We start from the raw sequence: 215,283 nt of genomic DNA, 5'->3' as shown, positions 1-215,283 counted from the left end.
CAATTTTCTGAGCAGTTCCACGCACACACTGCTTTCCCCTGCTGGTGCTGAGGATGCACTCTATCAGATCTATCTGTTGACAAAGACAGGGCTCCCCAATCTGGCAGGTTGCAACTCACGCAGGAAGTAGAGTCATTGTTCTGCCTTCTTGAGCAACAAGGAGTGTTTTGGTTCCAGATGAAGTCCAGGTTTGTCCCCAGTGAAGTCCATTGCTATCTCCTTGGTCTTATTCACATGGATGCCAAGATTGTTCTCTTTGCATCAGTCCACCAGATGATCTACCTCCTCTATGTACTTGGTCACTTCGTTGTTGGTGACGTGTCCCAGTACTGATGTGTCATGCGCAAACTCGACTGTGTAACAGCTCTGGAATTTCAATGAGCAATCATGGGTCAGTAGTGTGAACGGGAGGGGGCTTTGCACACAGCCCTGGGGGGAGCCAGTGCTGAGGGTTATAGAGGAGGAGATGGGTTTATGGATCCTGACACTCTGAAATGAAAATCAGACATTTACCTATTTTTGTAAACAATTCTATTCATGTAAAAATATGACAGTACCCTTAACTTAAAACCACAATCCACAACAATGTTTTGTTAAAAAAAATGTTTTCTCCCAAGTCAATAATAGAGATGACAAATGCTGATTAAGCCTGTGAGGCCATCCACCACCTTGCATCTTGCAACATTTTCCCATATCTATTTGTTTTCTTTTTAGTGAATGCCCGATTCATTTCCTGCTCTGACACTGAACATGATGTAGAAGGAAACAAGAGAGGCGGCCTTAGGTGTGATTGTGAGTGTGGCTGTTTGTCTCTATGTACCCTGCGATTGGCTGGCAACCAGTTCAGGGTGTACCTTGCCTTCTGGCCATTTACAGCTGGGATAGGCTCCAGCACTCCCCGTGACCCTTGTGAGGATAAGCAGCAAAGAAAATGGATTGATGGATGGAAACAATAGCACAGCAAATGAGGGATTTTGTCGAGCAATGGGGGAAGCACAATTTTAAAACACTCACTAAAAATACTATATTGCATTTCTCTAGCATAAAATACTCATACAATATTTACTGTGTAATAAATAATACAAAATGTTGCAAATTAAAAGCTTCTACCTCTTATCAGGGAGCCATTGGCTGCCAGTAGCTGTGTGAGTGGTCCCGACCCAGCACTCCTCTCATCCTTACCGATCCATTTGTATTGTTTTTGTTGATCCTCATTTCATTCTTTTTAATCTGTGCATGCAAGTTAACTTGCTAGTGACACAGCGACCTTTTATCCACTTAATTATAACTTTGAGTGCTGTAACGTTACTGCCACTTCACCGCCTGTTGTGATGTGGAGAGGTTCTCTCTGACGTGCCCTTAATCTCCCTACGGACATCGATCAGTGGTGATATACAGCTGAGGTCCAGACCACGTGACACGAAAAGCACGCTCAAGATGGAAAAAAAGGAAGAAGAGCAAGAGGAAAAAATCTTCTATGTCCACGAAATGACCTGTTTCTGACATATCGAGCCATTTGATATGTGGATATGCATTTGATGCTGTACAAACAATATGTTGTACTTTATCACGTGTCAAACCATAAATAGATTTATAGTTGGAAGAAGCAGGTTGCTACAGAAATGGAACACATCTACGATACAGTATTTTAAAAGATTGTTCGCTTATTTAACTATTATGAATATTGAGAAGGCACAAATGTACCGACGTATACTGCCCATTAACAATTTGGCCACAGCCTTGATTTTTTTTTTTTATCCAGAGTTTCATTACCGTAATTTCCGGCCTATAAGCCAGAACTTTTTTTCCACACGCTTTCAACCCTGCAGTTTATGCGGTGATGTAGCTAATTTGTGCATTTTTTCCAATGGCTGCGAGGGGGCACTCGAGCGGAAAAGGTAAGAGTGAGACTGGTGGAATATATGTGCAGAGGAAGTGACTTTTATCGGTCCGGTCCTGTTAGTGCTGCGTTAGGGTGCTACTGCTGTGTCTCAGTGATTTTTACCGGTATGTTTTTGTTTTAACCGGCCCTGTTAGCACAGTGCCGCTAGCATTAGCGTTACACTCTCTGTGTACCGTCTTTCTTTGTAAATATCTAGGGTTTCAATGTGGGTTTCAATGTGGGCACATGCGGCTTTCACACAGCTGCAGCATATGTATGTACCAAATGGTATTTCCTTTACAAATGTAATGGGTGAGGCTTATAACCAGGTCCACTCTGTAGGCCAGGAAATATGGTTATATATATATATATATATATATATATATATATATATATATATATATATATATATATATATATTGATGAGTATTCTTGTAAAACCCAATACTATGCTTACTATGTAATGTACATTATTTGAATGGTTTAGGGGGAACCCGCAAATGTACAAGGTGCGCATGTCCACATTAACATATACTATAACACGCCAGTAGTTAGAGAACATATATGTATGCTGGATATTGAACTACTGACAGTTTCTCTCACCATTTTTATTCACCTTGCAGGTTTCGACACCTCTATTATACATTATGATGGTCTATACTACATCCACCTGTGAGGGGTTTGACTATATCACTGGAATCAAACAACTGATATAACTCTCAATAAGACTTCCACCCACCAACACGTATTTTCATGTATCTTCCCTCATTCCTTGTGAGCCTTCTTGCCATCTTTGATTTCAAAGTGCCTTCCTCAGACTACCTGTCCAGGTCCGTCACCAGCCGTTCAATAGGATTTTAGATAAGGGCTTCCTAGACTGTTCTTCAATATTTTCCATTTGCAGTCACAGTCACACCGACTGACTATTTAGTTTTCAATTAACTTAAGATGCACAGCACAGGGAGATCATGCAAACTCCACACAGGCGAGGCCGGATTTGAACCCGGGTCCTCAAAACTGTGAAGCAGATATTCAAATCTGTGTCACCAAACTGAAAAAAATCAATAAATCGTCCTTCTGTGAACATTTTAATTTTGCCTTTTTGTGACAGCACTTTTCCTTGTTGCTGCTTTGTGGAGCCATGTACATGACCTTGGATCATTGTTCTTTCTTTCTGGGTCATTGTCATTACAACCACAACCACAACATATTATTAGTAGCAAAAGCACCTTGATCTCCTTTAGTGCCACCTGCGAAATAGGCCAACAAGTACTATCTACGTAAATTTCATGCAGCAAGCAGTGGCGAGCAGTCAAGGTTTGTTTGAGCCATGTTTGACTAGCGAAACACGTCTTGCCATCTGCATACATTAATACAGTTCATTTAATAATCAACGTCTCTGGTGAGTAGTATGCACTTGATTTATATTTCTTGTTTCTGACATGATATTACCCATATAAAGATTCTGAACTGCATCAAAAACAGTATTGATGGTTTCAATGATTACGCTGTGATAGTTGTGGAAATAGGTTTTATTAAGGCGGGAAAGTCCCCACAGAAGGCCCAGGTACTGAATGCACTGCCTGCTATTGATATCCACAAAAAGAGCGATGATATTTGCACGTGTATTTTGCTTTTAATTCTGTGGCATTTTTCAAGTCTGTGTAGTGGAACATTTTAATGATTCAAGAAATACAATACACAAGGATTACTTAACATGCAATAGTTTTTTTTCAACAAAGTCTCATACTGGCTACACAGTCGTGGTGCGTGGATTTAATTTCAATATTTTGAATTGTTCACCTTACTTGAACGTACAGTTGTGTCAAGATATATCTATTTTATGAGAATAAAGTAATATACAAAAAATTAGTTGTATTTTCCTGCAGGAAAAGTACGTAATGTTATGACTGGAGTAAAGACATCATTTTAATGAGTGAATAAGAATAACTCTGGTTTGACAACTGAACAAACATTACAGAAGAGGTCATTCCAGTATGTGTACAAATGTGGGGTAATGTCCTTCTGCTTCTGATCTAATCTCTAATTTGTCACAACTATTGAGCTATATTGATCCATCATTCACCCCCCGAGTGTTTTTACCTTACAAATGTAGTTGAAACCTAAAATCCAACAACAATCGTGTTGTGTGCTTGAATACCAAATACTGTGGGGGAGAGGCTGGTACTGACAGAGTTAACACATCAATGATTTATCGGAACATAACATGAGAAACACATCAGAAAGACAGGCGTTCGTTTGAGGCGGACTCCCTGAAGCACTCATTTCAAAGACCTCATCAGCTCTGTTTATATCGAAGCGCTGACAAGAGGAAAGCCTGCTTTGCCCTCGCACTCTTTATCAGAAGTCCTGCGCTGCATGTCACAGTCGTCCAACCATAATGGACATCACAGGGTTGCATTTAAATCAGGCTAACATGAAAAATGCAGTGTATGAGGACACAAACTGTATGCATGAAAAGTCGTTTGAAGTGTTTAACTGAAAAGCTTAGTGTTTTGCTTCCATTATGTGTGTTGTATATAGAGGTCTTTTCAATTTAAGCTGTGTTTAATCCAATACAAAATTAAAGAAGAGCTGTGTCAAAAGGTGGAATAAAAACAATTGTATCATTAAAATAAAATGAAAGAACCCTATAATAATAATAATAAGAAGGGGGCTCGGTGGGTCAGTTGGTAAAGCGCTGGCCTCGCAGTTCTGAGGTCCCGGGTTCAATCCCCGACCCACCTGTGTGGAGTTTGCATCTTCTCCCCATGCCTGCGTGGGTTTCCTCCGGACACTCTGGTTTTCTCCCACATTCCAAAACCATGGAACATTAATTGGACAGTCTAAATTGCCCCTAGGTGTGATTGTGAGTGCGTCTGTTTATCTCAATGTGCCCTGCGACTGGCTGGCAACCACTTCAGGGTGTACCCTGCCTCCTGCCTGTTGACAGCTGGAATAGGCTCCAGCACTCCCCGCAACCCTCGTGAGGATAAGCGGCTCAGAAAATGGATGGATCATAATTCCTAACATTTCATCTTTTTCATTTCTAACAGCATATATTTTAACTTGAACCAAGAGCTTCAAAATCATTTTTATAGTGGCTTAAGGAGAACAGTATTCCCACCATTGCCATGACAACCAACATTGGATATTTTTCTCCGTGTACAGTACTGTGCATGATATTGATGGAGCACAACAGACATGTTTTGATAGTGTAGCACCAGTATATTTTAATACTAGTGTCAGAGCTGTGTGCAACCACAATATGTGGTTTAATATGTATTTCAGTTATGATAACACAGACAAGTGGTTGTTAGGAAAATCTCAGCTTTGTTTATTATATATTTATTTATTTTCTTCAGCGCAAAATTTTATATTGGGTAGAAGACATTATTGGGGCGCCACAGTGCCTTAGCTGGAAAGCGTTGGCTTCACAGTTCTGACGTTCCAGGTTCAGTCCCAGACCCACCTGTATGGAGTTTGCATGTTCTCCCCGTGCCTATGTGGGGGTTTCTCTGGGCACTCCGGTTCCCTCCCACATCCCAAAAACATGCAACATTAATTTGAGACTCTAAATTGCCCCTAGGTGTGATTGTGAATGTGAGTGTTGTCTGTCTCTATGTGCTCTGTGATTGTCTGGCAACCAGTTCAGGTTGTACTGCGCATCCTGCCCGTTGACAGCTGGGATAGGTTCCAGCACTCCTGCGACCCTTGTGAGGATAAGCGGCTAAGAAAATGGATGGATGTATGGATGGATGATGAAAAAGATTGCAATACATACATTTTCTTAGTAATTGAGATTTTGTGTACACCAAAACCGTCTCCTTCTTTTTTTACAATTATCATTACAGACATTTACATTTTTTTAATTGATCCCTGTGGGACTCCGCAAGTGACATTATAATACTCAGCGGCTGCATTACCATAGATTAAACGATGTGTCTGAGAGATAAGATCTAAACTAAGAAAGTGCCACTATTTTTTTTTCAAGAATGTTCAACAAAACAAAGATTTGTACTGCGGTTTTGTAGCCAGACAGCTCACTGTGTGAACAAAAAGAGTGTGTCGGTGTGTGCACCCCTTTGTGGATTCACGTGTATGTTTGTGTACTTGAAAAGCCCACGTTGACTTCTGCCTGCTCTGCAGCTTGCACTTTTGTTGTGCTTCAGTCTCACTGAGTGAGACGGCCTCTTCCAAACTCAGAGGAAACTTATGTAATGGCTCCAAAGCGGGTTGATTCAATCTAACTGATGTGAGAGTGGGCGGAAATAGAAGCAGAGGAAGGCTTCTCACCCTCATTTAACAGGGAGTCTTATCACTGCTGGGCTATCCAATAAGTAGTGAGTTGAAAGCAAATTGTCTGGTGCAGTCACATCAAGGCAACCATCCATCCATCCATTTTCTTAGACGCTTATCCTCACAAGTGTTGCAGCAAGTGCTGAAGCCTCCTAGGGCAGGAGACAGGGTGCACCCTGAACTGGTTGCCAGCCAATTGCGGGGCACATAGAGGCAAACAGTCACACTCACAATCACACCTAGGGGCAATTTAGAGTGTCCAATTAGTGTTGCATGTTTTTAGGATGTGGGAGGAAACCGTAGTGCCCGGAGAAAACCCACACAGGCACAGGAAGAACATGCAAACTCCACACAGGGAGGGCCGGGATTGTACCCGGGTCCTCAGAACTGTCAGGCCAACGTTTTACAGCTGCAACACTGTGTCACATTAAGGCATGGATGCTAATTACTGACCCGCTGCTGTATGGTAGTTTTCCCCCAGGACCCTGCAGAGTTTCATTTTTTTTTTTTTAATTTTGAAATAAATTGGGACACTGCAATTGGCTGACAACCAGTTCGGGGTGTACCCTGCCTCCTGCTCAATGATAGCTGGGAAAGGCTGCAGCACTCCCGTGACCCTGGTGAGGGTAAGCAGCTCAGAAAATGGATGAATGGATGGATGGATAAATTTACCAATCTGGAAGAGTGAAGAGTACAATAAGGCAAACTGAATAGATTTTCTTCAAAAGGAAAAATGCGTCGCCTCCCCCCAGTATATGTTGATCTGCAAATGTAAGATTAAGATTAAATTTGCCACATTTCTTTGCTTTTGTGTTTAGACTGGAGCCATGCATATCTCTACCTGCATCTGATATCATGCTAAAAGCTGCAGGACATGAATAGAAAAAAAAAGTCATTGTCTGTTTCACTTCATTTTTCACAATTACAAATTTTAAAGGCTAATCCCAAATGCATCCTCCAGGATTATATTGAGGTCAGTATTTTTCTGCTTTTATTGACCATTTCTGAATTTGAAGTTAGTTCATTCTGGGTTCTGACATAATCCTTCAGATCGCTCTGTTGCTTAATACATATTACACAAACATCTGTAAACTGGTAAAATAATTGTTATTTGATCTTGACATTGGATAAATCAAATGTGAAACAAAAAGTGGCCTAAAACATAATAACAACTAATTAATTTTGATGTTGCTGCATCATACAAAATTGTTTCTTCTGGAAAGGTTTTCTAGTTAGCATTACTTTTTACAATTATTGTATATATTTTTAAACCTGGCAGCATGGTGCAGCATCTGGAAAGTGTTGGCCTCACAGTTCTAAGGTTCCAGCTTCAATTCCAGACCTGCCTCTGTGGAGTTTGCATGTTCTCCCCGTGCCTGCATGGGTTTTCTCCGGACACTACTGTTTCCTCCCACCTCCCAAAAAGATGCAACACTAATTGGACACTCTAAATTGCCCCGAGGTGTGATTCTGAGTGTGGCTGTTTGTCTCGATGTGCCCTGCGATTGGCTGGCAACCAGTTCAGGGTGTACCCCGCATCCTGCCCGTTGACAGGTGGGATAGGCTCCAGCACTCCCGCGACACTCGTGAGGAAAAGCGACTAAAAAATTGATGGATGGATGGATTTTTTTAAACCTAGTAGCATGGTTGTGCAACTGATTAGAGTGTTGGCCACACAGTTCTGAAGAGCAGGGTTCAAATCTCATTCCCACCTGTATGGAATTTGCATGTTCTTCTTGTGCATTTCTTTGGGCACTCCAGTTTCCTCCTACATCCCAAAACATGATTTATTTGGGGACTCTAAATTGCCCTGAGGTGTGATTGTGACTGCGACTGTTGGTGTGCTGGTCTCCAGCACTCCCGTTACTCCTGTTATGTTAGTTGTGTTCAAATATCTGTCTCACTATTGTTCTGCTGTGTTTTTTTTCACCCCTAGTCCCCTTTCCCTCTTTATCCCTCTGTCATTCCCCTTAAACCCATTTCTCTCTGGCTGGATTTTCAATAAACATCATCATAATAATAATAATAGAAAGAAAAGCTTACAAATAAGCAGAGGGAGCATTTCAAACATCCCTGTTGTACACCAAAACTTTTCCAGCAAAAGACATACAGATCCACCATTCTGAAAAAGACAGGTTTAAAAAAAATCCATCCATCCATTTTCTGAGCCGCTTGTCCTTACAAGGGTTGTGGGAGTGCTGGAGCCAATCCCAGTTGTCATTGGGTACGCGCTGAACTGGTAGCCAGCCAATCGCAGGGCACACAGAGACAGACAACAGTAACACTCACAATCACACCTAAGGGCAATTGAGAGTCCCCAAATAATGCATATTTTTGGGATGTGAGAGGAAACCGGAGTGTCCAGAGTAAACCCGCCCAGACATGGGGAGAACACAGGCAGGGCCAGGATTGAACCCTGGGCCTCAGAACTGTGAGGCCAACGTTTTATATCCACATCACCGTGCTGCCTATTGATAATGAATTGAAAAATACAATTTGAAATTTTGTTTTGTTGTCCAACCAAATCAAAGATAAATTGATATATGTAATGTATAGTATTCAACTTGTGTCAAACTGCCTGTCTGTTCCATGATATTTTCCATTTTGGTATTATGGTCCTCATCAAACCTGTCCTCTTTGGTATGACCATTATTTCAAAATGCATGAAAATAAAAAAAACAAAAAACAAAAAGCCAAGAAGTCTGTATTTTTTTCTTTTTTTGTCTTACATGCATCTAGTAGAGCCCTTGACTTTTGGACTTTTACTCTGTCGTTACCATCATTATTATTATTGTTGCTTGTTGTGGAATATGCATTTACAAATAATAGGGACAGTGACATGTATAAATAAAATTAACTGAATTGAGCTAAATTCTCACAAGAGATAAATTAAATCGAATGCTGTTAACTCCGAGCTTGCTAATGGTGAATGGTGAATTGTTCTTCCTCGTGATTAATTCATCACCTCCCTGCAACACCAAGAGACACCAGTGTGTTGACTGATTTATAATTCAGCACACTGTTTGATGATTCTTATACTATCCTCCTTTTCAAGCATCTTTTTAAGTTGTAGCATTTGTTGGTAATATTAACGTGCCTGGAATAAACCCACCATGGCCCAGAGCTGAGCACCCCCGGGTGACAATATTCATTTGACTGTTAATAATTTAAGCAAAAGAACAAATGTGTGTTTGACTTGTTCACACATTGAGTTTGTGACTACTTCCATTTTGTTAGTGCGTGTGAGAGATTGAGAGGGAGAGAGATTCTTGTTTCCTAGGTAACCATGAAGTTGATTCAGCTCCTGTATCCAGCAGTGAGGAGGCTCAGAACATTCACTTGAACCGGAGATTACACACTTCCAAAGCCGGCCTTCTGTCACTAACGATAAGGAGCACAATTTGCGTGGGGCAGTAAGTGTATGACAGATGGGAAGATTGATGGCAATGACTTGTTATCTCATTAATGGCCTTTCTATTCAGCAAGCAAGACAATAAAAACAGATTTTAGCAGTTGGCAGGGTACCTTAGCATAGACATTTTTGGGGGCAGGTGTATCAAGTCAAAAAAGGGCACCCATGGCTAAAAGTATTCATGGTATTATGGGAAAAAATAGTCGTGTATACTGTTTTTAAAAATATCTAAATATAATGCAAAATATCTTTTAAGATAAGATTAAGATTGGGTTGTGCGCCAGCCTGATGATTTTTTTTTTTTTTTTGCTTGCTCAATTTTGCTTTGGCTCAATTTTGCTTGGGGAACAGCTGTATACTCTATGCCGAGCTCAGAATCACTGGCGGCACATCACGCCAACACGCAACATTCAAAAAGAAGGCCAAAAAGTGGGTAGCGCCTGGCGGGAGCGCGCAGGAGCACCAAAGTGCGCGTGCACAGCTGTCAGAACCAAGGACAGCAGCCGCTTAGCCGGGAGCGACTTGCAAGGAAGCTTCGTCGAAATCGGCCCCCACTGAGAACACCCAGCGATACACACTTGACGAGACGCTGTAGCTCGCAATGAAAACGTTTTCCACGGGAGAAAAGGTGCAAGATGTTTCTTCACAGCCCGCGTCTAAGATGATCGCGCTCAGTCCTCCGCATTGCCGCTAAATTCTCAGCTTTTTCAGTATTCTCACACTTTTGGCCACCCTCCCTCCATCGCTCCCCGATCACACCGCCCACTCGCGTCGTGCCTGCACCCGACTGTCCGAGTCGCGCTGCCGTCCAGAAGCTGCTCGAGCCGAGCCGCCTGCACCGGGGAGAGAAGTGCGCGGGCTGGAGGTTTCCGTTTGACAGGGCTCCTGGCGCAAACGATGCGGCTCTTTCTGTTGGCGGTGCTCGTCTGGTGCTCGTGTGCGCGGGCCGGATGCGAGCCGAAAATTGTCAACATCGGAGCCGTCCTGAGCCAAAAGAGGTACGAGCAGGTCTTCAAAGACGCAGTGACCCAAGCCAACCAAGTCTACGGACGGGACAAATTTAAGCTCACGGCCATCTCCGTCACGCATAAACCCAACGCCATCCAGATGGCTCTGTCTGTGTGTGAGGACCTCATATCCAGTCAGGTATGTCAAGCTGCCTAATTTAGCTCGATATCTGGACTGAATTTTCAACTCGACTCAAAAATTGTGTTGAGAGGCGTTTTGAAGCAAATCTTGAAATGAAATAAGTTAGGTGGGGATCACAAAACATTACCTGTGCTGTATACGTTATTCTCTCTTTTCTTTTTTCCACGGTTACCATGGTTACACCATCTTCTCTGATTTCTGCATAGTTACAGACTTCAGGCTCATCCATCCATTCATTCATCCATCCATTTTTTATACCGCTTATACCCATTCAGGTAACGGATTATCTAGAGCATATGCTGCTGAGAGATGGGGTACACTCTGCATATCGAAGGCACATAAAAAAAAAAATCAAACTTTCATGCTCACATTTTCACCATAAGGACAATTTACAGACTTCAATGAACCTCACATACGTGTTGTTGGTATTTTGGAGGTAGCCGTGGTACTTGGGCTACCCAACGGCCCAAATTTGAACTCCAACCTCAAAGCTGTGAGGAGGTGGTGCTAACCACTTATACGCTGCCCTGCCCAATACAGCTTGATTCAATTTATGCAAAATTATGATAGCTGATAATGATGTGATGCAACATTTATCAACTCTATAATCCTATTGTAAAGCCACTTTTAAATCATAATAGGGAGGACAATAACCATTAAAATAATTTTTCAGGTTTAACTGAATGTTGAAGGCACTATACTGGAATATGACTATAATTTTTATCAAATTAATTAATTAGATCAAATGTTCAATCACATTGCATTTATGGGTAATCATATTTTATTGCGTGCAAATATTTGACATAATTTAATTTGACATAGTGCTGAAGCCCCCCTAAAAAAATCGTGACTCAGAAAAAGGATATATATATGTATATATATATTTAAGGCTCCAGCGATCCTTGTGAGGATAAGCAACTCGAAAAATGGATACATGTACATTTATTAGTGTGAGCAACCACATTTTCAGTATATTTTTTAATTGCTACGTGTCAAACAAGTTACCATTATATGCAGTAGATTGTCAAAAAAAAAAAAATAATAATCCAAGACTCACCATTCATGATACACACACTCTTAAGGGTGTGCAATTAGGCAATTTGTTGAAAGGGGTGTGTTGAAAAAAATAGCAATCTGCCGTTGACTTTACAAACTCGAAATTATTTTGTACAAACTTTTTTTATTTATAGAATTTACCAATCCTGTAAATTACTAAATTAATATTTAGCAGTATGACCACCATTTTTTTAGATTTTTTAACCGCTTCACACCTGTGTTGCATGGAGTCAATCAACTTGTGGTACATTTCAGCTATTCTTCCACTCCAAGATTCCTTGACAACATTCCACAATTCATTTACATTTCTTAGTTTTGCTTCAGAAATAGCTTTTTTTTTAATCACCCCACATGTTCTCGATTGGATTAAGGTCCAGGAATTGGGCTGGCCACTCCATGACATTAATTTTGTTGGTTTGGAACCAATACATGTTTACTGTTGTGTTTGGGGTTATTGTCTTGTTGAAAAAAAAAAATTCAAAGGCATGTCTTCTTTACCATAAGGCAACATGACCTCTTCAAGTATTTTGACATGCGCCAACAGATCCATGAGCCCTGGTCTGGGATAAATAGGCCGAACACCACAGTAGGAGAAACATGCCCATATCATGACGCTTGCGCCACAATGCTTCACTGTCTTCACTGTGTACTGTGTCTTAAATTCGATGTTTGGGGGTCGTCTCACAAACTATCTGCAAACCCTGGACCCAAAAAGAACAATTTTACTCTCATCACACCACAAAATGTTCCTCCATTTCTCTTTAGGCCAGTTTATGTGTTCTTTGGCTCCTGTAGCCTCTTCAACACATGCGATTTTTTTAACAGAGGAACTTTGTGGGGGATTCTTGTAAATAGATTGGCTTCACACAAACATCTTCTCACTGTCACAGTACTTATGGGTAACTCCAGACTGTCTTTGATCATCCTGGAACAGATCATTGCCTGAGTCTTTGCCATGCTGGTTATTCAACCATCCATTTTGATGGTTGTCTTTGGTTTTCTGCCACTTGTCTCTGGTGTTGCTCTCCATTTAAGGTGTTTGAGATCACTTTAGCTGAACTGACTGTAATTTTTTGCACCTCCGCAATCAAACTTTTCATCAAAGTACACTGCTCTTCTGGACAATGTGTTGAACGACTCATTTTTCTCAGGCTTTCAAGGAGAAATGCATTATCATTTGGTGCTGACTTCATCCTTAAATAGGGGTCACCTGATTCACACCTGTTTTTTTTTTTACAAAACTGATGACCTCAATGATTAAATGCCACACTGCTATTTTTACACACACCCCTTTCAAAAAATTGTCTTAAGAGTGAGTAAATGATGAATGTTGGGTCTTTTTGGTTTTCTGAGAATCTACTGCGCCTCCTAGTCATGTGTTTAAATACTCAAAAGTGGTTAGTCACATTGGGCTGCTATTATTTTGAACACTACTGTAGAGTAAGATATGACCTCAGATGCCAATTTGGCATCCTTTCCAAATGTAACACCAACCACAAATCTGTTCATTTCTGACCGACACAACTCCCCCCTACAGATAATATGCTTTGATTCAGTGGAATATCTTGCACGTAGGGCCAACTCTACGTACATTTCAGATCAACACAGCTGCAGATCCAGTGAAGTGCAATGACATGCAGTGAGGAGTGAAAATGGTAAAAAAAAAATGCCTTGGACTATTATATGCAGCCTGACAGGCGGTGCATGTGCTGTGCGATAACCAACAGTGATAGTTGGAGAAATGACATTTGGGGTGGCTTACTCTCAGTGACAATCTGTTTGATTGCCAGTGTTGTAACATGTAATCCTGCTTTTAAATGAGGCTTAATTACAACATGTCTTTCTGCATTATAATTATATTTAACCGAGTGGCGTACCGATTGAGCCAACTAAACACATTCCATAAGTAATGCATGGTTAGTACCTTGGAGAGTTGTACAACACTCCAACCATACGCTCATGTAATACTTAACACGATTTTTAAAAACCTTACATTACTGCCTGTTAAAATGGGAAGTCGTTCTCGTGCTTATTGCAACAACAGTCATGAAGCTGGATGCAGTCATCCTGGGCCTGATTTAGGCGGCGTGAATTAAAGTTTTAATCCTCTGAGTTTGGCTTGCGGGCGATAACAGTCACTGAGAGAGAAAGTCTGTGGCAGATGGAGGAGTAGATGCCCACAAGCAATCCTTGGATGGTAATTCTGTTTTTTTGACCCAAACATATGGGCTGCTCGCATCTAATAATCCATGGCTGCGCACACGCCAACTTCATTCCTCTTTCTCCACGATTAAAAAGAATTTCTGGAATTTATCCAGTCAGATTATTTCTTTTCGGAGTGTGTAGCTGGTGGTGTTTGTGGGGGTATTAGTCTAAAACCGATCCAAATTAATTTACATCTGTTGGACTGCAAAATGAAAGCGTTTTGAAAAATGGGAACAGTTTTTTCTTTTCTTTTTATCTGATGATTTCACTGAATCGTAGATCAATGTACATTGACTTTATATAAGATTTTCCAGTAGTACATGCAAAACTGGATGTATTATGATGTTAATCACAACATAATCAACATTACAAGTGAAAGGTAGATTACCGATCAGATGCAAATGATCATTGTCTTTTGATGGCAACATTGTATTGAAGCATTTTAAATGTGAAGTGGGTCTATTATTTTTTTGAGGTGCTGTCACTGACAGGAATTAAGTGGACTGGACACGGGGAAAAAATGTGGATGAAACTAAAGCAACATGATAAACATGGTCTTGCCCAGAGAAGAATTAAGCAATATTTCCATTAAATGTCATGCACTGCTTTTTAGTTTTGCTAATAGTTATTATATAGATAATGCCAGAGCATGTTGAATGTACTGCAGTCAAAATACGACTTTGATTTTTTTGTGCTTTATATTATTTTAATAACAGCATTGCTTATGTATATTTCATTGTCTGATACTGTGAGTGTGAAATTGTGTATTTGGACCTCCTCACGTCATTGATGAGTGGCATTAAGTCCAACTTGTGTATTGATGGTTTACCTTACCAGCTCAGAGTGTAATGGTGGGCGATTTTGCCTCAGTTTGTTCGGCAGGTTGTTCAGTTACTGAAGGGTTGCCGGATTAAATTTCAAGTCCTAATCTTTGCTGTCAATGTGCGCTTGGGTAAGACACTGAACCCTATTTTCCCTCCATTAGGCCTGGCACCGCCTTTGCATGGCAGCAGCTGCCCACTGGTGGATGAATGTGAGGTTTTGCAAAGGGCATTAGGCCCCTTCTGGAGTAAAGCTCTAAATAAGTGCACTCTATTTACTACCATCGAAGAATATGTAATTTTCAATATAATTATTTTCTGACAAATTTTTGAAGGCCAGGCTAGGTTTGGCACTTAACGGTAACACATGGTGACATTTATTTTGTGGATAGTTAACTGGTGAAAGCAAGGTGAAACTGTTTAGTGTAAAAGGCTTAAGCTTTGTGGAGATGGAGGCACACGTCGGATTGCATTTTTGACAAAAATGTGCGTGCTGACAAGATAAATGCATCTCTAAATTTTCTACAAAATGACAGTTCACTCCTAATTTGTCCTGAATAAAAAAATAATCTCTTGAGTGCACTTAATGGTTTATCATAGTCAAGATTTCAAGTCAAGTTCTTTATTTTGTATCCTGAGTCCATGGATCTGTGGCACACGTCCTAGATCTCTTCCATCAGTCTTGTACTGGCTATCTTAAAGGGGACATATTTTTATCCAAACAAAATTTTTCTAGTGTTTGGCATGTAATATAGCCTATTTGTTGCCTCAGTAAATGTGAAATATGAATTTAAAAATTTCCACACATTTCCGAGTTCCAGACATTTTTCTACCACAAAACCTGATTAGGTCATATACATTTCGGGAGCTTATCTACAACACTTTCTAAGATCTCCATCTTTCCTGTTTGTATACATAACAAACACGTGTGTTCTCACAAGTGGGTCTTCTACAGATAAGCAATCAATCAGAGGGAAGGGGGCGATCTTAGCCAAATATGGACAAAGCAGATACAAAACTCAGTCAAAACAGAAATAGCTGTAAGAGTCGCCTTTTCTGGAAACTCGTATGACAAAACCAAGTTGTTTTTTTAAATGAAATTGACAATTTCATACTCAGTCCATGTTAGACAGTGACTCTAGTGAAGTCTTAAAAGCCAAAATAGGAAACCTTAAAGACCACCGTTTTGTTTCTCTGTCATTTCAGGATTTCAATACATTTATTACAGGGACTAAAGTGGACACGTATTATGTATTAAATGTTACAGAGAAGAACAAAAGCAAACTATGACTGACTGGGAGTAAAAATTAAAAATAAAAAAATAGTGAGGGATAATGGGAGCGGGATTCAATAATATTTTGGCACGGGGTTGGGAGAAATATCTTTGGAAGTGAGATTTTTTTTTTAAGGGTTAATGAAAATTCCCGTCAGTGTAGTGTCAAAGACAGTTCGTCTCCGTTGTTCTGCTTGACCCAATAAGTTGTGAAGTTCTGTCTGAACGTCCACTAGGTCTTTCTCTTTAATGTCTGCTATACTAACAATCTCATTAACTATCAGAAGACAGTATTTTCTTAGTTAAGGATGTTTAATGCCAGAAGAGTTGGCACACAGCGCTGGGATACAGACTCTTCATTGCCATCTGGAGTGAGTCTGGTTCCCCCTCGCTGATTCCTTCTCTTTAGGTCTTGGTGTCCCTCCTCGCAGAGGTGTGACACAACCTGATACCGTCTCAGCATTTTTCGATGTGTGACTCAACAGTCTGAACTGGTTTTTTTTGTAGTTTGAGCAAGTTTAAGGTGCATAGCTAAAGAAATTCGAGGTCATAGCATTGGAAAGTTTTGGTCAGTAAACAACTAAAACTCGGGCCTGATTTTAAAATCTTGTGAAATATGTGCCTGAAACCTTCATTTATTACTACTTTGGACATCAATGTGATTTTAAACTTTTATTTTGAGGTTGGACACGGAGTGCACTGCGGCCCTTAATGAACCCTTAACCATACATTCGCCCCCCAGGTAGTTGACTAAGTTGCGGGCAGTGCTGCACCTGAACCACTGCACTTTTCATCTGCAGTGGTTCCCACATTTTATGTTTAAAAAAAATAAAAATCTACAAGTAGGTTCATTTTATCATGGAAGCCAAAATCCTAATTATAATTAAAATTCAATTAATTGTACAGCGCTAAGGGGAAGGTAAAAAAAAAAAAAAAAAAAAAAGCGATCTCCCATGATCCCAAGCTTTGGGGTAATATGATGATGATATACAGAAACGTGTCTGCAGGAACCTTTCAAACCGCTCCTTCCTCAGTCTGAAATACACCTCAAAGTGATTTTTGTAAAAGTATACCTCACGAAAGAGCTTATAAACTCTGAGATCCTACTGTGAAATTAGTATGCGATGCACACAGTTACTTTTTTGAAGCTGCTGCGTCACCTCCTCCGCCTTCAAATAAGCAGAGCCAGGGTTTTTTCTTTCACAACAATCCATAATACATTTTGCTGAGTTGCAAGTCTTCTCACCGGGGAAAAGCTCCCAATTTCCTTGTCGGCTGCCACGACAGCAGTTCCAAATATCACCCCGGCCAGTCACCACAGCCTTCGTGTATTGCCCCAGGGACCTTTCACACTGCTTAAGTGTTGTGCGAAAAGGGCTTTACTGCCATTAAAAACAAAAAAAAAAAGAATATGTGCATCATCATGTGGACATTTTTTTCTCAGAAAGGCTGGCCTGTATGATCAGTACTATGGTAGTTTTTGTTGCAATCATGTGACGATAAAAATAAAAAGAGATTTGCAGCTTCTAAATCTGAATGAATTGCCCAGTACATGTGTATTCTTTCAGAAGTCTGAGAATGGTTGATTACAGTATGTGATTTTAAAAATGGTTGATGATGTTGATGTTATTACATCATTGGTAAGCACCAAAATAAATTGACAGTAAATTTTTGTCCAGAGTGTAAAAAGATGAATTCAGCTTTAAATTCTGATTCCTATTCGAGTGGCCGACTGCTTAGCATATCCTTTCACATTCCCGTGGCTCGGGATTCAGATTCCGGCCCCACCTGTGTGAAGTTTGCATGTTCTCCCAATGTCTACATGGGTTTTCTTTCACCACGTGCTCCAGTTTCCTCCTAATCCCAAAAACATGCATGGTAGGTTGATTGAAAACTCTCAATTGCCAATAGGTGTGAACTGTATTAAACTACTCACCAGTGTTGGAATTGGAATTGAAAAGTTGGACTTAAACCTTTTTTTTTAGTCTAAATGTAAATAAAGTGATGTGTTCCCGCAGGTTTATGCCATCCTAGTGAGTCACCCGCCCCAGTCCAATGACCACCTGACTCCGACACCTGTCTCCTACACTGCAGGCTTCTACCGCATCCCTGTGGTGGGCCTCACCACTCGCATGTCCATATACTCAGACAAGGTACATATGTGCAATATGAAATGTGAAATAAAAGAAAGACAGGCTAGGAGGGGGAAGCAAGAGAGTGGACGGAAAGACGTGTAGTCAGGAAGTCCCTTGGGCGGATTTCAAAAGCTCCCGAGATTAAATAACCTATCACTGTCCATTACAGGGTGGATGATTGAGTATGTTCGTAGCTGGAAAATTGAAAGAACGACATCGATAATATCTTTGACCTGAATTATGATTTTATGAAGCAACCGCCAACAATTAAGTTTTAAAGAGATCCCATAAATAAAACTCCAAGGGCCATTTTCAAAATGATTGACTGTAAAAAATGATGGAGATGATGTCACAGTTATCAAACTAATTTCTGACTCCTGGATCTACCCTCAAGGTTATTTTTGCTTCACATCATTTCATTTCTTTCTTTGTTTTTTGTTTTTATTAAACTGAATATATTGAGCTTTAGAATTCCATAATGGCATTTTAACACATAATGCAAGTTCAACATCATGCTGAAACTCAAAAAGTCTTGAAATGAAATTCAAACCACATAAAAATGAAATCAATGATTAAACTAAGACATGGGACTCCATAATACCTTTTACGGACTCCATTTTGTCCTATTGTGTTCGTCATATTTTCAAAAACAAATCCAATGGTTTGTCAAAAAAAGGTATGAACAGCCATTGTTAAAAAACATTGGTAATACCTTGCAAGCTATGCCAATACTTTGAGTGGCTTTGTTGGTATTATTTATTACTTTTTAAAACTGACAACCTCTTCTTGTGTACTGAAGTACCAGTTAGAAACACCCTCCTGAATATCTGCTTAAATTATAATTATCATCATAAGGTACAAAACAGGTAACATTACAAGGGAGACATTTTAACATATGTCTGTGGGCTGCTATGTGCTCACCTGGGTCAACCTGGTGCCCACAAGCCCCAAGTTGGTCACAGATTTTTTAATAGATGTCATGTAGTGGGGAGTCAGCCTTTTTACCTAAACATTTTTCTTTTTCTAGAGAAAAAAACAACATTTGACTTGAGACAATGGCATCTGAGTTATGACAAACACCCCAGAGGACAGAGATGTCTTTATGTATTAGGCCAGATTTGACATTGTATGTAAGAATGTTATTTAGACCGGTCTAAAGGGCAGAATCTGCTCTTGTGCGTTGTTAAATTCCACTTGCAACACATAATCATCATGACATTAATGCTGTTCATCGGTTAACCCTGGTTGAGAACTTTCTGACAAATGACATAGAAATGACCTCTGACACTGTTAACTGTGAATTCAATCCAATATAACAAAATCTAATGTTTTTTTTTTTTTTTAACTTGTGCTGATGTTAGTAAGACGTGTATTTTTTCATGTTTATTATTGACCAATACTAGAAAAAAAAGTAATCTCCATCCCTATCTTGGTCATTGCAGAGTATCCATCTGTCCTTTCTGCGGACCGTCCCCCCCTACTCGCACCAGGCGCACGTGTGGTTTGACCTGATGCGCGAGTTCAACTGGAACCATATCATCCTGATTGTGAGCGATGACCACGAGGGTCGAGCTGCTCAGAAGAGGCTGGAGACGCTCCTGGAGGAGAGAGAAACCAAGGTGAGATGTTCTGTCTCCTGGGTCCATTTACAACCCCCCCCCCCCCCGACACCCTACCGCTCACTTCCCAGAGTTTGTATGTAGTTGTTTCCCTCTCTGTTTCGTGGCCACATCTCTTTCTCACCACTGTGTAAGCATTTGCTAACATTCAAGAGACATCAACAGCGTCTAATGTGGTCGACTTTTGACAAAAGTTTGTGCGTTTATTTGCTCATCTTCACGTTGCTTTTCGCCACAGTCCGAAATTATCCCATGTCTGTCAACATTGGGAGCCAAATTAGTGGACTTTGATGTGAGGCTTTGCGAACCATCACAGACAGAAGTTATGGAGTCTTTTGGAGGAAGTCATGGGAGGAATCATTTTTCTCTTAGATGTTCTTATTTCCGTTTGCTATAGTGTGGATGCATCCGTGCCTCTGAGCTGTGGATGTGGGTCACTAAAACGCTGATCTTCCATCAGGCAAATCTCATTTGACCTGCAATGATGCAAAAGGGTGAAAGAAGAAGGGAAGAAAAGCATCTTCCTCATTGATTTAATAAGATGAAATTACCCAAGGGTATCTCTTTTTTTTTCTTTTCTTTGCACACTCACTGTGCCTCTCTGGGTCTCTTCGCTGTAATTGTGTATCAGAGTGAAATGAGTCCCGATTCAGAGGTTTAATTAAATCAGAAGGCAAAGACATGGCCGACATGACGCTCTCACTTGAGGCAATTCACAGGAAGGCTGTGAAATAAGTGACCTGGATCAGTGCTGATTAACAAATGGCTTTTTAAACATGTCCGCTTTCATCACGATGGACGGGACTACTCTGCATTCTAAACAGTGCAACTGACATTTTGAATTAGCTGGCCCAAACTCAAATCCTGCGTGCAAGAGAATGGATGTGTGTGTGAACGGCATTATGATGAGAACCCAAGAAGTTTTTTTATGTGCACATTATGTAAATGAAGATGCAGGCCCACATTGAAAATGAGATAATGTTGAGTATACTTTTCGAACTCCCTCCACTGTGTACCCTACATAATTATATTAGCATTCAGGGACTGTAATAGTGTAATAAAACTACTTATTTTTAAATGACAGTAACTAATAATATACTCTTATACTACATTGTGGAATTATCATGCCCAGCATTGTCAACCACAAACACCAAAATCAAATTAATCCTCCAGATTAACAGTGCATATAAACCTGGTTTAAATCCCATTTCCCCATGTGTGTTTCAAATACTACTAAAAATACATTAGTTGGAGCTCAATATTGGACTTGTTTCACCCTAAATCTGTTTGATTTTAAATCAATCTGTAATAAATTACAATGCCTCACAACAGAGACAAAAAAAGGAAGATGATTTTGGACTCCTCTGTAATGTTGAGCCCAAGTATTTAAAATCCTTTGACTTAACTCTATTATCTGCTAATTACAGCTGTATATTGATAGTAGTAAAACAGTTATAGAATTTTTCATATAAACTTGTGTTTTACGTGACATAACATCATATTGATTTGGACTGCCGCATCATCTCTTTATGCTCTAATTAAAAGCGGAATATTCCGGTTAATCACTTGGTGGAGCTGCACTGATGCAGTAAATTGACACTATTTTTAGCGACGTGGTGAGCCATGAGCGAGGTCATTTAGTCACTCGGGGATCACTGACACCACCAGCAAAGAGGTTCTGGACACGTTCGACTTAGTCAGAGAGCAAAAAGTGACTAACGTAACATGAAATATGAATGTCTGAATCTGGATATAAAAATAGAGCTCTCAGAAAATCTCTCACTGAAATAAAAAAGACCTACACAATTTCTTCTCATTTGGAATACAGAACTGGTGCTAAGTGAAAAGATGCGCTTTGAGATAAATGCATCAACACTTCATGATTCACATGTCATTTATCAATTATTTAAGAGGCTTTAATATTACAGCATCCCCTGAGAAAGAAAACATACAATAGTTTAGCTTTCAAGTTTCATGTAATTGGCATTTTATTGGCTTCTAATGTGTTGTATCGCTAAAGCGAGAGAAATTATATGGCTCTCAAAGTACAATGACATCTACAGTTAAAAGACTAAAATAATACAGCCTATAGTTCTGATATTAAATGTGACTAAAAGAATTGGAAGTACAATAATGCATTGCAAAAATAAAAGTATATAAACTATGTGTCCTTTTTTCTCTCTCCAACATTACAATGAATGTTGGACATTCCCCAAAAAAATATGGTACTGTGATATTTTCTGTCTTTGTGAATCAACATTTGCATTTGCAAAAATACGTTTTCAGTGTGTGTAAATTTTTTTAAGTGTGCAGACATCCAGAGCACCAACTGCAAACTAAAATAAGAATTGACATGTTCGGAACTCTAAATAATTATCAGGACAAATCTCTCTCTTTTCCATTAGAGCTGAATAAAAACGCAAACATCATGCTAACATACGCCAATTACACAAGATGTGAAGCATTCAATGCTTGGGAATACATGTAATTATTCAAATTGAAAGTCTTCAATTAATCAAACATGCATGTTTTGGAATACGGGAGGAAACCAGGATTCAAGAACAAAACACATTTAAGCATGTGGAAATTGTCAAACTTTAGGGTGGACAGCGGCTTTGAACCTCAAGGAGTTTGATATGTACATGCTTTGCGGTCATTTTGTGTATACTGTGATGGATATTTATTGGAAAATGCACTTGGACAGAATGAGGTTTGAGTGAGGACAGACAGAGAAAGGAAAACAGAAAAAAAAAAGGAAGAACAATCCCAGGAGGAAGCCACAGGAACCCCATCATCGTGCCTCGACACCCCAGTCGCCGACCTTGCAGCATATCAAAACTACAGCTGTCAAAACCCTTCAAACATTATGTATCTGTACCTTGAATGAACCCCCAACAACATTCTTATACTACTGTGAGTAGAGCCTAAATGTCAACTCCCACCATGATAGCCTCCGTTGTTTCAGGCCAAAGATATTCTGCTGTGCTTGCACTTAATGCTGTGGGTAAACCGCACATAGGCAGGAATCCATATCAGTATGTGACACTAATTGGGTGGCGCCACACTAGGAAATAATTTTGCTGGCATTGCTACATGCTGGAAGGCAGCCAAGAGTAAGATTGCACTCTCTATGGAAAATATTGTGTTGTTTCACTTTTTTCGTCAAGCTTTTGTAATCAACTTGTTTGCTCCATTGAGGTTAGAATTCTGAGTGGTTGAAGGAGATCCATAAACTGTCACTTAATGTCCCTTTTAGTCTTTATTTGCTGATGGAGTGTATTTGCGTTGGGTTATTTTTTTATTTAATTGCAATTGACACTGTTTTGTCATGTCCTGTTTGGCCACCACAGTGTTAAATTGGATGATATTATTGGATTCTTAAAGACACGCGCAAGTCTGGTGTGGTGGAGAAATATCTTAGAATAGTACGGGACATGTGGGCAGCAGAACAGCGGTGACATGTGCCGTTGGTGTGTCAGAAGAATTTAAGGTGGAGGTGGGACTGTATAAGGGTTCCGCACTGAGCCCCTTCCTGTTTGCGGTAGTAATGGATAGGCTGACAGACGAGGTTAGACTGGATTCCTCTTGGACGATGATGTTCGCAGATGATATTGTGATATGCAGTGAAAGCAGGGAGCATGCAGAGGAACAATTAGAAAGATGGAGACATGCACTGGAAAAGAGAGGAATGAAGATTAGCCAAAGTAAAACAGAATATATGTGCGTGAATGAGAGAGGTGGAGGGGGAAGAGTGAGGGTACAGGGAGAAGAGATAGCGAGGGTGGAGGACTTCAAATATTTAGGGTCAACAATCCAGAGCAATGGTGAGTGTGGTAAGGAAGTGAAGAAACGGGTCCAAGCAGGTTGGAACAGCTGGCAGAAGGTGTCTGGTGTGTTATGTGACAGAAGAGTCTCTGCTTGGACGAAGGGCAAAGTTTACAAAACAGTGGTGAGGTCAGCCATGATGTACGGATTAGAGACGGTGGCTCTGAAGAAACAGCAGGAAGCAGAACTGGAGGTGGCAGAAATGGAGATGTTGAGGTTCTCGCTCGGAGTGAGCAGGTTGGATAGGATTAGAAATGAGGCCATTAGATGGACAGCCAAAGTTGGAAGCTTGGAGGACAAGTTTCGAGAGTGTATACTTTGATGGTTTGGACATGTCCAGAGGCAAGAGAGTGAGTATATTGATAGAAGGGTGCTGAGGATTGGAGATGCCAGGCAAACGAGCGAGAAGAAGACCAAAGAAAAGGTTTATGGATGTTGTGGGGGAAGACATGAGGAGAGTGGATGTTAAAGAGGAAGATGCACGAGATAGGCTGAGATGGCAAAAGATGACATGCTGTGGCGACCTCTCACAGAACAAGCCGAAAGAAAAAGAAGAACATTTGATTCTTAAAGCATTTATGGCCTTTAAGACTTAGTGGAAATAAGTGGTAGGATTTTGATGTTGTTGTAGTGTATTTGTTCCATTTCTATACAAGAATTTCACTCCTCACTGTGATGCAACTGTTTGATGAGATATTGTAATCACTTAGCTAAATAATAGTGTTTAAAGTTGGAAGCATTTCAGCCAGCCTCCTGCTTGCTATTCTGAAGAGTGGTTAGACTGATTCGCAGCATATTTTTTTTTTGTATCACACATAGATTTTGAGATGTGTTATGGCTAAAAACCTCCACCTTAGGTTGCAATAATGGTGGAAAAAGTTAGGAAATTATTTATTAGTCTCATTTGATGTCTCATAAAGGACATTCAACTGACATTCGACCAAGGGTGTTTAGAACTTTTATATCCACTGTATTTGGTGGAAAAACTGCATAAAGCGAATTCAGAGATTTGTTTCTAAATGCATTATACTACTTAAGCATATATTTGAAGATAATTGCTGAAAACATGCAAAGACTGAGAACAGTGTAGTCCTGATTTTTTCGAGATATAATATTAAACTCCTTTTCACCATTTCAGTTGTCCGGATTTTTGGGGTGTGGCTCAAACTACTACTGATGACGATGATTTGTGACAAGTCTACTCGGACTCCGACTAAATTGTTCAACCTGTAGTTTGTAATTTATTATTTCAATTCATTTTTGATCGAAGATTTCCATGATGTGAGTTACCAGTAATGAACAGTATGTGGTTGTGTGATAACCATTTCAACATATAAAGGAAGATCTTAAATGTAATCCATATTTGTGTGTAATAACAGATGAAAGCACCTCAGAATGAAAGTTAACTAAGACTATATAAACGTGAATAATCCTGGCTGCGTTTTTATATGTTGTATTGAAAGTCGGGTTTGTACAACCGCAATTTCTCAACAGTCTTGATGTCTTTGCAAGCCTCACAATTAAAGATCCCAATTTGAACCACAAGAGGAGATTTGTTGGAATGCTTTGCTGCCCTCCATTTTCAACTGTTTATAATATTTTTCTGTGTCTGCATATTTTCTCTGTGCACATTACTCATCAGAATAAAAAAAGGAACTATGAAAACCTCGACCAACTGTCCTATGACAACAAGCGAGGACCTAAGGTATATTTGCATGGTCAATGCACGCCGCCCACCAACTTTCCAAATGTAGCAACTAGAAAACCAGCCCAAATCGGTCACCGGCCGACCCAGAAATACCCTCCACTCCCTTGGTAGCACGTGTTTTTTTTTTTTGTGAGAAATTCCCATGTCGTTGAAATAAAGAATGGTTTTGCTATGAAAAATGTTTCATTTTCAGCAAGAAAAAAAAAACAAACATCAGTGAGCAGCGCCCTGGCTTTGATCATTTTCATTTTCAAGTTGTAAAACAAGGAATGCATGTCCTCTGAACTCTCACGCTGTCACGTAAAGAGTTTGCAAGCCTTTTTTCTTTGTGGAGAACTGGTAGTGTGGGATCAACCCGTATCTGGGATGCTACTTTCTTCCTTACTTTTCAGCAGCTATTTTTGTTGAGGCAAAATATCCCTCTCACCCCTTTCACCTCTTTTTAGTTCCTGGTTGCATTGACCTTTTTCTTATCCCTACCTAACACATGCACGTCCTTTTTTCGGAGCCTTGATAATCCTCAGTTTGCATGTAAAACCAAATGCAAAGGTTTTTTCCCCCTTCAAGCTTTTAATTCTTTTTTTTTTTTTTAAACTCAGCCGGTACCCGACTGGATCGCTTTTAAATTCTTTATTTTTATTTTTTTTTTATAAATCTTTGTCTCCCGCTTATAAAATATAACCAGTCAAGCTCAAACCAAGCAGGTTAAGAGGCATCATGGTGTCTAAGGCGTGGGAAGTAGCTGGCTTGACATTTCTTCTGCCCCGATCACAGGCAGAGAAAGTCCTCCAGTTCAGCCAAGACACTAACTTAACAGCCCTACTGCTGGAGGCCAAAGAACTGGAGGCCCGAGTCATCATCCTTTCCGCTAGGTGAGAGTTTCATGCAAAATACAACATTTGCAAAAGCCATTTCTGTACCACCTCTCCTCACTTTGATAAAATGTTTCACAAAATTCCATCACCTTGATACTTTTTTTTTTTTTTTATATAAACGAAATATTTGCAGTGGCACAGTGCAGCAGTTGGAAAGCGTTGCCCTCACAGTTCTGAGGTTAGGGTTAGATCCCGGACCCACCTGTGTGAAGTTTCCATGTTCTCCCCGTGCATGTGTAGGTTTTCTCCACGCCTTCTGGTGTCCTCCCACTGCCCAAAAACATCCATTAATCAGGGATTCTAAATTGCCCCTAGGTGTGATTGTGAATCCGGCTGTCTCTATGTGCCCTGCGATTGGCTGGCAACCACTTCAGGGTGTACCCCGCATCCTATCCAGTGACAGCTGGGATAGGCTCCAGCAATCCCCTTGACCCTCGTGAGGATAAGTGGCAAAAAAATGGATGGATGGATGAAATATTTGATGTTCAACATCTTCTAGAAAGTACAATTACACTATTATTTGTAGGACTTTTGTAAATTTAGTGGGAAGTGCTAAAAAAATATTGCATTGTCATGCTATCACATTTTATAAGAATAAGACGTGTTTGATGGAATATCTATATTTTTCCTGTGTAAAGACAGTAAGACAACAACAAACAACCGAAGAATTATACAAATCTTAAATTACTTAGATAAAATAAATCAATGATGAACTCACATAGTTTAATGAGTTTAGGTCTGGCATATCTAAATGCAAGTTTAAATATTGTTTTGATGATCACACTAGTTTATAATAAAGACAGTCATGTAACTGTTATTGCCATGGCAATCCTGAACCAGCATGAACGCCTACGTATGTTCCTGCTCGTAATCGTAGTAGTACTACATTTCGCACATATTTAATCAATAAAATGTTTATTTTAAAGGTGCCACATGTTACCACATCAATGTTTTTCTAGAATTTGGGATATTATATTGGCCCTATAGTGCCTCACCAAACATGTGAAATATGAATTAAAAACTTGCGTTCTTATAGGTTGGGTTGTGTCTTCAACCAACCAATCAGAGGATAGGGTGCAGTCTTATTCAAATATGGTCAAATTTGATACCAACCTGGGCCTGGCCTTTTTTTTGGAAGCAAGTATGACAAAAGTAACTTTCTTATTTTCAAATTATATTGACATTTTTATGTTAAGTCTGTATTTCAATCACTCTATGGAGATCTAAATTGCCAAAATATGAGACACCTTAAGAGACGCAGTTGAAACATGTATGCATTAAAGCTGTTTCCTTCAGCTTCAGACCAGTGCTTACAGTTACCAAAAAAAAAATAAAAAAGACAAAATGTTACTGTGTCTTTAAAAGACAAAATGTTACTGTATCTTTAAAATCATTCACAAGTAAATTATGTACATACTGTACATTCATTAATGTAAAACGGGTGAACACAGACTTAAACATCAATATGTATTTACAAGAATGAGCAAAATGTAGAGGACTATGTCAGCGAGGACAATTGTAGTTCTCATATGAAGAAGTGCATAATTATAATTTCCTATCATAAAAACTTTACCTGGTCTCATACACAGCTTTTATTGTCCTTACTTGCAGCGTCTCTCTTTTTCTCCAAACGACTCTCATTCAATCATTCTTCAGCGTTCATTTTATGTTTTGCTGCTAATGCCCTCGCCATCTTCTGCCAGCGAGGAAGACGCCGCCGCTGTGTACAAGGCTGCCCGCTTCCTCAACATGACAGGCTCGGGCTACGTGTGGTTGGTGGGCGAGCGGGAGATGTCGGGTAAAGCGCTGAGCGAGGCGCCGGACGGTAAGTGCATCATCCAGCTGAGGCCTGTGGCCAATACCCGAGTTAACCCGGGCGTTACTCAAAGGACAATTACAACTAACACAGGATTACAAACATTAAGAATTGATTCATTACTGTACGTGATTTCACCGTGGAACTAATGTGTGTCATGTGATGGATAAACGTTTAAACGTTTAAGCATGGAGTGTTTAAAGGTTTAAACGTGTTGTGTTCAGTACTCCGTTTTCTTCAGTTGAATTGTGTGTTTCCTGGCTATTCATTGTGCTATTCTGCCATGTTAATGTCCTGATTTCTAATGAACTATTAAGGAAGAGTTTTGCAGCTGGTAGAATGGTAAGCTACAACAGCCTTTCTTGTTCTCATCTATCATTTTCTCTCACGACATTGTATCACTTTGTGGTCAGCAACTTTTTGTCCCTCCCCCTTCCAGTCACCCCTACACAACAAATCCCCTGCTCAGAAAACATTTTTCATCTTTCTTTTTTTTTTTTTTTGTACTGTCATTGTCTCCACTTCCACTGGGGCTTCTTGCAGAAGTCAGTTGGACCTGGTTGCAATCAGAAAACTTAGCTGAAGTTGGATTATTGACTGGTCTGATAGCATTTTTTGTTTGTTTGTTTTAACACGAGGAACAGCTTGCTTGATTCCCCAACTTCTGAATAACAGGAAAAGGATACATTAAATCCAACTTCAAGGGACTCTTTATACATGCTGTAAAAAGGTCATCAGTAGCAAAAACTAGATATATTTATTTATGTTGCCCTGCCTGATGAGATTTTTTTTTTTTCAGGCATGGCAATTAAATGTTATTACTGATGTACCACCTTTATTCAGGATGTCTAAACTAGAGACCCTATAAGTTTTTGCCCACTTTGAGCATTGCAAAAGGATCCTGAGAGGCGGGTCTTTGCTCAGATCAGTGATTGTGTGTTTGTCATTGGATCGGTCTGCAGGTTTGATCGGCCTGCAGCTCATCAATGGCAAGAACGAGTCGGCTCACATCAACGATGCAGTGGCGGTGGTGGCCCAGTCCGTCCAGGAGCTCTTTGAGAAGGAAAATATAACTGAGCCGCCAAGAGGATGTGTGGGCAACACTAACATCTGGAAAACAGGCCCTCTCTTCAAAAGGTGTGCCCAATTGTATGGCTTATTCTTCTTTTTTGGTTTTCTAATTTTATTGAGAGAAAAACATGACTATAGTCTCAAATTGGTGGTCACACCTCTTAAAAGCAACAGTACATGAGTACAGTGGCTGAGAAGTACACAAGGACTTGTAAAACAGAAAACAAATGCACTTATTGTTGTTATCCTCTCTGTCAGTCAAGTGTCTTTATGACAGTAAATACATCCATGAGCATTTCAAGGGTAAAATAATAATTTGTGCTATCTGTGGAAAGCAGCTTCATCAGTCAATCAGAATTTGTGTGACAGGATGTGATGAATATTTTCAAACCATCGCTGTTAGATGAAAACTCTCACATTTTAATTTTAGTATTTAAAAAAACACCTAAGAAAGTAATTGTTATTAGACATATTTAACATCTGATTGTAGTCCTCAATGTACTTAAATGTAAGTGCCACAGTTACACTTAAGTAATGACTCAAATGATTGAATCCTTTAAGTTCCTCTCTGCTCGTCAGAGTGGTGAGCAAAATAATAACTTTTATCACAAAATTATCAATGTCATCAAAGGTTGGATCATACATTGAAATTAGCAGAATTCATAATGAAATGGCTAATTTGGCCACTTGATTGTAACACCTGATTGAGAAAGAAAAAACGGCCCAACACGATTAGCGTTACACAGGCCTGCGAACACATATACCCACCTCATGACTTCATACGTGACCGCAAATTTCGCACGTGGGCTGTAATTATTTGTGTATTTGTCTTGCCACAGGGTGCTCATGTCCTCAAAATACCCAGAGGGTCTCACAGGACGTGTGGAGTTCAATGACGACGGAGACAGGAAGTACGCCCACTACAGCATTCTCAACTACCAGAAGAGCCGACTCATTCAAGTGGGGATTTATAATGGGACACAGGTAAAGTAAGAGTCGCCACAATTATACACAAGGATTCATGTTAAGCATTTCAACCTCAATTTTCTACAACTTTATGGGTTGTTTTGTCTCAGAATTTTATTAATCAGTCTTGCATGCCCACAAAAATATTGAAGGACTAACAACAAACATTGAAAGATGCAATAAAGGGATGTAAGAAATTATTTCACATACTGGGCATCTTGGATGCTGTTGGAAAAGTCTTATAATGCATAGTAGATTTCTTCACCTCTAATATAAAGAATGGCATTTTTTCTGAAAATTGAGGTATCATTTTTTCAGCTGTGCTCAGCAGAAAGGAAACTGAACAGAAGACAAGTGACCTTGGGGTTTAAACTGGTTTGGTCCCAACAATGGATACTTTGATGCTGGACACGATGTGCGATTGGCTGAGAAAGCAAATAACACAACTTTCCCCTCGGAGTTGTTATATATATATATATATATATATATTATATATATATATATATATATATATTACAGTACATTTCTTTGTCTATCTACATTGAAATGTCAGCAGTCTGTTGGTGTTTTGATACATGCATATGAATTGAACCAAACTATATTTTTTAAACATAAATGGTAGTTCATAAAAAAAAGAATATTATAATTTCTAAAAATATATCTTTATACCAGGGCCTCCCACATCCCAAAAACATGCAATAATTGGAAACTCTAAATTATCCTTAGGTGTGATTGTAAGTGTGAATGGTTGTCTGTCTCTATGTGTTTTGCGATTGGCTGGCAGCCAGTTCAGGGTGTAACCTGCCTCCTGCCCAAGGACAGCTGGGATAGACTCCAGCACTTCCGCGACCCTTGTGAGGATAAGCGGCCAAGAAAATGTGTGTGGTCTCCCTGTAGGTGGTGATGAACAATCAGCGGAAGATTATCTGGCCTGGTGGGGAGACGGAAAAACCACAGGGCTTCCAGATGTCTACTCGATTAAAGGTCAGGTGGCTTCACATTTACACAATGATGTTATGTTCATTTCCATGCATATCAGCTATAAAACAGTAACTTACAGTATGCTCCCGTTGACACAGTATGTAGAAGGAAATGAAGCCACCCCATAGCCGCAAGAGTTGCGTCGAGATATTAAACATCTTTTCAAATGAGAGCTGTGAAAAGCTTGACTTTACTCTTTTTGTCTGCCCATATGTTCGTGCATCTGCTTCTTGGACATCCATTTTCCATTGCTGTTTGATGGTCCCATAGGTTGGAAACCGCTGAAAGGATGTGATCAGCAGTTTTCTGTCCTATTTGTTGTAGATAGTGACAATACACCAGGAGCCTTTTGTATATGTGAAACCAACTATGCTGGATGGAACATGCAAGGAGGAAATGACATTAAATGGAGTCTTAATTAAAAAGGTTATCTGCACTGGGCCCAATGAGACCATCCCAGGTAACACATCAGGGACGTTTATATCAATGTGCTTTTAAAGCACAAAAACCTACTTGAGATGCATACATATATATGCAGTAGGTATCTATATATGTATGCATGTAGCAGAGTGTGTGATCCAGACTGTGTGATGACTGATGTATTGTAGATGTGTGTGTGTGTGTGTGTGTGGTGTGTGTGTGTGTGTCATGTGTCTGTCATGTGTGCTCAGCGATTGTGTGCAAGCATGAGCTCTGCATCAGGAGAGTCTGATGTATTTGTCCAGTCCACGTATGCCAGATAAAGGCTCTAAATTATATAAACTGTACATTTCCTCAGAGTGGATTGTAATTAGCAACCTTTGCTGGTTTGGTTACAGGACGCCCAACCGTGCCGCAGTGTTGCTATGGATTCTGCATTGATCTCCTGATCAAGCTGGCCATGACCATGAACTTTACTTATGAGGTCCATCTGGTGGCTGATGGGAAATTTGGTACCCAGGAGCGGGTTGGTGTCACTTTACATCACTCAAGGGCATCTTTGTGATTCAGTATTTCAATGAATTCACAGGGCACAAATGATGCACCCTATATTACTCCTGTTATTTGTATATTTATTATTTATTTGTTTGGGAGGAGTGGGGAGTGGGGTGGGATCGGTCCCTACCATTCGGATATGGAATTGGTGCCATTTAGCTAATAGACACCAATACCCTTTGGGCTCCACTAGTTGAAGCTACCTGTAATCAGTGTTTGAAAAGAAGTGTTGAAAAATTGTATGACGCTGACAATTTATGTCATTCAATTTTAATAATATCATGTATTTTAAGACCATGAAGAAGTAAACTCTATTTACTCCAACCTGTAATGATTGATGTGTAGACCAACCAATGGTGAGCATGTGAAAGGAAGCAGTCAGTCAATAGTGGTGTGAATATATTTTTAAACTGTAGGTTATCATACTCCACATTGTGTAATAATCGCTTCCATACAATTGATGGGGAGAGCTTTTAACCAAAATAATCATGACAATCTATGACGCATTACTGCATCTGCACGTTTGCGGGACAATATTCTCTTGGGGAAAAAAAAGCTTCAAAAACACATTTTGGGCAATTATATTGCATACGTTCAGAAAAACTTCTGGAATGAAGTAATTTCAATTGATAGTGTCCTGATCGTCATGTTAATGGGCCTCCAGGTGAACAACAGTAACAAGAAAGAGTGGAATGGCATGATGGGAGAGCTCCTGGGGGGCTTGGCTGACATGATTGTTGCCCCGCTGACGATAAACAACGAACGAGCGCAGTACATTGAGTTCTCCAAACCCTTCAAATATCAAGGTCTGACCATCCTTGTTAAAAAGGTAAATTCATCAGTTTTTAATCCCTCTAATTAGGTAAGCACCAACTGAGTGGCATGTATGGTATCATCCAGATTTATAGTCCTCTTTCAAGAGAAATACAATACCATATTAGCCCCTGTGCAGCCATAATGATAATATTGTACTTCTTTATTCATTTCACTTAATTGCCAAAAAGCATTGGCAATTTATGGGTACATTAAATTTTACATTAGATCTGCATTTGAGTTTTATATTAGGTGGTGGGTGTTGTAAGGGATTACGCAACCGCAGCAAATTCCATTAGTATTAGTAGTGAATGTGGTAACATGAATTTCAAGCAAGACAGAAATGTTCTATTATTAATATGCTGACCATTTGTACTTTGGGGGCTTGAAACTTGGAAAGAACATTGCTTTCTGCATTATAATGGTTCTATTTTCATCATAAACTTGCTGAATATATGTCATGAACCAGTTGTGATGTGTCTTTTTAGGAAATCCCTCGCAGCACACTGGACTCGTTCATGCAGCCATTTCAAAGTACTCTGTGGCTGCTGGTGGGTCTTTCGGTACATGTGGTGGCGGTGATGCTTTACCTACTAGACCGGTTCAGGTACATGGGGAAACTGTGTGTGTGTGTGTGTGTGGTGTGTGTGTGTGTGTGTGTGTGTGTGCGTGTGATTGCGTTTGTGGACTCCTAATCCCTACAGATCTTCCCCTCAGTTTAGATGACAAGATAGAGGAGGAGATTGAGCCCAACCATCGCATCGCTCTATCTCTGTGCTGCCTTCTTTGTCTGTTTTCCTTCTGTTTATCTTTTTGGCTTTGCGCGCTCATGCTCAGTTACCTTCTCTTGCCCTCAGGCTGCCAGGATTTTCCTATGCAGATTTTCTGAATTTTATGCAACCCTCCCAATTGTTTCTGCTGCAGCCCATTTGGAAGATTTAAAGTAAATAGTGAAGAAGAAGAGGAAGATGCCCTCACCTTGTCATCTGCCATGTGGTTCTCCTGGGGAGTGTTACTAAACTCTGGAATTGGAGAAGGTGACATGCGCAAACTGAAGCAGTATAAACGTATCGTTTGTTGCACATTGCACCTATTATGAGTTTGGGACAAAACATTAGTTGTGCCCTGCAGGGAATTTTCTGTCTTAACTCCTAGATGTCAAATGATGTAATGCTAGTAGAAACATTTTCGATGTTTTTTTGGTCTTTGTGCACCTTGACATACTCCACATGCGAAACCTTTCTTTGAAGATCAGATTGTAACTGTTTTTAAAAGGCTTTGATACAATTTTTCGTGTCACCATTTTATTCCTGTTGTCTTTCGACTATTCGACTATTTCCCTGTCCATTTTTTTTCCAGTTCTCCTTTTGTTGTATACTGCATCATTCGCCAGTATTTGAAAAAGTGACAAAGGCTATATTTGACTTTCAGGTGCACCTCGCAGCTTCTCAGCGAGAATCCTTGGTATGGTGTGGGCTGGTTTTGCCATGATCATTGTGGCTTCCTATACTGCCAACTTGGCTGCTTTCCTGGTGCTGGATCGGCCTGAGGAGCGCATCACCGGCATCAATGACCCAAGGGTACATGATAATACGATCCCTTGTCAACACTACAATTACTTAGAACATTGTTAACCAGACCATATATCTTTGCCAAGAGCTTAAAAGTTTGTCCCCTATGAAATCAATGATTGAATGACTAGGAACTTAATACATAAAAGATTGTAGTATTTTTTTATGCGGTATTACCACAGGAATTGGAAGTAACAAAGGCAAAAGATATGATAACTTGATATGACTTTCAAGCTATGAATGCTAAATGGATATAAAAGGCTATGGTAGAGGCTTTTGGGTTAGAGCAGTGATTTTGTAAGTACTTGGCTTTAAGAGGATCAAAGTGTTTATAATACAACAATTGGGACTGAACTGGACTGAAGAGATGCTTCTCGGATTCCTAATCTCAGACATCAGGCAGGTTACATTTAAATAAGAGTATGCAGACTTCATCAGAGTCTGAGGCCCCATAGCTCAGTGGTTAGAGCATTGGTTTAGTAAACCAGGAGTTGTGAGTTCATATCACTCTTGGGCCTTTACTCCCCAAGAGGGTTTGCATCTGGTGAAGAAACTATGCCAAACAAATATGAGTATTCATCTGAGATGTCATGCTGTGGTGACCCCTGATGGGACAACCCATAAGAAACTTTCTGATTTTAGTCTGGATCAGATTCAGATGTAACAATATACACACCTTTATCAGGAAAGATCACATGTATGGAATTTCTGCAATAGAGATTTTTTTTTCAATTAAAAAAAAAACTTCGGAAAAGGGTTTGCACACAATAAACCGCATGCACATGTACAGGTAATTGACCCCTCCATACAGGGCACTTAACCACGCCTCCTGAAGTGACGTCACGCCACGTGCGCTGACGTCAGACAAACAATTGGGAAAAATATCGGTGCAGCAAGAAAAGAATAGAGCGAAACTGTCCGATTTACCGGCTGATTTCTCACTCGCATTCTTAGCCAACAGTGAAATATCGTTGAAAAGCAGACAGCAGGGCTTCAAGTATTTCAGCGAGCGGTATTTCAATGGTATTTACATGCATATCGACGGAGAAACCATTGATATTAGCGCGAGATCTTTGCAGAGTCAGAGGAAGACCGAGAAGCCACATAATATAATATATTATAACCCAAAGACGAATTCGTCATTGACAGTTTCCTATTTTCGTGTTACATATCACACTTGTGTGCAGAATCTGTATATGTATCTGTACCGCCATTTGTGAACCACCGTATGAAGGAAAAGAAGGCGAGGCTTGATTTACAAGTTGTTTCTCTCGTTTTCTTTGTGTAACGTCACGCGCTCCCCTCAATAATTATTCTTGAATTAGTGCCGAACCTACGTAAGTCCCGACCGAGTACGACAATCACTACTTTAGTGTCCTCAAACATCCTTCCTTCAGTCTTGGTGTCTCGGTGCACGTCGAAGGCTTTTAGAACTGCTAGTCCGGTTTAGCTTAGCTAATTAACCGACAACAGAGACACGTTTGTGCAGTCAGATCATCGCAAAATATCGCTCAACACAGATCAAGTGTGACAATCATTCACACGTAGCTATATTATGCAAGCGAAGAACTGCTAATTCATTTATATGAGACATGTATTGAAAATCAAATATAAGACTTACCTTCATGCAAACATATCTGTTCCGGTTGATGGATTCAGTAGATCATGCGGTCTTACTCAAAGTTTTATCCATCAAAGACATTTTTCGTACTCGGTCTTCTGTTCCGGTTGATTTTAGATGGATTCAGTTAATGATGCGGTCTTACACAAAGTTTGATCCATCAAAGACATTTTTCGTACTGGGTCTTCGGTTTTGGAAGTCACTATTATAAAGTCCGTGACGACACCCCTTAACCATATCTATTGTTAAAGAACCCAAATACGTGATAAAACGCCAACAGAAGCTATACTGGATCATCCAGCCAGCATTGTCTGAGATTTGAGTCCGAGATTATGCAGATCTCTGGCCTCTGATTGGTCAGTGATGCGGATTGCGCAACATCCACGGAGGGGTCTATTAACATAAGTATACGGTCAAAATATTTTCTTGTAGTGTTATGACTTTTATGAGAAATGTTCTCTTCAGCTCAGAAACCCATCTGACAAGTTCATCTATGCCACGGTGAAGCAGAGCTCCGTGGACATCTACTTCCGGCGGCAGGTGGAGCTTAGCACCATGTACCGCCACATGGAGAAGCACAACTATGAAAGTGCCGCCGAGGCCATCCAGGCAGTGCGTGACAAGTGAGTCTCAGCCAGGCCACGCTGACCAGAGCGTGTTGGCTAGCTGCTCAACCTGTCAACCACAAAGTCAATGCTGCTCCGTTCAGGTCAGGGGGATGGGGCGACGGGGAGGAAGTGGAATGGACACATGGACCTGTGGATCAGATGGAGGCTGTCGGACTTACTACAGCCATCTGTCTGATCCAGGCCCATGGGTCAGTAGAGACCCAGGTGGGAAGATGTGGAACGTAAAAACCACACAGGTAACAGTGGTGTGGACCTAACATTGAGTGGAGGAGCACCCTTTTTCAGGTTGTACCCAGGCAAACTTCTATGATATGGGGGACTGTGATGAGGGAGGAGCCCTCACCCATCTGTCTTTGGATTACATTTGGTAAACGCTGAATGACTCACAAGATCTGGTGTGTGAGAGAACGGGTCGCCAACCGTGAATGTGTATGTAGCTCATTGTACTGTTGCACCGTAACCCCTCCTTCCCCTCCTCCCACTCCTCCTCCTCCCTCCGCCTTCCACCCTCCTACTCCTCCTCCTGGCCCCTCCTCCCCCACAGCAAGCTGCATGCTTTCATCTGGGACTCTGCGGTGCTGGAGTTTGAAGCCTCGCAGAAGTGCGACCTGGTGACCACGGGAGAGCTGTTTTTCCGTTCGGGCTTTGGCATAGGCATGCGCAAGGACAGCCCCTGGAAACAGAATGTGTCCCTGGCCATTCTCAGGTCTGTCCCAGCCGAAGGTGCATTATCCGTCCAGTTTTTTTTGTTTTTGTTTGTTTCTTATCTATATGATTTCATGATCATGCATTGACCATTTTTAGCCATTGCCTTGTCACATCTCTCAATTTAGATCCCCTTCTGGCCCTCACTGTCCGTCTAGCTGTTTGTCTCATATATGTTGCGATCAGGGTACAAGCGACTCTAGTCTCAGTATTTGTACAGTGCCTTGACTTTGTCACCTCTCTCCCTGACCCCTTGCAGTTCTCATGAGAATGGCTTCATGGAAGACCTAGATAAAACCTGGGTGAGATACCAGGAGTGTGACTCAAGGAGCAATGCCCCAGCCACACTCACCTTTGAAAACATGGCAGGTATGGTGCATAAGGCGTAGAAAAAGCGGTAAAAGTGATTGGACAAAAACTGCAGTGGTAAGTTACTGTAGCCCTTTTTTGTCCAATACCTTTATCCCCCCCAACATTTTTGGTGTCGGTGTGGGTTATGTGTACAGTCTCTCGTGCTGTGACTTCATAGTGGTAAAATTGGCAATGTGTCCTTTTCAGTAATCCTTGGGAGCAGGTTTAAAAGAGCCGTGGCAACCCCTGAGCATGACTCACTGCTCTGCACAAAATGTCCATGCTCAGTGGGAGAAATGTGTGTTTTGTAAGATCAACAGCTCACATCTTTTCTCTCCTGCTCCCTCTGTGCAGGGGTCTTCATGCTTGTGGCTGGTGGCATAGCAGCAGGGATCTTCCTCATCTTCATTGAAATAGCCTATAAGCGCCATAAAGACGCCCGCAGGAAGCAGATGCAGCTCGCCTTTGCGGCCGTTAATGTTTGGAGGAAGAACCTGCAGGTAGGAAAGATTTCCTTTGTCCTAACCAGGGGGGGAAGGGCCTGGACTGACGCAGAACTACATGAGCTCGTAACACTTCTCATAGGGGTCAATGTGTGAACTTTCCTATTCACATGTGGGAGGTCTTCATACACAAAAATATTCAACTACAAATCCTACACAGTTGTCAATCCAGGAGCCTCCAGAAGATTATCCAGAAAATAAGTATTATGTAACCAAGTACCTGCATTTGAGCTACCTCATTCACTTTCCAAATAATTAAGTTTATGGCCTTTCAACAAATGTTATTTAATACACCTATCTCTTTGTCTATACCATCATGGTTTCAATCATGGCTTGTGTAATCTGTTTAAGGTCAGATCATGCAAACATACAGTAAATAAAAGAAATAAAATTCCAGTGGGTAAAAGTAATTTGATATTTTGTCATGCACTTTCATGATGTCATCATCGCTCCTTTACTTGATTCCTTCTGGTCGCAGTCAGTAGGTAACAGGACAAACTGCATAAAGATTGACATCAATTCCCTGGTGCAATCACTTAACTGGAAGACGTGAAACGAGATATTTTTATAGTCATTGTGGCTAAACAACAAGATGTTTTTGGAGACCCAAAGTGGCTGCAGAAAAAATGAAAAAAGAAAAAAATACTGCAACATAAACAAAAAAAGACCATTGGCAGACATACATGTATTATACAATAATATTAGTACTACAAGTGTGTAATCCTGTCCAAGCATCATAAATTCTGTGTTCCAAACTATTATGCATTTTTTTCTTCTTCACGTTTTTAAATGTTTTCTTAGTCTATTTAAACCACTGATATAAATCTGACAGGTTTGATTCTTAGTTTCGCAGGTAAACATAATTGAGGGGTAATTACTAAAAGAGATTTCTCCATATTTTTCAGATAGTCACAGTATAAATGTATAACGATCTTGCTGCTGATGAAGAGCTCAGAACACTTCAGTCCAATACCTTGGAATAGGAATACTGCACATTTGAAGAAAATCATCTTACTGTTAAATAACAGGGTTATCCCGATAAACGCATATTAACACAGGAGCACATAACAGGTGTGCTGGTGTGCACAAATGATCAAATCCTTCAATGTGCAAGTACTAAATTGAATCACTCTATCAACTGATTTGTCCCTTTTTCAGTCAGTGAGCCGCATAAAGTCTGTCACATAAAACAACTATGATCCATATTCTAAAATTACTTTTCCTTCATAGACATATGTGACTCAGTCGAGAGACTGACTGTTCGCATTCATCTATATTTTTACAGACCATATGAATAGCCAAAAATAAAAAGATGTGCTACCCTAAACCAATCATGTAGCGTGACTAGAAATGTGCCAATTTAACTTGAGCACACAGCACATGAACAACAAAAAGCAACATGGACATTCCTGGCCATAAACTGGAATTGGAAAACATGAAACATTTTGCAAGGTTAGGTTATTCATCTCTATGAACATATTTCATTTTGTTGTATAATGTTGCATGTCCCCTTTTGACAGAAGTAAATATTTAAAACAAAATGTTCAAGGTAACAGAACATTTAAGAATGAAGACAATAGCAGTGCTAGCTGCTCTAGAGAACTGCACCATAGCAACTGATCGCACTGTCTTCTACTATAAGTCTTTAAATTCATTCACTGAGGTTGGTAGGTCAAAAAAAAAAAGAGCACTGAGCAATTTCCTCTAGTGCTCTTTTGAGAACCAGAACCAGATATTTGTATCTCTGATGAATGAAATGTTTCTGTGGGGCAAATACAATGTGCTAAGAAAGCAGTAGTTAACAATTCAGTTATCAGTAATAAGTAGCGATTTGAACTTCCTTTGTCTCTGGAATCTGAAGACCCTCTCAATGGGGGATCATCAAAGACTGATGTCATGCATAAAACTGTATTTCACCACCCCTAACCAATCTGTATCTTCAATACATTTTTATTTTATTCATTGATGATTGCTCTACTACATTGAATGGCCCTGTAATAGATTTCCAGATAGTTGTTGGAGGGTCACCGTCTCAAAACAAGGTTGGGATACGTAAGGAGATTTAGGTTAAGGAGTTGGAACAATTGACCCCTCCGTACAGGACACTTAACCACGCCTCCTGAAGTGACATCACGCCACGTGCGCTGACATCAGACAAACAATTGGCAAAAATATTGGCGCAGCAAGAAAGGCATAGAACGAAATTGTCCGATTTACCGGCTGATTTCTCACTCGCATTCTTAGCCAACAGTGAAATATCGTTGAAAAGCAGACAGCAGGGCTTCAAGTATTTCAGCGAGCGGTATTTCAATGGTATTTACATGCATATCGACGGAGAAACCATTGATATTAGCGCGAGATCTTTCCGGAGTCAGAGGAAGACCGAGAAGCCACATAATATAATATATTATAACCCAAAGACGAATTCGTCATTGACAGTTTCCTATTTTCGTGTTACATATCACACTTGTGTGCAGAATCTGTATATGTATCTGTATAGCCGTTTGTGAACCGCCGTATGAAGGAAAAGAAGAAGGCGAGGCTTGATTTACAAGTTGTTTCTCTCGTTTTCTTTGTGTAACGTCACGCGCTCTCCTCAATAATTATTCTTGAATTAGTGCCGAACCTACGTAAGTCCCGACCGAATACGACAATCACTACTTTAGTGTCCTCAAACATCCTTCCTTCAGTCTTGGTGTCTCGGTGCACGTCGAAGGCTTTTAGGACTGCTAGTCCGGTTTAGCTTAGCTAATTAGCCGCGAACAATGGGACACGTTTGTGCAGTCAGATCATCGCAAAATATCGCTCAACACAGATCAAGTGTGACAATCATTCACACGTAGCTATGTTATGCAAGCGAAGAACTGCTAATTCATTTATATGAGACGTATTGAAAATCAAATTTAGGGTTTACCTTCGTGCACACATATCTGTTCCGGTTGATGAATTCAGTTGATGATGCGGTCTTACACAACGTTTGATCCATCAAAGATATTTTTCGTACTGGGTCTTCGGTTTTGGAAAGAGTACGAATTGAACTCCACCAACTAGCCTTTCAGGATACCTGTCGTCACTATTATAAAGTCCGTGACTACACCTCTTAACCATATCTATTGTTAAAGAACCCAAATACGCGATAAAACGCCAACAGAAGCTATACTGGGCCATCCAGCCAGCGTTGTCTGAGATTTGAGTCCGAGATTATGCAGATCTCTGGCCTTGGTCAGTGACGTGGATTGCGCAACATCCACGGAGGGGTCAATTGTGACTGAAATGTCATGTCCATTTTAGGTGCCGAAAGGTGTCAAAATTACCTCTTGAGAATTATGTGGCATGCCGATCTAACAATTGCCTGCTACAGTATAAAAACAATAGTAGTAAGCAGTAAGATAATAACCTTGCAGGAACTCACCATCACACACAACAAAACATACAATTGAAGTTTTGCCATAGGTTTAGCTGGAGAAAAACGTATGGCGTAACCACAAATGCCCCTTGACCTCAGCTCTATTGAGGACTTGTGGAGATTTGGAGAAAAGGAAGGACTGTGACAATGGACAGCAGTTTACCTCCAAACGGCAAATCTTGCAAGCTCAAATGAGATACAGGAACACACTATCAACTGAATTACAAGTTTAATATAAAAAAGTGATTTTAAAGCGTTGTGCAAGAACAGCTCCAATGTAAATTTATGAGCAGATATGTTTTTGGGGTGAAATATCATTTGTACTTTTTTTTAAATACTTTCTAAAATATGACATTTGTCAAAAATCATTTGTTTTTTGTTTTATGTTTCTTTTAAACTGAGTTGCATATGTTGGAACCCTAAAACAAAAACAAAAAAACAATACTGTTGCCATTTGTTCTATAAAAGTCTGATTAATATTAATGATTTAAACAAAAATCTTTGATCATTGTAGATGGTAAAAGCTTCAGTGTGGAAAATAATGTGGAACACTGAGTATCAAATTAAAACGTCTTCCATTTTAATGTAATTATATAATTCGGCTATTTGGTTGACTCACCATTAAGCACTGTATAGGTTAAATCTGGTGATAATAATAATTGAAAGGAAAGCAGGGGAAAGAAAATATATTGATACAGTATAGCCCATTTCATACACAAGGTAACTCAATATGCTTTACGTGGTAAAAAATAATTTCAAAAAAAGACAAAACAGCTTCATTTATTTTTAATTTGCATGATCTGACCTTTTAAGCAACAATACAAACCAGTAATGGAGGAGGTGCCCATTTTACCTTCAGTCTTATGCTCTCATTCCCTGCACGGGCTACATGTAATGGCTAGTTGCTAGCTGCTGTGCCTCTGTGATGTGCGCATTGCACCATATGATATTATATATGACCTAGAACTCAGTGAAAAAGGTACAGTATATAATTCACAAGTTCCAAAACCAATGTTTTCCTAAAACTGTCTGCCATCTTGCCGACTACTGTTCAATATGTACGTGTTGTGAGCGTCCTGATATAGATGTACATTCTGTGGATTTGTTCAGCAAGCGATTGCATGCTGGGTAGGAAATGGGTGGGGGCTGGGTGATGCCTCACAGAGAAAGGAGAGGGGGACAGTTAACTGCGAGCAGACTGGCACGATTTAGATCCACATCAGCGACGATCACATCGATTTTTCTGCAAGGCTAAACAAAGATGGCTCAAGCACGCTCATCTTTGCTCATTAACCATCACCAGAGCCTTCGAGCTAAAGATACGCACAATCTTCATTGCGATATCAAGCGCTATAATGAAACCTCATGCAAGGAGTGCTGAGGAAGCCCATGAGTTGAGCTAATCCAATATGTCCTGTGCCAGACATTATTTATACTGTTTGGGTGTGCTGTTATGATTGCTCACAGTTACCTCATTTTGACAAATTCAAAATGACAACTTGGATATACAAGACACGAAACCATCACGATGGAAAATCTAGCTAGCATTGCAGTGTATGTGGCCTCCTCCTCCTCACTCAGTGCAGCGACCACAGAGAACTGGAATCCTATTGCTGGCAATTTTACAAACTGCTTGTACATATGTGCAATTGTATGTAAATATTTATTTATCATGCCTTACGTCGGTATACAACCTGAAGTGGCATACATAGGCACGTCAGAAAATGTGCACTTATGACTATTCAAAATATATTTGTGAAGCTTAACTTTTTTCTTCCTCGAAGCTGTCATGCTTGGTCTCTAGATGCTGATGATGCAAAAATACACTTAACTGACTTTTCATTGCACAACATACAGATGTCTCTCAATAATAATGAATAGCATGGAAAACATAGTTAATTTGATATTTTAATATATGATTTTTAGATAGATATACCGTACATAGCCAATTCCAGTGAAATTGAGATGCTGTGTTAAACAGAATACGATTTGCAAATAATGTTCAACCTATATTTAAGTGAATCTAAAATACATTTAATTTCCAAACTGATTAAATGTATTGTTTTTAGAGAATAATCATTAACCTAGAATTTTACAGCTGCAGCACATTCCAAAAAAGCTGGGACAGGTGACAGAAAAAAAGTTGAGGAATGCTGCATTGCAATGCATTGAACACCCGTATGGAACATCCCACAGGAGAACAGGGTAATTGGGAACAGGTGAGAGCCATGATTGGGTGTAAGAGGAGCTTCCCTGAATTGCAGTCATTCACAAGCAAAGATGTGGCGATGCTCACCTATTTCTAAACAAGTGTGTGAGAAAATAAGTGAACAGTTTAAGGACAATTTTCCTCAACATACAATTGCAAGGAATTCAGGGATATCATCATCTATGGTCCATAATTTTATCAAAAGGGTCAGAAATCTGGAGAAATCACTGCATGTAAGCAGCAAGTCCAAAAACCAACATTGAATTCCCGTGACCTTCAATGTTTCTGGTGGCACTGCATCCAAAATGTTCATCAGTGCGTGAAGGATATCGTCACATGGGCTCAGGAACACTTTAGAAAACCAATGTCAGTAAAAAGAGTTCGCCACTACATCCGTAAGTGCAACTTAAAACTGTACTGTGCAAAGCAAAAGCCATTTGTCAACTACATCAAAAAAACGCCGCTGGCTTCTCTAGACCGAAGCTCATCTACGATGAATTGTTGTAAAGTGTAAAAGTGTTCTGTGGTCCGAAGACTCCATATTTCAAATTGTTTTTGAAAATTGTGGACGTCGTATCCTCTGGGCCAAAGAGAAAAAGAACCATGGATGCAAAGTTCAAAAGGCAGCATCTGTGATGGTACGGAGTTGTGTTAGTTAGGGTTAGAAATTATAAATTTCGACTATATTAAACCTGTTACCAATTTCCAACCCTTGACCGGAAAGGGTTAATGAATCTACAGAATATAGTGTATATAACTTTCACATTTTAAATTGAACTGCTGAAATCTATTTTTCCATGATAAAGTCATTTATTGAGACACACCTGTACATGCATACACTATGAAGTCACACTGAACTATAGTTGGTAAATTTTTGAAGGGTTAAACCTTGTTTTGGGAGCTTGATCCTAAGGTATTGATAATACCTTTTAACCTAATAGTTATGTGTAAAAGGTCAAGATCGCTTTCTTCCATCTCTTGCCATCACTGGTGCCCTTCTGCAGTTGTATTTGCAATTTCATGATATTTTTTTGTTTTTTCCCGTACATAAAAAATATGGTTTCAGAATAACTTTAATTTAGAGTTCCTCTGTAATGTTTTTTTTTCATTCTGTATTTTCATGTTGACATCCAGCTTAGCAACACCAAGTAGCTTCAAAAGGGGGTTTCAAGCGTTTCCAAGGAAAATGTTAGTCAGAAGTGCACTTTCTGAACAAACGTGTCCTATTAGAAGTGATCCAAGAAAACTGTTATGATCTGAGCTGATGATGATGATGATGACGACGATGATGATGATGATGATGATGAGTTGGAAGCCCCCTACCAACATGATGGTCCCACATTGCCTGCATGGCCATGACTGCAACATGCAGTGCTTCATCAAGCCTAGAACATGAAAGATTTTTTTTTTTAAAAAAGGTCTATTTGGGAATGTATTTCTGTTCCCGATGGAATACATTTTATGGCAGTTTGTGTTTCCCAGACTTCCATTTTGAACTAACATGACTTGTCATCTTCCAACAGGAGAGTAACATTATTCTTAATTAAAGTCAAGTGATGAGTGCACCAATCGCTCCTTCTGCCAGCTTCATGCCAGTCATGTCTGCCACTTCCCCCTCAGCACCTGATCGCGTCATCAGGGGGTTGAGAGGAACGTGCTGGATGGCACCCACATGCCCTAAAAAAAACCCTGAATGAACCAAAAAGAATGTACAGTGGGGCCAGTGCTGGAGATTATGAATTTGTCATGCTGTTTGTTTTGTGTTTATTTATGCTATGTTTTGCCATTTTCTTATCTTTCCATCCAACTATGAAATGTCCGAGCATGATGAAATTCACACCAGACTTCCCTGGCCCTTCCAAAAAACCCTCCCCTGCACTTCTCCACCTCTCACTTATTCTTTACTTTATTCATGCAACGCTTTCTTTTCACTATAAAATATGAAGTATGTGTTTTTTTTTCTTTCTTGCATTAGCTGACATTTGGTGCATATTTGGGATCTAGAGTCTGCATTTTCATTTTTCTGATGCCTTTCATCCCATTTCATTCCCTGATGTGTGGGGTGAATTTCCATTATACCTTTTGTGGTATAATGATTTTAAATGGGCTTCAATGACAATTGCTGCTGTATCCCTCATTCATATGCATTTTAGATGCTCTCCACTAACACGATTGTAGCTTGACTTTTTATATCTGCCTGGCTTTGAATGTGGATGTTTGCTTTGCTACTGGCTTTTTATTCAAGCTATTTTTCCTTTTCCTGATCTTTTGGCTTAAGCAGAAGGATATTCGTACGTAAAAACAGTCAAGTGGATGGACATTTATTTTATTTTTCTTTTCTTCCCCTATGCAGCCATCTTCCTCTCTAGAGACTCAGGATGTAAGAATACCTTAATATGAGTTCTTATATGCACACAAACACCAAATTGTTGAGTTGAGAGTTGTGGTGGGGCACTCTGATGGTGATGGATATGGTTAAAAGTGCATCTTTTTCTTTGTAAGATTGAAATAGGATGCATGTCAAAATGTCCAAAAATCTAGTTGAGGTTGTTTGGCCTAACTTCTAGCTGGTTATATTGAATGTGGGTGTTGTTAACCATCAGAACTGGGAAGTGTGCGGTCAGGGAATGGTTGGCGATGTTTGGAATAGTTTCATTAGTGAAACATGTTATCACACCCACTGACATCTTTACTACCCATCATTCATTCAAATGCATTTCGAAGAGCCCTACGATTGAACTACCTTGCCAGCTTTGCTGAACCTGTGTGACAGCTTGCATCAAATTTATATGAGTGCCTTCATATCATACGGTTAAACCTTCCCACTCTCACATCCTGAACCTTCTCTATCGTCCTCTTTGCTCATTTTGCTCCCATCTAATTAGAGCACAATACTTTAGAGTCGATTATTGGGGTGGCTGGGAATGGAAGAACAAAGTGAAAGCAAGGTTATCTCCCCACCCATAGAACATGAATAATGCTTCTACATATATTTATTTTAGGATAGAAAAAGTGGTAGAGCAGAGCCCGACCCCAAAAAGAAAGCCTCTTTTAGGTCCATCAGTACCACCCTGGCCTCCAGCATCAAGAGACGTAGGTCCTCCAAAGACACGGTAAGGAGACCGAGAAGCAACATATTCCCGTGTTTATTCCTCCCTCTCTATTTTCTTCTCCTCTGTCCTCTCTGCACACATTTCCATATCCGATCATGAGAGCCTCCCATGCTCCACTCATCCACATCCATGCGGCTCAGCTGCCTCTGCCACGTGTCTGTCCGTTCAACATCCGATCCACAATCGACCATCCTTAGCGCCTCCACAGGGTGGAGTGCTTAAGTGCAGGGCAGGTCAGGCCACACGCTAGAACGATTAGAGGCTATGCGACAACGTTCATTACGCAGTGTGTGTGTGTGTGTGTGGGGGGGGGGTGATTAAAAAAAAAAAAGCTGCCAGTGATGTGTTGTCTTGGGCTGCTGGTTTGGTTGTTGAATCTGCCAAATGTTTGGTTCTTGGACATGGTGTAGTGCGTGTTCTGTAATGGTTTTGTGTGTTTCTTTGTATGTTTTAAGTGTTTGTGAGCAGTCGTTTTGGCAGTTTTATCTTTAACATATTCACCTTTTCTTTGCACCAGTCCTGCGCTTGATCTGTTTGGTTTGTTTTGGTTGGAAGCATGCCCCGGTGTCCTACCGTTTTATCCAAAATTCCATTTGGAAGGTGTTTTTTTTTTGGACGGCCAAGCCTGCTGAGAAGAAAACTAACAACGTTTTAAACTGATCCTGCTGTCTGTTTCAGGATTACTCACGGATTTATCTCAAAATTCAAATCAATTTTTATCATTATTATTATTTTTTTTGCTTTGTCATATATTGCCATCATAATTATTGTTTATTTTTCAGTGTTTTCGTCGTGGACTGTCTGTGACCTTTTCAGGTGGTGAAGACTTCTACTTTCTCTTTCTACTCTGTGATCTTATGAGGCCGTAGATTCTCACTCTGCTGTTGATGCAAACGTGAACTGATTTATTTTGTTTTCATTCCTCTTTGGATCTTGTTGTCGCACATTGAGAGTGTCTTTGTGACAGTTCAGTGTAAAAGCACCACTTTTTCCTGTGTACAAATACAAATGTGATGTTATAAGTGTATACACATCAATATATACATATATATCAGTGTGTGTGTGTGTGTGTGTGTTTGGGTGTGTGTGTGTGTGTGTGTGCGTATGTGAGTGTGTATTTCTGTAGTCTCTGTGGGTTTTTTTTTTAATATTGTCACTCACTTTCTCTCGTGTTCATTGTCATTTTTATTATTGTCCTTATATTGAACAAAATCACAATTACTTTCCCTTCTTGAGGTTTGGCAGTAGAATCGAAGAGAAGAAGAGAGGAATCATCATTTTTATTGCGTCTACTTTACCTTCCTGTTCGGTGCGGGAACCTAAGTGGAGAAGCTCTAAGAAAGAAAAAGCATTTAGTCTAAAGACAAGATGGAACCAAATTATTTACCATCCTCAGTCTTTGACCTTTCTTTTGATTTTATATAAATGTTATTCTTTTACTTAAATGGATATCAATGGACTTTAGTGTCAGTGTCCCTCACCCACATGCCACACTGCTCCTTTCTCCTTCTACAAGCATGCAAAGTGTCATAGATGTAGTGGCAGTAGAAAACAGTGTAATAGCCGCTTTAGTTTTGCTATGTAGTGATAAGCTCCATCATAGTTGTATTTTTTGAGCAAGTAGATTTTTTAGTTTGCTTGTGACGTCTCCATTGTGCTGCTCCCTTTGACCCCAGTAGAGGCCACTGAAAGAGCTATCAGGCAGATGAGCAGAAAAGTGAAGGTCAAGCCAGTGGGGGACATCCATTCTTGAAGATTTCCTAGTGTGGATGTCTCTGTAGAGAGGAGTACAGTATTGGGGCTTCACTGAAAAATAAGATGATACTATGTGAAGAAAGCCATAGAATTAGAGCATCCAAACTTATCTAATTGTTAAGATTGATTAAATCTGCTTGCATTTACATCTGTATGAATAGTTTAATATGTGAATGTTTCTGGGAGAACAGAACCCAGAAGTTCGGTCATTTGGCGTTTGTTCAAGAGATTTCCATAAATGTATAATGATATTACTTGGTAATTATATATCTTGTCTCGAGGGGAGCCACTACTCAGTGGTTCCTGGAGAAATTTTGGGATTGGTGTTTTAAAATATATGACTTTACACATCATAACTTTTTTCTCATAGTTCTTTTTAGTGTTGCCCTAATACCCCTTCATATTTCTGCAAATCGCTCCAAGTTTTAAATTACGATAAAAAGCACTACAATTTAAGCACATTATGTATACACTCCATATGTTTTTATTAAAAAAAATTTAATACTATCAAGTCAGTAATTGTTTTCCAAAATGATTTATGATATCTTATGATTAATTTTTCAATCAGGTATGCAAATTAAAAAAAAAATAACGCTAATAAATATAACTTGCGGTTGTCAGACTCCATTCTTAAGGCAGAAATAATTTGACCATAGCAACTAGCAACTTGCATGGAAACTAAGTCTGAGTGCTCCCCTCCATAATTTACTTCACTCTGCTTTAGATAAAGTGCACCGTAATAAAATTATGGCTCGGACACAACAGCACTTTGAAATCAACCTTTTTTTCTGGTCTTTTAAAATCAGAGATGACATCTCTGTCCATGGATGAATGACTTCTCCAATGAAAGAAAACCATCCCTTGAAGGAAAGACATGATTCAAACGTGCTGTTGTCTTGGCTCGTGTGCACATAGCGTCCGCTCCCAACTGACCCACCTCAGGCACAAGAACTCTAGAACAAAACTAAGCCGCCTGAGATTGGTTAGAAATCTTTGCTCCAGTAATTAAGCGCATTAGAATGTCAAAATCTAGTGAATATTATACCACTACTCCACTAAAGGAAAACTTTCTGACAGGATATAATACTCTTTTGTGTTCTTCCTCCCCTTGTTTTCTCTCCAACTCCACAGCAATACCCACCCACTGACATCACAGGACAGCTCAACTTGTCCGATCCTTCCGTCAGCACTGTGGTGTAGGGAGCGTGACCATGTGACCAACCCCCCCACCCGGTCCCCCTTACCCCAGCCAAAGGAGAGAGGAAACAAAGAAGAGGAAGGTGATATGAGAGGCGAGACATCATCCTCCTTTTTTCACCGCTGGCAACTGAAATTGTCAGGAAGTTGAAAACGTGGCTTAAAATATTCAATTACCAACTTTTTAATATCTGTATTACTTGACCATACAGGTCGATGCCTCTAGGGTCCCTGAGCATGCACGGATCCATCCCAATCACATACAGAATTTTCCATATGTATATGACTACCTACGTATTTGGGTATTTGTTTTTAATCTTGAAAGTTTTTAGACAGATTGATTTACTTGATGTTTATTCCCATTTCCTTACCTGCCTCCTCGCTTTCTGGTAACCTTTAGTTACATTCATGAATAAGATGCCAGTTTCAATGCAAGTACTGTAACATATCACTTCCAAGTAGAGCCTATAAACCATTGTAATATTTAGTTTTTACAAGCAGAGTCTTGCAATATTATGTCCCGTAAGCTTCCTTTCATATGTGCATCTTTAAAAAGAATCGTTTGCGTGACCTCACACATTTGAAATAGTTTAGGTTGTATTTATTTCATTGGAAAGCACTGCTAAACAACTACTAACAACAATGATTAATCATGAAAGCATGTGTGTGTTTGTATACAGTATGATCTACTCATATTGGAATGTCACCGGTCATGTTATTACTTTTGTGATGATGGTTATAAATCAAAATATCTTTCCCCCTTTGGTTGTCCACCAAAATTCCAAATGCATGTTTTTTTTGGTTATACTATAAATTTCAAAAACAAATATTATCCACATGAGCTTTAGCACATTTTCTAGAAGACTAAAGCTTTTTTGTTTTTTGCACTCTGATGAAACTGCAAAATGATATTTTTATGCTCTAAGCCATGTTTGGGGCTGCCCTCTGTCTTCCTCTCTCCTGCTGCAGTCTCTCACTTTTCCGGTCTCGAAAGGGTTGCATCAAAAGGCCAAGTTTTTCAGCCAACCAGCCCTCAATCTTTGTTGAAAAAGCTTCCTTGTGGCACACGTTGTCGCTGGGGAACTTTTTCAAGAAGGAGTCTGAGTGGATTTGAAGCATTGCTACGTTTGCAAGCTTTGGTTGGCTGCAAAAACGGGCCTTTTCCTAGTTTCTGGAGCTGAGAAACAACTGCCTTCCTGGTGTGCAGCACCACATAGCACTTTACGCTGAGAGGACACTCCCAAACCTCAACAAAATGGCCATAAACTCATCTTAACTGTTCATTTTTTTTTTTTTTTTAGAATTGCCGTTGTTAGACAGCAATTAAGTCTACAGATTGATTTTGAACAAAGTTGTAACATTTTGCACAATCACACAGTGCCAAACACGCATTAGTCCATGACCTTTTAACAATTTGCTGTGACCTGCATGCCGACGTGTTATTACCACTCTGAAAGTGTTTTTTTTTTTTTCTTTTTCCTGATGTGTTGTGACTGTGGATTCGAAGTGAATGATGCAGTTGAACAGAATGAAATGTTTATAGTATTTGGCTTAGTGTCGACGGGGATATGGATACTGTACAGAGTGCTTGTGTTATGACTGCTGCTGAGAATGTCTTTTACAACTATTCTTATTTATTTACACACAAACACACTTGTGCACAAACACACACGTTGTTACAGAGGCACGCACACATGCACATAATATACAGTACAAAACACTTTCTTTCTTCATTAATTGAACCATTTCGGTAATAGAACTGTAAATAAAACATAATTGCAACTCCCAAAATTGTCTTTTTTCAATTATTTATCATCAGCATCATTTGCATGTGTAAAGCTTTAAGGAGGTCTATCTTCACATACAAATGCACACGTTTAACTCTTCTTGTAGGAGAAAATCCGCTCGTAAAATCTTGTTCAGGGACCGATTCTTCTTTCGTCCTTGTTCCTTAATGCTAATTTGTATAGACTGGCATCTAATTTCTAAAAGGTGGGTCAAAAACAAGTCTTTGTTGCCAGTGATTCCCGATTGAGAAAATTCTACATGGTTAAACATTGTTCCATGTGTTCTGAAATGTGAAATAACAATACAACTTATATTATCCACTTTCTCATGGGTGTTCTGCATTAGTATTACCTTGTAGTAGTGGAGCTAAAAAAGAGGCTGTCAAATAGGTATTTTAACATGTGAACCTCAAAAATCCATCTAGAATAATTAATAAGTCATTTTAGAGTTAAACATTGTCACAAAACTGCACCAACGCCAGTTTAGTCCTTTGTGGTAAAATGCACTTCCAAGCTTAACTTTACATTCAAAACAGGCTGCAATTTGCAAGCCAGCTTTGAGGCTGCACTCATTTACATGCAAATACTAGACACAAACAACAAGTAGCCCTGGAGTTCCTCAGTCAAATCACCAACGATGAAGACCCCTGCCAGGCCAAGACTTTTATAGTTTACATCTCATGAGTGAATAATTGTTTCCTTTGTCTGTCGGACCAAGAAAACGTGGATTTCAAACTCCATCCAAGCGACAAATGTGCATCAGGTCTCTTTCCTCATCAACTCAGGCTCTAAGTAGGAACATTGTTCCTTCCACAGGACGAGTAGCCTTGGAGCTCAGACGTAGGGAGGATCATAAATCCAGCAGTGTTAAACATTGCTTTCTGCAGTGGGATGTAAACAAGAAGCACAGGAGGTAGACTGGCTTCACATACTGTATTTAAGTCATCGCTGAAGGCACTTTTTGTCTCGGTCATGGCTCAGTGTGCGGCTCATCCTACTGTCCTCATCGTATTGCTGTTTCTCGGTCTGGCTGCGGTCCTGCTCCTCACTGTGCCAAGCGAAGATGTTCCCAGGGCCCCCGGGTTCATGGTAAGGTTGGTACTGTAGGTTATTTTTGTTTCACTGGTGGGGTAAACATGGTTAACAAAGACAGTGTGCTTTGATATAATATTTTCATATTTTCTATAAATAACAATCTGTAGTTAATGCACTTAACAGACACACACATTGGTCTCCACAGTACTAACTGTATCTACACAATATGCACTCACATTAGCTTTTAACAGGGGAAGGTGGTGGTTGTTGGGAGTGCAGAGACCCATGCTGCATCATTATTTATGATCGTTTATTTAGATTTTGATTAACATTTACATGGAATGAAAACAATGTGTGATGACTGGTCAACTCCAGTTTCTGTGTGTGTGTGTGTGTGTGGTGTGTGTGTGTGTGTGTGTGTGTGTGTGTGTGTGTGTGTGTGCTATGTATGAGGTGTGTCAGAAAGGTCTCTGGACTGTTGTGACAGTAGATATCCTTCAAACCCAAACAACAAACTACAAGTTTTCCCCTTCAATGTGAGCCAGACACTCTCTCAGATGTCTACAAAGACATCCAGTGGCATTTGCGTCAGTCAGTGCATGAGACGAGGAAACACGAGTGTTGGGACAGATTGCAACTGCTTCACCATGTTTATATGCAAGCTCAGAATGCCTGGCCGGAAAGAAAAAATAATAATACATCGCCGTGCCAGAGTAACCCTAATATTGACACGCTTTGGCTCCAGGTGAATTTCTACTCTTTTTCAAGTTCAACCTGTTTTTGAAGAAATGGATGACAGAAAAAAATTGGCAAGATGATGGAGCTGCAGAGCATCCCATAAGAATCCTTCCAGGAATGCCCGAAGGCATGGTAGGAAAAGATGTGAAAGTTAGCTAGGCTCCAGGGGGATTACTGCAAAAAAAAGAAAACTTGTAGTTTGTATTTTTGGGCTGATATACAGTGGTGCCTTGAGATCAGAGTTTAATTCATTCTGTGACTAAGCTTGTATCGCAAATCATCTTTCGGTTGAAATAAATGGAAAGGTAATTATTCCATTTACACCTGTTCAAAGACTGCATCAAATTAGTTTTATTAATGTTTTTTCATCAGAAAAAGAAACCCGAGAGTATTGCATGGGATAAAAATATGCAGCTACAATAATTGCTCTCCACGTAACCTGCATATGAGAAAAATATGACCACAAGACAGCATCTTGTTCTTCTTCCACTGCAAGGAAGTCAGTATGAATTGATGGTGATTGGATCTGTTAAAGTTTGCTGCTACTATCTAGCAGTGGGGGTATGAAGTGCACTTGTATCTCAAAATGTGCTCATAGCTCATATACAACCTGTATATGTACAGTACATATATGCGTGTGTTTGCATAGTATACATATTAAAAACCAGTGACCCATATCCAGTAGACGTTAATTAGGTATCACAATGCTAAAACCTTCAAGTACTCAAAGGATTCTTTAGGATTAATTTGAAACTTTGGATGTTAAAAACGTGTAAAGAACACATGTGAGCATTCTGATCATCATGTCGGTATGTGTGGTTTTTGTGTCAGTGTAAATTAGAGAAAACTGAACACTTGTGTAGGCTACATTTACATTACATGCTCTTATTAGAATCTTCATATTTGTTCCCTAATCTTTTTAGTATGGAATTGTTTTGGATGCTGGATCCTCACACACGTCCTTATTTGTATACAAATGGCCTGCAGACAAGCAAAATGGCACCGGCGTGGTCACCCAACACAGCGAATGTCATGCAAAGGGTAGGCTTTACGTCACACTAATCATCCATGGATATTCTCTACTGCTTGTCCACGTAGGAACTTAGCCCACTGGACTGTTCAAATGTTTAAAACCAGTTCTATTCTCTTTTTATCTTCTCATACTTGTTGTTTACAAGCTTACCATTCACTAATTCATATGTCATAGAATGGAAATATTGTACATACCTGTAATTAGCGTATATGTAATCCATCACTAAGCAGTGGCTACAAGCATATATTAACAGAGACGCCCATTTCTGATTTTCAATTGTCCACTTTTAATAATAACCAATCCTTCAACAATGATATAGCTTCCTGTTCAGGTACGATAAATTTGGGCATTTTTCCAACGCTGAGGCGAATACATATGGCAACAAGATCAAGTTACAACATGATCCATGTCACAAAGAGCTATTTCCTGTTTCAGGAGGCGGAATATCCAGCTATGCCGGAAAAGAGGGTGCAGCGGGGCAGAGCTTGGTGGAGTGTCTTGATCAGGCAGTGCACGACGTCCCTGCACACAGACACAAGGTCACACCCGTGTACCTGGGGGCCACAGCTGGCATGAGGCTTCTGGAGTAAGTCAAGCTTGGTAATAATCTGTCTGGTTTAATTGCTGTGTTGCATTGCGCTTTCTTGTGAAAAAGCTGTACTGAATCAAGAACAGCCATCCTTATCACATTAATGATCTTCAGGCTGTGAAGAGTGAAATCGTACTCTGGATTACTCTTGTATTTTTTGGTTCTAAATGTGGAGATGTGCAGGGTGGATCTATCTGGGTCGGTGGGTTATAGGACAGCCGCACAACCACCCGACAAGCCAGAAAAATCCTGGTATCCTTTAGTATTTATTTCCTTTCACAGAAATATTTTCTAGGAGCTTTTCAAATTAACTACACAATAACAAATATAAATATAAAATATTTCTTGCATGGGGGCATTTGGGAGGCAAGGCCAGTGACCCACCCTATTTCCACTACTTTTGCCCATAGTGATTTTTATAAATTAGCACAATGAAAAACAATCCTCTGCACACAGTATAGCTTCCCTTTCATTAATTTATAATCATTGTATTGGGAAAAATGACAGGACATTGTATGCTACATGTTGTTATCTAAGATGTCATGGTGAATAACTGGTTAGAGTGTCTGCCTCAGAATTCTGAGCACCAGGGTTCAAATCTCAACCCCGCTGTGTGGAGTTTGCAAGTTCTCCCCATGCCTGCGTGGGTTTCTCTTGCCACTCCAGTTTACCAAAAAAAATCCATTAATTGGAGACTTCAAATTGCCAATATGAATGCAGGATAACATTAGATTTTCATCACTAAGTTAAATCCAATTACACTGTTTGGTGTGTTAAGGTTGATGTTTCATCGTCGTAGGGTTTCCAGTCCAGAGCATTCATCTCAAATTCTGCAAGAAGCAGGCCGTAAAATCCAGTCATACCCTTTCAGCTATCAGGGGGCTGCCATACTCTCAGGTCAAGAGGAGGGAGCCTTTGGTTGGGTCACCGTCAATTACCTCTTAGAGAATTTCATTAAGGTAAGGGTAAAATGGGTAAGAATTTGACTTACTGCAGTTTACTCATTTCACATTGAGCTGGTTAAGTGTCGATATCTGAGTGAGCGCTTGGTTGTCATTACCCCAATATGATTTCACTCTGTTCTATACTGGAATTTCTTTCTAGTATGGCTTTGTAGGCCGGTGGTTGAAGTCCGGCAGGCCTACAGTGGGGGCCCTCGACTTCGGTGGTGCATCTACCCAGATAACATTTGTGACTCAGGAACGAGTGGAGGATGAGAAGGACATGATGAAGCTACGTCTTTATGGACAAGAGTATTCTTTGTACACACATAGTTTCCTCTGCTACGGGCAGGATCAGGTCCTCAAGAGGCTGCTGGCCCACATTGTCAAGGTGCCTGACTTCATTTAAGATCAACTGTGAGCAAAATATGGCGTGATAGTTTCAAAACAGCAGATTTTTTTAAAAAACTCTTCACAAATACAGTACTTACATCTTAGATTTGGTTGGGATACTCTTAAATGAATTATGTTTAAATAAGTTAAGTGTGCATTGGTTGTTACTTTTTTTATTTGTTTCCTGTGTAATGCTTTTGGGAAAAAAAAAATCATCCATCTCTTTCGATATCCTGCTTTCTCTCTCTCAGTCTCAAGGTTATTCAGTATCAGTTACCCACCCTTGCCATCCTCTAGACTCATCTATAAGAGTAAATCTGGCCAGCATCTTCAGTTCTCCATGCACAGCCAAGTACAAACCAAGCAGCTACAAATCTCAGGATTCTTTGCTAATAAACGGCAGTGGACATTATGAGCAATGTGTGGGCAATGTGTCAGAGATTTTCTCCTTCGACGTGTGCCCCTTCTCTCACTGCTCCTTCAATAAAGTCTTTCAGCCCAACGTGACTGGAAGCTTCATGGTAAGAATCCGTGACAGTGACAATAAATACAAAATGTTATTGAAACGCATCAACTTTTTTTTCCCATACATAGTCAATGTGCTGTACATGCAATTATCACACTTGTCTGATTTCTTAAACAGGCATTTTCGGCCTTCTTCTACATTCACTCTTTCCTACAACGGCTCACTGGAATCACAATTAGCACACCTGCGCAAATGGAGGAGGCTGCTAAAACAGTGTGCAAGATGAGTTTTGCTCAGGTAATGTGAGCTCAGGTTATGTTTCATTTAGTAAAAAAAAAACCTTTTAAGAACATTTTGGGAAAAAATTCTACTCCATCATCCCATCCACTCAAATGTAACCTTTGCACATACTTCTTTGAATATGAAAACAAAAACTTGCAAAATAGTGCTGCATGACAGAGATGTTGGTTATATGTTAGCCATTTTTCAGGGAGGTGGAGAATAAATCAAAGAATGAGTCATTTGATTCACAACTTTAAATAACTTGTTGACCCTCCATCGAAAAATAAATCATTTGAAGTATTTTAACTTTAAATTAGCCCATCCTTGAGCTATCACCTTATCGTGGCGAAGGGGTTTTGATGTCCCAATGATCCTAGGAGCTAAGTTGTCTGGAGCTTCACCTGTGGAAAACAGGTCCGAGGTGAGGGACCCAACAAACCAAGGCTCAATAAACCCCGGTGTGCAAAAACAATACATCTAGGTTTCCCTTACCCAGACGTGGATCACCGGGGCCCACCTCTGGAGCATGACCTGGAGGTAGGGCTCAAAGGCAAGCACTTGGTGACTGCGCCTGCACCCGTGGGCAGCCCGAAAGGGTAACATTGGTCTCCCTCACCATGGGCTCACGACCTGTGGAAGCAGTCATACGAGTTGGCTGCAGTGTGAGCTGGGGGGTGGCTGAAGGCAGGTACCTTGGCAATCTGAACCCCAGTACCACCGAGAACAGTGCTTCTCGAATGGCAGACTGGGGTGGTAGTCCTGCTTTTTAAGAAGGGGAACCAGAGGATGTATTCCAACTACAGGAGGATCACATTCCTCAGCCTCCCTAGTAAGTGACAGGAACAGTGGATCAGCTCTTCACCTTTGGCATGGTCCTTGAGGATGCATGGGAGTTCGCCAAACCAATCTACATGAGTTTTAGGGACTCGGAGAAGGCATTCAACCGTGTCCTTTGGAGGATCCTGTGGGAGGTGCTTCGGGAGTACGGGGTATCAAACACCCTGATACGAGCTGTACGCTCCCTGTACGACTGATGTCAGAGTTTGGCCCGTATTGCACGCAGTAAGTGACACTCGTTTCCGGTAAGGGTTGGACTTTACCAAGGCTGCCCTTTGTCAGGGATTCTGTCCATAACTTTTATGGACAAAATTTCAAGGTGCAGCCAAGCTGTGGAGGGGGTGCAGTTTGGTGGCCATAGCAAAGCATCTCTGCTTTTTGCATATGAGGTGGTTGTGTGGTTCTGTTCATCTAGCTGTGATCTCCAACTCTCACTGGAGCAGTTCGCAGCTGAGTGGAAAGCGCCTGGATGAGAATCAGCACCTCTAAATCTGAGGCCATGGTCCTCAGTCGGAAAAGGGTGGAGTGCGCTCTTCAGGTCAGGGATGAGATCTATCTGGAAGTGGAGGAGTTCAAATATCTTTGGGTCTTGTTTATGAAAATGGAACCGAAGATCGACAGGCAGATCAGTGCAGCTTCTGCATTGATGAGGACTTTGTATGTGGTGAACAGGTTGTGGTCGTGGTGATCTGGGAGGGGCTCAGATCCACTGATCCTTCGCATTGAGAGGAGCCAGATGAAAAGGGCCTGGGCATCTGTTCAGGATACCTGGATGCCTTCAAGGTGAGGTGTTCCAGGCATGTCCCAGGGGGGAGGAGACCCTGGGTACGCCCCAGGAGACGCTGGAGAGAAAATGGCTTTCCGCCTGCTTGTGAATGCCTCGGGATTCCCTTTGAAGAGCTGAGGAAGTGGCTGTGCAGAGGGAAGTCTTTGCTTCCCTGCTAAAGTTGTTGGCCCTGTGACCTGACCTCAGATAAGTGGAAGAAAGTGGATCGATGGAAATTTAAATTGCCACTTTATTTTAAAAAGTACACATTTTAAAAGATTTCAGCTATTACTGTCTTGTATCAGAGCAAGAACACAGTTCTGGGTTCAAATCCCAGCTCAGGGGGAGTTTGTCTGCTCTAAGTGCACTTGGATGGCATGTTAGATTGTTCTCAATGTATGAATGGTGTGCCTTGCAAATGACTGCCACTGACTCCAGGGTGTACCCAACTAAAGGCAACTGGGATAGATTCCAATTCACCTGCAACTCTCAACAGAATAAGCGGTGTAAAATTCATGCATGGGTATGGCAATTTCCATAAATTGGTGGAATTGAAAAGAAAAGTTCCGCATTACAGAACACTTAACCTTGTTCTACAGTACGTGTGTTGTTGTTTTTGTATTAAATGAGTTTTTGTGAGTAGTAATCTTGCCCGTTGATTTATTTATTGTGCACAAACTTATTATCACATTGTTTCTGTTCACATTTAGATGCTGGCTCTTGATCCAGATGAAGCATCACGACTGAAGGACTATTGTGCTTCCTCTGTGTTTGTCAAGGTCCTCCTGCTCAAAGGATACAGATTTGATGAAAAATCATTCTCAAGCATTTCTTTCAAGAAGAAGGTGAAAGCTTTGACACCTCGTAACAGTCGGGTGCATCCTTAACGCTTTCATTTGAAAGAAAATGAAGGGATATGTTCCATTGTCATTTTTTTTTTTATTGTTCCGACAGGCTGGTGACACCTCAGTCGGGTGGGCTCTTGGCTACATGTTGAGTCTGAGTAATTTGCTGCCCTCTGAAAAAGTTTGTATGTGGAAGGCATTAGCACCAGGAGTATGGGAAAGCCTCATAGTTCTTTTTGTGCTGCTGTTGGTCAGCGTTCTGGTGTTCATTGGACTCCGAGCCTGTGAGTGGAAAAAGCGAGGACTCAATGATGGAGCCATCTAGACCTGCAATAACACATTGCACCAGAAAGGAATGGTTCACATAGAGTTTACACATGTTGGCTCTACAGAGATCACCTTGGATTTAAATATGAATGTGAAATTTAAAAAATGCTTTGGAACTCATGATTTTGTAGAGCCTCCAGCAGACTTGTAATGCCTTGCACTGAATATGTTTTACTGTAATTTTATAAATACTGTATACATAATGTCCCTGGTGGACCACACACAAACCAGACTATGTATTGCAATCGTTTTTCTCTTTCTTTCTTTTTTTTTAATTTCTGGAGTACAGAGCCAACACAAAGATAAATATGTTTCTAAATGTTTGTGTCTGTAAGACCATTCTGATTGAGCATCATATTAGCCTTTGTTTTAGAAATTAAATTGTATGTTGTTGTTGTAGCACAAATTAGGGAATCATGGACACAGTTTCAATACCATATTATATTAAATACCAATATTTAATGTTGCGAATTACAACTTCCATGTTAACTGCAATGGTTGTTTTTTTTAATATTCTTTTTTTAATACTCTGCTGCAGGCCTTATCTAATTTACCTTATATAACTTGAAGACGTTTTATAACTGATGGCTACGACAATGCTATTCATTCATTGAAACACAATTAAAACATCCATCCATTCTCCCAGCTGCTTATCCATACAAGGGTTGCGGGAGCGCTGAAGCCAAACCCAGCTAACTTCAGGCGAAAGTCAGACTACACCCTGTATTGGTTACAATTAAAACACATTTATATAAAATATCAATAATCACTGTAGGCATTTGGATATATTCAGGGTTAATAGCAGTGGTATCTGGTCAATATCATATACCTATCACCTGGGTCATCTTAAATAAGGCAAGATTTGAATAATAATAATCCAATATTTTGCCCTACCAAACGTAATTGTTGGCGCCAATTTTTAATAAAGTTTTAATATTGCTGGCTGTCACTGTCAAGACGAACGTGAGCTCTGATTGGCAGAAAGACAATCCAGTCTGTAGTGAAGTTATGAGCTGTAGCAACTACTACCTGTTCTTTTCTAAATAAAAGTTACAACTACAGACTGTAAATCTTATAATTTAAATATTTTCAGTCAATAAATAGGATTATTATTAAAATGTTATTTTAACGTCAAAATAATATTTTCAAAGCCCCTGAAAATTTTTAGGTAATGTAATTTAGTAAACTAATCAGAATATCAAAATTATATTGAAAACCGGAAATGGAAACAGTTTGATAATACGGAAGTGAATTATATACAAAATACTAGGCTTTTTGCGGGAACAAATTGAAGTGTTATTTCCTTGCATGTTTACATTGTGCATTTACACAGGCCGAAACGGATTTTGCGGTTAAAATACAAACCATTAGTTTGTTGTCTTGTTTGCTTGCGTGCCAGTCGTGTTGTGTGGAGATGTGCACCCAAACGAAAGCGGCTGTCCGCATGGTAAACATCCCGCAGGCAGACATCGACCCGTCCGGCGTTTTTAAGTACGTGCTCATCAGAGTGCACAGCAGAGAGGTAAACGACGATACCGAAGTCGATATAGTCCGTGGGTACAGCTGGGCTGAGTTCCACGGTGAGCACAACTAATGTGTTGCGAAATGTGACCGCAGAAACGAGTAAGCATCAATGTCAAGTCTATATGAAAACGCGTTTTATTTGAATAAATGTGCATGCAGACGAAACGTTTATGCTTAACTAAATAAATGACTGAATAAATCGGACCAAGATAAATAAGGCTATATAAGTCGATTGTTCGTGCGTGTCAATTTAGCAGAATAAGGTCTTCAAAATATGAACTACAGTATCGCAATACAATTCAAACTGCTTAATGTGCCACAAAAGAACTAGAAAGTATGTTTACATGGTCACTCACGCACATAGCAAAACAACAACAGAAAATAGTAAAAGCATCTTTCGAAAACTGAATATTGATTGATAGGTACTGTTCATCCTTTATTGTAACCAAAAGTGCACCCAGTTCCCTGGGATATCAGCCAGCATATTGAAAATCTCTCAAACGGGACTGCTGTTAAGTCAACCGTGGCTTCCAAACTGTTAATCGCATGAGACGGACCCTCTTTGCATTGCATGTCAGCGGATATCTACGACAAGGTTTCTCAAGAGCTCGAGAAGGATGGACTCCTGGACTGCGAGTGTATCGGCGGTGGTAGAATCAGACATGACGCCCAGGCTAAGAAGATCCATGTTTACGGCTACTCTATGGTGAGTTTCCCGTTTGACAAACACAATCCCTTCAAATTCTGACAGTGTGGTTAAGTGACAAGTTCTGGTTTTCCTTGCAGGGGTTCGGAAGAGCAAACCACGCAATAACCACTGAGAAACTGAAGGTTCGGTATCCAGACTACGAAGTGACCTGGGATAACGAAGGATACTGAAAAATATGATAAACGTTAATGCCAATATTACCGATTAATAAAATGAAGTCACTTCTCACAGGTGGAGTTGTGGATGAGTTTTTTGAAAATTAACCCACAGTTAAGAGGTTGTTGGTTCAGATGCGGGCTATGGCCTGTGTGGAATTAACTTGTTCTCCCCAGCTTTGCTTGGGTTTTCTCCACATATTCTGGTTTCCTCTTACATCCTAAAACCATAATATTGCTTAATTGAAGAGTCAACAGGTGTAAACGTAAGTGCAAATGGTTATTTATTTGTGCTTCTTCATGTGTCCTGTGATTGGCCAGCGATTAGTCTGAGATGTGCCCAAAACTCTCACCTGATATCAGCTGCTCTAGGCCCCAGTTAGACCAGCGACTACAATGAGGATCAGAAAGTAAAGAAATGGATGGAAGACTCGTCCCACCTTTTTTGTGCCATAAGATGGCAGTAGTGACATTTAAAGATAAGGTTAGGCAGTAGTTTATTGAATAAAAAGACTGCTTCAGCTTTTGTACGGACATATCACTCACACCATCAATTTAAAACAATTGATTTAAGTTTCTGTTCATCTTTAATTTACTTTGGATAAAAATTGTAAAATGTGTGGAATTTCCTATTTAGAGATTACAAACTTTTTGGGGGGAGTACTTTCTCCTATTTACATGCTCAAATCTATTTATAAAAATATTACTTGTACATACTGGATGTGGAGTATTTAACAATAGAACTTAATTATTTTCTCTTCTTAATGTGTCTTCACCTATATAATCCAAGTAGGTTGTGCTGGAAATTCCTAAAGAACAATTCCTCCTGTTTGTAATCAGGTAACTTGTCCCTGGAGTTTCATAATGACTGATACTGCGAAGAATGTGGTTTGGCAACTGCTAAAGGAATATATATATATATATATATATATATATATATATAGATAGATAGATAGATAGATAGATAGATAGATACTGATTTATTTTGTGATGTCGATGATGCAAGTTTGGATTACTGATCCTAGTGACCTATGTGTTTCCCTAAATGTATAACTCCTGTAATATGTACAGTACATGTGCCATGCCCAAGCGGCAACAAATTTCCCAACAAAAATTTGAAAGATACAGACTTGGACTTGAACAGGCCTTGGCCTAATTGGCCTTATACTCACTGGAAAGGTGTCAAGTGATTTGAATTCTGGCGGTACCTCGACTTATGAGTGCCCCAACTCGTGAGTTTTTCAAGTTACAAGCTGTTGGTGACTTAGCTGTGGTGAATCGGTACATTTGCCTGCCTTTGGTCCAAGGCAGCATGAATTCAGCAAAGATGTGAATGTTTGTCTTAATGGTTCTCCATACATGTATTGTTACATCCATCCATCCACCCATTTTATGTACCGTTTATCCTCACTAAGGATGCAGGCATACTGGACCATTCTACATGTTAGCCAAATAAATTATTCAAAGGCCCCAATTAATAAGGACGATCTTATCCATGGTGAACATATACAACTTGTTATTACTATGTACTGTATGTATGCGTGCCGTAGGTGAAATCTCTGTATGGTCCACTGTTTCTGATACACTTTTCATTATGTTTATGATTGTATCATGGCATTGCATGCTGGGAGGACATAAAGTCCAGCAGTTATCTTTAAGGAAGTAAAAGGAGACAAAAATCAGCTTCAGGAGGGGGCAGGAGGAACCTGCCAGACTGTGCTGCCAAGATGTGGTGGCAGAGAGCAGAAATTCTACAAATGAGGACCTCAGCTTTCATCTTGGCTTTGATTCTCCACTTAAGTAAGCGCACATTTGGCACAAATGCATTGGAAAGTGTGTTTTTATCCATTTCCTTCCATTGGCTTTAGTGAAAAATGGCAATAAATAAGTCGTCACAATCAAATTATTTATCATCATTGTGTGTTTAACTTGGGGCAAATCCACACCCAAACGGAATAAACTAACATTTGTATCATTTTAATATTTGTGTATTTATCCTAAATTACTTGAATATATTTTAATATTGTCAGTGTAAGGGGATTGTACGGAACATGACATTACATGCAGTGTCATGTTTAATCACTGACAACTTTATTTGTTTCATACTGTATCGTCCATCACACAAATACACCTTGTTAATTCTGGCTCAAATATTTTTACATTCAATAAAAAACTTTAATTGTGTGCCACATGTAGACAAGGAAAATTAAGTTAATATTTTTATTCACAATGCAAGGTTTTGTAGATGGCTGGTAACAATATTATTGGAGAAGACAACTGGGGAGTGTATTGAGAGGCAATTCAAAATTAGCATCAATGTCTGCCTTCACAAAGATGTTGCCACTCACTTCAGACACTCAGGTATTGTGGTTGCCATTTTCAGTGATGCAACATGCACGCTTTGGTCAATTTATGTATAGTTACATAAAAGAGGCACACTCGTTATTATTATCAACATTATTATGGACAGCCCTTGGCATGATGCATGTGAATATACTTTATAACCACAATTATGTGTGATGTTTTTTAATCCATAAATTGATACTGGTACCTATTTCCATATCATTGAGCAAAGTCATAAACTGGAATTATATTTTTAAAGGGAATTTTTATTTATACAAACACCATTGGTTATCACCGTTTTTAGATTTCTTGTTAAGACACTCTTGACTGATGCCAGTCAAGTATAACATACAACTTGTGTGTTACATCTGATAGATGTATCTGTAAATTATATTGCACCCAATAACCACCAGAAACTCTTTATCATGCAACTAAGAGATACTGGTGTTGCGTCAGGAATAGATAAAAGACAACATACACAATGACAATATGAGCAGTGAGAATAAGATGTAGTGAAAAGTTTAGTAGGCAGACAGGAACAAAATAAAATAAAGACTGTACACGTACATGAGTTCACTAAAAAATATTTTGTTCGGAGCTCATACTAGAAATGGAAAATGAATACCAAGTATTGAAAAAAGGGCAATGTGTGGATGTGCAAATAAGCAATTGGTAGTCTATGAAGAGAATGAGCAACCTAATTATCAACAAGTAAATACATTTTAGAGATATTAAACCTGAAGTCTTTTTTTAATCCTCGTAGAGGCTCTCAAATGCTGGCCTGGGTATAAAAGCTCAAACTTGTTTAAAAGTCAATGCTGCGGACAGTCAAGAATAGATTTAAGTATTACAAGTATTATATAAGTATTTGAACACCTGAGAAAACCAACGTTAATATTTGGTACAAGTGTTCAAATACTTATTTTCTTCACTATATATCGACATTATTCCGGGCTTCAAACTTCCCAAGATTTTTCCAGAAGTTTGAACAAGACTAAAGAAAGGATTCTTCTCAGGTTTCCAAACCATGCAATAACACAGAAGGTTGGAACAGATTAAATAAACCTGAATCGTCATCTCAGAAGAATCATGCAATTTTTTCAATTTCCTTAGAAAGAACAATCTATGCCGAACTATTGTGAAGGTCACATCAACACGATGTTCAAAAACTTCTTTCTACCCAGATATTTGTAGCTCTCCAGTAACTCAACAAGAGCACCTTTGATAAGCTTTGTTGTTGGAAAAGAAGTTGACGTCGTAAAATCAATCATCGTGTCTTTGGTTTTTGACACATTCAACTCAACTAGAAACACACCAAAATGTGAATAGAACATAGTAATACATGTACTGTAATACAGTACGATCCATAAAACATGCTGGTGATAGAGGCGTGGTATGTGACGTTTGATTTCGAGACCTTTGGATGGACAGGTGGCATTTTGCTTTTTTGCCTGCATTAACCTGATTACATTCCCTCTGACCTTTGAGCCAGCTGCAAAGAGCTGTGCCATAAACTCTGACAGTCATAAGGATTTGATAAGAGATCACGACATGTACAAATGAATGGATTAACATGCAAAAGTAATTGTTTAAAAATGAAGCAAAACCACTTCTAATGTCCATTTTAAAACTTCTGTTTATTGAATGGCTATTTCTAAGCGTCCACTGCATACTAGAACCATTGGAGTTAACATTGTTGTCTCCTTTAATGCAGCTACTTCTCATCCATGTCTCAGCCCTGAGAGGAGATGCGACTTTGTGTGTGACTGTTCAGATTGCGACGATGAACAGGACTGTGGTACGTTCTTAAACCTTTACATCCACCCTGTTGCATTTCCTGTTTTACATATGCACGGCATAAAATGCAAAGTCCTCAGACTGTATATAAAAAGTGGACACACCTAGTTAAAATGACACCCTCTCTTTTTCGAATACCATATTTTTGTAATATATACTAAAATGAGGCCAAGATGAATCATTTAGCAGCTTTTTAATAGGGGGAGGCTATAAATGCCTTTTTGGAGGAAAACACCTGGGAATGAGTTTAAATAAACCTTTATTGTACATGAAGAAGATATCTAAATGCTATTTCTCTCTGACTTTGTTTTCTGCGGCTACTTTCATTTTATGAAATATATGACTATATCCTTAAAATCATTATTTTGCAGAAATATTCAGTATGCATCCTTGTATGTCTGACACATGTCAGGCTATTCACATTCAGGTATTGGATATAGTGTCAGGGAAGTTGCTCCATGGCCAAACAAAAGTCTGACAGTGTAACTGTAGATCTGTCTTTGGTCTTGCCTAACAGAACCTTAAGATTGTCACCAAACTGTTCAGGAGTCAGCATCTTTCACTTTCGACCTTCAGCATTGAACATCCTGAAGACATGGTTTGTTCTGGGTAGTGACACTGAGGTATCTCTGGCATATGTTACTTCGTCTTTCATTCTCTTGGTCTTTGTCTTTAGGTCATTGCTGTATTCTGAAAGTATTCATCAACATGTTCAGCTGCTGTGAATGGTCCGCCTTGGTCCTTCAGTCTGTACAAAATATTTAGTTTTCTGTTCTCAACGTGCAGCAGATTAGCTTCCTTTTTACGAAGCCCGGCAAGATCCTACTGGGGTTTGTTCCAGTCTGCATTAATATTATCCATAATCTTGACCACAGGGCCCATTTTACGGAAATCACTTGAAGCATCTTTTTGGCGCAAGTCTTTAGTCAGCTTTAGTATATTGCCACGAGATACTGTGACCAAACTAGGTTTCTTTTTTAGCCGCTGATCTGTATCTTCACTCTGCCTTTCCAACTGCAAGTTGTTAACAGGAGCCTTGTCGATCTTCTGTACAAACACTGGATATTCTTTCTTATATCCTCCAAAATCATAATATTTGCCCCTCTGCATGGCAAGGACATCAGCCATTTTGGGAAGAATTCTTTTTGCCAAAGATACACATTCTTTGGTATGTGTAGTTGCCATCTCTTTGACAGATTCGACCACACCAAGCTTGTAGTTTGACTTGACTGCATCAAAGAGAATCTGAGAAATTCCACTGAAAGTAGGTTGCTGGAAACAGAAGAATTTTTCATCAATTTCTGTTTTCTGGAGATCATTGTGGAGTGATGGAAAGAATTCTGCAAGGCTTGTATGTGTTGCTTTGCTTGAAATAGTCTTTGCATGAAATGGAGCAACAAAGTGCAAGCCAAAGGCAGCAACAACACCAATAACCACTTTGACATATTCAAGAGCTAACGCATCTCGAACAAGGCGGGCTAGCTTGTTGGTAATGTACTCATGGGTACTCAGGAAGCTCCTGAAATCATCCCAGTGATGACACATGGTAGCACATGATTTTGAAGCGCACCAAAACAGGCATCCTTCATTAGAAATAGATGAGTTGGATTGGCTTTCTGCTGCATGCTGCGGTTTTCACATATATGCCAGTAGCCAAGAGAAGCCAACTCTAAATGAAAAATTATGTTGAAAAATGTAGTTTTTATGAATATGTGGTTAATTTGAATTCATTCCCGGCATTTTGTAGAAATATAGCCCCCCTCTATTTTTAAGTGAAGCACGGTGGGTTGTACAGGTTATGTTGTTTTCCTTTTGGCTTGTCCCTTTCGGGGTCACCACAGCGTATCATCTCAGATGAACGCATGTATATGTTTGGCTCAATTTTTACACCGGATGCCCTTCCTGACGCAACCCTTCTCAGGGAGTGGAGGCCCCAGTGGGATACGAGCCCACAACCCCTGGTTTACCAAACCCGTGCTCTAACCACTGAGCTACGGGGCCTTGGTTGTACAGGTTATATATTATTATATTAAATTATATTACATTAAAAAGGTTTTAACATGATTAATTGTGGTCTTTTGCATTTGAACAGGGGTGTGTAGACTTTTTATATCCGATGTCGAAAGCTCCATTCCAAGATTTGAACCTGGAACTGTCAGACAGGCTTGCCCATCACATGACTCACTGCAGAACATTACTTTTATTTACTTAAAATTGTTCTTCTCTCTTTAAAAGGCTATCACCTAATCTGTGACTGCGTGTTACTGCACTTATTCTTTTGTGATATTAATGAAAGGATTCAGTATCCCACTGCCTGAAAACTATAATTCCAGTTCGAAATCTTGGCATACTTCAGATGTAACATACATTCTCCAAGCAGTAAAATTGTAAAGACTGTACTGGACTGTAATGATGGAGTGGTGGAATCATTCTCCCTGGAACAGTTCCTAAAGTAATGTGATACAACTTGTTGTTTTTTTTTGGTTTTTTTTTTTAGGGGGGGGTGGAATTATTGTTCAGTATTGATAATGGAACAGTGGAGTTAAGCATAACATTTGACAGATTTTTTTTTTGGTCCTGTCAAGGCTACAGTGGGAAGGGATTCCAATGTAACTTTGAGGATGTGGAAATTTGTGGCTGGAGGGACCAGTCCTTGAATGATGCATACAGGTGGGAACGGCGCCAGAGAGGTGACACGCTGCCTGACAGCGGGCCATCCTCTGACTTCACCACAGGGACTTCCTCAGGTATGGCTTACATCAATGCCACTTAAAAATGATCCACAAGAAGTGTTTTTACAAATGTTCATCTACTGTATGATCCAAAACAGCACTGGCTCGTACTGATGGCCTTTTCAAAAATGTTGTTTACTTTGTCTAGCTCCATATAAAGACACTTTTATCCAAAAGTTGTCTGTTTAGAAAAGTGTCAAATTCACCCCAAGGGAACAGCTGTCAGTAGCCTGCATTGTAAGTACATATTGGCAAAGTACAATCCTTCCTACAAAAGACCGATAAAAATTTCATGAGTAGGTATCACAGATGGAGAAAGAGTTCAGCTTCGACATCGAAGTGGTCGCCATATTGGTTGCATTTACTGTCCGTGACGTCACCCTGGACATTCGCCATTGAAAACACGCTGTGGCCCCTTCTGCATGACACGTCCCTTCAGACACAGAAGCTCTTTTCAAAGAAAACATCTCACAACTGAGTGAAGTGTCCGGGGCAATATTACCCTGTTGTTTCGAGCCATATTTAGATGACATGCGGATCACGGCCAAACCACCTCCCCGCCCTATCCACCTCTGTGCAGCAGTGATAAACGCCCTTTTCCGCAGCTGACGTGAGTGACAGAGGCGACGAGCCACCTGTCCGACAAGGCCGGTAGCGATCCACAAGGCCTGCAGAGGCCGTCCTTCAGCAGCTGCTGCATGGAAGCCTTCCGATGCGCAGATCGGCACATTTAGCAAAACTGATTTATGGATTACGCCCCCCCCCAACTATTGGGGTTTTTTTTAGTAGCTGTATGCACACCTACCAGTCATTTGGAACCCACAAAGCTCTCGTCCTTTGCACCCATGCAATCCATTTTTCACGACGAACCGGGTCTCTTGCAAACTTATGAAAGGTAAATCCATCCTCTCGAGTGTTCAAGCAATGTCCAGCAAGGCAATGAGCCGGCATTTTGTCTTACACGAAGGAACAACAAGCTACCTTCCCAGAGGTAAAACTAATAGAAACAAACGAGTCCACTTGAGGGCGGTCCTGCCGTGTACATCACTTCCTGCTTCTTCTCAAGAAACAAATCCCTCAAGAGGATTTTCATGGAGGAAGTTACAAAAAGCTGTATACGTCAAAATCATGTTTTATGGTGGAAAAAAACGCATGGGTCCATGTCGGCTGCCGTTTTTTCCATTAATAACATACTAAAAATCAAGCATTTCATGAGATTGGCACTTTATTATCTCTTCTTCCATTTTACATTTGTGTTATCATTAAATAAAAGTTACCTGATTATGCAATAGGACTACTCCCTAAAAATTTTCTTATGGAATGTAGTGAAAATGCTGTATGCCCGAGCAATGTCATACCCACTTATACGTAATACTTGGGTGTCACACAGGTTGGTTTCTGGGTGTGACACAGGTCAAGTCCGCAGGTGTCAAAACTGCTGTCCTTGTGTCACCAAAGATCCAAGAGTCCTCCCCAACATGTCGCCTTCGTCTCAGATATTTCCTGTGGGATTCAGGTAAGCAATTGTGTTTTTTTTTCTCTCAAAGCCACAGATGTTTTTTACATTAAAGTGCATGATGATCTATCTCATATGACAAAATCAGAGCTCTGTTAAAAAAAAAAAAAAATGATGGTCCTTTAGGAGAAACAGGTCTTGGCTCCTCTCCGCTTTTGGCATCCATCCTACACCAAAACTCGGAAAAAGCCCTCGTGTGGCGCCCTGAAACCACCAGCGTCCGAGGGTGGAGGGAGGCCACCATCTTTCTGGGCCGCATTGCCGCACCTTTTCAGATACAGTTTTACTCTGATCGCTTGGAAGGGCGAAGAGGAGATGTTGCTGTGGACCAGCTGGAGTTTGTGGACTGTGCTTTGCCCTGTGGGTACCCAAATATCTTGTTTTCTTCTTAGGAATATTGTAGGATAAACTATAAAAAGGCCGCACTTACATGGCACAGGGTGCTCTGGCTTCCTCCCACATAAAAAAAATGCATTTTAAGTTCATTAAAGGTAAATATTCCATGGAATAGTTTATTTTATCTATTTAAAATGGATGGATAAGTACACCTATATTATATAATTAGCGTGAATACAGCTGTGTCAAATATTTTGTTTTGACAAAGATTTTAAATTTTTTTTTTGACTGACATTTTAGAGGGCAGCATGATGAATGACCGATTAGCAGATCCACCTCACAGTTAGGAGAAATCCTGTTCAAATATAGCCCTGCCTGTGTGGTGTTTCTCTGTTCTTCTTTCTGGGTTTTCTCTGGGTGTTCCCGTTTCCTCCCACATCCCAAAAACATGTGTGAGAGACTGTTAGGCGTAAATGAGAGTCCAAATTGTTGTTTGTTTATATGTGTCCTGTGATTGGCTGACGACCAGTTCTGGGTGTACCCCGCCTTGTCCCTGAACCTAGTGAGGATAAGCGGTACAAAAAAATGAATGGATCAGTATTTTATTCTAATTTTCATGTAATTTTTTAATTAAATTTTTTTAATTATGTTAATTCTGTGATTAGTTACAAAATCCACAAGTTATTATTAGGCATATGGATTGAATACAATTTTTTTATTTTGTTGTTCCTCCTAACTTCTGTAGTCCCAGTGCTTGGCGAGTGCCCAGTTGGAATGCTGGAGTGTAAGCTTGGGGGCTGCGTTGACCAACGTCAGGTGTGCGATGGCACTGATGACTGTGGTGACTGGACCGACGAAGAGAATTGTGGTGAGTCATCACAAGTTCTTTATAAAAGAAATTTGTCTCATGCCTTTGGCTTTAGAAACACCACTTAATTTAAAGTGGGCACACAAGTGATCCGAGTACGGAACTGCAAGGAAAACTTTCAGGGCTGATCATGTAAAGTTGATTTGGGGTACAGGTTGATATTAAAAAATGTAAAGAAGATGATTAAAATAATAAAGCATTCAATTTATTGATTTCCACAATGATTCTGAGGTACTGATGACTGCTGGTCATATATTGCAAATTTATCAATGGAATACATCTGGCATATCTATCACATCGGCAGAGCTTGGGTATCCGTCTGCTTATGTATCCCCCAAACCGCATTAGACCAATGGTTTCCACCGCATCAAGTTAGACATGGTCCAAGCAAGTTTAGACATACACGAAAGACACACACTTGCTTCGCTGTTACAGCCATCTTGAAGTGAAGCTCGATCTGCCAAATTGGTAAACACATCGTGTGGCAAGCTTGCACCAATGTCAGCTTCAATAAAATCCGTCTTCCCTGTGACCTTAAAAGGAATAGTGGTATTCTTGTGCATTACTGCAAAGTACAGCATATAAATGAATGGTATCAATCGGCACAAATGGATCAGCGGTTCAAATAATAGTGTGTAACTTTTTGTGTGTACGCAGAGGGATATCAGCGCTGTCACTTTGAGGATAACGTGTGTGACTGGGACCTTAGGTCGTTGTCCAACCTAAAATGGGTAAGGACAAATCAAGAAAACATCTCCATCACAGATCCTTTGAAAGGACCAGGCCGGGATTATTCCATGAACAGCGCATCGGGTACTAACCATTCAAATGTATTATTCAATCATATTTTTGCTCAATATGTTTGGTGCTAATTCTTGATTTAGATTTTTAAGAAAAATAGGAACCCTTAAAATCTACTATACTAAGACAAGTGCTACTATTACAGGTCACTTCTTGTATGTGACTGTTCCCGATGGAGAGCTCCAACAGGATTGGGCAGCTTTCCAAAGTCCTCGCCTAGAACCCACCAATAGTACTCATCCTTGCAAGGCAAGTCCATGTGTTCTCTTCGGTGGCCATTTTCTTCCAAATTAGACACATACTGAGTCAAGTCTACCAACTTCCCACCATAGATGATTATGTACACACATCAGTTCGGGCCAAGGTCTGGTGGCCTGACGGTACTGGTGGCTAGCAAGACCCTCATCCCGGTGTGGGAGCGGGGCGGAGCTCTGGGTGATGTTTGGGTGAAGGCCGAAGTGGAAATTGTTCATGAATCCACTTTTCAAGTGAGTCATTACGCTGAGCTCACACATTCAAAACACAGGTTTGGTCATTTTTACACTAATTATTTTTCATGCAAGGTGCCTTAGGAATTAACTTGACCTGTCGCATGTTTACGTATTTGATTAATACTTTTGCTTTTCTATCCTACCTTTTCCTCTTTATTTTTCCAAATGTTACTAACAACTTACAGATTCTTATAATGGCAGCAGTCAGGGAACTTGCATACGGAGGTATCGCGATCGACAACATTGTGTTGTCTCCTGAATGCCGGGAATCAAATGGTAAAGATGATGAATTAAGGGGAAAAAAAAATTATCAGTAGTTGAAGTAGTATGTGACATACTTTCTTTTCAGAAAGTGTCACGTTGGAAAAAGTCCCTATACCTCCCGGGAACCCTTGCACAGTACCTGAAAAGATGTGTGACTTTCACCCCGACTGTGAGGATGCAGAGGATGAAGCCATGTGTGGTGAGTTTATTGCATTTGTTTGCTCACATTTACTTGTATCAACTCGTCTAAGCAGATTTATTGCTTTGCTCTCGAACACTAATAATCATCCTATTGTGTAAGCATGGTATGCAGAAAAGTGAGTCCACACCCTGTGGATTATAATTTTTCTCATGTATTTAACTTACATGTGTGATAATAGATGACATGCTGTAGCTTGCAATTGGTTGCTCATCTTATCCATTCTTTCCTACCTTGAGAGCTTTTGTTCATCCTGAGAAAAACTATGCTTCAACAAGCTCTCCTCTGGAGGTGGGGCTCGAAGGCGAATGCCTGGGGCCTGCACCTATGAGGCCCACTCAGGCACAGCCAGAAAGGGTAATGTGGGTCCCTCTTCCCATGGGCTCACCACCGGTGGGAGGGGCCATAAGGGTCGGTTGCAGTGTGAGCTGGATGGTGGCCAAAGTCAATCAATTCCCCGGCTACAGAAACTGGCTCCAGAGACGTGAGACGTCACCTCTCTGGCAGGGAAGGAGCCCGAGCTGGTATGTAAGGTCGAGACGGTCGACTCGCCTCCACACCACTTGAGTTCTGGTACCAGTCCTTTTGCAAGGGGTTGGGCTCTCTTCCACTTTGGAGTTGCCCACAGTGAGAGGCACCGAGCAGGTGTGGGTATATGGTACTTATTGTCCCCTGTCTTTGCACCCGTACGCTGGGGTTCATCCCAGTGGACGAGATGGGAGGAGAACGAGTCATGACTGTTGTTTGTGCCTGTGCATCAAAGAGAAGTTCAGAGTACCCACCCTTTTTGTAGTCGTTCGAGGAGGTACTAAAGAGTACTCTCACTGGGGACTCCATTGTTGTGCTGCGGATTGTGGGTAATGACAGTGAGACCTGGAAGGGCGTCATTGGGGGGAATTGCCCCCACCCCTGATCAGAACCAGAGCAGTGTTCTATTTTTGGACTTCTGTGCTCATCACATATTGTCTAAAACAAAAACCATGTTCAAGCATAAAGATGTACACATGTGCACTTGGCACCAGGACACCCTAGGTCGAAGTTCGATGATCGACTCTGTGGTTGCGTCATTGGACTTGCGACCTGATGTAACACTCTGATCTCAGACTGATCACACTCCTCAGCCTCCCTGGTAAGGTCTATTCGGGGGTGGTGGAGAGGAGGGTCCCTCGGGAAGTTGAATCTCAGATTCAAACAGAGAAATGTGTGTTTTGTCTGAGCCGTAGAACACTGGACCAGCTCTACACCCTCGGCAAGGTCCTTGTGGGTTTACAGGTGTTCGCCCAACAGATCTATATGTGATTTGTGGAACAGCCAAAAGTCTCCTGGGACAGGGTCCAACTCATCAGGGATCCTAACAAGGATGAGTCTTTTAATAATGGCGATGACTCAGTCGTAATGGAATGAGCATCCTTTGTCCAACTCCAAATTATATGAAGTATTTGAATTTAGAAGTTGCACCTGTTTGATTTATCTCCCGGATTTCAGTACTGTACTAATAAGGTCTTGTAATATAGTTTTTTTTTAGATGTAAAAATTTTTGTGTATATAGTAATGGATTTTATGGATGTAATATTATTGTTTGCTTGACAGGGGACTTCTCATACAGTAAAGGTAGCTCAGGCTGGACAGACACAAGTATTGGTAATCAAGGTTGGGTGCTTCACCAGAATTCCACTGTAAAAGGTATAGATGAAAAATTTGCTTTATTCACATTTTATTTCATTTGAATTAAAATCACTTTAACCATGTGTTTATTTTTGGCAGAAGAGTATTTGTATGTGGCTGAGGCCTCTGGCCAGCATCTGACTGAGGCACAGACACGGACCCCTCTCCTGGGTCCCTCTGGCCCGGCTTGTAGCATACAATTTGATTTTGCACTCACAGGACATCCAGCTCATATTGGTACACTTGGGTTTTGTTTTTTTGTTTTTTTTAACTACGCTGCATTTCTTTTTGTATTTCCAAAGCATACATAATCAAACATTTGGTTACTATGTCAATTGGCTGCAGGGGACTTATCAATCAGGGTGATTGATAGCATGTTGGGTGTGCAGCCAAAACTGTGGGAGTTCAGTGGAAAGACCGGAATGGGGGAGGCACAGTGGAAACCTGCAAATGTGGCCATCGGAGTCAGGAAACATCGTTTTCAGGTGCATGTTTTTACATATAACGCTTTCAAAAAAAACTTCTGTATGAGAATGAGAAGTGCATTTCCTCCAAAAAATTTAAAGGAAAATTCTAATTAAAATAGATACACTAATCACAAAAAAGTTAGGGTTATCGTTTAAAGCACCATTTCTTATATTGTTTTAGATTGTTTTAACTGTTTTCACATGGAAAGATGTGACAGGGAAACATTTTAGAAGGGCACTTTCCTGCATTGCTGTCAGTTGCTGTTCTTTTTTGTTTTCCTTTCCTTTTTTTTCCATTAGTACCATAAATAATAATTCATTTAAAAAGACACAAAATGAATACTGTGCCCTAAGCTTTACTTTGTACTCGATTGTATACATTTTAGTTGTGTTGTAGTGATCATTATTTACAAGATGAACAGCTCCAAAAGTTTATGAGCATACTTTGAATTAAAGTATTTTTCACCTTGGCTCATCTCTTCCACTTTTTCTCCATCAGTTGGCATTTGAATCCCGTGCAGTGAAACTGTGTCCTTGCGCCAAAATTAAAATAAGAAACGTTCACTTCACCGGTTGCCATGCGGACTATTTTCCATCTTCAATAACAGGTAACATTTCCCATTGAAAGAGCTCAATAGAAAATGGGAAATCCAGAACATGTCACAATACAGGACTTAGCTTTGTTTTTTGTATGGTTTTGGGACAGCACCGTCGTGTAACTTTGAGGATGGACTGTGTGGGTGGCACCAGGACAACAGTGACAATTTTGACTGGACAGTGGTCGATGGAATGGATCACACCATCGGGATTGGTACGCATATTTTTACACGTTAGATGATCCATCTTGATGAGTGCACATTCATAGAATGCTGCTTAGGTATAAAACATGGGTACCGGTAATTTAAAAGCTAAAGTGGAATACCGTATTTTCCGCACTATAAGGCGCACCTAAAAGCCTCTAATTTTCTTAAAGGCCGACGGTGTACCTTATAGTCTGGTGCGCCTTATATATGGGTCAATATTGAGCTTTTAGTGCAGCTCCATCTGATGGATGCATAACGTAACCTCAGCCTCTACTGTAGCGTTTGTTCTATGCGCCTTATAATCCGGGGCACCTCATAATGTGGTGCACCTTCTATATTGAAAAAGTTTCAAAATATGCCATTCATTGGAGGTGCGCCTTATAATGCGATGCGCCTTATAGAAAATGCAGAAAATACAGTAAGTCCTACTATGTGCACCTGTGACTTAGTAATGATCTTCTCTATGGGTACTTTTTGTGATTTACTACTTTGACATACAGTATGTGTGAAATAAAGCAGAGAAAAATTATAAATTACTTTAATTGTTTTCCTTCAACCCTCTTTGATCTCCAGGTAAAAGTCTTGTAGTGGATATGTGGAGTTCGTCACTTCGTGGCGCACTTGGACGTTTGCTCTCATTGCCACTACTACCAGGTTATACGGAACACTGCTTGACTTTCTTCTACAAAATCTACGGACCAAACACTGGTAAAGTAACTCAACCGGGGTGACTCATCTTCAAACTTTTTTGCACCATCAGTGTCTTTGTGTTGTGAATTGATGTACACAAAAATATTTATTCTCATATTTACCGCTCATGTCCACGAAAATCGATGCCACATTCACCCTAAAATGTCTCACACACCCAATAGTCTTGACTATAAAAAAAACAAAACTTTCCAATCACCAATTACTTGGTGGGTGGAAGCATCAAGCATTATTTAACCTCACTAAAATAGGCCAAGTGATGCCGCCGTATTTGAATACCATTATTTTCTCCCAGGGGCTCTGAATGTGAAGTTATTTGATAAACATGATTATGAGAAGCTGCTATGGACCCGCAGTGGTGCTCATGGTAACATATGGCATGAAGCACACTGCCCAGTACCACACCAATTCACAACATATCAGGTATTCTACAACATCAACATCTTGAAAATGTATATACTGGCACAGAGATTGAGTAATCACTTCTATTTCTCTCTCACTCTCTACCCACAGCTGATGTTTGAGGCTGTACGCTCTGGCTTTGACGGCCAGGTGGCTATTGATGATGTGGCACTGGTGCCCCATCCTTGTTCCGTGCCAAGGATGTGTTCTTTTGAGGGTCAGCAGTGTGGTTACAGAAGCTCAGGTTATCTGTATTGGGTCCTTGGAAATGGACACACTGCAAAAGCGACAGCACCTAAAATTGATCACTCTCTGGAGACAGAACTGGGTAATAAATAAATTGCTCTTTTATATGTGTACCCTAAAGCCAAATATACATTGTGAGGAAAAGAAGAAGAAGAAGAAGACTTACACTTGTTTGATTGATCAGAGAGGTATTAATTTAGCGATATGTTTTAGAGTGTGTTTTGTTTACATCCCATTGGGCCTGGTTGCTGTCTACGTATTAAGTTATATAACATATGAACGGCGGGCCACCAACTATGGCTGACCATATGAAGATAATAGAGGAGAAAAAGAATGCGACGTACAATCGTTTTGAAAGACTGGCACTGAACACAGTTTTACATTTCCTAAGCGCCTTTTACCTATTATGCATCTAGGTTCCTATATCCTGGTTAAAACTGGAGGGAATGTCCTTCCAGTGGGTGCTACCACAACCCTCACTTCACCTGTGCGCCAAGGAACAGATAAAACTGAGTGTATAAATTTCTGGTATCACATGACAAGCGAGAATCCCGGTCAGTCCCCCGAACACAACAAAAGTCACAGACAGGCTCACAAAGAATACAAACACAAAAACAAATGTGAATTGTTTGCAGGTTCTCTGTCAGTGTATATGAAGCCAGTGAAGGGTGAGAGGGTCAAGATCTTTACGGACAGTCTGAACCAGGGAGATGTCTGGCGCCATGGTAATGGCAACATCTCAAGCAACGTTGTGGACTGGCAGGTAAAATGTGGCGGCATTAAAATGCTTGGAAATCTTTTTAGGCAACTAATGGGGGATTTTAGAATTTCAAAAATTGCAGAGTGCAGAGGGTTCGGAAGACTGGACGACGACAGCCAAGGTGATCAGAGAGACAGGCAGGAGAGTACTTGGTGTGTCATCTGGTAGGAAAGGGGAGAAGGAGACTTGGTGGTGGAACCCCATAATACAGGGAGTCATACAAGGAAAGAGATTAGCGAAGAAGAAGTGGGATACTGAGAGGACTGAGGAGAGGCGAAAGGAGTACATCGAGATGCAACGTAGGGCAAAGGTAGAGGTGGCAAAGGCTAAACAAGAGGCATATGAAGACATGTACACCAGGTTGGACACGAAAGAAGGAGAAAAGGATCTCTACAGGTTGGCCAGACAGAGGGATAGAGATGGGAAGGATGTGCAGAAGGTTAGGGTGATTAAGGATAGAGATGGAAATGTGTTGACTGGTGCCGGTAGTGTGCTAAATAGATGGAAAGAATACTTTGAGAAGTTGATGAATGAAGAAAATGAGAGAGAAGGAAGAGTTGAAGAGGCAAGAGTGAAGGACCAGGAAGTGGAAATGATTACCAAGGGGGAAGTCAGAAAGGCACTACAAAGGATGAAAAATGGAAAGGCAGTTGGTCCTGATGACATACCGGTAGAGGTATGGAAGCAATTTGGAGAGATGGCTGTGGAGTTTTTGACCAACTTATTCAACAGAAAACTAGCGGGCGAAAAGATGCCTGAAGAATGGAGGAAAAGTGTTCTAGTTCCCATTTTTAAGAACAAAGGGGATGTTCAGAGCTGTGGGAACTATAGAGGAATAAAGTTGATGAGCCACACAATGAAGTTATGGGAAAGAGTAGTGGAGGCTAGACTCAGGACAGAAGTAAGTATCTGCGAGCAACAGTATGGTTTCATGCCTAGAAAGAGTACCACAGATGCATTATTTGCCTTGAGGATGCTCGTGGAAAAGTACAGAGAAAGTCAGAAGGAGCTACATTGTGTCTTTGTGGATCTAGAGAAAGCCTATGACAGAGTACCAAGAGAGGAACTGTGGTACTGCATGCGTAAGTCTGGTGTGGCAGAGAAGTATGTTAAAATAGTACAGGACATGTATGATGGCAGCAGAACAATGGTGAGGTGTGCCTTAGGTGTGACAGAGGAATTTAAGGTGGAGGTGGGACTGCATCAGGGATCAGCTCTGAGCCCCTTCCTGTTTGCAGTGGTAATGGATAGGCTGACAGATGAGGTTAGACTGGAATCCCCTTGGACCATGATGTTCGCAGATGATATTGTGATATGCAGTGAAAGCAGGGAGCATGCAGAGGAACAATTAGAAAGATGGAGACATGCACTGGAAAGGAGAGGAATGAAGATTAGCCGAAGTAAAACAGAATATATGTGCGTGAATGAGAAAAGTGGAGGGGGAAGAGTGAGGCTACAGGGAGAAGAGATAGCGAGGGTGGACGACTTCAAATACTTGGGGTCAACAATACAGAGCAATGGAGAGTGTGGTCAGGAAGTGAAGAAACGGGTCCAAGCAGGCTGGAACAGCTGGCGAAAGGTGTCTGGTGTGTTATGTGACAGAAGAGTGTCTGCTAGGATGAAGGGCAAAGTTTACAAAACAGTGGTGAGGCCGGCCATGATGTACGGATTAGAGACGGTGGCACTGAAGAAACAACAGGAAGCTGAACTGGAGGTGGCAGAAATGAAGATGTTGAGGTTCTCGCTCGGAGTGACCAGGTTGGATAGGATTAGAAATGAGCTCATTAGAGGGACAGCCAAAGCTGGATGTTTTGGAGACAAGATTCGAGAGAGCAGACTTCGATGGTTTGGACATGTTCAGAGGCGAGAGAGTGAGTATATTGGTAGAAGGATGCTGAGGATGGAGCTGCCAGGCAAAAGAGCGAGAGGAAGACCAAAGAGAAGGTTTATGGATGTGGTGAGGGAAGACATGAGGGCAGTTGGGGTTAGAGAGGAAGATGCAGGAGATAGGCTAAGATGGCAAAAGATGACACGCTGTGGCGACCCCTAACGGGACAAGCCGAAAGGAAAAGAAGAAGAAGAAGAAGCAGAGTGCATAATAAATATTACATATTCCTGCCAAATGTATGATGTATGATTTTTGCCTGCCGTTGATTTTTTTTATTTTCCAAAAGCACGTTTTATGTTCTTACAAGGTTGATGCACCAGTGTTTTTAATACCAAAATGCATCCATCCAATTTCTACCACTTTTCCGAGTCGGGTAGCCAAGGTATTTGGCTTTGGCTACCGGCCAGCTCACATTGCACCCGATCACTATGGCCCCTCCCACAGGTGGTGAGCCTATGGGAAAGCGGACCCACGTTACCCTTTCGGGCCGTGCCTGGCCGAGCCCCATGGGTTTAGGCCTGGCCACCAGGTGCTTGCCTTTGAGCCCTACTTCCAGGCCTGACTCCAGAGGGGTATCCCGGTGACCCACATCCGGGCAAGGGAAACCTGAATCCATCTATTCTATTTGTCATAGGGCTTTATGGAGCCTTACGTTGTCTGGTCCCTCACCCAGAACCTGTTTCCCAAGGGTGACCCTAGCAGGCGTGTGAAGCCCCAGACAACTTAGAATCATCAGTGAGCTAAACAGTTCACTTTTCACGATGACTACATTTGTTTACTATTATTTTTTTACACAAATCGTCAACGCCATATTGTCCTGAGCTCTGTGGTTACTAAACTAAAGTCTCACCACATTTGCAAAGATCTCTTGATACATCATACAATTCACCTTAAGAATATTAGCAGTCTTTTTCCCCAAACACTCAAATTCCACATTGTACAGCATTCACCATCAGAGGTACCACGGTAAATATCAGTCGCAAGAAATGAGTTGCTACAAAAGACGCTTATGTGTCGACTTTTTTTTGTTCTCCAGCTACAGTTTGAGGTTACAGGAAGAGGAGGCAAAGACACGCATGTTGCAATTGATGATATTTTCCTGTCTCCACATCCATGTGAAAATCAAGGTTTGTAGGTTCAAAAACCTTATCATTCTACATTCATGCTCTCTCTATTTGTATTGGAGTCTTTGATTCCAGGGAAAACACAATACAGTGTCATATAATATGTGTATTGCGCAGTGTTTTTTAATGCTACAGACTGGTGCTTCTGTTGGACATTGTCTTAGGTTCAAAGTGTAGTCTAGAAAGAGGAACATGTACCTGGAGTAATACTCCAAATGTCAAGCGGGACAACCTGGACTGGGAGCTGACGAGTCATGAAAAAGAGATGCACTACTTCACCCCCCAAGAGGACCACAGCCTTGGAACAGAAAAAGGTCAACAGTAGATCCAAATAAATGAGATCATTTTTATCTTCCTATAAATCTAAAACAGAAGAATGTCAAGGGACACTGTGAATCAATTTCACAATGACCATCTTCTGATCCCCTTTTGTCAGGTCACTTCCTGTTCATCCCAAGTAGCAACCGAACAGCGGCCAATCGGAAGGCTCAGCTGCTGAGCCCTCACCTGCCCCCGACGAAAGGCACTTGCTTGAAATTCTGGGTTTACAAACCACAATCATGTAAGAATCAAGTTTTAGAATGAGGTTAGAACAGACAAAGTTTAATTTTAATCCAATTGGAGCACAATTAACTCAGAATTATTTTTTTTGTCAAGAAAACCTAAAGTATCACATTTCATTTCTCGATCATCTCTGATCAAAGAGTTGTGATTTTTGCTATTGGCGGTGCTGAGCGTTCTTTATGGCTATTGTTCTGGAGACTAATATTATTGTAAACACGCTACGGAACGAGGACTTGCTTTGTAAGAGCCTGAGTGGGTGTTTTTATTTTTTTGCATCTTGCAGCAGACAGCCAGCTGAAGGTGTGGATATTGACTGAAGGTCTTCTCAATGAACAACTGGAGGTGGAAGACTTTGGGGGACCGTGGAGACGCTTTGACATTGACATTGTGTCCACTAAGGAGTACCAAGTTAGGCTCTCACATGTCATAAAACATTACAACAGCCTCGTTGTGGCATTGACCACTATCTACGCTGCTTGTGTTACCAGATTGTGTTTGAGGGAACCAAGGGTGCCACTGGTGCCTTGGCTCTGGATGACATTGAATACTCCGTCGGAGTCAACTGTGCTAAAAAAGTCACTGATGCAGCCAAAAGTAAGTAAACTCATATTGCAAATTTGACTCCAAAACTGTTTTTTTCTGACTCTCGAGAAATTTGTCAGACTTTTTTTTTTGTCCATACTTCGTTTTATGAAAATAAAAAGTCCTAAACCTGACACTGACCAATTTGGAATTGTAGCAAAAATGCTTGATAATCACTTGAAAATATGGATTTTTTTTTTAACAGCATGTGTATGGCATGGTGTGTCATGTGGTAAGAGTCATTTTGTGACAGGTATTGCTGTTAAGATTTTGGCATTCCGTCACTGCATGCACTTCAGAGAAAACGTTAGGATTAAACATATGAACTCGAAAATTAGGACCGCTTATTTTTTGAAAGGCAGAATTTGCGCAAAAAAACTAGGAACTAAATTCCTGCTCTGTACAGACAAAACTTTTTTTTTTTTCTTCACTGGGATGCTTTTGTTTTTTTGCTAATGGTCTGTCTTGAAAAAGTCACTCTGAAATATGTTGGTACATTCTTCTTCAAGAACTAAGCAAAGTAACTGGACACAAGCAACAATTACAAATCAATCGAACAAATAAAGTCTTCATTCAATTTCTTCTGTAGCCTCAACCGAGCCGAGCAATGCCGGAGGGATTGCAGCATCAATCATTGTGGTCTTGCTGCTGATTGGCACATTGATTGGCCTTCTCATTTACTACTTGAGAAGCCAGATAAGGGACAGGCCTTTGACCGTCCCATTATCATCAACATCATCATCTCCTGAATCTTATCCTGGTTTCAGTAACAATACCTATGAACCAGGCCTAACGGTAAGTTTATTTCATTAAACGATGTACTGGACCCCTACAGATAACCTCAATACAATTAAGGCAGTATCCAGCATTGCATTCATCTCTTTTCTTTGATTGTCACAGTAATAACAATTAATTATTAAGAATTAATTCATCTGTTAACAGGAGGACAATGTAAGAATTCCACCTGCACAACCCCCCACTATGATAGTTGGGTTCGATAATGTCTCTGTGAGTACAGTCTGTATAGCTAGTGTAGCATCTTTACATTACTGTATATGCAATGTCCACTGGTACTTGATACCGTGTGTGCAGGTCTCTGCTGGTGTCAGAGAGAGAGAGGTGGCTTGAGGAAGGAAGACAGGCAGCCCTGCTACCTCTTGGTGGCCTTGTGAAATTTAGGCGATATCACAGCAGAAGAACTGCTTGTGTCGACCTTACATCACACACACATGCACACGCACACACACGCACATGCACACACAAATACTTAATACTGTCACCACATACTGTTTTCCCATCTGGTTATGACCTCCAAGCTGTGCAGGTTGTTGCCAGTGGACCGACAGGTGGAGGTCCAAGGGAGACGGGCTATGTTTCATGGGTGGAAATTCTGTGTGTAAGAGCTCTCTTAAAGTTAGAAAACATCCGCTACTGTAAGCCTGAGCATTTAATGAGATGGCATGAGACTGGGTTTGGAGTCAGAGGTGGACATGAATTTTGAAGAAGAAGAGAAAGTGTTCATGAGGCTGAGAATTGTTAGTGGGATTGCTGGACGTCCCTCAGAAAAGGAAGAGCTTTTCCAAGGACAATTATTGAGTGCCCTGTCAGGAAAGAAGCAGGGGGGAATAACTTTCAACATTTTCTGAACTTTATGAGTTTTCAAAATTTTCTGACGAGTATTTTGTCTAGCTTAAAACATCAACCTGTATGATTGATAAAGGCATTAAATTGATGAGCATTGCAATGATTCTGTTTTTTATTTAATGTATCCATCCATCGATTTTCTGAGCTGCTTGAGGGAGTGCTGGAGCCTATCCCAGCTACCTTCAGGCTGGAGGCAGGGTACAGCCTGAATTGGTTGCCAGCCAATCACAGGGCACATAGAAAAATCTTTTGCACACACAATCACACCTATGGGCAATTTAGAGACTCCAATCAATGCATGTTTTTGGGATGGGGTGGAAACCGGAGTGCCTGGAGAAAATCTATGATGGCACGGGGAGAACATGCAAACTCCATACAGGCAGTAATTAAACCCCAGTCCTCAGGACTGTGAGGCAGATGTTCCACCATGCCTCCCTTATTTAGCATATACCTGAAAAATAGAAACGAGTATTTAAATTTGAATGAATTATGATACAGGCAGCACAGTGGAGCAGCTGTCAAGCATTGGCCTTACAGTTCTGAGGTCCGGGGTTCAAAACCATGTTATCCCTGCGCCTGCTTGGGTTTTCTCTGGGCACTTTGGTTTCCTTCCACAACCCTTAAAACATACATTAAATGTAAACCGGGGTCGTGAGTTCGTTTCTCATGGGGGCCTACACTCCCCAAAGAGGGGTTGCGTCAGGAAGGGGATCTGGCGTAAAAACTGTGCCGAACAAATGAGCGTTCATCTGAGATGACATGCTGTGGCGACCCCTAATGGGACCAGCCGAAAGAAAGATGGTGAAGTGTAGACTCAAAATTGCCCCTAGGTGTAATTGTGACTGCAATTGTTGTCTGTCTTTATGTGCTCTGCGTTTGGCTGGCAACCAGTTCAGGATGTACCCTGCCTCCTGCCTGTTGACTCCTGGGATAGTCTCCAGCACTTTCGCGTCTCTTGAGAAGATAAGCGACTCAGAAAATGGGTGGATGGCTGGATGACATTATGGTTCATCTTATTTTATTGTACATATAGTGTATAACAATTATACTATGTAGACAGGCAACTGCAGCACCAGGCTAAACCTTACTTCTTTAGATTGGCAGACAAAATCTTTCTGTGGACTTCTGAGTTCATTTTGCTTCTGTCATCCTGATGAAGATTAACGAGCCTGTTCCAAAAGTAGAAATACAAGCCCAAGTCATATTTTTTAAATTGTTTTTAGTGAACATACCCAAAACTAATGTACTATGTGCGTGTTCAATAAGAGTAGAAAGAAGTAAAGTACTTCCATAATTCTGATTACAAATTTGACTTATATAGAATTAATTAAATCGGAAGCTAATCATATACCGCAGAAACTATATGGGTTGAAGACCAAGTCTGTGTAGAGGATTATGTTTGTCCAGCTCTGACTTTAATGGTCAGAGGGCAGTGATGTTAAAACATTTCTTGATAACTCTAACATTACTGACCCCTTAAAAAAAGACATCTGCCCCTTTGAAGTGATTATGTATCTCCTCCAAGCAACACAGGCCAAAGAGCCTGTTCATTCGGCATTGTGTACTATTATTTCATGCTGCTGTTCCCACCTTTCTATATTTGTTTTTTTTTATGATTTAGCAATTTCATGATGGTTTATTGTGTGACATTTGGTAGTGAAAATGCTTCTGGGGGGAGGGGGTGGTGGCAAGTGTTTATTTGGCTTTCCAAGTGATAAAGAAATATGTGACCATTTGATTGGGAAAGTCAATAGATAGGGGAAGAAACGTGCTTAGCTTTGGGTGCCTAGGAAGCATTTCAAACTGTGCCCATCACTTTAACATTGCATCTTTTGGGAAAGACTTGGCAAAAAAAAAACTGGATACAGAGGTAGAGGCTGAAATCAGCTGTGGTGCCAAATAGTTTTACTTCCATCATGACCTAAACAACAAGCAAGTGAACTAAATCTCACAGCCGTCTCTTCTGCAGACAGACGTCACATCAACCCAGTGGCCACACTCTTTTTGCCTGTGTAGCTTCGAGTTGGCAGCTTGTCGTTGTTGCAGTCTGGGTCTGACCTTCTGATCGTCACAAACATGTACTTTTGACAATTCCAAGTTCACTTACGTGCTCCTCTAATTTGAAATCCTCTTCCTCATATTCCAACACATTGGTTCCCATTTAGTATCAGTGTATTGCAGTGTAGAGGTTTCATTTCAATATACCACTGCCACCTAGATGTTATGAGAAAGGTGTACAATACATATTCATTCCTTTTTTTGTCTGTTCGGCTGTCAGGTCAAGCAAAATGAGATCAGAGTCGATCAGTCACACAAAACTAAGTTTCTAGAGGGGAGTAAGAAAAGAAGACAAAAAACAATGCCCTAACTGTAAACAAGATGAGAAAAGTGAATCCTTATATACATTGGATGCTGTATGTGTGTCGTATGGGGAGGTAGTCCTAAACCCTGTGAGGGAAGAAGAGTATAAAATGGAACTAGACAAGGACAGGAGAAGAAGCATGCAATACAAAGGTCGTGAAGTGTGGAAGGATTGACTACGTTAATTAAAAAATCATAAAAGTTTATAGAACGAGGGTGTGTTTTGGGGATACCCAAGCACTTTGTATTTTCATGAAGAATAACTGAGTGGCCCGACACCCATCCACAGAGTTTCATGGGTGTGTGCCTCTGGATGCATGCAAGTGAATTGACACAGTTTCACATGCACAATGACCAAAAGAAGTGTCCCCTATCCCCTGTGGTTTCGCCGCATTGGATGAAGACCCCACTCAATGAATCAAGAGGCAGGATCAGACCCAAGAGTCCACCCGAAAGGAGCCCGACAGACTGGACACGTCCCACACCGGAGGACCCAGGGTGGTACGCTGGCTCAACCGAGTTGGGATGACAACCGGCCACCCAGGGGAGGTAAAAATACATTACTGTACATAGTTAGAAGGGTCTTGCTGAATTTCGAATTCAACTTTGTGGATGGGTATTATACATGGGGAGTCATTATACATGAGACTATACAGCTTCAAGTTGGCTTCACAGTTCTGAGGTCCCGGGTTCAATCCCGGACCCGCCTGTGTGGAGTTTTTATGTTCTCTCCCTCCCTGCATGGGTTTCCTCCAGGCACTCCAGTTTCCTCCCACATTCCAAAAACATGGAACGTTTATTGGACACTCTAAATTGCCCCCAGGTGTGATTGTGAGTGCAGTTGTTTGTCTCTATGTGCCCTGCGATTGGCTGGCAACCAGTTCAGTGTGTACCCCACCTCCTGCCCGTTGACAGCTGGGATAAGCTCCAGCACGCCCCGCGACCCTCGTGAGGATAAGTGGCGAAGAAAATGAATGGATGGATGTTTCTGTAGGGCCCAATGCATGTGTTGTTGGTTTTTGGGTGGTAAAAACTTAAAATGATGGCAGGTCTTTTCTGTCTGTTTTTATTGCTACACGTCAAACAAGTTACCAGTGGGTTCAGTAGATTCTCAGAAAACCAACAAGACGCAGCATTCATGATATACACACCCTTAAGGCTGTGCAATTGGGTAATTTGTTGAAAGGGGTGTGTTCAAAAAAATATCAGTGTGGTATTCAATCAGTGAGGCCATCAATTTTGTGATAATGTCGTCAAGAAACATAAAGATTGTGCACTATTACTGTCATTGCTTCTTTTGTCTTATTCACATTGAACTCTATTTGAATGGATCTCATTTTCTTGCCCTGTATGATGATCGCACGTGATACGCACTGTGGATAGAGGATTGTTTGAATATTTCTAGCTTGTCTTGACCAATGACACTCCTGTAAAAGAGATTTTTGATCTAAACATCCACATCCAGCCATTCGCTTATCACTACAAATGACATACAGATCTTATCCATGTTCTTACAGGGAGTGACGTGTCTTACAAGCAACATTTATGACTTATCGGCTGGGTAAATCAGTCAGAGGGTTGTATTGCTCAGTCATATCCATGCATGTCATGCTTGAACTCCAAGAACTTTATGTCGGAAACATAAAAGGAATTTGTAGTTGGAGCCGATCTAGTTCGCCATACCTGACAACAGACAGTCAATTGAGACATAAAGACACGGCGGTAACAGGCACGAAGAAATAAAGGCTGCTGGTAATTTGGCAATGATGAGAATTTTTTTTTTTTTTTGGGGGGGGTGTTGACATTCATGCAGAGGATGTAGAGTCCTCTTGGATTTAGAGCAGTTAGAGTGCCTAATAGAGCAATAGCCCAGTGCAATGACCATTGTGCAAAGGGTGTCAAGACTTCAAAGAATGTATGCAGTTTAAAATCCCTCGTCATTCGACAATCTGGGACAATGTCGATTGTGCTGTCGATGCGTGTAAAAAGTCAATTGTGAGAGTTTGCGTTGCTCAGTCGTGCCTACGTAAGGGAAGGAGCTGGAAAAACCAATGGTCAGAACATGGAGTGTCCAATAGAGCTCGTGCACGTGATGTCACCATTTTCTTGGCGCTATGTTGCCGGTCAAAAAGAGCTGCTCGACAGTGTGGGGGACATTGAACCAGAGGAGAATATTTAACAATACCTGAGACTTGTTGAGCTGTTGGTTGTTACATCAGACAAGACAGATATTCAAAGAGGTCATTCTATAGAATACCAGCTGAGAAGACAAGAAAAGATCGATGGATTCCTGCAATTAAACGTGATGGATAGTGCCCAACCAAATACACAAGACTGTGGAGTGATCACTTCATTTCAGGTAGGAATTATTCTTCTGAATCACAAATTCCCAAGAAGTATTTATAATGCGAAGTTGTCTCATTTGAGAACAATGCAATTAACAAGAAAAAAAAATGACGCTTCCATGTACGTCTCCAACGTACATGGAAGCGTGTTGTGGCCACACGTTAAACTGCGGTAAATCTCTCCCCGACACATTTTTTTTTCTTTTTAACGTGAATTGTTCTCAAATGAGTCCAATGCGTATTTAAAAAAAGAAAATGAACCATCTGTCAGAGAGGTTTACGGAAGTTAACCTGTGGCCGCAACACGCTGAAGCCTATCCCAGCGGTTTATTTTCTTTTTTGAAATACGGATTGGACTCATTTGAGAACAATGCATATTTAAAAGAAAACGTCTGTCATGGAGAGGTTTCCCAAAGCTTAATGTGTGGCCGCAACACGCTTCCCTGTATGAAGAAGCGACTCGCTGTCTTTTTTTTTTTCTTCTAATCTAATCATGTTAATGAATGCGAGTTTGTATAAAACCAGGGGTCATTGATTTAAATATTGATATTTGTATTGAAAAAATCTGAGTGGCTCCATCACTATGTGAGATTTATTCTTGATTGAGAACAGATCCAGCAACAAAGTATTTCTATACGTCCAAACTTTTCTACACTTTCAAACTCTTCCGTGTAAATCTCGACGACTTACTCACCAGATACATGTGTAGATTCACTTGTCCAAGACAAGCGGAAGTGGGTTAACAGTCTACTTTCTTATCAGTGTAAACATCGACTTCAGCATTAAAAATGAATCCTCTATGCCAAGTGAATCTAATTTTTCCACGTACCTTCATTTATTATCACATTTTAAATATTTAACGGTATCGGACAAAACTCTGGGTGTCGTGCTGTAAGACATTTTCGTGTCGTCTCCAACCGAGTTAGCATTGAACAATGCTTTTCTAGATCGTCAATATGGCCAGTTACATGACTTCGATGACGTAGGTGCACGAGCTTTATAGGAATCTGCCTGCTCTTGTCTTCGTTCGAGTGGCGTATAAGTCTTCTAGCGTGGGTAGGGTGGTGCCGACAATCTGTTCAGCAGTTTTGATTATTTTGATTCTTCCACGTGCCAATTGCCTTTTGAAAATAAATACGTTTTTAAAAATATATTTTTCTTGCACTTCTGCCTTCCCTCTCTGCTTCTCTGTGCTTGGGTCTTCCAGTTTTGCTGCCAGCACTCAAACCCACATTCGTGACAATCTTTGTACGGAAATGTTTTTTTCAACAATTCCATGTGAGCAGAAAATTTTTGCAAAATGAAAAAAAAAAAAAAGAACCAGGTATGCTCAGTTCAATCATGGGCTAAGAAGCCGTGACTTACAATGAAGCGTCCCAAATAACATTTTCAATTCGCAACATTGAAGGTTTATGGCCCTAAGTGATCATTTTGGTGGATGCTCAAGGGTGCAGAATGTTGCATCTATTTATACCGACAGCAGTTTAAAAGAGATTTACTTTTAGTTACTGCCAAGGAACAAAGGCTGCAGTATTGAAGTTATGCACTGATCACAATGTATTTGTTGTTGTGTACCATTGTGTTGGACCTTTAGTCATTTCATCTGTGAGGCCACTGTTATTTGCTGATGATCTGTTGTACCACAGTAAGGACTGAAAATCAGAGGTGATAGAACCTTGTGGTCCAGGACTCCCAAATTGTTGAATGCAACTTCAATATAGTGCTGTGTAAACTGCAGAGATTTACATTTTGATTCAGGCAGGTAGACAAGTTAGACCTGAATTTTTTTTATTGGATTAAATGTTTTAATTTTTTTAAGGGGGACTTGGTGACTCCTGTCTGTGAGGAATGCAGTATGAATAAAAACTACTTACTGTATGTACTTGCATCCTGCCTCCCAGCCTCAGTCAGCTTAAGTAGGCTCCAGTTACTTGCACTCTTGATGAGGACAAGTAGTGAACAAAAAGGTTGTATGGATAATCATGTTCAACCAGTTCTGCTAGAACAAGGAAGTCTTTTGACTAACAAAAAAAAAAAAAATCACACAAAAATACACTTCAAAAAACTAACATCTACATATCATTCTGTATGACACTTTAACACAATCTTTTTGAGTCATCGTCATTCTTTGACGGAGTCTCTCACAGTTTGGATTTTGTTTTGTCGTGTTCTTCCATGCAGCTCGACCTTTTGAAGCTGCTGATTTGAGTCAAATTTTTTGGTTAGCTGTTGACTGAATTTCCACTGTCATGCTTGCCGGTACTTGATTTGATCAAATTCACTGAGCTGCAAGACCTGACTCATCTTAACAACTCATAGTCATCCACAAATTGCTCCAGGGTCTACTTTACATGATGGTGGTTTTATTTGTCATGGGAATTAATATTCTCCTTACTTAAGCTTGTGCATTGTACTGAATTATGAGTTTATTTTCGTATGCCAACTGGAAGTTTTTATTGTACTAATAGCTGAAGCACTGAAAATGGAAATGTACATATTTACTTGATTTTAGGAATCATAGGCAAGGCATGTTTATTTATAGAGCATAATTCAACAACAAGGTGATTCGAAGTGCTTTACAAAGACATCAATGCATAAATACAAGCATGATTTAAACATTTTAAAAAGAAGGAAAAAAAGAAATGTTGTCTTATTCCTCATATATACAGTGCATTATTTTTCCTATTAAATTTAAAAAACAATTGAGAACAGAGGGAAAATTAAGACACAACACACAGACACACACACAAACAGAGGCAGTCAGTCTGTGACGTCACATTTGGTTAGACAACAGTTGGACGCCATTTGTGGGCGTTCAGTTAAATACCACAAACAGGTTTTGCCCTGCACTGATGGAGAGCTGTCTGTAGACACCTGAAGTCACCAAACCAAGAAAAAGTAAGTTGTGTGCTTTATATGAAATACTCTACCTCGTTTTTTTTTTTAATACAGAATACAGTTGATGCACTTTCTCTATAATATTTAACTGAAAAAAAACTGATAACTTCAATTAATAGTAGCTACCAAAATAGATGTATGAAGATATGTTTGATGACATGGTTACTTCACAAATGTAATGCAAGAAAGGTGAAAATGCCATTGCCAAGAGGAACAGAAAAAAAAATAACTTTTACAAATGAATTAACACCTGTTACTAGGTGAGTCATCATCATTACGCGTAAACGTCCTATAGCATTAAAGAAAATGAAATTATGAGTTGCAAACTGTCACAGCAGGATAGAAACCTTTTCCAGGTAAACATGACATCAGTGTCGAGCTCTTACCTTAACAAGACCGTACGTGAGCATTATATGAGATTGCCACAAGGAGAAAAATGCCAGGTGACTTACATCTGGATTGATGGAACTGGAGAAGGACTCCGCAACAAAACCCGGACCCTGGATACAGAACCTAAAAGTATACAAGGTAACTATACTGTTTTAGTGATTGACTATTTCACAACAACTTTTGGGGATGAAGAAAATTTTAAATGTAGAGGTGAATCCTGTAATTAACCAGTATTTTTATCAGAACAGTAAATTAAAGTGTTTCAGAAGTCAAATGTGTACATGCTGGAATCTGATCATGTTCTGACAAACAATCATTCTTTCATTTGGGGAAGCTTTTTGGTGATTTGTTTCCTGTGGTAATCTGATTTCTGGTAGATATTCCTGAATGGAATTTTGACGGTTCAAGCACATATCAGTCCGAAGGCTCCAACAGTGACATGTACCTCATCCCAGTGTGCATGTTCAGAGATCCATTCACGCTTGACCCCAATAAACTGGTCCTTTGTGAAGTTTTGAAACATAACCGCATTGCAGCAGGTACCGTTGCCTCTTGTTTCTTGAAATATGAGATCCTCCAAATTGAAACAGGTAACGTGAAACTGTTTTTATATGTCTGGTTAAGAAACAAACCATCGAATGAGCTGCAAGAAAGTCATGGACCAGATTCAAGAGCATCGGCTATGGTTTGGCATAGAGCAGGAATATACACTTATTGGAAAAGATGGGCATCCATTTGGTTGGCCTCAAAATGGATTCCCTGCACCCCAAGGTCAGTATATTAAAATTATAGTATTGTGATAAAATTCTTGCCCAATCTTCCCTTCAAAAATGCAGTGGGGCATTACGTTCTCGGCTATGAACTTTACCAACGGAATTAACACCAGCAATGTGAATAACTTCACTAAACTGGGAAGTTATCATTTCCAAAAATAGTCTTCATCTCAGCAGAACACACTGTAGTGAGTCAATGGACAAGAAACAACTTTCCACTAAACAGAATTAATTTTTATTTACTACAAAAAATATACAGCGAAGAAAATATGTATTTAAACACCCTGCTATATTGCAAGTTCTCCCATTTAGAAATCATGGAGCGGTCTGAAATTTTCATCGTAGGTGCATGTCCACTTTGAGAGCGATAATCTAAAAAGAAAAATCCAGAAATAACAATGTATATGATTTTTTTTAACAATTTCTTTGTGTGATACAGCTGCAAATAAGTATTTGAACACCTGTGTATCAGCTAGAATTCTGACCCTCAAAGACCTGTTAGTCCGCCTTTAAAAGTCCACCTCCACTCAATGTATTATCCTGAATTATATGCACCTGTTTGAGGTCATTAGCTGCACAAAGACACCTGTCCACCCCATACATTCAGTAAGACTAAAACTTGTAACATGACCAAGACCAAACAACTGTCCAAAGACACCAGAGACAAAATTGTACACCTCTACAGGGCTGGAAAGGGCTACGGAGAAATTGCAAAGCAGCTTGGTGGAAAAAACTCCACTGTAGGAGCAATCATGAGAAAATGGAAGAAGCTAAACATGACTGTCAATCTCAATCGGAGTGGAGCCCCATGCAAGATATCACTTTGTGGGGTCTCATGGATCCTGAGAAAGGTGAGGAATCAGCCCAGGACTACACCACAGGACTTGGTCAGTGACCTGAAAATAGCTGGGACCACCGTTTCCAAGGTGACTGTTGGTAATACACTAAGATGTCATGGTTTGAAATCATGCATGGCACGGAAGGCTCCCCTGCTTAAACTAGAACGTCAAGGCTCGTCTTAAGTTTGCCAGTGACCATTTGGATGATACAGAGGAGTCTTGGGAGATGAGATGAAAATGGAACTTTGTGGTCATAATTCCACTTTTTGGAGGAAGACAAATGATGAGTTCCATTCCAAGAACACCATCCCTACTGTGAAGCATGGGGGCGGTAGCATCATGCTTTGGGGGTGTTTTTCTGCACATGGGACAGGACGCCTGCACTGTATTAAGAAGAGGATGACCGTGGCCATGTATTGTGAGATTTTGGGGAACAACTCCTTTCCCTCAGTTAGAGCATTGAAGATGGATTGTCGCTGGGTCTTTCAACATGACAATGACCCAAAGCACACAACCAGAAAACCCAAGGAGTGGCTCTGTAAGAAGCATGTCAAGGTTCTGGCGTAGGCTTGCCAGTCTCCAGATCTAAACCCAATAGAAAATCTTTGGAGGGAGCTGAAACTCTGTGTTTCTCAGCAACACCCCAGCCACCTGTTTGATGTAGAGAAGATCTGTGTGGAGGAGTGGGCCAAAATCCCTCCTGCAGTGGGTGCAAACCTGATGAACAACTACAGGAAACGTTTGACCTCTGTAATTGCACATAAAGGCTACTGCACCAAATATTAACATTGGTTTTCTCAGGTGTTCAAATACTTATTTGCAGCTGTATCACACAAATAAATTGTTAAAAAATTATATATTGTGATTTCTGGATTTTTCTTTTTAGATTATCTCTCTCACAGTGGGCATGCACCTACGATGAAAATTTCAGACCCCTCAATGATTTTTAATTGGGAGAACTTCCAATATCGCAGGGTGTTCAAATACTTATTTTCTTCACTGTATAGAATCTATAGAACAACAACATCACAATTGATACAAGGCAAATAAAGAGGATAATCCAATTGTGTCTTAAATTTACTGGTTTTTAGGGGCTGGTAACGGGGTGAGGGCATCCCCCCAAAAAATAAAAAACACCCAGAAACACACAACAGTCACATGCACTCAATGAGGATACAGACGTCCAAGGACAAAAGCACACAAAAAAAGGAGAACATTCCCTTCTTGTAACAAGCTTCTGGGGTTTGGTGTCCTCCCCATGGCAATGCACCTGACAGTAGTCAGGATGTAATCTAATATCTCTCCAACAATGGTTTGTAATATTTATTACAAATGCTTCAGACCAAAAGATTGACTTATTTTGTTCTGTAGTAAAATTTGAACTGTGACCCATTTATTCCAATGCTCCAGTCCGGTAATCCCAAGGGCAATCCAATAATTGATTAATATTTGTTTGAATATTTAAAGGTCCCTATTACTGTGCAGTGGGCACAGACAAAGCTATTGGGCGGGACATCGTGGAATGTCATTACAAGGCATGCCTCTACGCTGGGATCAAAATCTTTGGAACAAATGCTGAAGTTATGCCATCTCAGGCAAGTAAAGAAAGCAAACACCATTTACATGGCCATGGTGATTCTTTCGCTAAAGAATGTTTTTCAACCCCAGAGAGCCTCTTATTTAGTTCCCTTGTTTAGTTATTTTTCTTGTTTTATTGTCTTGGATTAGTGGGAGTTCCAGGTAGGTCCCTGCGAAGGTATTGAGATGGGAGATCACCTGTGGGTTGCACGCTTCTTGTTGCATCGTGTATGTGAGGATTTTGGGGTTGCTGCAACACTGGACCCAAAACCAATTAAGGGAAACTGGAATGGTGCCGGTGCCCATACTAATGTCAGCACTAAGCAGATGAGGGAAGAGGGAGGACTGCAGTAAGTAAACTATCCTTTCAAAAAGTCCCGTCCTACTAATTTGTAATGTGCACTGTGAATTACTGAAATCTTAAACAATGCTTAGAGCTCATGTCTTTCTTCATACAGTGACTGTTGGTATTTATTTACTCAAATGCCAAGGGGACCAGGTATCTATAGGGTAGGAAAGAGGACATTATTTGGGGGGGGGGTGATTTTCTTAAAGCAGATGACGCTCATGATTGAGGTACTGCATCATGTGAGTGGAGGTCATGATTTGAGGAGGGACAGTATACAATTATCTTCATGATCAATTTGAATCATATAAATATTTGAAGCAATATGACATGTTGGGCTTTATTTTCGTGACTGGTGTAAATCCAGCGCTACATGGTGTAACTTTGTGGAGAGACAAGTTAGACCTGGTGATGCCAATTTCGTGTGGATGTGATCACAGCCGGCTTCAATTCAGCCCCATCAAATGGCCTTGTCGCATTGTCTTTCAGTGTGGTGTGCTACAAGTGCACTGAAAGTTTGACATGGCAGAAGAAGAAAATGATTTGCTGTGGTCCTCTCAGAATCATGACTGCTTTGTACAACCAAATTGCTATTGTGCAGGCCACATATCAAGGAACACATGTTGTTTGTGTTGTTACACTTAGCTTGTTGTAGACCAGTCTTCAGGAGTATGGCAGGGATGTGATCAACATGCGCCAGTTTTTGCGGACCATCTATGAAAATAGAGCCCGAGTGTAAAGAGAGATTAAAGTTAAATGCTGAGAACAAGCAATAACCTATTCAACTATGTAATCTTTGATGACAGATACATTGAGCAGGCAATCAAGAAGCTGAGCAAAAAACACATGGAGCATATTAAGAAGTACGACCCACACGGTGGTCAGGACAACACGAGACGTCTCACAGGTCTTCATGAGACTTCCAACGTCAATGAATTCTCTGCTGGAATTGCAAACAGAGGTGCCAGTATCCGCATTCCTCGCCAGGTGGGTCAAGAAAAGAAAGGCTACTTTGAGGACCGCCGCCCTGCAGCAAACTGTGACCCGTACCTTGTGACCAAGGCCATTGCAACCACCTGCTTGCTTGATGACGAAGAAGAAGTGAAGGGTAATTTGATAATATGACAAAGCTCAGTCTATCTTGACTGGTTGTAGGATTATTTAAAAATGAGAGTTAGTTTTTAGTTTACCTGAAGAATTTGAGAGTTGCTTTATTGTCACTTAATATAGAAATCATCATTTCGGTTTCACTTTCATACTCTTACACAAACTTAAGTAAAATTTACATTTGTATCCTGTCTTATATCTGCAAATATATTATGTGGAGGGAAGTTTCATGGACACACTGACAGTTTATTATTTTCTGGCCACACCGTTCTGAGGACCGGGGTTCAAATCCCCCCCTGTGTTGAGTTTGCATGTTCTCCCCGTGCCTGCCTGGGTTTTCTCTGGCCACTCCAGTATAGTCTAAATCTATAGTTTAAATATCCCCAAATAAAGGAAAGACAACCCACCCAAAACATTTGCAATACTTTATTTTGATTTTTGAAGCAATGTTGGATTTGACATCACATTCTCATGATAAAATGGAATTAAAAATCCATTCTCGGTGCTGATTATCCTCATAAGGGTTACGGATGTTCTGGAGCACATCCCTAGCTGACTTTGGGCAAGAGGCGGGCCACACCGTGAACTGGTTTCCAGTGAATTGCAGTTGCTTAAAGCAATACAATTTTATAATATAATTATGTTTTTCAGTATTTATTATGAAAGGTACGTGATAGCAAAGAAAAACTGCATTTAAAATGTAGTTTTAATTTCTAATTTAATTTTCAAACTGTATTGTTTGCATGCCCTCTAGTGCTTGAGTTGCGTTTTCTCCATTGTTCTTGCTTCCCCCCCAGATTCCAAAAACATATTTCTTGGGTTAACTGATCTGGTCAATGTAACAGGGTTACTGTGAAAAGAGATTTCACTTGTTTAGGTGGCTTATGTTTCACCATACTACAGAATATTACAATAATTTACTTAATTTGAAAATGTCCAAATATTAGGAAAAAAGACCATCACCTAATCTGTAATATCATGGGACTATACCTATTGTTTTATAATAGAAATAAAACAAATTGTGCACGATGATAAGTGTAATAAAATCTCCAGTTCAGTTCATGAACAGTTCTACGTGTGGATGCTGACCATGGGGGTAGGCACAATTGTGAAGGAGGGATCTAGCTCCACCAGCATATTTTTTCTTGTTGTTGTTAATACTGTTGTCTTTGTGGAATGACAGATAGCAGAACATTTTCTATTTTTGTTTGGGGTTTTTTTTGTAAAAATTACTGTGATTATCCTTCAACCAGCGTACAGCACTGGAGGCTGGGTGGCATTTGGTCTCATTCGGCTTGTCTTGATTCAGAGGAGCAGGGGTTTCTCGCCGAGCCCCTCCTAGATGATTGCGGTTCTCATCTTTTTTCTAAGGAAGAGTCAGGACACACTGCAAAGGAAACTAATTCCAGCCACTTGCACCCACGATTTTATTTTCCTGGGTATGACCCACAGCTCGTCACCATATGTGAGGTTACTTAAATTGATCAACAGGTAAATCGAAAGCTTTGACTTCGAGCTTAGCTCCGTCTTCAACACAAGAGACCAATAGAGTCCGTATAACTGCAGATGCTGCACCAATCCCACTGTTGATATCCAACTCCATTCTCCCTGTATTCATAAGCAAGTTACTTGAACTTTTCCACTTCCAGATGGATCTCATTCTTGACCTGGAGAGGGCACTCCACCCTTTCTGATTGGGGACTGTGGTCTCAGATTAGGAGGTGCCTCCTCACGCTCGGATGCTACCCCTCTATTGAGAGTTGAATATCGGAGCTTGATGAAGGGATTTAAAGCATTTTAAAATACTGTATTTTTTCATGATATGTAAGCTGCTCAGCTGTGTACAAAAAAAGCTCTTAAGAGAGTTGTAAGAACTATAGGAAAAGTCATTCATCAGTTACAGAACATTGCCTACACTCCTTATCACACAACAGCAACGACCACCATCAGTACAGACACTTTTCAATGTCAATTGGCAATGACATATTGGGTACCTCAAGGGTCAATTCTTGGACCCGTCCTGTTCTACCTGTATATGCTGCCCTTGGGTCATATTTTCATGAACTTTACTTTTGACTATCATGACTATGCAGATGAGACACAGTTATATGTATCAGTGTCCCAGATGACTATAGTTCAATTGAGGTGTTGTGCCACTGTCTAAAGCAGATAAATAACTGCATGATCTAATAATTCCTTTAACTAAACCACAACAAAACTGAATTGTTTTTGGCAATAAAGAAAAAAAGGTTTGCTGTCTGTAAATACCTGGACTCACTCTCTGTAAAAAACAAAGACCAAGTCTGAAACCTTGGTGTTCTGATAGATTCTGACCTGACCTTCACCAGTCATATCAAACCAATTCCTAAAACAGCGTTTTACCTTCTGAAGAACATATCTTGGGGTTAGGTGAAAGGTTGCATGTGTCAAGCAGACAAGGAGAAGCTCATCCATGCTTTTATCTCAAGTAGACTTGACTATTGTAATGGTTTTCTGACTTGGCTGTTCAAAGAGAGCATTAAACAGCTGCAGCTCGTTCAGAATGCTGAAGTTTGGGTTGTGACCAGAACAAAATGGTCAGAGCATATAACTCAAATTCTAATGTTTTTACACTGGGTTCCAGTTAGTTTTAGAATATATTTTAAAGTTCTGCTACTATTCTATAAATCATTAAATGGTTTAGGCCCTGAATAAATGAAAGAAATGCTAATGGAATACATAACCAGTAGGGCCCTGAGATCGAATTACTCGGGTCTAAAAATGGAGTGCAGAGTCCAAATAAAACACAGGGAAGCAGCATTTAGGTATTATGATGCAAAAAAAAATGGAATAAGTTGCCAATAGAGGTGACGTCAGCCCCATGGTGAGTGTTTTCTAATCCAGATTAAAAACTTTGCTTTTTTTCATGCATTTTAGAGGACTTCCACTTTTCAGTGATATTTCTTGTACCAAAAGCTTTCTTAATTGTACTTTTTCCCAATATTTTTATCTATTTGAATGCTTTTAATCATGTACAGCACACTGAGTGACCTTGTGTATATTGTATATTGTTGTCTATACCAATAAATTTGCTTTGCTTTGATTCACCCCAACCATCACTTTTTCACTCTTTTGCCCTCATGGAGTCAATACAGGTCAATGAGATCACACACCACTCGATTTGTCAACATTTCTTTTCCAAAAGCCAGTCACTCTTCACCAACATCCATCATAGTCATCAGCACATTACAAATGTCAGTGAAAGGAATCTTCATTTAATTTTAACAGTGCTTTTCCATTGCCTGCTGTTATCTGAAAATAAACACAATTGCTCTTTTACACATTTTATTTGAAGTACTTTTAAATGCTCATACAGTGGTGTGAAAAAGTATTCCCCCCTATGCACCCTGCGATTGGCTGGCAAACACCTACTGCTGGATGATAGCTGGAATAGCCTCCAGCACTCCTGCGACCCTTGCGAGGATAACCAGCTCAGAAAATTAATGTAGTGATAATAATGCATTACACTTCTATAGCAATATTCCTAGCACTCAAGGACATATTTTAATCACGCCCTCCTGAATTTTATTACTTATCCTGGTTATTTCTTTTTCCACTGACGCAATATTCTTCAGGGTACTGTGTTTTAACATGTATTCTTGCAAAGAAAAAAAGGAGGGGGGGGGCTTAAACATCACTTTAATGGACCTTTCCAAACTGTCAATCACTCGTACAATAATAGCCAATCAGATAGCCGCATTGTCTTAACCCCTGGCTTGAGACACCCCTCTTGCCATATTGTCCCACAAGCAATGCTGGTTGTCAGTAGCGTGCGCTTGGAAAAGTTGTTATAAAAAAATTGTCCTCAGATGCGCTTGGGGAACGTGCAATTCTGATTTAATATATCCTGCTAGGTTGTAAGGGGCCCGGTTGATTCATTTTCCAAAGCCTAAAACACAGTTGACGAAGAGTCTCCGATGGATTAAGGCTTGCGGAAGACCGCACGTACTACTAAATGTGAACAATATCAACAAACACAAGACTGTTTGTTCGAAGGTAAGGGAGGAGTATCTTCTCCGAGTTTTATTTAATTATTATCAGTGCTTAATACATTGTAGGAGAACAACTTTCACTTTGTTAGTGTATCACTGACCTGCTGATTGAAGTGTGTCATGTTTTATGCCAATGAATCAGGTTAGTTATACGGGTGCATAGATACGTAAATGCGCGATGTCATGCAAGAGAAATGTCTATTCACCTTTTTGTATCACATCAGACGTTTAAGACATAGCACTGGGTTCGATTACGAGCCAAGTCAAACTTTTTCATCTGGTGAATAGGCCTTTGACTGTCACCATTGTTTAAATGCACTTGTAGAAAATTGAGCCTAACTCACTTATAAAGACTACATGATATTACTATGATCTTTCCAAATAAAAAGTACTCATCCTGCTTTACATCTGCAGTACGATTCCACTATTTTATCCTGTTGGATTTCAATATGAAGATTGTTAGGCGTCAAACTTTTTTGCATCGATCGCCAACATTTTGCTGTAACTCTGACATTGCGTCCTGCTCCATCCAAACCTTAATTCCGTGTACATAACCTTGTGTGAAATAGTTGAGACCTCTCTGTAAAATTCTCTAGGACAAGTCTGACGCATTTGGCAAAAAACATACCGCAATATTATCTGGAATACGCGTTAGCGAATTGACTTCAAACCTGTTCTTTTCAGTTACCATTTTGGAAGCTTGTGGGATATGGCAAATATAGTTGGGGGGCGGTGCTTAAGATCGCCAGTCGGAAAGGTCCATTGCACAGGCTTATAGTTAATAGTTCTGAAAGTCTGTAATAATAAATCTGGCATTTTATCAAATGCATTTAGCTCACACTGAAATCAAAGAAGTTATTCTCGCACTATTGAACAAAAGCTGCCTAAGCATTACTGTGATTTTTGTCTGGACCTAGTGAGCAGTATCACCAGAAAACAATATGATTGCTACCCATGTGACATTTTTGTCTCTGATTTTACAGATTATTATGATAGTTAGGGAACTTGTCTCTGGAGCTCTGACTTTCCAAAACATGGTGTCTCTTGAATGCCACTGACTAAACAGTTATGATGACAAGAGATTTTATTGGTCTCACATCTTCAAATTAAAACAAGAAAGATGTGCAGGAGTTGAAATAGTCTGCGGTGAAGTAAGAAAGTGTTAATTTGGAAAAATTCTCTAAATCTTCCAAGGAATCCTGTTTGAAGCCTGAAAAGAAGTGTGACTGTCACACTGACTGTGTCAGAGAAGGAGGATGAAGCCATGTTTGGTAAAAAAATAAAATAAAATATTGCACATCAAATTTGTTCACTCACGTATGTGGACCGACTGGTCTAACTATATTTATGTCGCTCTTGTTGAACAAACATGACCTGTATTGACTCATCTTGGGTAAACATGATATGCAGATAATTGAGTACACACCCTTTGGACATTTTTTTTACACTTGCAACTTTTACCTTTACAACACAGTAATATAACTTGTAATGGGTCGTCCATCCTTTGTCTGTTTTCTCTTCCTTTCAGAGGCATCCACTGTCATCCACACATACAATTACATGAACACTCACAGCTACACACAGGAGTTAATCTGTGATGTGAAGTCACATTCTATGTCAGATTTGACAGATGTTCGCCACTCATTTGCATGTTGTAAAATACCAGCAGGATTGGGTCACCCATTGAACAGTCGATGTAGGCAAATGCTAAGGTGGTGGTGACCGTGGTTCAAATTCCTCAGTCTAACTCTGTTGAATGACTGTCTACATTCTTTTTATAAAGGATTTTCTTAAGGTGTGAAATGCTGAATGTCTGTTGAGTGGTTTTGTTAATGCATACTAATTTTTTTTTATTTTTGTATTTTTTTTTTATGTTTTTGAACATTAATCATTACCATTATCATTTGGCAATATGTACTGAAATTTAGCTTGATTACTTTTTACTTTTATTTTTCATTTGGGTTTTGATCATAAGTGTTTAATGACATGTCGTATGTGGTTAATAATAGATTAATTTAATCAAAGTGTTGATTGTGTTGCAACACTAAAATAAATAAATTAGTTTTTAGACAGCTTCCACATGCTTTACCGATATGGTGTCGTGTTATGACTATTGCGCTCTGTGTGCGTAATATTTGTTCTGAGATTATGGTGGATAACTTTTCACATGCCCTATTGATATGTTGATATTTAGCGATTTATGTGTCATACTTTCTGCAGATATCATTACAAACAAACGGTTCTGTATAAAGTATTAAATAAATACCAAATGACATGTTCAATACATTTTTCCTTTGGTGATTTCACATTATTCTACACAACCTATTTTCTGAACATATATGGATGACTTTGGTTGCTCCCGACATCCGGTGAAATTTAAATTTAAATGCGACCGGAAAATTATTTCATGAGGAAAACTATGACGTGTTATTTATTTCAGGTAAGACCAATTTTAATATTACTCAGAGACAACCCAAAGAAATACAAAATCCAGTTTTCAAATGACAATTCAATTTATTAGGACAATAAAAAACCCAAACCTTTCTGACCCTCTATGAAAACGTAATTGCCCACCCCCCTTGTTAAATCACAAAGTCACTGTGACTAGCCTCAAATTTGAGAAAAGTGAGTTCAACTTCTGGCGGCACAGTGGCTAAGCTGGTAAATCATTGGCCTCATAAGTTCTGACGACCCGGGTTCGATCCCGGCCCCGCCTGTGTGGAGTTTGCATGTTCTCCCCGTGCCTGCGTGGGTTATCTCCGCGCATTCCAGTTTCCTCCCACATCCCAAAAACACGCAACATTAATTGGACACTCTAAATTGCCCCTAGGTGTGATTGTGAGTGTGAATGTTTGTCTCCATGTGCCCTGCAATTGGCTGGCAAACAGTTCAGGGTATACCCCGCCTCCTGCCCATTGACAGCTGGGATAGGTTCCAGCACTCCCCGCGACCATCATGAGGATAAGCGGCAAAGAAAATTGATGGATGGATGAGCTCAATTTCACAAGCCACACCTGTACCTGATTACCACCATACTTGTTGAATCGAGAAATAAGTCAAATAGAATCTGTCCGAGAACGTGACATAGGCAACAAGATATCATGAACCAGTGCATCACCCTATGAACCAAAGAAATTCAAGAAGAAAGGGAGGGGGAGGGTGCGTTTGTGCTGTGTGTGTGTTTCAAAGATTGATGTATCAATTTTGGTGATGATTCCCCTCACAATTTGTCATTTGTTATGAAGTTTTTGTTCATGTAGGAGTCCATAAAATCCCAAATGTTGGGATGATCTTATTGATAATTTCAAAGGTTGAAGTGGGCATAGGTATATATGTTAATATAAATTCCGATGACAAGTGCTTGTAGTTTTGTGACATTAAAGTACCACCGACACCAAAATATACATTTTAAAACAAGTATTGTTATCAAAACTACATACAGTATAATAATCCCTTTGATGATAATACAAGTCAGAAAAAGTGAACTGGGAGCGTTTTATTAAACTGAATTGACTCAACATCCCAGTGGCGCCAATACTGTCTGTGATGTCATGTGACGTCTCATGCACGCATCACACTGGGGCAGTCCCCATAGAAAACACGCAAATGCTATGGCAGATGAACAAGAGCGATTTTTGGATTTTTATGATGCCCCTTCTGCGAATTCAGCTCTTTTTAAGAAAGAGAACATCTCAGAAGCGAGTGAAGTGACCAAGGCCATTTTACCATCTCGTTTCGTGCCATATTTAGACGATATGTGGACCACTTCAACAGACTCCCTGACAGACAGACAAGGAACCCGATGCAATATTCAAAATGACTGGCCCATAATTGTTCGATTTCCCAACCCTTTTACAAGTCTTGTGTATGTAGCGTACTTAGGAGGACCCATGCTGGGCGAAGTAAATACGTCACGGGTGCCCAGTCACCGGTGGCAAGTGGATGGGAGAGCTCCTTTCTCCTCCCCGCCAGCAGTGTGACAGCACAGCCTCCCGGCCCAATCCACCTCCACGTCAGGGTAAACGGTGGCCCACGCCACCACTAACGGCGGCCCACGTTCATCAACACATTTAGCACCCTTTACTTACATACTTTATTAAGTTATTATGATGCAGGTTTTATGTTACGTTTTGAGCGAAAGATTACGTCGCCGGACACAGATTTCGAGAATGTTCCTATAAGGAAGAGGCTAACTGTTGACGGAGATTTTTAATAATACTTCTGCTTTCGGACAAGTATTCATGTACATGGACGTCACACTGCCTTTTTGACATTTCCGGAGTATTTGCTGGAAATAACATTCACCTATTTGGAACATTGGATTTGACTATGGTGACTATACTTCATTTGGCTTGTTAGCTTGTGTTACACGCTACTAAACTGTCTTTGTACTTCTATTTTGTTGTTTTGTGGTGTATTGTATTGTCCATCCACTTTCTACCACTTTTCCGGGTCGGTTCGTGGGGGATGTAGCTTCAGCAGGGATACTCAGACTTACTTTTCCCCAGCCACTTCTTCCAGCTCTTCCGGAGAGATCCCGAGGCATTCCCAAGTTAGCTGAGAGACATAGCCTCTCCAGTGTGTGCTGGGTCATCCCGGGGTCTCTTTCTGGTGGGACTTGTCCGGAACACCTCACCAGGGAGGCGTCTGGGAGACATCCGAATCAGATGCCCCAGCCACTTCATCTGGCTCATCTCAATGCGGTGGCTCGACACTGAACCCCTCCCGGAAGACCAAGCTTCTCACCCCATCTCTAAGGGAGAGCCCGGACACCCTGCGGAGAAAACTCATTTTGGCGGCTTGTATCTGGAATCTTGTTCTTTTGTATTTGTATTGTATTGTGTGGTTAAATTGTCTGAAACGCAATACAAGCGCTTTGTTATATTTTGCTGGTTTGACCAGGGCGATTTATTCTAAATTTACATGTAACATGCTATAAACTGTAAGACAAATTACCCCCCCCCAACTATTGTTTCTTTTTTTTTTTTAATAGCTCTATACAGACCGACCTGTCATTTGGAACCCACAAAGCTCTTGTCCTTTGCACCTGTGCAATAAATTTTTCACGACGAATCGGGTCTTTTCGAAATGTGTGAAGAGTGAATCCATCCTTTAGAGTGTTTGAACAAAATCCAGCAACACAACGAGCCGCTGAAAGAATGAAAATAAAAACATGTTCGATTTCACACAACACGTTGATGACCCGGCTAGTCTCCAGGTCATTCCAGGAGACATTATGGAAATGTCTCCGCAACCAGCAGAGACTCAAGTCCCTCACATGTACATTGGCATAATCTAAGATGCAGAGCTATATCTAGGTTTAACATTTAATTTGAATTCATGTTGATGTAAGACTTACATCTTACTACTGAGTGTAGCTGAATGTGAGGGTCGCCGGAACAACTTTAATGCTGTGTACCAGGTACCACGTCACATCACACACATAGTGGCACATAGGGTAAAAGGTTTGGGCAATGTGGGCAGTTGTGGTTTCACTACCTATCAAAAGACATAGCGAAGCCTGGTGGCACTGGGTACCCTGAATTCATTATTTATTTATTTTTTTTGTTGCACAAATTGGTGGTAAAACAGGGGAAAGGGCCAAAGCATTGACAGGTGTCATGAACAAGGCTGGACAACTGCCAAGAGGGGCGTGCCCTGGCCACCGCTCTGGGCGGTGTCATTTCTGACACCTGTCACCGAACACAGCTGTTTCCATGTGGACTCTAATTAGACTATGTATTTATGTTTGGAGTTTTGCAAGTTCGTTGTCCTGTGTCAGTGTGTTGCATTCACCGCCAGTTGGATTCTTCACCACTGAGAGTAAGTGTAGGGTTGAGCTATCCTCGTCACAGCGATTCTGTGCCCTTTGGTTAATCCCATCCTGTTAAGATTGTTAGTTTGCCCCATAGTCATCGGACGCTGCCTGCCCAAGGACCAAGCATCTCCTATTCGGGTGGGCTCCGTTATATCGTCCTCTCCTGCCTTGTCACCCCCACTGCCCGTGTGTCATGATTACATTCCAACCACGACCCGTTCCCCAACGCATATCCATTTAGACTCAGATTTTTCGAACTATGAGGAAGACCTAAACTTATATGACCGGCTGCCTAACTGTGATTCCGACGATTACTTTGAATTTCCTCTCCCTGTGATCAGTTTGTCTGTTTGTGTTGCCGCCACACGCTTCCAGCCCCCTTGTCCCTTCGTCTTGTGCTTCCCGTTGCTCATTGACCAAGCCACAGCCAAATTCTGACAGCGCCACGCTGGCAGTCGAGCCAAAGTGGACCATTGCCCACTCCGCCCCGACGAACGAGCCACAGCGGCATCCCGCTTCCGCTCCAGCGGCAACCAAGCCGGTGGACCCAGGGCTGATTGCGAAGCGTCCAGCCCAGAGGGAGGAGTGGTCCGCAACCCCTAAGGTGCAGTGATCTGAGGACCAAGAGGCCTTCTATTGCTATATGAGAGCAGCAGAGAGCTGAACTTGCAGACCTCACGTACCAGGTACGTTGGGAGTTAGATCAACTGGCCGAGTTACGCCAACATCACAGTAGCCACAGACTCACTGCTGACCCATGCCCACGCCACAGTAGCCACCGATCCGCTACCAAGCCAAACCCACTTCACCGTGGCGACTGACCCACTGCCACGCCACACCCATGTCGCGGTGGCGACAGACTTCCGGGTGAACCACGCTCCTGTCCCGGCGGCGGCAACGACCCCGCAGCCGCTTCCCTCTCCTATGCAGCCTGCACCGGCGACGACTCCGCGCCCACCTCGCGCTCTTCTCCCAGCGGCAACAGGTATGCGACCACCTCACGTTACTGTCTCAACGGCGACAGGTCCACGGCCGCTTCACATTCCTGTCTCGGTGGCAACCAATTCCCGGGCGCCTCCTGACCAAGACCCGGCAGCGATCGATTCCTGACCGCCTCCCCCTCCTGTCCCGGCAGCGGTGATGACTTCTTGGCCACCTCACGTTCCCATCCCGACGGCGACAACTCCATGGCTGCCTCATATTGCTATGCCGGTGGCCTGCCTGCCTGCCACATTCCTGCCTGCCTCCCAACCAAGCCTCAGCAGCGACCTATCCCCGGGTGCCTCCCACTTCTGTCTCGGCAGCGACCCCTCCACTGCCGACTCCGTTCCTGTCTCGGAGTGGACGGGTATACTACCGCCTCATGCTCCTGTCTCAGCGTCGACCGGCACGAGGCCGCCTCACATTCCTGTCTCATCAGCGACCGGCCCATGGCCACCTTCTACTCCTGCCTTGCCCTTGGATTCCTCCTCGAGGCCATCCACCCGAATCGCCTCGTGTGGACCCTGGTGCTTGACATCACGGTCGACCTCCCGACTTGCTCGGCCAGATGCCTCGAATAGGTGGCCTGGAGGGCCACCAGACAGACTGAGTTTGGGCGCTCTGGGCGGTGTCACCTTATACCTGTCACCAACCACAGCTGTTTTCCATGTGGACTCTAATTAGACCATGTATTTAAGTTTTGAGTTGTATTACTGGCATTGCCAGTTCGTTGCCTCGTGTCAGTGTGTTGTGTTCAATGCCAGTTTGATTCACCACCACTGAGAGTAAGTGTAGGTTGAGATATCCTCGTCACAGCGATTCTGTGCCCTTTGGTTTAATCTCTTCCTGTTCAGATTACTAGTTTGCCCCAGAGTCATCGGACCTTGGAGAATGTCTTTTTGGATCCTGCCTTGTTCTGGACTGCTTTTTGGTATCGAACAGCTTCCAAAATAAAACCACATCTAATATAATGTCCTCATCTTGGAGTCCTACATTTGGGTCCGCCCCCATACTGCTGGTTCGTGACAACAGGGTGTGCAAGCGTTATATTCTCCAAAGTACTAAAAGGATTACAACCCAGTCAAGAAGGTTGCCAGGTCATAGTGATATTGAAGATAATGTTTCTGTGGAGATTATCAGTCATCCAAATTCATCGTAATCAGCAAAAGACAACAAGACTTCATCTTGGTTGTCTGACATTTCACCTTTAATCCAAGAGACTCCTTGAGTTACACTTTTAAAGTGCTGTGTCTGACATATGCAGTTTCTAATTTGTTTGTCTGCAACAAACACTGCATTGGGGGAAAAAAAATGCTTACATACTTGCCTCCCACCTGAAGTAGGCTCCAGTTACTTGCATGCTCGAAGAGGACAAGTAGTGAACAAAATGGACAAATGAATAATCATGTATCACCACTTCTACATTAACAAAATAAAACGTCAACTGTACATCTAATTCAGCATGACACTTCCTCACACTTTTTTTGAGTCATCATTCTTTGATAGTCTCTCACAGTTTAAATTTTGTGTTGTGTTCTTCCATTCAGATTAGTCTTTTGAAGTTGCTGATATTAGTCTAATTTTTACACTAGCTGTTGACTTAGTTTCCGCCATTATGCTTGCCGGTACTTGATTTGCTTAAATTTGCTCAGCTGAAAGAATTGACTCATCTTAACTACTCAGAGTCACCCATTACTTGCTGCAGGGTCTATTCTACTTGATGGTGGTTTTATTTGCTATGGTAGTTAATATTCTCCTCAGCCAAGGTTGCGCATTGGACAACCCAAAAGGAAAAGATCGCAGCACCAAAAAAGGGGAATGTACTCATTTGTGTGATTTGTCTTTGTCTTGTCATTCTATGTATCATAGTTCATCAGTGCATTCGTTTGTAATGTGTAAAGGTTGAATGAAAATAGAATAGAAGGATAAGACAGAAACGACGCTTATGTTACTTTCAGTTCTGTGTAATTTTTAATGACTGCAGTGTAAGTCTAATCTTTGACTCGACAGGGGCGTCATGTCACTTTTTATATGTATAACATTTAGGGAAGATGATGAAGAACCTTTGTATTGATCAGTGTCAAAAATTGTGAAGGCTGCTATGCTTTATGATTTAAATATTAGTTCTCGACAACTAGAGGCTTTTCATTCCCCAAACGCGAACATAAAGCAAAGTACGTAGTGAATTTGAGTATTTTTTTTAGATTTTAATGGACTCTAACATGGGAAAAAAACAAGCAGTAATCCAATACAACCAAACAAAATTGATTGATTTGTTATATAAGAGCGTCAATGAGCATGGGATGAGGGTGAGGTCGGAGGATACACCTGCATATGCAACCCCGGGTCGAGGGACCACAGCCGGGCATCCAGGAGGGAAAATAAGTGACGAGCCTCTATGAAACATCGGTCCGGCCTTTTTATGGCCAACAAGGAACCAAAAGGGGGTTTTCACTCCCGTTTTCTCCCTCTTTTCTCATCACCTTACGAAATGTGACGCACACCCCGTCTCCTTGACCATGACTTTTTATATTTACGATCAATTTGTGATTTAAGCCAGTGGATGTACAGAGTATCAATTATTGGATTTCAGCTAACGAGACCATTTTCCCCCTAGCATGGCCTTGGCCCACCCTTATCTCTAATAATGACATGGGTGTTTCACTTTTTGTAATGACATTCATGTGGAGATGTGATTTGTTTGCGCCCATTTGGCGCAGTTGAAAACAGATTCAACGTTGGACATTCACATTTGCAGCAATCCAGTTATTAGTGGTGTTCATGTAATGTTGTTACAGTATTATATCCCAGCCTAATCCGTCAGGGATTATGGTTAATGACGCACATCTGGAGTGGTGTTTCTCCTCTGGTTGTGGCTATCAATCGATTCTTTGTCCTGGCTATGCTCACCAAATGTTATTCATCTATGTGGACAGGAGACGCCTTTGGTGAGGAACCATCTCGGGTTGGCCACTAATTGATTTAGCACAACAATGCCACCCACGGCTGTCCAGTCTTTCCTTTGATGCTGCTAATCCACTTTGCATCAGAGTTCCGAAACAAACATCTGTCTTGCCCTGGCCAGCTATGCACGTTGTTTCAATTAGCGTTGGTGTGCAAGAGCGAAACATCTGTGACGTCCGGCCTCACCTTGCCGTGGGAACATGAAAATGTTTTCATGTAAAATCAAAAAAGAATTGAGAACGGAAGGAAATTTATTACAGAACTCCACAAACTCGCAAAAAGACGCACACACACACGGCCAGTCAGTCTGTGATGTCACGTTCTATGTGAGACAACAGTTGGACGCCAATCATGGGCGTTCAGTTAATTACCACAAACAGGTTTTGCCCTGCGCTGATGGAGAGCTGTCTGTAGAGACCTTACGCCACCAGACAAAGACAAAGTAAGTTGTGTGCTTTACGTGAAATACCTCGTTTTTTTTATACAGAATACAAGTGATGTATCTTTATGATCTTATTTAACTGAAAAAATTGGATAACTTTTATAAATATTAGCTACCAAAACAAAAGTATGAAGATATGTCTGTTGAGATGGTTACTTCAGAAATGTAATGCAAGAAAGATGAAAATAGAAAAATGACAATCATTGCCAAGAGGCAACAGAGGAAACAAAATTAGGGCTGCTACGAGTTGCCTACTGTCTTTGCAGGATAGAAACCTCTTCCAGGTAAACATGACATCAGTGTCGAATTCTTGGCTTAACAAGACCGTACGTGAGCATTACATGAGGTTGCCACAAGGACAAAAATGCCAGGTGACTTACATCTGGATTGATAGAACTGGAGAGGAACTCCGCAACAAAACCCGGACTCTGGATACGGAACCAAAAAGTATACAAGGTAAATATACTGTTTTAATGATTGACTACTTCACAACAACTTTTAGGGATCAAGGAAATTTTAAATGTTGAGGTTAGTCCTCTAATTAATCAGCATGATTATCAGAATGGTAAATTAAAGTGTTTCTGGAATCTGAACATGTTCTGACAAACAAATATTCTTTCATTTGGGGAAGCTTTTTGGTGTTTTGTTTCATGTGGTAATCTGATTTGTGATAGATATTCCTGAATGGAACTTTGGTCTCCCAAGCACAAACCAGTCCGAAAGATACAACACAGAGATGTACCTCCTCCCAGTGCACATGTTTAGAGATCCATTTACTCTTGACCCCAATAAACTGGTCCTTTGTGAAGTTTTAAATCACAACCGCATTGCTGCTGGTAACGTCACCACTTTTTTTCTTGAAATACTGGATGTGATTCTCCAAATTCTCCAAACAGGAAATCTCAAATTCCTTTTACATGTCTGATTTAGAAACAAACCATCGGAGGAGCTGCAAGAAAGTCATGGACCAGATTAAAGAGTACCAGATATGGTTTGGCATAGAGCAAGAATATACACTCGTTGGAAAAGATGGACATCCAATTGGTTGGCCTCAAAATGGATTCCCTCCACCTGAAGGTCAGTAGATTGAAAGGATGGTCCTGAGATACAATTCTTGCCCATTCATTCTTTCGAAAATACACTGTGGCATTGAGTTCAAGGCTGACAGTAGTCCGGATGTAACACTGATTTGTAATATCACAAATGTAAAGATATTCTCTTTTGTTCTACAACAACACTTGAACTGTGACCCATCTATTCTAATGCTCCATGCTCTCCTCAGGTAATCCCAAGGGCAATGCAAACATTTATTAACTTTTGTTTGACTATTTAAAGGTCCCTACTACTGTGCAGTAGGCACAGACAAAGCTATTGGGCGGGACATCGTGGAATGTCATTACAAGGCATGCCTCTACGCTGGGATCAAAATCTTTGGAACAAATGCTGAGGGCATGCCATCTCAGGCAAGGAAAGGAAATGAGCATGATTGACTTGTTGATTCTTTCTCTAAGGAATGTTCTTCAACCCCAGAGAGCCTCTTTCTTAGTTCCCTTGTTTAGTCATTGTTCTTGTTTGATTTTCTTGACTTAGTGGGAGTTCCAGGTAGGACCCTGCGAAGGTATTGAGATGGGAGATCACCTGTGGGTTGCACGCTTCTTGTTGCATCGTGTATGTGAAGATTTTGGAGTTACTGCAACACTTGACCCGAAACCAGTGAAGGGAAACTGGAATAGTTCTGGTGCCCACACTAATGTCAGTACTAAGCAAATGAGGGAAGAGGGAGGACTACAGTAAGTAAACTATCCTCTCAAAAAGTTTTGTGCTATTAATTTATAATGTGCACTGTGAATTACTGAAATCTTAAACAATGCTTTGAGCTCATTGTATTTCGTCATACAGTGACTGCGGGTATTTATTTACTCAAATCCTAAGCGGACCAGGTATCTATAAGGCAGGGGCGGGGAACCTTTTCGACCGAGAGGGCCATAAATGCTGAATATTTTAAAATGTAACTTCAAAAGAGCCATACACTATTTTAAAAACTAAATAGAGGTGTATTTACGCATTTATGTAAGACCAACACTTCTTCTACAGTACAATAAGTCTGAATTATTTTCAATAACATTGTTATGCTGCTGTTGCTAACCAATGATGACAAAAGTACTTCTTATCATTAATACGACTTCTGGTGCCGCATGGTTTATAGTCTGTTTCATACGTCGTTAGATTAAGCTTCATGCAGGCCTTGAGACTTTCATCCGTTAATCGTCAACGTAATTCAATTTGATTCGCCATCGTGATGGTACGATGTTGAACAGTTGTTGCCGACAAAAGCATGTATTATATTCGTTTGATTATCTTGTCTTTATGCAAAGTTGTCAAAATGTTTATTGGCAACACCAAGTAAGAATGCTATGGCACACTCCCCATCTATGAATTTAGACACACAGCAGAACCCTCTCTCTCCACAAAGGCTGTCCATTCTTGTTGAAAAACGTCGATACTCCTCATCTTTTTTTCTTTGCTGTTGACTTACTTTCCACCATTATGTCAAAGCTCTTCCATAATTAGTTGTTCTGACCCAATCTGTGTTCGACCATTCTGCGCCTGCACACATTGACTGGACAGGAAACTACGGCAACCCCACGAGGACAAACTGTCTCTGCATCATAGGGGTTGCCCGCAGGACAGAAATCACAGTATGTACAGTACAGTATGTCGTTATGAGACCTCTGTGAGCCATATGCAACCATCAAAAGAGCCAGATATGGCTCACGAGCCATAAATTCCCGACCCCTGCTACATAGGGTAAGAAAGAGGACATTATTTGCGGAGATGTGATTTCCTTAAAGCAGATGATGGTCCTGAAAGAGGTGCTGCATTATTAGTGTAAGTCACTATTTGCGGAAGGACGGTATACAAATATCTTAATGATCAATTTGAATCATATTACAAATATTTCAAGCAATATGACATGTTGGGCTTTATTTTCATGACTGGTGGGAATCTGGCACTGTGTGGCGTAACTGAGCAGAGGTGAGCTTGCCCGATGTTGTTAATTTTGTGGACCTATGCACCCCAGTGCCAAAGAGGGACAAAAGCACTGCTGTGGGCGTGATCAAAACCGACTTCAATTGTGGCCAATTGAAATGCTTCCTCTCATTGTCTTTCAGTGTGGTGCACTAGAAGTGCACAAGAAACTTATTTGCTGAAGTCCAGGAGGTCCTCGCATGCAAAGTACATTAGATAGAACTGCAAGAAGACCTCCATGGGCAGATGATGAAAACAGTATTACAAACGATGATGTGAGGGGAGCATTAGGAGACCACCGTGGACCTTGTTTTGTGGATGTGGGAGGAAAACGACGCAGGCACGGGGAGAACATGCAAATTCCACACATGCAGTACGGGCCGGAGTTTGAACCCAGGTCCTCAGAACTGTGAGGCTAACGCTCTACAGTTGCACCACCGTTCCATCATGCCACAGCTGTGGGACCATTTTAAATAAAAGTAATAATAGTAATTGCATATAACGAACTGATTTCTACAAAGATTCAGAGGGTTGTGCTCCGATCAAATTCACCAAAGTCGTATTAGATCAGCAGTGTGATACTGCGCCAGACATATGATAGCTGTGGTCCCGTCAGGCATAGATTTTGACTGACTTTCTGCCACCAAATTGTCATTTTGAAAACTGCATGTCAAGGGACACACACTCATTGTGCTGGTCCACTTATCTTATTGCAGAGTCATCTGCAGGGCTACAGCAGGGATACAATCGGGATGTTTCAGTTTTTGCACTCTGCTGTGGATACGCCATCTATGAAAATAGAGCCCGAGTGTTAGGAGAAAATATACAGTACTTCTTGAGTGCTGAAAAGAAGCAATCACACATTCACTTGTGTAATCTTTGATGACAGATACATTGAGCAGGCAATCAAGAAGCTGAGCAAAAAACACATGGAGCATATTAAGATGTACGACCCACACGGTGGTCAGGACAACACGAGACGTCTCACAGGTCATCATGAGACATCCAAGATCAACGAATTCTCTGCTGGGATTGCAAACAGAGGTGCCAGTATCCGCATTCCTCTCCAGGTGGGTCAAGAAAAGAAAGGCTACTTTGAGGACCGCCGCCCTGCAGCAAACTGTGACCCGTACCTTGTGATCAAGGCCATCGCAACCACCTGCTTGCTTGATGATGAAGAAGAAGTGAAGGTCAATTAGATAATATGACAAAGCTCAGTGTATCTTGACTGCTTGTAGGATCGTTTAAAATTAAAGTCCGTTTTTAGTTTACTTGAAGAATTTGAGAGTTGGTTTATTGTCACTTAAATATAGTAATCATCATTTTTGGGGGTTGGGTACAAGTTGAATGGACACACTGACAATTTACCATTTCCTGTATGATTTCTATGAATTAAATGCACAAGTTACAAAAGCGTTTTTACAGTTTTTACCCAAGTTTGAATTTAGTTACACACCTTTAGTGGAGTACTATGTTGTGCCGTAACATTCCAAGTAGTACTGAGGTCTTGGTGAGAAGATTAGCAGGAGAAGATCCCAACTAAACTGCAGTAATATCTTTGTTTCCATAGGGCAGAAAGAATATTTCATGAGCAGTGCTGTCTGTCTTGCTGCTCCAAGTGTTTTAAAGTAGCAATTGTTTTATGGATTACTGATATCATAACGTTTTGTGTGTTGCATTATATGCTGGCATTAAGATGTCTGACTTTTGTTTGATGAAATTAGATGATTTGGTTAGATAATGTGGTGTTTCAATAAGATGTTTAATTCTCTTGTGTTTTTTTTTTTTTTTTTTTTTTTTACTGTGAGCCTCCACTGAAAAAAACACTTTTGACAAAAACTGCCGTATTTGGAGAACTGTGCAAGTCAGAATCATCTTCTTTTCCTTTCCTCAAAGTGATGTTATACGGAAATGTTCAATTTCTTAATAGAAGGTGAGAAGAGGCACTAAGGAATACTTCAAAAGGAGTCCTTTAAGTTTTACTGTGTTTTTGTTTAATGTGGTACAGAGGTACAAAACTAATTAAAGAAAGTTGTTTTTTTTAATGATCTTGCTATGGACTTTCACATTTATAAACAGGGGTTACCTGTACTTTGCTTTGTAATGATTTCTGACAAATCAGAACTAAAAACAATAAAAAAGGAAAAGGGCATAACACGGACTGAATGTTTTAGTGTTAGTAGTTCAAAGATTCCCTAAAAAAAGTAAAGACAACCAACCCAAAAATATTTTGAATACAGGGACAGCTTTTTCTAGATTTAACATTTAATTTGAATTCATGTTGATGGCGGCAAAACAAATTGTGAAGGGTGCTGGAAAATTTTTAGAAGTTAGCGTGTGTGTGTGTGGGGGGGGGTGTACAGTACTTTATGTGCACTTTTTAGTATTTCAAGGGCACTTTTTACCATGACGAGTGGGTGGGTTCTGATTGAGAAATTTCATCCTGAAAAGTAATCCTCCACGGACATGTATACAGTGGGTGGAGGACATGGGGGTGGGATTGCTGTTTGAAATTTTGCAATTCTGAAAACCGTATTGTTGCCAAGCAAAGGGGCACATCACACATTGGGTAAAAAGCATAGGGCAATAAGAGCAGTTGTGGTTTCGCTACCTATCAACAGAGATAACTAAATCGGGTGGCACTGACCCCCCCACCCCTGCTACACACACGTTTTACCCCAAGTGGCACTATGTCTGTAGTGATGGGCTCCTTTGCTCGGCCACAATACCCTTTTTCAGGAATAACCCATTGATGGCTGGTTATCTGGCAGTAAAACGTGCCCCCAATGTACAAAATGCGCCCCCAAACTACTGCCCCCCCACAGTTCCTCAACCACCCCTGTCCGTAAACACTTTAGATTTACATCAACATGAATTCAAATTAAAAGTGTTATTCTGCCTTCTTAAAAAAAGTATGACATACTGAGAATGTATTATTTCCTTTATTTGTTTGTCTGGATGAGCAATACAGGTTTTATGGGCTTTTGTAGTACACAGGCAAGTCTGAATTTCATGCTGTGTGCCATGATTGTTGTATCATTTTGTGCTACAAAATGCCGGGCAGCATTGAGGGGTACTGGAATTGATGAAGCGTAATTCAGAGCAAGAAGAAGGTGCAGACTGTACCCAACTAAGATGCAGTAATAATCATTGTTTATACACAGCAGAGGGAATGTACAGTATACCTGTGAGTACGTACAGTAGGTGTTTCCGCTACATGTGTGTTATACTTGCAGACTTTTGTTGTGTGAATTTATGTTTGTTTATTTTTATTTGTTTTAACATTACGCTGTTTAAATAACACAATATTTAATTTGTCTCAGTATTGCAAAAATGGGAGTGACAAAAAACAACTTGAACCACTTTGTTTGCACAAAGTGATCTTACACGACATTTGCTCATTTCTTGACAGCAAGTGAGTGACAACAGGCACCAAGGAATACTTTAAAAAGTCTTTTAAGTTTAAGAGAGTGGTACAACATTTTGTTTTTTTTTTTCTTTGACAAATTCGTAGTATAAAAAGGGAAAAGGCCAAAGTATCAACAGACTACGTCAACGCAATGAATACTTACTACTGTATATACAATAATTACAAACACTCAAGAAGGTTGTCAATTTTAAAGTACTGTGTCCAACAGTCGGATTAGTTGGCACAAAATTATGTTATTGAAAACACACACATTATCACATTTTTTGAAACATGGCCACGACCTAAATTGATGTTTAACAAAATCCCCACTAGGTGTTGCTATAGACTTTCTTCACGGTGAATTTCAGGCCCGAATCATGGAGGTATTGTATGAGTCACAATTCCGTTTGTGGATTGTTGATTTCCTGTTGGACCTCTTGCTTTCAATATAAACTATTTGCCTTTGTTTAGTTATCCTTTATTTTAGTTCGTCCTCTGAGTGGCGTTTATTGTCATTAGTTTCCCTCCTTTCTATCAATGCCTCATGTCCATGATGACCCTAAAGTCAATTGTAGCCCACTTTACAGGGTTTCTGCAGGATTCACCATATTGGATCACTTACGACTATTACAAACAATATCAGCGTTTCACTTTCTACTGGCACTATATATTCCACCACTGTACTATAGGAAAAAGAAAATGTTGTGGCGTTCACCATGAGCACACCTCAACCCAATTTGTTTCCAAGAACTTTTCATATACTGTCAGGATCAATGATAAAACTCTTCTCTCTGTGTTTTGGAATGTATTCACATTTGCCTTATTTTAAGCATTGGTGAGACAAGGGGTTAGTATCTGTTACTTCCTGACATATGTATGATCTTACCACTTTTGGGTGTTCTATCTTAGAATGAATGACTCATTAATTACAGAAGCTGCTTGAGCAGTCACTTTTATGAGTAAACAAAAAAAGCCATATGAATATAGACTGCAAACTAGATTTCCATGGATACAGGCAGTAACCAAGCAACCATTGTGTTTGGCTGTCGTCATAGAAATATCTGTTGCAGGGTCCTTACCTAGAAAATTAACAGTTTGATGGGTCATTAATAATGGAAATATTTCATGTCTCTGTCCTCATTCATATGTAAAAGCTTAACTGGTCTCAACAGTACAAGAGAATCAAGTTCCTTGTTGTGATTTTGTTCTTACATCCACTTCTGTGTCCTCAGCAATTGCTTTTCAATGCAGGAAGTACAGACACAAAGATCACAAGACAGTAAACAAGAACTGAAAGTTATGATAAAAAGGTAACTTCAGTGTGTGACACACAGTATGTCGACTGTGCTGTACTGCATGTCAGTAATGTAAAAAAATAAAAAATAAATTTTTATATCAATGAACTCCGTGTTTACATGCTTGATAAGAAACAATGCTTGATAAGAAACAATGGAAAATGTGAAGTTAGAGACTAGTTAGCTTTGTTTTTATATTATCTTGTAATATCAGGATAATATGGCCATATCAGAATCATCAATCAAACATCACACAATATGGTGATCCGCATTTTATGTAAATATATAATTTGTGCTTGCACAATCAGACCTTGGATTTTGAAACGTGTTTAACAATCAATGGTCACCAGAAAAACAATATTTGAAAACAGTCCCCACATTACCATATTCCATTGCCCTGATATAGAAAAAGGATTTTCCATTTCTGAGGTATAATTTGGATTTTGGCACAAGCCAAATTCATGAGTTGTGACGTGAAAATATCCCAACAGAGATGGACACGATGTGATTTGTTCACATTAATTTTGTGAGATACACAGTTTCTTGTCTTTCAAAAATGAATATGAATAATTTATGTGATATGCATTTATTCATTTTTTTCTCATAGAAGGTATAGTAAACATCTGAACAGAGCCAGTATTCTCTCAAAGCATCATTTACATGGAGAGCCACAAAGGTGGAACACTTGTCAATGGCTGAATATTGTTTGAAAGTAACCAAGTACTTCAAGTACTTTGTTATTGTACTTGAGCACCATTTCCAGATATTCTCTTCACGAGAGCAGACATTTTTTTATTTTCACGGTGTACATTTGAAAATAGATTCTGTATAATAGATGTAATTGGACAACAACAGGTGATCCTGTTGCTGAAAGCAAAACAGATTTGGAGAAGCAAGATGTTTTCCTTTCATGTATTCATATTCTTTGATATTGTTCTCTGCAATAATGTTTAATGGGAAATGCATTGGCTTCTGGATTCTTAGCAGTCGGTGTCCAATCTGACATGTATTATTATTATGATTTTTAGTTATCATCGTCAGCTAATTATTATTTTTTTTTTGTTTCTCAATTCACAACATCATCAAAGCTATTTGATCGCTTAAAGGTCGCTCCAACACTAGCAAGCTCTTAACCAACAACATGCTACTTCCAATACGGTTGTTCTTCTCAGTACAAGAAATAAGTTAATAAAAAAATGTGAACTATTTGTGTGCTTCTTTTGTTTGTTTGTTTGTGTGTGTGTGTGTGTTTGTGTGTGTGTGTGTGTGTTGTGTGTGTGTGTGTGTGTGTGTGTGTGTGCCTAGTTATCAAAACTGATGTTGCAGTATGTTAAAGTAAACACATGATGGTGGCTTTGGGAGCATTCGAATCAACATATAATGTGATGTCTCAAGTACAAGGGCAGCCATTACTCTTGAGGCATGGAACAATTACAATTGAGGCACTTGATAAAATTGCATTGTACCACATACCACATTTGTTTTTATTATGACCTTGTCTAACTAAGCAAAAAAAAAAGGGGGGGGGGGATCCTTTTTGTACTTTTGTGCATTTCAGGTTGTACTTTTTTTTTACTTAACTGTAGCAAAATAGAAAATGTAATTTTAAAAAAATTCTCCCCGTGGCTACGTGGGGTTTCTCCCGGCACGCTGTGGCGACCCCGAAAGGGACAAGCCGAAAGAAACACACTCCGATTCCCCCCTCTCCCACATCCCAAAAACATGCAACATTTGTCTGTCTCCCTGTGTCCTGCGATAAGCTGGTAACCAGTCCAGGGTCCATTTTCTTAGCCACTTATCCTCACAAGGGTCGCGCGGAGTGCTGGAGCCAATCCCAGCTGTCAAGCAGGAGGCAGGGTACACCCTGAACTGGTTGCCAACCAATCGCAGGGCACATAGAGACAAACAGCCGCACTCACAATCACACCTAGGGGCAATTTAGTGTCCAAATAATGTTGCATGTTTTTGGGATGTGGGAGGAAACTGGAGTGCCCGGAAAAAAAAAACACACAGGCACAGCGAGAACATGCAAACTCCACACAGGTGGGGCCAGGATTGAACCCGGGTTCCTCAGAACTGTGAGGCCAACGGTTTACCAGCTGCCCCACCTTGTCGCCTCACGTTTGCATCTTAATCCATGAATTTGTACACGTCGTGATCTCTTATTAGATTCTTTTGACTGTCAGAGTTTATGGCACAGCTCTTTGCAGCTGGCTATTTTTTTTTTTTTCTTGTTATATCACATTAAAATGTTGACTTGGGTTCGTGAAATTAAATGTCGGTCACCCGAAACCAGCATGCAGTAGAGTACATGTTGAGCGTCAGAAAAGTCAGTTTGACCCTCCCATGGCAGTCAGCGTCCCGTTTAGTGAGTTGACGTCAGTTCTCAAGTCGAGCAGGCGTCGCGTCTTCGTGCAACGCGACCGAGTAGTGCAGTAGGCATGGGGAAGCTACAAGAATTTGACATCACTTTCGCCAACAATAAGGTGGTTTACAGCCCGGGAGAGTCTATCGGCGGAACTGTCAAAATACGAATCAGCAACTCGCTGCAGTACAAAGGTAAGGTAACGTCTTCCTGGGGGGAAAGGAGGAGTGTTTGTAGTCCGATCAAGGACACATAAATGTGGACCAAATTGGCCGTTGATGACGGCATAATCTGCAACAAGACATCACGGTGTTGCACGGCTGTAATGCGTTTGAAATGCCTCGAGGTCGTGTATTTTGTCTCTCGCACCCTTTATTTTCTGTGGCTTCAGAGCCAGTCGGTGGTGTTTGGTTATCAAGTCGTTTGAAAGCCACATCCTGGACTACACGCCGCCTGATACGTGCTTCCACTTGTTGTCTCAACATGACTTGAACTTGTTTGGGTGTGGAACATGGAGAAATAGTGATGTCAAATGAGTTAGGGAGGCACATTCAAAAAGGTTTTCTGCCAGAAATGTGAAACAGAGAATTCAATGCAACCGACAATGATGGGGATGAAGTCGAGTAGTAGCAGTAGTTCCCCTGGAAATGAACAATGGCTCCATTGTATAGTAATAATCCTCATGGGGATTATTCTGTCATAATGTAACGAATACCGTTGTTTTGAGAGAATTAAACCAATTCACTTATGGTGTATTTGTTTGCTAAACAAAAGCCCAATAAATTTCTAACTAAACTTGAAAATGTGTTTAAATACTGCACTTATGCTCTGGTTTGTTGACAATCTCCTGGAAGGAGAGCCTGAACGATCAGAAAACGATGTAACACAGAAGTTGAAGGTGAAGAAACTACAGGCAATGTGTGCTGTGCATAAAGGAACCTCCAGAGTCAAGCGTTGCAAAATTAAATTATTTTCAAGAAAAATATAGATCTAAAGTTGAAGAAACACTTTGGAGCCCACAGCACTTGCATTGCATGCAAAACCTCACACAGAATGTCAACACATTCCGCAAGTCCTCATTGGTAGTAGAGAGGTTCATATGGCTGACTTTGGATAAATTCTTTCTCCTTTATGTGTGAAAGTTGGCATTAAAGTTTGTCTTCTGTCTTTGGCCAGTGACTAATCCAGGGTGTAGTCTGCTTTTCTGTCAGTCTGCCAAAGTACTGGGTGTACTGGTGAAGTGACTCACCTTCACATTGTCTGCCAGCTTGCTTTGAAAAATATTGTCTGTTTTAGTGACACCTAAGGCTGAAAGTGGGCCTTTCGTTTAAAAAACTTAATTGTCTGTAGAGGCTTTTCACATCTGCCATTGGCCTTTAGCGGTTCCTGATAGTGTTCTGACTCATGCCTGGCAGTTAGTCCAATACAACAACTGAGACCATCAGCAAGTCAGTGGGCTGCGGGAGTTAAGATAGGCCCTGATTCTGTGGATGAAAATACCCCGAGTCAAATGGCAGTTTTTTCCTCTCTCATTTATTTGACCAAGGGAGTGGCTGTGTTTACTTAACACTTGTTGTTTCGTACTCTCCTCTGCATTAAAAAAAATGCATACAGAAAGATGCAAGCTATGCATACCTGTTTGCTTTATGGTCACGCTGGCATTTTTAGTATCAGCTGCACAGTAAAAAAAAAAAAAAAATCCATGAAGTCAAAAGCTCTTGTGAAGAGTCATGTGATGATATATATTTTCCAAATGTAAAAACTATCTGTTGTGTTCAAAATAGAAGTGGAACAATCAACTAATCAACTATCAAATTGATTGACAACTATTTTGATAATCAATTAATTGTTTAGAGAGCTTGATTAATTCTAATTTCTGTAGTCCTCTATGAAAGCAGACATGTTTATCTGTGTCATCAAAATAAGACATTTTCACACATCTGCTTTTACTTTGCAAAACAATGATCAACTTTTTTCCTTACCTTCTGACACATTAGTGACTAAACCAGTAACTGAATCATCGTCTATTTACCTGCATTATCTGCACTCAATTTGAAGTAATGTCCTGTTTTTGAATAAAAGGATTGAATTTTTGGTTAAATCAAATTCACCAATTGTTAGGATGAGTTTAATTTTTCCTCTATTCCAGGGAAATAAGGACCAAACCCTTTTATGAACGGCTAAAATCTGACAATAACATCATATACCTTAATGGATTTGTAATTACCTATAGATGCCACGCAAAAGAATTTAACACAGAGAGAATAAAAAAGAACATACACTGGTATTCCCTTTGATTTAATTTATTTACTGGAACACAGACAAAGAATAATCAGCACAGCATTAACACCATACATTTAACATGTATACAATCGTGCTTAATTAATGATATAATGTCTATAATGGGATATGCGGCTCAGAAAGTGGATTATTTATATATATATATATATATATATATATATATATATATATATATATATATATATATACATGTTTCAGCAGCACGGTGGACGACTGGTTAGAATGCATTACAGTTCTGAAGAACGAAGTTGAAATCCCAGCCACGCCTGTGTGGAGTTTGCACGTTTTCCACGTGCCTGTATGGGTTTTCTCCGGACACTCTGTTTTCTACCACATCCCAAAAACATAGAATAATTGCAGACTCTGAATTGCCCCTAGGTATGCTTGTGAGTGCAAATCGTTGTTTGTTTATATCTTCCAGTTCAGGGTGTCCCCTGTCTATTGCCCAAAGATAGCTGGGATAGGCGCCAGTGCTCCTGCGACCCTTGTGAGGATAAGCAGCTCAGAAAAATGGATAAATGACTGTATATATGTATAATATATACTATATTAGTATATTTTAGTCATATCTAAATGATTAAACAAACAACCTTCATTTGATGTTTAACAATAATATTAGCTAGCATACTCTCCTAATAACATGCAATTACTGTATTCACTACCACAGTGTGCATACATTTCTGATGCAAATGCTGTTAAATATTTGTGGTTTCTCTCTCTTTTTTTTTAATACTATTTTTGCGCTGGCCACTTATATGCAAGTTCATGTCTACTTTTTGTTGGCAAGAGTTTTTTTCTGATTTTTGTCATCCTGAAGCAGGTGGCATTTCGGCTGTGCTGGATGGATTCATTTTTACTGCAAGGTCATCATTGCTCTAACTTGAGTTTAGTTTTAAATGTTGTGGCAATGGAACAGTTTTAAGAAGCTTTCTAAATTACAATATCATTGTGTTTTCCTTTTTAGAATTTGTTGTTGATTGTGGGTTTATGCACTTAACTTGATGATAAGATAGCTGCATTCCTTTGGGCAGGTGAACAAAAACAGAATACCCGGATTACCTTGTTGATCGTTTGTTTCAATGCAGGTGACATGACAGATTTTTCTGTAATCCGCCAAAGTGCATTCCTCAGGGGACGTCTCTGGTTAATGGATAATCTGTTTGACAAATGGGTTCTCAGACCTCAACAGTGCTTATTGTAAATAAATGAATTTTCACATCTAACGAAAAGATGATGTTATCGTCATCATTTGTTTCTTGGTTTTGGGGATTACGCAGAAAATTAAGGTGCAGATGCAAGAATCCCCCAACCCCTTTGTTGTTTTTGCCATTTGTTCATTCATTCATTTTCCATGCTGCTTATCCTCACTAAGGTCTCAGGCATGCTGGAGTTTATCTCAGATCTCTTTGGGCGAGAGGCGGTGTACACCCTGAGCTGGTCGCCAGCCAATAGCAGGGAACAAATCAGCAAATAACCATTTGTATTTGTGACAACATGGAAAACGTATTGAAAATCAAAACCAAGGTAACGCTGAACACAGTGGCACACAGCGGCGTTGGCTGGAGGAGCTATGTCTTTGTCTTTTTGTAATTGAAATTTACACCTCAAAAACCAGCAACACCAAAATGTATCTATTACAAAACACCACGTTACTACATATTGAAAGTTATTTTTCCGTCAGTGCAAATGTCTTAATTTTTCCAGTAGAGTAATGTCCTCTTGTGTTTGATATCTTCAATGTGCTATTGTCTGGAAATCACAGGCTTGTTGAGAGAGTCTGTAAATGTACAGGTGTAGTTCAAAAAATTACAATATCTACAATACAATACAATATCTATCTATACATATTTCAGTAATGCAATTACAAGTAGTTACAGACAAATATTACATAGGTTTACGATACACAGTGAAATGGTTCATGACCATGATTTTATTTTTTTGTCATTTTGATCGGGCAAAATGGGTCCTAGTGGACAGCATGGGTGCCTCATAGTTCTGAGATTTGGTGTCCATCATGCCTGTGAGAATTTTGCATGTTCTCGCCGTGTCTGCATGGGTTATCTGTTGATACTCTAGCATCCTCCCACATTATGAAAGCATAACAAATTAATCTCAGACTAAATGATCCATATCTGTGAATGCGTATTTATCTCTATGTGCCCTGTAATTGGCTAGCAACCAATCCAGCGTGTCCCTCAGGGTCACCCAATGTGAGCTTGGATAGGCTCCAGTGTCCTATGACACAATTGCAGACCATCTCAAGAAATTATATGGCATGAGGTACAATTAAATTAACAACAAAAAAAAAAGTGGACTCAAAAACCTCAAAATTAAGAAGAAATTGCCCTTCTGAACAGTATTTTTCCTGTGTATTGAATGAATTTTGATAGAGTTTCACTATTGGAATTGAACTCCTAAAATAAATGAACTTTTATACAATTTGTTAATTTACTGAGATTCACCTGTACCTCATACAGTGTTACAATGTCTTAATTACATCCTGCAGTCCCGTGACCCGTTTGCAAAGATATTCCAGTTAAAATGCATTGCACTCCATTTCAGGCTTTCAGAATTAATGTGCTGAAATTGCTGAGTCTGCATTTTGCGTTCAGCGTCATAGCGCCTCTCAAGCTTGACTGCTGATTATTCGATCATCAAGACCACTTGAATCATGCTAAACCAGGAAAACCTCGGCTGGTTGAATTTTGTCTTTAGATTAGCAGTTGGTTTGTTGAGTTATCCTGGCTAATTATTGAAATAAGTTCTACACTGTATCACTCAATGGGATGAAAGCAATAGCGTTTGAACATAAATGGAATCAGACCACTAATGTACACTTAGAGGGGGCAAGTCCCAATAACAATACAGCCCCGCACATTATTTCCAGACTCAAGATAGTTCACAGGCAGGAGAGAATTAGTTGCTCAGGACATATGAAAGTGGACTGTCAATGTACTGTATGTTATGCAGTCTCTGTGCCGTCCTTTGCGCTTGTGTGTGAGACACATTCAATATTTTAGAGACCGAATTCACTGTCTCACTGTTTTATTGATGATAATGCCATTCGACAGTATTTCTATTGATTGTCTTCCTTTCAAAGACATTTATTGAGTGGATTCATAAGAAACACGTTATTAGTTACAAGATAAACAGGTGCTGTAGTTGTGTTACTGTTGTTAGGTTTCATTAGATGACCAGTATGGTCAAATAAATGACATGGATGTCATTAAAGCTCGGCTCGGACCTTTCTATGTAGAGTTGAATGTTCTCGCCGTGCGCCGGAAGCATGCCACAGACTGCAACTTCTCACAACAACAGAAGTTCAGATCCTGCCTAGCGTCTATTGTGCACATCAATTTAACTACGTTCAAAAGGTCGTCTGACTTAAATCCAGTTGTAAACTTGTGCATGTAAACAATTAATTCAACACTGAACCAGGGAGAGAGGAACAGCTGTAATACATCATCTGCTATTTGTCTAACAGAAAATAACAGTTTGAATAATATTACTGTAAGTAACAGTAGTTTTTATAACGTCAAATTTGTCAACACTTGAAAATCTGTAATTATTTTTTCCCCCGGTTTTAAAGTGTGTTCAAGTTGATGATAAAAAAAAGGCAGAACATACATCAGAAGTATAGTCTTAATGAGCAGCATCTCATCCAAGAAGCACAATCATTTCATCCATTTTGAGTTGAGTTAATGCAGTTGAGTACAGGGTATATAATGAATGCATGATATTACTTTTTTCATAATCTTGGTCGTAGTGGGTCTCAAACCTGTGTCCTCAGACTTCAAAGCCCAGGTCCTTAGAGACTGCGCTTGACATAAATTTCATTCTCACCAACGCTAAAATGCTCAAAAACACAAAGTTGAATTAAACTGAACATTTATTGAGATCTTCACCCAAATATAATACTATACTTGTTGTTTTATCATTTGATTATTGTTTTAATGATTCGTGTTTTATTGTTGAGCTTTACTGTGTACAGTGCTTTGTTACAGCTGCGGTTATTTGTAGTGCCCTATAAATAACGTTTAGTTGTATTTTGTTCTTTTACACAGACTGAATCACCCTGTTCTAATTGCTCAGAAGGTACACAACAGTGTACTCTGTGCTCTTTCAGCCGTGTGCGCCGGAGATGATAGTATGGTGCACTCATGCAGAAAAAGAAAAACAAGAACATCTGATTAAAAATTGAGATATATAACTTGTTTTTCAAACTTTTTTGCATCATAAAAAATAATATATGTGGGAGAATTGTTTTATTATATTATTCATATAATATCCATTCATCCATCCATTTTCTCAGCCGCTTATCCTCACAAGGGTTGCGGGGAGTGCTGGAGCCTATCCCAGCTGTCAACGGGCACGAGGCGGGGTACACCCTGAACTGGTTGCCAGCCAATTGCAGGCACAAAAAGACAAACAACCGTTCGTACTCAGAATCACACCTATTGGCAATTTAGAGTCTCCAATTAATGCATGTTTTTCTGGGATATGGGAGGAAACCGGAGTGCCTGGAGAAAACCCAGGCAGGCATGGGAAGAACATGCAAACTCCACACAGGCAGGGTTGGGATTTCAACTGAAACACAACCAACCCAACCAAAACCTAGACCATGACATTAACAAACATTTAACTTGATGTTCTACTGCGACAGTACTCTAGTTAAAAATATCACCGCAAGGGATTCTCAGATTTAGCAGAATTTGCTGGCCCTAATTCCCATAATGCTTTGGACTCACGACATTACCAGGACGTGTCATGCACAGTAGCTAATGCATTTTAAGGAATCCTGAATGCAATGATGGTGTAGAGGTACACATGCCTGTCTTTAGTGGACGCAGCCTGTGATTAATTCCTGTTGATTGATGGTGTAGATATGTAGTGACTTACTTGAGACCAGTTCAGGGTGTAGTCTGCCTTTTGCCTGAAGTTTGCTGGGATAGGCTCCCGGACTCCTGCGATCCTTTTGAGGATAAGTGGCTTGGACTATGGATGGATGATTGCAAAGACAAATACTTGTTAAAATACAACCACTGGCATCTGTTTTTTTAAAATAAAGTTTAAGTAATTTATATAGTTCCTATTGTTATTGTTATATATTATTCTTTTGTAATAAAAATAGTGTGTGCAACGCATTCTGGAAATGATGTCATAAAGGTTGCTGTCTGCTTCCATATACCTTTTATATTAGTTAAATGTTTAAACTTGTTTTCACACTTGTATTGTAAACTCTCATCCACTGCAATAAAGTTAAATAAAAAAAAAAACACATTGCTGCTCTCTGTCGCACCGCACACCCAGCGACAGCTCATAGCTAAATGCACAGAATCTTTCCCTCATGATGAAAATACATTTCTGAGTTTCATAGTGCTGCTGCACCGACTCAGACCATAAAATAGTCAATAAAGCATCAGACACAACCCTAACTCTTTCACAGGAATTCCTAACTATATTGTGTACCCTGCCTCCTTCCCGATGGCAGCTGGCATTGGCTCCAGGACTCCCGTGACCCTCGTGAGGATAAGGTGCTCAGAAAATGGATGGATGAATTCATAATCTTTCATGTATCTGTGGATGAACAAGCAAAGCTTGTTTGTAGGGTTTTGTAGGAGTACATGTACAGACGGAATAAGTAACTGGTGTTATTATTGCTTCTATAATCTGTAGTATTTCCATCCATTTTCTCAGTTGCGTATCCTCACAAGGGTCGCGGGAGTGCTGCAGCCTATCCCGCTATCTTTGGGGAGGAGGCAGGGTTCACCCTGAACCGGTTGTCAGCCAATCGCAGTGCACATGGAAATAAACAACCTGTGGCACTCACAATCACACCTAAGGGCAATTTAGTCTCCAGTTAATGTCCATAGTATAATAGATACTTACTTAATTAACTTAATATGACATGCTCTTTAATCCATATTATTTTTTAGTTTTTCATTTTACTTCATCTGCAATTGTAGTTGCATTACAAAATTATTCAGGAATTTACCTTTTCATATCCTGATCCACTATCAATTTCACTCTACACTCCAATGACAATAGATTGTAATTATGTTTTGTAGCACATCCTTTGATAATTTTTTTTAGGCATTACGTCATCCCAGTCTGCGTAGCATGTCCAAAGAGGGACCACAGGTCGGTGAATCTTTTTGCAGCAGCACCCTTTCTCACTGTAAAAATTACAACCAACCTTTGACTCCCACAACCAACAGTCTTGTCTCTATGCCAGTAATTTAGTTCTGTTGTACAAAAATTGACTCTGCTACCTCAGCTCCTTTCAACCCCCCATGGGTCATTTGCCGAAGATTCATCATAAAAGAGAGAATGCTTCTGTAGTTTCCAGATTGTTCAAGAAAGAGATTCATTCCTCTGAACGAAACGTTTACAAACGAAATAAGACTATGTACAGCTAAACACATGCGCATGCACAATAAGTCCGCGGCTGTAAACAAGCAGTACAACATTTGTGCAATATTTTGTGATTTTTTTAAGTAAATGCAGTGTTGTAGTATTGCAGCTTTTGTCAGAATAAATGTTGTTCTTTAATTCCTTGTGGTTCAAATGTGATTCTGACTCACCATTTGCCCAAAAAATGGACCCACTCCTAAATGTAGTGCTTTTCTGCCATTAAACCGTCTGTCTGAGTTTGAGGTCAGCTCGTAAGGAATGCCTTTAAGCTGGTAGGATGAGATAAATCTAAAGATTTAATGCTAAAGTCAAGATCCAGACATTCATTCATCCATTTTCTCCTGTATACATACCACTTGCACACATTAGGGTCGTGGGGGAGCTGGAGCATAATGCCAGCGATTTTGGGTGAGAGCCAGTGGACTCCCTTGTGTGGTCACCAGCCAAGTGTACAAAAACATCCATCCATCCATCCATTTTTTTTAGCCGCTTTACCTCACGAGGGTCGCGGGAGTCCTGGAGCCTATCCCAGCTGTCAACGGGCAGGGGGCAGGGTATACCCTGGACTGGTTGCCAGCCAATCGCAGGGCACATAAAGACAAACAACCGCACTTACAATCACACCTAGGGGCAATTTAGAGTGTCCAGTAATGTTGCATGTTTTTGGGATGTGGGAGGAAACCGGAGTGCTCCGAGAAAACCCACGCAGGCAGAGGGAGAACATACAAACTCCACATGGGTGGGGCCGGGATCGAACCCGGGACCTCAGAACTGTGTGGCTTTACCAGCTGACCCACCCTGCCGCCCACAAAAAGTCAATATCGTGAAAGAAATCTTTTAATTAATGGTGTTTACAAAATAGAGTCCTTATCTGTGTCTTCTTAAACAATTGAAAAATAGTGTGAAACAGTGTACAGTTTACATATTACGTCGCTGTTGGTTGTTTTATGATGTAACTTTTTCATGGATAAACCTCTTATCCTTGCATGCAAACATTTAAGGATTCATGTGTGTTGTGGTTGCGTCTTTGTCTCTAAATCCTCTACAATCCAATCTGGCTACATTGCTAAGCATATAAGAACAAATTAAGGATACCCATCATTTTGGGTGTTTTCCAGAGCTTTTTTCTTTCCCAAAAGCAATAATCCAGAGCAATGGAGAGTGTGGTAAAGAAGTGAAGAAACGGGGTAAGCGTGATGGAACAGTTGGCGGAAGGTGTCTAGGTGTTCTGTGCGACAGAATAGTCTCCACTAGGATGAAGGGCAAAGTTTATCAAACAGTGGTGAGGGCGGCCATGATGTACGGATTAGAGACAGTGGCACTGAGGAAACAACAGGAAGCAGAACTGGAGGTGGCAGAAATGAAGTTACTGAGGTTCTCGCTTTGAGTGAACAGGTTGGATAGGACCCAAAACAAGCTCATTAGAGAGACAGCCATGTTTTGGAGACAAGGTTAGAGGGAGCAGACTTAGAGAGTTTGGACATTTTCAGACGCGAGAGAGATGGAAGCAATTTGGAGAGGTGGCTGTTGTCACGGACGAGACTCGGGGGTGGACCCAAATGCACGACTCAGGTGAGAGATAAGCAGTGCGGAATAAGCCTTTATTCGTTCCAATGTCGGTTACCAGGGAGTCAGTCCAAACAAGCAGCAAGATCAGTAACGGCAGGCTTACGGGGTAGGTCGGGAGACAGGCGTTGGTCGGTACACGGGAGGTAGACGTCAGGAGTACGGTAGTGCGGGAACGAGGCATGAGAGGCAACGATCTAGCAGAGTCTCTGTCGTCCCCCGGGTCCTATATGTACTGGGTCTAATCGGAGGTCATGAGGCGCAGGTGTGACCCTTCCGATTAGACGGCCACGCCCAGCCCTGGCTGGAATCCAGGATCATGACAGCACCCCCCCCCTCAACGGCCGGCTCTGGACGGCCCAGGCGCATCAGGGTGAGCCGCGTGAAAGTCCCTGATGAGGGATCGGTCCACGACGAAGCGGGAGGGGATCCAAGAGCGCTCCTCCGGGCCATATCCCTCCCAGTCCACCAGGTACTGGACCCCCCTCCCTCTGCGGCGGGAAGACAGCAACCGGCGCACGGTGTACACCAACCCACCGTCGACCATGCGGGGGGGCGGGGGGGACTTGAGCGGAGGAGCCAGCGACGACGTGCAATTCGGGCGAAGTCTGCTGACGTGGAACGTAGGGTGCACCCTCATCGACCTGGGCAGTTTCAACGAGACGGCGACCGGGTTAATAACCTTGGAAACAGGGAACGGGCCAACGAACCTGAGAGCAAGTTTGCGGGATTCCGTCCGCAGCGGGAGATCTTTGGTGGAGAGCCACACTCGCTGTCCCACTCTGAGCTCTGGTGCGGCCCTCCTCTTGCGGTCTGCTGCGGCCTTGTAGGCGCTGCTCATGCGCAGCAGTGTCCTCCGAGCTGCTTCCCAGGTCTGTTTGCAGCGTCGCACCACGGCCAGGGCCGACGGAACTGTGGATTCTGTGACCAGTGGAGGAAACAGGGACGGAGGATACCCATACACGACATGGAGTGGAGCCATACCTGTTGAAGCGGAGGGTAGGGAATTGTGGGCGTACTCCACCTACTTGATGTGCTGGCTCCACGTGCTCTGGTCCCTGGATACCAGACATCGAAGACCGGTCTCTAATTCCTGGTTAATCCTCTCAGTCTGGCCATTAGACTCTGGGTGATGACCCGATGTCCGACTTGCTGAAGCGCCGATGAGGTTGCAGAACTCCTTCCAGAAACGGGCGCTGAATTGCGCACCCCTGTCCGAAACGATGTCCTGGGGTAGACCGTGGTAACGGACGACCTTGTCTAATACCAACTGGGCTGTCTGCTTGGCCGACGGGATCTTCGGGAGCGGCACGAAGTGGACCATCTTGGAGAAACGGTCCACTATGGACAGCACCACTGTGTTCCCTTGTGAAGGCGGCAGGCCGGTAACGAAGTCCATCGCAATGTGTGACCACGGACGAAAGGGGATGGACAGGGGTTGCAACTCACCAACGGGCCGTAGGCGGGAAGTTTTATTGGCAGCACACACCGGGCAGGCGTTGACGAACTCCCTTACATCCTTGCTGAGGTTAGGCCACCAGAACCTTTGTTCGACCACTGACCGTGTCTTCGCCATACCCGGGTGGCAGACCGTCTTGTTGGTATGGGCCCAGTTGATGACGTCTCCCCGCAGGGATGGGATGACGAAAAGACGGCCCGACGGACAATCCGCGGGTGGCGGTGTCTCTTCCAGGGCCTCCTTCACCCGCGACTCGATCGACCAGGTGAACCCGGACACGAAGCACCCCGCTGGCAGGATCGTAGCGGCGTCTGAATCAGTGTGCCCTCCCTCGTGGATCCGCGAGAGTGCATCTGGCTTGCCGTTTTTGGAGCCTGGGCGGTAAAACACCTTAAAGTGGAAGCGGGTGAAAAATAGAGCCCACCTGGCCTGACGGGCGTTCAACCTCTTCGCGGACTTCAGGTATTCAAGGTTCTTATGGTCCGTGAAGACAACGAACGGTACTTGGGAGCCTTCCAGCCAGTGCCGCCACTCCTCCAACGCGCTCTTGACCGCCAGCAGTTCCTTATCTCCCACGTCGTAGTTCCTCTCTGCCGGGGTCAACTTTCTAGACAGGAACGCGCACGGGTGAATCCTTCCATCCCTGGGACTCCTCTGCGACAAGACTGCTCCGATTCCTGAATTCGATGCATCCACCTCCACCACAAACTGGTTATCGGGATCCGGAATAATGAGAACGGGCGCAGTAGTGAAACTTGCCTTGAGCCCTGCCGAAGGCCTCCTGGCAGGTCCCGGACCAGTCGAAGGTGGTATTTGGCGAAGTGAGCGAATGCAGAGGAGCGGCCACGGAACTGAAGTTCCTTATGAATTTCCTATAGAAATTGGCAAATCCCACGAACCTCTGCACGTCCCTCCTGTTGGTGGGGGTAGGCCACCGCAGCACCACGTCGACCTTCCTGGGATCCATCCGTATCTCTCCCTCAGCCAGGACGAAGCCCAGGAAGGACACGGATGCCTGATGGAACTCACACTTATCCATATTCACGTATAATTGGTGCTGCTGCAGACGCCGGAGCACCTCTCGGACTTGTTGAATGTGAGAGGCTAGGTCTGCTGAAAAGATGAGAATGTCATCCAGGTAAACAAAGACAGATCTGTTCAGGAACTCCCGGAGCACGTCGTTAATGAAGTTCTGAAAGACGGCCGGAGCGTTTGTCAGTCCAAAGGGCATCACAAGATACTCATAGTGCCCTGTGGGGGTGTTGAACGCCGTCTTCCACTCATCCCCTTCCCGAATCCGCACCAGATGGTAAGCGCTGCGCAAGTCGAGCTTGGTGAAGATCCGGGCTCCCTGGAGGAGTTCGAATGCTGTAGAGATAAGCGGCAAATTGTACCTGTTCTTGACTGTGATGTCGTTCAGTCCTCGGTAGTCGATGCAGGGTCGCAGCGTGGAGTCCTTCTTCTTGACAAAAAAAACCCTGCACCGGCTGGTGAAGATGAGGGGCGAATGAGTCCGGCTGCCAGTGAGTCCTCGATGTAGTCCCTCATGGCTTGATGCTCTGGTCCTGTTAAAGAGGACAGTTTCCCTCTGGTAGGAAAGGTGCCTGGCAGGAGTTCAATCGCGCAGTCGTATGACCGATGTGGGGGTAGAGACTTTGCCTTAGATTCAGAGAAGACCTCCCGTAGGTCATGATAGCAGGAGGGCACTGCGGTCAGGTCCAGGGCGGTACCAGGTTCTGTTAGCCGAACCGGCGCGACTTGAATACCCCTGTCCCTCCGGACAGCGAAACAACGACTGATACAGTCCTCACCCCAAGTCTTGATCTGACCCGTGGTCCAATCTATGTGCGGATTATGTTCTTTGAGCCACGGACTGCCCAAGATGATGTCGCTACTACGTGCGTCGAAGACATGAAAGCTAATTCGCTCCGAGTGAGCGTCCAGAAAGCTCATACGTAGCGTCTGAGTACGATGTGTAACCCGACAAAGGAACTTGCCGTTGGCGGCATAGGCGTGACGAAACCGTTGCGTGGGGAAGGTTGCCGCCCCCAGCTCCTCGACCACGCGGGGATTTATCAGGTTTGCTTCCGACCCAGAATCTATGAAGGCCGTCACAGAGCATGAACGGGAGTCCGTTCCCAAGGTGAGGTGAAGAAGGGACCTCCCTGACCCCGTCGCGGTGTACCGCACACTCACCGGAGAAGCGATCCTGATGTCAGAATGCCCTGGTCGAGTCGGGCAACGGGCGATCAAGTGTCCCAAATGCCCGCAGTAAAAACAGCGTCCCTCTCGTCGAGGACGTAAGCGCTCCTCCGCTGAGCTGCCAAGCCCCTCCACTTGCATGGCTTCCGGTGAATCTGACAACACGGGTGGCCGGGAAGCGGAAACAACCGGACTGCGACTCTCCCTCTCCTCCTCCCTCAGGCCCTCCATCTGTCTCTGCACGGTGAGGCGCTGGTCCACCTTGAGGGCCAATGCGATGAGGGAGTTAAGCGAAGGCGGAAGATCCATAGCCACGAGGTGACCACGGATCTGTGGGGACAGTCCCTTGTAAAACGCATCATGGAGGGCTTCCTCATTCCAGTGGCTCTCGGCAGCCCGAATCCGGAACTCGATGGCGTAGTCGAACACGCGGCGACGCCCCTGGCGAATTGTCATGAGTGACGATGCCGCCTGGCGTTCCGGAGCCGCATACTGGAACACCTGGGTGAGCGCGCAGACGAAGCTTGCCCATGAGCGGCAGGTCTCCGAGTTATGGCTCCACTCGGCGGTGGCCCATGCCTCCGCCCTCCCTGTCATGTGGGAAATGACGAAGGCGATCCGGGAGCGGTCCGTGGGAAAAGCGGAAGCTTGCAGCTCAAAGTGGAGATCGCACTGCGCCAGGAAGGGCTTGACGTTACCGGAGTCGCCTGAGAACCGCTCTGGTCGAGAGAGCAGAGTGATGGTGGCACGGGGAGGCACAGGAGCGGCCGCGCTAGCTTGGGAGGCTAGCCACGGTTGCAGCTGGGTGCAGAGCTCCTGGATCTGGTGAGTCATACCCTGGAGAGCAGCCTCTTGCTCACCCAGGCGTTTGCCCTGCACTTGCAGCGCACGGCGAATGGCTTCAGAGTCGGCTGGGTCCATGTTCTTGGCTAGATCGTTCTGTCACGGACGAGACTCGGGGGTGGACCCAAATGCACGACTCAGGTGAGAGGTAAGCAGTGCGGAATAAGCCTTTATTCGTTCCAATGTCGGTTACCAGGGAGTCAGTCCAAACAAGCAGCAAGATCAGTAACGGCAGGCTTACGGGGTAGGTCGGGAGACAGGCGTTGGTCGGTACACGGGAGGTAGACGTCAGGAGTACGGTAGTGCGGGAACGAGGCATGAGAGGCAACGATCTAGCAGAGTCTCTGTCGTCCCCCGGGTCCTATATGTACTGGGTCTAATCGGAGGTCATGAGGCGCAGGTGTGACCCTTCCGATTACACGGCCACGCCCAGCCCTGGCTGGAATCCAGGATCATGACAGCTGTGGAGTTTTTGACCAACTTATTCAAAAGACTACTAGCAGGAGAGAAGATGCCAGAAGAATGGTGGAAAAGTATGCTCGTCCTCATTTTTAAGAACAAAGGCGATGTTCAGAACTGTGGAAACTATAGAGGAATAAAGATGATGAGGCACATGATGAAGTTATAGGAAAGAGTAGTGGAGGCTAGACTTAGGTCAGAAGTAAGTATCTGCAAGCAACAGTATGGTTTCATGCCTAGAAAGAGTACCATAGATGCATTATTTGCCTTGAGGATGCCCGTGGAAAAGTACAAAGAAGGTCAGAAGGAGCTACATTGTGTCTTTGTAGACCTAGAGAAAGCCTATGAAAGAGTACCAAGAGAGGAACTCTGGTACTGCATGCGCACATCTGGTGTGGTGGAGAGAGAGTTTCTTTTGGCTTGTCCCTTTCGGGGTCGCCACAGCGTGTCATCTCAGATGAACGCACATATGTTTGGCACAAATATGTTAAAATAGTGCAGGACATGTATGAGGGCAGCAGAACAATGGTGAGGTGTGCCGTTGGTGTGTCAGAAGAATTTAAGGTAGAGGTGGGACTGCATCGGGGATCCGCGTTGAGCCCCTTCCTGTTTGTAGTAGTCATGGATAGGCTGAGGATGGAGCTGGCAGGCAAAAGAGCGAGAGGAATACCAAAGAAAAGGTTGATGGATGTTGTGATTGAAGACATGAGAAGAGTGCGTGTTGGAGAAGAAGATGCACGAGATAGGGTTCGATGGAAAAAGATGACGAGCTGTGGCGACGGGACATGCTGAAAGGAAAAGAAGAAGACTCTCTGTACTACTGTAATACTATGACAGACTTACCACATTCTTTTTGAAGATAATATCCAGTTTTTTGTTTGTATGATGACGCGGCAAACTTCCTTTGTTGTACATTCAATCCACCATATCAGCTCTATGAATCACATTACCTGTCAAAGTTGGCTAACCTGTTATGATGTCAGTGTCCTGGGGTTCTGTAACGATTTGATGAATGAGTCAAAAGGGGGAAAGTGTGGAAGAGGAGCGCAACCATGTGTTTAGAGACATGAAGGCAGATTGTTGAGGAAAAACACTAATTGGATATTGTTTTGTTGTGGTTACAGTGACATTCGTCGTTCATTTTGTCAATCAACAGGTTTTAAGAGGTTTTTGATCATCCACTGCTTGTCATTGTTCCTTTAGTGCAAGTAGAGGGTGCAGCACTTTATCGCACCATCTCTTATCGCTTTACTCAACATGCCAGGTCGATGTGTTGCCTGCCTGGTTGCCTCTGTCACTGCTTGGTGATTGCGGGGATTGTTGGAATGGCCACAGTCAACCAGCCTTGAAACTGTGCATGTTGGTCTCAGCTCACGGGGTTGCTACCTCCAGCCTACCAACCACATTTTTGTGACAAAGAAACAGAGCTCAACATGGCTACGCCACTTGATCGTCTCTTAATACGTGTTTGTTCATTAAGATACTAAAGTTGTTGAAAAGGTCACATTTTTAAAAATGTAAAAAACATTTTTTTTTAAATAAAAATTTCCAATCATTGTATTGTATTTGATCAGGTGCCATTTGTTTATGGCTGTGTTTGTCAAGTCAGTATTATCACCAATGAAATTGTTATTAGATTTGACTATGAATTAAAACATATCCAATATGTACCTCTTACAGTCAAGTGTTTAACTCCCATCTAGAAAGACTGATAGGACATCCTGTTTCTGACAGGTAGTAGCGCCAGGATTGTCTCTGCTTGCGTACACTCTCACTGAACCATAAAGAGGATTTGGATAGCCTCCAATGTGTTGGTAACAAATCCAGCTGGCTGCTGAGTCAGAGCTGGTTCTACACATAACTTCCTGGGCACTGGCGAGAGCCATTCTCCACTAACAGCTGTTCGAAGCTTACTACGTTTTCTGTTGTGCAACCACAGGAAATCATTTATTCGAGCAGCTCATCAATTTTTTTCATACTTTGACCGATTCAGAACTAACTAAAATGAGGTTAGCAGTTTTTAACATTGTTGCCTTTATACCAACTGCGCTGACCAGCTTCAAGATGAAGTACCTATGGTTTTACATTGGACATAAGATAAAAGGAGTAGATATTTGAGAGGCTATTCTCTCCATTCATTTACTGCACTTGTAGATTTCCACGACACAGATGATCCATGCTTCATTTTTTCAGCCGCTTGTAAAACTAATATATACAAATACAAATATAGTACATATACAGTGCTGTCTGGGCTAAATGGCAGTTCATATGTGCAAATGTCATTTTTTTGTTACCATGCCATTTTGTAACAAACCAAATTAAGTAATTATGCATTCTGGCATATTCCACAGCGGGAAAGACAAAATAAAAATATTTAGACACACAAACACTAGATTGATAAATCAATTCAACATATTTAGATTTAACATATCACATTTAATTGGACAGTAAGTTTAGCATTGATATTTGGATTTAACTCTTAAATATCTTAGACAAATATATGAAAAAAATATATGTAAATGAGAAAAAAATGTGAAGTGATACTTGAGCCGCTTTAAAAACGATACCCCATGAATTTCTTGTTAAAAACTGATTATGCCCTTTTAAAGGCTGGTTTTACGGCCCCCTCCTAACTTAATTTCATAGGAGTGTGCACTTTTGGCGTAGAGCCATTTTATCAAATGAAACATGACATTGACTGTCTGATAGATAAGCCATAAGCCACAGGAGACAGCCAACGAGCCATGTTTCATCACTCCTGCCTTCTGTCGTCTGCATTTATGATGTCATCTGATTCTAGACTGTCTACTTCTCATCTTGTTGAGAATAAAAGAGAGTCTAGTGCATTTACAAAAGTAGAAATGAAGGAGGTGCATGATTTTGCATACCTTGGCTCAATTGTTCATAGCAATGTGGGTGAAAGTGAAATGAAAAAGAGTACAAACCAGAGGACAATTGTTATCTTGACAGCAAATTTTGATTTGTTTTTTAGTCAATCTTGACTATGGTGTAATTTAGTTTAGTCATAATGTTGTTGAAATTGCTTTAGCATTAGTATAGTTTTAGTCACAGTATCACAGTTGTGCTACTGCTAATATAGCTGTGTAGCCATTCTCCTGAATAAATTTAAGGGTTACATTATTGAGTCCTTTTTTTCCCAGAGGTGGTTAGATGGATGGTACTTGAGCTCAAATTGGATAATACCTTCTTTATACTGTGTAATTTTATACAATGTACAGTATTAAAAGCGGAGAAGGTGTGTGTAGGATTATTTGACAAACCTCAAGGACTTAAAATGAAATAAAACAAAGCACACTTAATCCTCGGTGAAGATTATAATGATGCTCCAGATGATTTTATACTTAGAACACCAGTCAGGCCAACCCATTAAACAAGATTTAAAAGCTCTGCATCTGGGGGAGCATCTTCAGTTGTACACTTGTGGCGTTTCTTAAATCCTGATCAACAAGATTTTCCCTGGATTAATGACAATAGGTCATTGCAGTCAAGAATTGACATATGGTACATTTCACAGTCATGCATACAATTTGTTTTGTATTATCAAGATTTTGTACCATTATCTGATCAAAAACTGATAATTCATTACATTGGGTCTAAACATCATACAAATGATATAAAAGGCTTTTTTTAGACTAAACAATAATGTGCTGACTTTTGTGATGGAGAAAAGGAAACGGCAGTACATATACTATTAAATATTGGAATGAATCCAACACAAAGAATTTAGTATTTTAAAAGTAAGAGGTATAGTCACTGATGGTGTAGTCCTACACACGCCTGACTTTGGTGCGGGCAGCATGGGATTGATTCCCACTCAGTGATGGTGTCGATATCTGCCCTGTGACTAACTGGCGATCAGTTCAGGGTGTACTCTGCCTTTCGCCCGAAGCTAGCTGGGATAGGCTCCGGCTCTCCTGTGACCCTTGTGAGGATAAGCGGCTTGGATGGATATAGCAGTGAGACTGGATAAGGAAATCAAGAAAGAAGTTGGTATGAATGACAGCATCCAATTCAACAGCAACTTTCTGCCAATTTTCCTGCCTCAAGTTTGTGGTCAGATTCTGATGGGCCACTTCCAATTAGTATTATAAATTATAGATTATCCGCGCACTCACTGTGGTAGTCTGACCACTCTGCACCATCTGTACATCTGTTGTTGACCAATACTGGCCTCTCGTACCTCAGTAGCATCTCCAACGTTTGCACAATCGACATGGTCTCAGACTCTTGCACAACTTGTAACTTTAAACTGCAATGCACACCTTGAAGTCTTGACACCGTTTGTACAATGGGTATTGGACCGGGCTAGCGTTCTCATGGGCATTCTAACTGCCTTAAATGCTTGAAGACTGCATCCTTTGACAATGGTTCACTGGAGCCCCAAAACCTTTGAAATGGCTTTGTAACATTTTCCAGACATTTTTTTCTTTTTAAATTTCTTTGGATCGTGGCATGATGCATTGGGAGATCTTGAGATCTGGTAGCCTACCTAATGTTCTCTGTCAGATTTAGTCTATCTCGTGATTTTTTTGGTCCCTTTTTTGATTTGATTTGCCCTTTTTTGATTCAACAAGTATGGTGGTAATTCGAGCGATGGGGGGAGGGGATTACCTTTTCACAGAGGGTCAGAAAGGTTTGAATTATTTTTTTTGCCTCTTAATAAATTGAATTGTAATTTCAAAACTGCATTTTGTATTTCCGTGGGTTGTCTGTGAGTTATATTAAAATTGGTTACTGGTTTGATGATATATATAGTATGATAAATATACAATTTGATATTTAAGGGAGAATAAATATGTAAATACGTACTAATTTATCTGTCATTACTGCATCAACCCGGTTTCAACCCAGTTTTGTTCTTTTGTTTATTTTGTTGGTTCTCCCTCCAGCCTGAAACTGCCAGCATTCAGATGAGGCCATCTGCCTCTTTGTGAGCGAGTGTGCGTGCATGTGTGTGTGTGTGTGTGTGTGCGTGTTTTGATCAAGTCTATCGTAATTCAAATGTGCAAGGGAATCACTGGTCAATTGCTCTATATTGCATTCCATGCTTCACATAATGTTAGTTTATTTTACAGACTTCAAATGATTCAAGTGTATCAAACCAGAATAGAGGCACTATAAATGGAAACACAAAACGTCAAGACCAGATACTATTTTAAATGTTAAATCGTTGTATTAATCCTATATATGTTGAAGTCTATTTCAGTAATGAAGTTTTTTGCAGTAATACATTACTTAAATACAATTTCTGATTCTTATATATGCACAAGCCTCTTATGTACCATTATGATATTGAGTTTTCATGCTTCCCTTTAACATACACTTGCACTCCTAGTTTCACCATTTGTTCACAAATAATCTTCATGTTAAACATTTTTGAGTCGCTGAAAGTATAGTGGTTTACTTCCAGCAATACAAAAAGACTGGAGGCATGTAACTATATTTATTAATCTGTGATGCAAATTTTAATCTAGTTAGGTGACCACTTTTTTTTTTTCCCCCTGATTAGCAGATGGGTAACAACAATTTTGTATGTGGATTGTGGACAGAGAGAAGACCAACTACCAGCTACTCCAGTATATCTTACATTTAAAATAATATTTTGTGGCTTCTTTGCTGTATCCTGCACAGGTCCATGGAAATCTCCTGAATAAAAAAGCTATTCTCAAATAATAGTAATAATTTTGGTCTTAGTTGTAAATCATAGGTCCAACCATATAACGACCCTAAACACGGAGGAGTGCACCAAAATACCTGACGATAGGTGCCAAGTCTCATTGAGAGTTGCCATACAGATGTTTAGTGACGATGTTGTTCACGTTTTGTGAGAGTTGAGGATCTTTGGTAGCTGTACTGTACTCAGTTTTGACACTGTTACCTTGAAAAAGTAACATCCATCCATCCATCCTCACTAGGTTTTCAGGGAGTGCTGTATCCGAGCTGTCAAAGGGCAGGAGGCGGGGTACACCCTGAACTGGCTGCCAGCCAATCGCAGGTCACATTGAGACAAACAGCCACACTCACAATCACACCTAGCGGCAATTTAGAGTGTGTTAATGTTGCATGTTTTTGGGATGTAGGAGGAAACCGGAGTGCCTAGAGAAACCCCACGCAGGCACGGGGAGAACATGCAAACTCCACACAGGCGCGGCCCAGATCGAACCCGGGTCCTCAGAACTGTGAGGCCAAAGCTTTACCAGCTGAGCCACTGTGCCACCAAAAAGTAGCATAATTACTTTATTGATTACTTAATCTTAAGAGTAACTAAGTAACTTTTCTGATTTCTTGTTTTCAAAAGTAAGTAAGTTAGCAAAAAGTAACTTATTCGTTACTTTCGGCAGCTGCCAAGTGTCAGGAATATTACTTATCCATAGTACAAAAAAAGCATTAGCATCAACATGAATCAATAACTTCAATGTTAGTGTAGTTGAAGCCACTTTAAATCAGCAATTTAGTGCAACATCCAATATAGTAAGCTTCAAAACGCAATCAAGCACAGAAATTGTCAGTACGTTGCCGATTGTGCTCCACGAAAGTGTGCATGTATGTAAACGTGAAAGTGAATGACACACACGCACACACTAGGCTAAATATTTTAAGTCCTTCTGTGAATCATTACTTTCCCTCTGTGACTGATTGATGATCATGCACTCTGTATGAAATCATGAACCCACAATGCATTGCATGTTTAACATACCAGTAAAACTGTATTCTTAATGACCCGCACTGCCACCATGCAGTTTAATAATCACTTCCCAATCGCTTTCTTCTATTCGTTCAGTTTAATCCTACTGCATACTTGGACTTCTTTGTTTGAATCACCAGCTACAAATTAATGTTTGGTGAGACATGATGGTTCAGAAGCAACTGCTGTTGGATTGAAGAAATAAATGTAGTCTAATTACTTTCACGGGCAAAGTAACACGTTACTTTGCTTGTTACTCAAAATGCCGCATTAGTGGTGTAACGGGTTACCAGCATCACTAACCGCACTCACTGGTGTTTGTTCTGTTAATATTGTTCTCAATATTAGACCAACTCAAAACCCAATGTTTTTATACCCACACCCAAGGTTACTGTTGAGGTTGAAAAAAATATTCGGAATTATCTTTTCATACCGCTGCTTTGGTGCCTCTGTTTAATCCGCTAACTGCTGTCGAACCGCGTGTGTCTTTATTTTATCAGATGGTTTTCATATCCTCACAGACCACAGAGGTCGATGAGAGATGACACAGAGGGGCTGTGATCACATAGCAGATGAACACTACAACCAAACACACCATGTTATGATCTTTATTTTACTTCTCACCAAATGTGACCTGGAGTGAATACATGCTGCATACCATCTTTTAGAAGGGATAAGAGCAAGTTCTTTTAACTTCCTTGTTAGATAATGAGTCTCTTAGATTACCTGTGGAAATTATACATTTGATCTCTGTCACAACTTTTTGTTTTTCCTGTCTTTTCGCAGCCATCAAGGTGAATTGTCAGGGCTCTTGTGGGATTTCCAACAAAGTGAACGACGTGTCATGGACTGTGGAGGAGCAGTACTTCAACAGCACATTGTCTGTTGCTGACAAAGGTGACTGATTGATTAGAAATGTCTTTCTTATCTTGTTGTTTGCCTTCATTAAACAACTGGGATGTAATTTTCTCAAATTTACTGAATACACGTGACTTTGTAGGCTGTACCACTAAAATTAGGTTTAATTAATCTTTCAAATGTGTTTTGGATCTGGGTTCGATGGACTCTGAATTGGGAGTGGTAAAAGACAATTTTGCTGTACCGTTGACCTTTTACTTTTAATTAGCATTTTTATTCCGAACAATGATCTCTTTGTAGCAGCTGCTTACGGTAAGGCAAACCGTTTGGTTTGCTAAATGACAATGACTTTTGTTGAATATTTTTTTAACTTTCTGCTGTTCAAAATTATTATTATTATAGTAGTTGTACCGGTGGCAGTACAGGTTTAAAAGAAGGAACAACATATACATATAAGTCAATGTGAATGAGGGCGATACAACCTAATCAACCCCTCAGTACACTCCTAACAGAGCAGGACATAAATAATGTATGACACAGCTTCGCTCTGTCCTCCCCTTTATCGCTGCAGTTTTTCCGTATCTCAATGTCTTTCAAAAGTGGCCTGCTCTGCCCAAAGGGCTGAGCAACCTCAGCAGAGCGAGACAAGTAGGGTGCCAGACTACTACTACTACACAGATATCACTGCTGCATATGCTTAAGGAAAACAAGCAACGTCCACAATGAAGGCCCCGTCACACCATGACGTTTTGGTCAGTGTTTTATAGCGTTTAAAATTAAACGCTGATGAACGCTGGTCTCGGTGAGAACTTTTGTGCATGTTCAAAACTTTTTTTCCGGACCGGCATTCTCTGCCGATTCCCAGCGATCATTGTTCACTAGCGTTCAAACAACGCTCTTCTGGCGCTATCCCGGCGACCTTGGGCGACTACCAATATTTCCTCAAACGCTATAGAACACTGACCAGAACGTTATGGTGTGACAGGGCCTTGAACAAAGGATGACTCATGTGGTGTCTGGAACAATGATGACAAATTTGAGGTTATTTCTTCTCCTCATGCTGCTGTGCAAGTGTGACCTCAGACCAAGCATGTTGTAGTACACTGCGTGTTACGAGGACTGATATGTATTACGCTCTGATTTAAATTAGCTGTCATCTCTCTATAACAGTATTAATTATCTCATTGGCTCAAGGTGTTTCCATTCTGGCGGTATTGTATTGTAAAAGTCAAAATTCTGCTCTTGCCATCCATCCAGCCATCCATTTTCTCTACAGCTTATCCTCAGTAGGGTTGCGAGAGTGTTGGAGCCTATTTTCGGTACACTTAAAATTGCAACAGTGGAAAATGGCATCTGCATGTTGTACACGTCCTTAGCTCCTTATTTAAAGACTGCTGAATTTCTACGTACAAATGCTTTCTTGGAAGTTTCAAAGTATTTTTTGAAAATGAAAACGTTATTGAAATGGGATAAAGACGGAATGCCTCAACCTTTACTCAACAGGATGTGCGTAATCCGTAAGGTCAATCACATTTATTCAAGATTAATAGATGTATACTGAAAATACTGGATTTTTGTGCTTATACTTCTGTATATAAAGATTGCTTTGGACAGGTATAACGCTCCGAGTCTTTGTAGGTTTTTCATTAAAATCCAAACTAAACAATTATTATTCTATGATCCATTAGGTCAGGTGCTTAAAAGGATGCTGACTCCCAAGTTGTACTAGTACAGAACAGTGCACTCATTCCTGAGTCGATTTTTGGATCGCTTTTTTAAATCATTGATTAACTTATCTGAGAAATGCTTTGCCAGCTCCGTGTTTTAGTTATTACTCTCTGCCCTGTTAATCACCCTTGTTGGCTAGTTTCAGTTGATATGGTTCTACTTCAAACGAGATATCAGTTTATCTGTTTTTTGAACAACACAACCTTTTTATCAGTGAAACTCAATCCCACTGAGAAAATGGGCATGGCGCAACCTGGAAATCTAATATTTGCATGTGGGTACGATCATAAAGGAACAAGCGTTCATGCTTCTCTTCACACTAGCAAATGCGTTTCCTTTTTCATGTGTATTTATTTTACTTGTGTTTGCTCTGTGCGATAAGTGAAAAATGTTTTGTTTTTGTTTTTTCCACAGGGACTCTAGCAGCAGGCGAACACAATTTCCCTTTCCAATTTCTCATCCCAGGTGTGAACTTTCCTTCATGTTTAACTTCATCGTTTTTTATGGGACATCATTAGTTTTTTAATTGTTGCATGGGTTTTTATTAGAAATCCAGGCCAACTGATAAAATGGCACACTATGACACAAAGCGGATTCCTACAGATGTGTGTGTCAGTTTGCATGTGCGTGTGTGTGAATAAGTAGCGTGGTGAATCCTGGTAAGGAACTGTTAAATGAATTTGTGTCTTATCTCTACATTGCTTTTAACATATGCTGTGTTAGAATGTAGCAATGCAGTTTGCTATCTCACAAACACACTTGGCGTGGGCTGAGGCACAAAGGCTTTGGTTTATTTTTAGTCCCTCTCCTGTTGTGTAGTCGGAGTTTAATTGGTTGTCATGCCCCCTTGCTTTTCCTCACCGCCTCTCCTGCTCTCTGATGGAAAGACTTTGCATAAGGAGAACAAGCGGGAGATTTTTAAGATGTGTCAGGGTGGAATACATCCTTTTCCTGGGATCTGTCCATTTGTATATGAGTGTATACCATTTGCACAAAGTGGAACCGCCAAATGCAGCAAAATACCGATTGTTTAGCACGTCTGCCTCACAGTTCTAAGGACTCTAGTTCGACGTATGTGGCGTTTGCATGTTCTCTTTACTGTACCTGTGTGAGTATTTTTCCAAGGTACTCCAGTTTCCTTCCACATCTCAAAGACACGCATGGTGGGTTAATTGTAGACTTTAAATTGCACATACGTGTGAATGTGAGTATGAATGGTTGTTGGCTTATACTGCATATAGGCCAGCGATTGGCTAGCAAACTATTCAGGGGGAACCCTGTCTCTTGCCCGATGACAGCTGGAATAGGCTCCAGCACGCCCGCGACCCTAGTGAGGATAAGCGGGACTGAAAACGAATGGATAGATGGATGGAACCTCCAAAGTGAAACGTGACCACTGGTTGACTGTTACCAACTAATAAAAAAATATAATGCAAAGTCAGTTAGGATGGGCTCTAGCTTACCTGCAAACCTAATAAGGACAAGCTATACAAAAAATGGATGAAAATACAGTAATATAATGAGAATTCATATGTAGCTTTAGTAACAACACGGGAAAGGTTACATGTAACAGTTATATATTCCTATACAAATGTAAATTAAAGTTAGCCACTGTGCTGTGGTTTCTGAGAGATACTGTCACTTAATGTTTTATTTTTAATGCTGGAATGAAAGTGTTACGTAGTGTATAATACATAAAATCTGCTTGGTAAATTACTGGGCCTTGTGAAAGTGTTCGGCCCCCTTGAACTTAATCTTTTGCCACGTTTCAGGCTTCAAACATAAAGATATAAAATTACATTTTTTTTGTCAAGAATCAACAACAATTGGGACACAATTGTGAAGTGGAATAAAATTTATTGGATATTTTGTACTTTTTTAACAAATAAAAAACTGAAAAGTGGGGCGTGCAATATTATTTGCCCCCTTTACTTTCAGTGCAGCAAACTCACTCTAGAAGTTCAGTGAGGATCTCTGAATGATCCAATGTTGACTGATGATGATAATTAGAATAAACCTGTGTGTAATCAAGTCTCTGTATAAATGCACCTGTTCTGTGATAGTCTCCGGGTTCTGTTTAAAGTGCAGACAGCATCATGAAGACCAAGAAACACACCAGGCAGGTCCGAGATACTGTTGTGGAGAGGTTTAAGCAAGAAGAAAGCCATTTCTCAAAGATATCCATAAAAAAAGTGTCATTTAAACTTTGCCACAAGCCACCTGGGAGACACACCAAACATGTGGAAGAAGGTGCTCTGGTCAGATGAAACCAAAATCAAACTTTTTTGCCATAATGCAAAATGATATTTTTAGCGTAAAAGCAACAAAACTCATCACCCTGAACACACCAGCCCCACTGTCATACATGGTGGTGGCAGCCTCATTGTTTGGGCCTGCTTTTCTTCAGCAGGACAGCGAAGATGGTTAAAATTGATTGGAAGATGAATGGAGGCAAATACAGGAGCATTCTGGAAGAAAACCTGTTGGAGTCCGCAAAAAAACTGAGACTGGGACGGAGATTTATCTTCCAACACGACAATGATCCAAAACATAAAGCCAAATCTACAATGGAATGGTTCACAAATAAACGTATCCAGGTGTTAGAATGGCCAAGTCAAAGTCCAGTGCTGAATCCAAAAGAGAATCTGTGGGCAGAGCTGAAGACTGCTGTTCACAAACGCTCTCCATCCAACATCACTGAGCTCGAGGTGTTTTGCAAGGAAGAATGGGCAAGAATTTAAGTCTCTTGATGTGCAAAACTGATAGAGACATACACCAAGCGAGATGCAGCTGCTAATGCAGCAAAAGGTGGCGCTACAAAGTATTAATGCAAGGGGGCCGAATAATATTGCACACCCCACTTTTCAGGTTTTTATTTGTTAAAAAAGATTAAAATATTTAAATAAATTTAATTCCACTTAACAATTGTGTCCCACTTGTTGTTGATTCTTGACAAAAAAATATTTTATATCTTTATGTTTGAAGCCTGAAATGCGGGGGAAGGTTGAAAAGTTCAAGGGGGCCGAATACTTTCACAAGGCACTGTATATTGACAGTCCCATGAAAAAGTATTAGCCACCTTTTAAAAAGTTTATATTTTTGCATAGTTTCCCCAGTATAATGTATATCATGAAAGAAAAGTACTTTAGATATCAGACAAATGTAACCCAAGTGAACTTAAAGCTCAAGTGTCATCAAACGGATGATTTTTGATATATTATTAATGAAAAACCCACAGCCAATATGGTCCCATGTGTTTTTTCACCACAAAATCATGATTTTGACGTATACAGCTTTTTGTAACTCCGACCATGAAAATCCTCTCGAGGGATTTGTTTTCGAGAAGAAGCAGGAAGTGATGTACAGGACAGAGGCGCCCCCTAGTGGACTCGTTTGTTTCCATTAGTTTTACCTCCGGGAAGGTAGCTCGTTGTTCCTTCGTGTTAACCAAAATGCTGGCTCATTGCATTGCTGGACATTGCTTGAACACCCGGGAAAATGGAATTACCCTTCATAAGTTTGAAAGACACCCTGTGCGTTGTGAAAAATGGATTGCACGGGTGCAGAGGACGAGAGCTTCGTTGGTTCCAAATAACAGGTAGGTGTGTATAGACCTCCAAAAAAAAATAGTTTGGGGCGGACCACGTAATCGGTCTCTCTCATAACGTAGCAAACGATCCACCTATGAGATGTGTTGATGTGGGCATACAGCTACTAAAAAAAATAATAATAGTGTGGGAGGGCCCGCGTAATCGGTCTCTCTCATAACGTAACAAAAGATCCGCGTATGAAATGTGTCGATGTGCGCATCGCCCAGCCAACAATGTCTTGATAGTGTTCATTGCGTACTCCGGCGACTTTGAACATACCCCTAAAAGCAACATAACTGGCTCTACCTCCTCCTTATATGCCACCACTGGAGCTGAAACTCAGCCACACTGGCTGAGGCGCCGCATTTGGCGGTCACAGCTTCTGAGAAGGCTGCGCATCGGGCTTTGCAACGGGGGCGGCTCTGAAGAACCCAGCCGAGAATGCGTTACTCAGTCGCGTGCGCGCATAAAGCGCCCCGGCTCGACTGAGAGCACCCCCCTAAAGCAGCACCGCTCGGCTCTGTCATAAGCCACACCGGCCGGCTGCGATGAGCCGCGATGGCTCATCTCTGCCGCGGGAGAGGAACGGACAGGATGTGGTTTGGCCGTGATCGGATATCATCTGAATATGGCTCGAATTAATAGTGTAATATTGCCCAGAGGGCTCAAAACAATAGTGTAATATTGCCCCAGTAACTTCACTTGGTTATGTGGTGTTGTCCTTTTCAAAAAGAACTTCGGTGTCAGAAGGGGCGTCGGAAAAATGCGAATATCTCTGTTGTTCGACTTCCGTAGTAGCAGGCACTGCGCAATTTCAACGGGGGAAGTGACGCTAACGTCAAGGACAGATGACGCGACTAATATGGTGACCACTTGGATGTCGAGGGACACTCAATTGCGCAACTTTGTGGATGGATGACGCGCTCTCCGCTCACTTTTTTTTTCCATATAGACATTTAAGTGTTATATGTATTTTTCATTACAATATCTACTTTAGAACGTTTATAGGGATGACACTCGGGCTTTAAAATGTAGTTTTTAAATGACTTCATTTATTAAGGAAAATAACTACATGTACTCCATTACCTGACCCGGTGTGAAAAATAATTAACCCCCTCCCCACCTCCACTTGTTAAATCATGCATTCATTGTGGCTAATCACAATTATTGTTTAATTTTCACTGATCAAACCCAAGCCTGATTACGTCCAGTCATGTTCAGTCAAGAAATCATGAAAACAGAATCTGTCCTCAAAATCAAGTCAAATAAAAGATGTAAAAAAATGCTGCAACAAAATGACACGATCCATAGAAACTCGAGAACAGTTTCAACTTATATGTGTTTAAGATCGAGTGGTGGAAAGCAGGTTCTCAAGCAGGAAGAGAAGCGTAAAGTACAGAGCCTTATAATAAATGTGGGGACTTTGAATGTTGGGACTATGACACGAAAATCCTGGGAGTCGGTTAACAGGATGGTTCGGAGAAAGCTTGATGTGTGTCCAGAAAAGCAGGTGGAAAGGGAGTAAATCTACAAGTTTAGGGCCAGGGTTGAAATTATTTTATCCATGGTAAAGATGGTAAGAGAAATGGAGTAGTGGTTTTCTTAAAGGAAGAGTTAAGAAACCTCTAAGAATGTCTTAGGGAAGAAAAGAGTATTGGATAGAGTGATGAGGCTGAAACTTGATATCGAAAGTGTTATGTATAATGTAATTAGTGGCTATGACCCACAGATATGATGTGATCTGGAGATGACAGAAATTCTGAAAGGAATTAGATAAAATAGTTCTGAGCATCCTGGATAGAGAGAGTTTGCAGATTGTATTTGACATATTGGTGAAGGAAAGAGGGGCGATGAAAAAGTGATGGGTAAGTTTGAGATCCAATAAAGGAAGTTTGATGGACAAATGGTGACAGACAGGTCGTGGTTGGGGAGAGTGTAGCTAAACAGCATAAGATGGCGGTGTATAAAATGACTCATGGTTGTGAGGAAAATTATGATGACAAAGGTAGAACAGAGAACCATGTAGTGGAACCTGATATGGTAAGATTGTTGTATACTTTCAGGAAGAGATGAGACAGTCTCAAAGTGGACAAGAGGAGCTTCCAGAATACTAGATAACTACAGTCAAGATAATGAGAGAGAAAGGCAGGAGAGTACTTGGTGTATCTTTTGGTAGGAAAGAGGAAAAAGAGACTTGGTGGTGGAACCTCAAAGTACGGGTAGATAAAATCCTGCCCGGAAAGAGGTTAGCTAAGAAGGACTAAGACAGTGAGAGCACGTTTTGCTAGTTGATCTAACTTGGAACTCACTTTAAACAATTGACAAAAATTCCTTATGAAAAAAGGTCTTTGATGTATTTAAAAGGTAAGACAATGTTTTACGTAAACAAAGTCTTAAAACCTTTACTCATCAAAACATTTCACCCAGCATCAACCTGTGATTGTAATCGCAATCTGCTTTTAACATCCATGTGTTGCTAGCATCTCTCCAGGGAATTTAAGCCTGCTGCTTGCTCTGTTTGTGCTGTAAGGCAGTCTTCACAATGACTGCAACCACTTGTCTCTCCTGGTTAATTCTTATTCACTGCAGCAGCAGACTTGTCCATGGAGAAATTGCTCAATGAGAAACAGGCTTGAAGGAAAACAGTAGATGGCAAAGGATGTGCCACATCTTTATTTCCAAAGCCTACCCACGACACTGTAGGACAATTACTTGTAAAGGTAAAACAAACTTTTACCAAACATGTTAAATTTTACATTCTTGGCCTCAAGTGTTTTCCTTCTGTGTCCTTCTATATTCTTGTCTTGAGTCACAAATATAAAGTTGAGACATAACATGCCAGAATATTCCTGAATGTTCCCTTACATTTTGGGAAAAAAATGAGTTCTAGTGGCTGCCTTTTTCAAAGATTAAAAGTATTAAAATTCCCCTTTTCTCTGGCTTTCCATCAGCTGCAGCACCAACTTCTTTCGAAGGACCGTTTGGCAAAATTATCTACCGTGTGAAAGCTGCCATTGACACGCCTCGCTTTGCCAAGGACTACAAAGCCCAGAGGCCCTTCTATCTTCTCAACCTGCTCAACCTAAATGAGTTGCCAGACATTGATGTAAGTGCACGTCTTATTAAACAAACATTAACCTTTACCTCCAATCGACACTTATTTAATTTCACATCTGTGGAAGATCACAGGGCAGCTCCTGTTAGCAGGTTTGCCTTCCAGTAAATGTTTCTGCATTTGAATCGCCTCTGCCCTTACTGTCTGGCATTTGCATGTTCTCCTTGTGCTTGTCTCGACAGTTCGAGGCGTACCGCACCTTTTATTAAGTCAGCTGGGCACTGTCTCTGGCTTTCCTCAGACCTGGAAAACAAAAAAACGATATGTTTCTGAGTGAATGGATAAATAATGTCAGTTTCTTGGTATTCTAAATCATGGGTGTCAAACTGATTTTCGTTGTAGGCTACATTGTTGGTACGGTTTCCCTCAGAGGAAATGAAAATATATAAATGTTTAATTGCCTGGTCAAAGTATTTTATGTACAACAAAATAATGGATAATTCATTTTCTAATCAGAAGTCAAGGATACTAGTTTGTTCGACCATTGCTCAAGTTATTATAAAAAGGCATTTGGTAACAACAAGAAAAACACTTGCAATATCTTCACATGATCATTTATTACAATGCAAAGTTTTGGTACAGATTTCAGCAAGAATCATGGAAGTCGATGCAAATGATTTGTTTTTGCCAGCAACATAAATGATGTGGTGGGCCGGATGTGGTCGCTGGGCTGCAGCGTTGATATGCCTGCTATTTGTTTTTATTATATCCACTTTATACAGTTTTCATCTAAGAGGTGTTGCTTGAATTAAAATTAGGATAAAGTAGTGTTAAAATATATTTTACACATTTTTGTTTCAACTATGTATTCGGATTTTATCACAATATTAATTAGTGTCTTTGTGTTAATGTTTACTTTTTCAACTGTAGCATGTTCTGCATTCTGAGTAATTGCAGTATCAATGAATCGTGTAACGAGTGTATTGATGTACTATGGACTGTACTCATCTGTTGTTTGTCCTGTTCATTATATGAGGTTCCCAGGAAGATTAGCAAACCACTATGCCATGATGTTGGTATCGGCTCCTGCTTCTCTACTAATCTCTAAAACTTTGCCTCCACCCAAAATTATCCCAAAGTAATTCAGTATATGATCGCTAGCACTTGATAAAAGTGCAATCATCCAGTGAATTTGAGCTCATAAATACAATGCTTGCCGCCGTGCTAACTAAGCTAGGTTTTCGCAACAAACAAACTGGAGCATGCGTTTGAACCATCTAATTTTCTGGGTCATTGAGAGAAAGTGTCTCGTCAAATTTACTTCAAACTTCACAGAAAACAAGAATAATAATAGTGAATCATGTCCTTGTAGATTTCTAGAAATGTGTGATTTTGCGGAAAGCCATTTTTGCTGTAACAACCACCGGGACCATTTCAATTTTTGTCAGAACTCTGAACAAACAGTAAGGTAACAATAACATTAATGAAAACTCACCCCATAAGAATCTGAAAAGCACTGTATTCCTGTATACGTCGTTTAAATAGGAGGCCCATTCAGCATTCTTTTTGTGATTGTCCTCCACCAGTCACTTTCACTTTGCAGTCTGATTTGTGCTGACACAACCACGAGTTTTTCAGTAATGCGTCTTCATTCAATCGACAACAAAACAGAGATTCACGAATACTTTTGTTACTAGTATGTAATTGAAATGCACAAGCAGATGCATGAGGAGCCATGTAGCTCTTTTGAAAGTGGTACCGGATTGGCCGACTGTCATATCCCCACACCCCAACACTTGAGTGTAGTGTAGTATAGCTCATACAAATAAGAGGATACTGATCATGGGCTGAGAACTTGATATGTTTGCTGTCAATAATACGTTGCAGTACTGTACAAAACCATTCAACTTTATTCTCTGTTTCTGCAGCACACGAGCTATGCTGTCACTACTAAAAAATTTAACTACCTTTTGGTGAAGTCTGGGACTCTCATGCTGAAAGCTCAAAGTGACTTCAGGGGCTACGTTCCCGGTCAGGTGATCAAGTTAGCCACTGAGATCCACAACAAGTCTGGGAAAGACACAGGATGTGTCCTGGCAAGTCTCATACAGGTAAAACCTGAAGCCCTGAACTCTCCAAATGAACTGATAACACTGGTCAACAAAAAAACGTGATGTCTGAAATTTTGTTTTACCTAATTTTTCACAATTTTGAAGTGCTGAATCCAAATATCACATTCCTTTTACTCAATCAGGTCAACTTGTACTATACTGACATACTATATTACCTTATGATAATAAATAACTACAGCCACGTTTTTGTTTGCATGTCCAGCCATTTTTTGCTTTAGAGGTTCAAATAGATGGAGGTTCAGGCCCTGAATTTGGATAAATGATGACATAATATTCATTCTACAGCAGCCTACTTTTATCAATGTCTGCTATTCTACATACAGTCAAAAGAAGTTATAAAATGTTCTTAAAATTTTATTCTTAAACTAAACAATTTGGAAAAAAAAAAACCTAACCAGAGAGACTCATCGTTTTCAGATTCAGCAATGCAAAATAGACCTAAATCAGTTTTTAAAAAAGAGATTTTGCAATTGTTTTTGTAATCCTCTGTTTGTATGTTTGCCACTTCATCCCTGAAACCATAAATGTTTATTGTTACGTTAATACCAGCGTTAATACCAGCGTAAGTAAAAATGGCAATTGAACTTATTGTGATTTACTTGTCATTTTTAATAACCATGTTCAACCCAGCAATAAGATACAGAGAGGTGGAACAGGATTTGTAGCAACTGTGACATCATTATATGGCTTTGATTTTCTTTCTTTACCAGAAAGTGACCTATAAGACCAAGCGACAATTGTTCGACTTCCGAACCATTGCAGAAGTGGAGGGAGCTGGAGTGAAAGCAGGAAAACACGCCGAGTGGAGAGAACAGATCATTGTCCCGCCTCTTCCTCAGTCAGTGTTGACAGGCTGTAGCCTCATAGATATTGACTATTTCATTCAGGTTTGTCAGTCTGACTGGTCATTCTTGGTATATTTGTGAATTTATTTAAAGGTCCCTATAAACATTGTAAAATAGATATTCCAATGAAAAATACATGTAACATTATTCCCTTCAATGTCTATACGAAAAAATAAATATGAGCGAAGAGAGCGTCATCTATGCGCAAAGTTACGTTAGTGTCATTTGACGACATCCAAGTGGTCGCCATATAAGCTGCAACCCCTGTCGCACGCAGCTGAGTGCGCCATTGTCGGGGGTGTTCATAGCCGCTGCTGTCCACCAGCTGGCGCGGCAGCCTTCGCTGGCGAGGCGACGCAGCAGCCGTCTTCGCCGAGCCCGACGCCATCTGACGCGCACATCGACACATTTAGCACGCCTGTCATACGTACACGGATTTTTTGTTACGTCATGAGAGACCGATTTACATGGTCCGCCCCAAACTATTATTTTTTTTTAGTAGCTGTATACACACCTACCTGTCATTTGGAACCCACAAAGCTCTAGTCGTTTGCACCCATGCAATCAATTTTTCGCGACCAACCAGGTCTCTTGCAAACTTATGAAGGGTAAATCCATCCTTCCGAGTGTTCAAGCAATGTCCAACAATGCAACGAGCCGGCATTTTGGCTAACAAGAAGGAACAAGCTACATTCCCGGACGTAAAACTAATAGAAACAAACGAGTCCACTTGAGGGCGGTCCTGCCATGTACGTCTCTTCCTGCTTCTTCTCGAAAAAAAATCCCTCGAGAGAATTTTCATGGCGGAAGTTACAAAAAGCTGTATACGTCAAAATCATGTTTTGTGGTGATAAAACGCATGGGTCCATGTCGGCTGACATTTTTTCATTAATAACATACTGAAAATCATGCATTTCATGACATTGGCCCTTTAAATTGTCCCTAGCACTCATTTTAGTTTGGTTCTTACCAATGAGATATATAAAAATATTTTGAGAAAAAGGTGACAGTTACTTGCATGGACAAGCAGTTTCAGTTACTTTTTCTTTATCACAGACTTTCCAATCCTTGTTGATAATTCATGTTAGACACTGACTGGCTAGAAGTGTTTACTTTATTAAAGCAAATTTGTGATTCAATTATTATAATGCTACAATGTTTTTGTTTGAAGTTGTCACGTTACTGTCCATTCCCTTCTAAATCAATTTTTTAATGTACTACTTATTTGTCTGAAAGAAAAATTACAGTCCAAATTATCTGTACTTACAGGTTGCATTAAAATCTCCAGATGCGGTTGTCACTCTGCCCATCTACATTGGGAACATTGCCGTGAACTTGTCTCCTGGAAGGACTGTACCTACCAGTCCAGATCCCTGTGGCATGGCCATATCACCCAATCCAGCAGGGGTGGCACCTAGTGCCCCTCCCGTTGACGGTGATGAAGAACTATGTGTAGGTGGTGCAGCCAGCGAAGAGATCCCCACCAAGAGTCATTCTCAGCAAGATCCCTCTGGTCAGCCTGTAACCATGTCGCCGAGCGCTTTTAGCCACACCCCCAGTACAGTGCTCCATTCTGGCTGCAGACAGTCCGACACTTCTGCCCCCTTGTTCTGCGTTTCAACTGGGGCCACCATACCTTTTTTCACTGAGGGAGACCCCACACCTGTTCCCACTTCATGTTCGCTCATCTTGCCTCCAGAGTACAGCACCTGGGACTATCCTCATGGTAAGCACAGAGCAATAGCTATCCCTCCATTTTCTCTACTGCATATCCATCGCGAAAGTATATGCTTGGAAATATGACTCAGATGACCGGGTTGTTGCTTTTGATTTTCCTTACTGTATCAAAAAAAGCAAACTGATTTGGTTGATTGCTACAGTTTATTTAGCACTACAGTGACTATAAAATTCGACACACCCATGTTTAAATGTTTGGGTCTTGGAATATAAAAAAAATCAGACTAAGATGAATAAATTTGAAAGACTTTCCACCATTAATGTTGGTTAATTAGGAATTTGTGATGAATACTGTTTTGAACCGTTTATTACCCTTGTGATATAACTTAAATTATTATGTAACCATATCCCACTGGCTGTTTTTTATGTATTTATTTGGTTTTGGTTTCCCTTGTTTTACTCTGCTGTCTGTTGCCATTTGGGCATTGCAAATGAGAACTTCACTTGTTACTGTTGTCCCATATATTCTCCAGATGAATGTCAGGCTACTAGAAGAACTAAACTTGATTTGGGATTAATCAATGCCACTTAAAATGGTGCCAATTGTGTGCTGAGTGCACTGATCTTAAAAAAAAAAAAAAAAAAAGACTGTATAAGGCATACACATCGAGCAGTATATCAATTGGTTGAACCCAGTTGGCTGCCATTTTCGTACTCCCAAAACGTGTGGAGGACATGGTTTCCAGGTTGGATTATGGTGTTTTTTTTCTCAAAGTTTGGCATGTAGAATTAAAACTGGTCGTGTGAGCTTGACATTTTCTCAGTTCTGGTAACATGAAGGATTTTTAATTCGACAAGGTAAGCCAAAAAAGGCTAAGTGCAAAGGAAAGACATATAACACCTTGCATATTACCTAGGGCCCGATTTCCTTGACATGTTAACTTTTCCCAAAATACGCTGTGAAGCACTATCATCATAACATAGCAAAAAACTAAGCATATTTTGTCATTACAAACATACAATTTTAAGTCAATCAGTTAGATATATTTTTGGAAATAAGGACTTGCAATGGGAAAATACATGATAAACGCATTGTTCATTTGTTGTCTCTGCGACGTCCTATTTCAGACAGAAAACTTAAACTTATTTCTTCGCATTTGAAAATCAAATTCATCTTGTAGAGTTCGGGATTATGAAATTCATCAAAAATTTCATAGAAAATGTGTTTTCTTGCTTATCCACTGATGAAGTTTTGGAAAATATTTACATCAGTTTTTCGTGAAAAAATGTCGGCCTATAAAGGCGAAGAAGAAAGTGAACAGTGAACAACAACAACCGTAAATAAAACTTTGTTCAAGTGAATTAAGCTCATCAGAAAATAAAAAACCCTTGACAAACAAATTTTAACAGTGTCAAAGTAAATCTTTCTAACTTACCTGTGAAATGTTTCCTCACAGCCACGAAACTGGCGATTAATACAGCTGTCGCTGCACAGGTCGGCTTGGTTGTTTTGGGAGTATCAAGATGGCGGATGGCGACTTCAGTTTTGGTGGGCAATGAGCCATCCAATCTTTTTTTTTTTTTTTTTAAGATCAGTGGCTGAGTCCCGGCAGCACGGTGGGTCAGCTGGTAAAGCGTTGGCCTCACAGTTCTGAGGTCCTGGGTTCAATCCCTGACCTGCCTGTGTGGAGTTTGCATCTTCTCTCCGTGCCTGCGTGGGTTTCCTCCAGGCACTCCGGTTTCCTCCCACATTACAAAAAAACATGCAACATTAATTGGACACTCTAAATTGACCCTAGGTGTGATTGTGAGTGTGACTGTTTGTCTCTGTGCCCTGCGCTTGCCTGGCAACCATTTCAGGGTGTACCCTGCCTAATGCCCATTGACAGCTGGGATAGGCTCCAGCACTCCCCGCAACCCTTATGAGGAGAAGCAGCAAAGAAAATAGATGGATGGATGGCTCAGTCCCATATAACATGGGTATGAATGCAATTGGTTAATTCTGTGACTAGCCACGTTTCCAGTTATCAGGGTGTGTACACCTGCACAATCATATTATCTCAGTTGTTTTTTACTTTACCTGTTTAGAATATTGTTTGACAATTGTGTTGTACAGATTATTGGTCCCATTAATCATGGAAAAAGTTATGAAATTATTTCTTTTCATTGTCTCATTTGTCACCAAAAACAAACATTTAAACAGGGGTGTGTAGACTTTTTATAACTACCAGAGAGCTTTGTGTTGCAAGACAAAGTCAAGTAAATATTGTTTTTGTAGTTTTGCCATATATTGTAAAGGTATCTCAAATTTTCTAAACACTAAAACAGACTACAATAGAATGTTAGTTAGTTAGTTAGTTAGTTAGTTAGTTAGTTAGTTAGTTAGTTAGTACTCAATAGAATTTGTAATTATATTTTCACAATGTGATATATTTTAGGTTAAAGTGTGACCATGAACTAAGTTCAGGGGATGACATTTTGTTCAGAGCCTCCAATGGTTTATGAAGAAAGTTGCAGTAGCACCTACTTCAGTTGAAACAGTACACAATAGAAAAATATGACTTCTCTGAATGTCTCAAATATGTAATGCAATATGTCATGCTTTTTTGTTTGTATCGCTGTATAACAGAGCCTCCGCCCACTTATGAAGAAAGCTGCAGTAGCACTGACTTCAGTTTAAACAGTGGACACTAGAAAAAATGGGTAACAAAGGACCACCCATATTGTAGCTCCACATCATGGAAATACCCTGGATGGACAAAGCACCAACTCCAAAACACCAAAGATTAATGTGTCCTCGACAAGTAAGAAGGGATTTTGATCGCGTAGTCAATCAGGCAATTATAGACAGAGCAACTTAATAACTAAAGGTGGTACAAAAAATATGTAAAAAAAAAAAAAAAACTTATCTGCTTCAAGGGAAACCAATGTGAACCCAGTTTAATTTTTTTAATGTGCTTTATTTGGCACATTGTAGTCAAACAGCACGTGACAGTATCCTGAAGTGACCTGTACAGACTGCTACCTGAGACTCTAGCGTTCTGTCTGTGGTCTGACCTGCTCACATGGGCAGCGTAACAGTGGAGTCACTGGAATCGTGATGAGAGACCTAACCTGAAGTGATGCTTTGTGACTGGACTGCAATTCCACTGTAGATGGGCCTGACCGGGACAAACAACATATGAGAGACAACAGACACTAAAGACTGCTTGAGCTGCCTTTGGAGGAGTTCCTTCCCCTGAACGCAATATGTCCTGTCGCTGGGCTTCATCAATCATCAACGCACACAGAGGAATTTGGATCACGTTCATAGTCTCCATTATGGAGCTAGCACAACCTCAGCTGAACTTCGAGTTTGACCTAGGTTTATGCGCAGTGGATGAGATGGACGCAGCTCATGCTAGGGAAGACCAGTAGCACCAGTATCAGTAATCAACCAAAGCTGCAAAAGGCTTTGAACTTCTTTTTCCGGTAAATTTTGTGTGCCGGTCATCATTGTTGTGTTGGTGTGACAGTATGTGGCACTGAGACTCGTTTTACAACCCATTCCTGTAGTCACAGTTACAGCTCTGTCTATATTCACAGCCCATCATTAATCAAATGCTGTCATTGATCATCTTCTGCATTTATAATATTCACGCACAACACTAGTTTCCTTTGCAGGGTGACAGGACATAGCCTTAAAATGGAGTGACGAGTTCAAACCCTCATAAAATCCTCACAATCAGTCATGTTGAGGTGATGTTCCCTAAGTACCTCTCAATGGAAGAAGTGTCCCAACATGCCCGGATAGCACAACACTGTTTACTACGCTCGGAAAACACTGGAGGGATTGGCTCTTGTCTCCATCCCCATGAACATATAGTCATGCACTGGGTGTCAGATTTGCAATTTTATTTTTTGTTTTTATCTATCTACTTTGGAAGTTCTTGGGAAAATAAGTTTTAATAGATCTTTTTGCTGTGCATTTTGAATGTAGTAAGCAGGTTGGAGTAGTGGTTAGCATCTCAGAGCCGGCTGTCTTGTACATAGTATTTTTTTCCCTGTGCCTTTGTGGGGTTTTCTCTGGGTTCTCTGGCCAAAACAACAACAATTACAAAAACATGCATGAACTGAAGACTAAATCCTCCATAGGTGGGAGCATTAGTGGTTGTTTTTCTAAATGTGCTCCCTGTAATTGGCTTGAAAGCAGTCCAGGGTGTATCCTGCCTCTTGCCCAAAGTCAGCCGAGATAGGTTCCAGCTAACTTTCGACCATAAAGGACAAGCGATATGTTTCCGACGATATCAAGAGTTGCCATGTTGGCGGTCGACTCCTTGTTTTGTTCTGGTACTTATTGTGTATTCGCATAGAAAATTCTCCTGATCTGAACCACCCAAGGTCAGATACTCCGCTTGGAATTTTTATTTTTAAAATCAAGAGAAAATTGATGGATTTTTTTTTAGATTCATGCACAAAATAGTTGGACATTAACTTCAGAACCAATATGGCTTGAAATATGCTTCATTTACTTATTTGAACCTAATACAACCTGTATTAAGTCAAATGAATATTCCCTTCTTTCACTTGAATTTTGCATTTATTTATCCTGTCATCATACTAATGACATGCATCAATCACATTTCTGCAAGACTGATTTCATTTACCTAGGTTAAACATAACATAGACTGCTGATCTGAATGTATCTCATTTATTATTGTTGTTTTTTATTTTTATAATTTATTTCTTCCTGTATGAATTTAAAAATCTCAGCACTATTTTTTGACTTTAGTCGCGAATATTGCCATGTGGGTTTCAGCTTTAGCATGTCCTGAAACTAACTGGTTTTACCATGAGTAAAATGGCTGTGGTACATTTGTTCTGGGTCCCGTCATCCACTGTTGGAACATTTGATGGAGTTACTCCCCCTCTATTGGTGTTGGTCAGTGTGTGCTCCTGTACAAGCGCAGCTTCATGTGGACTATGGCAAATGCACTTCATTCATACAAATGTTGCTTCAAAGCCAGGGTGTCCAAACTTTTTCCCTTTAGGAATCCCATGCAGAAAAATCAAAGGATGAATGGGTCACTTAAAAATGGTTAATTTATTGAACAAAATAAAATAACTCAGTGAAGCTATTACACTCCCTGTGGTTTACATATTACTTGTTTCTAAAAATGTCAATGATTTCTGTTGAGATAATAAATCTTGTTGAGCTAATTGTTTAGGATTTTAAAAGATTCTGGGGCCGGCCCCGGATCACACTAGATTAGATGCACCCCTGCATTGAATAGCATCCAAATCCTAACTCCACATTCAGAACAAAAAAATAATGGGAATCTGTTTTTAAAGCAGTTCTGATACTGTCAGTGATATGCTCACAAATCGGACCTTGACAGGTGCAGGAAGTGGAGATTTTTTTGCTGCATAAAATGAATTACTAAATGTCTATTCACTACAGGATTATAAAGAGAACTGTTTTTTTTTTAGTTTATTTCCATTTTAACATAACTAGAAAAGCTCTACTGTATTTTAAACCAATGTATTAATATTTTCGGTCATCCCTATCAAACACAACCACCTCCCCACACACCGGATGTGGATGTTGCAACAACAACAACAACAAACGTGATGCCCACTTCCACTCATTTGCTGTCAATGTATATACTGTGGTACACTGGAAAATGGCTGTGGGTCACAAATGGCCACCGGGCCATAGTTTGGACACTTTTGCTTTATAGCTTCAACACAAAGACAATAGTCTTGTACACCTGCAGGAAATGTTGTCAGAAATGTGTGCAATTCTCGACATTGCCAAGAGCAGCAGCTGTTTGATCTGCAGAAAGGATTTTACAATGGCTTCCCTGCTTTTCCTGTATTCTTGTTGACCAAAGGGTACAATAGCTTTATGATTAACCACATTTTTGTGCTGTTATTATACTCCTCCTCCCTCTTATTTTTTTTTCAACTTGTAACTCGTTTACAGGTGCAGTATGCAGGTAACAGTAGTTGCACCATATGTAATGTATCACGTGTACAATAGAACAATAAAGTTATCTCACTTGTGTTTGATCATTTGTGAACAATGTCAACTTGATTTTTTTATGAGGCGCTTCCAAAACACATAGCATTTCTTGCTTTTATTCTAAAATAAATTCCAGTTGTCATGAAGCTGCAGGGTTACATTATTGCCATTAAAAGTAATTTGAATATATTCATCCTAATTGAATTCTGAGGTTTTCTATTAGTGTAGACATTACAATTCAAACATATCACTCTTTAATCAGATTCTATCACATTTCGATTTCCTGTGCATTTTGCTAAGCACCGATTTACAACAAAATCTGGTAATTGCAATATTGAGGTCAGGATCACGTAGTTCTCTAAGCTAAATGAGGTTTTAATATAAATAATCACCCTCATAAGCACAGCAGTGCTGACTTGAATGCTCTAGCAGCAGCATCGCTGTGCAAGCTATGGTAATTCTACTCAATGGATAGGTTTCAAATGACGCCACCACAGTCCTTAGACTAATCGGATAAATTAACGATAGGTGAAATGTGAAGTTTTTTTCTATCACATGTCTCTGACCTCTTATGACATACAAGATGACGTAATAACATGTATATACATGCGCGCACACACACACACACACATACACACACATATATATATATATATATATATATATATATATATATATATATATATATATATATATAAAACCTAGTGGGGTCAAAGTTGTCAGAACATTTCATGTGTGTACTAAAACAATAAGAGGTGGGGGGGGATATGTCGAGATTTTTTGGTGCATACGGCTGAACGCAACGCAGTACAATCTTAGCAACGGAACTGGGAATAACCTTCCAAAGGTAAAACGTATACATAGATACAACTTTTTCCACTTAATAATAACATTTCGTCCTGCTAACACACGCTTTGGCGTTGGCAAAATGAGTAAATGTCTCGAAAATGGGTTGAGAACTGAGCAAGTTACGACTTAGAAAGTCGACCTTTCCAACATGGCCGGGCTGGTACTGAATTCCGATACATAGAATCTCATACCTATGATTTAGCGAGCTATTCAGCTAGTGCGCATGCGCAAAAGCTACATAAACCGGAATTGTTTCGACAATCCTCCGTCGTTGGAAAAACTCCAGTACCCGTCAGTCTTTTGTTTATTGTCTAAAGTCACGAGGTGCTCTAGTTTTGGGGCGGAATCATTCTTTCTTAAGGAACGCAAGGAGAACTGCGTGCCCGGTACTCAGCCAATAACTGTTGAAGCATCAAGTGTCACCAAAGAAAGCCGCCATGAGTCACCAGCGTTATTAACTACACAACCACGACTGACACTTCGAGCAAGTTCAGCATAATGCCTGTGAGTTTCGTGAAAATGTATCTTTCTATGGCTACTACTAAGATAAGTTTGTCATGGCCGTTGCTTTGTATGCTTTGCATGTGTTTGAGTTTTTGTGCTTGAGGCAAAGCTGAATACTCCATTATCAGCATATGAGCAGCCAGAGCATACTCATTACATATTGCGATTGAAATTAACTTGGCCCTCAAAAAAGCTTCTTTGACAGCGAAAGATGTTTTGAGATTTAAAAAGATTCAACTGAAATGCAGAATGCGTATTGCGCAATAGGGAAAACAATGTTAGTGTGCTGGTCTGCGTTTGGCTGGCGTCCAGTTCAGGGTGTCAATATACAGACAATTCAAGTTGTACTGTAATCATTCCCATAGGTGACCCTTCAGAAGGATCAAAATATCAGTAAGAGGAGTGTTGGGTTCCCATGCAGTCACGTTCTGATGAGGGTCCAGACAGGCGTTGCTCAGTTGGTGACCAGGTTGGGTGGAGGGGGTCTCCCCAGTGTGTGCTCTGCCACTCCCGGTCCTTTCACATCATTCCCTATCCAGCTTTTCCCCAAGGCAGGCTACGACCAGTGGAACCTGCTTCGGAACGTGACAGCATGATGACCCAACTAACCTCGCCTCTGGCTTGACCGTCTCTAAACTAGACTGTGTGAACCGTGATCTGCAGAGGTGAAAGAACATGCACTTTGCAACATGAATGTCTGTGAAAATGGGTTCTTCCGTGACATACACCCCAAGGAAAAAGTAATTAAATTTTGAGGCAGAACCAAAGAAACCTAAGAAAAATCTAACTTTAATCAGGGATGTGGAAAATACACGCAGATCCTAATCAAAGGGCATGAAAATGCTTACAGGCAATAATACTGTTAAATATTGCCATTCTACTCATCATTGTCTTAACATTTCTCTTATATTTTTGATTTTTTTTTAATTTTTTTTTTTAGATGACTTTTGAGGTGTCAAAAAGCGTGACACTCCTGTTTGACTTCTGGCATGTGAACAGCCCTGGGGGTAAGAAGTCAAGAAAATATTGAAATTTGTTTTCTTTATTTCCCTTTACGGACCTACAGATTCACTTTGTTTGGTGGTCTAGATATTTTTTACTCCAGAGGGTGCGATTTAAATTGTATTTATGGTATTTTAAAACGCATTATATAGCGGGAAATATCCAAAACACTGAGGCATTGGGGGAAAATACTCCTCCAAAGTCATCTAAACACTGAACTCCTATGCGAGGGTAGCGGATTGAATTGCGTTCAACCATAGCACTTCCACTACATTTTGTATTCTTTGACCTGTTTAGCTGCTGTGTGTGTGCGTGTGTGTGTGTACCGTCATTTATGGGATACGTTGTACTGCATGTGGCGTCATTTGTACATTATTTAATATTCAGAGTCTGTTGCAATCTCTTATGTTGGAAAACTGTAAAACGTGTTTCATGTGTGTGTGTCTCTTCAGGAATGTTTGTGTCAGTGCTCGTAGTCATGCTCCTGACAGTCTTCTACGAGCTTCTCAAAGTGTGGAGGGTTTGGCTTAGCAGGAGCACGGTGTTGGTTCAGTATTCGAGTCCTTATGGCAGTGTGCCATCACAACAGAGTGACAGCAGATCTGTGCTGGAAAATACACCCTCTGAATCCTCAATGACTCCCAACGAATTACATCCTGTCTTTCCAAGAACCAGACGCAGGTAATTTTTCTTTCTTCTCTGCAGCTTACTCTTTTTTTTTTTTTTACAGCTAACCATTTTTTTTTTTTTTACCAAATACGAGGTGTATCAAAGTTTCAGAATTAGCACCACAAAAGATATACAGTATTTTATTTATTGTGGGCCAGATAGATGATCAACTCCCACATCTACGAAGAGGTCTTCCTGCGTTTGCTTCATTCCATGTCTGGGAAGAGGCACAAGTTGTGGCAAGACAATGCTTGGTTGCTTAATCCCAACAATGCTGACTGAGAAAAACATCGCTATGCTTGATAGAGTTCCCCTGATCCGGTCACGTGATAGGAACCCTGTGCCATTCCCTTCATTTTCATCTGTAAAAGATTAGATTTTTTAAAATAAATATAGATACTCCTAAAAGAAAATAATTTTAAATGTAAAGTTCTCATGGGGCGGCACGATGTGTCACTGGTTAGGACATTTGCCCCACAGTTCTGAGGACATTGGTTCAAATGCGGCCATGCCTGTGTGAAGTTTTGCTTATTCATATTCAGTTTCCTCCCAAATCCTTAAAACATGCATAGTAAGTTAAATAAATACAGGGAGTCCTTGGTCGACGACTGAGATCCGTTCCTACAGTAGCGACTTAAAGGAAGACTCCCCCCCAAAATTCATATGTACAATAAACCCTCCAGTGTGATTATTATTACATATATTTTGGACATTAATTGAAAATAAAGAACATATTTTAAATCCAAGCAAAATCTGGATATGTGTCAGCTTTCAGAGCCAAACACGGAAGAAACATCCTTGACTCCACCCCTGACATCTCCGGTGCTTAGCATTACAGACCATTCGTTCTAGCTAAGCCAAGATGCTGACTTGTTCTGCACCAAAACTGTGAAAATGCACCCAAAATAGTCCTTCTTTAACCTCCCGTGGGGTGAACCTGACAAGATAAAGCTGCGGCTCTCACAGTTGAGGCTTATTCATCAGCGGGGAAATTTGCACACATTTAATCATGACTGGTTAATAGCCTCTCGTGCTCGTACGGTAAAGCAACAACATACGTTATGAGGCGCAGCTGTTCAATCCCGGACTTCCGTGTGTGGAGTTTTCATGTTCTCCCCGTGTCTGCATGTGTGTAAATGTGCCTCCTGCCCGTTGACAGCTGGGATAGGCTCCAGTATTCCTGCGACTATCGTGCGGCTAAGAAAATGGATGGATGGATATATACGTGTAAGCACACAACACTTCCTGGTTACTATTTACTGCGATGCGCATCTTTAATGATTGTCACCACAGTCGACCGACTGAAGCAATGGTGGTGTTGGTGTCTCTTTTTATGATCGTGAGCTTCGTTTCCATGGTAATGGATTTTCTTTTGGCGGCAGAAGGATTGCTAAAAGACAAAGCTTTCTTCTTTGGAGTGATAATGTCTAAAAAGGAAGGCGAAAAATGCAAAGATACTCCCCGGTGCATAAACACGGACAAGCATTAGCCAGACAAAATAGCAGACGGGGGACGGGCATTGTAAAGTCGAAACGTCTTAGGTCGAGACCGTCTTAACCCGAGTACTCCCTGTACTTTAAATCAGGGGTGCCCAGACTTTTTACCCCAAGATCTATTCTTCAAGCACCTGACCTGTCGCTATCGACAGTAGGTGAGGGGTAAGGAGGAGGAGGTGGGGTTACACGCGCATCGCCGCAACTGCCGTGTAGAAAGAGAGATGGTATATAGGAGGCCAACTTGTTAGAACCCTGCTCTAAATTGCTCAACATGAGGCTGAATGGTTGTTTATGTTTGCTCTGTAATTGGCTGGCGACCAGTACATCGTATTCCCGGCCCCTCACCTGTCAATAGCTGGGATAGGCTTCACCACACTTTATGCTGTAGTGAGGGTAAACTGTACGGAAAATGAATGGATAGAGTAATTGTGGAATGAAACAGAAATAGATTTGTTTTGTATTGCACATGTTGCACTTTGTGTTTTTTAATACTGCTTTAGTATTTTAAGTCACCGTAATGATCCTTCGGCAGCCAGCCTCTAGTGGGAGGTACCTCCCAAAAAGTGTCCCTCCCCCAAGGTGTGTGTGTGAGACAGACAGGGATGAGAATTTTCCGCCAATCGGCGGATTTCGACTTTTTCAGACCAAAATGACCATTCTCGAGATAAGCGCAAATCCGTTGAGAAAATTTCAGGGGGTAGGGTATCGTGCGCCTGTCTCTCGCTGGTGGGCTCCGAGCTGCAAGTTCAGCTTAGTGCTCGGACAAGCACGACTATCATATGCCATTCTAACTTGCTCGGTAGTGTAAATATTTGCATTTTGCGACATAAACATTAAAACTTGTTTGCGGCAGATTACTCGATTGGACAACAGAGTTATACAGTATAACGATCCAATCGTGTTAGTGGTTAATCGAGTTTCACCATTGCCATGTACATGTGTTCTCGGTTCTCAGAAATCGCAGTGTAACTTGTTAGTTAGCCAAGTAATGTCGCGTGGGACTTAGGGCGAACTGAGCGACGGTGTGTTCAAAGTTTTACGATGGCGAAAGTGTTAGAAAAAAAGGATGAAGATCAAGCGAGGGCAATTGACAAGGATGCTGGAATCAAAAACTGTTTCAGACGGGCATGGCTTGAAAAAAGTGTAACTGTGCAGATAGGACCGAAAACGGTATCAACATGTCTAACCTAACACATACAAAAAGTGGACATTCCCGGCAAAGTGCAAAGTGCTGTGCACTCTGTGTTCCGATAGGAGCAAAAAAATATTCAGGAGGAAACTCAAACCCCAAACCCCCCCCCCCCCCCCCCCCTCCACGACAGACATTCTTTCACTCTTTTCCAAATTGGTCATTCTCATTCAGAGAGAGAGAGAGAGAGAGAGAGAGAGAGTGAGAGAGAGAGAGAGAGAGAGAGAGAGAGGGAAGAGAGGATGAAGAGAAGAGAGAGAGAGAGAGAGAATCGAGATGCAGAGAGAGAGACGAGAGAGAGAGAGATGAGAAGAGAGGAGGGAGAGAGAGAGAGGAGGAGAGAGATGAGGTGGAGAGAGAGAGAGAGAGAGAGAGACGGGATATCGGAAATGAGAGAGAGGAGGAGAGATAGAAGAGAGAGAGATGGGGAGAGAGAGAGAGACTCGAGAGAGAGGGGAGCGAGAGAGAGAGAGAGAGAGAGAGAGAAGGAAATGACAACGACAACACAACTTTAACCATTACCCAGTTTCTTCAGCTGGGAACAAAAAACACAATAACACATTGCCCGTTTCCCGTCACCTTGCAATTATGTAACCCTTTGCCCAAAAATGCTAATGTGACAGTGTATATGGTGCTTGTAAGCTCACATTATATACAGTACAGGGTACTCACTGTTGCATGAGATTTAGCCATAGAACATCGTGGCAAAGCAGCGTTTAAACAATGGTTGCAGTATTTAAAAAAAAAAAATAGTACAAATCTTGACAAAAAAATGGGTACTTTGATCAACTTGCATCATTTATGTTGCTTCTGGTCCGCTTTTTTCATAACCAACTTGAAACCTGACTGTTAAGGCATTTACTCTTTCTACCTCTGTGCCAAATGTGTAACATTTGTTAAATACAATTTTTGTGAACAGAATCAAGTCAGATTTTTTAAAAGATATTTTATTGTTCTACATTACAAAGTCAATGTTCATGAAAAAACATCAATACAATCATTTGTCATGATGATAGTTTTTCAGGAAAATAAATGGTCCAAAAAATGTGGTATCATGACAGGCCTAATATAAAAGTAGAGCGCAAGATATATATATATATATATATATATATTTTTTTTTTTTTTTTTTTTTTTCTTCAGAAGAGAGAGAGCGAGGCAGTGAAATACAGTAATATGATGGGAATTCATATGTAGCTTGAGTTTAATGGCTGGATGGATGAAGTAATTATCTGTATCTGCGCCCCCAGCTTGTTGCTACATGGAGTCCAGACATTGCTCCACTTGCTGCAGGTGACTCTGGGCTACATGTTGATGTTGTGCATCATGTCCTTCAACACTTGGATCTTCCTCGGCATCATTGCAGGTTCTGCACTGGGTTATTTCATCTCATTCCCTCTGCTGGATCAGCATTGACAAACACTAAAAGCCCCACACCCCCCACCCCCCCTGGGATTCAAAGGATGATATTTTTGGTGTGTGGAAATCCTTTTGATGAGCTGTTTCAATGCTTCCTCTTTGTTTAGTATTCATTAAAATGTCAGCGAATCAGTATAACACAGGACATACCAATTAATTGTGGGCACACTGTAAGTGGTCCCCGCTCACCTCCAGTGGACAACTGAGGATGTGTAAATGACGAGGGTTGTTCTGTTAAAGGGACATCATGTTAAAGTTAGGACAACTATATGAGATTAAATGATTTCAGGCGATGAAAATCGTGATCATTCATAGCAGATCCTCAAAGGGAGAAAACGTATTATCAACAATGACTATATTATCAGTAACTTGTTAATCTAACAACTGATTATATTGAAATGTCATTAAGATAATTGTTAATTTTGTTGTTCACAGCTGAGCGCAAAGTTGTTTGATTAAAAGAACAAAAAGAGCTTACAATGTAAAGATTGCTTTTGATTCATAACTCATTTCATCTTCATGCACTGAAGATGAGTTTATTTGAGAACAAATTTTCAATAATCTGTCACAAAATAAGTATACAAAAGCCATGCTCAAGGTCTGGGAGTCAACTTTGGCACACCACATCATTTTATGCGGCCTGCTAAACGCAAAATTCACATTTTTTTCGTAAAATAGAGTGTGTACCGAAATTGGAAAAAAAAATGCTTAAGACCACTGCAAAAGAATCAGTTTCTCCAAATTTGAGTCACGATTCCTTTGAGCAAAATAAACATTTCCACAACAACACCACCCCGCCTCCCAAAAATACTGACAACAATTCGTCATTTAAACCACCTCATTCGCTCATTAAATTGACCCCTCCGTACAGGGCACTTAACCAGGCCTCCTGAAGTGACGTCACGCCACGTGCGCCTACGTCAGACAAACAATTAGCAAAAAGGGCGGCGCAGCAAGAAAAGAATAGAGCGAAACTGTCCGATTTACCGGCTGATTTCTCACTCGCATTCTTAGCTAACAGTGAAATATCGTTGAAAAGCAGACAGCAGGGCTTCAAGTATTTCAGCGAGGAGTATTTCAATGGTATTTACATGCATATCGACGGAGAAACCATTGATATTAGCGCGAGATCTTTCCAGAGTCAGAGGAAGACCGAGAAGCCACATAATATAATATATTATAACCCAAAGACGAATTCGTCATTGACAGTTTCCTATTTTCCTGTTACATATCACACTTGTGTGCAGAATCTGTATGTGTATCTGTATAGCCATTTGTGAACCACCGTATGAAGGAAAAGAAGGCGAGGCTTGATTTACGAGTTGTTTCTCTCGTTTTCTTTGTGTAACGTCACGCACTCCCCTCAATAATTATTCTTGAATTAGTGCCGAACCTACGTAAGTCCCGACCGAGTACGACAATCACTACTTTAGTTTCCTCAAACATCCTTCCTTCAGTCTTGGTGTCTCGGTGCACGTCGAAGGCTTTTAGGACTGCTAGTCCGGTTTAGCTTAGCTAATTAGCCGCGATCAAAGGGACACGTTTGTGCAGTCAGATCATCGCAAAATATCGCTCAACACAGATCAAGTGTGTCGATCATTCACACTTAGCTATGTTATGCAAGCGAAGAACTGCTCATTCATTTATATGAGACATGTATTGAAAATCAAATATAGGGCTTACCTTCGTGCAAACATATCTGTTCCGGTTGATGGATTCAGTTGATCATGCGGACTTCCACAAAGTTTGATCCATCAAAGACATTTTTCGTACTGGGTCTTCGGTTTTGGAAAGGGTACGAATTGAACTCCACCAACTAGCCTTTCAGGATACCTGTCGTCACTATTATAAAGTCCGTGACTACACCTCTTAACCATATCTGTTGTTAAAGAACCCAAATACGCAATAAAACACCAACAGAAGCTATACTGGACCATGCAGCGTTGTCTGAGAAAACTGCGGGTTCAAAAAAGGGGCGTGGTTTATGCAGATCTCTGGCCTCTGATTGGTCAGTGACACGGATTGCGCAATTTCTATGGAGGGGTCAATTGTGGAACTTCCTGACTTAGTCACTTAGTCCATGAGCAGGCCACGGTAAGATCTAGAAATTATACAGTCAGAGGGAGTCCCTCTATGTGTTGCCATGTGCCGTTTGCATTTCCATCGTGGCGTTTTCAATAGTTGGCACTTGTCGTCATCAGGTCGTACAATTAAAATTCATCAGACCGTGGTTCTAAAAAGAATAGGTCAGCTGGTAAAGTGTTGGCCCCGCAGTTCTGAGGTCCCTGGTTCAATCCCGGCCCCACCTGTGTGGTGTTTGCATGTTCTCCCTGTGCCTTCGTGAGTTTTCTACAGGCACTCCGGTTTCCTCCCACATCCCCAAAACATGCAACATTAATTGGATACTCTAAATTGCCCCGAGGTGTAATTGAGAGTGTGGCTATTTGTCTCGATGTGCCCTGCGATTGGCTGGCAACCAGTTCAGGGTGTACCCCGCATCCTACCCGTTGGCAACTGGGATAGGCTCCAGCACTCCCCGCGACCATTGTGAGTATAAGTGGCAAAGAAAATGGATAGATGGATGGAAACTGGATGGGTGGCCGGATGTATTATAATAAAGCAAATTGATGTCCTTGTTATGTTAAAATAAGACATTTGCAAACATTTTCTTTTACTTTGGAAAATAACTATCAACATTTTTTCTAACTTTATGGACTAAACCACAAACTGGATTAATATATTTGTGTATTTTTCAGACTGTCAATTCAAAACTATGTACTGTTCTTGAATAAAGGAATACGTTTTTTCATACACTTCATCACCCAAAAAAACTAATCAGCAGAATGATAAATTCTTAAAATAATCCTTCCTTGTAGCCTTAGTTTTTCAAAAAATCTGAGCTGTACTTCGACTTAAGTATGGAGTTGAGCAGGACCAATTAAGGCTTCTTTATTTTGTTTTTTTAAACTTTATTTCAGAAACAAATAGGGGTCACATCAACATACACAAGCACGTCTGTGGATCACATTTACAATTTACTCCAGGAGGCTCGATATAAACGGTTCGGACATATCCATCCATCCATTTTCTGAGCCACTTATCCTCACAAGGATCATGGAAGTGCTGGAGCTTATTGTGGCTGTATTCAGGCAGGAGGCAGGATACACCCTGAACTGATTGCCAGCTAATCGCAGAGCACATAGAAACAAACAACAGTCGCACTCACAATCGCACTTGAGGGCAATTTACCATCTCCAATTAAGGCGTGTTTTTGAGATGTGGGAAGTAAACGGAATGCCCAGAGAAAACCCTTGCAGACACGGAAAGCATATTAACATTTATGAATGTCAAATTTTGCTAGAAGTACAATGAGAAGAATTTTGTTGGATTTCCTGTTACTATATGTAAAATGAGCGTGCCCAAACAGCATATCCTTCCAATATAATTTAAATGAATTATCAATATTGAGAGCAATAAAGCCACAGATAGCTCGCCACAGTTTTCTGACAATGGGGCAGTGCCAAAATAAATCAGTACACAGAGCAAAAGGTACATTATTTTACATCTTAATTACATGGATGGAATTTATGAATCATTTAGAATGAGATTTCTTTAACTCTGTTGGATATCAAGTGGGTAGGAGCCTTTTTTTTTTCAGAATCAGAATCAGCTTTAATGGAAAAGTGTGTAGAACGAGTTCATGAGGTCCATGTATTAATTGCAGTAACATACTACATGTGGAACTGTATTGCTTTCCTTTTTCTTTGAAAATGTAATGCAGTTCATCTTCCACGTCAAGAGTGGCGCTACAGCTGGTATTGGCTAGGACGCCACAGATGGCGCTTACTCTACTTTCATGGCCACCTCCGGTACCCCTATATTTTTTAAAACATTTTTTTAGTACCAAGGACCAAAGAAACAACAGTGGCCACTCTTTAACAGTGTCTGCTTGAAAATTTTGACCTAAATGACCAGATGATGCTTTATTATACAGCAAAATCAATCAAAAAGGTGGTGGCTTACGTGTAAGCGGAACCGGAACGAACAGTTAGTAAATCATAACAGCATGTGACTAAAACTGACCAACCACGAGTGATGGTCTCGCGTCATTTACGCTCAGTAAATTTTTTTTGTCGTATGATGCAATGTGGGCGTTGTCGGACGCGCGAGCCCAGAAGAATATAGAGGAAGTATAAAGCGTAGTTATTCGGCTTCCCACACAGTTTGTAGACAGGGTACAACCTACTCCAATATTATTGGCCCCGAGACATGTACTCATGCACTATGATTGGCTGTTATGTAGAATACGATCCAAAATAGCCAGATTGGAAAAGATGTGATTTTAGCGTAGAGGCTTTAATATCTTTACCACTATTCCCAAACGACCCTTATCCTAACCTTAACCTATCGTAAACTTAACCAAAACAAACGTATTTGATTTTATTTCGTACTAATGTGATAGATTCAGGGAACGTCTGTCCTCCACTGTGCTGCGTCCTGCAGTGGGGCGTGTCCTCGATAGAACCCGAGTGGGAATCCCAATCGCGGGTCAGGTTTGTGTGTGCGAGCTTCATGTCAAGCACTACAAGACGACCATATCCAGCATTTGACTCTTGCATTTTTTCCCCCCTCGTATTTATTAGTCAGCAGTCCATAACAGCGTCTGGGCCGATATGGCGACGGATATAACTAAAGGTGTGGACCATGTGTCAGTTGGTAAGTAAGAAACTCATGATTCTCTGAAGGCTAAAGCACGTTAGCCACCTAGCTTCTGGTGACATGTGTACACTAGTGCCTTACCAATTGCATCATTCACAGACAGGTTAGCCGTTAGCATGGAAGTCATTCTTGTTTTCAAAAGTTCACAGAATTTTTTTCGATGAATGGACGTGTTGCCGAACAAGTGTAGTATTTCATGTTAAGATTATAAAACTGACGTAATAAAGAAATATTAACTACCCGAATAGTAACCATTACAAATTTCATATTGCCACACAGAATACTACGTCAGCGAATTATTATTACTTATTATTTATACGACTTAATTGTTCATACAAATACTGTTAAGTAATATTAGTCAATCATTGTATAAATCATTGCGTCTTGTGCCGAGTCTGAGTGAATAGAAGGGACATGTTGTTGCGTTTCATCTTTTTGATGTTAACATAATTTACCATTACGGGAGGTACAGTGTTCAATCTAATACGGTAGCATTAATCATGATAATATAATAATAAAAAACTTTTTGGGTTTAATTGTCATAACTAAGAACTAATGTTTGTAAAAGAGTTACATCCAATGATACTGTAATACCCTCGCCTGTAGTTAGAATGACAAGAATCACTGATGCACTTCAGTTGATCAATTACCAAGAATTGTAATAATGCACGGATACAAGCGCTGTTATATTCAACAACTCATGTCCAAGCACTCCACATATTGAGCCAATGTTCAATGTTCCTCTTTCATTGTTACTTTGGACCCTTTGCCTTTCATATTTGATGTCACAACTTGAGTGAGAAAACCTGTGGCTACCTCCAATGGTAGTTCTGTTAAACCACATGAGGAAAGATGGCCCGTACCACAAATAACTGTGGCATGATGGCTCTTTTAGGGCAGGAGTATGAAGCATTTCAGCAACCCAGTTGAGAACAGAGATGGAAATCACATACAATAGGTGACAAAACCCAGTCTACAGTATTTTCTCCAAGTGCTAAAAAAAAAACAAAAAAAAAAACATCCCTGTCACATCGGACATGTTAATGGGCCTTCAAAGATACCCTCCGGAATGAATTAAAGTGATGCATGGGAGAAAAACAAACACTGGCACAGTTTCCACTGACATATTTATGTATAATATTTATACATTTTATATTTTAATAGAAAAAAACTCAAAACTCAACTAACCCTTGTTCGCTAATGATGAGTTTATTTGGATTAGAGATTTCAGTTATTTGATGGAAAATAACCCAGAGGCAACTTTCAGGAACATATCTAATGTCTGTTATATCCTTTTTTTCATACTTAGCACTTTCATTTTTTTTCATTTTTTTAACTCTTCAAGAAGGTAGGTTTCATTTAAGTACATTTCAGAATTTTCGTTTTTTTAACTCTGTGAAGAAGAATTTGAATCAGAATTTCTACTTTTACAAGTGTATTTCCACATAAATATACTGTACACTTCTACTTTGATACAGAGTATGACTACTTTAGCTCACATCAGGAAGGGTAAATAGTAAAATATGTGATTCAGGCAGTGATGTCCAACCTTTATGGAGCCAAGTCACAAATTTTATATTTGAAAAATGTCATTGAGAGTGGATATATTACCTACTGTACTTCCGGCCATCTAATAGAAGAACATTTATTAGTTCTGTCTTTCTCTGTTCTGTTTTCTCTGCTCAATGACATAAATAGATGAGCAAAGATACATTATTTCTTGTAAAGAAAAAAAAAATTTGAGCAATGAGATATGGCATACAAACGTGTGCCGGCACACTGGTTGAGAATTACTAGATTAAGTGCAAGATTTAGGGTGTTTCAAATCGCTTTGCTGATAACTTTCATCAATTGTCTGTGGGTCAATCTTGAGAACAGTCCAATGAGGCGTAGTCTTCTACCCCACAGAGGGAGGACTTACAGTATTCCTTTGAACTGGAGCGAATGCGATAGGACACATCCGTCTGTAGAGCTTCATGTCAAACAATGGAGGCAAAGCCAGTACTTGGTTTGGATTGTTATTTTAAAGTAATTATTTGGTTGGCACACTACAACTGTGCCAGGAGTGGTATGCCCACGGATCAAACTGAAGGTGTGGACAAAGTGTCTGCTGGTAGGTAAGAAAGCAATGAATCTCTATGTGCTAAGTATGCGCTCAGATTCTTTTACATTTTGACTGATGGTGAATTACATACTCCAAAAATGATCATTCATGCATTGCATGGTAGGATTATGAAACTGAACATTCACCAATGAAATAATTGCCAAATGCTAACCCATCACAGCTGTCATTTTCCACTGAATCTATGCCACATTAGTGGACTACATTCATATATCACAACTTAGTTGTTCACAAAAAATATGTAAAACAAACATTGCCTGTTGTATAAATCGTTTGTTTTTTGAATCAATTGAGTGAATTGAGCAATTAAAACTTATTCTGGTTCTCGTCTTGTCTATTTTTTGTTTATTATCACGCAAAGTACAATGTCCAGTCTAAAATGATAAGGCTAATGATCATCATTCATGCTAACAGTTTGTGATTTCTTGCTTTCATGGCTATGAGAGCCAATACATGTTTTAAGAGTTGCACCCTTTATCACAGGTCCATTATATAGTTTTATTAAGCCTTATAACAATATGGATTGAAACTGGAAATCACAAAACTACTCTTATCTTTACACTTAACTGTGCTTGAGCCTTTATTTTGTCTAGATCTATTCCTCTGCTTAATCTATTTTCTTAAGATGGCCAACCATCTAACTGTTATTTAAGAACAGAGGTCCTCAGTATGAGTCAAGAGCTAGATACTATGCTATCAGGACAATTTCACAATTCAGTATCTAAACCAAAAATCACAATACAATAAAAGTCACAGCACAAATCTACATCGTCTTTGAAATGGGAGAAAACGGGGGAGGTCTGTTCCAACTTCTAGATTTTGTGCCTCTAATCCAGGTAAAGGCGTGTGATCTGACAGTGCAACAAAACTTCCATCCATGCATTTTCGATACCACTAACCCTTATTTGGGTCGTGGGCATGCTGAAGCCTATACCAGTTTACAGTGGGTCAGAGGAAGGGTAGACCCTGGACCATTCATCAGCCAGAGGATATTCAGACAGACCTCCCACATTCGCACCTAAGGTGATAAGAGTCTTCAAATAACCTAACATGCATCTTTTTGGATATGTGGGTGGATACAGGAAAAGCCAGAGAAGCACCAAGAAAACATCGCTACATGCAAGTTTTGAGCCCAGATACGAACCCACAACTTTTATCTGTGTGCCAGATGTGGTCACCAATCGGTCACCGCTACAAAGGCTCAAATATTTATTTATTTGCAAAATGGGGGTACGGTGGAGCAACTGGTTAGAGCTTTGGCCTCACAGTTTTGAAGACTGGGGTTCAAATCCCAGCCTTGCCCGTGTGGCGTTTGCATGTTCTCCCCATGCCTGGGTGAGGTCCCCCCCCCCCCCCACATACACACATCCCAAAAATATGCATTTTATTGTGAACTCTAAAATGCCTTTAGGTATGATTGTGAGTGTGACTGTCTGTCTCTGTGCCCTGCAATTGGGTGGCCCCCAGTTCAGGGTGTACCCTGTCTTTTGCCTGTTGAAATCTGGGATAGGCTCCAACACTCCCGCGATGCCCCTGAGGATAAGCGGCTCGGAAATTGAATGAATAGAAAAAATTGTGATCCTTGATTGAAGATAAATTTAATCAGCGAGCCTCCCAACTGTATGTCACTGGCATGTGCCAACTTTTTCTGGTGATGGTCATCAGTCCACAGTGAGTAAAAGTGTGTCAACTGCAAATTCTTGTTCTGTTCAACTATTTGAGCAGAGCAAACCAGAGGAGAATCAGAAACATAGATAGTAATACAAATAAATGTGAAATTGCGGATTAGGCCGACAGTACGAGGACATTTTGTCTACGTAGTTGAGAACAGAGATGGGAATCACGTGGTTGACAGTTCTTGCAGTTATTGTCATGATATTAACTGATTAGTTTTAGCCATGATCTTGAAGTCCCTGCACATCAAAAGTGCCTTAAAACTGATTTTGGCTTCAGTGCTTAAAAAAAAAAAAAAAAAAATCCCCAAGTCACGTTGAATGTTAATGCATCTTGAAAGACGTCATCTTGAAATAGATTTAACTCGGGCATAGAAGAAAACATGGAGGACCAAATGTAGTGAAATTAAATATTTATTTCATTATGTGTCTAGTTATCATAAATTATTTACATATTTATTTGGATTCACTTATGGTGTACTCACTTGACTTTGGTGGAGTTAGCATGGGTTCAGTTTACACTCAGTGACTGTCGATATCTGCTTTGTGACTGACTGATGACCAGTTCAGGCAAATGGCAGGGTGTGTGGATATGTGCTTGTTTATTCAGTGAGTTGAGTTAACGTGCACCAGCTTCTGTCTCTATACCTGATTACCTGTGGTGTGATTACAGTTCATTTTACCTGGTGAGGGTAAACTATGTTAAATTAGCATGCAGAGATTCATTACCTTGTTAGCAATCAGCTATCCGTTACACACGATAGTCCGTAATGTTGAAGTACAGTACTTTTTTTGTGGCCATATGCACCAATATTACTGTGCAGTACAAATTTGTTTTTTTCGTGCTCTAAAATGCCCACAACACTACAAAGGCATGGAAAATCATTCAAAAAAAAAAAAAAAAGCTTGAAAATATGTCAACGCTTTACATTTTATCCAAGCTTACCATTCTGGTGTGCTTATTGTAGTAACTCTTGGCAAACCAGCTCGGTAGCTTTCATGAGCCACAAGGAATTATTGTGCTTTCTTTTTCCAAAATCAGGTAAGCTTTGATGCCATAGGCCGTTTAGCTTGACAAAAGAAAGTTGTTACTGTAGCACAAATAGTATGTTCTTGACTGCAGTAGTGTTCCAGAGACATCTCTGAAAGAAAAAATGCTACCCACGCAATGCTTCTGTCTCTCTCTCTCTCTCTCTCTCTCTCTCTCTCTCTCGCTCTCTCTCTCTTGCTCTCGCTCTCGCTCTCGCTCTCGCTCTCGCTCTCTCGCTCTCGCTCTCGCTCTCGCTCTCTCGCTCTCGCTCTCTGCGTAATCAAGGCCGCCACGTCAATAGATTTGGGCACGGGCTAATCTGTTGCCTGGATCTAGTCGTATTGTACAGTGCTGTGTAAAAGTATTGTCCCTTCTGAACATTGTTTCCCTACTTTAAGTTAAAGCTTATCAAACAAATATAAAAGATGATTATAAATCAAGTGAACTACAGTATTGGGGAAATAAACTATTCTATTACCTCAAACCCAAGCGTGTCTACCTCCAGACCCAGTCACCTAAACGGAATCTGTCCTGACAAGTTCACATCGTGATTTTGGATGTGTGTAAGTGAGTAATTTGAGGGACTAGTTTTAGTAATGTTGTTAGATATGTACTTGTCGTATCCTCGCGGAAGTATTATTAAGCCATTTAACAAGTGATACCCAATAAACTGGAACGTTATCCCTTGAGTGATTTCATCATAATGAATGAGTATTATAAAGAAATGGCGGCTCAAAACAAGACACCATATTTGTTTTGGAGAATGTTAATGTTCAGGTTATTTCTCGCACTAGTATAGTAAAAATAAAAATATCCAATCCAACTCAACAACAATTTGACTCAAAACGTATTCTGTCCTTTATCATAAATCTCAAATGAAATGTTATTTGGAGAACTTGTGCTAAAAATATTGCCCATGCCTACCACAGGTGAACTATATGTGTCAGATAAATGTGGTAACGACCAGGATGGAGATGGCTCTGAGCAGAAGCCCTTCAAGACTCCTCTCAAGGTAAGCAGCATACAGAGAATCTTTCAAGTAACATTTTAAATAGAAATGGGTTAGTACCCATATCAGAAGTCCTTATCGGGCCAATACCGGCCTTATTTTAAGGTATCCAGATCCTTGTGAAGCAGACCAGGAATAGCTCGTCCGTGCTTTTATTATCTCTAGTATGCTTGACTACTGTTATGGTCTTCTGACGACTCCCCAAAAAGAGCATTAAACCGCTGCACCTCATTCAGAATGGTCCAGCTCTGGTTCTGATCAGAACAAAGCAGTCAGAACATATAACTCCAATCCTAAAGTCCTTCCACTGGCTTCCACTCAGCTTTAGAATAGATTTGAGACTTCTGCTTCTGGTCTATATATCAATAAATTTAGTTCCTGAATACATGAAATAAATGCTTAGGGAATACAAACTCAGTAGAGCTCTTTGAGATCGACAGACTCAGATCAAATAGTGGAGCACAGAGTCAAAGACAAACATGGTGAAGCAGCATTTAGCTATTATGCTGCACACAAGTTGCCAACAGAGGTGAATCACCATGTGTGAATGTTTTTAAGTCCAGGTTGAAAATGCTTCTTTTTTTATCATGCTTTCCACTTTTAATAATATTTCTTGCACTGCACACTGTTTTTAATTGTACTTTTTCATTTTTTACATGTCATTTGTATAGTTTTTTTCCCATTTTAAATGTTTTATATCTTTGTTTTCACATCCTTTTAATCATCTAAAGGACACTGAGTTACCTTTGGTTATTGAAATGCACGATTTAAAAAAAATTGCTTTACTTTGCTTATGTACCATGCACACTTTATTTTTGACAATTGTTTTGAGGAGGGGGGAATGTACATTATACACGAGAAATTATGGTATTCATTGGAGCCCTAGATAGTACCCATCAAGGATGCTTCCCGGAATAGGTGAAAATTGAATTTAATTCCTGTGCTACAAACACAATATTAATGAGAATAGAATGTTTACACTACTGAACATATTCTTGCCTCAAAATTGTTTCACCTTGCTTCTACTTCAAGGTGAAAAAAATCCTCCTAACCATTAATTGACGCTATATTACAACAGTTAGACAAATCATGAGTGTAATGACCGAATGAAAGAGAGTTCCTTTTTAACTATCATGCCATTGTATTAATTTAAATTTTATGTGTCAAAAGTACTATTGGTTATTTAAGTGAATAATTGTATTTGATCAGTCTGGAAAAAAGCAGTATCTCTAATTTCCGACATTGAGAACTATGATTCAATTGTAAAAATAGTTAACCACTGTTAATAGTGGTGTGTGAAACAAAGCTTTAACCTAAATTCATGTTGCCAATGTGAATTGTGTAAATTTTTTTAAATTCTCAAAAGAAGGGGAAAAAAACAAGTAAAACTCCAAACTTAATCCTTTGATGCTCATTAAACAGAGTGCAGTGAGGTAATATTCACATCATACAAGTTTATATTACTTTAAATAAATAAATAAAAAGTTTTTGTGACCTTTGTAATTTTTTCTTACAATAGTTAAAGAAACATTTATTTTTATTTTTTTCATTTTTTTAAAATAATAGTGCTAAGAATATTCGCGATATTTTCACCCCAATATCTGATTGTATTTTTTGTGTTTCCCTTCACAGGCTCTGCTCTTCACTGGCCAAGAACCATTCCCAACAATCTATGTAGACTCAAAGAAAGAGGATGAGGTAACAGACAATTTATTACTTCTTTTTGTTGTTCTGGTTGTTCTTGTTGCTACTTATATTTCTTAGACATTTATTCTTGTCCACTATGTAAATAATAATTTTTTTTATTAAATGTAAGTGTAATACTCTTGATATTTTGGACATTATCTAATGTGATTCCCTGCACCTTTTGAAGAATTGTACTGTACATTATCTAACGAGATTGCCTGTGTATTATGAATAAATTGTAGCTATTGTATATCACTGACGGTGGTAACTTCCAGTATTTTGATACCTTATTTGTTTCTGTCAGCGTTGGGTAGTGATTTCTAAGACACAGATGAAGAATGCAAAGAAAGCTTTTCACCGTGAACAGGCCAAGAATGAGTCGAAAGACAAGAAGGAGGTGTGTGCGTCTCTTACCCTTTAACATAAGCAAATGCAATATACACGCATGTGTATAATCCTTTTTTGTGGTTGTTGATTAGTCTTGACAGTTGTTTTTTTTGGTCCTTATTTTACAGGCAGAAGACAGTGAGAGGAGAGAGAAGAACCTTGAGGAAGCCAAGAAAATCATTATTGAAAAGGATCCCAGTTTGGCCGAGCCTGAGACGGTTGGTCTTTGATTTTATTTTTTCCTCATCACAACAAGAAATCCAAAATCATAATTGCTTTTTGATCACTGGAATCTTGATAACCAAGCGACAATATGTTGCTGAAGTGGGATGCATTTGGTAGAGTTTTTCAGCTTCCCTTTTGCTTTTCTTTATGTGGACTAATTTGAATTGTGTTTTTCCAGGTAAAAATCAGTCATCTAGGACCAAAGAGAGGTCAGAGAGTTAAAGTGTTTGGATGGGTTCATCGCCTTAGGAGACAAGGTTAAGACACTACAAGTCATGTGTATAGCTACAGTGGCCTTCCTGATTTCTTATTCTTTTGTACGTTTGTCGCACTTAAATGTTTCTCATCGTGAAACAAATTTAAATATTAGACAACATAAGTAAACATAAAATGTATTGTTCAGATGATTTTTTTATTATGGAGAGAAAATACAAAGGCAAATGCCCCTGTGTGAAAGTGTTTTTTTTTTTTTTAACCCCCGTTAAACCAACCATGGTTTATCATACCTGACTTCAGATTATCAAGCCACACTAAGGCCTGATACTGCCACACTTGTTCTCAATCAAGAAATAAATAGGGCCGACCTCACAAAGCGAAGTAGGCCAAAAGCTAGATATGCTCTCAAATCTAAAGACATAAAGGAAGAGATGAGAAAAATGTTAATTGGGCTCACTTTGGAAAAGGTTATAAAGCAATTTCTAATGCTTTGGGACTCCATGGAGCGACCTGTTTTCCACAGATGTCAAAAACAACACAACAATTGTGAAGCTTCCTAGTAGTGGCCAGCCAACCAAAATTACCTGAAGAATGCAGGGAGGACCAATGTTCCCTCTAAGCTGCGCAACTGCGTATTTGCGCAATGGACGCACACTTTCAGTGCAGAGAAAAACAGATCTAGCTCAGTGAACTACAGCCCGACGTGTTTTTTTTTTTTGTTTGTTTGTTTATTTTTTGTTTAACACGGCAGCACACTGCCTCTCACAAAGAGTGAGCCACACCAGGCCACACACTCTACTTCCTAGTTTACCTGACACCCCCCACCCCCTCCATTTTAAAGGGGTACACTCATAATTACAAACACCGGGGTATGTGAATAATAGAAGAAAAAGTGGTGAAACTGGATGAGATCTTCTCTTTTTTGAGTGAGAAAGGTCTGGTCTGAAGCCAAAGTAGAAAGTGCAGGATGAGATGATGTGTAATGTTAAAATTCCACCTAGGCACAGCCTGACCGGGGATGAAAGCACAGACAATATATTGCCCAAAAAGCTAATTCTGTATTTTAAATATAGGAGGCAACATAACATTAACCTTAAAACTATTTTGAGCATCATTCAGCTTTCAACATGCATTGTGCAAGCAATAATTCAGTTTTACACCAAGAAAAACATACGGGGATATCATTGTGGGTTAAAAAAAATGAAACAAAGTTGGAAGTGACATTTCAAGTTTATATTTAAGTTGGCTTGGTATGTATTTGCATACTAATGTATTTTTTTTTCGTTTGTTGATATTTTCAGTGTGAGTTTGCAAAAACACAATTGTTCTTAAAAATGTTCTTATGGGAATGTAATCTGAACCTTTTAGTGAGCCATGTAACTTCAATGGATGACACCGATTGACCACAGTGCATACGTCTGTGTTGCTCTCACAGTGGTCAAAAGGAGCGCTCACGGCCTTAGTGTGTTTGTTCAGACACGTAAAAAATTAGAAGGGAACATTGGCGACTCTTCTAAACATCCAAAGAATAGCAGGCCTCACTTCCCTGAGTCAAGGTCAGTGTTCATGAAAGGAAAAAGACTAGGTAAAAATGACCTGCATGATAGAGTTCCAAGACAAAAACCACTGCTGAGCAGAACGGACATCAAGGCTGGTATAAATTTTGTCAGAAGACATCATGATGATCTCCAAGACACTTGGGAAAATACTCGTTGGTCAGAAGAGACAAAAGTTAATTTTTTTTTTAAAGTGTCTCCTGTTAAATCTGGCGTAAAACTAATACTGGATTTAAAAAAAAAAGAACATCAAACCCAAAGTAAATATGAATATAATAATATAATGGTACCATGAACTATGCTGTCTACCAAAAAATCATGGAGATTATCCAGTCATCTGTTCACGACTGCCATTTTAAACGAATTTGGGCTCTGTAACAGGACAATGATCCAAAACACACTCTCAAATGAAACTCTGTACGGCTGAAGAAAAACAAAATTAAGACTTTGAAATGGCCTAATCGAAGTACTAGCCCAAATCCTGTTGAGATTCTGTGGCATGACCTCAAAAAGAGAGAAGTTCATGTTTGAAAAGCCTCCAATGTGGCTGAATTACAATATTTCTCTGAAGAAGAGGGGCCAAAATTATCAGTGTATAGTGTGGGTTGCAAATGCTTGATTGCAGTTATTGCTGCTCAGTGTGGCCTAACCAGTTATTCGGTTTAGGGTGCAATTATATATTTTTTTCCACACACGGACATGTAGATATTGATTTTTTTTTTTTTTGTCTTTTTTTCTGTCCTTAATAATAAAAAAAAAAGAATTTAAAAACGGTAAACTTTCGTGTTTACATATTGTTTTTGACTAGTAATTAATTTGTTTGATGATGGGGAAACATTCAAGTGTGACAAACATGAAAAAAATAGAAATCGGGAAAGGGACCAACAGTATTTCACACCAATGTATAATCGGTGCGCTCTAAAATATGTTAACCCATTTTAATTGAATTGTTTACCTACAGGGAAAAATTTGATGTTTATCGTGCTGAGGGATGGCACTGGTTTCCTGCAGTGTGTCCTGTCTGATAAACTGGTAAACTTCAATAATTATCCTTTTTTGACAGTGTTTTGTCCAGTGAGTGATATCACTCATTATAACATATTGTTCTTCTCTGTGGTTATGTGGTTTTAAATGATAAAAAGGTTGCTCAATATAGAGAATGTCTGGGGAAGTGTTTTTATATTAATCTCTAAAAATTTATGAACATCTACTAACTCACTGGTCCCGTTTTTGTCTCCAGTGTCAGTGCTACAATGGCTTAGTTTTGTCTACTGAGAGCAGTGTAGCTCTTTATGGGATAGTCACTCCAGTTCCTAAAGGAAAACAGGTAAACACAACTGTTTAACATGCACACAAGCAGGAGAACACGGTGAAATGTTTTGCAGTAACATTCCATGTCATTTGTTGGAGATTATATATTCCATGCATTTCTAAAGGAGATATGTTTTTGAATCTCTTTCACAATGTAAAACCATTTCCAGAGTCTTATTTACATCTGTCACATGTTTTTTTTTTGTCAAAATATCACTAGGCACCAGGAGGCCACGAGCTCCACTGCGACTTCTGGGAGCTGATTGGGCTGGCACCAGCAGGCGGGGCTGACAACATTTTGAACGAGGACTCTGACGTGGACGTCCAGCTTAACAACCGACACATGATGATCAGAGGAGAAAATGTATCCAAGATCCTCAAAATCCGATCCATCGTCACACAGTGCTTCAGGGACCACTTCTTCAGCCGTGGTTACTATGAGGTGAAGCACACCAACAAGAAGTCATATTAGTTTAGCAAGACTACCTGATAACGCAGCATCTGTTCACCAAATAGAATATTTTTTTACAACCAGTTTTTAAAATCATGAAAAATCGTCATCTCCTTACTCCTCTTGTAGTGTGTGGTGTATGACCAACACAGTACCTGACACACACACATTAGTTCCACCAACAATTTTTTGTGAGGCTCTGACAAAGTACTAACACTAACATGTGAAGGGTAGCATGATGCCACAAGGCATCCAGACTATCGAAAAATACGTAGATGAAATGAAAGAAGCTCGTGAAACTTGACTTATTTGGTAACTGCATTGCGCTTGCTCCTTGTCATTTTTACTGTGGTGAATGACTTGGGATACATGTTAGATAAATATTCTACACGTAAGCTTCATGTTGCTTCTGTTGTGGTTCATTGATGTTTGCACCAGACTTGAGATTTTTTTTTTTTTTAGGGTTAAAGAAGCATGTTGAAAATTTGTTGTGCTGAGTCTTTTCCAAGAATATTTGGGAGGAAATCTCACTCAAATAACCGTTTAGGGACATCTGATAATGGGGCCTTTGGTAATTTTTACCGGAAAGGAGGAATTGGATTAAATATTGACCCAATTATCATTAATTGTCTTCCTGGTTGTAATTTAGATAAATCAATAACTTATTTTATACTCCCTAGAAAATGTAAATGTTTATCCTTAGTCTTCATGTGAGTTTTCTTGAGGCTACATAGCTGTTGATTCCCAATCCATTGCACTTTTGTTGCAGTGTATTAAAATGCTCTCTTAAACTTTCGTCACACATGAACAATCTACACACTTTATCTGTAAGCATTAAAGTAACCTGTTGTCAGTTGAATCATACCATCTATACTATACTGTACACTCAATGTTGGCATTTCACCTATTTGCTTAGTGACTTTTATTGACTATTCATTTGATGGACACAACAATTCAGTCTTGACATCTTCCTGTTTCCTGCGCAGGTTTGTCCTCCAACTTTAGTGCAGACTCAGGTGGAGGGTGGATCCACACTGTTTAGTTTCAACTACTTTGGTGAGGAGGCTTTCCTGACACAGTCCTCGCAGTTTTACCTGGAGACGTGCATACCTGCACTGGGCGACAATTTCTGCATTGCTCAGTCATACCGAGCTGAGCAGTCTCGCACCCGCAGACACCTTGCAGAGTAAGCGTGCCATTCTACTTTCCAGTCAAGCAAAACAAATGAAATTGATTTCAGTCCACATGAAAAGAGAGTAACCTTGAAGTGAACCCAGGATTGCAGCCAGAAAACAATGTGCACGTTAGTCACTATACTGCAAACATTTTCAATCTCACCAAGAATATTTATTTCTCATCAAAACTGATCTGATCACACTTAAAATAAGATTCATCATGTAAAAAGTAACTTTTTTTCACGGTAATGTTTTAAAAAACTGACTGTACGCCAATGGGTTAAGGTTAAGTTCAATGCTGCTTATTTAAGTACAATGACTAGAAATAAGACAAAGGGCTTTGTTCACACTGCAGGCCAATTTAAATGTATTTTTTTTTGTATCGGACCCAGAACTTTTTCCATATGTGATATAAATCAGTATGTATCCCAACATGGGCGCAATATTGTTGCTCATGGTGTGCTCTCCAAACTTTGTCATCTGAAGGTGAAAATATACAACTCACAAACTCACTATTTTATGCCTGAACAGACGCGATAAACGGAGACTGCAGACAAAGAAGGATCAAATAGTACCGAAAGATGCTTTACGACTGATAGATTACATCAAAATGGTCTTTCTTGCTGATCGGCCAGTTGGTTTTGATGTAATAATTTGCCGATCAGTTCCAGGAGACATTTACTCCACATCACGGTTGTGCACGTTATATCTGAATCTGGAGACTAGTTTATTTTCAAGTCTTAGTATTCATGTAGTTTTTTTTTTTTTTGCGTCTTTTGATATAGTACTGTAAATATCTGATGACCAATAGTTATTTAAAAAAAACGTTGGTGCAATGGGAGAGACAAGACTACACATAATGTGCAGCTCAGACTACGGTGCACTTAAGTCTTAAATTTTCTCCTAAATAGACCGGGCACCCTATAATACACACCTTATGTGCACGCCAAGTTCCAAAATCTGTAAATGGTGTTGTGTGACTACTCCAATGAAGTACAACCAAACACATGGAAATTACATTGTTGGCATACATGCTAGCATGTTTCAGCATGCATGAATGCTACCACATGATGGCGCTCACGAGTGAGGAACAATTGCAGTTTTACATACGTAAGCAGAAGCTTACATGCCCCCATACACTGACCGTGTAGGCAAGTCATTAGTCACCATGTTGTTCAGACTCATGGTCTCATCAAAACTAAAATGATCTAGCTTCTTCTGCATACTTGTGTAAAATTGCAATTGTTCCTCACTGCCTTGTGAGCCTCACCATGTAATACCATGCATGCTTACACATACACTATTCTGCATGTATGCTATGTATGTAACCACCATGTTTCGTTGTTGTTAATTAAAATAGTCCCTCAAAAAAACATTTAAAGAGTTTGGACATTGATGCACACAAGATGTGTCGTATTATACGGCGCCCTGTCCATGTTGGGGAAAATTTAAGACTTAAGTCTGCCTTATGGTCGCGAAAATACAGTACATATCATACATAGGCACTTTAAAACAGCATCAATTGTTTGCGGGGGGGTTGGGACGCAAACAACAAACAAACAAAAAAAATTATTAGGTTTTGCAGTGTAGTGGTTGCTGTCTGCTTAATTCCGAGTGAAGGTGCTTCTGTAACCTACTTAAACCTGGCTGGTTTTGTACTAGTATAGCAGGCAAAAAAAACATTTATACAGTGGAGAAATACATTAAAAAAATCTCACATTACAAAAATGTCAATTATGATATAGCATTACCGTTTATTTGTGTGCAGGTACACTCACATTGAAGCAGAGTGTCCCTTCATAACTTTTGAGGACCTGCTGGAGAAAGTGCAGGACTTGGTGTGTGATGTTGTGGACCGAGTTCTAAAATCCCCCGCTGCACCACTACTTCATGACATCAACCCGGTACCAAGCTCGATTACCTACACTTTTTCTGTTTTTGGAGGGAGAAATTGCATTATAATGGTCCTTTTTGATTTTCTGATAAACTTCAGGACTTCAAACCACCTAAAAGGCCATTCAAGAGGATGAACTACTCTGATGCCATCAAGTGGCTCAAAGAACACGATGTGAAGAAGGAGGATGGCACCTACTATGAGTTTGGAGAGGTAAGGATAACACAGACAACGCTGCATTGCCGCGACTGCCGTGGAGAAAGCAAAAGGAAGACGGTAAATAGGACGCCATCTTAGTAGAACGCGCCTTCTTGTGCGTGCCATTGACGTATCTGCCACACCTGAATCAAGCGTTGAGATGGACGCTAGGCTGATGTCTTTTTTGGGGCATGCTGTAACACGTTCGACCAAAATTGCCTTGCGTTTGACACATTGAGCACTCCTGCCCTATAGATTATCACTGGGGTTTAGAGCCGACAGGTTGGCTGGCCAGTCAAGCGCTGTGATGGCATGGGCATCAAACCAGGTTTCATTGTTTCTGGCGTAATGGGGAGGAACCCAGTCCTGGTGGAAGATGAAGTCTGCATTTCCATACAGATCCTTTGTCCACTAAAACATTCTGGTAAACATGTGGGGACCTGGGATTTAAAAGAGCAGAATACCCAACAAACAGACTAGCACCCACACTAGACATTGCACCCCAAATAATGATTTAATATTTCACATTGGACTTCCTGTAATAATAGCAACCTCAGAGATCATTTGCTGTGCTTGTTTTTTCACGGCAGTTGTTTTTTGTTGTTTGATCATTAATCCATAAATTTTTGATTTCATGATGTTGGCTTTTTTTTAACTGGAACCCCAAATTATGTAAAAATGTTTTTACAAAAGAAATTTGCAAATATGTAATTTTCCGAAACTGTGACAATACGGGGCTTATCGGAACGTAGGACTAGTTCTGTACGTACTAAAATTTGACTTCATTGCAAAAAATAATTTTCTGGGCTCAACAATCAATTCCTTTTATAGTGAAAGTGCAATCCAGGTAACCTCCCTCTCATTTGTCTTTTCTGTCAATGTGCTTTCAGGACATCCCTGAGGCCCCCGAGAGGCTCATGACGGACGCCATCAATGAAACCATTTTGCTTTGTCGTTTCCCAGCTGAGATCAAGTCCTTCTACATGCAGCGTTGCCCTGAGGACAGACGGCTCACTGAGTCGGTAGGCACCATTATTTGTCGGACTGGCTTCAGTTAAAAGTTTAAGTCCTGAACTCTGCCAAGGCCAACGATCTCAATTGGTTCAACACCTACAGTGTGCACCTTTTGCTGTAATGTCGACTTAGTAGGGGACTTTCTTTTAATTACACTGCCTCTGTATCCAGTTAGGTCAGTGTTTCTCTAAACTGAAGGTGTGCAACATTTTTAACTTGCCTGTATATTGTAAAAATCAATTTAAAAAAGAGAAATATTTCCACGATAGCGTGGGGTTGTGAAAAATGAACTGTGATTTACCTACTTTTCTAAAATATGGGTGTAGTCTGTCTTTTGCCCATTGCTTACTGGGATGGGCTCAGGCACTCCCATGACAGTTATGGGGATAATCGGCTTGGAAAATGGACATGGACATCTTGTTTCCTTTATCATATTATATTAGGATACAGTTTGTGCCAAAATGCTGACTTTCTGGTGCATACACTTCAGACTAATATCACATAGGCTTACAACAAAGAATCCAAATGACATAAAACTTGCATTTGCTAATAATGCAAAAGCAAGCACAATGACTGTTTCAACAATTCTGACTTCTACTTTTAGCCAACACATTAACTGAATATTAAATCATTACAGAACTAATTCCCTGTAAAGACATTTCGATGGAAATTGAAAACACTCTCAAGTTGTGAAAAATTACGTGCCACCTTGACACCCATCCACCCCCCATGCAGGTTGACGTTTTAATGCCAAACGTGGGAGAGATTGCCGGAGCCTCAATGCGTATCTGGGATACTGAGGATCTGTATGAGGGCTACAAGAGGGAGGGAATTGACCCTGCTGTGTACTACTGGTATACTGATCAGGTAACTGACTGCTTTCTGGGAACATTTTTTGCTCCTTTAACTAAATTAGAATTTTTACAATTTGTGCTCTATGAATTTCTTCATTGTGCTTTTCAGAGGAAATACGGCACATGTCCTCACGGTGGTTATGGCCTGGGTCTTGATCGTTTCCTCACTTGGCTGCTGAACAGACACCACATCAGAGATGTCTGCCTTTACCCAAGATTCATCCAACGCTGCCGGCCCTAAATACAAAACATACCCAACACACTTATGGAACCATCAATTATAGAAACTACAATAATGAATCATCTATGGTAATTTACATTTTTTTCCTTTTTTTTTTTTTTTTGTTCAGCTTCATTTATCACGTCCAAATCAAAAATATTTCACCGTGTAGTGCTCAGCCAACATTCTGATTACTCATTGCAGTCACTTCAGATTATTTACGTCCACTTGTGTTCTCAAAAACAAACACATTTTCTGTAACTGTGAAGTACTGCACAAGCTTGATTGTTTCCTCCCTTAAATGTAGTCCTTCTAGTGCGCTATCCTTGGGTTCGTAAGAAGTGGAAACATTGCTCAATGGTTATTTTATATTATTTTATTTTATTTACAATTGGTGCACTCATTTTACTCTCCTGTCCAAATAACCTAGGAACAAAAGATGTCTGCTTTTCTCATTTCTCCAAGTTGTTAAAGTGAAAAAAATGTCTCTAGTTTTGAAATAAGAAGGTTGTTGTAGCCTTTCATGAGGGGAGGACAAGGCAAGAAAGTACACATGCACATATTGATCATGCTAATGTGTTTTTAGAATTGGGTAAAACTTTCTAATCAAGTAACATTAGCAATGGGCTGAAGAACATGTGACTCTGGTCTTGCAAGAAAGTGAACCAAAGCCTTGACTGCTATTTGTCCATCAATTGATTGCAGTTTTATACATGTCATGAAATGTTTTTCTCTTTTTTGTCATCTGATCAAGCTAGAAGACGCCACCAATAAAACAAAAACAAATTATCTTGTGATTAGGTATGCTTTTTTTTTTTTTTCTCTCATAATTCAGGTTCTCTCTTTGACTGCTTGCACAGATCACTGACCGAATCAGCATTGGATATTTGAAACATTCTAGTGTATTCATTTTGTTTAGACCATTGGGAAAAAAAAATGCTCACATTATGAATGAACTTGCAGTAACGCAGTCCTTATTGATGCTCCTCTTATCTGTCTGTTTCTTTCGGCTTGTCCCTTTCGGGGTCGCCACAGCGCATCATCTCAGATGAACGCATATATATGTTTGGCACAATTTTTACGCCGGATGCCCTTCCTGACGCAACCCTTCTCAGGGAGTGGAGGCCCCAGTGGGATACGAACCCACAACCCCTGGTTTACCAAACCAGCGCTCAAACCAATGAGCTACGGGGCCTCTTGATGCTCCTCTTATCTAAAAACAGAAAACACTAATGTTGGGACACGTTACCTTGACAGCCTGTGGTTATCTGTTGTGAAAGATGTGGGTAAATGGTTACAAGCCTATATTTGCGTGTACAGTATTTTCTTATTGAAAATATTGAACTCTGGAAATTTCCCAGGTTTTAATTACTTTACCAGTCATTGAATATCAGTTCTTTTTATTCTAAATTCTGATTATGTAAGCCCGTTTTATGTATTCGATTCCTTGTTGCCCAGTAATTATTTTAACATTTTCTTTTGAATGCACATGACATGTCCAACAGTTGAACGTTTCAGTACTTTTTGCACAACTTGCGGTTCTGTCACTGGGGACCGTGTGGCAAAATTCACAACAGGCGTTTCATCATGAATAGACCACTATGCTGTATTTCCTAGTAAAACAACAGCTCGCCTTTGCGAGACTTCAAACAAGGGCATTCTTAGAGAGAAGTAGCCACTTGTGTGTCATCAGCAGGTAGTGACGCACTTCCAGAAAATACTGGAAAATTCATAGGCATAGAAATGGACACAGAGCTCACTTGTAAAGGTTATGATGCTTTTATGGTTCATCCTTAAACTTCGAAAACCAAACGCTGGAGAAAATTCCCAATCTTTTGGTGCAGTGTATATGATTCTGTAAATCTTTTCTTAGATTTGTTTGAAATTCGTGTTATGGACAAGAGCAACCAGTAGATGGCAGCAAACTGAGGATGAAGAGGATGGCATGCCAAAACGTACGCGTTTATCATTACTTTTGTACGTTTGTACACATTAAGATGACATTTCACTCCACACGAGAGTGACGAGTAAGAGTAAGGTTTTGAAGGAAGAAGGAAGTTCTTCGATAGGAGCAAGAAAAACCGGTACAATCTACAAACGTGTAAAATTTTGAGTCTGGTATTAATTATCTAAAGTTACGCAAGGTTAACCAGCTGAAATTCTCTCTCTCTCTCTCTCTCTCTCTCTCTCTCAACACACACACACGTTCACGCATGTACGTTCTTACTAATATGTATAGAAAGACATAATTACAATGGTTTGACGATTACACATAACTCACGGTCAATAGAGTGGGCGTGTCCACTTATATATTACATGACGTGAACGACAGATTTGCATCAAGTTGTCAAGCATGAGGAAGTCTTTCATCGGAAGTGACAACATTGACCCGAACAATAAAGTTTCAATAAAACACAAAAATAACCAACAAAAAAACATTTGTATGCATTTTAAAAGCATTAAATTACACTGGACGAGAGAATCTGTACGCGTAAGGAGGTTTAGGTTTTGATTTTTTAATTTTAAAGAGATTTGACTGTCATTGAAGACATCATTAATTTCTCTCAGCCTCAATTTCAACCCTTCCTGTATGCATGATTAGATATGCGGTATAGTAGGTCAATATTGGAGGCGTTTTGACGTTCAAACAGCATCCGGAAGTAATAAGCACGCTGCCTAACTTGGCATGGTTGGGACCCAGCCAACTGGTGGAGGTGGCTGAAGGAATCTCGCTGACAGATCGGACAACGAAATACAGTTCGCGGGACGGGAAAAGACCCGCAAGCGTTGTTGAAGACACCAGAAGTGTACGACTTGTTAATGAGCGTGTTTTTTTTTTAAGGAGGTCGACAAAAATAGGAAACTATCATGATGGCAGTACTGGGCAACGCCGGTCGCTTGATTCAATGTGAGTATTGTGCATGAATATCGAGCTAAATTAGCTCGGACGAATCTATGATTAGACATGTGAGTTGGGAATTATTCACATATTTCAACCCAGTAAATTACACTTGCGTATTTGGTCTAGTCTAGTTACAATTAAAAGGGAGAAACTACGTAGTCTTGCATGGTGTAAATTACACACTAATACATAGTTGACATTGGCGTCAGTTTCGTAAATAAAAGACAATTGAATAGATTAGGACACTTGCAATCCGGTCAGGATTGTTCACAATAAAAACACATGTTCGCAACTTTAATTTGGGTTCTTTTCGATCCATCTTTGTAGCAGGTCTAATTAATTAAAAAACATTTGTGTTTGCAGTTTGCTGTCCATTTACAATGTTCCATCGCTAGTGCAGGTCATAAAGGGTCACCGTTTAATTAGGTGTTGTTTTACTTTTGTAAACGAAATTCTAATTTCCGGTACAAGGTAACCCGAAATTCAGCCCGTCTTTACAACAGTTCAACATGAGTACGTTTTAGGGTTCAGTGTTACCTTTGCGCATATGCATGTATTTATTGATTCTAACGTGTTTGTATGAGTAATATTGGTCTTAACAAGAAACTTTCAAATGTATTCTATATAGCATTTGATCTGCGTTACACAATTTAAGCATTGTAAACTTGCGTAACATCAGTTTGCACCCAGGCGGTTGTTCGGGGTATTACACGATGAATAATGACTGGTTCTTTAAAAAATTAGGAACAGAACAGGTCCAATCAGATGCTTTTGTTCCCCCCATTTTCCTCTGGAATAAACTCTTTCGACGTGTAGTCTTCTACTTCAACCTTACATTGACTGTTTCACTCCGTCTGTTTTATGGAGTGCCAAACTAAAACGTTCATCTGGCTTCCTTTCTTACATTCTGGAGAAAAATGCTATTGGAATAATTAGCGTATGATAGAGGTTGTGTCAGAGGTTAATATGAATGTGGAATTTATTAGTAAGAGTGTGAGGAGGTTCTTACATATTTAATATACTGTATGTACATATTTTCTTTTTCTTTCTCCTTGTCCCGTTAGGGGTCGCCACAGCATGTCATCTTTTTCCATCTAAGCCAGTCTCGTGCATCCTCCTCTCTAACACCCACTGTCCTCATGTCCTCCCTCACAACATCCATCATTCTTTCCTTTGGTCTTCCTCTCGCTCTTTTGCATACATACAGTATAATAAAAAATATATATATTTGGGATTTTGTTGATGTCACCTATTGTGGGGATGATTCCGGAAGCTAACCACCACAATAAATGAGCGATTCCTCTATACAACTATAAATTATGTCAGTTGGGGAAAATAGGCCAGTTAGTTTTTCGTGGGTAGTTAAGAAGAAAATAACAATTTGTAAAGCACTGTATAAGTCAACAAGGATAAATGGTATGTTCATGTGATCACTAACTAAGCAGTATGTCATTTATATTAATCTGCTGCAGTTGTCAGGAGCAGTGTCAGTCTAAGCGTGAGGGCCCGTGCGACTGCTGCAGCTTTGGCCGATACTGCAACCCCAGAAACACTGGACAATCGGTGAAAAACACACGCACGCATGCATGAGGACACACTAATGCTTGAATTTAGGTTTAATTGTTTTTTTTACATCAGCATAAATGATGAAAAAGCACCCTTACTACCTTGTTTTTATCGCACTGTACTAAAATTTCCCTGTGAGTTGTGCATCTCACGTGTCTGTTGGAGACTGCGGTCTCAAGCGAGTAAGAATCCTAACTGTTCATTTTTGGAGGTCAGACGAGAAAGACCTCATTTAGAGCCAAAATATTAGAACCAACTCTTAGTATTATGCAGTGCATCAAGTTCTGCTCCACTGCAAATCATAACAGCTATAATGAACATAGTGTTCAATTATAGCTGTTTGAGATGTCAGTCAATACCACGTTGGTGTCACAATTTTTGACACATCCCATGTCTGGCCAGTTTGTGTATACTGTATGTAAAAAGAAAGTGAATCTATACAACCAATGGAAAAAATGTTGACTTTACATGATCCTGATTAATTGATTGAAAAATGTTTATTATATGTATACATAATATACAGTACTCCAAGCAATCGGACGAGGTCGATTGCTCAGTACGATTCCCTGGCCTGTGGTCTAGTACAACTACTGTAGGTACGGAATTTTAGAATGTGCAGGTGGACCTAACGACGTGAGTGTATACCAAAAATTTATTATTAATCAGTAAGACTGATTTCTTTGCAGAGAGGCGAGGCAATGGCGTTGACATTAATTACTGCTTCTGAACCTGTTGTGCAGGAAACCCAAGACAGGCATTCTGATGCTGAACATGGGAGGACCTGAAAAACTAGAAGATGTACACGACTTCCTGCTGAGGCTCTTCATGGACACAGACCTGATGAAGCTTCCAGTTCAGAAGTACTGATTACTGTATATACACATTTGCGAAGCCATTTTAAAGGGCAATATGTTACAAAATGTTATTGGTAATTACAGTGTGACCTGCAAGGTGAACTTGCATCGCAGTCTGCGTGTCTCATTCTAATTCAAGGTTAATCAGGAGACGTACATTTCATGTTGTTCAGGTTAAGAAACCTCCGCAACTGCACAGTGTTGATTCCAGGGCAGTTGTGTGTAACCTTGAAGACTAAGAAAGCAGGCTCATGTTCATTTTAATGTTTATAATGTCTGGTGTGGACCAATTGTCAAAACTTTGAAGAATGTCTTCACCGTTTGTAATGTACAGAAAATTTGTGTAATTGTCCTCCCGTGCTCCACAGTAAGCTGGGGCCCTTCATTGCCAAGCGCCGCACGCCGAAGATCCAGGAGCAGTACAGTAAGATTGGAGGAGGCTCGCCCATCAAACGTTGGACAGCCATGCAGGGAGAGGGCATGGTGAAGCTGTTGGATGAGATGAGCCCCGAGACAGGTGAGAGCGAGCCTCCACACGGCACACTGTAGTCACTCAAAGTGTCTCAAAGACCAAGGTGGTCACAAAATATTCCCACTGCATATGGCACCTTAGGTTCTTCTACATTTGACAATGTCATGTAGTTGGCAGAAGGTATGGGCAACAAAGATCCTGTGATCAGTTATTGATTGGGGTATCACAGTGGACCCATTGTGCTGCCTCACAAAAAGCTTCTTGTTCGGAATCGGAGCTATGGCAGGTCTGTGTTGCACTTGCATTTTTTTCTTTGTTCATGTGGATCTGTTCATCCCGCAATCAAAAAGCACGCATTTTAGGTTTATTGGAGACTTTAAAGTGTGAATATGCGGCTGAATTGTTGTCTGACACTATCATGGATAAACCTCAGGTTCCCTGTAACCCTTAACAGGATAAATGCTATAAAAATGAAATAATCATTTTCTATGCCCCAAGAATTCAAAATAAATGTAAATCAATTTGACCTCAATAAAATAGCCATCTTTAAGTGTCTATGCTGTTAATCCTGGGTGACAAGTGAGCTGAATCCTATCCCAGCTGACTTTGGCACATATAGACAATAATTTCGGCTCACATTCACCCCATATGGGCACTTTAAATTCTTGCATGTTTTGAGAATGTGGAACTTGGGCTTTGGAACCCATGGGGCAAACGAGTCCCGCTGCAGAAACAAAACATTAGGTAACGACTTATTGGATTGTTTCTAGTCTTGCTCCCTGACTATTGTCGAGGTACCCTTGAGCAGCGCGCTGACCCTGTTTGTGTGGCACTGCTTGACTGCCGCTTCAAACTGACATGTTCCTGCATGCAAAATATACATTAGAGTTCAAATTGAATTCCCCTTTCAGAAGTGTTAGTGATTAAAACACACACACACAAGCTCCTGAGGAACATACAAACCCCACAAAGAAAGTGCCATGCTCAAGTCTCCAACTCAGAACCTTTGACTGTGATTCAGACATGCTTACCATAAGTTCCAATGAGAATAGTTAATCAATCTGACCCCTAGTTGGTTGGAGTGCTAGGAAATTATGTCCACTTAAATATTGAATTCTTGGTTGCGTCAGCTGCAGCTTGTGGGTGCAAAATGTAGATAGCCACACACCGAAGGAGTGGCAGCTCACACGCCTGCTTCACACCTCACTGATAACAACACAAACTGTGGGCAGCAGTTAGAAATAAAGTGATGACCGATAACCAAATCCAAAACTGACATTGTTGACAACTTATCCCCCACATTCTCCTGTCCACCATCCCCCTTAAACAAGTAGTCTTATTGTATTTACATAGCGCTTTGCAATCTCTCTTTTCCTTTTCCATCAGCCCCTCATAAGTTCTACATTGGTTTCCGGTACGTCCATCCACTGACTGAGGAAGCCATCGAGGAGATGGAGAAAGATGGAGTGGACCGAGCTGTGGCCTTCACACAATATCCTCAGTATAGCTGCTCCACCACAGGTCACAGACGCACATCCTATACTGTACATATGTACAGTAATTGTAATAAATAGTATTAAAGGGCCACTGACATGAAAAGCATGATTTTTTTTTTTTAGTATGTTTTTAAGAAAAAGGCAGCCGCAATAGACCATCCGTTTTTTTTACTACACAACATGATTTTGACATATGGCTTTTTGTAACTCCCACCATCAAAATCCTCTTGAGGGATTTGTTTTCGAGAAGTAGTAGGAAGTTACGTTAACAGCAGCAGTGCACTTGGGCTGGCTCATCTGTTTATACCAGTTTTACCTATTGGAAAGTAGCTCGGTGTTCCTTCGTGTTAGCCAAAATGCCGGCTCGTTGTATTGCTGGATATTGTTCGAACACTCGGGAGGATGGATTCGTTCTTCATACTTTTCCAGAAGACCCGGTTTGTCGTGAAAAATGGATTGCACGGGTGCAAAGGACGAGCGCTTCGTAGGTTCCAAATGACAAGTAGGTGTGTATAGAGGTACTAAAAAATAATAGTTGGTGGGGGGGGGGTCGTAATCCTTCTCTCAAAACGTAACTAAAGACCTGCGTATGTAAGTCAACGGTACTAAAAGTGTCGATATGCATGTCAACGTCGCGTCCGCCGATCACGGCTTCGGCCGGGGTGTCTCATCGCGTCGCCAAGCCAGGGGGATTTACGGCGTTGTCGTCGTTCGTGACTGAATACGTTACATACTGTCATACATACTGTCGGGGAGTCTGTTGTTAGTTAGAAGTGATCCGCATATCATCTAAATATGGCTCGAAACAATAGGGTAATATTGCCCCTTTCACTTCACTTGATTGTCAGATGAAGGGGCATCGGAAAAATACGAAAAACTCTGTTGTTCCTCTCTCATAGCAGGTGCCACTACGTGTTTTCAATGGCGCATGTTCCAGTGTGATGTCTGCGGATGACGTTGCAGCCAATATGGGTACCACTTGGATGTTGAGTGAGACTTCTGCAACTTTGCGCATGGATGGCACACTCTCTGCTCATATTTATTTTTTCGTATAGACATTGACGTGAATAATGTTGTATGTATTTTTCATTACAATCTATTTTAACATCTATTTTATAATGTTTATCGGCATGTCAGTAGCCCTTTAAGTAGAATGACATACAACAGAGATTTGTCCAAAACACAATGACCCGTAGCATGATTTACAGGTATAAAAAATGTCTATTCCTTTTTTTGTTTTTGTTTTTGGTATTTTTCTCATTTGTGTCAATATCACAATGATGTTCAAGTGGCTTTTGTCTCCACATCAAAATCCCCCAGTAATCATGATAATATAGGTGAATAATGAAACTGTGAGGTCTTATTACAAGTGGCCAGACATTCGTAGACTTACAACAGTACAAGTACAATGCCAAGTTTCTTAAAATGTGTTTCCATCATTTTATTCATTTTTTTTAATTGAACTGAATGTATTTTGGCATGTCTCACACACTGTTCATTTAACTACAGTGTTTAAGTGGTTAAATGATATAACATTATTTTGATAATTTTTTACATTGGGAGTCACAGTAGTGCAGCTGTAGAGCGTTGGCCTCACAGTTCTGAGTTCTGAGGACTGGGGTTCAAATCCCGGCCCTCTCTGTGTGGAGTTTATCTGTGGAGCCTATCCCGGCTATCTACAGGCAGGAGGGCGGGTACATGCCGGAGCAGTTGCCAGCCAATCGCAGGGCACATAGAGACAGTCACATTCACACCCATGGGCAATTTAGAATCTCCAATTAATGCAGTTTTTTGGGATGTGGGAGGAAACTGGAGTGCCTGGAGAAAACTCATGCAAAACACAGAAAGATCATGAAAACACCGCACAGGCGGGGCCGGGATTTGAACCCGGGTCCTCATAAAGCATCAATTTTCACCACCGTTCCACCTGATAACATTGTAACCTGTAAAATATTAACAATAATGAAAAGAAAACTAATATGATTCTTTGTTGTTGTCTAAACAGGTAGCAGTTTAAACGCCATCTACCGTTACTATAGAAGCAGAGGCGACAGGCCGAAAATGTGCTGGAGTGTCATTGACCGTTGGCCCACACACCCTCTGCTGGTGGAGGTGAGAGACAGACAGACAGACAGACAGACAGACAGACAGACAGACAGACAGACAGACAGACACACACACACACACACACACACACACACACACACACACACACACACACACACACACACACACACACTAGAAAGAACATTTCGGCACAAAGTTGTCATAACGACTAATGAGTCGTAAATGCTTACAAGCCTCATTATATACATAGTTTGATTTCATTGTATCATTATGGCAGAAAGGATTGCTGCTTTGTATTTTATGAAAATAATTCTTGCGCTCGTGTGTGCATGCATGCAGTGTTTTGCAGAACACGTCAGTAATGAGCTGATGAAGTTTCCAGAAGAGAAGCGAGATGACGTAGTGATTCTATTCTCAGCCCATTCACTTCCTATGGCTGTAAGTGCAACACGATATTCCGTGTCCTGCTGTACGGTTTTACTTTACCCCTGAAACTATTTTAATATCATGTCTGCTACTATTAAAGACACCTTCTGAAAGCGTTTGTCATACAGTTAAAAATAGTGAAAATATATGTGCACTAGTTGAAAGACTCAAATTTATGTCCAATTAAACAATGTGTTTACAACCCAACTGTGCCACACCTCCTGACTAAGAGTCCTTTTGTTGTGTAATGTGGACAGGTTGTTAACAGAGGTGACCCATATCCCCAGGAAGTGGGAGCCACAGTCCAGAGAGTTATGGAGAGACTCGGACACTGTAACCCTTACAGACTGGTGTGGCAGTCCAGGGTAAAATCACACTCTCTTCACAATTTAAACTGCTGATGCATTGGACCTTTCTGGTGGTAATCTGGTTGATTTAAATATATGAAAGAGTGTAGCATACATCCTATGGACATGCATTAGGATCGTGATTCTCAAAGTGTGGTTGCACTAGTGGATGGGATAAGGTTGAAGTTCATCTTACAGAGTTCCCATGCAAATTATGCATTTCCATCCATCCATATATCCATCCATTTTCTCTGCCGCTTATTTTCACTAAGATTGCAGATAAGCTGGAATTTATCTCAGCTGACTCTGGGCGAGAGACAGGGTACACCCTAGACTTGTCGCCATTCAGTCGCAGGACACATATAAACAACAATCATTTGCACTCTCATTAACACCAATGTGCAATTTAGAGATTTCAACTAATCTGCCGTACATATTTTTGGCATGTGGGAGAAAACCGGAGTACTCAGAAAAACCCCAGGCATACAGGTAGAATATGCTTGCGCCACACAGGCGAGGTGTGAGACAAATGTACAAAGCAGTCGTCCAGGATGCCGCCCAGTCTTGAATTTGTTTTCATAAATTTCCAAGTCTGGAAAAGTATGGGAAATGGAAACACTTGTATGTTAAAATATGAATGTTTCCAACACTGTTACAAAAGCTCTATTTTCTAAAATATAAATATCCAAAATCAAATATAGATTGATCCGTCTTTATTTTTAAGCTACAACGTTTGTGTGAACTAACACAGTATTATTATATGGCTTTGGTGAATACTTGATTCTGATTGGTTCAGAAAATCCCATTGTTGTACTTTATCCTCTGATAACAGGAACATCTAAAGTAGTTCCTTTACAAAAATCCATACTTTTGTTCCGAATTCATGTGGCACACCTTGTGTCAATAGAATATACAGGCAAACGTAGCAGGCTGACTGAGTCAGACTTTTTGATTATAAATTTGAAATACTCTGAGGAAAGAAATTAACACATTTAAAAAGTTCATGAATGGTTTAATCATTTACTTTATTTGGTGACTATAACCCCGTAGATGATTAGGATACTGCTGAGGAATTTAGGGGAAAATAAAAAGACAGAAGCCACACAAAGTGTTTACTTCTGTAAAATTTAAATCAACTTACAGACGAGAAAGAAGATCCAAATAGGTGATTAAAACAGTGAAACCCTTCCTGGCACAAAGATTGACGTTGATAATATGAATGATAACCACGTAAAATTTTATGTCTGTCCAGTGCCCAAACATCGACAGAGTACAGCAGTGCCAGCCTAAAAGCTTGCATCAACCTTTATTGTATAAATATACTTAATATATTAGAAGTAATACAAAGTGATGTTTTTTTTAATACAGTACAGTTAAACTAAAGTTGTAATTACAATATGTTTGTGTTTTATCTTTCAGAACATGCTATAAACATTTATTTAGGTCAGATGTATTTTAAGTGAAGCATTTATAAGTATTTGTTTGGGTTAGGTTTAACTTTCCTATATTTAAGCACATTGTTAATGTTCAAACTGCAAAAACGTTCTAGTGGGTTACGTGTTTAATTTATGAAGTATTTTCCGTCTAGCTTTTGTAATTTAGAAGTTGATGTTTTGTTTTTGTCACCAGAAGATGGAGCCAAATGTCTGTATGCTGAACGCTCAGATTGAGACAATTTTGTTTCTCATTTGAGCGGGTGTGTTTGAGCTCCAGATGAAGCAAATCTTCTCCGGGTGGTCGATGACTGTCAATACAAATGAGAACGTTGCTGCAACATTTACTTAAAAAAGATGATTGAAGAGAACCTGAGTGTGTGGTGGTGTTTGTGTCAAGCGGAACTGAACTGTATCATGGCCTGTATTTCATCCCTCAGGTGGGGCCCATGGCATGGCTCGGCCCCCAGACTGACGAGGTCATTAAAGGTCTTTGTGAAAGGGGTAAGAAGAACATCCTGCTAGTGCCAATCGCCTTCACCTCCGACCACATAGAGACTCTCCATGAGCTGGACATCGAGTATGGACAAGTCCTGGGTGAGGAGGTGAGAAGTTGCCGAAGTTTCATCTCATACAGAGCATTACACTTTCTGCGGACTGCCAGAGTAATACCAATAATTAAACTCCTAGATTTAATCTTTTTCTTCTTTGTGAAATAAACTAAGTAAGTATAGTTTTCATTTAGGAACAGTTGACTGGTATTAAACTGACCAAGTGTTTTATTTTTTTTCCGCTCAATAGCCAAGTTGGAAATGTGACTCCTTTCAAAGGTCCAAGGTTAAAGGAAAAAAAAAAGTCATTTATTGTTATAGCATCAACAGATAAATTTACAGCCAAGTTTTGTAGTGAATTGAATAATGCAACAATATTTACACTGTAAAATTGAGCATTTAAATCTTAGTTTTTTTCTAAAAAAGAGAATAGTGTCTCGTTGCCATGCCACCTAATTTATCGGTCTATATTTTTTGCGTGGCGCAGCCAGTACTTCGTTTGATGTCTGGAAGATCAAGTAACATTATTGGAACTCTGCTCTACAGTGAATGTTCAGGATGTGTGTTAGGCTCCGTCTATGTCCTGCAGCCGAGTGTTACATATGTCGGAAGGCACCAGCAAGGTGACCACAGATCAGTGTGACTGGTGCCATGAAATAACAAGCACATATGTAGACGCACACAATTTGTACATTTGCTGCCCTATTGCTCTATTCATAACTGTTGGCTTTATAAACTAATGATATACATGTATGTAAATGTTGAATTCCAAATGTCAGTGTCCTAGTTTATAAGTAACAATTTGATTTATAAGGGCCTCAACGACATCGAACATCGACTGCTCCATTTCGAGAATCTCAACAGCCACAATAATTCAACTTGCATTTTGAAATAATTGGAGCTAGGAACAAAAATAATAAGTACTGCAGAAATGAAAACACTAATTTTAAGATCACTCACTTAAAGAATTCAATAAAAAAAACGAAAACAATGTGTGTTAAACTGCAGGGACATTGCTCAATTTGGGATCTTTGATTTTAATGATTTTTTTTAAATTAAATTTGGTTGCAATGTGTTTCCTCCTTTGTCAGTGTGGTGTAGAGAACCTCAGAAGAGCAGAGTCGTTGAATGGGAATCCTCTGTTTATGAAGGTACAAACTCCCACACAAAAAAAATATTTAATGTGGTACACCAACATATAGTAGCACAAAATGGTGAAGCAGAATAACAATGATATACATTTTACCACTTTTAATGTACGGCGCAGCTTGTAGGTTATGCGAGTGGAGTACAGATAGGAAACGATAAGAATTCATCAAAAGATTCAGGGTCCATGACAGACTGGGGTCCGGTAATGTAGTATATAGGGCCCCAAATACCTGTCAGTTAAGTGTTAGTGTCCTCTAGTAGATTGCTCGTCTACTGGTACATAACATAGATGAATACAAAAGCTTCAAGGCATTCTACTCTTGCAGTGGAGCATTATGAGATGCACACAAGATACCACTTGGACCACTTCTTCTTTCCATTATCTCCAATTGCTAATGGCCATGTCACATTCATGTATGACTGACAGCAATTGTACGTTCTGTAGTACGTGGAGAGGAGAGTCTGGAGTTGTGTGATTTAATGAAGCAATGGAGGTGGGAGACATGCCGGACAGACACGTACGAGACGACAGTTGCGTGGAATAAGTAAACCCCTAGCAGGATGCTGTCAATACATGGATTTCCCCCCTCCACTCTCCCCTCATTCCTATGTTCTTCCTTTGCTTCTCTCTTCATTCTCATTTCTGCCTTTCTTCCTTCTACGCCTCACTCCTCCCTACTCCACTGCCTCGCTTTCCTCTCTGCCCTACAACAGCTAACTGCTCCAACCCTAATAGTCCTTTGAGTGTTTGTGTTCTGTCTGTGTGTGGGTGTGTGTGTGTGGGTGCGTGTGTGCGTGCGTGTGTTTGTGTGTGTGAGGGCTTTATTAAAGCAAGGGGGAGATCAATGGGAATCTTAAGAGCTGACTACAGTAGAAGTGAACTGGCCAGCTGTCCGGCTGGTCAAACCCGCCTTTGCTAGAGACCCCTTGCCAGGCCTGTGTTTGTTTAAATCAATAGCAGCGATGATCATGTCTGCAACACACAGCATGTCTTCTACACTGTGTTAACTTTTCTATAGCTTCTCCTTCTCTAATTTGGGTAGACGGTGATATTCAGTACAATACGACAGTCGCTATATTTGCAACCAGCAGGACCGTTGAACTCTTGTATTGCTAGTCATTTTGTTTGTTTTATACTGTTGCATAAAAATGTGAATTGGTTGGGAACCGCTGGTCTAGTTGTGTAGACTCAGCAGTCTGAACGTCCCAACCGACTTGCAACACTGCTACTTAAGTTCTTTAAAAATTTAAAGTGTGGTTTATCTTTTTTCATGGATCAAATTTGAGATTCCAAAGTAAAAGAAAAAGAACATGTTCCAGATTTTCCACCTAGCCGTTGATGGTGCGAAGGATGAACTGCATGCGATATAGCAGTGCAGTGTACCTCTATACATTTTTACAATATTGCTGTTTGAACTTGCTCAACTGCCTCTTGTTTATTTTGTGTACTATCATTGCATGGCAGAAGTAGCCAAATCAATGGTTTCCATTTCTTTGGTCTTGTCCAGGCTCTGGCAGAACTGGTCCAATCCCACCTGAAGTCCAATGAGCCATGTTCGCGCCAGCTGACCCTGCGCTGCCCACTGTGCACCAATCCCACCTGTGGGGAGACTAAGGCCTTTTTTGCCAGCCAGAAACTGTCATAGAACACATGCACAGACGAGCACACTCGTGCTGCTTCTGGAGACATTACGAAAATATGTGCTGTCCAATGTAGAAATCCAGTTCATACCGACTTAAACATTTTTTAAAAAAGGAGTACTAAAGCCACAATTTATTTTGCAAGAATATGGTGTATACACCTCTACTGGTCTAAACAGTATTCTTACTAATATTGTATTTGTGGAATGAGAATTAAAACATGAATTCATCAGTTTTCACCGATTTCAGGTAGCTGGCATGTTGTGTCATGTCCCATTTGGATGACAAAATTTAAGCCCGTTTGGGTTCAAACCATCACATCATCCACCCTTGGTTAGACGAGTTATCACAACATGCACAGGGAGGCCACTTAACTGATGCAACACGCAGGGTATTTGTGACATTAATTCCGGTCGACAGCAGGAGGGGGCTACCTAAAATGGATGTAAATTGACAAATTTATCTGTTTTAATTCTTATTCCACAAATGGAATATTAGTCAGGATACCGGAAAGGAAATTTTTGGAGAAGGAAAGTTTGGGATAAGGTATGTGTCGGCATCTCATATTTTTTCAATATCTTTTGTTTACACAGAAACCATTTTAAAAAAATGTTTTTTTTTGGGGTTTTTTTTTTTTTTTTTGGCTTCATGTTTGGAATCAGAGTGGCGTGGTGTGTCTAGCACATCCACCTTCACGTTCTGGGGATCCAGCCTCTCCCGTGCGGAGTTTGCATGTTCTCACCGTGCTTGCATGGGTTTTTTCCAGGTACTCCGGGTTCCTTCCACATCCCGGTAACATGCATGGTAGGTCAATTGAAAATTCTAAATTGCCTATAGGTTTGAAAGTAAGTGCCATTGGTTGTTTGTTTGTTTATATGCTCCCTCCGATTGGGTGATGACCTCTTCTGGGTGTCTCCAATTTCTTGCCCAAAGTCGGCTGGGAGAGCACACACGCTGCTCTAGTTAGGATAAGCGCTACGGAAAATGGATGGATGATGAATTCAGTAGAAAACTGAAACATATTCAAATATTTAAAGTCAGCTAATAGTAAAACTAAGACATCCAAATTTAGAAATAGGCGCAATAACTGCAGAAACATCTCAAAATAAGTCAAAAACCATTGCAGTGTTTTTAAGTCCCTTTTTTTTTTGCGGCAAACTTTGTTCTATTTTCTATCATCTCAGCCCCTGATAACTACTTTCTTGTTTTTCTGCTGACTGACTGCAGTCAAAATGCTGTGATGTTTTCCTCTTTGTGGTATCAACACAGGGTGAAGTAAACATTGAAGCATAAGTGTAAATCACAGCGAGGGTCTCAACCTTGCCTCAATTTGAGAGATTGTTTATTAACTTTCTTTAATCATATTCTATAGATTTTTCTAAACGTCCATGTGTCTCGCAGCAGGCGGTTCCAAGGTCAGCTATTTGTTTATCCATCCATCCTTGAGATTTTCCATGAATTATTATGTTTAAAAGGGACAACTCACTGAAAAAAAAATCATATTGTCTTGAGATGTATAAACGTCCCTTAAAGATATTCAGTTGTTTTTGTCCTACGTTAGCATTATAATGTGCCTTCTATATATCAATGTATTTTTTTCTAGATTTTGCTATTTTACTGAATGACATGCTTGACCATTGGTCGATGGATGCGAGTAATGAGTAACATTCAGGCCATGGGTGGTTGTCTTCAAAAAGAAGATTTAGTATTCAGTCAGGCAAAGAAATGCAAGTTCCTTGTTGGATCATTTGACCCTTGTCAACATTGGTACAATGTAACCACTGGTGCTGAACAACTAGCATAATTTTACTGACTTAGTTTTGCCTCAGCATCAACCATCGTCCCTGAAATGCATCCAGAATTGCAATTTACAGCTTTATGTCTCCAGATACTCAAACTCATGATGTTTGTGCTTCCAAAAATTTTGAAAGCTTGCGAAAAATATATATAGCATATATAAATGAGATTGCATGAAGTGTCAACATTTTTTTACGAGGTTTCCAGACTAAATTAAAACGGTATTAGCACAACTAATGGCAGATACATTTAGAGTTGGCTGTGTGCTAAAATAAGATAAGGTCATTGTAAAACAATACAGTTACATTTTAGCCACCACACAACACATATTGCTTTAATGTAGCGCACAATTTAGGAGCGAAAAAAAAAAAAGAGCAAGCAGTTGAATGAGGTTATCTGTTGTTTGGGCTAAAGCAATTTCTGCTGCCAAAAGGTGGCATAGAATTACTTAATAATCAAGATTTCTAGTTACTAAGTTACGAGCTCCAGTATATTTTTATTTGCATTTATTTTTTTGCGTTTGATTTGTTGCATTATGCAACAGATTTTTCCACACTGTTGAAAGCAACATTTGAGTTTTGGTATGTCAGCATGTCTTCCTGTGTGGTCAAATAAATGCCAAAATGTGATGCATGCCAACTGTGATTTCTGACCATTGTGAGAAATGACTTTTCAGTTGACAAGCTTTTCTAAAACAACCTGACATCCAGAAGTTTAGAAGAAAAAAATAAACTACTCCCAGGAGTCCACAAACGCATAATTGCCTAAGTCAATTGCATTTTTGGAAAACAAGAAAAAGCAAAACAAATACAATGAACTAGAGTACAGTTAGCCTAATTCAACCTTTGTGGTTTTTATTGTGATCTGGATAAAATGTTGTGGTGCCCAGTCTATCAGTTTAAGTGACCAGCGGTACTACTGTGCATTAGCCAATTTTGTGCTCTTCTCTGTACAATAATTTTCAACAGCCATTACCTTTATCTTGATCCACAGTTCTGACAGAGTTAAGATTTTTTTTTTTTTTTTCTTCAAATGGCCGACTTTACTGGCAGAGAGGTAGTTGCCCTGGCTGATGAGTCCGTGCGACCCAGGTGGAGCGGAAATGCGCCCCGAAGACTGAGATGATGGAAGTTGATAAACATGATTTGCCTTCAGTGGCCGCATCTGGCCCCCGGGCCAGGGAGAGGCTGAGCTCTGCTGGAACGCTTGTGAGGATAAGCAGCTCGGCTAATGGATGGCATTCTCCTCTTCAGCGGTCTACTTCCCTGCTATATTATCTTCTGTTACTCTTTGTTGTTATTTGTATGACCTCATTTTATTTCATTTTAAATTTCTCTACCGTTTATTTTGAGCTTGATCCTTTTCTTTTCCCGCCGCTTCTCCTTTCGCCCTTTTTGTCTGACCAATGTTTTCCATATCTCCCAGCTCCATCGCCACACCTTCCTCTTCATTTCTATCAGCTTTCCCTCCTCTCACCTCCAGCCAAGTCCCCACCACTCAACCCCCAGCATCCCCCCTGCAGCGTTGCAATCACCTCTGCTGCTGTTGATTAAGCCGAGAGAAATTGGCTGTCCACGACCCAATAACCCCTGAGGGTGCAGGGCTTGGCGCCCTCTCCCCTTTTTCTTCCCCCATCCTCCCATTTTGCACACCTCCTCCTCAGCATCTAAGCTACGAGTTAGTCTTTTTCTTCATTTTTTTTCTGTCACTGTCACCTCTTATCTTTCCCTTTCTTCCTCTGGTATCACTCCATCTTTCCTTTTCCATATCTACTCTCTTTTTCTCTGGCCTCTCCTTGTTAGAGCTCACGTTTCATCTTGTTAAATCCCTCGCCATTTTTTTACTTATAGTACATGATTAAATAATGGTCTCTTTACCTGATGTATTTCCAGTATTCACACAGTCCTTCACACCTATTCTGTCTCCTTTTATTTACTCCCGATTATTTTCCTGTTTTCTTTCTTTCAATCCTTGTTTGGTCTCCCCTCTTTTTGTCTCTTGGCAAGCAATCATTCACGGTCACATTTAGCTCGTTAGCTCACTAGCTCATCACCTTATTAGCTCGCTTGCTTGTTAACACACAGGCTAGTGAAAGTAATACAGGAATCCCTCTCTATTTCGTGGGTCATCCATCGTGGATTCAGTGCATAGTGGATAACCCCCCCCCCCCAAAAAAAAAAAAAAGCCAGATCGCTAGGTACTAATGCACCATCCCCAGCAAGACGACATGGACCAATGAAGCAAAAAACAAACAAAAAAATGACAAACTCCAGAACACCTTACTGTAACGGAAAGCCACCTTGATGAGGTAAAATGCTACATCCCCAGAAAGACAACAAGGACCTATGAGAAAAAAAGAAAAAAATCCACCATACTCATATTCACTTTTCACGGGTGGGTCTGGAACTAAATAACGCAAAAAACAAAGGATTACTATAAACAGTTACCTTACCCTGAAATGTGTGTTGCGTGGTATCTTATATGCACAGCATGTGGCGGTCAGGCTGTCAGATTTGTCATCTCTCACTCCATGCACCACATCTATAATTTATTACAATGTCCAAAATACTCAACCGTATACACTGCTGCTCATAATGTCAATACCACGAATCTTTGTATACTGTATATAGAAATTCAGTAGCAGTTCTTGGTAAATTAACCCGATTGATCATATTGGTTATATTGTCTATAGTACAAGGCACAATGTACATATTTTAGACACAGGTTTATTTGTATTTTTTTTCCATTTCCTTTTAACTACGTAATCATATAACACATCTGGCAATAAAGTTAGTTGAACTTCAACATGTACACTATATTCACAAAAGTATTTTCCCACCTGCCTTGACTCACATAAGATTTTAAGTGATATCCTAAGGTCTAATGTGATGTTGGGCTACACTTAATATACATAACAGCTTTAACTCTTGTGGGAAGGCTTTCAACAAGGTTTAGGAGTAGGTTGATCAGAATTTTTTCCCATTTTCTAGGAGCATATTTGTGCAGTCACACATTTATGTTGTGCACTGGGTCATTCCCCCCTCGAAATCAACCCAAAGGTTTAGGACAGGACTCAGCACAGGCCAGTCAGGTTCCTCCATACCCAGTTCCCTAATCCATGTCTCGATGGGCCTTGCTTTGTGCATTGGTGCAAAAATATGTTACAAGAGGAATGGATAATCCCCAAATTGTTTGACTGCCCAAAATCGTTTGAAGTGCTAAAGCATTTAGTTTGTTTCACGGGAGTTCAGGCCTAATAATTTTGACGTTTCTAATGTTATGGGTACAGTTTGGAGATTACCCCTTTCAGTACAAAAATATTTGTGTATCAGTGCAAAAATTAAGGTACATGAAGACATGGATGAAAAGGTTTGATGCAGATGAACTCGACTGGCCTGCACGGCCGTGACCTCCTCCCTATAGTACACTTTTGATGATATTGAGCAAAGACTGAGAGTGAGCCTTTCCTGTTCAACATCAGTGTATACGCCCACAAATGGAAATTTGGGAAAATAGTCATAAATTCCCCGAAAGACACCCTGAAACCTTGCGGAAAGCCTTCCCAGAAGAGTTTAAGATGTTCTAACTGCAGGGGGTGGACTGATGTCATGTTAAACCAAATGGATTAAGAATGGGATATCACTGAAAACTACATTTGAGACAACGCAGGTGAGTGAATACTTTTGGAAATATAGTGTATGTAGCGCCACACAACAGAGCTGTAGCCCAAGTGATTACATTTGGACGCTAAAAGTTTATTCTTTGTCCCTTCTCATTCTTGCGTTTTTTTACAGATCACGCTTCTCTTTGCTCCATGTACTCCGTCTGCTGGCCATGCAGCTCAGGTATGTGTGTGTGTGTGTGCGTGTGTGTGTGTGTGTATTGTGTGGTGACTGCAGGCCGCTAGTAATTGAAAAGCTGCAAGGCCAACCCTGTGACCTCCTACTGCGAGAACGACCATTGATTTCTCCAAAGAAAGGGAGAGAGGTATGACGTTGAAAAAGAATCAGAAAAAAATACTGACGAATGGAGAGGACTGATGAAGAAATGGAGGGATGAGAGAAAGGGGCAGATTAAAAACAAAAATCAAAGAAGGGGAGTCTTGGTTTGGATTGTTTTTCCCATCAACATGAGCTGCCCTCTGTCCGTGCATGTGGTGGGGGACATTTTTCCTACCAGCAGATAACAGCACAGCGATATTATTTCATCCATACCAAATTATTTCAGCCCATGATGACATGAGTCAAACGAGCAATTTTCTAATTCTAAGAATGTCATTCTACCCCCTTGGAAATGTCGCTGGAGTACAAATGATCCAGACAATGGTAGCTCCCGAGTGAATAGCATCCCGATGTTTGATTTTTATATTGTGGTACCACGGAATGACAGAAGTGAGCAGTTCTCCACCACTTTAAAACTGTCAGCAAATTTTCAATGAAATACATCTTTGACAGTCATGTATAACAACATTTTTAGGTGAGCAAAAATATTGATCATTCAGCTTCCATTTTTCTGATCACTTGTCCTCAGTTATTGGAGAGCTGCAACCAGCTGACCTTGGGTGATGCGCGGGGTGTTCACCCTCGAATGGTCGACAGTCAATTACTGAGAGATGACAGATGTGGGATATACATTTAGGATACATGATATAAACACTAACATTCACAGCTATGGACAAATTAGGGCCGAGGTTCTGAAACATTTTACAGAAGTACCACCACAAAAATATTTCGATCGCCAAGTGCCACCATCCTGACCGACATTAAAATACAGTGGCATAGTAGGCTGTACTGCTCATCAAAAACAAGGCAGAGCTATGTTATATTATTAGAAACCACTGAAAGATTATGTACGTTAAAACTGTGATTGAATACAAGGAAAAAACTGCACGGGTGTAAATGTTACTTCAAACAAATTATAAAAAGAACTGAAATAAATTTGTAGAAAAACAAAAGCAATTCTAAATGATTAAATGCAACTGGGCGGCACGGTGGCTCAGCTAGTAAAGCGTTAGCCTCACCTGCCTGTGTGCAGTTTGCATGTTCTCCCCATGCCTGCGTGGGGTTTTTTCCAGGCACTCCAGTTTCCTCCCAGATCCCCAGAAAAATGCAACATTAATTGGACACTCGATATTATACCTAGGTGTGATTGTGAGTGCGACTGTTTGTCTCTATGTGCCCTGTGATTGGCTGGCAACCAGTTCAGGGTGTACCCAGCCTCCTGCCCATTGACAGCCTGGATAGGCTCCAGCACTCCCCATGACCCTCGTGAGGATAAGCGGCAAAGAAAATGGATAAATGGATAAATGCAACTACTGTATATTGCCCTTAAATGTTTAATACAATACAAGTGTAACTAACAAATGTACTTTATCGGATTTTTCTTAGATTTTTTTTTCAATTACAATTACAATTTCAGTTGAACATTTAATTAATTATTTATTTTGCATTCTGTGTTCTTGAGCTCCACACAGGAAGATTCAATCCCTGAAAACCGTGAGGCAGATATAACCATTTGTGCACTACGCTAGTTATAGTACTCAATAAAATGTTAACATGTCGCCTGACAGTTGAGACGTGACTTGGCCTTCTCATTTTCTCCCTGCGCTTGTTTGAGCGGTGTACGCTACCTCTCATGCCCAGCTGGGATAGGATCCAAGACAAGCAGTATAGAAAATCAATGGATATTTACAAATGTTGTTCAAAAATAATATTCTTTAAAGGTCCCAAGCCATCAAAATCCTTCTTTCCCCCTTTACAATTGAATGCATATTGCAAAATACTGCAGGTCAGCAAGTCTGTGAAAACAGGGGGATTTGAAATTGGCGACTTTGTGATGTAGTCTTGTTGGCACCCACCCATTCAAAACAGCTGAATGGCAACATGACACTTCAGGGTTTTAAATGAGTGAGTCTCAGCCATACAAATACAATCTTTTTATGATACATATGTTGTCTTTTAGAATAATAACTAACTATCCATTCATCCCTTTTCTTAGCCGCTTGTCCTCACAAGGGTCGCGGGAGTGCCAGAGCCTATCCCAGCTGTCAACAGGCAGGAGGCAGGGTACACCCTGAACTGGTTGCCAGCAAATCGCAGGGCACATACTGTAGAGACAAACAGCTGCACTCACAGTCACACCTAGGGGCAATTTAGAGCGTCCAATTAATGTTGCATGTTTTTGGGATGTGGGACGAAACAGAAGTGCCTGGAGAAAATCCACGCACGCACGGGGAGAACATGCAAGCTCCACACAGGCGGGTCCAGTGTGACGGTCTGAGCGCTCCCTGTGCTGCAAAGTCTCTTTGTGAGTAATGCGCATGCACGTATATTAATGCA

General features: G+C 40.6%; 11 protein-coding genes and 1 long non-coding RNA gene across 16 annotated transcripts; 11 read left to right on the top strand and 1 right to left on the bottom strand.

The window, feature by feature from the left end:
• The first annotated feature begins 10,490 nt into the window (after window positions 1-10,490).
• Window positions 10,491-51,723, top strand: LOC133491153 (glutamate receptor ionotropic, NMDA 1). 3 transcript variants are annotated; one of them, XM_061802055.1, is made up of 22 exons: window positions 10,491-10,739; window positions 18,116-18,250; window positions 19,675-19,851; window positions 25,319-25,381; window positions 26,159-26,256; window positions 27,963-28,084; window positions 29,038-29,212; window positions 29,986-30,130; window positions 31,010-31,096; window positions 31,418-31,553; window positions 31,912-32,039; window positions 32,733-32,897; window positions 33,370-33,488; window positions 33,806-33,918; window positions 34,313-34,461; window positions 36,539-36,696; window positions 37,247-37,408; window positions 37,667-37,776; window positions 38,113-38,258; window positions 46,230-46,256; window positions 46,879-46,989; window positions 49,876-51,723. In XM_061802055.1, exons 1-22 carry the CDS (start codon window positions 10,491-10,493, stop codon window positions 49,942-49,944), a joined length of 2,844 nt encoding a protein of 947 aa, XP_061658039.1. In that variant the 3' UTR covers window positions 49,945-51,723. The 3 variants fall into 3 exon arrangements, with proteins under 3 accessions (XP_061658039.1, XP_061658041.1, XP_061658042.1); XM_061802057.1 differs by lacking the exon at window positions 46,230-46,256; XM_061802058.1 differs by lacking the exons at window positions 46,230-46,256; window positions 46,879-46,989.
• Window positions 51,724-52,638: 915 nt separating this feature from the next.
• Window positions 52,639-59,978, top strand: LOC133491188 (ectonucleoside triphosphate diphosphohydrolase 2-like). Its single transcript, XM_061802114.1, has 9 exons — window positions 52,639-52,817; window positions 54,425-54,542; window positions 54,970-55,120; window positions 55,923-56,082; window positions 56,228-56,455; window positions 56,709-56,978; window positions 57,101-57,220; window positions 59,519-59,653; window positions 59,763-59,978. Exons 1-9 carry the CDS (start codon window positions 52,701-52,703, stop codon window positions 59,976-59,978), a joined length of 1,515 nt encoding a protein of 504 aa, XP_061658098.1. The 5' UTR covers window positions 52,639-52,700.
• On the bottom strand, window positions 59,501-61,478 carry LOC133491190 (uncharacterized). The gene is made up of 3 exons (XR_009792364.1): window positions 61,346-61,478; window positions 59,670-59,935; window positions 59,501-59,593 (listed from the first exon to the last, which is right to left on the bottom strand). It is a non-coding gene; the product is annotated as an uncharacterized LOC133491190 (long non-coding RNA).
• phpt1 (phosphohistidine phosphatase 1) lies at window positions 61,217-62,443 on the top strand. The gene is made up of 3 exons (XM_061802116.1): window positions 61,217-61,560; window positions 62,083-62,210; window positions 62,291-62,443. The coding sequence occupies exons 1-3, from the start codon at window positions 61,395-61,397 to the stop codon at window positions 62,381-62,383; spliced, it is 387 nt and encodes a 128-aa protein (XP_061658100.1). The 5' UTR covers window positions 61,217-61,394; the 3' UTR covers window positions 62,384-62,443.
• Window positions 62,444-64,052: 1,609 nt separating this feature from the next.
• mamdc4 (MAM domain containing 4) lies at window positions 64,053-84,651 on the top strand. The gene is made up of 29 exons (XM_061801409.1): window positions 64,053-64,168; window positions 66,426-66,509; window positions 69,094-69,255; window positions 70,631-70,756; window positions 70,883-71,116; window positions 71,838-71,960; window positions 72,618-72,773; window positions 72,907-73,010; window positions 73,094-73,249; window positions 73,438-73,528; window positions 73,602-73,715; window positions 75,306-75,398; window positions 75,480-75,617; window positions 75,726-75,865; window positions 76,347-76,455; window positions 76,554-76,658; window positions 77,224-77,358; window positions 77,654-77,781; window positions 77,872-78,088; window positions 78,423-78,560; window positions 78,642-78,769; window positions 81,691-81,781; window positions 81,943-82,092; window positions 82,215-82,340; window positions 82,626-82,750; window positions 82,831-82,936; window positions 83,514-83,719; window positions 83,867-83,932; window positions 84,017-84,651. Exons 1-29 carry the CDS (start codon window positions 64,096-64,098, stop codon window positions 84,050-84,052), a joined length of 3,660 nt encoding a protein of 1,219 aa, XP_061657393.1. The 5' UTR covers window positions 64,053-64,095; the 3' UTR covers window positions 84,053-84,651.
• A 7,803-nt stretch (window positions 84,652-92,454) lies between these two features.
• Window positions 92,455-98,082, top strand: LOC133491115 (glutamine synthetase-like). Its single transcript, XM_061802016.1, has 6 exons — window positions 92,455-92,700; window positions 92,940-93,101; window positions 93,187-93,333; window positions 95,642-95,769; window positions 95,903-96,102; window positions 96,905-98,082. Exons 1-6 carry the CDS (start codon window positions 92,487-92,489, stop codon window positions 97,221-97,223), a joined length of 1,170 nt encoding a protein of 389 aa, XP_061658000.1. The 5' UTR covers window positions 92,455-92,486; the 3' UTR covers window positions 97,224-98,082.
• Window positions 98,083-107,027: 8,945 nt separating this feature from the next.
• LOC133491126 (uncharacterized) lies at window positions 107,028-108,818 on the top strand. The gene is made up of 3 exons (XM_061802027.1): window positions 107,028-108,039; window positions 108,190-108,704; window positions 108,762-108,818. Exons 1-3 carry the CDS (start codon window positions 107,979-107,981, stop codon window positions 108,816-108,818), a joined length of 633 nt encoding a protein of 210 aa, XP_061658011.1. The 5' UTR covers window positions 107,028-107,978.
• Window positions 108,819-111,731: 2,913 nt separating this feature from the next.
• On the top strand, window positions 111,732-115,670 carry LOC133491125 (glutamine synthetase-like). The gene is made up of 6 exons (XM_061802025.1): window positions 111,732-111,897; window positions 112,116-112,277; window positions 112,372-112,518; window positions 112,777-112,904; window positions 113,032-113,231; window positions 115,361-115,670. The coding sequence occupies exons 1-6, from the start codon at window positions 111,732-111,734 to the stop codon at window positions 115,668-115,670; spliced, it is 1,113 nt and encodes a 370-aa protein (XP_061658009.1).
• A 5,658-nt stretch (window positions 115,671-121,328) lies between these two features.
• On the top strand, window positions 121,329-163,407 carry arrdc1b (arrestin domain containing 1b). Its single transcript, XM_061801887.1, has 8 exons — window positions 121,329-121,734; window positions 144,277-144,387; window positions 146,491-146,541; window positions 152,618-152,772; window positions 154,650-154,832; window positions 155,564-155,740; window positions 156,968-157,424; window positions 160,005-163,407. The coding sequence occupies exons 1-8, from the start codon at window positions 121,617-121,619 to the stop codon at window positions 160,067-160,069; spliced, it is 1,317 nt and encodes a 438-aa protein (XP_061657871.1). The 5' UTR covers window positions 121,329-121,616; the 3' UTR covers window positions 160,070-163,407.
• Window positions 163,408-164,458: 1,051 nt separating this feature from the next.
• Window positions 164,459-171,005, top strand: slc31a2 (solute carrier family 31 member 2). Its single transcript, XM_061802179.1, has 4 exons — window positions 164,459-164,732; window positions 165,673-165,739; window positions 166,187-166,415; window positions 170,336-171,005. The coding sequence occupies exons 1-4, from the start codon at window positions 164,727-164,729 to the stop codon at window positions 170,499-170,501; spliced, it is 468 nt and encodes a 155-aa protein (XP_061658163.1). The 5' UTR covers window positions 164,459-164,726; the 3' UTR covers window positions 170,502-171,005.
• Window positions 171,006-174,653: 3,648 nt separating this feature from the next.
• nars1 (asparaginyl-tRNA synthetase 1) lies at window positions 174,654-193,033 on the top strand. Of its 3 annotated transcripts, none has more exons than XM_061801786.1 (16): window positions 174,654-175,052; window positions 175,148-175,220; window positions 180,978-181,060; window positions 182,690-182,755; window positions 183,048-183,140; window positions 183,259-183,348; window positions 183,534-183,612; window positions 186,089-186,159; window positions 186,368-186,454; window positions 186,659-186,880; window positions 187,876-188,075; window positions 189,833-189,968; window positions 190,058-190,171; window positions 191,047-191,178; window positions 191,906-192,037; window positions 192,134-193,033. In XM_061801786.1, the coding sequence occupies exons 2-16, from the start codon at window positions 175,178-175,180 to the stop codon at window positions 192,263-192,265; spliced, it is 1,680 nt and encodes a 559-aa protein (XP_061657770.1). In that variant the 5' UTR covers window positions 174,654-175,052; window positions 175,148-175,177; the 3' UTR covers window positions 192,266-193,033. The 3 variants fall into 3 exon arrangements, with proteins under 3 accessions (XP_061657770.1, XP_061657769.1, XP_061657768.1); XM_061801785.1 differs by having other exon boundaries at window positions 174,654-175,057; XM_061801784.1 differs by lacking the exon at window positions 174,654-175,052 and having other exon boundaries at window positions 175,064-175,220.
• Window positions 193,034-194,873: 1,840 nt separating this feature from the next.
• Window positions 194,874-209,662, top strand: fech (ferrochelatase). The gene is made up of 11 exons (XM_061801984.1): window positions 194,874-195,152; window positions 196,619-196,709; window positions 197,453-197,572; window positions 197,935-198,083; window positions 199,425-199,559; window positions 201,540-201,646; window positions 201,941-202,039; window positions 202,285-202,392; window positions 204,248-204,412; window positions 205,450-205,509; window positions 207,016-209,662. Exons 1-11 carry the CDS (start codon window positions 195,113-195,115, stop codon window positions 207,151-207,153), a joined length of 1,212 nt encoding a protein of 403 aa, XP_061657968.1. The 5' UTR covers window positions 194,874-195,112; the 3' UTR covers window positions 207,154-209,662.
• Window positions 209,663-215,283: the final 5,621 nt, after the last annotated feature.

This window comes from Syngnathoides biaculeatus, chromosome 17 (genome assembly GCF_019802595.1).
Source record: "Syngnathoides biaculeatus isolate LvHL_M chromosome 17, ASM1980259v1, whole genome shotgun sequence".
Taxonomy (NCBI): Eukaryota; Metazoa; Chordata; class Actinopteri; order Syngnathiformes; family Syngnathidae; genus Syngnathoides; species Syngnathoides biaculeatus.
This window is presented reverse-complemented; position numbering and strand designations above follow the sequence as displayed.

What these genes read in the sequence shown, in the direction of transcription:
- LOC133491153 (XM_061802055.1), top strand. Translation starts at nt 10,491, where the DNA reads ATGCGGCTCTTTCTGTTGGCGGTGCTCGTCTGGTGCTCGTGTGCGCGG. An exon ending in CCGGCATCAATGACCCAAGG is followed by an intron (nt 34,462 to 36,538) that starts GTACATGATAAT and finishes TGTTCTCTTCAG; the next exon opens with CTCAGAAACCCATCTGACAA. An exon ending in CCTCTCTAGAGACTCAGGAT is followed by an intron (nt 46,257 to 46,878) that starts GTAAGAATACCT and finishes TATTTATTTTAG; the next exon opens with GATAGAAAAAGTGGTAGAGC.
- LOC133491188 (XM_061802114.1), top strand. Translation starts at nt 52,701, where the DNA reads ATGGCTCAGTGTGCGGCTCATCCTACTGTCCTCATCGTATTGCTGTTT. An exon ending in GCTGGCATGAGGCTTCTGGA is followed by an intron (nt 55,121 to 55,922) that starts GTAAGTCAAGCT and finishes TCATCGTCGTAG; the next exon opens with GGTTTCCAGTCCAGAGCATT. An exon ending in TCTTAGAGAATTTCATTAAG is followed by an intron (nt 56,083 to 56,227) that starts GTAAGGGTAAAA and finishes ATTTCTTTCTAG; the next exon opens with TATGGCTTTGTAGGCCGGTG.
- phpt1 (XM_061802116.1), top strand. Translation starts at nt 61,395, where the DNA reads ATGTGCACCCAAACGAAAGCGGCTGTCCGCATGGTAAACATCCCGCAG. An exon ending in CAGCTGGGCTGAGTTCCACG is followed by an intron (nt 61,561 to 62,082) that starts GTGAGCACAACT and finishes ATTGCATGTCAG; the next exon opens with CGGATATCTACGACAAGGTT. An exon ending in ATGTTTACGGCTACTCTATG is followed by an intron (nt 62,211 to 62,290) that starts GTGAGTTTCCCG and finishes TTTTCCTTGCAG; the next exon opens with GGGTTCGGAAGAGCAAACCA.
- mamdc4 (XM_061801409.1), top strand. Translation starts at nt 64,096, where the DNA reads ATGTGGTGGCAGAGAGCAGAAATTCTACAAATGAGGACCTCAGCTTTC. An exon ending in ATAGTACTCATCCTTGCAAG is followed by an intron (nt 73,011 to 73,093) that starts GCAAGTCCATGT and finishes TTCCCACCATAG; the next exon opens with ATGATTATGTACACACATCA. An exon ending in AGGACATCCAGCTCATATTG is followed by an intron (nt 75,618 to 75,725) that starts GTACACTTGGGT and finishes AATTGGCTGCAG; the next exon opens with GGGACTTATCAATCAGGGTG.
- LOC133491115 (XM_061802016.1), top strand. Translation starts at nt 92,487, where the DNA reads ATGAGTTGCAAACTGTCACAGCAGGATAGAAACCTTTTCCAGGTAAAC. An exon ending in TGGATTCCCTGCACCCCAAG is followed by an intron (nt 93,334 to 95,641) that starts GTCAGTATATTA and finishes GAATATTTAAAG; the next exon opens with GTCCCTATTACTGTGCAGTG. An exon ending in CTGAAGTTATGCCATCTCAG is followed by an intron (nt 95,770 to 95,902) that starts GCAAGTAAAGAA and finishes GTCTTGGATTAG; the next exon opens with TGGGAGTTCCAGGTAGGTCC.
- LOC133491126 (XM_061802027.1), top strand. Translation starts at nt 107,979, where the DNA reads ATGCAGCCTGCACCGGCGACGACTCCGCGCCCACCTCGCGCTCTTCTC. An exon ending in TCTTCTCCCAGCGGCAACAG is followed by an intron (nt 108,040 to 108,189) that starts GTATGCGACCAC and finishes CTGTCCCGGCAG; the next exon opens with CGGTGATGACTTCTTGGCCA. An exon ending in CAACCACAGCTGTTTTCCAT is followed by an intron (nt 108,705 to 108,761) that starts GTGGACTCTAAT and finishes TGGCATTGCCAG; the next exon opens with TTCGTTGCCTCGTGTCAGTG.
- LOC133491125 (XM_061802025.1), top strand. Translation starts at nt 111,732, where the DNA reads ATGACATCAGTGTCGAATTCTTGGCTTAACAAGACCGTACGTGAGCAT. An exon ending in GGAACCAAAAAGTATACAAG is followed by an intron (nt 111,898 to 112,115) that starts GTAAATATACTG and finishes GATTTGTGATAG; the next exon opens with ATATTCCTGAATGGAACTTT. An exon ending in CTGAGGGCATGCCATCTCAG is followed by an intron (nt 112,905 to 113,031) that starts GCAAGGAAAGGA and finishes TTCTTGACTTAG; the next exon opens with TGGGAGTTCCAGGTAGGACC.
- arrdc1b (XM_061801887.1), top strand. Translation starts at nt 121,617, where the DNA reads ATGGGGAAGCTACAAGAATTTGACATCACTTTCGCCAACAATAAGGTG. An exon ending in ATGAGTTGCCAGACATTGAT is followed by an intron (nt 152,773 to 154,649) that starts GTAAGTGCACGT and finishes CTGTTTCTGCAG; the next exon opens with CACACGAGCTATGCTGTCAC. An exon ending in TCCTGGCAAGTCTCATACAG is followed by an intron (nt 154,833 to 155,563) that starts GTAAAACCTGAA and finishes TTTCTTTACCAG; the next exon opens with AAAGTGACCTATAAGACCAA.
- slc31a2 (XM_061802179.1), top strand. An exon ending in GCATGTGAACAGCCCTGGGG is followed by an intron (nt 165,740 to 166,186) that starts GTAAGAAGTCAA and finishes GTGTCTCTTCAG; the next exon opens with GAATGTTTGTGTCAGTGCTC. An exon ending in TTTCCAAGAACCAGACGCAG is followed by an intron (nt 166,416 to 170,335) that starts GTAATTTTTCTT and finishes CTGCGCCCCCAG; the next exon opens with CTTGTTGCTACATGGAGTCC.
- nars1 (XM_061801786.1), top strand. Translation starts at nt 175,178, where the DNA reads ATGGCGACGGATATAACTAAAGGTGTGGACCATGTGTCAGTTG. An exon ending in CCTTCAAGACTCCTCTCAAG is followed by an intron (nt 181,061 to 182,689) that starts GTAAGCAGCATA and finishes TTCCCTTCACAG; the next exon opens with GCTCTGCTCTTCACTGGCCA. An exon ending in GTTTGGCCGAGCCTGAGACG is followed by an intron (nt 183,349 to 183,533) that starts GTTGGTCTTTGA and finishes GTGTTTTTCCAG; the next exon opens with GTAAAAATCAGTCATCTAGG.
- fech (XM_061801984.1), top strand. Translation starts at nt 195,113, where the DNA reads ATGATGGCAGTACTGGGCAACGCCGGTCGCTTGATTCAAT. An exon ending in CGCCGGTCGCTTGATTCAAT is followed by an intron (nt 195,153 to 196,618) that starts GTGAGTATTGTG and finishes AATCTGCTGCAG; the next exon opens with TTGTCAGGAGCAGTGTCAGT. An exon ending in GACTGGTGTGGCAGTCCAGG is followed by an intron (nt 202,393 to 204,247) that starts GTAAAATCACAC and finishes TTCATCCCTCAG; the next exon opens with GTGGGGCCCATGGCATGGCT.